Source organism: Malus sylvestris, chromosome 2 (assembly GCF_916048215.2).
Source record: "Malus sylvestris chromosome 2, drMalSylv7.2, whole genome shotgun sequence".
NCBI classification, from domain to species: Eukaryota; Viridiplantae; Streptophyta; class Magnoliopsida; order Rosales; family Rosaceae; genus Malus; species Malus sylvestris.
In genome coordinates, this window is record NC_062261.1 from 8008906 (window position 1) to 8283532 (window position 274627).

At 37.7% G+C, this 274627-nt stretch overlaps 9 protein-coding genes, 6 long non-coding RNA genes and 7 pseudogenes across 23 annotated transcripts; 16 read left to right on the plus strand and 6 right to left on the minus strand.

Annotated features, from left to right (window-relative positions):
* The first annotated feature begins 8972 nt into the window (after positions 1–8972).
* Positions 8973–12325, plus strand: LOC126608726 (monosaccharide-sensing protein 2-like; annotated as a pseudogene).
* An 11143-nt stretch (positions 12326–23468) lies between these two features.
* On the plus strand, positions 23469–28722 carry LOC126608718 (disease resistance protein RUN1-like; annotated as a pseudogene).
* A 4330-nt stretch (positions 28723–33052) lies between these two features.
* On the plus strand, positions 33053–71979 carry LOC126608708 (TMV resistance protein N-like). 2 transcript variants are annotated; one of them, XM_050276694.1, is made up of 7 exons: positions 33053–33386; positions 34292–35396; positions 35525–35839; positions 35989–36915; positions 42538–42778; positions 68907–69352; positions 71312–71979. In XM_050276694.1, the coding sequence occupies exons 2-7, from the start codon at positions 34386–34388 to the stop codon at positions 71441–71443; spliced, it is 3072 nt and encodes a 1023-aa protein (XP_050132651.1). In that variant the 5' UTR covers positions 33053–33386; positions 34292–34385; the 3' UTR covers positions 71444–71979. The 2 variants fall into 2 exon arrangements, with proteins under 2 accessions (XP_050132651.1, XP_050132660.1); XM_050276703.1 differs by lacking the exon at positions 42538–42778 and having other exon boundaries at positions 33055–33386; positions 68714–69352.
* Positions 55460–55566, minus strand: LOC126614128 (small nucleolar RNA R71; annotated as a pseudogene).
* LOC126608918 (uncharacterized) lies at positions 58725–60631 on the plus strand. 4 transcript variants are annotated; one of them, XM_050276933.1, is made up of 3 exons: positions 58725–58924; positions 59035–59179; positions 59266–60631. In XM_050276933.1, the coding sequence occupies exons 2-3, from the start codon at positions 59132–59134 to the stop codon at positions 59653–59655; spliced, it is 438 nt and encodes a 145-aa protein (XP_050132890.1). In that variant the 5' UTR covers positions 58725–58924; positions 59035–59131; the 3' UTR covers positions 59656–60631. The 4 variants fall into 4 exon arrangements, with proteins under 4 accessions (XP_050132890.1, XP_050132897.1, XP_050132903.1 ...); XM_050276940.1 differs by having other exon boundaries at positions 59040–59179; XM_050276946.1 differs by having other exon boundaries at positions 58725–58793; positions 59040–59179.
* Positions 60994–62361, plus strand: LOC126609026 (uncharacterized). Its single transcript, XR_007618078.1, has 2 exons — positions 60994–61694; positions 61852–62361. It is a non-coding gene; the product is annotated as an uncharacterized LOC126609026 (long non-coding RNA).
* Positions 65354–67092, plus strand: LOC126608840 (toll/interleukin-1 receptor-like protein). Its single transcript, XM_050276850.1, has 2 exons — positions 65354–65973; positions 66366–67092. Exons 1-2 carry the CDS (start codon positions 65480–65482, stop codon positions 66643–66645), a joined length of 774 nt encoding a protein of 257 aa, XP_050132807.1. The 5' UTR covers positions 65354–65479; the 3' UTR covers positions 66646–67092.
* On the plus strand, positions 66946–82821 carry LOC126608802 (disease resistance protein RPP4-like; annotated as a pseudogene).
* On the plus strand, positions 81551–166112 carry LOC126608685 (disease resistance protein RPV1-like). Of its 4 annotated transcripts, none has more exons than XM_050276676.1 (8): positions 81551–81669; positions 158854–159321; positions 160803–161907; positions 162034–162348; positions 162498–163424; positions 163545–164219; positions 164899–165237; positions 165502–166112. In XM_050276676.1, the coding sequence occupies exons 1-7, from the start codon at positions 81647–81649 to the stop codon at positions 164947–164949; spliced, it is 3564 nt and encodes a 1187-aa protein (XP_050132633.1). In that variant the 5' UTR covers positions 81551–81646; the 3' UTR covers positions 164950–165237; positions 165502–166112. The 4 variants fall into 4 exon arrangements, with proteins under 4 accessions (XP_050132633.1, XP_050132641.1, XP_050132623.1 ...); XM_050276666.1 differs by lacking the exon at positions 81551–81669 and having other exon boundaries at positions 158723–159321; positions 164899–165099; positions 165168–165237; XM_050276684.1 differs by lacking the exons at positions 81551–81669; positions 158854–159321 and adding an exon at positions 86705–87315.
* Positions 98784–107933, plus strand: LOC126608912 (uncharacterized; annotated as a pseudogene).
* LOC126608945 (uncharacterized) lies at positions 118636–119224 on the minus strand. Its single transcript, XM_050276963.1, has 2 exons — positions 119129–119224; positions 118636–119026 (listed from the first exon to the last, which is right to left on the minus strand). Exons 1-2 carry the CDS (start codon positions 119196–119198, stop codon positions 118788–118790), a joined length of 309 nt encoding a protein of 102 aa, XP_050132920.1. The 5' UTR covers positions 119199–119224; the 3' UTR covers positions 118636–118787.
* On the plus strand, positions 120992–121755 carry LOC126608863 (monosaccharide-sensing protein 3-like). Its single transcript, XM_050276883.1, has 2 exons — positions 120992–121039; positions 121183–121755. Exon 2 carries the CDS (start codon positions 121183–121185, stop codon positions 121753–121755), a length of 573 nt encoding a protein of 190 aa, XP_050132840.1. The 5' UTR covers positions 120992–121039.
* Positions 122626–130508, minus strand: LOC126609034 (uncharacterized). The gene is made up of 2 exons (XR_007618080.1): positions 130320–130508; positions 122626–123151 (listed from the first exon to the last, which is right to left on the minus strand). It is a non-coding gene; the product is annotated as an uncharacterized LOC126609034 (long non-coding RNA).
* LOC126608835 (uncharacterized) lies at positions 125685–129924 on the minus strand. Its single transcript, XM_050276841.1, has 2 exons — positions 127432–129924; positions 125685–126945 (listed from the first exon to the last, which is right to left on the minus strand). The coding sequence occupies exons 1-2, from the start codon at positions 128147–128149 to the stop codon at positions 126875–126877; spliced, it is 789 nt and encodes a 262-aa protein (XP_050132798.1). The 5' UTR covers positions 128150–129924; the 3' UTR covers positions 125685–126874.
* A 19460-nt stretch (positions 166113–185572) lies between the features above and the next one.
* Positions 185573–190930, plus strand: LOC126608989 (disease resistance protein RPV1-like). Its single transcript, XM_050277011.1, has 8 exons — positions 185573–185886; positions 186027–186400; positions 187743–187791; positions 188302–188316; positions 188438–188579; positions 189224–189264; positions 189432–190382; positions 190501–190930. The coding sequence occupies exons 1-8, from the start codon at positions 185773–185775 to the stop codon at positions 190783–190785; spliced, it is 1971 nt and encodes a 656-aa protein (XP_050132968.1). The 5' UTR covers positions 185573–185772; the 3' UTR covers positions 190786–190930.
* A 13056-nt stretch (positions 190931–203986) lies between these two features.
* LOC126608848 (monosaccharide-sensing protein 2-like) lies at positions 203987–207379 on the plus strand. Its single transcript, XM_050276862.1, has 2 exons — positions 203987–204480; positions 206085–207379. The coding sequence occupies exon 2, from the start codon at positions 206163–206165 to the stop codon at positions 206901–206903; it is 741 nt and encodes a 246-aa protein (XP_050132819.1). The 5' UTR covers positions 203987–204480; positions 206085–206162; the 3' UTR covers positions 206904–207379.
* Positions 207380–207825: 446 nt separating this feature from the next.
* On the plus strand, positions 207826–209196 carry LOC126608956 (uncharacterized; annotated as a pseudogene).
* A 1853-nt stretch (positions 209197–211049) lies between these two features.
* LOC126609040 (uncharacterized) lies at positions 211050–211974 on the plus strand. Of its 2 annotated transcripts, none has more exons than XR_007618083.1 (3): positions 211050–211144; positions 211237–211346; positions 211906–211974. It is a non-coding gene; the product is annotated as an uncharacterized LOC126609040 (long non-coding RNA). The 2 variants fall into 2 exon arrangements; XR_007618081.1 differs by lacking the exon at positions 211906–211974 and adding an exon at positions 211660–211696.
* Positions 211975–217730: 5756 nt separating this feature from the next.
* Positions 217731–218006, minus strand: LOC126609011 (uncharacterized). The gene is made up of 2 exons (XR_007618069.1): positions 217928–218006; positions 217731–217822 (listed from the first exon to the last, which is right to left on the minus strand). It is a non-coding gene; the product is annotated as an uncharacterized LOC126609011 (long non-coding RNA).
* Positions 218007–223184: 5178 nt separating this feature from the next.
* LOC126608997 (uncharacterized) lies at positions 223185–224946 on the plus strand. The gene is made up of 5 exons (XR_007618061.1): positions 223185–223721; positions 223805–223902; positions 223986–224083; positions 224259–224817; positions 224902–224946. It is a non-coding gene; the product is annotated as an uncharacterized LOC126608997 (long non-coding RNA).
* Positions 224947–237373: 12427 nt separating this feature from the next.
* Positions 237374–238316, minus strand: LOC126609047 (uncharacterized). The gene is made up of 2 exons (XR_007618088.1): positions 238176–238316; positions 237374–237905 (listed from the first exon to the last, which is right to left on the minus strand). It is a non-coding gene; the product is annotated as an uncharacterized LOC126609047 (long non-coding RNA).
* Positions 238317–260941: 22625 nt separating this feature from the next.
* Positions 260942–264208, plus strand: LOC126608971 (monosaccharide-sensing protein 2-like; annotated as a pseudogene).
* Positions 264209–274627: the final 10419 nt, after the last annotated feature.

Below are 274627 nucleotides of genomic sequence, written 5' to 3' on the forward strand. Positions count from 1 at the left end.
AATAGATGCTTAATTATGCTCTAGTTACTGTTTAGGTAAAAATAGTTGCAGATTAAAGTGATGATGCAGGATATTTAGTATTTACTGAATGGTGGTAAAGTTTTATATGTGGATAGCTTTGGTTATTTTCAGAAGTTGCTGTGGTCAATTTATTAATTTGGCTACACCAAATCTTTTGTAGTATGGATCGTTATAGTTTCGGCCGTCGTTCATTGGAGCTTTGATCGTCCATGGTCTTATGACTTTATGGAGACCTCTGTTCTTGGTGGAAAATGTTCAGAGTTACACACCACCATATGGTTTAATTGTGATAAGTGTGGACGACATGACACACGCTATAACCTGAGTGATGGGTAACACCAAGGCCGTGTGACAGTTACACCGAATTTTTTTTATTCTTAATCCTCCAGTTCCAACTATGATCTTATCATCACCAGCTGATTCAGCACCATCACATGCCTCTCCTAGCTTCTTTGCAACTCATCTTTCATGGGTTGAATTGAAAAATAAAAACCCTAGCTTCCAGGAAGGTACATTCAAGACCTCCCCCATTCCTGGGACCCTGACTTCCGTGAGACTGACCCTACCAGCAAGGAAAAAGACCGGTGACAGTTGTGGCGGTAGTGGCGGTGGTGGCCCAGAAGATTTCCGGTGGTTGGCGGTTCGGACAAAAAAAAATTAAAATTTACAAAATCTGGCTCTTGTCAATTTTACAGGAGAACCCCTGGATGAGGTGGTGAGGCATGCATGCTGGGGTGTTGAGAAATAGGGAACAATCGCTCTAAGGATGAGATTATCCTGTGCCCAAACTAAGCATATGCGAGGGGCTATTAAATTCGATTTGAGTTTTTTTGGCCAGCATTTGGCTCTTTGCCCATGTGAAAACGTTTGATCAATTGGGGATTGGAAAAAACATATCGTTGATGTGCTGATCTGTTGGGACTTGGAGCAAAAAAGACCACCCCTATCCAAGATATTTTCTTCAACTTTACACTTAAACGTTTTGGAAAAACAAGGGGAAAGAGCAAGATCGATTAAATTGCCACAAGATGTACTGTTTGATGTGATTATTGGTTTGTATAATTTACAAGGTGGTATGGATCATGCTAGAAACAATCGTTCACTCGATATGAAATTTGGAAAATCGTTTATCAGTTTGATTAGATATGGGAACACAATCAGACACATACTTGGTCACTAAATTTGAGAAATTTGAGATGATTCGACAATTTAGTACGACATTTTGATGATTTGGAGTGGGCTGAAGTACACTGTGAGTCCGTGATTGTCCTTACCAGTCCACTATAGTCAACCCTTGAGTCAATATCTCTCTATAATGGAATTAATAGTTGGCAATCACTCATGAGTAACATGCACTATAATAGCTCGTAGTCTTACAAGGGGCATTGGTTAGTCGAAAGACATAACAAAGTAAAACACCCCTTCATTAATTTCATTAGTGAAGTTGCTTACTTATCACATAAACAACTGTTCTTAGCATTCTTATCTTTTACATTCACTTATCATCATCATTATCATATGATTGTAAGAGGGGGAATTTAATGGGTAGGTTTTTCCACTAACTTGGAATTTGTATGGCTGAGGTTCCCAAAATTAATCTTATTGTTATGATTGAGGCACTTGAGGGACTCATCATGTTCTTGAATCATCCACAAAACAAAAAGCAGTGGATGTGGCTGGATAAGAATTCTCTTCGGATCTTGTTTGTGAGGATTTTGAAAATCATTTTATCCTATTTGTTCATTGTCTATTACGTAATCGTGAAGTACTATTTATATTTAATTTTAAATAAAATAATTCAAAATAATTTATAACCACAAGATGACAAATAAACGGACATGATAAAGTAATTCTTAATATTGAGAGGATTCGGACATGATCTTATTCCGACGTGGCCCCATCCAATACATTTGACTTAAAAATGTTATAGTATTATTTGGGTTGGCTTTTCTTCACCTGAGAAGATGTAAACTTTTCTTGCCTTCGTGGCTAACTCTGTTCATTTGTTCGGTAACTGTCAATGTTGTTGGAGCATGAAAATCAATCATGAAAATTAAATATGTAAAGGATAATCTTTTTATATAAATAATCAGCAAACTTCGTCACTGCCTACTTGTATTTACCTTCAAAGAACATAGCAATAGTGAGATTAGAGAATAAATAATAGAATTATGAATTTCTTGATCACCAAATGAGTTAGAGAATGTAAAATAAGAAGTTAATTACAATCAATTGTTTATAAAATACGAGGACGTATTGAAAATGGTGAATTGCGCGGTGGTTAAGGCATTTTTCTTCAATTCATTGTGCATTATATCATATTCTCTCATATTAAGGTAGATTAGTGTAGAATATCGCTTGTACTTTAAAAAAAATATTAAATTATGTTTGGATAAGGGATTTACAGTAAATTAATTATAAATTCACTAGACTAATTGATCATGCAAAAATAACTTACCTAATTTTTTGTTAAAAGAAATTATTTAATTAACAACGAGGGAGACTTGAACTCGAATGCAATAAGACGACAACAGTGCCTTGGCCGATAGACCAAACTCACAACAATAATAACCCAAAGAAGGAGTTTGAACAAGAACTCACATGTCTAACATCATTGTCCGGCGACCGGAATTGTGCCTCATGGTGTGCTATTAGTACACATAACATGATGACTAGCAGGTGAACAAAACGACAACGTCTAGAGATTATGGCTAGGATTGGGCCTGTAACACTGATGTATGGAAGTATGCTTAGAGACATGTTGGGCTAGATCTTGTAGTTTTGAGACCCATAGCGACCGGACTCCACATTTGGGTTTAATTCAATGCAAATATAACGGTTGGATGATCCGTATTAAGAAATTTTTGAGTGCGGCTCTTCGCATGGTATTAGTGATCATCTTCACATAATATTGACTGATTTTAATGAAAACCAAAATGATTTGCGATAGATAAATTTTTGGACCACTTATGTTAATTTTTATTGTCATAGACCAAGTGAAGAGTTATACCAGTCTTAGAAATCACTTTAGATATAAAACCTTATCACTAAAGTCTTAAGGGACAGCACTGCTATGATTTGGCAATGAATTGGTTTACTACCGTCACTATGTCCATAAATGGATTCGTCTTCATACATGCATCTTGCTTTCGGATGTAAATACACTTTAATATATGTTTTTACATATTTTTTTATTTAGCAAATTGTTATATCAAATGGAGTTTTAACGAAACACTTATGGTACTATTCACTTTTAGGGAAATGACATTTTTACTCTAAAAAGTCACTCAAAGTTTTCAAACCATTTTTCATTAGTTTTCCTTATATCAAATGAAGTTTTATCGTTAATCATTTTTTTTAGAAAAATTAAGAACCCCTATTAATAAATGTGAATATGTGCAAGTGGCCATTTACCATAGTGATGGAAATGTGTTGAGCCTTTGCATGACGGCATGAGTTTAAATCCTGTTAGTGACTAATCTAACATCTAATATAACAAAATCTATCGTTTGACAATAATAATAATAATAATAATAATAATAATAAATGTGAATATGTGCTACTAGTTAAACAAATAAGATGGTGGCATTACCAGTTAAATTTATCTTTATTTTTTATGAATGAATAAACTTCCACAAATTTGGGGGTAGTAATTTTGTTGTCATAGGAGGACAACAATTTTACACAAGCATAGTGTAGAATTTCAAATATGCTTAAGCTCAGACAAATAACTGAAATCATTAATGTTATATGTATGAAAAGTTCATTAAACAAACATGCCCAAAGATTGTGGTTTTTTTTTTTTTGGTTCCTCCAAAAACGGTTCTATAACACTCATTCTCCTTTCGAGCGCTCTTCTTTCGTATAATGGTTTTTCAGAAGTTTCAGTGTGTATCATTGAGATTTAGATAAAAATCAGTAAAGAATTTGAACGATTAGGTTAATTAACTTTTGTGCGCTTTTTATGTTCATACAATACGATATTGATATGCTTCAACATGAACCCTTGTAGTTTAGATTACGATGAATTAAGATTACAGTTCATAGCCTTAATTAGGCTTGGCATTTTGGACCCAACCCGTTAATATTTGTATTTGGGTGGATGCTTAACGGGTCGGGTCGCTAACGGGTGAACCCGTTAACAACTCGTTAAATAACGGGTCACTTTGGGTCAACCCGTTAGACCCGTTAGGACCCGTTAGCACCCGTTAGTTGATGATATTTTAGTAATTTTAGTAAAGTCTTAATAACAAAAAATAAATTTTATGCAAAAAAATAAATAATAATACTAACATTAAATAATGAGGTGGGAAAATACTAAAGTTGATTTTCACTAATTGACGTTTTTAAAGTTCTAATCGCCCAAATTGACCCATTTTAGCCAAGTTAAATTGTAAATTTGCTTAGCTACATGACGTCAATTTGGAGATTCAAATCTTTGTAGATGACCTGAGAGTTAAAACATGCTTAATATTTGTCAATGTCATCACTGAACGCTAGTGAACCTAATAGATGAATTTTTCAAATGTTTAGGTAGTTATTTGGAATGTTTTAAAATGTTAAGACAAATTTGAAATTGCGCCTAAAGGCTGGGTAGTTAGTTATCTGGACTTAATCCAAATTCACCCAAAATTTTATTTTAAGAGAATAAAATGAATTTGCACGAGTAATTGGTATAGCCGCACTCAGGATGACTCTTAGTCATCAATAAATTTGGACCTCTTTATGAGATTCATTTCCACGAGAGCGTGCATATCTCAAAGTCACCCATGCGACAATCCTTAACATTTCTTTTGCATCCCAAATCTGCTGATCACACAAACAAAAAATAAAAAGAATGTAAGAGTTTAGGATCCAAATTACTTATGCTCTTTCATTCAACCCAGATATCCAGAAAAATAATTCAGTCACCGATCATGTCGTTGAGTTTAAGGGTTTTGGGGAGGGTGTGTGAGAGAGAGAGAGAGAGAGAGAGAGGGAGAAGATGCTTTTGTTTCTTAATACCATCTCCAAAGGAAATCCTTAACATTTCTTTTGCATCCCAAATCTGCTGATCACACGAACAAAAAATAAAAAGAATGTAAGAGGTTAGGATCCAAATTACTTATGCTCTTTCATTCAGCCCAGATATCCAGAAAATTAATTCGGTCACCGATCATGTCGTTTTGAGTTTGAGGGTTTTGGGGGGTCACAGAGAGAGAGAGAGAGAGGGAGAAGATGCTTTCGTAGAGAGGGAGAATATGCTTTTGTTTCTTAATACCATCTCCAAAGGAAATGTTAAATTATAAGAGTTAGATTACAATTGATGGCTGATGTGACAATGTAAAGCCTCATATCAAATTTTACAATTCTCCAACCGAATTGTCAAATGTTATTTTATTATTTAAAAAGAGTTTTAAATGATTGTAATTATTAAAAAAAACATTGAAACAAAATTTTTATTAGTTGAAATGTTCGTGGAACAAGGAACCCACTATTAAAATGAATTAAAAATAAATTTGACATTGATGTCAAATTTGATATTAAATCACTAAGCTTTCAAATCCAATCAGTAAATAACACTTTGATTGGAGAGATTTTTAATATCAAATATGCACAGTGACATACCTTCTAGAATTTTGACATATTTTTTAAATGCTTTTACTCACAGGTCTTGACGCCGTTTTATAGTTGAAAGACCGCATTCATATTTACCAAAATGCACTTGGACCGCACACCAAATTTCAGAGATATTGCTCTAACTGAAATTGGCGTTCGTTACAAATTTCATTGTCAAAATTACCAAAATGTCCATCACACAATGACCAAATTAACCTCATTTATACGTTGGTATCGTGTAGGGTAGTTTTAGAGTTATATCAAAGTAAATTAACTGTCATTTACTTAATTCACAGAGGAAGGTAAATCCTGCATGCTGACTATCAATATGAACTACGAATATTCTTTTGGATTAAATACTTGCAATGATGGGGAAAAATGAAGTTGCTGGATCTAATATTTGTAGACAACTATTAAATATACTTTTATGTTAATAAAATTCTTCTTCCTTTTTATGTAATTTGAGTCTTAAAATAAAAGTATTTGAGTATAAAAACCTTAGGTGTCCAAACTCATATCAATGATAAATCATCGCGACTGGAACTGTTCTAGAGCACGTGTTTTGGATGATCAGTTGACTCCAACTTCTACTGACTAATAGTTCGTTAAATAGATTTGTATATGAAAACGGCCGACAAAATGGAATTAATGATGAGATTTAAAATGATAATAAAAGTTGATATATCGACAAATTCTGGTCATCATGTACAATCATATGACGATAGTTGCTTATGAAATTTAACTTTATCCACTATGAAATTTAGATTTTGAATTGTATTATGTATTCACAATAGACGTACGTAACTTATAAGTTTTAAAAATATTAGAGTTGCACCCTACACACCACAACATCATCGATTTGTATCGAATAGCAAGTATATATATTATAATTGAAAATCATAAAATCGTACTAAAAATGGTAAATAATGTACAAAATGATAAGTGATAATAATACAAAATAAAAGGTACGAGTGTGATAAAACATAAGGGGTACAATGGTAAAAGAGTCTAGATAAAGAGGTTGAGAAATTGGAGGGAAAAATATCAAACACAGAAAGTAACGGAGTTGACAAGTAGGCAATAACGCCTTCCAACAAAATGCCAGATTTTTATTCACGTGGAAATGCCGTTTTAGCAGTCAAGCTTCCAGATCAGCTCGTACCGTTGGATTCCATATCTGGTGCATCCTCCTCCGTCCATCTAATCCATCCAACGGCGCCAAATGCACCAACATATTAGTTTCGTGGTTTGACAGAATGTCCCTATATTTTGACTGTTAATTTTTACAGCCGTTAGATCACATAAAACAAATAATATAATGGCTCAAAATCATTAGATTATACAAAACTAACATTCTTCTCCTCATTGCAGCCTTCAGATGCCTCAAAGATCTCCTCTATCATTTTTAAAATGAAAAAACCACCTAATACGAATTCGAGAATAATATATAACCGGATTGCAACTATGCACGTACGAATTGAGTCTTGAATTATTTTATAGGTGAAGACGGCGGTTTTACTGACCACAATATTGAAAAACAATGTGCTCGAAACCGAGGATGAAATTATGTTTTAATACACCTTATCTAGTTAAGATTTGTTTTATATTTATTCAGCACATGATTGTTCTTTTTTCTTTTTGAGAAGATTCATTGTTTTTAATTTCAACGGAATCTACGTGTATTTCGATTCTTAGCTCCAGTAAAGATAGCGTTGTGAAGAATTATCTCACAACGAGGTTTGTAGAGTTTTTATTTTATATTTTAATTTTTTTTAATTTTAATATAACGATATATTTAAAATTAGAATAAACAAAGAGTTGCAGCCCTTCAATGTGCTCTCTACTTTTTGTGCGCTCGTTGACCACATGTTTGTAATTAATGAATTTTAATTTGTTCAACGACAATGCTATATGTTGTGGACATAAAAATGTAGTATTAATAAACAAACACACATGATATAATTTGAGTGAATTTATAAAATTATGTGATTGCGTGACTATTACACTAGTTAGTAAACAAAATAAGGCAATTGAAGAAAAATAAACAAAAACACTCTGCAAGAATTTTATTTCTTGAATCATTAGTGACAGCCCAATGGGTTATTATAACCACTAAAATCTCTGGCTGAGAGGTTTCTAGTGACGGATTATTAGCCACAAGATTGTCACTCATCCTATCTTCGAGGTGGAGCGATGATCACAGATCACCAATCACCATTAACAATTTGATGGGATAATTCTGCAGAATTTTTATCATGGTGGAGGAAGTACTTTTGAGCATGACTTACAACTTGTGTTGGGGTTATTGTCACAACGCAGAGCCTGGAAATGCTCTTCCAGTCTCTCTTCCCATATTCCTGTAAGCCCTTCAAGAACAACCTGACCAAATTATGGCCAAAATTTTCAAAAATAACATAAAAATTGAAGATTAATTAATAACCGTGAGTTATGCAATGTGTTCTCGTCCTATATCTCACAAATTAAAATATATATTAACAAACTGTAAATCTAAACCACACATTTATAAGGACTTACCTGTGTTCTTCCTCGGTGCTTTGTTCTAATCAAGGTTCTAAAAGTCGCTAGGCGCTAGTCGGGCTGGGGCCTAGCGCCTAGGCGGCTAGGCGGATTTAAGTAAATCTATCATATTTCAGGTAAATAAGTGTCTGCTTCTACTTGAAATATATATAATTTCATCATAAACTACAAAATAGAATGCATATATATCATGAAGTATTGGAACATAATGAAAACATGTGAAATAAGGATATAATGTTTGTTCATTCAAGTATGCAACAAGTCTCTTACAATTTATTGGAAAAAAACAAAATGCAAAATGAAAGTTATGTATTTTCTGTCTAAGTGAGTTGCAACCTAGGCGGGTCTAGGTGGGTGCCTAGGCGGGTGCCTAGGTGGTCTAGGCGGTGGGCTGGGGCCTAGGCATTAATCGGGCCGATGGGCTGGGGCCTAGCGCCTAGGCGGGGCTGGGGCCTAGCGCCTAGGCGGCGCTAGGCGGAGATTTTTAGAACAGTGGTTCTAATCGATGAAAGTCTCGTACTTGGGTACCGCTATACGACCCGACTCGATCATCAAAGTGTCCTCAACCAATGCTTCCAAGTGCTTCTTCACTTGCTCAATAGTAATCTCATACCTGAACAACCATGCAGTAGTAAATCTTTGTGCCAATTTTGACCCACCATACAAAATACTTTCTTTAGTTTTTTTTTTTTTTTTTTTTTTTTTTTTTTTTTTTTTTTTAATTCTCTTTCTTTAGTATTTTAATCTTTGAGTTTTGTTCTCATTGATTATTTGAAAGAAAAAAAAATTAGGCAGTTAACAGTTACCCGCAGGAAGAGGGTTACATGTTGTGTGTGGTTCGAAAGAGGCACTCAAGGAATTTCAGCAAAACTTTATGGAACCTGTTAAAACCCAAAAGCACTTACTGAGATTGTTTCTTCTCAGAAGATATGTACATTGCTTTGAGATCAGAAGATATGTACTTTAATTTCATGGTTTCTCTCTCTTCTTGAAAGGTAATTTCTTTCTTTCCAAGAAAGCAAATATATATTCAAATTTGGCATTAATTTCTAATTAAATTATATAAATTTAAGGTTGATGCTACAAAGTCCAAGAGTTTCTCTATTTCTCTGCTGAATTCCCTTCTGGGTTTGAAAGGTCCTCCTGTTGTTTGTGGCAGCAGAAAGAATGTGGGGAGCTGTTTTTGTAGCCATTGCTGCTGCGACAGGAAACTTGTTGCAAGGATGGGACAATGCAACCATTGCAGGTACTATTTCTATGATGGTTCTCTTATTCGAGCGACATTTCAATCTAATTTAAACTACATAAGAGAGATTCGAACTCGGGTAAATGCTAATCTAAGTAATAAGTCTTTGAGATCTCATTTGAGGAATGAATAATTATCTTCTTTTGCAAATGATTGCACATATCTTTATTTAATTTGAGTTATGATAGTTGTAGGGTTTTCCTCGTCAACCCGGAAAACGTATCAAAAGCAGGCATTGAGTTGTGTGATTTGGGGCTTAGTTAGTATGGAAGCTGTGACATTTACAAATCATATTTGCAGGGGCTGCTTTACATCAAAAGGGAATTTAAGTTGGAAACCCAACCGACAATTGAAGGGCTTATCGTAGGCATGTCTTTGATCGGTGCCACTGTCATCACAACATTCTCAGGGCCAGTTTCAGACTGGCTAGGAAGACGTCCAATGCTGATAGTTTCATCAGTTTTATATTTTCTCAATGGTTTGGTAATGCTATGGGCTCCAAATGTCTATGTTCTTCTTTTGGCAAGGCTACTAGATGGTTTTGGAATTGGACTAGCCGTTACTCTTGTCCCGTTTTACATTTCCGAAACTGCCCCACCCGAAATCAGAGGGCTACTGAACACTCTCCCACAGTTTACCGGTTCGGGAGGGATGTTTTTGTCATACTGCATGATGTTTGGAATGTCACTGAAGGATGCCCCCAGTTGGAGAATGATGCTTGGAGTTCTTTCTATTCCTTGGTTTATTTCGGATTGACTCTGTTTTACTTGCCGGAGTCTCCACGGTGGCTTGTTAGTAAAGGAAGAATGGCTGAGGCTAAGAAAGTTCAGCAGAGACTACCTGGACAGGAAGATGTTTCAGGTGCATAAAGTACTGCATTTGAATTTATGAATGCTTATGTTTTCGGTGCTGATATTGTGCTTATGTCTAAAAGTATAGCGGGTTTTCACCTTTTTCATTTTTTGAAAGCTTAGTTTTTTAGGATTGATTGATATGAAGGTGAGATGGCTTTGCCGTTCGAGGGACTTGGTGTTGGAGGGGAAGCATCATTGGAAGAGTACATAATTGGACCGGCTAATGAGGGCAGTGAAGGCCAGGAAATGACTTCGGATAAAGATCAAATAAGGCTGTATGGACAGGAGGATGGGAGGGCTTCAATGCTCGAGGGGAGGGCGTCAATGATTGCGAAATCTGTCACAGGACAAGCCAATCTTGGCTTGATGTCGCGACAAGGAAGCTTGTTGAATCCAAACGTGCATTACGTGGATCCTCTTGTGAATCTATTTGGCAGTGTTCATGAGAAGCTTCTTCCCGAAAACACAGGAAGTATGTGCAGCCTTCTTAATTTGCAGAACATGGGCAGCATTCTCAACATGGGCAGAGTGCTAAATGTGGCGCTGCGTGGACGCCAAGACAAGATGGAGAATTGGGATTTGGAGGGGAATGGAAATGCAGCTGATTTTGAGGACAATGTTCGAAGGCCATTGCTCTCAGGTCAAAAATCAGCAAGTATGGTAAATGACATGATGCCTAGTAAGTCCAATAGCTTATTTGGCATGAGGCACAATAGCAGCCTCATGCTGGGGACTAGTGGTGAAGCTGTGAGTAGTATGGACATTGGCGGTGGCTGGGCGTTGGCTTACAAATACTCTGAGAAGGTTGGAAAAGATGGAAAAAAGACAGAAGAGTACCAAAGAGTCTATTTGCACCAGGAGGGTGCACTTGAGTCTTGACGAGGCTCAATGCTTTCAGTTGTTGGCGGTCCTGAAATGGCTCAAGACAACGAATATTTTCAAGCTTCTGCTCTGGTTAGCCAACCTTCTCTAATTTTCAAGAGGAACCAACTGAGTCAACATCTTGGAGAAGGAAAGATTGAAACCCAGGAAACTGTTGTTGAAGGATCCGTTTGGAAGGATCTCTTAGAACCAGGAGTCAAGCGCGCATTGTTCGTTGGGGTGGCAATTCAAATTCTTCAGCAAGTACTAATTCACGTTCGAGTAAATGTGGTAGAAATAGTTTTATTGTAATGTGTACTACACGTTTCTAATTAATACATCTGAGAGTTTTGAATAATGACTGATTGTTTTTTATCTTTGCAGTTCTCTGGCATAAATGGGGTTCTTTATTACACTCCCCAAATTCTTGAGCAAGCAGGGGTGGCAATTCTCCTATCGGATTTAGGCCTTAGTTCCACCTCTTCATCTATTCTCATAAGTGCTCTCACAACCCTATTGATGATTCCGTCTATCGGCATTGCCACGAGACTAATGGATACTTCTGGCAGAAGGTATTTTTATATATAGTAGTTCCCTTGCTCCACAAGTAAACCATTAACTGTTCTCTTCATCTCTTACTCGTCTGTCTTTGCCACAGGTCGCTGTTGTTGACTACATTACCGGTGCTAACTGGCACCCTCCTAGTACTAATTTTCGGACAACTTGTCCATTTGGGTTCCGTTGTCAATGCAACAATTTCTACAATCAGCGTTGTGGTCTACTTCTGCACCTTTGTCATGGGGTTCGGACCAATCCCTAACATCCTTTGCTCGAAGATCTTCCCGACTCAGGTTCGTGGCCTCTGCATTGCAATATGTGCCCTGACATTTTGGATTGGAGACATCATTATGACTTACACACTGCCTATCATGCTCACCTCGATTGGCCTCGCCAGTGTTTTTGCTATTTATGCTGTTGTGTGCACCATTTCTTGGGTGTTTGTTTTCTTCAAAGTGCCAGAAACAAAGGGAATGCCGTTAGAAGTTATCTCTGAGTTTTTTCTGTGGGTGCAAAGCAGGCAGAAATTGATGAAAAGTTGACTTGATAGTCGAGGAATTGATGATGTTGTTTTGAGTTTTGTTCTTTGTTATATTCATATTGATTATCCTGTTGTTGTATATATAATCTTTGGATATGTGAGATTCTAGCTAGTCATCTCTTGAAACGAACTATCGGTTTCGGTGTATATTTGATTATATTTCTAATGTAACTCTAAACGTCTAATTAAGATGTCGTTTTACCAACTAGTTATTGGTTTCTCGTGCCAATGTTAAAAGAATTCCCAAGTTTAAGCATGTTGGGATTGAGATGAACTAGGTCCATTTCTTTGTTCTTTGGTAGGCCTTCGATCCGCCCCACAACCCAAAAAAAAAAAAAAAAAAAAATCATGACATTTTAATATGAACGATATTGAGAAAGGAGAATTGAAACAGAGGACCTCAGGCGCGAGATATTTTTTCAAGTACCAGATATTTAAGGAGAAACTAATATATTTTTCAGTGTACCTCCACTTATATTATGATAGATTGAGTACTTGCTTAAATAACAAGGGAGGGGAGTTGGTGGGATGGAACTAACTCCAAAGTGAATACACATGATTGCTTTATATCATCGCAGTAAAGCACCATCTCCAGCTTTGTTGAATGCCCATTTCTTCATATACATACATATATATATATATATATATATATATATATATATATATATATTTGCCATTTAACAAAGCTATCGAACGAGGGAGTAAGTATTCTAGCGGTGGTTGTTAGCACTCTTTTTCCGTGCCATTCTCTATTTGTTTTTACAAAAGAAGAATTAGAAAACTAATGAAAAGCATGCCACAAACTTTTTTCATATAGAAACACTTAATTAACTTTCTTTACTGATTATGACAAAACGCGGTGGCAGTATCATAATTATATTAAATTTGGATGTGGTAGTAGTTTTGTAAATTTTCAAATGACTCTTTATTACAGTGGTAGAAAACAATCATGCATATGCATTTTGGTGTGGTTCAATCCCACCGCTCTCCTCCCCCTAACAATTAACAATTTAACCCAATAACGCTAACGGTTGTCCAAAAAATAAGAACCTAACTTTTTTTTTGTGGAAAATCTACGTGGTACAAAAGAATTTTATTAATCAAAATGAAAAAATTACATCTAATTTGGAGGATATAAATCTCATCCCTTAAATTCAAAGAAAAAGAAATATAGGAAAAAAAGAGGGGAAAAGAACCTTACCTCTCTAAAACATAAAAATATTACAAGAAAAGAAGAAAATATAAATCTTATCCTTCTTGAAACAGAAAAATATTATAAGAAAGATGAGGAACATTGTACCTAACCCATCTAAAATAAAATATAAAAGGTAAGAAACTACAATAATTGTCAATTTAATTTTGTGCTTCATTTTTCCTATTTAGATCTCTAGCAAGCGACTCATACTTGACTTTGGTAATTACTAGTGCATTTCGGATAGAAACATAGATAAATATTCAAGTACACTTTTTGTTAATGTCGTGTATTATTGCTCTATATTTGTGTTTTTACATTCTTTTCCACAATTCTCTGAAATATAGCAAAGAAAAATGTGTGATTTGTTTTTAATTGTTAGCTATGAAGCTACATTAATCAACAACATTGTTCATGATGGAATTATTAAAGTTGCACCATAAAAAGGCATGCGACTCAATATTTTAGTGAATATGGTGTTATATTTTATTCATGCATCTTGAGTTCAAAACTTTTAATTTTCTAAATTATTATAATAGTTTCGAACTCTTGTTCCATTATCCAAATAATAGTAACAAAAAAAAGAAAAGAAGAAAAAACAAACTTCTGTTTATTATAAAGGGGTAATTTTGGAAGAATGGCTGGGTGAGAGTAGAAGCTCTCATTCCTAAATAAATAGTTTCAACACAGTTGGCCGGCATTGTAGAATGTTGATTGCTTATCAATTAACGCTGCCGATGTAGAGTAAAGGTAAAGTAAATAAAATAGTTGTTAACATTTGGTGGCATGCCATTGCGGTTAATTTGATTTCCAGAACATCTGTGGTCCTAAATAATCAAGTTTTTATGTAAAAGGAATGACTTGTCAAAGCCATTGCTTTGCATTAGGTCTGGCAAATGGGTCTTGTTATTCTAGTAGTTGTTGTTGTAGTCTCTGAGATAGAGAGAGGGAGGAATTCAGATTTTTGTGTGAAAGCGTGGCTGGAAAATAGTTTGTTGGGTTCTTGGCTTTGAGTTCTTCCAAATTCCATGAAACTTGAAAGCATTAAAATTTTTGGAATAAAGATAAAGACCTTTGAAGTTTGCACTGCACTACACACTCAAAACCTTTGGAGTCTCCCAAGGAGTATTAAATTGCTGGAGAAAAAAAAAAAAGGTATTTGATTCTTTTATAAAAAAAATATAAATAATAAATATTTATATTTTTTTATTAAAGAATGAAAAAGGGACGGGTTCAGAGTGGATATCCCTATAACCATAACCGAACCCGAAACTGAACAATTTACCGAATGGTTACCCATAACCATAAAAAATTCAAAATTTGATCTTCGAAACCGAACTGTTCGGGTCGGTTACTTTCGGGAATCGTGCTTGACGGATTAAATTGCCATCTCTAGTCCGAACGCTTTGCTTGATGTATTTGTTGTTATTTTTCTCATAGAAAAGAGAAAGAGAAAGAAAAATTTATTGTCTAAGAGAATCACTTTATCATGTAGCCGACAGAAAAAGAGGAATGATTGTAGCTGAGTTGAATAATGGCACACAGAAAAAAATTTCCACCCAAAAGAAGGCTAAGGTGTGGCTGGTCAAAAAGAAAAAAGTATCTATGTATGATTTTGAATCGTGATGATACTGTAATTCTATCACCCAAATTTCATTACTCTAAGCGTGTGTTTACCAATCGAGATTGGAAACGAGAGAAATATAATTGCACATTTCCCAATTCATTCCGACGTTTACTAGCAATTAGGGAATCAGAATTTCTATGGGGACCACCCAATATCAGGAATTCAATTCCAGAATTGCCCGGAATTGGATTACCTCTATAAAGGTAGCATTTGAGTTCCGGGTAGAACACTCCAGGAATCAAAATTTTGTACCCAAAATACCCATGAATACTCCTAAAACACCTCTACCTTCATAAAAACCAAAACTTTTCATTCAGGCAAACCAAAACACCATATTTCTATCTTCCCCAAATAGCCAAACGATCAAAGTTTCGTGCTGTTTCTAGAAAACCAAGCCTTTCTGCATTCACAACACCCAAGAAGAAGAAGAAGAAGAAGAAGACGATGATGAAGAAGAAGAGAAATCAATGAACCTGAAGCAACTCACCGGAAGGGGAAGAAAGCCCACGTAGCTACGGTGACGCGAGAAAATGCCGAGCCTACGTGTTCTCTCTCTCCTCTCTCTCTTATGTGTGTGCAGAGCAGAATATGGAACAACAATGATGTAGAGAACCCGTGGGTTCTAGAAAGTTGTTGGGAGACTTATTTCAGTGTAAAAAAATGCACCAATATTTTCCAACGGTGCTAGCCAACCAATATTTTCTAACGGGAATTGTTAATATTTTAATAAGGGATACTTTGGATCCTTAATCCTTAACATTCTTTGATTAAAACCTTAATAGTATTCAAAGTTTGATCAAGGTCCTTTGACTTTGTACACCTCATTATATTACTATTAATATTTATATTTTTATATTTTTGACATTAATTGTTTGATATTTTATAAGATTTATAATCCTATAAATTTAAAATCCCTCATTATAATACTATTAGAAACGGTTACAATAAAAAAATTCAATCATTTTGATTGAATAAATGGATAAAAAATATGTAAAAATAAGAAATAATAAATGGCAAAAGAATGTATCCATAGTGTTAAAAAAAATTGGTACATTTCACGTATAACAAAGTGGTACAGTAATAAAGAAGAATGGGTACATTATAAATAAATTAGGGTACAAATAAGAGATTAAAAAAATATGAGTACAAATGAATTTTTAAAAAATATAGGCGCTAAAAGAAATTAATACATGGGTACAAAATAAAACTAAAAAGAAAATACTACAAATTTAAAAAAAAATGTTGCAAATTAAAAGTGGGTACAAACTAAAAATATAAATATATGATACAAAGTTTAGGCATAAAACATAAATATACTATATGTAATTTTTCTTTCATTGATTAAATATACAATGTCACGTGACGGTGTACACATGGGTACAAATACAAATAAAACTTTACAAAATATGGGCACAAAAAGAAACTAATATATGGGTACAAATTAAAAATGAAAAGAAAATTGGTACAAATTAAAAAATATTTGCAAATTAAAAATAGGTACAAACTAAAAATAAAAATATATGCTAAAAAATTTAGTCATAAATATAAATATACTAATTGTAACATTTTTAACACTAAAGGTGACACACCCCGACCCGAAATGTTCACTAGGACCCCGAATCGAGCCGTGTTGGCCATAAATTTGAACTTAAGAGTGCCTAATTACCAAAGTGCACGGTGAGCGGGTCTGGACCCATTTCACGTATGATGCAAAGCATAAGTAAAGTACAGTAGTATGGGTAAGAATTATACCCTCAGAGATAACCACCAATGCTAAGATTCGCCACAAATCCTCGTCGATACGAACTTGGCAGCTAAAACCTGGAGGGGCACAAAAAAGAGAGTGTGAATGAGCAATAAAACCAATCGTCCCAAAACTATTACCTTTCTAAAAGTAAATACCCCTGTTTGTAAAACCCGTATCGTTTTCCATAAGACAATACTACATTTATATATAAATATACAACTCATATTAAAAAATGGGTAAAACCACGGGTATGCCATGTCCATCATTTCCACAATGCATTAACAAATAGGCCAAATGAACTTTCCAGAAAAATAGGATGCATATGTATATAGAAATCATGCTCGAAGCAGTGAAAGCCAGGTATATGCCATGTCAAGTATCTCAACAGTAAATGTATAAGCCAGGTGATATAATTCAATGCAAATGATATGTCAGCCGGAGTCACCTAACGTGACCTGTACGGCTGAATTTAGAGCTCAACCATAAAACTGGAGTCACCAAACGCGACCTGTATGACTGCACTCATGTCTCATCAGTCAATGCTAGCATATAAGTCGGAGTTACATCTAGTAACATGTACGACTTATCCATATCTCATCAATCAATGCTAACACATAAGTCGGAGTTACCTCTAGTGACCTATACGATTTATCCATATCTCATCAATCAAGAAGTCACCTCTAGTGACCTGTACGACTACACCCATGTCTAATCGGTCAATGCTAGCATATAAGTCGGAGTCACCTCCGGTGACTTGTACAACTTATCCATATCTCATCAATCAATGCAAACACATAAGTCGAAGTCACCTCTAGTGACTTGTACGACATGACTGGGTGTAAATAAGTACGCTCAAGCGCTACAATCACATGGAAACTGTACAAATAATCGCGATTCACCTACGAGTTGGAACCACCTAAAGTGGTCTGTACGACAGGCCTGTGCACCTAATTTGGATCCAAGGTGAGCGTGTGGTGCGAGAGGTGAATATCATATGAATGACTTGTACGACATGACTGGGTGTAAATAAGTACGCTCAAGCGCTACAATCACATGGAAACTGTGCAAATAATCGCGATTCACCTACGAGTTGGAACCACCTAAAGTGGTCTGCACGACAGGTATGTGCACCTAATTTGGATCCAAGGTGAGCGTATGATGCGAGAGGTGAATATCATATGAGAGACTGTGCCCTAACCACTACAAGAGCACTAACACCGGGATGCATGTTTATGAGCTCTAAATGCATCTAATACAACATGTACAACTCATAAGCAACCTGTACGACAATGCCGGAGTTACCTATTATTGCAATCTATACGACAGTGTTGGAGTTGCTTAAAACATAAATGTAGTCATACCATAACCTCATCAATTCAACTGATACTGTATCCTTACCCGAATTTACCTGTGTGTCCTGCGTTCACCTTTGCACTTCAAAGCGTTCACAGTAATTATGTGCAAGGAATATACATATGGAAATACCAGGATGTAAGTCTGAAATTCAACATATCATAATATTTCCAGACATATAGACATATAAACAAATGGTTTAGAATGCATAAACTGTAACGCCCCACTCTCGAACTATTTACTTTTGAGAGTAATCAACGGTGATAAGCCCAATTAGACACTAGTTAAGTTAACTATCATTATTTACTTTTCCTTACTTCAATTTCTTGATTCTTTACACATTAAATTATGACCCACATTTAGCTACTAAAACATAGGGTCAAATCTTACAATTTTCCACCAATGTCCCTCATATTACTCAATTCCCCAAAACTAGGCTATTGCCTCAATTATTTATTCTCATTTATTATATGGCTGCATCTAACGTCTCGTTAAACTGCCTACGTACCATAAACAGGGATCAAGCCATTCGTAGTTCGCACTAATTATTTGTAGGGTAATATGTATAAATCACTTTAGAAACGTTTGTGGAACTATCAATTATATACATATGATAAAATGAAAAGATCCACTCACTTGGAGCCCACGCTATGATTCACTAACACATACATCGAGGTGTCCTGAATGATTGGCTTTTATAACAATTATCGAATCACATCTCAGAACTCTTATCAATAGAATACATAATTCACATAAAGCACATCCTTAAGGACATTCTAAAATAATTTGAGATCCATTGACCAAAAGTCAACCATCGGTCAAAGATCAACGGCGGGACCCACAACCCTACATAACTCAATCCAAGAGATCCGCAACTTAGAGTTCTGATTCGTAACTTCCGAAGATACACATTGAGCTTCTATAATAACATACTAAAATTTCATTAAGATCCAACGGTCGGATCTCCGCCAATGGCCCAAAACCAAGTGGCGGTTAACATTTATTTTACGAATTTACAAATCCAATTCGGAAAGATCTGTACGTTGGATTTCCGATCTGTAAGTTCCTATGATGCTCAAATATTACGTACTATAACATATTAAAGTTTGGTGACGATCCAACGGTCGGATCGTCAATGCACATAAATACCTATTAACGTATCGTAGAGAATTTAGGCTCCAACGATCAACCTACGTAATCCAAATATCAAAACTGACTTCAAGACATTTAACATAGCCTTAAAATAGCATTGGCGGCCCCCTGGCCACGCGCTGCCACAACTCGGCGGAAAATTCAACTATTTTTAAAAATTCTCAAAAATTACAAAATTGAAGATCTCAAAGAGTAGAGTAAACTTTATACCTGTGGCCAAGTCCAATTTGGCCTAGAAAAACTCCAATTTTGCTAAAACCCGTCGGAAACCCTAGATTTGGGTGTGATTCAATTTGACCCCATACAAGCTCCGACACCTCCACCACTGGCTGGGCTTTGTTCCTGGGTTCTAGGGAAGTCTAATGGTGGTGGTAATTGAAAGAAAACGTTTCACAATTGGTGGATTTCTAGCAAAAGTCTCACGACACCCACCTCTGGTTTGTGAACAATTTACCACCAAATTCCTTCTAATTTTGAATGGAAATGGAAGAGGGAAGGCTAGGAAGTTGTTTCTAGGTGGTGGTTTGCTTTGATTTGCTGGAAAAAATGACCGAATTTGGCCGTGGTGCTTGTCGGGTCGAACAGGTCAAGGGAAAACCCGGTTTTCCCCCTTCATTTCTTCTTCCTCCTTTCCCTCCTTTCCCCCTTCTCTGGTTGGCCATCCTCTTCATCTCTCTTCCTCATTGGCTGTTCATTTCTCTCATTCCTCTTCCACGATTGGGCAGTAGCCCTTCTTTCTTTTTCTTTCTCCCGTTCCCCACTTCTTCTTCTACTTTTAAAACTAAAACATAAAAATATACAGATTACAAAAATAAATGTATAAAATAAAATGTATAGTAACTAAAACAAAAGTATTTATCGGGTTTACAGTTCCGTAAAACTTTAACCGTAACTCCAAATTCACTTCTGTTTGCGTTTACGCGTTCGTATCGTCGAATACTTCAGGAATACGCTAAAAGAATATTTAGTACGTCTCACTACGCGTTGGTCAATGAAAGTTAACACCTTCACCTCAAGGGCATTTTTTGTAATTTCACACTTTCAAAATTATAAAAACTATAATATTTAAGGACGGGCTGTTACAAAAGGAATATATTTTAAAAATAAAAATATTTTATTATTCAAATAATTAATGATGTTATTAATACCCAAGGACCTTGATAAAAAAATGAAAATGAATAGGATTTTAATCAATGAAATAACAAAAAAAATGATGTGAACCTAATTTCTCCTTTTAATAAAATGTGTGTGTGTGTGTGAAATTGTATTCAAAAGTTATGAATTTTTCTATTATTTAGATTAAGGGTACTTTAGTAATTATATTAATTTTCATTCCGATTCAGGTGAATTGGTAAACAACTTATATGAATTTCGTTTCATTTTTACTCCGATTCCAGAACATTTAAGTAAACAGCTTCAACAGAAATCTGATTCTAACTCTTCCTCAATTCAATTCCTCATCAATCTAATTCCTCTATTTTAATTATGATTATGTAAACGCGCCCTAATATTTTAACGTGTCAGGTCTTGTTTGGTGTGATATACATTTGCAATGGACTCGTGGCATGTAAGTTCTTTTGTTGTTGGTGTCGTGAGTTGAAAGAAAGCGTGTCGGCAACACTAAGGTAAATCTCCGTTAGATAAATGGAAGTTCCAAATTCCAAGGAAGATTGCTCTCAACTTTATCACATTCACATTGAAGGTGGTAGGAAGCCACTGCTTCCTACCATAGGAAGAAAAAACATGCAAAAGGCCTGATATATAACAAAAGCGAATTCTTGGTGCGAGTACCAGTCCAGCATCCATACTCAATTCTTTGAAAGGCTCTTCAATTTAGACAAGGATTGTCTGCCCTCCTTGTTCCGGTGCCCTCTCATGTGTTTGTGTGGTCACGATTAAGCCACGTCAACATTTTATATTACTATTCATTTTTGTCTTATTATCTCTATAAAAAATAATATAAAATGTTGACGTGGCTTAACCGTGACCACACAAAACAGGAGAGCACCGGAACAAGGAGGGCAGACAATCCTTGTCCCTTCAATTTACCTGGATTTCTCCAATGAAAATCAACTTGTCTCTTCTTCTTCCTTTTGCAATCCTCCTCCTTGGAAGTACTATGTCTTTTTGAGCTTCAGAGGAGAGGATACACGAACCAATTTTACAGATCACTTTTACAAGGTGTTGGACAATAAGGGAATCAACACGTTCATTGATCACCATCTTAGAAGAGGAGAAGAAATATCTCTGGCTCTTCTCAAAGCAATTGAGGAGTTAGAGAATTTCGATCATTATATATTTATATTCTCTAAAAACTATGCATCCTCAATAATATTGTACCGAAATTATGAGGAGTGAAACTTTGGAACAAATTAATTAGAAAACGCTTCGAGGACCCACTCAAAAAGCGACGAGTGCGAATTAACATAAGAAAGTAATTATTGGTCCCACAAAGAAAAACAGTGAAAAAAAATAGAATAAGAGGATGTTGAAAAATAAAAAATTATAACTCTAACAAGTAATTATTTACCACAGTAGTAAAAAAGAGTTGAATCTTTATATAACGGTATACATTTGAATTTTGTCAGTAACTAATGTAAGTTTAATCTAACAAATTAATTGTTTGACAAAAAAAATAAACTAAACTCTCTCTCTCCTTCACCCTTTCCTCTTCCGTTTTCGTTTACTACAGTGCATCTTTCTTTTTTCTGTTGGTTTTCCTCCACCACCACCAAATCCACCATGAACAACTTCAATCATCTACATGAAGATGTGCGTGAATAATTAAATATTGAAATTTGCGTGTGTGGATTAATCTCTTCACATGTGTGCAATATGATTTGGGCGATGATAATAAGTCTACCAAGTGTTCCAAAAAATGCCGTAGTGAATAAACTAAATTTTCTTATTGAGCGGTTCCCGTTCAATTTCTATATAGGAAACTTGGACCTTCAACGTTAGGACCTCCATGTTTATTCTACAAAGTATTGCTTGTTAGTGCTTTGGATTGCAAATTATAACTCCAGGCAATAAAGTTTCAAGACGGTTCGGCTGTACCGGAAAGATCGAACGACATTTGAAATTCCTCCAGATAACAAGGATGAAAGAGAGGTAAAACATGTGTTGCTTATTTATTCAGCTTAGCTGGCAATTAATTAATTAAATCCATCGAAAAAAAATACAAAACAAAGATGTGACATTTGAAAGTGGGCAAATGGGTCGGAATGATTATTTCATGTAGGATAATATAAATGATTATGATCATCATAATACACATGTAAATTCAATCAATTAGATAATACCTAAATGTATCAAACACATATATCAATAAATAAAGCAGTAAAAAGGAAAAGGTAAAGAATGATCTGGCCTGTGATATCAAGAGAGGCGTGTTGTCACTGTCCTAAAGTCGGAGACGCCTCCCTACATGTTGGTTAGAACGGCTATCTACAACTCCAACATACAACCGTTGAATCTCACAGAGTGTTTAATCCGTAAGCACGATTACGGTAAACCGGGTGCCAAGTAGTGATCAATTGCCCATTGATGATCAAGATGAGTAGAAAGATAATAAGAATTATATATGAGTACTACTACGGAGGGAAGGAAAACAATATGAACATATTATTGACCACTTTGTTCTGTTTGAGGAGTTCGCTATTTATAAAACTCTACATATCCCTTAATAAAAGATATAACTTCTCTAATGAATATGACTCTTCATATTTTTTATTTAAAATAATAATAAATAAAGTTTTAAATCTTTAATAAAATAAAGTAAATAACAAACATTTCATTCCTAAAGGCCACAGGTGATTACAACATCAACAAATAATTGAATACAGACAAACTATAGTGATCAATCGATCAAGGGAAAAAGAAACTCCATGATGGAAAAAGACACGTTCTTCCTTAAATTAACGACCCCCACTTGTCAGTGGAGAGAAATTTACCTACATCATCAGAGATACTTTTCTTGGTATGGCCACTTTATTTGTAATATTTTTAGATTTTTCAGCTGTCTGTTATTATTTTAAAATATTATAATGGTGAATTGTTACATTAAAGGTAATCAGTAGTAGCTTGCAACAAAACTTCCTCTTCTTCAAATTAAAGACCGCTAAGTAACAATTTTATATTTTTCATTCGTCAATTAATTGCCACAAAAGTTCATCTCCTTCAACTCGACCACATTTACATTGAAAGGTAGTAGGTGGGAAATGCTTGGTCGGTAGGAAGAAAAGCATGAGGACTAATATAACAAGAGAGAGTCCACATTCACATTGAAGGTGGTAGGAAACTGCTGCTTCCTTCACAGGAAGAAAAGCATGCATAAGGCCTGATATATATAACAAGAGAGAGTCCATTGTCCACACTCCATACCATACTGCATATTCCAATTCTTTGAGAGGCTCTTTTCTTTAGTTCATTTGTCTTTAATTCTCTTATGGGCATTCAACTTGCCTCTTCTTCTTCCTTGCCTCCTTCATGGACATATGATGTATTTTTGAGTTTTAGAGGTGAAGATACACGCTTTACTTTTACAGATCACTTATACGCGGCCTTGTACCGTAACGGAATCGACACATTCATTGATCGCCATCTTAAAAGAGGAGAAGAGATATCACCGGCTTTTCTAAAAGCAATTGAAGAGTCGAGAATTTCAATCATTGTAATCTCTGAAAAGTATGCATCGTCAAGATGGTGCTTGGATGAACTCGTATATATCCTTGAATGTAGAAGGTCAAGGCAGCAAATAGTTTGGCCAGTTTTCTACAAGGTGGATCCATCCCATGTACGAAATCAAACGAGTAGTTTCGGTGATGCATTTACAGGACTTGAGTGCAAATACAAGGACGAGGAGAAGATCCTCTTATGGAGGAGAGCTCTCAGAGAAGCAGCAAATTTGTCAGGTTATACTGTCAAAGAGGAAGAGTACGTACCTTTCTTCTCTTTTAATTATATGATTCTGTATTTTAGGTTTCACTTTCTACTACAATAATACCTAATATTAGGAGCGAGTTCGGTTTCAATCGTTTTCTTTTTCCTTCTCAAAACTGGAAATCAAACCGATATTACTGTTCAGTTCGGTTAGGTTCTCTCGATTCGAATTGAATTCGGATTGGTTTTTTCCGGTTAGACGGGTTCAGTTCGATTTTTTTTTTTAAATTTAAAAAATCTGAAAACTGAAGGAAAAACACAATCCAAATTCTGAAAATTGACGGAAAAACACAAATCCAAATACCCATACATACAGATTCGCTAAACCCAATTCACTGTAAAACACAAACCAAATTGGAAGGATTTGACGGTCTAAAGCAAAAACCTTTGTGGAAGAGCCGATCGGTGAGGGTCTGGAACAAGGTCTCGTCAATGGCGAAATCAGGAATTCACACGAGGAGGTGCGAAATCAGGTAGTGTCTACGAAACAGCGTCGTTTCAATTATCTATTTAAATGTTTTTTTTCCAAGACCAAAATGATGTCGTTTTGGCCTGAATGATTTAAAAAAAAAAAAAAAGCACAGTCACCCACACATCATCGGACCATAGGAAGCTCTGAACCACTGAACCAGTGGGTTTTCCGGCGAGGGGAGGGCGGACACAGAAATCCAGTCCTGTTTTCCGGCGAGGGCCGCCACTCCTCGCCCTCACGTGGCTTCGCTTGGGTCTCGTAGACATTCTTCTCACGGATGTGGCGGTGGAGTTGGACGAAGTTGGGGTCGCATCCGAGGTCTGTAGATGGCGGGGCTCCGGAAGACTATTGGCGCTGCCTCGCCGATGTCTGATGGGTGCGGTTGGCGGCGAGGAAGGAAGATGCACCCTAAACCGTCGATGTTTTGAGGCAATTTCTTCGTTTGCATATTAGTCCAATCCATAGGCTTTGTTTGCACTTTACTGAATTACATTAATTCAACCTTTTGGGTTTATTTATTTATTTTTATTTAACAAAATAAAAGAGGGTCGGTAGGGAAATTGGGGTTAAGTTTGGCTTTGGACCTAAGATTGTTATGGTTGACTTGAAATTGGGGCTTCAAATAATATTATATAAATAAAATTAATAAGTATTTAATTCGGTTCAGTTTTGTTTTGTTTTTAATTTGGTTAGATTTTTTTTTTTTTTTTTGGTATGGTTTAGTGCTTGGTTCGGTTTTTATTTTTTTATCTTTTTTTTTCGGCTTTTTGAACTCACTCCTAATACCTGTTTAGTTGCAAGCGGAGGGAGTGAATACCCATTTTTATCTTTTGAAGAACAGAAATATGAAAAATTGTTGAATAATTATACACGAAGAAGTTGACTCTTGTATGTTAAACATACATGATCATCATCTTCATATATAACTAGCAATTGGCACATACGCAAAGCATGTGCAACGACGTTCATATGTCACTTACACTATAGAACCAAATTTGAATCTCTTAACTTTTTTTTTTCTTGAGAAAAGCCACGAAGATGAATCTACACATGACTAAAATATGAGAGTTTCCCAACTCTCATCCACAAATTGTCTTCTACTGATTTTAAGAACAGTGAACGAGTAACAATTAATTAAAATAAAAATGTCATAAAATAACTAATTGCAATAGAAATTATTTCATAAATAGAGAAAGAGTAAAGTTTTGGGTTGAGGATTGAGTTGAGGGGGATGTGCGGAAGTTACCGTGAAGAGAAGAATTGCTTTGGAGGTGGAAGTGGGGAAGTTATAATTAGTTTTGGACTTTTATTTCTTTTTTTAATTGTTTAACAATTATCCACAATTGTTATTTTGATTGTTTGACATGAATATCCACAATTCCTAAACCTTGTTTATAAACTCAAGTTATGAAAGTAAGGGTAAAGTTGTTTATATTATCCACAATAATATAGATTCTCTTAATAATAGTATAGATTATAGGCTCTGTCGTTCACCAAAGCTAGCGAACGAGGAAGTGAGTGTTCTAGCTGTTGTTGCTAGCACTTCTCTTTCGTGTAATCCTCTCTTCTTTTTTACATTCTTTTTTCCTTTTCAAAGATATATAGCAAAAAAATTGATTGACTAAATGTGTCAAATTTTTTAATTAAACTGGTAGGTATGAAGCTACATTTATCGATAAGATTGTTACAGAGATCTTAGTCAAAGTACTACAACGTACACATTTGAATGTGGCCAAATACCTAGTTGGAATACAATCTTGCGTTCAAGAGATGAAAGAGCTTTTAGGTGATAAGTTTCGAATTTGGGGATCCAATATTCTTCAAAATCATACAGTTACGTTCAATTTGCAATATCTTCCAAGGCATCTTGTCACATATAATATGTCATACAGTGACATCAGACAATTGAAGGGATTTAAGGTACGTATACTTTTTTAAATTAATTTGGATGATTCCTAATTTAAATGTATATTTTATTTTAAAAAAGAAAAGAAAATTTCCAAAGTTTTTTCATCATTAATTATTCTATTTAATGTCTGTGACTTTTGTTTTTTTTGTTTTTTTGTTTTTTTTTGGTTTCACAGAATTTGGAAAATCTTAAATATATGAATTTACGCGGGTGCAAATTTCTGGAAAAAATTCCCGACTTATCCGGAAGTCCAAATATAGAGTATTTGGATCTTCATGGCTGCACAAATTTGGTTGAGATTGATGATTCTATTGGATTCCTCGATAAACTTGTTACATTAAATCTTATGGGGTGCTCTAGGCTTACGAGGTTTGCACCAAGACTTAGATTGAGATCCCTTAAAAGGCTTTATCTTCGTGGTTGCACAAGGCTGGAGAGTTTTCCAGAAATAGAGGATGAGATGGAATCTTTAAAGCATTTGGATATACAAAAAAGTGGCATAAGAGAATTGCCTTCATCAATTGCATATCTTACTGGGCTTGCCGAATTGTTAGCAATGGAATGTGAGAATCTTATAGGTACATCATTACATCATCTTTATGGGTTGCAACATCTCTCTGGGGTTTATTTCAATGAATGCCCAAAACTGGTGACATTTGGGAAGAACAAGATGAAGTTTGATGAAGTTTCATCCAGCAGTACCGAATCTCAACTGCTTTCAACTGACTTAGAGACTTCACAAGACAAGTGTAGCACATATGCTTTTCCCAACCTATATTATCTTTATCTTGAAGGATGCAATTTATCAGAAAGTGATTTTCTTGTGCTTCTTGATTGCTGGTCCACATTAACATGGCTTGATCTGTCGAGAAATAATTTTGTTAGTCTTCCGGATTGCATTAGCAAATTTGTCAACTTGGAAAGACTTAATTTGAGAGGTTGCAAGAGGCTTCGGAAAACTCCACAAGCCCTTCCACCAAAACTATACGAGTTATATCTGGATGATTGCACATCATTGGAGAAAATTTCAAAACTGCCCCCGGAGCTTCATGTTCTGCACCTGTCAAATTGCTTTAGACTATGTGGCCATGGGGTGGCAAAGTTGGAAAATAGTTTGTTGAATGAGGTTTGTCTCTCTTCTTAATTACTCTTGAAATTAAAATATATAATTTGTTGTTACTTGGGAGGGAGATCAAATCACAATTGTTTGTAATTAGTTATCTACATATTATTCACTATTGCAGGGATCTCTTCGGCGCTCTAAATTGGAAGTTATTTATCCAGGCAATGAAGTTCCAGAGTGGTTCAACTATAACTCTAACCATCCCACAACCATTCAACGTATACCGGCTGAATATGACTGGAAGAGAAAAGACTTTATTGGAGGCATTAGTTTTCCAGCTCCTATAAAATATGAAGGGAGGGGAGAAAACTTTGTTGGAACTAGTAGTTTTAAAATTCCTCTAAATTTACAAGTGGGGGATACGTTATTAGGATTGGTTCTATCTACTGTTTTTGAACCATCGAATTTTAATTATTATGTTATCATCAACGGAACAGAAGGCTCTAGATTATGTACTTACAGGAGACACTATGTATGGCCTTGTACGAACTTGGAGGCAGCTCATGTGGAGCTCAAGTTAGTAGATTTAGAAAAGAAGCAGGGAGGTATTTGTAATGTTGAATTTGTTTTCCGCAGGGGCGCACGCATTAAAAGTTGCGGGGTGCACCCACTATTGCGCAAAGAAGACGAATGGCTTCCTTGTCTTTGGGACCAACAAGTAGTCTTGGGAAGAGGCCTTGTCCACTTGGATCCTCAGATACCGTCCGCGAGGAATATGATCGGCAACGACAATGGCTTTCCTTATCTTCGAACCCGGCGGATTGATCTTAATGTTCCTTTTGATATTGAGGAGGAGGAACAAGAGCAACCATCCACTTCAGATGATTCACAATTTTTTCTTCATTAGGAGTTTGGGTACGTATATTTCAGTTTTAGTATAACTAAATAATTTTTTTTTTTTTGTATTGTAAATTTGTGAAACCTTTTTAGATTAATATAATAAAATTAATTAATTTAAATTAAATACATAAAAAAATTTGGATAAATTACATTTTACCTCCTCAACTTTGGGTTGCATAACAATCTCATATATCATCTTTTAAATATTGCTATATTATACATCAATTCACAAATTCGTTGCAATATCATACATCCGTCAACATTTTTGTTAATTTTTATGTTAAATACTGATGTGGCAAACACAGGTCCGCTCCCTTACCTAACTAGGTTATAAAATTAATTTAATATTGACAATTAAAGAATTTCTAGTTCTAAGTTAAATTAAAATTAACAAATAAATTGATGGATATTTTAACAGAGGTTTAAGATTTCAACAAATTTGTAAGTTTACTTAAGACATTGCAATGTTTAAAAGATAAGGTATAACTTTGTTATAAGACTCAAAGTTAAGGTGGTAACATGTAATTTACCCAAGAATTTAAACAGTTTTCAATCTGCTGAAACAAAGATTTCATATCTGTAGGTAGCTACTGGCTAATTATTAGAAAAACAGAAACCACATTTGTATCCTAAAGTACATTTGGCAGTGAGTAGAAACCATATTTGTATCCTAAAGTACAAATGTAGAAAACATGGCCATAATTTCCCAGGTCTCTGTCCCTATATATTAATTCCTTGCAGATTCTGGGATGGAATTTGGGTCAAATTGCAGATATGAAGTGGAAGAGGTAGAAGACGAGTAAGAAGCTCGTGTGAATTTCAATTAATAATACTTAAAATATTCGTCTAAGGAGCAATGAGGCCATTGCTCCATTTAAGTTGCCTTTCCACTCAAAAATGCCAACTCAGCATTCCATTACATAACCAACTCACACTCATTAAAGGACAAACCCTTTTATTTAATAAACTGAAATTACAACAAAAGGAATAAATTGCATTTCCTAACATCACTCCCTCCTTAAAATCGACCTTGTCCACAAGGTTTCAGAGCTGAAATGCTGGAAATCTGGCATGAAAATCATCATAATCCTCCCAAGTAGCTATGCTCTCTTCTTGTCCAACCCACTGTACTAGCAATTGAACACCTGCCTTGTCTTCCTTATTGTAAATTCTCCTGGCAATTATTGCCAAATGAGCATCTGATGGATGAGAATCCCGCATCTGAGCTTCATCTGTCAGTGTTGGCAGAGCTGTTATGGGTGAATCCACATTTCCCATGTGCCTCTTGAGGCAGCTGACATGAAAAATAGAATGGATTTTTGTTCCCTCAGGTAGTTTGAGTTTGTAAGCAACATGTCCTACTCTCTCCAATACCTCATAAGGACCGTAGTATCGAGGGTGTAGCTTGTGATAAGCATGTGAAGCCAATGTTTGCAACTGATATGGCAATAACTTGAGATAGACTAAGTCACCAACAGAAAACTCTCTCTCAGTCCTTTTCTTGTTTGCATGAACTGACATTCGATTCTGAGCCATTGCTAAGTTAGACCTGAGTATGGTAAACAACTTATCCCTCTCAATCAACTCTTGTTCCACCGAGTCCATTTTTGCAGTACCTAACTCATAAGAAGTAACATGAGGAGGAGGATACCCATATACCAATTCAAATGGAGTAAATTTTGAAGAAGTATGATAGGAAGTATTATAGTTCCACTCTGCCCATGGTAACCATTTGACCCAATTCTTAGGTTTGTTTCCCACAAAGCACCTCAGATATGTTTCAACACACCTATTGACCACCTCATTTTGTCCATCACTCTGAGGGTGGTACCCCGAGCTAATGCAAATTTGTAATCCCTGCAACTTAAAGAACTATTTCCAAAAAGAGCTTAGGAACAACGGATCTCTGTCACTCACAATTGTAGATGGCATTCCATGTAGCTTGAATATGTTATCAACAAACAACTGAGCAACAGTCACGGCAGTATAGGGATGAGCTAAAGCTAAGAAGTGAGCATACTTAGTAAGCCTATCTACTACCACCAAAATGACAGTTTTGCCTTTGCAAGATGGTAATCCCACAATGAAATCCATGCTTATATCAGTCCAATTTTTTTTAGGAATTGACAAAGGTTGAAGTAAACTAGGAGGAGATAGAGTTTCATACTTGTTTTGTTGGCAAGTATTACACTCTGAGATATATGTCTTTATGTCGCCTTTCATACCTGGCCAATAAAAACCCTTTTTTAGCCTATGATAGGTCTTCAATACACCTTGGTGCCCTGCTACAGGTGTTGAATGATGCTCAGTTAAAAGCTTAAGCTTCCAAGTGGAATTGGGGCTGATTACTATCCTGGACTTGTACTTGAGTAAGCCATTATCAAGATGATAATGGGCTAACTTAGAACCACTGACAGTTCCACTCCCCACGGATGTAACCTCTGCCCTTTTCTGCTTGATCCAAGCATCTTCTTCATTGTATCTTCTTAATTCATCCAACCACTCAAAATAGGGGTAAGAGATAGCTTGACAACTCATGGATGAATGATTTACCCCATTAGAACTCTGAGTGTCATGATCTGTGACTTGTCTTCTAGAGAGGGTATCAGCAACTACGTTATCAACACCCTTCTTAAAATGAATTTCATAATTGAATCCCATCAATTTGGACACCCACTTCTGTTGGAATGTTGTATGAGCCCTTTGGTTCAAAAAATATTTCAAGCTGCAGTTATCAGTCTTGATTATAAAATGCCTACCCTAAAGATAGGACTGCCATTTCCTAACAGCATGTACAATTGCAATAAGTTCTCTCTCATAGGTGGAGAGAGCTTGATTCTTAGGTCCTAAGGCTCGACTAGTAAAGGCAATTGGTCTCCCTTGTTGCTGTAGAATCGCACCAAGGCCATTATCAGAGGCATCACATTCTAACTCAAATGGCAGTGTAAAATCAGGCAAAGCAAGGACCGATGGAGAAGTCATAGTATCCTTGAGCTTCTGGAAAGCTACTTCAGCTGCTGGGGTCCACAAAAATCCATCATTCTTAGTCATATGGTAAAGTGGTTGGCAGATTTTGCCAAAACCAGGAACAAATTTCCTGTAATAACTTGTGAGACCAAGGAAACCTCTCAATTCTTTCACTGTAGTAGGCTTAGGCCAGTCCATGATAACCTGAATCTTGGAGGGATCAGCCTCTACACCTTTGCTTGATATGACATGGCCCAAATATTCCACTCTACTTTGACCAAAAGCACATTTCTGCTTTTTAACATAAAGTTGGTGCTGCTGCAACACTTCAAAAAGGTCATTTTAAGATGTAACAAATGGTCTTCCCAAGTCTTACTGTAGACCAATATGTCATCGAAGAACACAAGGATGAAATGCCGCAAGTGGGGTTTGAATATATCATTCATAAGGCTTTGGAATGTTGCAGGAGCATTAGTGAGTCCAAAAGGCATCACTAAGAACTCATAGTGACCTTCATGGGTTCTGAAAGCAGTTTTTTCAATGTCTTGAGGATGCATCAAAAGTTGATGATAACCGGACCTTAAATCAAGCTTAGAGAAAAACCGAGCACCATGTAGTTCATCTAAGAGATCATCAATCAGAGGAATAGGGTACTTATCCTTGATTGTTATGGCATTAAGCTCCCTGTAGTCCATACACATTCTCCAGGTGCCTTCTTTTTTCTTCACAAGGAGAACTGGACAAGAGAAATGATTGTGGCTTGGTCGGATAAAACCTGCCTTAAGTAGTTCTTGAACTGCTTTCTCAATCTCAGTCTTTTGCAAGGGACCATAATGGTAGGGTCGGATATTAGGGGGCTTAGAACCAGGAATGAGGGGAATTTGATGATTGTGAACCCTACTAAGCGGTAGCTCAGTAGGTAAGACAAAAATGGTGTCAAACTGCCCCAACATTTCTTATAGTTGCTTAAGTTGCAAGGGGTTTAAATCACAAGCTTCAACCATGTTATCTTCAATGGAGTAAATGAACAAGCCCAAATTAGAGTTGAAAATCTCTTTGTCAAGCTGTTGAAGAGTCACCTCTTGAATCAGTGGAGCATGTGTGTCACTATGAATGAGTTTATATTGAGAACCATTCTTGGCAAATTCCATAGTTAGTACCTGGAAATCCCAGAGAACTGGGCTAACTGAGGAAAGCCACTGGACCCATAATACTATGTCACACCCTCCTAATGGCAAGGAGTATAGATCCACACCACATTCATAACCCCCAATGGATAAAGCAGCATCAGTGCAGCAACCTGAACTACTAACCTTACCCCCATCCGCAATCATCACTTCAAATGGTTTAGTGGGTTGAGTGTGCCAAGCAAATTTCTTAAGGAGTCTAGAATCCACAAAGTTATGGGTGCTTCTAGAATCTAAGAGAACTGTGACTTGTTGACCATTCACTGAACCGATTACTTTCATTGTTTTCACAGTGGTCCTAGCAAATGTGCCATAAAACGCCAGCTTAAAAGAGGGGAATAAATATCTTCGGCTCTTTTCGAAGCAATTGAAGAGTCGAGAGTGTCGATCATTGTGTTCTCTGAAAACTATGCGTCGTCAAGATGGTGCTTGGATGAGCTTGTACATATCCTTGCATGTAGAAAGTCAAGGCAGCAAATAGTTTTGCCAGTTTTTTACAAAGTGGATCCGTCCCATGTACGAAATCAAACTAGTAGTTTTGGTGACGCGTTTACAAAACTCAAGTGCAAATTCGAAGACAACAAGGAAAAGATCCTCACATGGAGGAGTGCTCTTAGAGATGCAGCAAATTTGTCCGGACATACTTTCAAAGAGGGAGAGTACGTATATTTCTTCCCCTTATACTGCCCTTAATCTGAAAAGATGACTTCACCTGAAATTCAATTTTCTTTACATAAAACCCAACCTAGTTTTTGTGCTTGACTAATTAAGCTTAACAAGTTAGATTTTATATCTTTTGGTTTCCTAAAATACCCCTAATAACAATGTGATTCTCTTGCATATTTATATCCATTTATTGTGTTAAACCTATTGCAAGTTTAACTGGTCATTATTAATTGTGTTAAATTTGAATTGGCTGGATTAATTACCAGAGTATACCCATTTTTTTCTGTTCAAATTTTAAATTTATTAATATTTTTTTGTTTCCTAATTTTGTTTGAAAAATCAATTTACCTACGTTTTTGAAAAATTAATTTACATATTACTTATTTTGATTAATAATGTACCTATGGTGTTGTTTTATAATTTACCGATTACTAATGATGTTAGGTAAATTAGTTCTTATAGGGAAGCAATGATACATATCCATACAAAACATCTTTTTTTCATCCGAACAACAACATAACATTTAAATGTAAAAAAAAGGTCTTATGTCTTATGTCTTATTATTTTTAACAAAAGGAAAAAAAAACAGTCAGTCAATGTCCTAATTATGGAAAGATGTTAGGATTTTACAGAGTAATAAACGGCAATGTGAAATTGTGAATAATGGCATAGGGGTAAATAATTTTTATTAATGGGTCAATTATTATCTTACATGATTCTGTATTTAGTTGCAAGCGGCACATGCTTGACTGCAGCAGTGATTATCCATACCTCTGTTTTTTTCAATCTTTTTTATCTTTTCTTTCTCTTCTTCTTTTTACATTTTTTTCCTTTTTCAAAGAAATATAGCAGAAAAAGTTGATTGGCTAAATGTTTAAATTTTTATATAAACTGGTAGGTATGAGGCCACATTTATTAGTCAGATCGTGAACGAGATCTTAGTCCTTGTACTACAACGCACGCATTTGGATGTAGCCAAATACCCAGTTGGAATGGGGTCTTGTGTAGAAAAGGTGAAAGAGCTTTTAGGTGTCGGTGGAAATGATCCGTGTGTGGTTGGGATTTGGGGGGCATCTGGAATCGGCAAGACAACAGTTGCAAAAGCTGTTTATAATGCAATTGCTTATAAGTTTGAAGGTAGTTGTTTCCTGGCAAATGTTCGAGAAACGTCAATGCAATACGGAGGCCTACTCAAACTACAAAACATTCTTCTAAGTGAGATTAGTGGTTCAAAGTTGAAAGTCGTCAATCCTCATCGAGGAAATAGCCTTATAGAGAAACTTTTGAGGCGAAAGAAGATTCTCTTAATTCTTGATGATGTGGATGATTTGGAGCAGTTAAACAACTTGGTTCAAGTTAAATGGCTCAATGAGGGTAGCACAGTGATCATAACCACAAAAAATAGAGGATTGTTGAAATCTTATGACGTTGAGTTGATATACGAGGTCCAAAAGTTAGAAGACGACAAGGCTCTTGAGCTTTTAAGTTTGAATGCCTTCGGAAAAAGAGAACCTTCAGATGATTATTTGGGACTCGCACGACGTGCAATAGCCTATGCTCAAGGCCATCCGTTAGCACTTAATCTTATAGGTTCTTATCTACGTAATAAAAGTATAGATCGTTGGCAAGCTATGTTGAATAGTTATGATTCTTATGAAGGAGAACCTTATACAGGTATTCAAAGAATACTTCGAAAAAGTTATGATGTCTGGGATAATGTTGTGCAACGAGTTTTCCTAGATATTGCATGCTTCTTCAAGGGTGAACATAAAGACGACGTGTTACAAATATTAAAAAGTTTGAAGCATCCTATGCGTCCAGATTGTCTTGAAGAACTCGTTGAGAAAGCCATCATAACTATTGAATATGATAGGATTTTAATGCATGACTTACTAGAAAAAATGGGTAAGAGTATAGTTTGTGAAGAATCACCCGATGAACCAGGTGAGCGGAGCAGATTGTGGCATCATGGAGATGTGTATCATGTTCTAACTAAAAACAAAGTAAGTAGAATATATGCTCTTGCATTTGATTTAATTGGCATGATTTTGGAAAGAAAAAAAAATTTAAACCCTTTTGATTTGTTTGTTATACGATTTGTTTGTTAACACTATTTATTTTTCCATCTTAGGGAACAAAGAAAATTAAAGGCATTGTGGTGAAGTTGCCCAAGCTAGATGTGATACCCTTGAATGCAAAAAGCTTTTTCGAGATGGTAAATCTTGAAATTTTTATAAGCCGTAATGCACTCTTTTCTGGATGCGTTGAGTATCTACCCGATGATTTGAGGTGGATTGAATTCGGTAGAAATGGGCTTCAAGATTGGGGATCCAATATTCTTCAAAAGCATATACTTACATTCAATTTGCAATCCAATTGTCATCTTAGAAATCTTGTCACGTTTATTATGCCAAACAGTGACATCAAACAATTGAAGGTGTTTCAGGTATGTATACTTATTATAAATTAATTTGGACAATTACTAATTTTATTGTATATTTTATTTTTGGAAAAAGAAATTTGCCAAAGCTTTTCATCATTAATTATTCTATTTAAAGTTTGTGATTTTTTTTTCTTTTGATTTTGATTTCACAGAATTTGGCAATGCTTACATCTTTGAATTTAAGTGGTTCCAAATTCTTAGAAAAAATTCCCAACTTATCTGGAAGTCCAAACCTAAGTAAGTTGATTCTAGATGAGTGTAAACGTTTAGTTGAAGTTGATGATTCTGTTGGATTCCTTGATAAACTTGATAGATTAAGTCTTTATGGGTGCTCTAGGCTTGAGAGATTTGCGACGAGACTTAGATTGAGATCCCTTCATATGCTTACTCTTTATGGTTGTACAAGGCTCAAGAGTTTCCCAGAAATAGAGGCCGAGATGGAATCTCTAAAGTATTTGAACATATCAAAAAGTGGCATAAGAGAATTGCCTTCATCAATTGCATATCTTACTGGGCTTCGAATGTTGACAGCAACTGAATGTGAGAACCTTACAGGTACATCATTACATCACATTTATGGGTTGCAACATCTCGACTATATTGAAATGGATGGATGCCCAAAACTGGTGACATTTGGGAAGTTTTCAACTCGCTTAGATACTTCACATTACAACGGTATCCCATTAGCCCTTTTCAACGTAGGCGAGCTTTCTCTTGACGGATGTAATTTATCAGAAAATGATTTCCTTGTGCCTCTTCAATATGAACCATCCAGTCTTCATTGCTGGTCCACATTAACAAATCTTGATCTGTCGAGAAACAATTTTGTTAGTCTTCCGGAATGCATTAGCAAATTTGTCAACTTGAGATGGCTTATATTGAAAGGCTGCAAGAGGCTTCGGGAAATTCCACATGCACTTCCACCAAATCTATGGTCTTTATATTTGGATGATTGCACATCATTGGAGAAAATTCCAAAGTTGCCCTCGGGGCTTGGGCATCTGCAGTTGATTAATTGCTTTAGACTAAGTGGCGATGAGGTGGCAAAGTTGGAAAATAATTTGTTGAACTTGAATCAGGTTGGTCTCTGCTCTCTTAATTTCTCTTGAAATTAAAATATATAATTTGTTGATACTGTAAGAAGAAAAGCTTTAAGCTTAAACAATGGAGGTTTCACACTCACAGAGAGAGAGAGAGAGAGAGAGAGAGAGAGAGAGAGAGAGAGAGAGAGAGAGAGAGAGAGAGAGAGAGAGAGAGAGAGAGAGAGAGAGAATTCTTCTTCTGTTATATTGTTTATTTCACACTGAATCATTACAAACTATTGCTATATATACACTTCACTTTCCTTACAGACTAAGCTAGCTCATAACAAACTTAACAAACATATCAGCTTAATCTATTTACACCTGGTAGCACATCAGCCATTGGATTGATCCTGTGTTTTTATACCTTTACATCCCCCCTCAATCTCATGCTTAAGAGAACCAAGCATGAGATTGGAACAATGATCTTGAAACAAAGAGATAGACAAGCCTTTAGTAAGAATGTCAGCAAATTGCTCCTTGGAAGAGACATGTTGCACAGCTAGATCACCTCGGATAACACGCTCCCGGACAAAATGGTAGTCTATCTCAATATGCTTTACTCGGGAATGAAAGACTGGATTAGAGAACAATGCTATGGCTGAAATATTATCACAGAACAAGACAGGAGCATCATATAAAGGAACATGAAGGTCACATAGAAGCTTCCGTATCCAAGAGACCTCTGCAGCAGTAATGGCAAGTGCTCTGTATTCGGCCTCAGTAGAAGATCTCGACACCGTGTGTTGTTTCTTGGAAGCCCAAGAAATAGGAGTGTTACCAAGATAAACAACATAGCCAGATGTTGATCGTCGATCATTAGGATCCCCGGCCCAATCCGCATCACTATAAGCTTGAAAATGTAGTGGTCCAGAATTGAAATGAATGCCGAAGTCAAGAGTGCCACTGAGATACCGTAAAATCCGTTTCACTGCAACTACATGAATATCCAGAGGATTGTGCATAAATTGACAGCATTGATTGACTACAAATGCAATATCTGGCCTGGTAAAGGTCAAATATTGCAGTGCGCCAACAATACTGCGATATTGTTCGGGACTATGATACAATGTGCCTTCGGTCTTGGATAACCTGTGATAAGGGAGACAGGGTGTAGCACATGATTTGGCATCTTGCATATCCACCTTGGCTAGAAGATCCTGAATATACTTGGTTTGAGAAACAAACAAGCCTGTGCTCTTGTAAGTAATCTGCAAACCTAAGAAGTAATGTAAGTTACCAAAATCCTTCATATCGAATGCTTGTGTCAAGGCTGAAACGACCTCAGAAATAAGAGAAGAACTGCTGCCAGTTAGGATGATATCATCCACTTAGAGTAATAAAATCACAATACCAGTAGGGTGCTTCTTAACAAACAAAGAAGGACCGGAAAGAGAGGCATTAAAGCCTAAACCCGGTAAGAAACTCGTAAATTTCTCATTCCATGCCCTGGGGGCCTGTTTAAGGCCATATAAGGATTTTTGAAGTTTGCACACATAATTGGAAGGATGAGAAGAGCTCACAAACCCCGGAGGTTGACTCATATAAACTTCTTCAAGGAGATCACCATGTAAAAATGCATTTCGAACATCCAATTGTTTTAAACTCCAATTAAACTGAGCTGCAAGTGCTAGAATTAACCTGACAGTGGTTGGCTTGACTACGGGACTAAAAGTCTCAGTATAATCTATGCCTTCCTCTTGACTGTAGCCTTTAGCTACAAGGCGAGCTTTATACCTCGCTATAGACCCATTTGGATTCGTTTTAAGCCTGTACACCCACTTACAACCAACCAAGTTCTTGCCAACTGGGAGAGGTACAAGTGTCCAAGTCTGTTGGGCTTCCAAAGCATGAATCTCATCTTGCATGGCAACCTGCCATTCAGGGATTTTACTAGCTGTTTTATACGAAGAGGGTTCTGTAAGTGGCACGACTGATGAGGTGACAGAAGTTGAGAAAGCTTTTCTCTTAGAAATCCCACTCTTGGACCTTGTTTGCATTGGATGAAAACTGATAGAAGGTACTGGCAGTACGACACTGAGACTTTCTTGCTGAAAATCAGGATCAACAGGGATCGGGGACTGTGTAGCTGAGATAGGAGCCATCAAGGGTGAGGGTGACATATCTGGGTAAGTAGAAGGTGTAGGCAAAGGCATATGATTGGTGGGTGAAGGATTTGATAACTCTGGAGCTGTAGTGGGAGATGCCAAAGACTCTGAAGCACTAGAGATCATAGAAGAAGACTCTGGAGCTCGAGGGGCTAAATGTAATGATGTGTGTGATCCAACAACATTATGAAGTGTGACTGATGGTGGTATAACACGTGAGGAAGACAATGATGGTGACTGTGTAGTATGAGATTGAGAAATGAGAGTCAAATAGGGATAAGTGTGTTCATCAAAGATCACATGTCTCGACACATAAAATTTGTTGGTAAGGGGATTAAAACAAATATATCCTTTATATTGTCCAGCATATCCCAAAAATATGCACTGTGCAGTTTTGGACTGAAACTTAGAAGTATTGTACTGTCTCAACATGGGAAAACAACTACATCCAAAGACCTTTAAATGTGTCAACACTGGTGATTTCTGAAACAAACAAGCATAGGGAGATTGCCTAAACAAAGTTTGACATGGCATTCTATTTATTAAATAAACAGAAATGGCACAGGCATGGAACCAAAATTGTGAAGGCAAATGAGCTGTTTGAAGAAGAGTGAGAGCAGTTTCTATAATGTGCCTATGCTTTCTCTCGGCAAGGCCATTTTGCTCAGGTGTATAAGGACAAGATTTATGATGCACAATGCCTTTATCTAGTAAAAACTGTTTGAAATGGGTACCAATGTACTCACCACCACCATCACTTTGAAAAACCTTAATTGCAGTTGAAAATTGAGTTTGTATAAAAGAATGAAACTGCACAAAGGTATGAAACACCTCAGTTTTATTCATTAAAGGAAATATCCAGGTAAACCTGGTACATTCATCAATGAAAAGTACATAGTATTTAAAACCCTCAATGGACAAAGTAGGTGATGGACCCCACACATCACTGTGTATGATTTCTAAGGGTTTTATGCTTTTATTTGCAGGAAATGAAAAAGGAAGTTTAGTAAACTTTCCTTGCAAACAGGATACACAAACATGTTTAGAACAATCCACAGAAAATGGGACTTGAGATTGTTGCAACATTTGAGAAACAACAGTGTTTGAGGGATGACCTAATCTGTTGTGCCACAAGCTTGTGGTCACTTGTTGACCAAGGTAACAATGTTGCTGTTTGTGTAAGTGAGGTGTCGGTGATGCTTGTTTGAGAATGGATGATGGTATGTATAATGGAATGGGATATAGACCAGCTCTACACAGTCCCTGAAGAAGAACCTTCCCTGTGATCTTGTCCTGAAGCCAGAAACAAAACTCATCACAAATAAACCGACATTTGTTGTCTTTGCATAGTTGATAGATAGACAACAAATGTTGAGACAGTTTCGGAACATGCAATACAGTCTTTAATTGAAAGACAGATTTTGGAGTATGCAAAACCGAAGAACCAGTATGGGAGATTTGCAAACCTGCACCACTTGCAGTGGTAATTATGTCAGTGCCAGCGAATGGAGTAGCAAACGTGAGGTTGGACAGATCAGACGTCATGTGTGATGTAGCACCAGTGTCAGCTACCCAAAATTGTTCTTGAGGAGCAGATGGCTGATAGTTAGCTTGCATTGCAGTAATGGAGGATGGTGGAGGTCTTCCTTGAAATGAGAAATTGGCACGATGATAACACTGCATTGCAGAGTGACCAAACTTGCAACAGATCTGACATTGCACTGGTGATGAGGTAACAATAGTAGAAGAATGGCGCTGGAAGCAGTCAACCGCAATATGACCACGTTTGTTGCAAATCTGACACACAGGGATATCATTGTTGTGCTCGGGACAGGTAGAGACATGTGGTCTCGCAGGGCCTAGAATGCCAGGACTATTATTAGAACCAGAGAATCTGAAATTATTACCAAATGGATGCCTGCCTCTTGCTCGCCCTCTGAAATATTGACCTCTATAGCCACCAGAATTATTGGTATTGTTACCGGAATGATAGGTGCCACCAGAAGGATAAGGTCCTCCAGAATTGGAAGAACCTCCAGATGAACTACCAGTATGATACTGAGTAGTTAGAGAATTAGAAGACCCTTCATCAAGTACCAAGGCCTTTCCTTTGGACAAAGTATGTTGTGCTGTCATAGCAGTAGTAAATGATTCATGAACTGGAGCATGCTCAACAGTTGTTTCTTCAGCAAGTAACTGAGCTCGAAAGTCCTTGAGAGATATAACATTCTCTCGACCCCTTATAACTGTACGAAATGTGTTATACTCAGGAGGTAGCCCCTTCAAGGCAAGGATGACAATATCATCATCATCAAATGAAACTCCAGCAGCGGAGAGATGATCTCGGGCATCTTTAATCCTCTGTAAGTACTGAGAAACATTCTCTGAGCCTTTCTTGATATTCTGCAACTCAGTCTTGAGTTGAAAAATGCTGGCTTTGGTGATCGTAGAGAATCTGTCCTTCAAATTTGTCCAAATTTCATGAGAATTGGAGCAACCAATGACACACGACATTGCAGGAGTGGAGAGAGTGGCAATAAGGAGCTGCATAAGAGCTCTGTCATGCATTTTCCAGATTTGGTACTCATCAGATTTAACACCTTCAACATCTAAATCTTCAACAAAACGAGTTGGACATCGACGTGTTCCATCCACAAATCCAAAAATTCCATGACTTTCAAGAAGCAACCGCATTTGATAATGCCAAACCAAGTAATTTGTATCATCTAATTTCACCGTTACAGAGACCGAAACATTAGGAATCAGGTTTGTAATTGGAGACTGAACTATCTGTAATTGTGCAGCAGTCACCATACCGTCGAAATTCTTGGAGAAAAACTGAAGAAAACTGGAAGAGATTGAGAATCTAGGGTTTGTAATTACACACACTTCACTTTGCCAGAGTAATAGTCAGAAATTGTTGAGAAGAATTGGGAGATTCAGAGAGAAAGAGTCATTCACACATATCATCAAACAGTTTGCGTGCAAGAAACACAACTGAATTGCAGATCATACTTCGCCAGACCAATAAAGATTCACGAGAGAAGAATTCATACCATCAACACAGAGAATGAAGTGAGAAGAGAGAATCGAAGATAGCAGAAGCAACACCTGATCAGGATCGAGACGTGCCGACCCGGCGAGGATACCATGTAATAAGAAAAGCTTTAAGCTTAAACAATGGAGGTTTCACACTGAGAGAGAGAGAGAGAGAGAGAGAGAGAGAGAGAGAGAGAGAGAGAGAGAGAGAGAGAGAGAATTCTTCTTCTGTTATATTGTTTATTTCACACTGAATCATTACAAACTATTGCTATATATACACTTCACTTTCCTTACAGACTAAGCTAGCTCATAACAAACTTAACAAACATATCAGCTTAATCTATTTACACCTGGTAGCACATCAGCCATTGGATTGATCCTGTGTTTTTATACCTTTACAGATACTTGGGAGGGAGAACAGATCATGATTGTTTGTAATTAGTTATTTACATATTATTCACTATTGCAGGAATCTCTTCTGTGCTCTCGATTGCAAGTTAAGTATCCAGGCGATGAAATTCCAAAGCGGTTCAGCTATACCTCTAAAAATCTAACAGCCACTAGGATTGAAAGCATACGAAATGAAGATGATGAGGAAGAAGATGATTTTTATGTTGGAGGTAGTGAATTTAGTTTTGAAATTCCTCTGAATTTACAGGAGAGGGAGACGTTATTAGGATTGGCTCTATCTTGTGTTTTTCCACCACGGCCTTTATCAAAATTGACTGGAGCGGGGTATTATTACATTTTTCGTCTTCACATGAACGAAGCAAGTGATTATAAAGAATTTGAGTTCAAAGGCACGGATACAGCTCATGTGGGGCTCATGTTAGTGGGATTTAGAGAAGCAGGGAGAAAGCCCATGTGGGGCTCATTTTAGTGGAGATATTTGTAAAGTTAAATTTCAATTCCCCGCAAAGGCAGGCATTAAAAGCTGCGGGGTGCAGCCCCTATTGCGCAAAGGAGATGAACGGCTTCCCTCGTCTTTGGAACCAACGAGTAGCCTTGGATCCTCAGATATCGTCAATGATGAATATGATCGGCAACAACAATGGCCTTCCTTATCTTCGAACCCAGCGGATGATCATCCGACACGCACACAGATTGATCACAATGTTCCTTCTGATATTGAGGAGGAGCAAGAGCAACCGTCCACCATTTCTGATTTACTAGGAGTTTGGGTACGTACATTTCAGTTTTAGCCATTTTTTTATTATTCTTTATTGTGATATCTTTTTTAAATTAATATAATATTAATTAATTAATTTAAATTAAATAAAGGAAAAAATTTGAACAGTTTGCAATCTGCATAATCAAAGATTTCATATCTTTAGAAACAAAGATTTCATATCTGCAGTGCAGGTGGTTAGTTCTTAGAAAAACAGAAACCACATTTGTATCTTGATGTACCTTTCACTGATAAAATCAAATTCTAATTAATCAAAACAAACAATTATGGAAGGAAAATATACAAGGGGAAATGAGATTATAAGTACAAAATTCAAGATTAATTACCTAAAAACTTGGTTTTGTTCATATAAGTACAAAATTTCTACACGAAGATCAAAGAACTACATCATTTGGATGAACATGTAAACCACATGCTTCTCTCTCTGTTAATTAAGTTTACACGTAGAGATGGAAGTCTTGTAGGACTACTGTTTAATCAAGAGTCGGTGTTTGCAACTATTTTTTTATTAGCATTTACTTCTGCTTTTTTAATTAATGAATAGGTGGAAATTTGATTCGGTGTTGATTATAAGATTTAGTAGAATTTTAATATCAAGAGGAGATAACAATGTAGAAAACATAGCCGCTTGAATCAACTTGATTGATCTCAACCCTCATGATCTCACAGGTCTCGGCCTGCTTCGGTTGTTTAAATTTCTGGTGTAAGCCAAGAAAGTGAACTCATTAATGTTGCTGCTCTAGTTAGTCAGCCTGCTGTTTCTGCCAAGGAACCGACAAGTCTGCAGTCTCTTTATGTTCCACCATCGGAAGCTGGGAGTGAAGCGTGCATTAGTTGTTGGAATTGGATTTCAAATTCTTCAACAGGTTTGGTAGAAAAAGTTAAAAGGGAAATTTTATTTAAATCTATGTAACTTTTTTTCTACACTTCTCTGGTGTTAAAAGGGAAATTTTATTTAAATCTATGTAACTTTTTTTCTACTCCTCAGGTGTATGAGCAGGCCCGCGTCGCCATTCTTCTATCTAACATAGGGTTGAATCCACAACTGCATCTCTCTTCGTAAGTGCCATTACAACTTTCTTAATGGATGTAGTTGGCAGAAGATAATTTCGAACACCTTCGGTTTCCTAGAACCGATTACTAACTTTAAATCAAAATTATAACTAGGGTACACTATCCAAATGATAAAATACAGTTTAGTGTCCCTCTAGTTCCATTTTAGACTAAAAGTTTGTAAATGGTTCTATCTAATGCGTATTTGCGGAAAATAAGCTTTCCTCTTTGCCTTTCTTGGTATGCAGGTCGCTGCTGCTCTCCACATTATATTGTCCCTCACTCTTCCTGTAGTTGCCAACATTGTCAACTTGGGAACTGTTCTAAATGCAACAATCTCCACCGCCGTGCCTGCTGCTTTGTCATGGCATTTGGAGTAACCCCGAACATTCTCTGCGCTGAGATCATCCCTACGAGCATCCATGGCCTCTGCATTGCCATCTGAGCCCTCACATTCTGGATTGGAGACATCATCATCACTTACGCATTTCCTGTCATGCTCTTCTCCGTTGGATTTGCTGGCATCTTAGGAATCTATGTTGTCGGGTGCATCGTTGCTGGATATTTGTTTATTTGAAGGTGCCTGAAACTAAAGACATGCCTCTTGAAGTTAGCTGCTGCTGATGCATCTGTTGGATTCCAATGATAGCTGATTTGATTGTTCAGAGGATTTGAAAGTTTGGTTTGGCTTTAGACTGGGATTATGAGGACAGGATTTGAGTTGGAAAGAGTGCTGATGACTGGATTGCATTTTTAGAAAGTGATTTTGTAATCATCACTATCCCTCACTTAATTCTGCACCAGTATCTTTGGTACCAAGAAATCAATTCTCTTGGGTCATAAGCTCATAAGTGACATGTTTTGTTCGGCTATTTTCCCCACTTAATATTTATTTGCCTACTTTAACTATTTATTTATACTATCATTTGTACTGTGATCCATATATATTTACGAGCCGTATCTTTATTAGAAAAATTATTTCTAAATAGATGATAAATGTAGTACTACTATTTTTATAATATGTTTTAAAATTTTGAAAAATGAAAAAAAAAGAATAGAAATGAAACTGTTTTTAACTGCAGGCCTAAAGCAGAGCCCTGTTGCCGCCTAGCAATAGAAAAGTCTGCTGAGTGTCAGTCATCATCTTCGGTCTTCACCAAATTGAGTTAGAAGAATTAGGGTTTTAGAGCTGCAAAGATCCAAACTTTATCAGTCTCTCCGAAAGTAATTAGAGAAATGGAAACCCAATCAAAGGACGGAGACTCTCTGGAGAAGCGGCCCGGCATCTTCTTCCTCGGCTCCCCCGGCGTCGTCGAACGCTCTCATTTCCCGTATGCTCTCTCTCTATCTCTCTCCTTTGGGCGATGCTAAATTCATGACCTCTTGATTTCTAGGCTTACTGGATTTGAATTTTTGACGATGCTTCTGATCTTCATCGTCATCTCAGCTGGTAGTTGATGGGTATGTAAAATTATGAACTTAGGGATCAAAGAATTCAACTCTTAGGAATTTTGGGAACAAACAATTCGTATTGAATTCTTTTGAAATGTGTATTTTGATGATTTTTGTCGTAAAGAAATAGATGGAATATCTCTACAAATTACTACACAGCTGGTGTTTCGGTATGGATGGCTCATCTCCATGACTAATTTTTTGTAGAGTCCCTCCCAATGTATGAGCAGTTGGCTGCCTTGATCTTGGTTTTCGACACAACTGAGGTTTTGGTCTCTTGCCACTCATTCTAGGTCACTTTGTTTACTTGTTTAGCATGATTTTCAATGTGTCTTGTATCAATTTGCTCTCATTATGCTGCAGTTGTCGTCTCTGTCTGCGCTTCAGAAACGGGTATCTCAAACTGATCTTCAAAAGTTTGATGTAGTATTGGATTCGTCAGTAATTATCTTCTGCATCTTTATTTTTAAAACTGAATAATCCTAGTAATAGATAATAAAATATTAATATTTTTTATTTCATAAAATAATATAAAATAATTTTATTAGTAATTTCGGATCGTTTAGCGTTCCCGACTAATATAAAAGTGCTAACAAGGACCGACAATAGTAACGTGGTACCGGTATAAAAAGTTGTGTCAAAATCACTACCCAGAAATTGTCCGGAAGGAATCTTTTTACAGCTGTTCCCATCTGTCTAGTAAAAGTGTGAAGGGATGTTAAGGGAATTGCGTCCACCTGTGTCCGCGTGAAAATAAATTTTCCCACAATAAAGGAAGCTTGGTCACATCCTTCTATTCTCATGAATTTTTTTTTATAATGACAAAAATATAGATGGTATATTACATATTTTTATATAAGTAATTATTTTTTTTAAGTTATTATCATTTTAATAAATATATTTTATTATTTATATAATGATACGTGATATATTACTTTGTATACTGGTCATACTAAAAAAATCTCTCATATTCCCATTCACTCTTCTGTCTTTTTGGGTAAACTAAAAGAGAATTGACGGTAGAAATAAATGCAGAGGACGCTTTATTTTTTACGGTAAACAATAATGTTATGCCTTTTGGTGCATGTTGGATGTCTATTGATCTCTTTTTTCTATCATTTAACAATTTAACTCACTTAGTAGTACGTATTGATGATATTTATTTTTATCTGAAAATGAGAGATCTTAGATTCGAATCTCGTTGATGGTAAATTCGATACAAAATTAGGTTACCTATTGTGTGGTTTAGCCTAACTTCTTGTTTCCTTAGTGTAAAAAAATTAATGTACTAAAAAAAACAATTTAACTTACTATCATTAAAAACAGATAAAAAAAGGTAAAAGAAGTACAGAAAATTTTAAATGATTTTATGACGGTATTTCAAATTAATCGCATATTTTCATACATTTTAACTTTTGTATGCACATAATTACAGTCATAATAGCTTCATATGACATCGTTTCTGTGCCATGAGGTGAAAACAAGGAAGAAAATATCGGTAATATCGAAAATATCGGTAGTCCGAAAACACGGAAATATCGATGGAAATATCGGGATAATATCGATATCGATAAAAATTACATGGAAACCACGGAAATTGTAAGAAAAACTTGGAAATTTTTATTGAAACTTTGCAGGATGTTTATTTAGTTAATTATCTATTAGTTTATCACAAAAAATTGGAATGAAATGCATTGCATGATGGATTTAACTGATTTAAGTTGATTATATAGCGAGCTGTCAAACATTGTGAGTGTAGAAAATATGTAGTAATTAATGAAAGAAGTTTAAACACACCATAATCATTTATATATAATGAATTAGTACAATATTTTACACTTTATACATTGCATGGTAAGATACATGAGTGACTAAGTACCACATAGAGTTCTTATGAGGTTCAAAATTTTCACTATCTTCATCATCTCTATGTGTAGAGTAAGTGTATTGTGAAGAGTAGTCAGCAACCATGACAATGGCTTTCAAGAACCGAAACCCAAAAGTCAATAGGAAACCGAATACTTCGGTATTTTTCGGGATTTCGGGATTACCAAACAAATGGGATTTGGAAACCAATCCCATATCGAAAATTTCGGTATTTTTCGGGATGGTTTTGGTTTGGGACTTTTTCGGTTTGGTTTGGGATTTTTGGGAATTTTTTCCAACCATACATGTAAGTGACCAAATAAAAAATAGAAAAATTAAAAACCACATGCCATTGACTAAGTAATTAATTGACACAATTTAAAATATAATACCACAAAAAATTTGGAATATGTGCAAATTTGTTTCTTGCAAAAAGAATTCAAAACAAAACCATATATATAAATAGTTTAGCATGTTTTCACAAAAACGTAAGTGGTATAGTGGTCAAGGCGCTGAAGGAGTTAGATGGGAGGAGTTCGAATCCCTTTATGTGCATGTTTGAGACTTTTCAGAAATTTTCAAATATTTTTAGGTTCATCTCGCGATATTATTGATAATATCGCGAAAATATCGATATTTTCGGGATATTATTGATAATATCGCGAAAATATCGATATTTTCGGGATATTATAACGATAATTAAAGGTTGTCGGTAGGAATCTGCTTTGTGGTTGTGGGTAGGAAGAAAAGCACGAGGCCTGCCGGAAGAAATTTATATAAAAAAACGTGATGTATAATCTGTGTTTCCAATCTCAATAAAATTTTCTCCAATACTTGGGGTTCTTAGTTTATTTGGCTTTAGTATAAATTATTTTATCATTTGTCAAAGAAAAAATCACCTTAATTGACTCACCTTAATTTGATCTCCTGCATATTCCTTTGCTTTTCTCTTGTATTTTTTCTCTCATCACGGAAAAGAAAATTATCCACAAGGAATCGTTTTATCTAATTCCCATCCAATCAAAGTGTGAAGCGTTGAGATAGGGAATTGGGACCCAAACAGAGACTCAGAGCAGTAATTTGGGGCTGGTTAAGAATAATTATTTGGGTTTTGAATTTTTTTTTCCTTAAATTAAAGGAGAATTAATAGGTGGGAAAAAAAAGAGTGCAAAAGAAGAAAAGGGTTGTGAAGAAAATTACTCCACAATGAAATACTTTTGTACTATTTCAAGTCAATTGTGTGTTTTTATGCATTTAACTTTTATTCATTTTCTCAGGCTAACCAACTCTTTCTACAATTTGAAAAGAAATTTCTGATGTGTTATCTCGTGTTTGGTGTGATATGATACAACAATGGATTTTTTGGGAAGAGGATACCTCCGCATCATTTTTATGGAAATTTAAGAGATCCACGAATCCTAAGCATTCATCGTTTATCGCGTGATAAGAAATTATTTAAATATTTAAATTTAAAATTAAACCTAATCAGTACTTAATGAAAACTGATCACAAGTATAAGTACAAAATTTCTACACGAAGATCAAAGAACTACATCGTTTGGATGAACATGTAAACCACATGCTTTTCTCTCTGTTAATCAAGAGTCGGGGTTTGCAACTATTTTTTTATTAACATTTACTTCTACTTTTTTCAATTAATGAATAGGTGGAAAACTTGATTTGGAGTTGATTAATAAGATTTAGTTGAATTTTAATATCAAGAAGAGATTTTTTTTTTTTTTTTTTTTTTAGAAACAAGGAATTGTTACCAAGGCACAAAGGCCAACCAAGAACAAAGAAAGCCAGACAAGGCTAACATACAAGAAGAGACTCGGGATTACAATAAGACACTGCCACAAATGGCGAACACATCGTCCCCAAAAAACACTAGCCTAAGCGATTAAGTCAGAGGTCAAGGCAGGTCATCTTTGTTCAAAATTCTAACAAACGAATATGGGGGCCTCTCGACCCACACAGAGTTGCACATCTCCGGAGTAAAATTGTAGATAACAAGACCCTCATAATCTCACAGGTCTTAGCCTGTGTCGGTTGTTTAAATTTCTGGTGTAAGGCAAGAAAGTGAACTCATTAATGATGTTGCTCTAGTTAGTCAGCCTGCTGTTTCTGCCAAGGAACCGACAAGCCTGTGCTCTATTTGTGTTCCACCATTGGAAGCTGGGAGTGAAGCGTGCATTAGTTGTTGGAATTAGACTTCAAATTCTTCAACATGTTTGATAGAAAAAAGTTAAAAGGGAAATTTTATTTGAACCCATGTAACTTTTTTTCTACACTCCTCAGGTGTATAAGCAGGCCGGCGTCACCGTTCTTATCTAACATAGGGTTGAATCCGACATTTGCATCTCTCTTCGTAAGTGCCATTACAACTTCCTTAATGGATATAGCCGGCAGAAGATAATTTCGAACACCTTCGGTTTCCTAGAACCGATTACTAACTTTTAATCAATATTATAACTAGGGTAAACTATCTAAACGATAAAATAGAGTTTAGTGTCCCTCCATTTCCATTTTAGACTAAAAGTTTGTAACCGATTCTATCTATATGCATATTTGCAGAAAATAAGCTTTCCTTTTTGCCTTTCTTGGTATGCAGGTCGCTGCTGCTCTCTACATTACATTGTCCCTCACTCTTCTTGTAGTTGCCAACATTGTCAACTTGGGAATTGTTCTGAATGCTACAATCTCCACCGCTGTGCCAGCTGCTTCATCATGGCATTTGGAGTAACCCCGACATTCTCTGCGCAGATATCTTCCCTACGAGCATCCACGGCCTCTGCATTGCCATCTGTGCCCTCTGATCACTCAGTGTTCCTTATTCCTTGGGGTACCTCTGCAAACAACCAATCCAAAGCAAAAGTATTTCATATCATGAAGGTTGAAAGCAAGACTATCTCATATCATGCTTTCTCCCTGTCCTTCTCCTTGTCTTTGTTTTACGATAAGGAGAAAGAGAGTAATCAGCCAGCACTTGGTATCAATCTTCCGATCTGGAGCCAACTGCCTGGAACCCCTTCCTGATTGCTTACCTAGCCTTGCTCTCGAGTACTCATCTTCATCATCTTATGCTTCCGCTTCATCTACCACATCTGCCTGGGGAACAGATAAGGGAAGTGAAAATGATACCTCGAAGCATGTGGAGACAAGTTGCCAATTCATCCTCAGCTAGGGACAAGGAGAAAGAAAGCAAGAGGTGGGCACTGGGAAAGATTGAAGAAAGAAACAGACCAACACAGCTACCTTGTGCCAGCCTGCGGTGCAGAAGAAAGAAGCAGAGAAGAAACAAACTCACACTACTGCTCTCCTCGCCTACACAAATTGGTGTGTTCTTTCCTTTTCTTTATGTGTCTTTATTTCATTTTATATTTCTTTCCTTCCATTTTCATGTCTTATTGTTCAAAAATTCATTTCATTATCATTGGGGACAATGCTATAATTAAGTTTGGGGGTGGAAATATATTTCGTTAGTTTATTTCTTTCAATTAAAAAAAAATTATTAAAAATAAATAAATAAATAAAAAAATTAAATTTGCATTTTTATTGTTGTTTGTAGCTACTTCTCAATTCAATGATGAGATTTGATTTTAATTTCCTTCTTACTTTCAAGAAGTCTAAGTTCTTTTCGTTGTCTTTGTGTTAACTGTGATTTCCATAAATCAACTTGAAAAATAAATGTGCCTAGTCTTGTCAATGTGAAACTTGAGCATAATTTAGCATTTCATATGTGAATCATATGAGATTATGTAAACCTTGTGAGTTTTTGAGCCTATACATGATTGAACCATTATGCATCAATCTCATTCCTTCTTGTGCGTATGATCTCACTGTACATGTATCTCTAGAACTTGCTTTATACTACTCGATTCATTAATCAATTCATGTAATAACTTGGAAGTGATATAGGCCATCTTTGGATCGTTTGAGCCTTTCATGCCTACCTTATATGCTATGTTTATCCTTAGTAGCCCATTGAGCCTTAAACTAAGCCATTTCTTTGTTAGCCACATCTCTTTACCTTGCTCCAATATTGGAGTTGAGCCCATACACAAAAATCGATTCCTTATTGTTTTGAGAAAGTATTACATGGGTTGTGCTTTTGGGGGTTTCATTTATGTAGAAAGATGGATAGAGCATGTGTATTACAATGAAATGTGAATTTGATGGGTGATGTAGCTTTTGCAGATTTGTTTCTTTCATAAAAAAAAAAAAGAAGAAGAAAAAAAAATGAATGAAAAAAAAAACGAAATATATGAAAATTGGAGAGTGTTGATTTGTTGAAAATGTGTCGGTAGAGTATAAATTTCCTTTTAAAGTTAAATTTGGGGAGTAACAGGTGCTCGAGGTTTTATTATTTTGCTTTCAATTTGAGGTGGTGTGATATTGAGGTGTTGGAAAACTACCAAAGTGTACTTTCTCAAAATTTTTGATTTCCATATCCTTTCTTTCATTAGCCTATCACCTTTAGCCCCATTACAACCGTAATAAAGTCCTATTGATCAAAGGTATTACTTAAATATTGATAAGCGAGTTAGGTGGACAAGCAAGCATATGGCGGCATGTACAGTGAGATCACTTGAGTGAAACACATTAACCAAAACTTATGAGTGAATGAGCGTATGTCTTGTGAGAAACTCACATGTTTGCATATGATGATTTAAAGGAGCTTGGAATTGCATTGACATGTCTAGCTCACACATGGCTTTTCAACGTTTTGTTTGAAGGAAATTTGGTTAACTATTGGATGATGTTTTGAGCTCTTGCTTACTTCTTGGCAGTGTATTTTATGGTTAGCACTTATCTCTGAAATCGAAATTGAGAAGTTGGCTACTAAGTTGTTGAATCTAGTCTTAGTTGAGTGGTTTTGTTTTGTGTTTTGTTTTGCTAGAGGACTAGCAAAAATGCAAGTTTGGGGGTATTTGATCACTCATATATTTCATGCAATTATACCATCCATTTCTAAAGTCTTTGTGATGTTTTTGTGTTAAAATTATGGCATTTTACCTTATTTTATGTTAATGTGCCGTTAATGTTGTTTTAGGACAAAAACTGGCAGAAAGAAAAAGAATAAAAGAATAATAAGAGACGCAGAGGAGGGGGACTAAGAAAGGCAGTGTGCAGGAAGTGGAGTGTACTGTGCAGAGAAAAAAAAAACAGAAAATAAAGAGGTAGAACGGCAGACAGAGAAGAGTGGGAAGGAAGTGGAGTGCGCATGGGATGGAAGTGGAACAAAGAGCAGGGATGGCAGGAATAAGAAATAAAATAGAAATAGAGGGAACGTGGGGAGACTAACGGGACAACAGAAAAAATAAAATAAGAGAGGAGTGGAGAGACTGACAGACTAAAAAGAAAAAGGTGGAGCACGGAAAAGAAATAATAACGGAAGAAGAGGAGAAAAAGAGTGAGGTGGACTGACAGAAACAGAGAGAGAGAAGGGGAGCGTCAGAGGCAGGGAAGGAGGCGCGGAAAAATAAAGGACTTGGATTGTATGCCCTCCAATTTCGATGCCCTCCCCATGCCCTCCTGTTTTTGTGGTTACGGTTAAGCCACGTCAACATTTTATATTAATATTTCTTTTTATTTTATTATTTTTATAAAAAAATAATAAAAAATATTGACGTGGCTTAACCGTGACCACACAAAACAGGAGAGCACGGAGAGGGCATCGAAATGGGAGGGCAGGCAATCCAAGTCCAAAAATAAAAGCAGCAGGAGGGAAGAAAAGCGCGAAAGAAGAGGAGAAAGAGACTGACGGGAACAACACAAGCAGAAGGGAAGCGCAGAGCAGAGGAACCAAAAACGGGTGTTTTCTTTCTTGTTATTTTTTATGGATAATTTCTTATGTATGAACATAATTATGTGTAACTAATTTATTATGCTAGAGTGAGGTCATGAGCCGCAACATGAATACGTAGATTTATTTTTCAATTGCTTAAGTGTTGTTACATGCTTGCTTTGATATTTTCAATCATTGAATTAAACTATCTATGTATCTTGATGCTTGATCACCATTAGGATGCTTAGAAAAGTTATCGGATGCAATTTTGAACGAATGTCACGTTAAAATTGGTTGTGCTTCTTGTGATTGAGAATTGTACTCTCCTAAGGTAAATATCATGCTCTTAGGGATTATATGGTTTAACAAAAGGATTTTCACCAAGATTAATGAATCACTCATGTTTATATTTAATCCAAATGTCATGGATAAGTTGCATGTAGTGGTATGCGTTTTAGCTTGAATGTCACAAGTAAAACATACACAAGAAAAATCCAACCTTCAAAGCATGTGTGTTTTCAATTATTTAAGCAATTGGAATAGCTACGTAGGAATGTTGTTGGTAAAGGTTGAACTCTAGCATATTGTCAATCTATTTTTCTTAAATCATTTATTTTATCTTGAATTTCCTTATTTACTTGTTTTGTTTAAGTTGAATCATTATTCCCTAAAACCAATTCCCATTTTAGATATTTGTTTAAGTCACATCCAGTAATATTTAGTTTCATTAAATTAGTGTAATTCTTAGAGTTAAATAAGTTAAATACACAAAAAACTCGTAAATTGTTTATATCAGTCCCTGAGGAGATCGACCTTGCTTGAGCCATTCTATACTACAAACACTTGTTCTCTTGCAAGAATTTTCTACGATTTAACCCTTTGTTTTACAAGTGGTAAAATCGCTATCAAGAAATTGGCGCCGTTGCCGGGGACTGTGCCAACAGTTCCCGAGCTTTTGTGTTTATTTTTCTTATGCTTATGTTTATGTCTTATTTTTATTAATTATTAAATTAAAAAAAAAACAAATTTTTTTTTTTTAAAGAATCCTTTTTGATTAAGCTCATTGATGGTGAATTTAACTTTGGTACCGTAATATTGTTGTATATTTGCGTTAGAAATCTGTTTATGTATCCCTTTCACAAATTTCTGTTTTAAACAATATTATTAATTTTAAAAAATTATTATTTAAAATTAAAAAAAAAATAAAAAAAAATAAAAACAGCAATTAATTTAGTTGAGTTTTGATCTTTGATTAAGTGTAGTGGATGTGTGGTGTGAGATTTTTGTCTTCATTTAATTAACTAGTGCTTACCAATTTGCATAAATTGTGTTTTTAATTCATCTAGGTTTACTTACTTTCTTTTTCTTTTTGTTGTTTAGTTAGTTTCTGTTAAGTTTTATTTTATTTTACTTTTATTTTTATTGTGGCTTAATATTTCTGTTGTTTGTTCAGGTGTAGTATATGGTAATTGGAACAAGATCCAAGAATCAAGTGCTTATTCCTTACGATCCTGAACCATAGAGAAGTGTAAGGAAGTTAGCTAGAGAAAAATATTTAGCACAAGATTCCAACCTTGGTGATACTTTTCTTAAGGATTTGTTCCGTGATCCTGAGAGCAGCAAATCTATTTTCCAACCTTTGGCACCAGTTGCACACATGGGCCTAGCCTTACCCGCAGCAGGTCAACCTTTAAGGAATTCATTGGCGGCGAGAATCAATGCAGTGCCAAGGTGCATTATATATCCAGATGTGGAAGATGGGACATCCTTTGAAATCAAACCTCACATCCTCAACATATTGCCATCCTTTCATGGGTTGCCAAACAGTGATCCCAACATACATTTGGTTGATTTTATTGAGGCATGTGACAACACCATAATCAGAGGTTTCTCTTCTGAAGCTATCAAGTTACGTTTGTTCCCATTCTCTTTTAAGGACAAAGCCAAGGCGTGGCTGCATTCTCTGCCTGTCAATAGCATTACAACATGGACAGAATTGCAAGAAAAATTTCTCAATAAGTTTTTTCCTTCATCCAAGACTCTTGCACTCAAGAAAGAGATATTGACTTTCGCTCAAAAGCCGAACGGGTCTTTCCATGAAGCTTGGGAACGGTATAATGAGATGTACACAAAATGTCCTCATGCTGGGTTTGATTCTAACCTTCAAATGAACATATTTTATGATGGTCTCAATGCCACCACCAAGAGTCACGTGAATGCATCTGCTGGAGGGTCATTAATGTCAAAATCAGCAAGGGAAGCATTTGAGTTATTTGATATGATGACTTCTGAATCCCAACAATGGACAGAAGAACAAACACAAAAGAGGGGAGTTTTTGAGATTTCTCAGAGTTCTCCTAATGTTTCTGCTCAAATTGCTAAAATGGAAAAGAATTTTAATGCCAAATTTGCTGCCTTAATGCATGTCTCTTCCATGCCCAATGCCCAAGAACCGTGCATCATTTGTAGTGAGACAACTCATGACATCACTCAATGCCCCAACAAGGATAGCTACCCTGAGCTTGTGCAAGAGCATGCAAATATGGTGAATAATTTCATTAGACCCAGAAGTGACCCTTATTCCAATACATATAATCCTGGGTGGAAGAACCATCCCAATTTCAGTTGGGGTGGCAACCAACAGCCACGTCAATACCAACAGTCTTACCAATCAACTAGTGAGACTAAGAAAAATTCACAAGATCTATTGTGGGTAATTCCCATTCACTCGAATCTAGGGTTCTAGACTAATCTTATGGGAATGAGCGAAAGCAATGATTCCGGACCACTCAACGGAATCCAACCCAGGATACGATTCCAGACTATCATTTAACGGAATCGCGAAGTAGAAGGGATTCCGGACCATCACTCGACGGAATCCACATTAAATTATGATCGCCTATCAAAATGTACCAAGCACAACTAATCATCATCCCCTCTAAAATGCGTATGGTCCCCCATCGCGGATATATCAAGCGGAACCATAGACATAATATCTTCGTGCAGGCAGTGATCACCCATTGCGGATATACCAAGCATGATCACCCCTGAATACATATGATCCCCCATCGCGGATATACCAAGCAGGATCATCTATGTACCTTTGCTACGTGGGACAGTTAGATCAATACACATACTACTTACCCTTATCTCATCCGCAATGATTTACATCGTAATCACTTGCACTATCAACTTCTCATGACCACTATCTTATCATACAAGCATAAAAGTTCTACATAATACTTCTCATAAGATTCTAGGTTCACATCGTCATAAAAACAATCATACACATCATACTAACCATACATATCTAACCACATTTCATAAACGTTTCCAAGCTACAGTTGATTCACAATTTATAAACATAGATCGATGCTTAAAATAAAAATAACCATTTAATAGAAAGCACATTTAATAAACAAGTATAACTCAATATGGTGCCACTAATACATATATCGAGACACACTTCAACTAGGAACGACACGTCATTGAAATGAGCCAACTAAGTTCCATCAAGCCTCAACAACAAACTAGAGATAAACAACACTCTAAAGTAGAGCATGTTGACTAGAACGTCAATCGTCGATAAGGTAGGTCCATTAAGGTCAACAACCTAAGGTTATTCAATCCAGAAGATCCGCACATCGGATTTCCGATTTGTAAGTCCTCAAAGATCCAACAACTGATAATTAGGGTGTTCACAAAATTGAACGAAGGTCCAACAATCGGATTGTCATCAATCATACAAACAAGTGGCGGTCCAATTTGATCACCACACCAAACAATTGAATTTCGGGAAACCGAGTTAGACATAAGTTCATAGGGTCACTAGAAGGTATTTGGTACTTAGACAACACTCGTGGACGGTCCCACGCACCGCCACACGCGGGGTATTCAAGGTGGAGGGTTTAGGAACCCCAAATTTTCAACATCAATTACATAAGCTCAAATTTACGTGGTAGCTAGAGCTCAACAAGGGAAACACTTTTCACAATTAGGCCGACAACAAATTCTAACCGAAAACGACCCAAATTCACCGGAGAAAACCGGATTTCTAGGGTTCTAAACACCCAACTCTAAAATGAATACGAAAGCACGAACCAAGCATACCAACTTGAAGATTATGAAGAGTAGATGAAGTTTCATACCTCACTGGAAGGAAATGGTTGCCGGAATAGCCGGAAAAATGACAAAACCGCCAGAAAACCCACGGAACTTTGCTGCCTCGAACTGGAAAAATGGATAAGAAAATGGAAAATCTAACACTTCAGAGTTGTAGGACTCGTCAAGATCTTTCCATGGACACCAAGATCACCCAAAACGGAGATCGGATGAAGGAGATACAAGCAGATCAAGTTTGTGGGTTAAAGGGGTCGAAAACGCCCCAAAACGGGTCAAAAATCAGACCCCCCTTCTTTTTTCTGAAAACTCCCCCTTTCTAATTAGTCCCTCACTCTTTTATTAAGCTCACTTAACCTTTAACCCACATGTGGAAATTAAATAGTTTCCACAATCTATAGTTCACAACTTCAAATGTCCGTAACTATACCGTTATAACTCGAACTCACAAACGGTTTTCTCCTATGCGCTCGTGGCTTCGAGACCTATTCGAAAACGTTACTTGTGACCTCAAAAGGTCAACGAATTTTAAATAATTATTTTCCAAACTTCACTCTTAGTAACTAGTTTAATTAAAATCTAAATCCAAACAATTTAAAATAAATTCTCGAGAAATAATATTGAATCTCAATAGTACAAATACGTAGATTATAACAGTGAAATCCGGGAACGGGATTTCACACCCTTGGATTTCCAAATGATTTTTATCAATATATTTGGTGGTTACACTTATCTTTTCATATCTAAGTAGACGTATTTTGATACGAATATTGTTAGAAACGCTCTTACTAATTATGATGATCATATACCAAATAACTCAATATAGATCACGAAGGTTCTTACTAAAGTACAGTCTAATTTTTGTTAGTTGTGACACTAATCAAAATCAAATTACTTGTCTGACATAGTTTTTACAAATTCGTGTCTAATACTAATTTGACCTCCTTACTTTAATCATTTATTTATACCATCATTTGTACCCATCTCTCTAATAGAGATGAGATCCATATGCGTTTGCAAGCCGTACCAGTATTAGAAATATTATATACAAATAGATAATAAAAGTAGTATTACTATTTTTATAATATTTTTTAAAATTTTGAAAAATGAAAAAAAGAAAAGAAAAGAAGCTGTTTTTAACTGCAGGCCTAAAGCAGAGCCCAGTTGCCGCTTAGCACTAGCATAGAAACGTCTGGAGAAGCGGCCCGGCATCTTCTTCCTCGGCTCCCCCGGCGTCGTCAAACGCTCTCTCATTTCCCGTATGCTCTCTCTCTTTCTCTCTCCTTTGGTCGATACTAAATTCATGACCTCTTGGTTTCTAGGCTTACTGGGTTTGGATTTTTGACGATGCTTCTGATTCTTCATCGTCATCTCAGCTGGTAGTTGATGGGTATGTAAAATTTTGAACTTAGGGATCAAAGAATTCAACTCTTAGGAATTTTGGGAACAAACAATTCGTTTTGAATTCTTTTGAAATGTGTATTTTGATGATTTTTGTAGTAAAGAAATAGATGGAATATCTCTACAAATTACTACACAGCTGGTGTTTCGGTATGGATGTCTCATCTCCATGACGAATATTTTATAGTCCCTCTCAATGTATGAGCAGTTGGCTGCCTTGATCTTGGTTTTCGACACAACTGAGGTTTTGGTCTCTTGCCACTCACTCTTTGTCACTTTGTTTACTTGTTTAGCATGATTTTCAATGTGTCTTATATCAATTTGCTGCAGTTGTCGTCTCTGTCTGCGCTTCAGAAATGGGTATCTCGAACTGATGTTCAAAAGTTCGATATACTAGTGTGCGTAGGGAATAAGGTTGATCTTGTTCTGGGTCACCCGGTTCATACCGAATATAGAAGACGACTGCAGAAGCTTGTAGACCCATTTGCTGATGACAGTCCAGGGTTCATTGCGTATGGAATCTCCGAGGCTGAAGGTAGCAGTTTATTGGGGGATGACGAGCCATATTGGGAGGCTAGGCACACGTGTTTGGAATGGTGCAATGAGCATAACATTGAGTTCGTTGAAGCTTGTGCTTCAAATGCTGATTTTGACAATGTAAGGCAGCCCTTCTTTCTGACTTGTATTTTATGGCAACTTTCATACGGAAGTGAAAAATGAAAAGTACCCTGCTCAAATGTAGAAACTTAGTGCAATTAGGATGATTGAAGATGGTTCGTCATTCGGGATTTGATAAAATTTTACCTGTTGGGACAATTGAAGTTGTAGCGAACTTTATTTCAGGGTCTATTTGCAAGTTCATAGTCAATGTAAAGGATGACCACAATCAACAAATTTTTTAAGGACATGCCGTAGTAACATGAGTCTTTGTATGCTGGAGAAGTCTAGGGAGAAGTAGGACTTTCACATCGTGTATGCCTGAGTAAGACATGGCGGAGTATTACTTAAGTTCACGTGTCGGTTTCAATATTAGAAAAGAGTTGGTTAGCCTGAGAAAATGAATAAAAGTGATATCATTATAAATGAGCATGTCGACCCTTGAAGATCAAGCCCCGACGGCCCTTGGATCAACAACATCAACAAATCCACACATCCAACCGTTCTTCAAGATCAAGTCCAAAAGCCCTTGAAGATCCGTTCATCACCATTATTCAAAATCAAGCCTTAACGGCCCTTGAAGAAACACTCATCCTCAAGATCAAGCCCCAACGGCTCCTTGAAGAAAGCATCATCGTTCATCATCCGTTCATCCAAGATCAAGCCCCGATGGCCCTTGGATCAACAAACATCAACAAATCCACACATCCAACCGTTCTTCAAGATCAAGCCCAAAAGCCCTTGAAGATCCGTTCATCACCATTATTCAAGATCAAACCTTAACGGCTCTTGAAGAAACACTCATCCTCAAGATCAAGCCCCAACGGCTCCTTGAAGATCCGCTCAAATCCACCTTCAAAGATCAAGCCCACGGCCTCTTGAAGAAACTTCCAACAGTTCATCCAAGATCAAGCCTCGACGGCCCTTGGATCAACGAAACATCCACAAATCAATACCTTACGGAGATCGAATCAGAGGATCAAAATAGAGAGAGATTGTAACCCAAAATTATCAAATACAAATATTTGTTTGTGTGCGTTGTTATTGTCTCTTTCGTTTCAGGAAAATTTCGTGTTCACAGTGGCATCAAACAATTGAAGGGATTTAAGGTGCGTATACATATTTTAAAGTAATTTGGACGATTACTAATTTAAATGTATATTTTATTTTCGGAGAAAGAATTTTTTGCAAAGTTTTTCATTATTAATTATTATATTTAAAGTATTTGACTTTTTGTTTTTGTTTTTTATTTTTTATTTTGGTTTCACAGAATTTGGCAAAGCTTACATCTATGAATTTAAGCTCTTGCGAATTTTTGGAAAAAATCCCCCACTTATCCGGAAGCCCAAACATAAAGAACTTGGATCTACATGGTTGCACAAGTTTGGTTGAGGTTGATGATTCTATTGGATTTCTTGATAAACTTGTTGATTTAGATCTTGGCGGGTGCTCTAGGCTTAAATTAAATACATGAAAAAACCACAGCAAGTGGCTTGGTAAGAGCGCAGAGTGCGGCTCCCCAATAAACAAAAAATTGTGGGAGGTCCCATATTCGATGCTCTGAGCTGGTGAGTCTGTTTGACTGTAGCCACGGGTAAGATGAAATTCCTTATAGTCTCTTTGGGCCCGGAAGAGGTGAATAAATGTGACTTGCCACCAATTGTCCCATTTTTAAGAAAAAAATTAAATACATGAAAAAAGAATAGATGGAAATTTTTATTTGGTGTTGTTTAATAAGATTTAGTAGGATTTTAATATCAAAGGATATAACAATATAAAAAACATAGCTTGCTTGAATCAACTTGATTGATGTCTACCCTCATAATCTCACAAGTCTCTATTCCTATATATTACTTCCTTGCAAATTCTGGGATGGAGTTTGGGTCAAAATTCCAGCCTAATGTGTCTTGATACGTTTTTGGTTTTACAAAAATTATGTCTCCTGCCTTTTGCCTTTTATGGGTCCTTTATTGTTCACGACTAAGGTGGCGTGGGAAGTAGAAGCACTTAGGGTTTCATGTCATATGATCACGTTTAAATGTTATGTGATGTTATGCCACAGAGTATAAAGGATTATGCAGCAGCGGAGAAGAACATAGAAGGTTTGTGCTTGAATCGCTCGATAGGTTTGAGTCATCGAATTATATATGATTACAATAGCTTGGTTTTTCATAGTTTGATTCTTAAAGTGTTACTAATATTAACAATTTTCGTGGGTCTACATATCATTCAACCCTAAAGCATGTTTTTGTATGTCAGCCCATGGTCCTTGAGATGGCCCACTGTGGGGAAGTATAAAGCAGATGTTGAATCGTTTGAGTCATTGGCACTGCCTGAATTGCAGATGGGACGATTTTTTTCATCGCTTACTGATCAAGTCTTGCCACCCTCTGCACAATTTAGTTAAATTTTAGGCCTTCACTTTTGCGGAACTTTGTGGAACTTTTTTCTTGTGATGTGTAATCAAGTAAGCGAAGATACTGATCTATTCATCGATGATGAAGTTGGGAAGATGGAGTTGTTCAGTTCATCGTTCTTCTCTGCTGTTTTAAAGATTCTGGAATCCACAGTCCTGTTTTTGGCCTCAGTTCCATTTCTAAAATTCGGACTCGATATACCTGCAGTTACATTCTCCTCAAACATTTCATTATTTCCCACTCTAATCTTTTGATAGCTTGCCTTGTTTCACAACTATATATTTGATATAATTTTGGTTTATGCTCTGACAGTTTTAGAATCACATTGATATATATGATTTTCGCAACTGTATATTTGTTACTTATTGCTCATTGAATGGAGTTGGAGTCGGTGACTGAACCAAATGAGCTTAAATGTACTCAACGGCTTCGGATAGGCATTTTCAAAAATAAATACTAAATACTGTATTTCTTCTTTCTGAATTTCAGCAAGATGTTCTTATTGTTCAAACATCTAATAGAAGATGGAACTCCAGGAGAAGTTAGACGTGAATAAAGGTGCACAAACTGTTGTTTACATACAAGTTATTGTCGGTTTAGTGTCCCTCAAGAGACATCCATGCAAAAGATGCATTAATGTGTCTTACACTTGACCAAAATCCGTATCCCTTTTTTGTTTCGTCTACATGACAAACCACTTCATTTATTTCAGTACTTTGCCTGCAGATTAGAAAGTTTAACTAATCAAGTAATAAATAAGAACCTAACTTTTTGTTTTGTGGAAAATCTTAATAGTACGAGGGAAATTTATTGATCAAAATGACATCTAGTCTTGGGGATATAAACCTCATCCCTCAAATTCAAGGGAAAAAGAAATACAAGAAGAAAAAAAGGGATAAAATCCTTACCCTAAAACATAAAAAATTACAAGAAAAGAAAGGGATATAAACCTTATCCTTCTTGAAGTAGAAAAATATTACAAGAAAGGAGGAACTTAGGATCTAACCCATCTAAAATAAAATCTAAAAGGTAAGAACCTAAAATAATTGTCAATATAGTTTTATGTTTCATTTTTTTCTATTTGGATCTCTAGCAAGGGACACATACTTGACTTTAGTAATTGCTAGTGCATTTTTTATTGTTATCGTGTAATATTGCTGTATATTTGTGTTTTTACATTCTTTTCCACATTTCTTTGAAATATAGCAAAGGAAAAAATCACTAATTAAATGTGTGATTTATTTTTAATTGCTAGCTATGAAGCTACAATAATCAGCTATATTGTTGAGGATATGGGATAGCGGCGATTTTATAATATTATCATCCAATCTCAATCGTTTTAACTTTGCTATATGTCATGCCGTGTTTGCTGTGCCATACTATAATAGGGAAATGGATCCTCTCCGGATCTATTACGTGAAGATCCTAATAATCTTCACATATTAGTCGTTCATCATGTATTATACGATCAGAAATTATTTAATTTTTATAATTTAAAATTAAATATAAATAGTACCTAATAAAAACTGATCGTATAATATAAGATGAACTACTGATATATGAGAATTCCTAAATCCCCACATAAGGATGCGGAGGGGATCAATTTCCCAATAATAGTATATTCGTTGCATAAAAATTCAGTTTTAGACCGGATATAAATAAGAAAACGCGTGTGAAGAAAATCACTCCATAATCCGTATTTTTTAAAGCACTCCTCCCTCTTTTTTAAATGCACTGCACATTCGTTTGCTTTTCTCTTGTATTTTTTAAAGCACTCCTCCGCATTCCTTTGCTTTTCTCATGTATTTTTTTCACAATTTTGGATGAAAAAAGTCAAAATCATAAAGCTGCAAAACCCAGCTTTGAAAAACCAACTTTTTTTTACATCTGTTTCATATAAAAATTTATCAAACACTATAATACTGTTTTTTTTTTCAAAAACATTTTTACAAAAAAGTTTACTGAACACTCTGCTGCTTTATTTCACAGCTGTTTATTCTCACATCACAACAGAAGCAGTTTTTTTTCAAAGCACATCAATACCTAACCAACCCTAACAAAGACTGATAATGGTAATTATTAGTCCAAAAGACCACCAAATGTCGGTGGAACCAAGTTTGAATGCACTGCTCCCTCTTTTTTATTTTTGAATTAAAAAAAATAAAAAAGATGACTAACAGGTAGAAATAAAATTAAAAAAAGTACAAAAGAAGGAAACTAATCGTACAATATACAATAAAAAGCTGAAATGTAGAGATTCCTAGAATTCTTTACATAATAAATCTGGAGGGGATCCTTTTCAGTATCATTCTCTCTCTCAAACACTAATAATAATTTGCAGATCGTAGCTGAAATGGGTCCCCTTTTTGTTTATATGCAATTGTATTTCATTACTTTTCTTGTATTTTTTTCTCAGCACTGAAAAAAAAACGAAGACTGATAATGGTAATTATTAGTCCAAAAGACCACCAAATGTCGGTGGAACCAAGTTTGAATGCACTGCTCCCTCTTTTTTATTTTTGAATTAAAAAAATAAAAAAGATGACTAACAGGTAGAAATAAAATTAAAAAAAGTACAAAAGAAGGAAACTAATCGTACAATATACAATAAAAAGCTGAAATGTAGAGATTCCTAGAATTCTTTACATAATAGATCCGGAGGGGATCCTTTTCAGTATCATTCTCTCTCTCAAACACTAATAATAATTTGCAGATCGTAGCTGAAATGGGTCCCCTTTTTGTTTATATGCAATTGTATTTCATTACTTTTCTTGTATTTTTTTCTCAGCACTGAAAAAAAAACGAAAATTGTTTTCATACATCATTTCTCATTTTATCACACTCTCTTATTTTGTTGTATTTAACAATTGAAAAAAAAATTTGTGTTGAAATCACTAACAACAAAAATTGTCCGAATCGTTTTAGCTGTTCCCGACTAATAAAAGTGTGAAGGGATGTGACGAGGAATTGGCTCCCTAACAAAGATTGACAATAGTAACGTGGGGCTGGTAAGGAAGAAGATGCTTTTATCAGAAAAATTGAACCCCATCGTTGTCGGTAATGAGAAGCAATTTTTCCACATCTGAAGAGGAAGTTTCCTCACATCCTTTTTTTTCTAATTCACTAGTCAGTCTTTTTCGGTAAACCAAAAGAAAATTAACGGGTAAAAATGTCTTTTAGTTAAAATGGTATTTCCATTTTGACAAAAAAAAAATTGAAATTTGTATATCTATTCACTTTAGTTTTTAAATTTAAAATCGATTAAAACGGTCTTCAGTTGAGAACATAATGCATTATTAATAATTAGGTAGTAGGTAGGAAACTGACTAATAATGCACCTTCTACTTGATTGCTTTCACGCTGGCTGATATAATAACAGAGTCCTCGAGGGGACTATACCAGTCCATTGTCCTTACCAATTACCATTCTATATTCCAATTCTTTGAGAGACTCTTTTCTTTAGTTCTCTTATGGCCATTCAACTTGCCTCTTCTTCTTCCTTGAGTACTCTTCCACGGAGACGCGATGTGTTTTTGAGTTTTAGAGGTGAGGATACACGCTTTACCATCACAAAGCTTTTATACCACGCTTTGTCCGGTAAGGGAATCAACAACTACATGGATCAGCAGCTTCAAAGAGGAGAAGAAATAGCTCCGGCTCTTTTCGAAGCAATTGAAGAGTCAAGAATTTCTGTTGTCATACTCTTTAAAAACTATGCATCCTCAAGGTGGTGCTTGGACGAGCTCGTCAAGATCCTTCAATGTAGAGAATCAAAGAAACAAATAGTTTTGCCAGTTTTTTACAAGGTGGATCCGTCTAATGTACGAAATCAAACGGGTAGTTTCGGTGGCGCGTTTACGGACCATGAGAGCAATTTCAAAGATAACATGGAGAAGGTGCTCATGTGGAGGAGAGCTCTAACAGAAGTAGCAGATTTGTCAGGACATCATTTCCGAAAGGGAGAGTACGTATATGTCTTCTTCTTACCCTGCATTTTATATAGCTAATTTCGTACAGTAAATCATCAATTTATTTTTAGACAACTTAATTTTAACTCTTAAAAAAAGATGAGTTTTATACTATAATCTTGTGTAAGATTAAAATCTAATTTTACTTAAATTTTATTTTATTTTCATTTCATTCATCATAATATATTTTGATGTCTACATTAGTTAAACTAATTTTTTCTTAATAATATATTCCGATACAATTTGTATAATCTTTCATTTAAGTATATTAATTTATTTGATATATTTCGGATATCCATCTATACAAATACATATACATATATTAATTCAATATAATACATTTCCATAAGTTGCTACATTAAATGTGTGATTTCTTTTAAACTGGCAGGTCCATGGTTACATTAATCAGCAGCATTGTTGAGAATATCTTAGTAAAAGTACTTGATGACACATATTTGAATGTGGCCAAATACCCAGTTGGAATAGATTCTTGCGTTCAAGAGGTGAAAGTGCTTTTAGGTGTCGGAGGAAATGATTGTTGTGTGGTTGGGATTTGGGGGACACCTGGAATAGGCAAGACAACGAAGCTCTTGAGCTTTTTAGTTGGAATGCCTTCGGAAAAGAAAAACCTCCAGATGATTATTTGGGACTCGTACGACGTGCAATAGCCTATGCTCAAGGCCTCCCGTTAGCTCTTAATCTTATAGGTTCTCATCTGCGTAGTAAAAATATAGATCGTTGGCAAGATATTTTGGATGGTTACGATGAAAAACCTTATAGAGGGATTCAAAGAGTACTTCGGAAAAGTTATGATACCTTGGATTATGTCCCTCAACAAGTTTTCCTAGACATTGCATGCTTCTTCAAGGGTGAAGATAAAGACAAAGTGTTGCAGATATTAAAAGGATCAAACCTCAAAGTACGTCAACATTGTATTGATGTTCTCGTTGAGAATGCCATTATAACTATTGAAGATAATAGGATTTTGATGCATGACTTGCTAGAACAGATGGGTAAGCATATAGTTTGGGAAGAATCGCCCAATGAACCAAGTGAGCGGAGCAAATTGTGGCATCATGAAGATGCGTATCGTGTTCTAACTAAAAACAAAGTAAGTAGAATATATGTTCTTGCATTTGATTTAATTGGCATGTTCTTGCATTTGATTTAATTTGCATGATTTCTTTATTATACGATTTGTTTGTTAACACTGTTTATTTTTCCATCTTAGGGAACAAAGAAAATTAAAGGCATTGTGGTGAAGTTGCCCAAGCCATATGTGATACCCTTGAATGCAAAAAGCTTTTTCAAGATGGTAAATCTTGAAATTGTTATAGTCCATAATGCACACTTTTCTGGATGCGTGGAGTATCTACCCGACGATTTGAGGTGGATTGAATTCGGTGGTGGGCTTAAAGACTGGGGATCCAATATTCTTCAAAAGCATATACTTACATTCAATTTGCAATCCAATTGTCATCTAAGGCATCTTGTCACATTTATTATGCCAAACAGTGACATCAGACAATTGAAGGTATTTCAGGTATGTATGCGTATTATAAATTAATTTGGACAATCACTAATTTTATTGTATATTTTATTTAAAAAAAATGAAATTTACCAAAGCTTTTCATCATTAATTATTCTATTTAAAGTTTGTGATTTTTTTTTTTTAATTTTGATTTCACAGAATTTGGCAATGCTTACATTTTTGAATTTAAGTGGTTCCGAATTCTTAGAAAAAATTCCCAACTTATCCGGAAGTCCAAACCTAAGGAAGTTGATTCTAAGTCAGTGTAAAAGTTTAGTTGAAGTTGATGATTCTGTTGGATTCCTTGATAAACTTGATACATTAAGTCTTTATGGGTGCTCCAGGCTTGAGAGATTTGCAATGAGACTTAGATTGAGATCCCTTTGAAGCCTTAATCTTGGTGGTTGCACAAGGCTCAAGAGTTTCCCAGAAATAGAGGCCGAGATGGAATCTCTAGGGGATTTGGTTATAGAAAAAAGTGGCATAAGAGAATTGCCTTCATCAATTGCATATCTTACTGGGCTTAAATATTTGTTAGCAAAGAATTGTGAGAACCTTACAGTTACATCATTTCATCACATTTATGGGTTGCAACATCTCAACTATATTGGAATGGATGAATGCCCAAAACTGGTGACATTTGGGAAGTTTTCAACTCGCTTAGATACTTCACATTACAACGGTATCCCATTAGCCCTTTTCAACGTACTCCATCTTTCTCTTAATGATGCAATTGATCAGAAAGTGATTTCCTTGTGCCTCTTCAATATAAACCATCCAGTCTTCATTGCTAGTCCACATTAGCAGATCTTGATCTGTCGAGAAACAATTTTGTTAGTCTTCCGGATTGCATTAGCAAATTTGTCAACTTGAAGGGGCTTAGATTGCAAGGCTGCAAGAGGCTTCGGGAAATTCCACATGCCCTTCCACCAAATCTAATTGGTTTATATCCGGATGATTGCACATCATTGGAGAAAATTCCAAAGTTGCCCTCAGGGCTTAGGCGTCTGCAGTTGACTAATTGCTTTAGACTAAGTGGTGATGAGGTGGCAAAGTTGGAAAATAATTTGTTGAACTTGAATTAGGTTTGTCTCTCCCCTCTTAATTTCTCTTAAAATTAAAATATATAATTTGTTGATACTCGAGAGGGAGAACAGATCACGATTGTTTGTAATTAGTTGTTTACGTATTATTCATTATTGCAGGAATCTCTTATGTGCTCTCAATTGCAAGTTACATATCTAGGCGATGAAATTCCAAAACGGTTCAGCTATACCTCTAAACATCTAACAGCCACTAGGATTGAAAGTGTACGAAACCATGAATATGTTGGAGGTAGTGAATTTAGTTTTGAAACTCGTCTAAATTTACAGGAGAGGGCGACATTATTAGGGCGACCTTTACGAAAATTGATTGGATCGGAGTATTATTACATTTTTCGTATTCACATCAACGAAGCAAGTGATTATAAAGAATTTGTGTGGGATGGGAAATGCATGGAGAAATCTCATGTGGGGCTCATGTTAGTGGATTTAGAGAAGCAGGGAGATATTTGTAAAGTTAAATTTCAACTCCCCGAATGGGCAGGCATTAAAATCTGCGGGGTGAACCCCCTATTGCGCAAAGAAGATGAACGGCTTCCCTTGTCTTTGGAACCAACGAGTAGTCTTGGATCCTCAGATATCGTCGATGATGAATATGATCGGCAACAACAATGGCCTTCCTTATCTTCGAACCCAGCGGATGATCATCCCAAACGCACGCAGATTGATCACAATGTTCCTTCTGATATTGAGGAGGAGCAAGAGCAACCGTCCACAATTTCTGATTTACCAGGAGTTTTGGTACGTACATTTCAGTTTTAGCGAATTTTTTTATTATTGTTTAGTGTGATATTTTTTTTAATTAATATAATAAAAATTAATTAATTTAAATTAAATACAGGAAAATTTTTGAACAGTTTTCAATCTGCATAATCAAAGATTTCATATCTTTAGAAACAAAGATTTCATATCTGCAGGTGGTTAGGCCATCTCCAATCGGGTCTAGAGAGTCAGAGGGTCGAAAATAACCCGAAAATCATCTCTAATCGAGGACTAGGCCAGAGGGTTCATGGACCCCACAAAATCTGAACAGGCCAGAGGACCAACCGGCTGGCCATCTTCAGCCAACCAACCCGCTCGCTAGCCCTTTTTTTTTTTTTTTTTTTTATGTTCTTTCAGCCCACTTTAGGTTTAGGGTTTATGAATTTTTTTGGTCCTAGTTCTTTTTTTTTTAACATCCCTTTTTTTTTGGATTTGGGAGCAGCCTCTCCATAAATGGAGGTAAGGCTAGTCGACATTCACCTCTCCCAGACCCTGCGTAAAGTGGGAGCCTTGTGCACTGGGTACGACCTTTTTTTTTTGGATGATTTTTTTTTTTAATTTCTAATTTTTTTCCTACGCCATTTCTCACATATTTTTCACCATTCCATACTATCTTATCTTATTTTATTTTAATTCTTCACATTCCATACTATAGCCCTTAGGCCCTTGGTTGGAGATGGTTTTTTGTGACAGGACTAAAACGAGCTCTCTGGTCCTTTGGCTCTCGGTTGGAGATGAAGACAAATATGATCATGTACTGTTTATTAAAATATTAATATCTTGGAGGGCCAGATGGCTAAAACGAGCTTTCTAGTCAACCTTCGGTTGGAGATGGCCTTAGTTATTAGAAAAACATAAACCACATTTGTATCTTGAAGTACCTTTCACTAATAAAATCAATTTCTAATTAATCAAAACAAACAATTATGGAAGGAAAATATACAAGGAGAAATGAGATTATAAGTACGAAATTCAAGATTAATTACCTAAAAACTTGGTTTTGTTCATATAAGTACAAAATTTCTACACGAAGATCAAAGAACTACATCGTTTGGATGAACATGTAAACCACATGCTTCTCTCTCTGTTAATCAAGTTTACACGCAGAGATGGAAGACTTGTAGGACTACTGTTTAATCAAGATTCAGGGTTTGCAACTATTTTTTATTAGCATTTACTTCTGCTTTTTCAATGAATGAATAGGTGGAAATTTTGATTTGGTGTTGATTAATAAGATTTAGTAGAATTTTAATATCAAGAGGAGATAACAATGTAAAAAACATAGCCGCTTGAATCAACTTGATTGATCTCGACCCTCATATTCTCACAGGTCTTGGTCTGCGTCGGTTGTTTAAATTTCTGGTGTAAGCTAAGAAAGTGAACTCATTATGCTGCTGCTCTAGTTACTAGTTAGTCAGCCTACTGTTTCTGCCAAGGAACCGACAAGCCTGCGCTCTCTTTGTGTTCCACCATCGAAAGCTAGGAGTGAAGCGTGCTGCGTGCATTAGTTGTTGGAATTGGACTTCAATTTTTCAATAGGTTTGGTAGAAAAAGTTAAAAAGGGAAATTTAATTTAAACCCATGTAACTTTTTTCTGCACTCCTCAGGTGTATGAGCAGGCCAGCGTTGCCGTTCTTCTAACATAGGGTTGAATCCGACATATGCTTCTCTCTTCGTAAGTGCCATTACAACTTTCTGAGTGGATATAGCTGGCAGAAGATAATTTCGAACACATTCGGTTTCCTAGAACCAATTACTAACTTTTAATCAAAATTATAATTAGGGTACACTATACAAACGATAAATTACAGTTTAGTGTCTCTTATGGTCTATTTAGTGTCCCTCCAGTTCCATTTTAGACTAAAAGTTTGTAAATGGTTCTATCTAATGCGTATTTGCGGAAAATAAGCTTTCCTTTTTGCCTTTCTTGGTATGCAGGTCGCTGCTGCTCTCCACATTATATTGCCCCTCACTCTTCTTGTAGTTGCCAACATTGTCAACTTGGGAACTATTCTGAATGCAACAATCTCCACCGCCGTGCCTGCAGCTTCGTCATGGCATTTGGAGTAACCCCGAACATTCTCTGTGCTGAGATCATCCCTACGAGCATCCACGGCCTCTGCATTGCCATCTGAGCCCTCACATTCTGGATTGGAGACATCATCATCACTTACGCATTTCCTGTCATGCTCTTCTCCGTTGGATTTGCTGGCATCTTGGGAATCTATGTTGTCGGGTGCATCGTTCCTGGATATTTGTTTACTTGAAGGTGCCTGAAACTAAAGACATGCCTCTTGAAGTTAGCTGCTACTGATGCATCTGTTGGATTCCAATGATAACTGATTTGATTATTCAGAGGATTTGAAAGTTTGGTTTGGCTTTAGACTGGGATTATGAGGACAAGATTTGAGTTGGAAAAAGTGCTGATGACTGGATTGCATTTTTAGAAAGAGATTTGTAATCATCACTATCCCTCACTTAATTCTGCACAAGTATCTTTGGTACCAAAAAATCAATTCTCTTGGGTTTAAACTCATAAGTGACATGTTTTGTTTGACTATTTGCCTCACTTAATATTAATTTGACCTGCCTACTTTAACTATTTATTTATACTATTATTTGTACTATTTTTCTAATAGATGTGAGATCCATATATATTTTCAAGCCGTACCTATATTAGAAAAATTATATGTAAATAGATGATAAATGTAGCATTACTATTTTTATAATATGTTTTAAAATTTTGAAAAATGAAAGAAAAAGAATAGAAAAGAAACTGTTTTTAACCGCAGAGAGTCAGTCATCATCTTCGGTCTTCACCAAATTGAGTTAGAAGAATTAGGGTTTTAGAGCTGCAAAGATCCAAACTTTATCAGTCTCTTAGAAAGTAATTAGAGAAATGGAAACCCAATCAAATGACGGAGACTCTCTGGAGAAGCGGCCCGGCATCTTCTATTCTCATGAAGTGTGAAAATAAATTAAAAGAGATGTTAGGCGGAATTGCGTCCACCCGTTGTCCGCGTGAAAATAAATTTTCCCACAATCTGAATAGGAAGCTTGATCACATCCTTCTATTCTCATGAATTTTTTTTTTATTATGACAGGAATCTAGTTGATATATTACGTATTTTTATATAAGTAATTATTTTTTTAAGTTATTATTATTTTAATAAACATATATTACTATTTGTATAATGATACGTGGTGTACTACTTTGTATGCCGGTTATATTAAAAAATCTCTTCTATTCCCATTCACTCTTCTATCTTTTTGGGTAAACTAAAAGAGAATTGACGGTAGAAATGAATGCAAATGACGCTTTATTTTTAACGGTAAACAATAATGTTATGCTGTTTGGTGCATGTTGGATGTCTATTGATCTCTTTTTTCTATCGTTTAACAATTTAACTCATATAGTACTACGTATTGATGATATTTATTTTTATCTGAACGTGAGAGATCTTTGATTTGAATATCGTTGATGGCAAATTCAATACAAAAGTAGATCAAGAAAGCTACTTTTGAGCAGTTTTCCGGCCAAACCACGGCGATTTAGCCATAAAAAAAGGTACCATTCTCTTCTCGTCAAGAAGTATGATTTTTCGTTTTTGAATCACTTGATTTCGTTGAGTATTGAAGAAGTTAAGAACGTTTAAAGTTTACCCAGTTTTCGACGAGTATTCAAGTTTTCACTCGGACCAGTTAACTTTGAGGTTATTTTCCGGCCATCTCCGACAATCATTGGGCTTTGAAATAGGTATAATCTTATTCTACACTTTTCGATCTTCATTTTGATATATTATGGGTCTAATTTGGTTAAGAAACGATTGAGTTACGAAGCTTTGAAAATTGCTCAAACTTCCTCCGAGACACTTAACAGAGTTTTTAACGGAATGACCAAAATGATGGATGATGGAAAATCTCAGGGACCACTTTTATCGTTTTGGAATCTCAGGGGCCATTTTGGCGATTTACCATTTGTATAATGATACATGGTGTATTACTTTGTTTACCGGTCATACTAAAAAATCTCTTCTATTTCCATTCACTCTTCCGTCTTTTTGGGTAAAATAAAAGAGAATTGACGGTAGAAATGAATGCAGATGACGTTTTATTTTTTACGATAAACAATAATGTTATGCCTTTTGGTGCATGTTGGATGTCTATTGATCTCTTTTTTCTATCGTTTAACAATTTAACTCACTTAGTACTACATATTGATGATATTTATTTTTATCCGAAAATGAGAGATCTTAGATTCGAATCTCATTGATGGCAAATTCGATACAAAATTAGGTTACTTATTGTGTGGCTTAGCCTAACTCCCTCTTCCCTTAGTGTAAAAAAAATTAATGTACTAAAAAAAACAATTTAACTTACTAACATTAAAAATAGATAAAAAAAGGTAAAAGGAGTACAAGCGAAGAAAATTTTAAATGATTTTATGACAGTATTTCAAATCAATTGCATATTTTCATACATTTTAACTTTCATATGCACATAATTAATTGATATACAGTCATAATAGCTTCATATGACATCGTTTCTGTGCCATGAGCATGAGGTGAAAAAAGGAGTGCGTGCTTCAAAAACAAAAAAATAAAAAATAAAAAAAATCACTGTTTGATGAATGGAAGTTGCAACCAAAGTTCCTTTCCTTCAACTCAAAAGGTGGTCAGTAGGAATCTGCTTTGTGGTTGTGGGTAGGAAGAAAAGCACGAGGCCTATCGAAAGAAATTTATATAAAAACACGTGATGTATAATTTGTGTTTCGGATCTCAATAAAAAGTTTCTTCAATACTTGGGGTCCTCAGTTTATTTGGCTTTAGTATAAATTATTTTATCATTTGTCAAAGAAAAAATCACCTTAATTGACTCACCTTAATTTGATCTCCTTCCATTGCTTTTCTCTTGTATTTTTTCTCTCATCACGGAAAAGAAAATTATCCACAAGGAATCGTTTTATCTAATTCCCATCCAATCGAAGTGTGAAGGGTTGAGATAGGGAATTGGGACCCAAACAGAGACTCGGAGCAGTAATGTGGGGCTGGTTAAGAATAATTATTTGGGTTTTGAAATTTTTTTTCCTTAAATTAAAGGAGAATTAATAGGTGGGAAAAGGGTTGTGAAGAAAATTACTCCACAATGAAATACTTTTGTGTTATTTCAAGTCAATTGTGTGTTTTTATGCATTTTGTTGTGGCCTATATTTAATAGATAGGTGCGGCAAAGAGAAGAAGAGAGAATGGAGAATATGTTTGAGGAATTGTGTGTTAATTCCCCAGTCCTTGTGCCTTTATTTATAGTAATTAGGAGGAGAGAAACTTGCTCTCCAAGTAATACAAAGTATATTAGGAAAGATCTTCTAGATCCCAAAGGATTCCTATTTTATCTCTACTTAGGATTTACACAATCACATATTGATAAGAACATATGTCACAACACTCCCCCTTGAGTGTGCAAATACTCAAGTAGATGGCGCATCAGATCTTCAGGCAAATGTAGAAGTAGTGGATGAAATCGTCTCGTTTAGTCGGCACAAGTAGCGAATGCGAGTATCAAAAGATGGAAGAATGCAGGAGTGGTAAAACTCACAAAACCTTACTATGGCAAAACCCAAGGTGGGAGAAAAGCCCATAGGCTAAGGAGAAAAGTGAGAAGCTGCATTAAGTCAAAACTATACGTCTTCTGGACGCAAGTAGAAGAGCTCACAAGGGTATGATCAGCCAAGGATGGGTGCCTCGTTAAAACCTAGTTAGGTAGCAAAAACCCAGTGGGAAAAATGCTCCTAATCGTAGGGAAAAAGAGTACATTAAGATCAAGTGAGTATACTTCTAGATACTCCCCCTGAGTTTGACAAAACTTCCAAATGAAACTACAAGCATTGCAAATGAGAAAGTTACGCATACCAATTCATTGGACAAGCTTCTGGAAGGTAGACTTTGGTAGTGACTTTGTGTAGATGTTGGTAAGGTTGTCTGGGATTGGACTGCTTGACTTCAATCTTCTGATGCTCATGCTGATGTAGACACAATATGCTTGGTGTTGACTTTGTTGGATGTATCATGATCTGGTCGATACATACAGCGTTGTATTCATGGATCGTTGTTGGGACTCAACGATGGATGAAAATCGCAAGGATTTTGAATATGCTCAACAAGAATTCTCGACTACATCTTTCACGTGATGAGATATAGTGAGTCTTGGAACGATTCAAAGTTTCGCAACAAAAAGGTCTATCTAGTTAACCTCCAAGATATTGCGGTGTTCCTTAATGGTAAAGACATAACCATGCGGGAACGTACCTTGTGCGGTCAGACAAATGGTCTGATTCAGCGAATCCCACAAGGTAGGCATCATTCCGAAGATCAAGGGGGTGTGATCTATTCTGAGATGAAAAGGGAATAAGCCCAAATCCGTAGTAACAGAAAAACGTCTTTAACACCAAATTTGGTGGTGGCGTGTTAGGCGCAATGCTGCTTTATGCCAAAAGATTATCAGCACATAAGATGTCTGATCTAGTGCATTTGAGCTAAGTACAACAAACGCCAATGGTACTTAGATATGGCTGCCTCACGTTCCAATATGGAACCTTATGCTCCATACCCTCCGTAAAGGTCTCATTTGCATCTAGCATACAGATGATCAGGATATACTCAGACGTAACACCTTCTGGGTCTAGTTTGAGTGGTGGACCAGAATACCATCAAAACTAGCTCGAAACTTCAGGTCGAGGTAATGTCAAGTTCTCCCAAGATCATTCATCTTATAGTCCGATATGCGAGTTAATTTTCTCAACTTTAGCAATTTCGGATTTTATACACGCAGGGGCATATATCCCTAACTGATCAAATATTCACTTAGACGGGTATACCACATCTGCCCGGATAGTTCTGCATCCGTAAAGTGAAGGCCGCTTGAGAATCAAGAGGATGTTCTTGTGGTCTAGAACTATTTGAATCAGTACATGTAAGTCCTTTGGAAACTCCATGTAGTTTCATATCACGGTCCCAGAGATACTACAACCACGTTTGTAATGCTGCGATCAATCACATGACGTATGAGAGAAACCTTGCGCCACAAGGCGTCATATTGCACTATTTCATTCATCTCATTCGTCATAGATTGATTCTTTTAGTTGACCAATCAGTTCTACGTTGATATTAATCAACGGAACGCGGTTCGTTATCGTCGCTTTTCATTTATGTCGGTACCATATAAATGAAACATCATTTATGATAATCTCATTCCAATTCCATATCTCATCCAAACTAGTATACTGGACCAAGAACTTCAGGTCTCGGGAGTAATCCGGATTTAATCTCATGAGATGAAAAGGTCTGAGACAGCGATCGAGGGGCGGATTCATTCGTGCCACGTTCCTCCTCTTTTGGGGAGGTGAATCCTCGAACCGAGTGATCTACCATGCTTCTGGCATAAGATAGATTGATTGGCTAGCCGCCAATGTACGAGGGTCGGCCATAATTGTGGCTTTCCTACTTTCAGGACAAAGGTCCGAAGTACATTTGGTACACATCTTTGCAGGCACATTTGCAGCTGGTATATGTGATCTCGTCACTTTTTCTAGATCAAAGGAAATGTCTGGTTAAACTCTGACGATCTAGATTGGGATCGATATGAGACATAGTGGGGACGTCCACGATAATTCGCGTCGTTCTTTAGGAACGGTGACGTTCTTATCTCCCCCTAACGACGGGAAGACTGTCTCATAAAAGTGACAATCCGCAAAACGAGCGGTAAAGAGATCGCCTGTCAAAGGTTATTTAGTAACGAATATTAGAAGGAGAATCATAACCGACATAGATTTCCATCCTTCCCTGAGGACCCCTTTGTTTTTGTGTACGTAAGGGCGGCGCAAAATGGCACATAGACCGCACAACCAAAGACGCGCAGATGCGATATGTCGGGTTCGTATCTGGTAACCAACTGACACGCGCTTTATAAGGTTGGGTCGTGACGGGCCTCAGGCAGACCAACATGGTTGCTTGCAATATTGCATGGCCCCAAGCAGAGGTCGGGAACTGTGGTACGTATGACCAGTCGACCACGCAATCATTTGAAGGCGTTTAATGAATACTTCTGCTGGGTCGTTCTGGGTATGAACATGGGACTGGATGTTCAACTTTCAAAAAACCCAACCGACATGCAATATCCATCGAGATTTAAATTGTTCGATGTAAATGTCGATGTAAATTCTCCAACTTATCCAATCAAATAAATTTGATCAGATAATCAGGGTGGTGAGCCCTGAGCTTGTTAATCTGAGCTACCAGTGTGGAGAATGCAACTTGTGGACAACAACCACACGTGTGACAAACGTGTAGAAGCATCAACCAATACTATAGAATATTTAAATGGTCCATAGGGTGGTTGAATCTATCCACAAATGTCCCATTTGAATCCTTTGTAAAAAGATGGAGGGTGCTAAGGTATAATACGTGTCCAGGTATGATTTCTTTACTTCTGGTAAAAGGATGCCCAAAACGGCGCATCACGAATCATCCTAGATATCCCAAACGTACATCCATAGCGAAAATTCCTTAGGAATCGCGGGCTTCTGGCCGGCCACATAGTGGACTTGAATGGATGTAATCCATTCGTTAAGCATTCCATCTTCTCTAGAATATGCATTTAACTATATTCGTAAGAAGTGCAAAATGGTAATATGCCAAGGAATTTTACTCCATTTTTCTACATTGGTTTCAATATGGTAATAATACTCTCGAATATCCTTAAAGCTCAAAAATGCGTTCTTCCGGAACGAAGTGAGTATAAGGCTTCCCTTTATGGTAAAGTTAATACCATTGGACAATATAGGGCAGTGCCATGCCCCACAATCAGGTTGGATAAGCCTGAAAGGTTGTCGGGGGATGATTAGGTATGAAGTTAGCATAGAACCAGACAGCTAACTTCCCCACAAAACATACCTAAGCATGAGTTAATTGTAGTCACATGTGGTAATCTTCGTTAATTAACTCTTTTATTCGAGAATAATGGTGACATCCAAACACTAATCTTAAATCCGAGAACAAAATAAATTATTCACAAAATAAACCAAAAAAAAACAATGGGGTTCGGCCAATAAGTCGTCCATGTCAAATTTCACTCTTCCAAATGTATTAGGTGGAGCAAAATGAGTCTCACAAATGGACTACGAGAATTGTACCTATTCATGGACGTAACAGTTTCAATCATGTTTTGCTTCAGGCAAAAATTCATCTTTGCAAGATTTGAAACAGTCCATAACGGATTTGAAGAGTCATGGAGTCCTCAGCAGGGAGGTACTTCCATTGGATATGCTTCAGGCATAATTCTTCGAATAAGGATCATGGCGGATGCTTATTCACGTCTTGTATCCACATAAAGTAGTTTACTATTCGAAACTTCCAAATCAGTGAAATCGAACTTGTTACGGTTCGACAATACGCTGAATGGAGGAAACAAGAATGTGATTGGTGTTTTAGGAAATAAAATTTCCATAAACAACAAATTTAGAACATTCAGGTTCTAAGACATGGTTTGGTTTAAACGGATTTAAGCATGGAGAACTTCGGGTCTCAACATGAGTGTTGCGCATTAAGAAACTTCAGGTTCATATGGCACTTTTCCGAAACTTCGGGTTCGGAAGTATGAATTTTAAGTTCATAATATCTGCAGGCAAACACAAATATATATGCAAGCAAATATGCAACAAGTATGTGCAAAAATATAACTTTTAGGTGGATAATTATAATTGAATTAATTTATTTGGACTTTGGGCCAAATTAAAATGTGGGTGAAAAAATATAAAACCCATTGGGCCTAAAATAATTAGGCGAATAAAATTCGGGGTCCAAACAAAAAAAAACTAAGTCACGAGTGACTTGAAAAAAAATTGATCCATACTACCTAGGCCCAAAAATTGGGCTAGGGGTCTCGGGTGTAGGCTGCAGGCCTACGGGGAGGGGGCTGGGCTGCTGCAGGCAGTCCAAGAAAATGTTTTTTTTTCGCGGGCCGCTTCAGGCGAGCCCAAATAAATTTGTTTTTTTTTTCCTTTTTTTTTCGTTTTTTTTCTTTTCTGTTGGCCGAGAAGAAAATGGGCCAAAACAGGGGTATGTATGGGTCACTGCAGGTGAGCCCAAGACACCAAACGAAATGGGCCGAGAGACAGAGCCCAAATGGGGCTCGAGGAAGGTCCAAAACATCCCAGCCGTAGCTGGGTGTGCTCATCGGGGAAGGACACCGGAATTAGTGGACGGCGCCGTGTCAACCGGCGTTTCCAAGGTCGGGACAAGTTCGTAAGTCTACGAAAACCACAAATATGAACGGAGATTTGAAAAAAAATCTCGATATTTGTTGTGAAAAACCCTATAATTTCGAATCGAAATCTTGGAAAACCTAATGAAATTTAAATTGAAATTTCATACAAATTAGATGAAATTCTGCAGGAATTTCAGTGAGATTGGATCAAAGATCATGATTCCATGTCGGATTGATGCGGAAAATCACACGGCAAAGCCGTGGTGTCGCTTCAGGCGATGTGTATTTTTTGGGTTTGGGACGCCATGGGCGTCAGGTTTCCAACGGGGTCACGGGTTCAGGAGCACTCATGGGGACTCGGTGTGTGACTCACAGTGTGAGGGTGGTCTGCAGGCCATCTTATGATGGTGGTGGACGCCGTGGTTGGCGTCGGGTTGTCCTGGGTTTCAACCTGGGTCTCGGCTCGAGGACTCGATGCAGGCTCCAGGCCTGGCGAGGGAGTGGCTGGGCCATCGCAGGTTGCGGGCCTGGTGGCTTGTGAAAGCATGGGTTCGAAGAACCCTAATTCCCCGATTCCAAATTTTTCAAATTCAATTATAGGCATATATAATTCCATGAATCACATATTTACTTTGATGCATATGCAAATAATAGTTTCAATGCATGTACATATGTAAGATTCAATTCATGAAAAATATCAAATTCACATAATTGCAGCAATTTTGGTTATGAGGCATACACTATTTATGTAGAATCTAAAATACGTTAAACGTAAAGTTGAGTCATGCATCATGGTGAATGTTCATGCTATCAGGGCTTCAAAAATATCGAGTTAAAAGCCGTTGTTTTGGAAGAACCTGATTGCGTGATGATATGAATGAACTGGTTTGATGCAGAAAAATTATTTCTTCAATTTCGGCTTTCATCTTCAAGCTTGTATCACGTTCAACATAAGAAGAAAAATAAATTGAATCAATAACAATATATGAATTCAATAAAATCAAGATTTAATCAATTAAAATAATTGAAACGTAATACTCCCTTAATTGTAGACGAATAAATTCTCTTTAAATTCTTCTAAGCACAGCGTGAAGAGCGTGCTGATAACGTGTTGTGGCCTATATTTAATAGATAGGTGCGGCAAAGAGAAGAAGAGAGAATGGAGAATAGGTTTGAGGAATTGTGTGTTAATTCCCCAGTCCTTGTGCCTTTATTTATAGTAATTAGGAGGAGAGAAACTTGCTCTCCAAGTAATACAAAGTATATTAGGAAAGATCTTCTAGATCCCAAAGGATTCCTATTTTATCTCTACTTAGGATTTACACAATCACATATTGATAAGAACATATGTCACAACACATTTAACTTTTATTCATTTTCTCAGGCTAACCAACTCTTTCTACTATTTGAAAAGAAATTTCTACGTGGGATATGGAATAGTGGCAAATTGTAACTCAATCACCGGAAGTCAATCATTTTAACTTTCTGATGTGTTATTATATGATACAACAATGGATTTTTTGGGAAGAGGATACCCTCCGCATCATTTTTATGGAAATTTCAAAAATCCACGAATCCTGAGCGTTCATCATTTATCGCGTGATAAGAAATTATTTAAATATTTGAATTTAAAATTAAACATAACCATTACTTAATGAAAACTGATCCCACAATGATCGATAAACGCACTGAATTTGAGAATCTCTGGCATTTCCACAAATCCGCGACTTATTGTATAGAAGTTTTTTTTGTGGTCTGCTGTGAGGTGAAAGAAAGCGTGTCGGTAACAAGGGAAAATCTCGGTTTGATGAATGGAAGTTCCAAGGAAGGTTGCTTTCCTTTAACCTTATCACGTTCACATTGAAGGTGGTAGGAAACTGCGGCTTCCCACATAGGCAGAAAATCATGCGAAAAAGCCTGATATACAACAAGAGCCTATTCTTGGTGCGAGTACCAGTCCAGAATCCATACTCAATTCTTTGAAGGGCTCTTCAATTTACCTGGATTTCTCCAATGAACAATCAACTTGTCTCTTCTTCTTCCTTCAGCAGTCCTCCTTCGTGGGAGTATGATGTCTTTTTGAGCTTTAGAGGAGAGGATACACGAACTAATTTTACAGATCACTTTTATTGTTCTTTATTGTGATATATTTTTTTTTAAATTAATATAATAAAAATTAATTAATTTAAATTAAATAAAGGAAAAATTTTGAACAGTTTTCAATCTGCATAATCAAAGCTTTCATATCTTTAGAAACAAAGATTTCATATCTGCAGGTGGTTAGTTATTAGAAAAACAGAAACCACATTTGTATCTTGAAGTACCTTTCACTAATCAAATCAAATTCTAATTAATCAAAACAAACAATTATGGAAGGACAATATACAACGCAAATGAGATTATAAGTACAAAATTCAAGATTAATTACCTAAAAACTTGGTTTTGTTCATATAAGTACAAAATTTTTACACGAAGATCAAAGAACTACATCGTTTGGATGAACATGTAAACCACATGCTTTTCTCTCTGTTAATCAAGAGTCGGGGTTTGCAACTATTTTTTTATTAACATTTACTTCTACTTTTTCCAATTAATGAATAGGTGGAAAACTTGATTTGGAGTTGATTAATAAGATTTAGTTGAATTTTAATATCAAGAGGAGATTTTTTTTATTTTTTTTTATTTTTTTGAAACAAGGAATCGTTACCAAGGCACAAAGGCCAGCCAAGAACAAAGAAAGCCAGACAAGGCTAACAGACAAGAAGAGACTCGGGATTACAATAAGACGCTGCCACAAATGGCGAACACGTCGTCCCCAAAAAACACCAGCCTAAGCGATTAAGTCGGAGGTCAAGGCAGGTCATCTTTGTTAAAAATTCTAACAAACGAGTATGGGGGCCTCTTGACCCACACAGAGTTGCACATCTCCGGAGTAAAATTGTAGATAACAAGACCCTCATAATCTCACAGGTCTAGGCCTGTGTCGGTTGTTTCAATTTCTGGTGTAAGGCAAGAAAGTGAACTCATTAATGCTGTTGCTCTAGTTAGTCAGCCTGCTGTTTCTGCCAAGGAACCGACAAGCCTGTGCTATCTTTGTGTTCCACCATTGGAAGCTGGGAGTGAAGCGTGCATTAGTTGTTGGAATTGGACTTCAAATTCTTCAACATGTTTGATAGAAAAAGCTAAAAGGGAAATTTTATTTGAACCCATGTTACTTTTTTTCTACACTCCTCAGGTGTATAAGCAGGTCAGCGTCACCGTTCTTATCTAACATAGGGTTGAATCCGACATTTGCATCTCTCTTCGTAAGTGCCATTACAACTTTCTTAATGGATATAGCTGGCAGAAGATAATTTCGAACACCTTCGGTTTCCTAGAACCGATTACTAACTTTTAATCAAAATTATAACTAGGGTAATCTATCCAAACGATAAAATACAGTTTAGTGTCCTTCCATTTCCATTTTAGACTAAAAGTTTGTAACCGGTTCTATCTATATGCATATTTGCAGAAAATAAGCTTTCCTTTTTGCCTTTCTTGGTATGCAGGTCGCTGCTGCTCTCCACATTACATTGTCCCTCACTCTTCTTGTAGTTGCCAACATTGTCAACTTGGGAACTGTTCTGAATGCAACAATCTCCACCGCCGTGCCAGCTGCTTCATCATGGCATTTGGAGTAACCCCGACATTCTCTGCGCAGATATCTTCTCTACGAGCATCCACGCCTCTGCATTGCCATCTGTGCCCTCACATTCTGGATTGGAGACATCATCATCACTTACGCATTTCCTGTCATGCTCTCCTCCGTTGGATTTGCTGGCATCTTCCGAATTTATGTTGTCGGGTGCATCGTTCCTGGATATTTGTTTACTTGAAGGTACCTGAAACTAAAGGCATGCCTCTTGAAGTTAGCTGCTACTGATGCATCTGTTGGATTCCAACGATAACTGATTTGATTGTTTAGAGGGTTTGAAAGTTTGGTTTGGCTTTAGACTGGGATTATGAGGACAGGTTTGAAAGTTTTGTTCCGGTGCCTTCTTATGTCCTCCTGTTTGTGCGGTCACGGTTAAGCCACGTCAACATTTTATATTACTATTCATTTTTATCTTATTATCTTTATAAAAAATAATATAAAATGTTGACGTGGCTTAACTGTGACCACACAAAACAGGAGGGCACCGGAACAAGGAGGGCAGACAATCCTTGTCCCTTCAATTTACCTGGATTTCTCCAATGAAAAATCAACTTGTCTCTTCTTCTTCCTTCTGCAATCCTCCTTCTTAGAAGTACGATGTCTTTTTGAGCTTCAAAGGAGAGGATACATGAACCAATTTTTCAAATCACTTTTACAAGGTGTTGGACAACAAGGGAATCAACACGTTCATTGATCACCATCTTAGAAGAGGAGAAGAAATATCTCTGGCTCTTCTCAAAGCAATTGAAGAGTTAGAGAATTTCGATCATTATATATTTATATTCTCTAAAAACTATGCATCCTCGATAATATTGTACCGAAATTATGAGCAGTGAAACTCTGGAACAAATTAATTAGAAAACGCTTCGAGGACCCGCTCAAAAAGCGACGAGTGCGAATTAACATAAGAAAGTAATTATTGGTCCGACAAAGAAAAACAGTGAAAAAAAATAGAATAAGAGGATGTTGAAAAATAAAAAATTATAACTCTAACAAGTAATCATTTACCACAGTAGTAAAAAAGAGTTGAATCTTTATATAACGGTATACGTTTGAATTTTATCAGTAACTAATCTAAATTTAATCTAACAAATTAATTGTTTGATAAAAAAAGGGCTTTTAGATCCAAGTCCAAAAAATAGAGAGTTTTTAGGAGTGAGTCTAATTAATAAATTATATATTTTTATTTCTTTTATACTCATTTTATATTTTATAAAAATATTAAAAATTAATTAAAATATTTTAATATTATGAATTTTTCGACTCAAAAATATCTAATTAATATCTTATAACAAAAAAATTAATATACTAACATAAATCTATCTGCAAAACATTATACCCTAACTCAAGTAGCAAATATATGAATGTATATTATACCTATAAGTGAGATATGAAACCTAACTAAAAGGTAGAAAAAACATAATATACCTACAAGCAAGATACATTAATTTGTGACAGGTTGACTATGAAAAAGAATTTGTCATATAGGTAGATAAATACAATTAACCTGTGATATAGGTTGATTATAAAAATTAAATTAAAATCTATAAATGGGTTAAAGCACGAGGAAGAACAAGAAATAACAAAAAAAGAAATAAAAAGAAATAATCAAAGAGATAATTAGGAAGAAATTTGATTTTTACAATAATTTTTTTCATTTAAGAGATAATTATTGATAATTAAATAATTAAATTTAAAGAATTAGACCTATTCTAATAAATTGGACTATTCCTACTACTGGCTCAAAAAATTGGAGTTATATCAAGTTTATAAACTAAACTCTCTCTCTCTCCTTCACCCTTTCCTCTTCCGTTTTCGTTTACTACAGTGCATCTTTCTTTTTTCTGTTGGTTTTCCTCCTCCACCACCACCAAATCCACCACGAACAACTTCAATCATCTACATGAAGATGTGCGTGAATAATTAAATATTGAAATTTGCGTGCGTGGATTAATCTCTTCACATGTGTGCAATATGATTTGGGCGATGATAATAAGTCCACCAAATGTTCCAAAAAATACCGTAGTGAATAAACTAAATTTTCTTATTGAGCGGTTCCCGTTCAATTTCTATATAGGAAACTTGGACCTTCAACGCTAGGACCTCCATGTTTATTCTACAAAGTATTGCTTGTTAGTGCTTTGGATTGCAAATTATAACTCCAGGCAATAAAGTTTCAAGGCGGTTCGGCTGTACCCGGAAAGATCGAACGACATTTGAAATTCCTCTAGATAACGAAGGATGAAAGAGAGGTAAAACATGTGTTGCTTATTTATTCAGCTTAGCTGGCAATTAATTAATTAAATCCATCGAAAAAAAATCCAAAACATGTAAATTCAATCAATTAGATAATACCTAAATGCATCAAACACATATATCAATAAATAAAGCAGTAAAAAGGAAAATGTAAAGAATGATCTGGCCTGTGATATCAAGAGAGGCGTGTTGTCATTGTCATAAAGTCGTAGACGCCTCCCTACATGTTGGTTATAACGGCTATCTACAACTCCAACATACAACCGTTGAATCTCACAGAGTGTTTAATCCGTAAGCACGATTACAGTAAATCGGGTGCCAAGTAGTGATCAAATGCAAATTGATGATCAAAATGAGTAGAAAGATAATAAGAATTATATATGAGTACTACTAAGGAGGGAAGGAAAACAATCTGAACATATTATTGACCACTTTGTTCTGTTTGAGGAGTTCGCTATTTATAAAACTCTACATATTCCTTAATAAAAGATATAACTTCTCTAATGAATATGACTCTTCATATTTTTTATTTAAATTAATAATAAATAAAGTTTTAAATCTTTAATAAAATAAAGTAAATAACCAACATTTCATTCCTAAAGGCCACAGGTAATTACAACATCAACAAATAATTGAATACAGACAAACTATAGTGATCAATCGATCAAGGGAAAAAGAAACTCGATGATGGAAAAAGACACGTTCTTCCTTAAATTAAAGACCCCCACTTGTTAGTGGAGAGAAATTTACCTACATCATCAGAGATACTTTTCTTGGTATGGCCACTTTATTTGTAATATTTTTAGATTTTTCAGCTGTCTGTGATTATTTTAAAATATTATAATGGTGAATTGTTACATTAAAGGTAATCGGTAGTAGTTTGCAACAAAACTTCCTCTCCTTCAAATTAAAGACCGCTAAGTAACAATTTTATATTTTTCATTCTTCAATTAATTGCCACAAAAGTTCATCTCCTTCAACTCGACCACATTCACATTGAAAGGTAGTAGGTGGGAAATGCTTGGTCGGTAGGAAGAAAAGCATGATGACTAATATAACAAGAGAGAGTCCACATTCACATTGAAGGTGGTAGGAAACTGCTGCTTCCTTCACAGGAAGAAAAGCATGCATAAGGCCTGATATATATAACAAGAGAGAGTCCATTGTCCACACTCCATACCATACTTCATATTCCAATTCTTTGAGAGGCTCTTTTCTTTAGTTCATTTGTCTTTAATTCTCTTATGGCCATTCAACTTGCCTCTTCTTCTTCCTTGCCTCCTTCATGGACATATGATGTATTTTTGAGTTTTAGAGGTGAAGATACACGCTTTACTTTTACAGATCACTTATACGCGGCCTTGTACCGTAACGGAATTGACACATTCATTGATCGCCATCTTAAAAGAGGAGAAGAGATATCACCGGCTTTTCTAAAAGCAATTGAAGAGTCGAGAATTTCAATCATTGTAATCTCCGAAAAGTATGCATCGTCAAGATGGTGCTTGGATGAACTCGTATATATCCTTGAATGTAGAAGGTCAAGGCAGCAAATAGTTTGGCCAGTTTTCTACAAGGTGGATCCATCCCATGTACGAAATCAAACGAGTAGTTTCGGTGATGCATTTACAGGACTTGAGTGCAAATACAAGGACGAGGAGAAGATCCTCTTATGGAGGAGAGCTCTCAGAGAAGCAGCAAATTTGTCAGGTTATACTGTCAAAGAGGAAGAGTACGTACCTTTCTTCTCTTTTAATTATATGATTCTGTATTTTAGGTTTCACTTTCTACTACAATAATACCAAATATTAGGAGCGAGTTCGGTTTCAATCGTTTTTTTTTCTCTTCTCAAAACTGGAAATCAAACCGAAATTACTGTTCAGTTCGGTTAGGTTCTCTCGATTCGAATTGAATTCGGATTTGGTTTTTTCCGGTTAGACTTGGGTTCAGTTCGATTTTTTTTTTTAAATTTAAAAAATCTGAAAACTGAAGGAAAAACACAATCCAAATTCTGAAAATTGACGGAAAAACACAAATCCAAATACCCATACATACAGATTCGCCAAACCCAATTCACTGTAAAACACAAACCAAATTGGAAGGATTTGACGGTCTAAAGCAAAAACCTTTGTGGAAGAGCCGATCGGTGAGGGTCTGGAACAAGGTCTCGTCAATGGTGAAGCCAGGTATTGACGGGAGGAGGGGCGAAATCAGATAGTGTCTACGAAACGGCGTCGTTTCAATTATTTATTAAATTTTTTTTTTCAGGACCAAAATGATGTCTTTTTGGCCTGAATGATTTAAAAAAAAAAGAAAAAAGCACAGTCACCCACACATCATCGGACCATAGGAAGCTCTGAACCACTGAACCAGTGGGTTTTCCGGCGAGGGGAGGGGCGGACACAGAAATCCAGTCCTGTTTTCCGGCGAGGGCCGCATCCTCGCTCTCACGTGGCTTCGCCATTGGGTCTAGTAGACATTCTTCTCACGGATGTGGCGGTGGAGTTGGACGAAGTTGGGGTCGCATCCGAGGTCTGTAGATGGCGGGGCTCCGGACGACTATTGGCGCTGCCTCGCCGATGTCTGATGGGTGCGGTTGGCGGCGAGGAAGGAAGATGCACCCTAAACCGTCGATGTTTTGAGGAAATTTCTTCGTTTGCATATTCCAATCCATAGGCTTTGTTTGCACTGTACTGAATTACATTAATTCAAAGGAAAACTAATGAAAAGGGCTTGAAAACTTTGAGTTTTAATGATAAGGACAAAATAAAGGGTAAAGTGAATAGTACCATGATTGACTTTTTAGTGTAAAAATATGGTTTTTCGTTAAAGTGAACAGTACCGGGTGCTTTTCGTTAAAGTTCCCTTAATTCAACCTTTTGGGTTTATTTATTTATTTTTATTTAACAAAATAAAAGAGGGTTGGTAGGGAAATTGGGCTTAAGTTTGGCTTTGGATCTAAGATTGTTATGGTTGACTTGAAATTGGGGGTTCAAATAATATTATATAAATAAAATTAATAAGTATTTAATTCGGTTCAGTTTTGTTTTGTTTTTAATTTGGTTAGATTATTTTTTTTTTCGGTATGGTTTAGTGCTTGGTTCCGTTTTTATTTTTTTATCTTTTTTTTTCCGGCTTTTTGAACTCACTCCTAATACCTGTTTAGTTGCAAGCGGAGGGAGTGAATACCCATTTTTATCTTTTGATGAACAGAAATATGAAAAATTGTTGAATAATTATACACGAAGAAGTTGACTCTTCTGTATGTTAAACATACATGATCATCATCTTCATATATAACTAGCAATTGGCACATACGCAAAGCATGTGCAACGACGTTCATATGTCACTTACACTATAGAACCAAATTTGAATCTCTTAAATTTTTTTTTTCTTGAGAAAAGCCACGAAGATGAATCTACACATGACTAAAATATGAGAGTTTCCCAACTCTCATCCACAAATTGTCTTCTACTGATTTTAAGAACAGTGAATGAGTAACAATTAATTAAATAAAAATGTCATAAAATAACTAATTGCAATAGAAATTATTTTATAAATAGAGAAAGAGTAAAGTTTTGGGTTGAGGATTGAGTTGAGGGGGATGTGCGGAAGTTACCGTGAAGAGAAGAATTGCTTTGGAGGTGGAAGTGGGGAAGTTATAATTAGTTTTGGACTTTTATTTCTTTTTTTAATTGTTTAACAATTATCCACAATTGTTATTTTGATTGTTTGACATGAATATCCACAATTCCTAAACCTTGTTTATAAACTCAAGTTATGAAAGTAAGGGTAAAGTTGTCTTCTCCTGTGTTTTTGGTTGAAAAAGACTCTTCTCTTAATAATAATATAGATTCTCTTAATAATAGTATAGATTATAGGCTCTGTCGTTCACCAAAGCTAGCGAACGAGGAAGTGAGTGTTCTAGTTGTTGTTGCTAGCACTTCTCATTCGTGTAATCCTCTCTTCTTTTTTACATTCTTTTTCCTTTTCAAAGATATATAGCAAAAAATTTGATTGATTAAATGTGTCAAATTTTTTAATTAAACTGATAGGTATGAAGCTACATTTATCGATAAGATTGTTACAGAGATCTTAGTCAAAGTACTACAGCGTACACATTTGAATGTGGCCAAATACCTAGTTGGAATACAATCTTGCGTTCAAGAGATGAAAGAGCTTTTAGGTGATAAGTTTCGAATTTGGGGATCCAATATTCTTCAAAATCATACAGTTACGTTCAATTTGCAATATCTTCCAAGGCATCTTGTCACATATAATATGTCATACAGTGACATCAGACAATTGAAGGGATTTAAGGTACGTATACTTTTTTAAATTAATTTGGATGATTCCTAATTTAAATGTATATTTTATTTTCAAAAAAAAGAAAATTTCCAAAGTTTTTTCATCATTAATTATTCTATTTAATGTCTGTGACTTTTGTTTTGTTTTGTTTTTTTTTTTTTTGGTTTCACAGAATTTGGAAAATCTTAAATATATGAATTTACGCGGGTGCAAATTTCTGGAAAAAATTCCCGACTTATCCGGAAGTCCAAATATAGAGTATTTGGATCTTCATGGCTGCACAAATTTGGTTGAGATTGATGATTCTATTGGATTCCTCGATAAACTTGTTACATTAAATCTTATGGGGTGCTCTAGGCTTACGAGGTTTGCACCAAGACTTAGATTGAGATCCCTTAAAAGGCTTTATCTTCATGGTTGCACAAGGCTGGAGAGTTTTCCAGAAATAGAGGATGAGATGGAATCTTTAAAGCATTTGGATATACAAAAAAGTGGCATAAGAGAATTGCCTTCATCAATTGCATATCTTACTGGGCTTGCCGAATTGTTAGCAATGGAATGTGAGAATCTTATAGGTACATCATTACATCATCTTTATGGGTTGCAACATCTCTCTGGGGTTTATTTCAATGAATGCCCAAAACTGGTGACATTTGGGAAGAACAAGATGAAGTTTGATGAAGTTTCATCCAGCAGTACCGAATCTCAACTGCTTTCAACTGACTTAGAGACTTCACAGGACAAGTGCAGCACATATGCTTTTCCCAACCTATATTATCTTTATCTTGAAGGATGCAATTTATCAGAAAGTGATTTTCTTGTGCCTCTTGATTGCTGGTCCACATTAACATGGCTTGATCTGTCGAGAAATAATTTTGTTAGTCTTCCGGATTGCATTAGCAAATTTGTCAACTTGGAAAGACTTAATTTGAGAGGTTGCAAGAGGCTTCGGAAAACTCCACAAGCCCTTCCACCAAAACTATACGAGTTATATCTGGATGATTGCACATCATTGGAGAAAATTTCAAAACTGCCCCCGGAGCTTCATGTTCTGCACCTGTCAAATTGCTTTAGACTATGTGGCCATGGGGTGGCAAAGTTGGAAAATAGTTTGTTGAATGAGGTTTGTCTCTCTTCTTAATTACACTTGAAATTAAAATATATAATTTGTTGTTACTTGGGAGAGAGATCAAATCACAATTGTTTGTAATTAGTTATCTACATATTATTCACTATTGCAGGGATCTCTTCGGCGCTCTAAATTGGAAGTTATTTATCCAGGCAATGAAGTTCCAAAGTGGTTCAACTATAACTCTAACCATCCCACAACCATTCAACGTATACCGGCTGAATATGACTGGAGGAGAAAAGACTTTATTGGAGGCATTAGTTTTCCAGCTCCTATAAAATATGAAGGGAGGGGAGAAAACTTTGTTGGAACTAGTAGTTTTAAAATTCCTCTAAATTTACAAGTGGGGGATACGTTATTAGGATTGGTTCTATCTACTGTTTTTGAACCATCGAAGTTTAATTATTATGTTATCATCAACGGAACAGAAGGCTCTAGACTATGTACTTACAGGAGACACTATGTATGGCCTTGTACGAACTTGGAGGCAGCTCATGTGGAGCTCAAGTTAGTGGATTTAGAAAAGAAGCAGGGAGGTATTTGTTATGTTGAATTTGTTTTCCGCAGGGGCGCACGCATTAAAAGTTGCGGGGTGCACCCACTATTGCGCAAAGAAGACGAATGGCTTCCCTTGTCTTTGGGACCAACAAGTAGTCTTGGGAAGAGGCCTTGTCCACTTGGATCCTCAGATACCGTCCACGAGGAATATGATCGGCAACGACAATGGCTTTCCTTATCTTCGAACCCGGCGGATTGATCTTAATGTTCCTTTTGATATTGAGGAGGAGGAACAAGAGCAACCATCCACTTCAGATGATTCACAATTTTTTCTTCATTAGGAGTTTGGGTACGTATATTTCAGTTTTAGTATAACTAAATAATTTTTTTATTATTTTTTTGTATTGTAAATTTGTGACACCATTTTAGATTAATATAATAAAATTAATTAATTTAAATTAAATACAACAACAACAACAACAAAGTCTTTTCCCACTAAGTGGGGTCGGCTATATAAATCCTAGAACGCCATTTCGCTCGGTTTTATGTCATGTCATCCGTTAGATCCAAGTACTCTAAGTCTTTTCTTAGGGTCTCTTCCAAAGTTTTCCTAGGTCTTTCTCTACCCCTTCGGCCCTGAACCTCTGTCCCGTGGTCACATCTTCAAACCGGAGCGTCAGTAGGCCTTCTTTGCACATGTCCAAACCACCGTAACCGATTTTCTCTCCTCTTTCCTTCAATTTCGGCTACTCTTACTTTACCTCGGATATCCTCATTCCTAATCTTATCCTTTCTCGTGTGCCCACACATCCAACGAAGCATCCTCATCTCCACTACACCTATGTGTTGATGCTTCACCGCCCAACATTCTATGCCATATAGCATTGCCGGCCTTATTGCCGTCCTATAAAAAATTTTCCTTGAGCTTCAGTGGCCTACGACGGTCACACAACACACTGGATGCACTCTTCAACTTCATCCATCCAGCTTGTATTCTATGGGTGAGATCTCCATCAAATTCTCCGTTCTTTTGCAAGATAGATCCTAGGTAGCGAAAACGATCGCTCTTTGGTATTTCTTGATCTCCGATCCTCCCCCCTAACTCATTTTGGCCTCCGTTTGCACTGAACTTGCACTCCATATATTCTGTCTTTGATCGGCTTAGGCGAGGACCTTTAGATTCCAACATTTCTCTCCAAAGGTTAAGCCTCGCGTTTACCCCTCCCTGCATTTCATCTATCAACACTATATCGTTTGCGAAAAGCATACACCAAAGAATATCATCTTAAATATTAAGTTTGTGATCTTCGCTAGATTGCTTCGGTCATTAGTGTGGATAAATATGTAAATGGATAGAGACAGGAAGCAAACACAAGATGTACGTGGTTCACCCAGATTGGCTACGTCCACGGAGTAAAGGAGTTCTCATTAATTGTGAAGGGTTTATACAGTATATAGGTTCAAGCTCTCCTTTAGTGAGTACAAGTGAATGATTTAGTACAAATGACATTAGGAAATATTGTGGAAGAATGATCTCGTAATCACGAAACTTTTAAGTATCGAAGTGTGGTATCGTCTTCACTTGCCTTATCTGTCTCATAGGTAGATGTGGCATCTTCTTTGGAAGTACTCTTCCTCCCTCCAGGGGTGGTATCTTTAACTGGTAGAGATGCACAAGGTAATGTATTAATTTCACTTGATGCTTACTTGTAGTTTCAGGCTTGGTCAAGCGCAATACAAACCATGTAGTAGGAGTCCCCCAAGTCGCCGAGCTAGGGGATCTGCTGAAAGAGGTGACAGACAAGGTAAGCAATCAGAGCTCCAAGCAATCAGTCCCAGATCAGAAGTTTGATTTCGAGTTCCGGCTGATTGTTATCCTTCTCCTTATCTTGCAGGTAGCATGAAGGATAAAGAGAAGAAAATGAGAAAAGGTGATATGAGATACTTTTGCTTTTGAAGAAGTAACTTTCCACATGCTTATTCTTGAACTGGGCTGGAGGGTTTTCTTGTTTCCGCCAGAGTATAAGGCCGACTGAAGAATTTGAGGGTCAAAACAAGTCCACCAAATCTAGAGTACGTTCGACCCTGTTGATATGTGATACTTTTGCTGTTGACAAAGTAGTGGATGTATCGGCATGTGTTATGTTGCGCTTGTCTCCACATGCTTCCTTGTATCCTTCTCACTTGCCCTATTTGTTCCTCAGGCAGATGTGGTATCTTCTCGGGAAGCATAAGATGTTGAAGATGAGTACTCGAGAGCAATGGGGTTCAAGGCAGTCAGTTCCGGACTGGAAGCTTGATTCCAAGTGCTGACTGATTGCTCTCTTTCTCCTTGTCTTGCAGGTAAGAACAAGGCCAAATGAAAAGACAGGGAAAAAGCATGATATGGGATACTCTTGCTTTTAACCCTAATGATATGAGATATTCTTGCTCTAGTGTAGCTTGTTTGCAGAGGTATTCTTGGAGGGAAAGAAAGCTGAGTATTTCGAGAGGCTTCGTTGGGAGTGCCCTCTCAGATATGAGGAAGGGTTGAGCATTTTTGCAGGTCTGCCTGTCCGTTGAGGATGGAGGTCGACATATATAGGAGTCTCCCTAACAAGGAGTAATACTATTCTTTTACCCTGCTTGGTCATAGCACGGTAGTGGGAGTTACCAGCTTCACGTGTTTTAACTCTGTCAGAGCACTTTGAAAAAGTGGTCTGTGGTATCTGGAAAGCTGATGTTACGTGTGAAGATTACAGACAAGCTTTATCTAAGGAGATCTGGCTCTCAAAGTTGAGGAAGCGGTGTGAGGATTAAAGACAAGCTTTATCTAAGGGGCTCTCGAAGTTGAGAAAGCGGTGTCTCTTCGGTTTTCGAACAAGCAATCCTGTCGGGGATCTATCTCTCGAGATTCGGAGAACGGTGCCTCTTCGATTTTTGAGAAAGCAATCCTGCTAGGAGTCTGGCTCTCGAGATTCGGAGGACGGTGCCTCTTCGATCTTGAAGCAAACAATCTTGTTGGGAGTGTTTTCTCGAATGTGAGTAAAGGTTAGGCCTGTTTGCTAGTCTACCTTGCCACGGAGCACAGAGGTTGACCCACAGGGACTTTCCAATTATCCAGCAATGGTCATGTTCCTTTACCCTTGTGGGTAATAATATGGTAGCTAGACCTTCAAAATTTATGTGTCTAAACTTTGTTAGTGCTGTTTCTTTGCTATTCTTTTACCTTTCTTGGTCATAGCGATGTAATGGGAGCTGCAAGCTTCACGTGTCTAAACTTTGTCAGAGATTTTTGGCAAAGTTATCTATGGTACTCGTGAGCTGATGTGGTGTGTGGAAAGTGAATGATTGAACAGTAACATTCACGTGCTTTCCACTTTACTAGAAATCTTCGACAGAATGCCCGTAATTTCTGCAAAGTTGAGTGTGCATGTGACAGGTGCTGACAAGGCTGAAAAAGCAGGTGCCTCTTCGATTTCTGAGATCGGCCCTCGTGGTCTCTGAGCAGCACAGCTTTTGAGAAAACAAGCGCATCTTCGATTTCTGCGATCGACCTTCATGGTCTTTGAGCAGCCCAGCTTTTGAGAAAGCAAACGCCTCTTCGATTCCTGAGATCGACCATCGTGGTCTCTGAGCAACCTAGCTTTTGAGAAAGCAAACGCCTTTTCGATTTCTGAGCAGGCGCCTCTTCGATTTCTGAAGCTCCATCGAGTGCGGATTTTTATAGAGGCTGGTATTAAGTTCCAAAGCACACTTGAATCTCCACCAGTAGAAGCTCCCTTCTTGCATTTCTAAGATCTTGATTTGTCCGACCTCTTTTCTCTTCAACACCTTTGAAAATGTTTGGCCCCTCCGATCGTCATTTTGACTTGAACCTTGTTGAAGAGGCAGCCATGCCTTCTCCAGACAACATATGGCGCCCATCCTTCTTATCCCCTACTGGTCCTCTTACCGTTGGGGATTCCGTGATGAAGAATGATATGACCGCTGCGGTGGTGGCCATGAACCTTCTCACTCCCAAAGATAACAGACTACTTTCCAAACGATCTGATGAGTTGGCTGTTAAGGATTCTCTGGCTCTCAGTGTTCAGTGTGCAGGTTCTGTGTCTAATATGGCCCAATGCCTATTTGCTCGAACCCGCCAAGTTGAATCATTGGCGGCTGAAGTGATGAGTCTCAAACAGGAGATTAGAGGGCTCAAGCATGAGAATAAACAGTTGCACCGGCTCGCTCATGACTATGCTACAAACATGAAGAGGAAGCTTGACCAGATGAAGGAATCTGATAGTCAGATTTTACATGATCATCAGAGGTTTGTGGGTTTGTTCCAAAGGCATTTATTGCCTTCGTTTTCTAGGGCTGTACCGTGTAATGAAGCTCCAAATGATCAACCTCCGATGCCTCCTCCTTCTAGGGTGCTGTCAAGTACTGAGGCTCCGAATGATCCCCCTCCGGTGCCTTCTCTTTCTGGGGCTCTACCGACTGCTGAGACTTCTCCTAAGCAACCTTTGTGAAGGCTCCCTCTTGTTTGTTTATTTTGACTCGTGTATATGTACATATTTGTAACTTCTTAGAGATATCAATAAATAAGCTTTGTTTCATTTCAACGTATTGTGTTAAATACACCAAAGCCTTCTTCACTAAGTTCTTTGAATTTTTCTTTTGTTGAAGCTTGTATGTTGAAGCTTTGTGAGTGGAGCATGTAGGTTGAGGTAGTGTTCCCTTAATTTCCCGAGTGGGGAAAACTTCTCGATTAGAGACTTGAAAAATCCAAGTCACTGAGTCGGGTCGGCTATATGAATCAATTTAAATTAAATACATAAAAAAATTTGAATAAATTACATTTTACCTCCTCAACTTTGGGTCGCATAACAATCTTATATATCATCTTTTAAATATTGCTATATTATACATCAATTCACAAATTCGTTGCAATATCATACATCCGTCAACATTTTTGTTAATTTTTATGTTAAATACTGATGTGGCAAACACAGGTCCGCACCCTTACCTAACTAGGTTATAAAATTAATTTAATATTGACAATTAAAGAATTTTTAGTTCTAAGTTAAATTAAAATTAACAAATAAATTGATGGATATTTTAACAAGGTTTAAGATTTCAACAAATTTGTAAGTTTACTTAAGACATTGCAATGTTTAAAAGATAAAGTATAACTTTGTTATAAGACTCAAAGTTAAGGTGGTAACATGTAATTTACCCAAGAATTTAAACAGTTTTCAATCTGCAGAAACAAAGATTTCATATCTGTAGGTAGCTGCTGGCTAATTATTAGAAAAACAGAAACCACATCTGTATCCTAAAGTACATTTGACTGTGAGTAGAAACCATAATTGTATCCTAAAGTACAAATGTAGAAAACATGGCCATAATTTCACAGGTCTCTGTCCCTATATATTAATTCCTTGCAGATTCTGGGATGGAATTTGGATCAAAATTGCAGCCTACTGTGTCTTGATACATTTTTGGTTTTGGATAAATACTCTGTTTCCTGCCTTTTGCCATTTATGGGTCCTTTGTTTTCTCTGTTGCTGCTGGGACAGAGTCCATTAGATTTGCCCGTTTATTTTCTTTGCTCCCACAAGCAGGATGCAGGAGGCTAAAAAGGGGCTTTGAAATTTATAGGGCCCGTTTATTCCATGCCATTGACATTTGGCTTCTATGATCCACAGGTGAGTTGGCTTCGCTAGTTGAGGGTCTTCGCACAGGCTAGGAAACGTCATTGGAAGAGTTCATCATTAGTCCCCCCAATGTGCTTACTGAAAATCGGCGAAATCAAATACGGCTATATGGTCCTGAAAAGGGCTTATCATACATCGCCAAACCTGCAACTGGACAGAGTTTTATATCTCACCACAGGAGCGCGTTGAACCAAAGCATACCTCTCGTTGATCCTCCGGTCACTCTTTTTGGCAGTGTCCACGAGAAGATGTCCGAAAGAGGAAGCAAAGGCAGCATGCTTTATCCAAATCTTGGAAGCATTTTGAATCCAGGGGAGTATCATAATAAAAACGCATCCGGGGCTTATTGTGATGAAAGCTTGAGAAGTCCACTAATCTCGTGCCAAACAACAAGCATGGGAATGCCTAGGTCTGGCGGCAGTGCTTTAGGTGTGAGATGCAATACAATCTTGATGAAAGGAAATGTAGAAGCTAGCGAGGCTATCAGTAGTAGTATGGACACTGGTGGAGGTTGGCAGCTGGCATATATATATTCTGACCGAGCAGGCGAAGACGGGAAGAAGGAAGGAGGAGTTCAAAGAGTGTATTTGCATCAGGATAGTGCATTTTGGACAAGAAAGGAAGCTCATTCATGCTGGTCTGGTTAGTCAGCCTGATGTTTCGGAAACTTTCTTGTTTGTCAACCTTCTATGTTGTCGGGTGCATCGATTCTTGGATATTTGTTTACTTGAAGGTGCCTGAAACTAAGGGCATGCCTCTTGAAGTCATCTCTGAGTTTTTGCTGCAGGTGTAAACCCAGCTGCTGCTGATGCATCTGCGGATTCCAATGAAAAGTGATTTGATTGTTTAGAGGGTTTGAAATTTGGTTTTATTTTAGACTGGGATTGTGAGGACAGGACTTGAGTTGGAGAAGTGCTTATGACTAGATTGCTTTTTTTGAAAGTGATTTTCTAATCATCACTGTCCCTCCCTTAATGCTGCACAAGTATATTTGATACCATGCTTCCTAATCATAGACTCATAAGGTAACATGTTTTGTTCTACTATTTGCACTTATAAATTTGAGAAATCCCTAAGCTAATCCCAAATACTGATTGAAGTTTAAAACAGTCTACTTAACCACCCTTGTAGTTCCAAATGATTTTTGTCAATGTATTTGGTGGCTACACTTATATTTTCCTATCTATTTAATTTTAAGCAGATATATATTGTTGCACACGCTCTTTCTTATTATTGTGATCATATACCAAATAACTCAATATAGATCACCAAAATTCTTACTGAAGTATGGTTTAATTTTTTGTTAGATAAGAAACTGATCAAAATCAAATTGCACATGCGTGACATTTTATTTAAAAAATCTTGTGTCTAACATTAATTTGATTTATATACTGTCCTATAAGATCTTATTTAGCTCGTGACTAATAATAGTATATGACTCGCTAATTTTTTTACAAAAGAGAAATTCGCTAATTTTACAACGACCAATGTACATGTACTTGAGTTTGAAGTTCGAATTTTCATTCCCGTAATGTAGATTATTATTTTTTAAGTTAAAAAAGGAACTGTTTTTAACTGCAGCCAAAGCCGAGCCCAGTTGCCGTGTAGCACTAGATTGAGTTAGAGGAATTAGGGTTTTAGATTTGCAAAGATCCAAACTTTATCATTCTCTCCGAAAGTAATCAGAGAAATGGAAAGTCAATCAAAGGACGGAGACTCGCTGGAGAAGCGGCCCGGCATCTTCTTCCTCGGCTCCCCCGGCGTCGGCAACCGCTCTCTCATTACGCGTAAGCTCTCTCTCCTTTGACCGATACTAAGCATGATCTGTTGATTTGTTGGATTACTGGGTTTGGATTTTGGCGATGCTTCTGATTCTTCATCGTCATCTCAGCCGGTAGTTAATGGGTATGTAAATTTTGAATTTTGGGATCAAAGAATTCAATTTTAGGAATTTTGGGTACAAAGAATACAACTTTTAGGAATTTTGGGAACAAAAAATTCGTTTTTAATTATTTTGAAATCTGAATTTTGATGATTTTTGTGTTAAAAAAAAGAAGATGGAATATCTCTACAAAGTACTACACAGCTGACGTTTCGGTATGGATGGCTCATCTCCATGACGAATTTTCGATTGAGTCCCTCCCAATATTTGACCAGTTGGCTGCCTTGATCTGGTTTTCGACACAACTGAGGTTTCGGTCTCTTGCCACTCACTCTTTGTCACTTTGTTTACTTATTTAGCGTGATTTTCGAAGTGTCTTGTATCAATTTGCTCGCATTATGCTGCAGTTGTCGTCTCTGTCTGCGCTTCAGAAATGGGTATCTCGAACTGATCTTCAAAAGTTCGATATACTAGTGTGCATAGGGAATAAGGTTGATCTTGTTCCGGGTCACCCGGTTCATACCGAATGTAGAAGACGACTGCAGAAGCTTGGAGACCCGTTTGCTGATGACGGTCCAGGGTTCACTGTGTATGGAATCACCGAGGCTGAAGGAAGCAGTTTATTGGGGGATGACGAGTCATCATAGGAGGCCAGAGGCACATGTTTGGAATGGTGCACTGAGCATAACATTGAGTTCGTCGAAGCTTATGCTGATTTTAACAAATGTAAGGCAGCCCTTCTTTCTGACTCGTATTTTATGGCAAGTTTTATACGAAAGTGAAAGTTTGAAGCCGGATGAGATGTCAAGTTGTTACTAGGCAGCAGTTTAGGAGTGGTTAGGGGAATGTGGTTTAGCCAATTACATAAAAATGTGGTCGTCACAACTAAAAATTTCTTGGGAATGTGGGAGAATAATAGGGTTTGGCCAATTAGGCGTTTGACTGATATATGTACCAAGAGTGGCTTGAGCGGCGGATCAACTTAATCAATTGGCATAACCACATAAGCAGCACACAGGATAAACTCAATTGAACGAGTTGGTGCTCAGTAGGCCTGGCAATTCCTGACACGACCCGATAACCCGATACGAAATTAACAGGTGTTCGGGTCGACACGATAACGAAACGGGTCGTTATCGGGTAACCCGATAAGCACCTGTTAGGATAACGGGTTTGTTCGGGTATACACGTGGGTAACACGATACACGATAAGCAGAATATTAATTTAATAATTTATAACCCTAAAAAAATACTATAATAATTATATATATATTAATTTAACAATTTTATACCCCTAAAAACTATAATAATTATAATAATTATATATACTATAATAATTATATATACTATAATAATTATACCCAAAATATTAACTATAATAATTATATATATATATATATATTAAATTTTATACCCCTAAAAACTATAATAATTATACATACAAAATAAATAGATTTAAATCTACTTAATAAATAAATATATATATACACACACACCATTGAACTTCATGAGATACGAATTGTACGAAACTAATTTCAACGATCCAACTGTCAAACATGTTTGTATATATTTCGAGATCGCATACGCCAAAAATTGCAAAAAACAAACATTCAGAGAGCAAGTGACGGGACAAAACTTTTTGACGGTTATAAACGAAAAATCATGATTTAACGGTCATTTTAACTCCGATTTTGATGATTTTTTACAACCACGCTCCTTGACCCTATATGAATACAATGATTGAATTCGATCTTCAATTTAAAATATTTACACTAGTGGATACCACAAAATCTTATGTTATACTTAATAAAAGTATGAATAAACTCTTAAGTATTAGTGAATCTATTGTTTTGATGGGATACTCATTCTACAAAACTAGTTTCAATGATCCAACCGTCAAACATGTTTGCATATACTTCGAGATCGCATACGCCAAAAATTGCAAAAAACAAACATTCAGAGATCAAGTAATGGGACAAAAGTTTTCGACGGTTATAAACGAAAAATCTCGATTTAACGGTTATTTTAACTCCGACTTTGATGATTTTTTACAACTACACTCCTTGACCCTATATGAATACAAGTAATGAATTCGATCTTCAATTTAAAATACTTACACTAGTGGATACCACAAAATCTTATGTTATACTTAATAAAAGTATGAATAAACTATTAAGTATTAGTGAATCTATTGTTTTGATGGGATACTCATTCTACGAAACTAGTTTCAAAGATCCAACCGTCAAACATGTTTGTATATACTTCGAGATCGCATACGTCAAAAATTACAAAAAACAAACATTCAGAGATCAATTAACGGGACAAAACTTTTCGACGGTTATAAAAAGAAAAATCACGATTTAACGGTCATTTTAACTCTGATTTTGAGGATTTTTTGCAGCTACACTCCTTGACCTTATATGAATACAATGATTGAATTCGATCTTCAATTTAAAATATTTACACTAGTGGATACCACAAAATCTTATATTATACTTAATAAAAGTATGAATAAACTATTAAGTATAAGTGAATCTATTGTTTTGATGGGATACTCATTCTACGAAACTAGTTTCAATGATCCAACCGTCAAACATGTTTATATATACTTCGAGATCGTATACGCCAAAAATTGCAAAAAACAAACATTCAGAGATCAAGTAACGGGACAAAACATTTCGACGGTTATAAACGAAAAAGCATGATTTAACGGTCATTTTAACTCCGATTTTGATGATTTTTTACAACTACACTCCTTGACCCTATATGAATACAATGATTGAATTCGATCTTCAATTTAAAATATTTACACTAGTGGATACCACACAATCTTATGTTATACTTAATAAAAGTATGAATAAACTATTAAGTATTAGTGAATCTATTGTTTTGATGGGATACTCATTCTACGAAACTAGTTTCAAAGATCCAACCGTCAAACATGTTTGTATATACTTCGAGATCGCATACGTCAAAAATTACAAAAAACAAACATTCAGAGATCAATTAAAGGGACAAAACTTTTCGACGGTTATAAAAAGAAAAATCACGATTTAACAGTCATTTTAACTCTGATTTTGATGATTTTTTGCAGCTACACTCCTTGATCTTATATGAATACAATGATTGAATTCGATCTTCAATTTAAAATATTTACACTAGTGGAAACCACAAAATCTTATATTATACTTAATAAAAGTATGAATAAACTATTACGTATTAGTGAATCTATTGTTTTGATGAGATACTCATTCTACGAAACTAGTTTTAAAGATCGAACCGTCAAACATGTTTGTATATACTTCAAGATCGCATACGTCAAAAATTACAAAAAACAAACATTCAGAGATCAAGTAACGGGACAAAACTTTTCGACGGTTATAAACGAAAAATCACAATTTAACGGTCATTGTAACTCCGATTTTGATGTTTTTTTACAACCACACTCCTTGACCCTATATGAATACAATGATTGAATTCGATCTTCAATTTAAAATATTTACACTAGTGGATACCACAAAATCTTATATTATACTTAATAAAAGTATGAATAAACTATTAAGTATTAGTGAATCTATTGTTTTGATGAGATACTCATTCTACGAAACTAGTTTCAATGATCCAACCGTCAAACATATTTATATATACTTCGAGATTGCATACGCCAAAAATTGAAAAAAAACAAATATTCAGAGATCAAGTAACGGGACAAAACGTTTCGACGGTTATAAACGAAAAATCACGATTTAACGGTCATTTTAACTCCGATTTTGATGATTTTTTACAACTACACTCCTTGACCCTAGATGAATACAATGATTGAATTCGATCTTCAATTTAAAATATTTACACTAGTGGAAACCACAAAATCTTATGTTATACTTAATAAAAGTATGAATAAACTCTTAAGTATTAGTGAATCTATTGTTTGATGGGATACTTATTCTACGAAACTAGTTTCAATGATTCAACCGTCAAACATGTTTGTATATATTTCGAGATCGCATACGCCAAAAATTGCAAAAAACAAACATTCAGAGAGCACGTAACGGGACAAAACTTTTCGACGGTTATAAACGAAAAATCACGATTTAACGGTTAATTTAACTCCGATTTTGATGATTTTTTACAACTACACTCCTTGACCTTATATGAATACAATGATTGAATTCGATCTTCAATTTAAAATATTTACACTAGTGGATACCACAAAATCTTATGTTTATACTTAATAAAAGTATGGTATAGTACTATTGTTTTATTTTTTTTTCATAATTATTTTGGTAAACTTCTCATAATTTGAATGATTTTTAATGTTTGGTTTTTCTATGCTTAGTTTATGCAGAAGATAGTTATGACGTGGAAAACCTTACTGAAAACATCATCAACATAACTCTTGAAGGCAATAGATCAAGCCAAAGTTCCAATGCAATTTCATGATGATCGATGTAAATCGAGGATTTTGTAAATTGAGGTTTAAACTTTTGAGAAAGATTTCACAACCTTGAAAACAAAAACTGTTTCATTTTGCAAATCCTTACACATTTAAAATTTGTAATAGATTAGTAGTGTATGTATTATTTTTTTATTAGGCTCTTATTTTCGAGTGTAGATGTAGTACTTAAACGACAAATGTGTTTTAATGTTTTGAAGTAATATTTATGTGGCAATGTGTGGTATGTGCAAATTTAAGAAAAAAAATATATTTTTCTTAACGGGTCATAACGGGTCATAACGGGTCGGGTCACTTTACCCGTTGGGTAAAGTGACACGACCTGTTAAGGACCCGTTAAGATAACGGGTGTGACACGACACGACCCGTTAAGATAACAGGTGTTACACGAAAACGACACGAACACGACTGACACGACCCGTTTGCCAGGCCTAGTGCTCAGGCTCTTTTGTTCATGAAGAAATTTTTCATTATTGTGCCTGGAACAAAGGTGGAATACCATGTGTTATTATATAAGTGGAGAGGAAAGTTTTATTTGTCAAGTTTTTTTTATTTATTTTTTAACACAAATATCTCACACTTGTTTAGTGACACGTGGTGTATCACCATGTGTTCTAGGTATACTGAAAAATCTCTCCACTCTATCTCTGTCACATTATAGTTTAACTTTAATTTTTATGCTAACATTACAAAACATTATTTTAAAAGTATGAAGTGACAAAGATTCTATGGAGACTAGGAATGTAAGTTGCTTTTTAAGATTTTTTATTTGACCAATGTGATCTTTTGGTTAGGTAAGTAATCGAAAGTGAACGTTCTTAGTTATCTGAAAACATTTTTCTGATAGTTTTAGAAGCAGCCCAATTGACCGGTTCGATATTTAGGTTAGGAGGTAAATGATTATGTAAAAGCGTCATATTCAAAATCTAAAGCACTTATAAACTATCATGAAGTAAACGTTCTTGATAATCTAAAGCACTTACAAATTATTAAGAAAAGGATATTCTTAGTTATCTGAAAACATTTTTTCTCAATAATTTTTAGATGCCATTTCGTAGTGTTCTTTGAAGGCACTCCAACTTGCAAAGAGTGCTCAACAAAGTTCAACAAAAGAAGAAACAAAATCAATTAAAAATCTCAACTCACAAGTGAGAGCAATGGTTATGCTTCAAGGTCCAACCATCTGACCTATTTAAGTTAGGCTTCAATTTTATTTCATTTCCCACTCCAAAATTTCCAAGCATCTATACGGCAATACCCCATTGACCCTTCGCCCGCTTTATGCAATCTAGAAAAATCATTTACAAACGAGAAATTCTAAAGGAATTCTTTCAAAACGGAACTCTTCATGAACTCTCCATCACAAAAAAGAATTCAATTTTTTTGTCTCCTTCACATGCAAGAATTCAATTTATACCTAGCTGATGTACATCATTGGATAAAATTCCAAAACTACGAGTGCTTTGGATTCTGAACCTGACTAATTACTGTAGACTAGGTGGTGATGAGATGGCAAAGTTGGAAATAACTCGTTGAATAAGGTTCATCTCTTCTTCTTAATTTCTGATGAAATGAAAATTAATTTTGTTGATAACTGTAAGTATTGAACTATATATATATAAGTGATTTGATTGTTTAGAGGGTTTGAAATTTGGTTTGATTTTAGACTGGGATTATGAGGACAGGACTTGAGTTGGAAGAAGTGCTTATGACTAGATTGCTTTTTTTGAAAGTGATTTTCTAATCATCACTGTCCCTCCCTTAATGCTGCACAAGTATATTTGATACCATGTTTTCTAATCATAAACTCATAAGGTAACATGTTTTGTTCTACTATTTGCGCTTATAAATTTGAGAAATCCCTAAGCTAATCCCAAATACTGATTGAAGTTTAACAGTCTACTTAACCACCCTTGTAGTTCCAAATGATTTTGTCAATGTATTTGGTGGCTACACTTATATTTTCCCATCTATTTAATTTTAAGCAGATATATATTGTTGCACACGCTTTTTCTTATTATTGTGATCATATACCAAATAACTCAACATAGATCACCAAAATTCTTACTGAAGTATGGTTTAATTTTTTGTTAGATATGAAACTGATCAAAATCAAATTGCACAGGCGTGACATTTTATTTAAAAAAACTTGTGTCTAACATTAATTTGATTTACATACTGTCCTATAAGATCTTATTTAGCTCGTGACAAATAATAGTATATGACTCGCTAATTTTTTTACAAAAGAGAAATTCACTAATTTTACAACGACCAATATATATGTACTTGAATTTGAATTTTCATTCTGCAATGTAGATTATTTTTTTAAGTTAAAAAAAGGAACTGTTTTTAACTGCAGCCTAAGCCTGAGCCCAGTTGGCGTGTAGCACTAGCAATAGGAAAGTCTGCTGAGAAAAGTCAGTCATCGTCTGCACTAAATTGAGTTAGAGGAATTAGGGTTTTAGATTTGCAAAGATCCAAACTTTATCATTCTCTCCGAAAGTAATCAGAGAAATGGAAAGTCAATCAAAGGACGGAGACTCGCTGGAGAAGCGGCCCGGCATCTTCTTCCTCGGCTCCCCCGGCGTCGGCAACCGCTCTCTCATTACGCGTAAGCTCTCTCTCCTTTGAACGATACTAAGCATGATCTGTTGATTTGTTGGATCACTGGGTTTGGATTTTGGCGATGCTTCTGATTCTTCATCGTCATCTCAGCTGGTAGTTAATGGGTATGTAAATTTTGAATTTTGGGATCAAAGAATTCAATTTTAGGAATTTTGGGTACAAAGAATCAAGGTTATGAAATACGCTAAACGCTAGTCGGGCGGCGGGCTGGAGCCTAGCAGCGAGGCGGTTAAGCGCGTCTAGGCGGGCTAGACGGATTTAAGTAAATCTATTATATTTTGTGTAAATAAGTGTCTGTTTATACTTAAAATATATATAATTTCATCATAAACTACAAAATAGAATGACATATGTATTATAAAGTATTGGAACATAATGAAAACATGGAGAACAAGCATATAGTGTATACCTATTTAAGTATTTAACAAGTCTCTTACAATTTATTGAAAAAAATTAAATGTAAATTGAAAGTTATCTATTTTCTATTAAAGTGAGTCTCAACCTAGGCATCTATTTTCTATTAAAGTGAGTCTCAACCTAGGCAGATGCTTAAGTGAGTCTGGGCGGGTTAGGCGGTCTAGGCGGGCACCTCAACTGGTATAGGTGTCTTTTATTAATTTTCAAACGTCTAGATATTAATCAAGGCAGTGACCAGCCGCCTAGCTCCTAGGCGGAGGCGGCGTTAGGATGAGGATTTTTAGAACAGTGCAAAGAATACAACTTTTAGGAATTTTGGGAACAAAGAATTCATTTTTAATTCTTTTGAAATCTGAATTTTGATGATTTTTGTGTTAAAAAAATAGGTGGAATATATCTACAATGTACTACACAGCTGACGTTTCGTTATGGATGGCTCATCTCCATGACGAATTTTCGATTGAGTCCCTCCCAATATTTGAACAGTTGGCTGCCTTGTTCTTGGTTTTCGACACAACTGAGGTTCCAGTCTCTTGCCACTCACTCTTTGTCACTTTGTTTACTTATTTAGCATGATTTTCGATGTGTCTTGTATCAATTTGCTCGCGTTATGCTGCAGTTGTCGTCTCTGTCTGTGCTTCAGAAATGGGGGTGTCGAACTGATCTTCAAAAGTTCGATATACTAGTGTGCATAGGGAATAAGGTTGATCTTGTTCCGGGTCACCCGGTTCATACCCGGTATAGAAGACGACCGCAGAAGCTTGGAGACCCGTTTGCTGATGATGGTCAAGGGTTCACTGTGTGTGGAATCACCGAGGCTGAAGGAAGCAGTTTATTGGGGGATGACGAGTCATCATAGGAGGCCAGAGACACATGTTTGGAATGGTGCACTGAGCTTAACATTGAGTTTGTCGAAACTTATGCTGATTTTAACAAATGTAAGGCAGTCCTTTCTGACTCGTATTTTATGGCAAGTTTTATATGAAAGTGAAAGTTTGAAGCCGGATGAGATGTCAAGTTGTTACTAGGCAGCAGTTTAGGAGTGGTTAGGGGAATGTGGTTTAGCCAATTATATAAAAACGCGGTCGTCACAACTAAAAATTTCTCGGAAATGGGGGAGAATAATAGGGTTTGGCCAATTAGGCGTTTGACTGATATATGTACCAAGAGTGGCTTGAGCGGAGGATCAACTTAATCAATTGGCATAACCACATAAGCAGCACACAGGATAAACTCAATTGAACGAGTTGGTGCTCAGGCTCTTTTGTTCATGAAGAAATTTTTCATTATTGTGCCTGGAACAGAGGTGGGATACCACGTGTTATTACATAAGTGGAGGGAAGTTTTATTTGTCAAGTTTTTTTTTAATTTTTTTAACACAAATATCTCACTTGTTTAGTGATACGTGGTGTATCACCATATGTTCTAGGTATACTGAAAAATATCCCCACTCTATCTATGTCACCTCATAGTTTAACTTTAATTTTTGTGCTAACATTACAAAACATTATTTTAAAAGTATGAAGTGGCAGAGATTCTATGGAGACTAGGAATATAAGTTGCTTTTTAAGATATTTTATTTGACCAATGTGATATTTTGGTTAGGTAAGTAATCGAAAGTGAACGTTCTTAGTTATCTGAAAACATTTTTCTGATAGTTTTAGAAGCAGCCCAAGTGACCGGTTCGATATTTAGGTTAGGAGGTAAATGATTATGTACAAGCGTCATATTCAAAATCTAAAGCACTTATAAACTATCATGAAGTAAACGTTCTTGATAATCTAAAGCACTTACAAATTATTAAGAAAAGGATATTCTTAGTTATCTGAAAACATTTTTTCTCAATAATTTTTAGATGCAATTTCGCAGTGTTGAGATGTTAGCTTCGAAGGCACTCCAACTTGCAAAGAGTGCTCAACAAAGTTCAACAAAAGTAGAAACAAAATCAATTAAAAATCCCAACTCACAAGTGAGAGCAATGGTTATGCTTCAAGGTCCAACCATCTGACCTCTTTAAGGCCATCTCCAACCGATAGCTGGCCAAATGACTCGTTTTAGCCTTCTGGTCATCCAAGATTCTTCAAAATATTAATATTTTAATGAATAGTACAGGGTCATATTTGCCTCCGTTTCCAACTGAGGGCAAGAGGGCCAGAGGGTTTGTTTTAGCCCTGTCACAAAAAACCGTCTCCAACCGATGACCAAAGGGCCATAGGGCCAAACATAATTTATTATTTAAAAACTACAACTTAAATTCAACCCATTTAAAAACCGTCTCCATTTAAGTTTCATGTTGTATAATTTTTATGTTGGTTAATGTTATTTAATGTTGTTTCATATTGTTTAATGATGTTTCATGTTACTTAATTTAATTTAATGTTGTATAATGGCTTAGGAAGTTATAGGAAAAAAATGGAATTTTAAAAAATATGAAACAAATTTTGTGAAATAAAAGTTATAGGAAAAAATAGAAGCCATATGAAAAATTTTGTAAATAAAAAATAATAATAAAACTGTAAAAAAAAAAAATCAAATGCAACGGCTAGTAGCCATTGCATTTGAATTTTTTCTTAAGAAATCCTTTCGGTTATAATCGACAGGAATACATGCTATTATTTAGTATAAATGTATTACTGTCGGTTATAACCGATAGGAATAACAAAACATAAAAAAAAAATAGCCAACCCCTCATTAGTTTCATTAGTATTATTTGTCTATAATGAAATTAATAGTTGGCAGTCACTCACGAGTAACATGCACTAGAATAGCTCGTAGTAGTAAAAGGGGCATTGGTTAGTCGAAAGACATAACCAAGTAAAACACCCCTTCATTAGTTTCATTAGTGAAGTTGCTTGCTTATCACATAAACGACTGTCCTTAGCATTCTTATCTTTTACATTCACTTATCATCATCATTAGCATATGATTGTAAGAGGGGGCATTTAATGGGTAGGTTTTTCCACTAACTTGGAATTTGTATGGCTGCATAGGTTCCCAAAATTAATCGTATTGCTATGATTGAGGCACTTGAGGGACTCATCATGTTCTTGAATCATCCACAAAACAAAAGCAGTGCATGTGGCTGGATAAGAATTCTTTTTGGATCTTGTTTGTGAGGATTCTGAATATCATTTCATCGTATATTATGTAATTAATTTTTATGAAGTACTATTTGTGTTTAATTTTAAATAAAAGAATTCAAAATAATTTATAACCACAAGATAACAAATAAACGGACATGATGAAGTGATTCTCGAGATTGAGAGGATTCGGATGAGATCTTATTCCGATGTGGCTCCATCCAATACATTTGACTAAAAATGTTATAGTATTATTTGGGTGGCTTTTCTTCACCTGAGAAGATGTAAACTTTTCTTGCATTCGTGGCTAACTCTGTTCATTTGTTCGGTAACTGTCATTGTTGTTGGAGCACGAAAATCTACCATGAAAATTAAATATGTAAAGGATAATCTTTTTATATAAATAATCAGCAAACTTTGTCACTGCCTACGTGTATTTACCTTCATAGAACAGAGCACCAGTGAGATTAGAGAATAAATAATAGAATTATGAATTTCTTGATCATCAAATAAGTTAGAGAATGTAAAATAAGAAGTTAATTACAATCAATTGATTATTAAATACAAGGACATATTGAAAATGATGAATTGCGTGGTGGTTAAGGTTTTTTTTTTTTTTTTTTTTTCAATTCATTGTGTATTATATCATATTCTCTCATTTTAATGTAAATTAGTGTAGAATATCGCTTGTACTCTAAAAAAATATTAAAATATGTTTCGATAAGGGATTTAGAGTAAATTAATTATAAATTCGCTACACTAAATTAATTATAAATTCACTACACTAATTGATTACACTAAATTAATTATAAATTCACTGCACTAATTGATTATACAGAAATAACTTATCTAACAGACCAAAATACCTTATTTTTTGTTAAAAAAATTATTTAATTAACAACGAAAGAGACTTGAACTCGAATGCAATAAGACAACAGCAGTGCCTTGGCCGATAGACCAAATTCACAACAATAATAACCCAAAGAAAGAGTTTGAACAAGAACTCACATGTCACATGTCTAACATCATTGTCCGGCGACCGGAACTGTACCTCATGGTGTGCCACTAGTACACATAACATGATAACTAGCAGGTGAACAAAACGACAACGTCTGGAAATTATGGCTAGAATTGGGCCTGTAACACTGATGTATGGAAGTATGCTTAGAGACATGTTGGGCTAGATCTTGTAGTTTTGAGACCCATAACGACCGGACTCTACATTTGGGTTGGCTTCAATACGAATATAACGGTTGGATGATCCGTATTAAGAAATTTTTTAGTGCGGCGGTCTTATCTTCACATGGTATTAGTGATCATTTTCACATAATATTAATGACTTACGGTAGATAAATTCTTGGACCACTTCTGTTGATTTTCATTGTCATAGACCAAGTCAGAGATACCAATCTTAGAAATCACTTTAGATATAAAACCTTATCACTAAATTCTTAAGGGACAGCACTGCTATGAGTTGGCAATGAATTGGTTTACTACTGTCACTATCCATAAATTCATTCGTCTTCATACATGCATCTTGCTTTCGGATGTAAATACACTTTAATATATGGGTTTACATATTTTTAATTTAGAAAATTGTTATATCAAATCGTTAATCATTTTCTTTCAGAAAAATTAAGAAACCCAATTAATAAATGTGAATATGTGCAAGTGGTCTTTTACCACAGTGGTGGAAAGGTGTTGAGCCTTTGCATGACGGCGTGGGTTTGAATCCTTTCGGTGACTAATCTAACATCTAATCTAACAAAATCTATCGTTTGACAAAAAACTAAAATATAATAAATGTGAATATGTGCTACTAGTTAAACAAATAAGATGGTGACATTACCAGTTAAATTTATCTTTATTTTTTATGAATGAATAAACTGCCACAAATTTGGGGTAGTAATACTGTTTTACACAAGCATTGTGTAGAATTTCAAATATGCTTAAAGCTCAGACAAATGACTGAAATCATTAATGTTATATGTATGAAAAGTTCATTAAACAACCATGCCCAAAGATTGTGGTTTTTTTTTTTTTGGTTCCTCCAACAACGGTTCTATAACACTCATTCTCCTTTTGAGCGCTCTTCTTTTATATAACGGTTTTTTAGAAGTTTCAGTGCACTTCATTGAGATTTAGATAAAAATCAGTAAAGAATTTGAAAGATTAGGTTAATTAACTTTTGTGCGCTTTTTATGTTCATACAATACGATATTGATACGCTTCAACATGAACCCTTGTAGTTTAGATTACGATGAATTAAGATTACAGTTCATACCCTTAAAGCTAGCTAGCTTTGTAGAAAAGATGACGAGAAAATAAAAATGGATTATGACCAAAAGAAGCTCCATATATAAAATTATTCGCCATATATAGGATAGGATTCAATACATTGCTGCCAGGAAAAGAAAAAAAAACATAAAAAAAATCCCAACCCACAGCAGCTTGGTCCTCGCGCGTCACCCTGTAGCCAATGTCAAATTCAGGTTGAGAATTTGAAGAAATAATTAATTTGTTCAATATTCTCCCACAATGAATTTGCGTTAAGTACCAAAAAACCAAACTTTTTGAGGGTGATTTCAATTTAGTCTTAACTTTTTAAAACATTCCAAATAAATATCTAACATTTTGAAATTAGATATATGGTAGGTCATCGGGGACTTTGCCAACATTAATTAAATGATGACGTTATTAACATTAAATAATGAGGTGGACAAATACTATAGTTGATTTTCACTAATCAACATCTTTAGATTTCTAATCCCCCAAATTGACCCATTTTAGTCATGTTAAACTGTAAATTTGCATACTACATGACGTCAATTTGGAGATTCAAATCTCTATAGATGACCTGAGAGTTAAAACACGCTTAATATTTGTCAATGTCATCACTGAACGCTAGTGAACCTAATTGATGAATTTTTCAAATGTTCAGGTAGTTATTTGAAACGTTTTAAAATGTTAAGACAAATTTAAAATTGCGCCTAAAGATTGGGTAGTTATCTGAACTTAATCCAAATTCGCTCAAAATTTTATTTTAAAAGAATAAAATGAATTTGCATTGATATAGCCGCACTCAGGATGACTCTCAATCATCAATAAATTTGGACCTCTTTATGAGATTCATTTCCACGAACGACTGAAAGTCATCCGAGAGCGTGCATATCTCAAAGTCACCCATGCGACAATCCTTAACATTTCTTTTGCATCCCAAATCTGCTGATCACATGAACAAAAAATAAAAAGAATGTAAGAGTTTAGGATCCAAATTACTTATGCTCTTTCATTCAGCCCAGATATCCAGAAAAATAAATCAGAGAGAGAGAGAGAGAAGTCACCCATGCGACAATCCTTAACATTTCTTTTGCATCCCAAATCTGCTGATCACATGAACAAAAAATAAAAAGAATGTAAGAGTTTAGGATCCAAATTACTTATGCTCTTTCATTCAGCCCAGATATCCAGAAAAATAAATCAGAGAGAGAGAGAGAGAGAGAGAGAGAGAGAGAGAGGATGTTTTGTTTCTTAATACCATTTCCAAAGAAAATGTTAAATTATAAAAATCAAATTACAATTGATGGTTAATGTGACAATGTAAAGCCTCATATCAAATTTTGTACTTCTCTAACTGAATTGTCAGATGTTATTTTATTATTTAAATAGAGCTTTAAATGATTGTAATTATTAAAAAAATGTTGAAACAAAATTTTTATTGGTTGAAATGTTAGTGAAATAAGGGATCCACTATTAAAATGAATTAAAAATAAATTTGACATCAAATCACTAAGCTTTCAAATCCAGTCAGCAAATAACACTTCGGTTGGAGTGACTTTTAATGTTAAATATGCACATTGACATTCCACCTAGGATTTTGACATTTCTTTTAGATGCTTTTACTCACAGGTCTTGACGTCGTTTTATAGTTGAAAGACCGCATTCATATTTACCAAAATGCACTTGGACCGCACACCAAATTTCAGAGATATTGCTCAGACCGAAATTGGCGTTCGTTACAAATTTCATTGTCAAAATTACCAAAATGTCCATCACACAATGACCAAATTAACCTCATTTATACGTTGGTATCGTGTAGGGTAGTTTGAGTTATATAAAAGTAAATTAACTGTCATTTACTTAATTCACAGAGGAAGGTAAATCCTGCATGCTGACTATCAATATGAACTACGAATACTATTTTGATTAAATACTTGCAATGATGGGGGAAAATGAAGTTGCTGGATCTAATATTTGTAGACAACTATTAAATATACTTTTATGTTAACAAAATTCTTCTTCCTTTTTTATGTAATTTGAGTCTTAAAATAAAAGTATTTGAGTATAAAAACCCTAGGCGTCCAAACTCATATCAATGATAAATCATCGCAACCGGAACTGTTCTAGAGCACGTGTTTTGGATGATCAGTTGACTCCAACTTCTACTAACTAATAGTTCGTTAAATAGATTTGTATATGAAAACGGCAGACAAATGGAATTAATGAGATTTAAAATGATAATAAAAGTCGATATATCGACAAATTCTGGTCATCATGTACAGTTATATGACGATAGTTGCTTATGAAATTTAACTTTATCCACTATGAAATTTAGATTTTGAATTGTATTATGTATTCACAATAGACGTACGTAACCTATAAGTTTTAAAAATATTAGAGTTGCGCCCTACACACAGTGGCGGATTCACGTAGGGACCTGGAAGGTCCCAGGACCCATCGACGATCCTAAATTGCTGCTAGAAATTTTCCAGGGACCCCTCGTACTGGAGCATGAGGTCTGTGCAGGTTGTAGGTCGCAAGTTGCAGTGGCTGTCTTCTTCTCAGAGAAGATGATCGCGCACGGAAAAGAAAGAAAATAGGGACCCTTCCTGCCTCTCTCCTCCTTGCTTCTGCCATGGTCTCATCCATCGATGCCACCCACTTCTCCTCCAACCTTTCTCTGTCGTCTGGCGGGGGCAGTACATAAGCCCAAATTTCCCCAAATTATTTCAACCACCTTAGTAATTTTTCATATGGATGAAATTTCCTTCATAAGGTTAGTAAGATGGATATGATTTGTGGGTTGGTGAAATTTGGGGGTGGAGCTGCCATGGCTTCGGGAGAATGGGGAGGGAGACGGTTGGTGGAGGCATGGCAGCTGTGTTCATAGTGAGAGAGAAGGTGGATGTTTGGAAACTAGTAAAAGAGAAAAATGGTGTGTTTGGTTAGAAAGATAGTGGGAGTTTGGGGAGAGTTTTATTTGACCAGTGTTTTAGATAATTAATAACTTAGGTACTCCCTAGTAACTTATGAAACTTCATAATGGACACTTGAATTATGATTTTATAATTTGTAATATTGTTTTGCATATGATTTTTTAATGAAATGTATTATATTTAAATTTTCAATGTTATTTTTGTCTATAAATTTTTTGACCTTAATTATTGGGACCTCTCGAATTTAAAATCTTGAATCCGCCACTGCCTACACACCACGGCATCATCGATTTGTATCGAATAACAAATATAAATATTATAATTGAAAATCATAAAATCGTACTAAAAATGGTAAATTATGTACACAATGATAAGTGGTAATAATGCAAAATACAAGGTATGAGTGTGATAAAACAGAAGGGGTACAATGGTAAAAGAGTCCAGATAAAGAGGTTGAGAAATTGGAGGGAAAAATATCAAACACGGAAAGTAACGGAGTTGACAAGTAGGCAATAACGCCTTCCAACAAAATGCCAGATTTTTATTCACGTGGAAATGCCATTTTAGCAGTCAACCTTCCAGATCAGCTCGTACCGTTGGATTCCATATCTGGTGCATCCTCCTCCGTCCATCTAATCCATCCAACGGCGCCAAATGCACCAATATATTAGTTTCGTGGTTTGGCAGAATGTCCCTATATTTTGACTGTTAATTTTTACAGCCGTTAGATCACATAAAAAAAAAATCTAATGGCTCAAAATCATTAGATTAACATTAAATAAAAATGAAAAATTGGGTAAAGAGAATGTTGTGAATATATACCTCTGGTAAATCATTGATTCGATGTTTTATGCTGAACATGTTTAGCTATACAAAACTAACATTCTTCTCCTCATTGCAGCCTTCAGATGCCTCAAATATCTCCTCTATCATTTTTAAAGTGAAAAAACCACCTAATATGAATTCGAGAATAATATATAACTGGATTGCAACTATGCACGTACGAATTGAGTCTTGAATTATTTTATAGGTGAAGACCGCGATTTTACTAACCACAATATTGAAAAACAATGTGCTTGAAACCGAGGATGAAAGTATGTTTTAATACGCCTTATCTAGTTAAGATTTGTTTTATATTTATTTGGCACATGATTATTCTTTTTTCTTTTTGAGAGGATTCATTGTTTTTAATTTCAACAGAATCTACATGTATTTAGATTCTTAGCTCCATTAAAGATAGCATTTGTGAAGAATAATCTCACAACGAGGTTTGTAGAGTTTTAAAATTTTTAAAAATTTTAATATAACGATATATTTAAAATTAGAATAAACGAAGAGTTGCAGCCCTTCAATGTGCTCTCTACTTTTTGTGCGCTCGTTGGCCACATGTTAGTAATTAATGAATTATAATTTGTTCAACGACAACGCTATATGTTGTGGACATAAAAATGTAGTATTAATAAACAAACACACATGATATAACTTGAGTGAATTTATAAAATTACGTGATTGCGTGACTATTACATTAGTTAGTAAACAAAATAAGGCAATTGAAGAAAAATAAACAAAAACACTTTGCAAGAATTTTATTTCTTGAATCATTAGTGACAGCCCAATGGGTTATTATAACCACTAAAATCTCTCGCTGAGAGGTTTCTAGTGACGGATTGTTAGCCACAACATTGTCACTCATCCTATCTTCGAGGTGGAGCGATGATCACAGATCACCAATCACCATTAACAATTTGATGGGATAATTCTGCAGAGTTTTTATCATGGTGGAGTAAGTACTTTTGAGCATGACTTACAAATTGTGTTGGGGTTATTGTCACAACGCAGAACCTGGAAATGCTCTTCCAGTCTCCCTTCCCATATTCCTGTAAGCCTTCAAGAACAACCTGACCAAATCATGGCCAAAATTTTCAAAAATAACATAAAAATTGAAGATTAAGTAATAACCGTGAGTTATGCAATGTGTTCTCGTCCTATATCTCACAAATTAAAATATAGATTAATAAACTGTAAATCAAAACCACACATTTATAAGGACTTACTTGTGTTCTTCCTCGGTGCTTTGTTCTAACTGTTGGAAAATATTATTATTTAGATTTATTTTAATGTTTGGTATTTTGGGCTTAGCCTATTAGTATTAGGGTTTCGTTTCCTTGCCTATTAGGGTTATGTTAGTTTTATATATATATGGTACTTTGTAACTCTATAGAATAACAAGTTATTCACAATGTAGTCTCTTAGGTTTTTTGTAGCCGTTCCGGCATTCTCGTTTGTTTAATAATATTTCTATTATTCTTGTTAGTCTTGTTCGTTGCGCACTCTGATATTCAACTTGGTATCAGAGCGGGTTCGATCCTTAGGGTTCAATCCGTTCTCGTTGGTATCAATTTGTTTGCCTTTGTCGTCGTTCGTTTTAGATTTGTTAGTTGATATTGATTGTTTGCAATGAAAAGAAAATTGAAAGGTAAAAAAAAAAGGTTTGCTTGTAGAGGAGAAGATCCCCTAGCAAATAAAAAAGGGGAAGAAGGAGAAAAGAAGAGAGAAAAAAAAAACCACGGAAAGGAAAAAGAAGGAAGAAGGTGCGATGTTGCACCTCTTCGCCCATAAGAAGAGAGAAAAAAGAAGGAAAAAGAAAAAAAAAATTGTTTGGAGTTTTTGAGGCCCCCACACGGGCAAAGAAAAAATATGTTATTTTTGTTTGTTTGGAAGCTCGCAATTGACATTGGCATCGGTATTGATATTGGTATTGGTATTGGTATTGATATTGGCATCGACATCGGCATCAACATCGGTATTGGTATTGGTATTGGCATCGGCATTGGCATCGGTATCGGCATCGGCATCGGCATCGACATTGGTACTGGAATTTGGAGTCTTGCATCTACATCTACTTTGGCAAACCCATGTCGTGTACCGCCATGAGTTTGACGGGGGGTGTTGGAAAATATTATTATTTAGATTTATTTTAATGTTTGGTATTTTGGGCTTAGCCCGTTAGTATTAGGGTTTCATTTCCTTACCTCTTAAGGTTATGTTAGTTTTCTATATATATGGTACTTTGTAATTCTATACAATAACAAGTTATTCACAATGTAGTTTCTTAGGTTTTTTGTAGCCGTTCCGGCATTCTCGTTTGTTTAATAATATTTCTATTATTCTTGTTAATCTTGTTCGTTGCGTACTCTGATATTCAACTCTAACTTTTCTTTCGATGAAAATCTTGTACTTGGGTACCGCTATAAGACCCGACTCGATCATCAAAGTGTCCTCAACCAATGCTTCCAAGTGCTTCTTCACTTGCTCAACAGTAATCTCATACCTGAACATAGGGGTGGTTCGGGTCGGGATCCCGAACCGAAACCCCGAACCCGATTCCCAAACCAAAACATTTCGGGATGGGATTTTATATCCCGAAACCGAACCAAAACTATTGGAATCCCGAAATTCGGGATTCCCGAAAGTGTTTCGGGATTTTCGGGAAACTTCGGGATTGGGCTTTTATAACTTTTTACAATTTGAAGCCCAAAATGTTGGGCTTTTAAAGAGTAAGCCCACCATTTAAAGGGTAAGCCCACCCTTTTTTCATAAAAAAAAAAAAAAAAGGGTTACAATTGGCAATTGCAACCAGCCACTGCCCGCACAAGCACATGCAACCCACTTGTTTCAATTTCATCACAATATCACAGATTCACAATACCACACCTGTTTCAATTTTCATATCAAGAAAGCAACAACTAACAAGTTAAGCTTAAGTTTATAAACGTCTAACAAACTAGTTAATTAAAAGTGCATGCAACCAAAATGAAATAAGTTAAATTTTACAAACCAAACTTCCGAATGAATTTAGATTAAATTACAAACCAAAAGCAAAACATAGTTTATAAACGTAGTTCATTTCCTTTAGCCCCTTCGGCCTCTTCCCCTTGTTGATGAATGACCCGTTGACGTTGGTGTTGATGGTGGTGGTGGACCCCTTCCTCTTGTTGATAATTGAACCCTCCTTTGTGTTGGATTAGATGCTCTTGAAATGGGTGGTCGTGGTCGTGGAGGTAATGATGGGCGGCGTTGAACTTGAGGTGGTGGAGGAGGTGGCATTTCACCTTGTGTGGGATTCTCCTCACCTCCCATATTAGGCAACTCTAAAACGATAAAAACAATAAAACACAAAATATATTTAGAAAGTGAATGCATAAATTTTAAAACTAAGAAAATGAAAACATGAAATCAAATACTTCACTTACCCTTCTCCAACTCTTCAAGTTCCTTGTAGAACATAAGATCGTCAATTGTAGGCTCCTTGTAGAAAGACATTTCATTCCCCCTTAGCCAATCACCTGTACACACTAAAGCCTCAACGGTTGGATTTGATTTTAACAAATCCAACGGTTCAAGTAATTTCTAATTAAAAATTAAAAATAAATAAATAAATAAATAAATAAATAAATATATATATATATAATATTCGGTTCGGTTCGGGATTCCCGAAAGGTTTCAAAGATGTGGCCAAATCCCAAACCGAAACTTTCGGGTCGGGATCGGTTTCGGGTACCGAATGTTTCGGGAAATTTGATTCGGGAATTTTTCGGGCTAATTTCGGGACGGGATCGGGACAGTTCGGGATTTTCGGGAAAAAATTCCACCCCTACCTGAACAACCATGCAGTAGTAAATCTTTGTGCCAATTTTGACCCACCATACAAAATACTTTCTTTAGTTTTTTTTTTTTTTTTTTGAAATTCTCTTTCTTTAGTATTTTAATCTTTGAGTTTTGTTCTCATTGATTATTTCACTTTTTACATCACCGGTATTAGAGGAGAAAATTTGAAAGAAAAAAAAAATTAGGCAGTTAACAGTTACCCGCTATCTAACCGCATGAAGAGGGCTACATGTTGTGTGTGGTTCAAAAGAGGCACACTAGGAATTTCAGCAAAACTTTTTGGAACCTGTTAAAACCAAAAGCACTTACTGAGATTGTTTCTTGTCAGAAGATATGTACATTGCTTTGAGATCAGAAGATATGTACTTTAATTTCATGGTTTCTCTCTCTTCTTGAAAGGTAATTTCTTTCTTTCCAAGAAAGCAAATATATATTCAAATTTGGCATTAATTTCTAATTAAATTATATAAATTTAAGGTTGACGCTACAAAGTCCAAGAGTTTCTCTATTTCTCTGCTGAATTCCCTTCTGGGTTTGAAAGGTCCTCCTGTTGTTTGTGGCAGCAGAAAGAATGTGGGGAACTGTTTTTGTAGCCATTGCTGCTGCGACAGGAAACTTGTAGCAAGGATGGGACAATGCAACCATTGCAGGTACTATTTCTATGATGGTTCTCTTATTCGAGCGACATAAAGAGAGATTCGAACTCGGGTATATGCTAATCTAAATAATAAGACTTTGAGATCTCATTTGAGCCATGAATAATTATCTTCTTTTGCAAATGATTGCACATATCTTTATTTAATTTGAGTTATGATAGTTGTAGGGTTTTCCTCGTCAACCCGGAAAACGTATCAAAAGCAAGTATTGTGTTGTGTGATTTAGGGCTTAGTTGGTATGGAAGCTGTGACATTTACAAATCAAATTTGCAGGGGCTGTGCTTTACATCAAAAGGGAATTTAAGTTGGAAACCCAACTGACGATCGAAGGGCTTATCGTGGCCTTGTCTTTGATCGGTGCCACTATCATCACAACATTCTCAGGGCCAGTTTTAGACTGGCTAGGAAGACGTCCAATGCTGATAATTTCATCAGTTTTATATTTTCTCAGTGGTTTAGTAATGCTATGGGCTCCAAATGTCTATGTTCTTCTTTTGGCAAGGCTACTAGATGGGTTTGGAATTGGACTAGCTGTTACTCTTGTCCCGGTCTACATTTCTGAAATTGCCCCACCCGAAATTAGAGGGCTACTGAATACTCTCCCACAGTTTACCGGTTCGGGAGGGATGTTTTTGTCATACTGCATGATGTTTGGAATGTCACTGAAGGATACCCCCAGTTGGAGAATGATGCTTGGAGTTCTTTCTATTCCTTCCTTGGTTTATTTCGGATTGACTCTGTTTTACCTGCCGGAGTCTCCACGGTGGCTTGTTAGTAAAGGAAGAATGGCTGAGGCTAAGAAAGTTCTGCAGAGACTACGCGAACGGGAAGATATTTCAGGTGCATTAAGTACTGCATTTGAATTTATGAATGCTTATGTTTTCGGTGCTGATATTGTGCTTATGTCTAAAAGTATAGCAGGTTTTCCCCTTTCCCATTTTTTGAAAGCTTAGTTTTTTAGGATTGATTGATATGCATGTGAGATGGCTTTGCTGTTTGAGGGACTTGGTGTTGGAGGGGAAGCATCATTGGAAGAGTACATAATTGAACCGGCTAATGAGGGTGGTGAAGGCCAGGCAATGACTTCGGATAAAGATCAAATAAGGCTGTATGGACCGGAGGATGGGAGGGCTTCGATGCTCAAGGGGAGGGCGTCAATGATTGCGAAATCTGTCACAGGACAAGCCAATCTTGGCTTGATGTCGCGACAAGGAAGCTTGTTGAATCCAAATGTGCCTTACGTGGATCCTCTTGTAAATCTATTTGGCAGTGTTCATGAGAAGCTTCTTCCCGAAAACACAGGAAGTATGCGCAGCCTTCTTAATTTGCCGAACATGGGCAGTATTCTCAACATGGGCAGCGTGCTAAATGTGGCACCACCTGGATGCCAAGACAAGACGGAGAATTGGGATTTGGAAGGGAATGGAAATGCAGCTGATTTTGAGGTCAATGTTCGAAGGCCATTGCTCTCAGGTCAAAAATCAGCAAGTATTGTAAATGATATGATGCCTAGTAAGTCCAATAGCTTATTTGGCATGAGGCACAATAGCAGCTGATGTGAGAATTACTTGACACACAAATTAAACCCTCTTTTTGACAATTGTAGTATAGATGTAAGTAGGGTATCGTTCTAGGCCGGGGATTAGGAGGGATTGCTAATCTATTCTAAATTAATTTAAAAATATTAAACAAGACTCATGACACAAAACTAGGCTAAAAACTCTAATAACTCGAAACACACTTAGGATGACTCAAAATAATGAAAACAATCAAATTGGACACTAGGAACTGAAATGGACGGAAATTGAATTAAAAGACTAACAACAATGAAAACTAACTAAATAATATAATTTAATAATGGGGGGGTTTGATTTTGACGAGAAGTAAATTAAACTTAAATAAATTACAGAATTGACAAAAGCATGAAATTAAGGTGAAAGGATAGATGACGGACTAGCTAGAGGGTTTTTTATCCACACATGAACATATGCATATAATTTGATTCCCAGTTATGACTTCAACAAACGATGAATGACAATGTTCCAAGTTAATTTGGTCCGCTTAAATTAACTCTTAGATTTCCCTAGATTCATTGGATTGAATGGAATACGCATTACAACCAAATTATTCCTCATCAAAGTCCCTAACTATGGAATACGCATGATAGAGACATTCAACAAAGATCATTAAGTTCAACGGAAATCATAAACATTGACTAGGCATTCATAACTATGGAATACGCATGTTAATCCCGCCTAGGGTTTACTTAAACACAATCGTGACTAGCGATCTTTACTACTCATGAATATAAGTTCATAACGATTAGGTGAAATTCCCTTATGTCCTAGCATCAAGTTTAGGCATGCAAATTAAGTGTCGACCCTCAACCCACATACATAAACAAGTTCTTAATCAAAACAGAAAAGTAAACCACATCTAAAGTTCATGAATTCATAACTGGAGTAAATCAAATCATAACCAACATATGTCCATGGCTTCAAATTTGCCTCTAACTAAAAAGAAATTAGTTCTACATGTTTAACATAATTGAACAGCAAGTTAAATTAAACATGAACATAGAATTAAAAGAAGAAAGAATTCCCAAACACTCTAATAGTTGCAGATTGCATAGGCACGGCACTACTCCTCCTCTCCTTCAATGGTAGTGGCACAAGGTGGTTATGGTGGTTGAATGGTTGGTTAAATGGAGGAATGGATGAGGAAGGTTTAGATATGTAGGGAGAGGCAAGGGAAGGCTTGGAGAATGGTTAATTTCTGGATGATTTGAATGAGGTTGCTGCCATGGTATTTATAGGAAGATGATGGACTTGTTTAACACAAAATTCTGGTGGAATTGAGTAGGTGAGCACTACAAATAGTGGGAATTGTTGGTGGGTTAGGTATTGAGTCATCCATTCACATGTCATGGTGATTTAAGCATTGCATCATCCACTCACATGTCATGGTGATTTAAGCATTGCATCATCTACTCAAATTTCTGGTGAAAGTGAATCAATGCCCACGGCATTGAAGAATTTCTTGGTTTTGAGTGAAGTTTTGGTCAATCATTCTAGAAATTTATCCCTTCTTGCAACTTGTATTTGTTTCACCAGATTTTTAGCATGTTCATAGCCTCTTTTGTCTTCAAATTCGTCCATCCTCATGCCTCCATGCTTGCACTATCCAATCTTGGCCCAAAAATGCTCTAGAATGTTCCAAATTGCTTCTTTTTGCATACTTTGACACTAAAACCTGAAATTGCACGAAAATAACTTTAAACACTATAATTATCATAGTTTAGCTAATTAAAAGCAAGAAAACAAGCTAACTAAGTCGTATAAATATGCTCCTATCAATTTCCCCCACACTTAGCTTTTGCTAGTCCTCGAGCAAAACAAAGAAAACTAGAACAAGAAGTAACAAGAAAAACATTAGCTTCCCCCTATGTGACCCTCATAGAATTTCATTTAAAAAAACAAATCATCAAGAACCATAGCTAGCATCAAGGAACTAATCCAAGTTCATCTTCCTTATTCAAATATTAGCAGTAATCTTTAAATCATCCTTGAAGTGTAGTGTGTGAGATAGCCATGCTAATGCAATTTCAAGTTTTTATTTTTAAAATCATCATATGCAAACTAGCGACCTTCTCACGGGATATGCACTCAATCACACATGTGTTTAGTTTTAATGTGTTTCGCTCAAAGAATCAAATGTGAAATTTCTACCATAAGCTTGCATAAAGATCTCATCTCCACAATCATAATTGCAAAACTTAAATCAAGATGACTTTTATTGGATGTAATGAGGTTTAGGGAGAGGGTTATTGAAATGAAAGAATAGGTAAACACAAGTTCCAAGCTACATTGCAAGCAATTCTTTTGTTTAGATTTATAAGAACTCAATCTTTCCAGCGATTCTTCTAGCACCTCCAACCACACCCTTAACTGAAACTTGAAAAACTTTTTATTTTCTTTGTATCTTTCTTTTTCTTTTTTTTTTCTCTTTTTTTTTTTTAATACAAACATGAAATACCCCCACACTTATTCTTTTGCCAAACACCTTCAAAGTACTTCACAAACGTTTCTCATAAGACAATCTCACATTTCTCACTAGCTTGCTTGGAAAGGGTAAGGAAAAATGTTACAGGTATAAGGGTAGACATATCTGGTGATAAGAAATAAAAGGCTCAACATACACGGCTCAAATTGGCAATCTAATGATATCATTTTTATTTGGGAAACATGGTTATTTGGGCCATAGTGGTAAACCTAATGCCTCTATCATTTCCAAGTTCATGCAATCAATGACAAACATTTCGAAAGATCGTTACGCAAGTTCTAGAGATGTATCTCACATAAGTTCATCACACATGAAAGAATAGAAGTGTATGAAAAATGCACACACTTTCAATCGGCTCAAAAACTCACATAGGATGTATATGGTCACTAAATTCACATATGAAGCTTTAAGTCATACTTTAGTTTCACATTAACAAGGCTATGTGCATTTGGTTTTTCAAAGATGGTCAAATATGTCCAAAACTAACAAGAGAATTAAGAATTTCACAAAACACATGTTAACTAAGTTCTTGATGATCATGGTTCAAATTTGATCCAATTATATCATTGGGTCGGGAAACTAACAAAAACCTAATTCAAAACAATAAGGGAAACAAGACAATATTTTTGGATTTTTAAATTTTCCGATTTTTTTTTTAATTTTTTTTTTTTTTTTAAGAAAACAAAAAGCAACAACATAGAAACAAATGAAATTCTAGAGATGTCTAAATACCCCCACACTTAAACTGGACATTGTCCCCAATGTCAGAAAACACTATAATGCAAATAAAAATAAAATAAATAAATAATAAGAAACAAAATAAAGCAATTGGACTGAAAACTTCCCTAGTTTGCAGTAAAACCAAGCGATGACCCCCCAAGCTAAAATTCTGCAATCAACTTCAAGGGTGGAAAGAACCAAAAGTTCCTGCAAAGAAAAGAAATAATCAGTTAAGTAACGCAAGAAAATGTAAAAAATTGCAAACGAAAAATTGAAAATCACGATAAAAGACAATGAATAGAACTAATAAGTGATCATTGGTCGTGCTTGTTGACTTTCCACAGCTTTGATCTCGAACTGATTTGGAATTCTGAGCGAGGAATATTAGCGTGCCTTGGTTTCATCTCAGACTTCTTCTGCTGGGATTATTTGATTGTGCAGTCTGCATTCTTCTCTGCTTGTTTCCTCTGCATGGCGGGCAGGCACGAGGTAGAGGTTTTGGTCTGTTTCTTTCTTCAATCTTTCCAAGTGCCTGCCTCTTGCTTTCTTTCTCCTTGTCCCTAGCTGAGGATGAATTGGCAATTTGTCTCCACATGCTTCGAGGTATCATTTTCACTTACGAAGAGGAAGTACCAAATGATGAAGATGAGTACTCGAGAGCAAGGCTTGGTAAGCAATCAGGAACAAGGAGAATGAAGGAGAAAACATGATATGAGATACTCTTGCTTTCAACCTTTATGATATGAAATACTTTTGCTTTGAATGGGTTGTTCGCAGGAGTATCCCAAGGAATGAGGAACACAGAGTAACTTAGGAGGATTCTTTGGGAATGCATTCTCGGAGATGAAGAAGTGCTGAGAGGGTGTGCCTTTGCTGTGGAAGGCGAAGGTAGATACTTATAGGACTTTTCTTCACAACCGGAACTATTCTCTCACTCATTGTCGGCAGCCGGTGGATGGATGAATAGTACAAATTACGCGCTTTCTGACAAAGCTGCCCGTAATTTTCGCAAAGCTACCAGTTGCATGTGACGAGTGACGACACGTCTGGACAAATTGATCTTTCGAAATCCGGGGTTCAGCTCGTGGTTTCTGAGCAAGCCCAACTTTTAAGAAATGAAACGCCTCTTTTGAGAAAAGAATCCGGCTTTTGAGAAAGGAGCCCCGACTCTTCGATTTGCGAGAGGACGCCTCTTCAATTTCTGAGGAGCGCCTCTTTGATTTCTTCTTTTTATAGAGGCGTTAATTTTGTTCCACAACACACTTGAGCTCCCTCCTGTAAACACTCCCTTCTTGCATTTCCGAAATCTTAATCTGTCCGATCTCTTCTTTCTCAACACTTTCAGAAAATGGCTGGCCCTTCCGATCGTCGTTTTGACTTGAACATTGGTGAAGAGGCAGCTCCGCCTTCACCAGACAACATATGGCGCCCATCTTTCATATCCCCTACTGGTCCCCTTACCGTTGGGACTTCGGTGATGAAGAATGATATGACAGCTGCGGTGGTGGCCCGGAACCTTGTCACTCCTAAAGATAACAGACTGCTTTCAAGGCGGTCTGATGAATTGGCTGTCAAGAAGTCTCTGGCTCTCAGTGTGCAGTGTGCAGGTTCCGTGTCCAACATGGCCCAACGCCTATTTGCCCGAACCCGTCAAGTTGAATCGTTGGCGGCTGAAGAGATGAGTCTCAAGCAAGAGATTAGAGGGCTCAAGCATGAGAATAAAGAGTTGCACAAGCTCGCACACAGCTATGCCACCAGCATGAAGAGGAAAATTGACCAGATGCAGGACACTGATGGTCAAATTTTACTTGATCATCGGAGGTTTGTGGGTTTGTTCCAACAGCATCTGCCTTCGTCTTCTGGAGCTTCACCGCGTAATGAAGCTCCAACTGATCAACCTCTGTTGCCTCCTCCTTCTGTGGCCCCGCCGACTGCTGAAGCTCCGCCGACTACTGAAGCACCACCTGACCAATGAATGCTATTAGTTTACACATCATTGTAAAATATTTTTACTTTTATGTTTTTTTTAAGTGTTTTTTTTTAAATGTAAATTAATGTAAAAAGACTTTGGTTAACCTTCCCCTACACTTAAACTAAATAACACAAACTCACAGAAATCAACCAAATAACACAACTAACTAAACAAAACAAAATGAAAGCAGTAAAGATAAGGGTGTAAGAATTCAAATCTGATTTGGTTAGCGATTCCAAAGTCTCCCTTCGTTGAATGCTTGGGTTGCCTCCCAAGAAGCGCTTGATTTAACGTCTTTAGCGGGACGAATCTTTCCTTTAAATTCCCCTCGGCTCCAAAGCATGGAATTTATCTTTTAATGGGAGGTGATACTTGAAATGATTCGGCAATGGTTTAAATTCAAGAGTGGGTGCCTGAATCATCAAAATCAGAAACATGTTAGTATAAATTTAAATTAAAATTGGAGAAGATGGCTTACTTTCTTTTTCCGACACAAACTCAATGACAAACACCACATCTTTGAACATTTCTGGGACTTTGAACTTGGCCAGGTTTACTATGATGGTTGTGGCTTGTCCCGTGTCATCAAACTCAACTGCTTTGGGCTTGATTGTCTCATGCACAACCTCTTGGATGTATTCTTGATATGTTTCAACCACTTCATTCTCTTGAATCCCTTTTCTTGGTGTGCAAGGTTCTTTGAACGTTTCAATACCATCAGGAACTTGTTTTGGTGCACCAAGAATTGGGATATCACTTTGCACCTTTGGAAGAGCTTCCACAATGTCTTTTTCACTCTCTTTGATATTTGGAATCAAAAACCTGCAAGGATAAAGGACATTCGGTGGAATAATGTTAGAATGAAGTGAATTTAGAACTTCCTCACCTGAGTTGGATGACATAGGGATTTGAGGAGCTTGCAGCAAGAATTCTTCTAAACTGCCCAGGTCGTCCTCCTCCTCTTCTGCTTGCAGCAGCAATTCATCCATGTTCGGGCTGTGTTTGGATGGTTCTGGGATAACTTCATCCTTCATGTCACCTTCCAAAGTGATGACTTCATCGATTTCACTTTCTGCCTTTGAATTTGCAATATTTGAGTTGGAAAGTTCACTTTGATCTCGAATCTGTGCCATGAATTCCACAATCTGCCCAACTTGCATATCCAATTTGTCCACTCTTTTGATTCGATCTTGCATCTCCTGGTTTTGATTTTCTACTCCATGATTCAAAGAGGTGAGTAACTTATTAAGTGTATCATTATCCAAGGACGTACCTGAATTGAATTGGGTTAATTGTTGTGGTGGTTGTGACGGTTCATATGGCCACTGATAGAACTCTTCCGATGGCGGCAATTGTTCTTCTTTTTGTGAACCCTGCGCCAAAGAAATTAGTCATTCAAGAATTTCATTATAATTCACGGGCATACTTTGATTTGATTGGAATTGTTGTGGGGGATGCTGTGGTGGCTGCATAGGTCTTGAATAGAACTCGTCTTGCTGCCAATATCCACCTTGTTGAAATTGTTGAGGTTCATCCCACATATAATATGAATTACCTCTCCAATCTGAATTGCAAGCGTTGGAAAACATGTTGCCCCTTGATTGGTTATAGCCTTGATATCCCCAAACATCTTCATTGGCAGAAAATTGAGGACTTTGATATCCTTGCCCATAGGGCACATCAAGTGTAGGGACACTTGGCATTGTGGTCCGTTCGGCATTATGAGTCAATTGAGCAGTGAGTTGTGCCAATTGAGCTTGAATGGTCGCAAGTACCATGTCTCGCTCCATTTGTACCTAAAATCAAAGAAAGAAAAATAAATCAAATATCAAAAGTAAAATACACAAACACCAATATAAACATAAACAAAAACAAAAAATAAAGGGATTAGCAAAGTTGCTAATCCCCGGCAACGGCGCCAAAATTTGATGTGAGAATTACTTGACACACAAATTAAACCCTCTTTTTGACAATTGTAGTATAGATGTAAGTAGGGTATCGTTCTAGGCCGGGGATTAGGAGGGATTGCTAATCTATTCTAAATTAATTTAAAAATATTAAACAAGACTCAAGGACACAAAACTAGGCTAAAAACTCTAATAACTCGAAACACACTTAGGATGACTCAAAATAATGAAAACAATCAAATTGGACACTAGGAACTGAAATGGACGGAAATTGAATTAAAAGACTAACAACAATGAAAACTAACTAAATAATATAATTTAATAATGGGGGGGGGTTTGGTTTTGACGAGAAGTAAATTAAACTTAAATAAATTACAGAATTGACAAAAGCATGAAATTAAGGTGAAAGGATAGATGACGGACTAGCTAGAGGGTTTTTTATCCACACATGAACATATGCATATAATTTGATTCCCAGTTATGACTTCAACAAACGATGAATGACAATGTTCCAAGTTAATTAGGTCTGCTTAAATTAACTCTTAGATTTCCCTAGATTCATTGGATTGAATGGAATACGCATTACAACCAAATTATTCCTCATCAAAGTCCCTAACTATGGAATACGCATGATAGAGACATTCAACAAAGATCATTAAGTTCAACGGAAATCATAAACATTGACTAGGCATTCATAACTATGTAATACGCATGTTAATCCCGCCTAGGGTTTACTTAAACACAATCGTGACTAGCGATCTTTACTACTCATGAATATAAGTTCATAACGATTAGGTGAAATTCCCTTATATCCTAGCATCAAGTTTAGGCATGCAAATTAAGTGTCGACCCTCAACCCACATACATAAACAAGTTCTTAATCAAAACAGAAAAGTAAACCACATCTAAAGTTCATGAATTCATAACTGGAGTAAATCAAATCATAACCAACATATGTCCATGACTTCAAATTTGCCTCTAACTAAAAAGAAATTAGTTCCACATGTTTAACATAATTGAACAGCAAGTTAAATTAAACATGAACATAGAATTAAAAGAAGAAAGAATTCTCAAACACTCTAATAGTTGCAGATTGCATAGGCACGGCACTACTCCTCTTCTCCTTCAATGGTGGCGGGACAAGGTGGTTATGGTGGTTGAATGGTTGGTTAAATGGAGGAATGGATGGGGAAGGTTTAGATATGTAGAGAGAGGCAAGGGAAGGCTTGGAGAATGGTTAATTTCTGGATGATTTGAATGAGGTTGCTGCCATGGTATTTATAGGAAGAGGATGGACTTGTTTAACACAAAATTCTGGTGGAATTGAGTAGGTGAGCACTACAAATAGTGGGAATTGTTGGTGGGTTAGGTATTGAGTCATCCATTCACATGTCATGGTGATTTAAGCATTGCATCATCCACTCACATGTCATGGTGATTTAAGCATTGCATCATCTACTCAAATTTCTGGTGAAAGTGAATCAATGCCCACGGCATTGAAGAATTTCTTGGTTTTGAGTGAAGTTTTGGTCAATCCTTCTAGAAATTTATCCCTTCTTGCAACTTGTATTTGTTTCACCAGATTTTTAGCATGTTCATAGCCTCTTTTGTCTTCAAATTCGTCCATCCTCATGCCTCCATGCTTGCACTATCCAATCTTGGCCCAAAAATGCTCTAGAATGTTCTAAATTGCTTCTTTTTGCATACTTTGACACTAAAACCTGAAATTGCACGAAAATAACTTTAAACACTATAATTATCATAGTTTAGCTAATTAAAAGCAAGAAAACAAGCTAACTAAGTCGTATAAATATGCTCCTATCAGCAGCCTCATGCTAGGGACTAGTGGTGAAGCTGTGAGTAGTATGGACATTGGCGGTGGCTGGGCATTGGCTTACAAATATTCTGAGAAGGTTGGAAAAGATGGAAAAAAGACAAAAGAGTACCAAAGAGTTTATTTGCACCAGGAGGGTGCACTTGAGTCCCGACGAGGCTCAATGCTTTCAGTTGCTGGCGGTCCTGAAATGGCTCAAGACAGCGAATATTTTCAAGCTTATGCTTTGGTTAGCCAACCTTCTCTAATTTCCAAGAGGAACCAACTGAGCCAGCACCTCAGAGAAGGAAAGATTGAAACCCAGGAAACTGTTGTTAGATCCGTTTGTAAGGATTTCTTAGAACCAGGAGTCAAGCGCACATTGTTCGTTGGGGTGGCAATTCAAATTCTTCAGCAGGTACTAATTCACGTTCGAGTAAATGTGGTAGAAATAGTTTTATTGTAATGTGTACTACACTTTTCTAATTAATACGTCTGAGAGTTTTGAATAATGACTGATTGTTTTTTATCTTTGCAGTTCTCCGGCATAAATTCTTGAGCAAGCAGGGGTGGCAATTCTCCTATCGGATTTAGGCCTTAGTTCCACATCTTCATCTATTCTCATAAGTGCTCTCACAACCCTATTGATGCTTCCGTCCTCGGCATTGCCATGAGACTAATGGATACTTCTGGCAGAAGGTATATATATAGTAGTTCCCTTGCTCCATAAGTAAACCATTAACCGTTCTCTTCATCTCTTACTCGTCCGTCTTTGCCACAGGTCGCTATTGCTGACTACACTACCGGTACTAACTGGCACCCTCCTAGTACTAATTTTCGGACAACTTGTCCATTTGGGTTCCGTTGTCAATGCAACGATTTCTACCATAAGCGTTGTGGTCTACTTCTGCACCTTTGTCATGGGGTTTGGACCAATCCCTAACATCCTTTGCTCGGAGATCTTCCCGACTCGGGTTCGTGGCCTCTGCATTGCAATATGTGCCCTAACATTTTGGATTGGAGACATCATTGTGACTTACACACTGCCTATCATGCTCACCTCGATTGGCCTCGCTGGTGTTTTTGCTATCTATGTTGTTGTGTGCACCATTTCTTGGGTGTTTGTTTTCTTAAAAGTGCCAGAAACAAAGGGAATGCCCTTAGAAGTTATCTTTGAGTTCTTTTATGTGGGTGCAAAGCAGGCAGGAATTTATGAAAAGTTGACTTGATAGTCAAGGTATTGATGATGTTGTTTTGAGTTTTGTTCTTTGTTATGTACACATTGATTATCCTGTTGTTGTATATATAATCTTTGGATATGTGAGATTCTAGCTAGTCATCTCTTGAAACGAACTATCGATTTCGGTGTATATTTGATTATATTTCTAATATAACTCTAAACGCCTAATCAAGATGTCATGTTACCAACTAGTTACTGGTTTCTCTTCCCAATGTTAAAAAAGTCCCAAGTTTGAGCATGTTGGGATTGAGATGAACTAGGTCCATTTTGTTTGTTCTTTGGTAGGCCTTCGATCCGCCCCACAACCCCCAAAAAAAAAAATCATGACATTTTAATATGAACGATATTGAGAAAGGAGAATTGAAACAGAGGACCTCAAGTGCGAGAGATTTTTTCAAGTACTAGGTATTCAAGAGAAAAATAATATATTTTTTCATGTGCCTCCACTTATATTATGATAGATGGAGTACTTGCTTAAATACCAAGGGAGTGGAGTTGGTGGGATGTAACCAAGGGCGGAGCTACCTAAGGCCCAGAAGGGGGCATCCGCCCCCACTCAAATTTTTGGGCGATAAAAAAATTGTCATGACAATTAAAACAACAATTAAATTTTTTATTTTGGTTCCGAATATTCCACGTTAAATCAAACTCAATTGAAATGGGGGTTTCATAAATAGATTGGATTCAACCGATGAAGTATCATAACTTGATATAAAAATTTTACTCTGCAAAGTATTTTATATGAATTTACTTCATCCATTCGTTTGTGGTTTTACAATTTAAAATTTAACTTTTTAATTTAGAGATTTTTCATTGTACTTGACCCTCAACAATTTAACACCCATTATTTTACTTGGTTGTTTTAGGACGCCCCCAGTCAAAATCATTTCTAGCTCTGTCCTTGGATGTAACTAACTCCAAAGTGAATATACATGGTTGCTTTATGCCTTCGTAGTAAAGCACTATCTCCAGCTTTGTTTTTTTGTTTTGTTTTGTTTTTTTTGTTTTTCAACAGAATTTACGAATGAATATAGGATCCAAAATATGGACCACCAAAGGAAAACATAGAGAAGCCCAAAAACAGACATTTGAGCCCAAACAAAACACCGAAACAACCTCACAGCTTCCAACTGACTCCGCCGTCGGCACGCCGCATCCCACCCAACAAAAACCAACGTCCCCTACAAACCTCTGAAATCCAGCCATACACAACCCCATACATGGATGAAAAGAAGACTCCAAATTTCATTAGAGAGCACAACATCATTCGCCACCACACAAAGAAAGAAACCAATGGGAAGAAACCACTAGCATCGATGCCATCAAAGACATCTTAAAGGAAGAAGGTGGATTAAACATCCGAGCCGAAGCTCTACACACCTTCGAAGAGATCTGTGAGAAATCGCGTTGTAATTGCAAGAAATTGTAATGACAAAAAGCGGATGACGAACCAAATTGTTGGATCAATGAAGGATGAAGTCGATTGGAAACGATATGGGGTGGATTAGTGGAAATCGTGGAGGTGGAAAGAATGGGGGAATGAAAATAGCGACTGGGGACGATGAAATCAGATGCATAAGGGGTTGGGGGAAAGAACGATTAAACCAAAAGGCAAGGGAAAACATAAGTTGTGGGAGAACCAAAGAAAAAGGAAAAAGAAAAAGGAGGAGAAGATGACTGCTACCAACCCTAGCGATAGCTAAGGCTAGCGACTAGAAGGAGGATGAGGTGAAGGAGGCCACTCACACAGAGGTGAGAAAAGCACTCACAGAGAGAGGCTCTCTCACAAGACGGAGAGAAAAGATAGAAGTTTTGAGATGCTTGTTTGGTATCCTACTTGAGTTAATTGTCACATCCCGGCCCGGACTCGACTTTACCGTAGCACGATATTGTCCGCTTTGGGCCCCGACCACGCCCTCACGATTTTGTTTCTGGGAACTCACACAAGAACTTCCCAGTGAATCACCCATCCTGGGATTGCTCTTGAGCGAACTCGCTTAACTTCGGAGTTCTTATGAAACTCGAAGTCAGTGAGCTCCCAAAATGCATAATGCTAAATGGAGGTGGGAATGTACATATAAAGCTTAGAGGATCCACTCGCCTGGGTGATGTGGGATGTTACAATCCACCCCCTTAGGGGCCCGACGTCCTCTTCGGCACACTTTCGGCCAGGGATTGGCTCTGATACCAAATTGTCACATCCCGGCCCGGGCTCGACTCCACCATAGCACGATATTGTTCGCTTTGGGCCCCGACCATGCCCTCATGGTTTTGTTTCTGGGAACTCACACGAGAACTTCCCAGTAGGTCACTCATCCTGGGATTGCTCTCGCTCGAACTCGCTTATAACTTCGGAGTTCCTATGGAACCTGAAACCAGTGAGCTCTCAAAAGGCCTCGTGCTAAATGGAGATGTGAATGTACATATAAGGCTTAGAGGATCCACTCCCCTGGGTAGTGTGGAATGTTAAACATTTTTTGAATTTTAGGCTTTGAATTCTTGTTTAATAGGATTTTTTTTTTAAATTGGATTCAAAACAAACTTTAAAACATAGGCTATTTCTTAAAAACACTAAAAATGAGTTTTTAGAGATTTCTTGTTCTCTCCTCAACATCTTCTTTTGCTTCTTCCTAACCCTCTCTTTCTTCTCTTCCCACGTCACACCTTGTCTTCTCTCTCTTTAGCCCTTGTCTTGTCTCCGTCTCTCATCACACTCTCTTTCTTCTCACTCCTCACCTTCTCACCGTAATATTTTGCTCTCCCCTTATCCTCCTCGTCCTTTCCTAGTCTTTCTCTCTCCTTGCCAACTATTTCCTCTCTCTTTTCTCTTTTCCAATTCTTTCTCTCCTCCAACTTTTGTTCAAGGAAGTTCGAATTCAAACTCAAAAAAAATTATTTTTAAAATTCAACCAAACAGTTTTTGAAATTTTGAGACTTAAAATAAAATTGTTTTTAAGTGATGTTATTTGAAAAATATTTTTAGAAACAACCAAAGTTTTTAGGTATGATACCAAACATGCTCTTAATTACTAGCTCTTATCCATCTCCAGCTTTGTTGAATGGCCATTTCTTCGTATATATAGACTTGCCATTTAACAAAGCTATTGAATGAGGGAGTAAGTATTCTAGCGGTGGTTGTTAGCACTCATTTTTTCGTGCCATTCTCTATTTGTTTTTACAAAAGAAGAATTAGAAAACTAATGAAAGGCATGTCACAAACTTTTTTCATCCAAAAACACTTAATTAACTTTCTTTAATGATTATGACAAAACGCAATGGCAGTATCATAATTATATTAAATTTGGGTGCGGTAGTAGTTTTGTAAATTTTCAAATGACTCTTTATCACAGTAGCAGAAAACAATCATGTATATGCATCCTGGTGTGGTTCGATCCCCACCGCTCCCTTCCCCCAAACAACTAACAATTTAACCCAATAACGCTAACGTTTGTCCAAAAAAATAAGAACCTAACTTTATTTTTTGTGGAAAAATTTACGTGGTACAAGAGAATCTTATTAATCAAAATGAAAAAAATTACATCTAGTTTGGAGGATATAAACCCACCCCTTAAATTCAAGGAAAAGGAAATACAGATAAAAAGAGGGGACATGAACCTTACATCTCTAAAACATAAAAATATTACAAGAAAAGAAGAAGATATAAACTTTATTCTTCTTGAAACAGAAAATATTATAAGAAAGATGAGGAACATAAAACCTAACCCATCTAAAATAAAATATAAAAGGTAAGAAACCACAATAATTGTCAATTTAGTTTTGTGTTTCATTTTTACTATGGGAAATTTTATTTAAACCTATCTAACATCTTTCTACACATAATTTAAATTTTAAATATTAATTGTCTATTTTACCCTATTACATAATTACTATTAAGTACAAAATGAAATTAATAATAAAAATCAAATTTATCAATAGACCCACATACTATAACTAAACCCTAGCATCACTCTTTGTTTAACATACGTTCGTTCCGACTAAAACTCTAATAGCTCTGATAGAGAAAAACAAGATTTTCTTTTGTTGGATGGTGACTAAAACCCTAATAGCTCTGATAGATAAAAACAAGCTTTTCTATTGATGGATGGTGATTTTGAAGTTTTTAATCCTCCAACTAAGGTATGACTCGATTTATGGATAGTTTGTTTGTTTGCTTCTTCTTTGGATTAAATTTCATACTTTTTATATTATATTGGATTTATTTCTCTATGTCGTTTGTATGCGCCCCAAAACACCAGTGCAAGGACTTTTGATTAGTATTGCAAAGACATAAAACTTGATTCTTGGTGCAAATAAAGATTGCTCAACCTTAACCACGAACTAGCGGGTGGCATGTCTTGCACCTTTTTTATTCGAAATAGCACCAATTTGTTTTTTTGTTTATTAACATAGAAGCAAAACACCCAGCCCTATGTCACTTCAAAGTTTCTTAAAAAGTTCATGAAAATGCTCGATTTAAAAAGGATTGAACTGGAGCTTGCATAACATTCTCTTGGCAAATTCAAGTCTATGGAATGATCTCTTGGATCCCAAGTCCATGGATAGGTTGTGGTAGCAGAAAGCAACCATGGAAATGCTAGTCCTATACGGTAGATGCAATTACAGGGAGGCAAATGACGTCTCTTTGAAAAAAAATGTTTGCATGTGATGTTTTGCGCATGCACACACTCATTAGACATACATCCATTTTACGTTAGGTAGTCATACAAATTTAATTCTTGGATTGCTGGTTTTTGTTTCTTCATTCGTATGTGGTTTACTGAGCTAGTGTGTGCATTTTGCAGATCTAACCATTGCAAGAAATTATTCTCCATACGTGAGTTTGACCCCATTAAAACTAAACCTGTTATAATGGGTTGTATGCATTGTTGTTTGATGCTCTAACCCTTTACCGATTGTCATTTGATTGTCTTGACCTTTTTCCAATTGCATTTCAGGTGAAGAGTTTGACAGAATCACCAGGAATTGCAAATTCAGCCGTGTCAAATCTTCTGTTGCCCATGCCTACAACTTTTTTATAAACAGAATGAGTGTAAAGAAAATTTTACATATTGAATTGGGTTTGAGAGGGTAGTTTAGGTAATAAATTTGGGTTTAAAGCGATATTAATTTTTTAATAAAAAACAATATGGGTGAAGAGAGTAAGTTAAATGTAAAAAGAAGTTAAATGAGTTCAAATAAAATGTCTCTTTTACTATTTAGATCTCTAGCAAGCGACTCATACTTGACTTTGGTAATTACTAGTGCATTTTGGATAGAATCATAGATAAATATTCAAGTACACTTTTTGTTAATATCGTGTAATATTGCTCTTTATTTGTGTTTTTACATTCTTTTCCACAATTCTCTGAAATATAGCAAGGAAAAAAAATCACTAATTAAATATGTGATTTGTTTTTAATTGTTAGCTATGAAGGTACATTAATCAGCAACATTGTTTATGATGAAATTATTAAAGTTGCACCATAAAAAAAAAGGCACGCGACTCAATATTTTAGTGAATAGGATATTGAGTTTTATTTATGCTGAGTTTAAAATTTCCAATTTTTTAAATTATTATAATAGTTTTGAATTCTTATTCCATTCTCTTAATAATAGTATTAAAAAAAAAAAAAAAAAAAAGGAAGCAAACTCCTGTTTGTTATAAAGGGGTAATTTTGGAAGAATGGCTGGGTGAGAGTAGAAGCTCTCATTCCTAAATAAATAGTTTCAACACAGTTGGCCGGCATTGTAGAGTGTTGATTGCTTATCAATTAACGCTGCTGATGTAAAAGGTCGGCATTGTAGAGTGTTGATTGCTTATCAATTAACGCTGCTGATGTAAAAGGTAAAGTAAATAAAATAGTTGTTAATATTTGGTGGCATATGCCATTGCGGTTAATTTGATTTCCAGAACATCTGTGGTCCTAATTAATCAAGTTTTAATGTAAAAGGAATGACGCGTCAAAGCGATTGTTTTGCATTAGGCCTGACAAATAGGTCATATTTATCCTGACGTATCGTGTTGTGTTAAATTTGTTTATTTTAATAGGTGACTTGCTAACGATCCAATAATGATCTGAAGTTCCTTTTCTCGTCGATGTCGTGAGGTGAAATAAAGCGTGTCAGCACCACAAGGAAAATCACCAATTGATGAATGGAAGTTCCAAGGAAAATCACCCATTGAACTAGAGCAACTTAGCAGGGTATGGTTTCATGAAGATGAGTAAGCGCACGTAAAGTAAATAAAATAGTTTTTTTTTTTCATTTGATGGCATGCCAGTGATGCCATTGCGGTCGGATGAGGATCATTTCTGAGTTCTATCTTTACATTTTATCCCTTCATCTCTATCGGACAGTCAGTTTTCGTTAGATACTGTTTGTATTTAATCTTAAATGAAAAAATTCATAATGATTCATAGCCTCACGATGTATGATGAATGGATAGAAGGTGAAGATCTAAATCAATTGCGGTTAATCTGATTTCCTGCAGATTTGTGGTGCTAATTAATAATTTTTATGTACAAGGAATTGCATTTCGTCCGAACGCTTTGCTTGATGTATTTATCGTAATTTTTCTCACAGAAAAGAGAAAGAGAAAGAAAAAGTTATTGTGTAAGAGAGTCACTTTATCACGTAGTCGACAGAAAAAGAGGAGTGATTGTAGCTGAGCCATTCCCAACTAATACCAATGTGAAGGGACAATGAATTGGCCCATCAAGATTACGAGATCCATGAATAATGGCACATTGAAAAAAATTTCCATCTAAAAAAAGGCTAAGGTGGGGCTGGTCCAAAAGAAAAAAAGTATCTATGTCCGATGTTGTGACAATACTATAATTCTATCACCCAAATTTCACCACTCTAATATTTTAACATGTCAAGTGGTGTTTAGTGTGACATACATTTGCCATGGACTCGTGGCATGGAAGTTCTTTTGTTGTTGGCGTCGTGAGGTGAAAGAAAGCGTGTCAGCAACACTAAGGTAAATCTCCGTTTGATAAATGGAAGTTCCAAGGAAGGTCGCTCTCCTTTAACTTTGTCACATTCAAATTGAAGGTGGTAGGAAGCTGCTGCTTCCTTCATAGGAAGAAGCACTATTCATTGGACTTGTTGGATTTATATATAAGATACTGAATGATTGTATATCATTGGATAAAATTCCAAAACTACCCCGGATGCTTTGGGTTCTGGACTTGATTAATTTAGATTAAACGGTGATGAGGTGGCAAAGTTGGAAATAACTCGTTGAATAATGTTCTTCTCTTCTGAATTTTTGATGAAATGAAAATTAGTTTTGTTGATAACTGTAATTAGTTAACTATATATATATATACACAAACACAATACTGTAAGAATTTCTTCAGCGCTCTGAATTGAAAATTGTTCTTCCAAACAATGAAATTCCGAAGTGATTCAGATATACCCCAAAACATCCAACAACGTTTTAGCAAATTCCCATCCAAGGGAAGTGTGAAGGGATGCGATAGGGAATTGGGACCCTGACATAGATTGATGATAGTAATGTGGGGCTGGTTAAGCACAAAATGCATTATTATTGTCGCTGGAACGACATTTCCAAGCACTCCTCCCTCTTTTTGATTTTTTAATTAAAAAAGTAGAAGGTAGAAAAAAGTACAAAAGAAGAAAACGCGTGTGAAAAAAAAGTTATGTCAAAATCACTACCAAAATATTGTCCGAAAGGAATCTGTCTAGTAAAGTGTGAAGGGATGTGAGGCGGAATTGGCGTCCACATGTTGTCCGCGTGAAAGTAAATTTTCCTTCAATCTGAATAGGAGTCTTATCACATCCTTCTTTTCTCATTCACTCCTCCGTCTTTTTAGATAAATTAAAAGAGAATTGACGGTAGAGATGAATGCAGAAGGCGTTTTATTATTGGTGGAAAACAACAATGTTATTCGTTTTGGTGCAAGTTGAATCTCTGTTGCTTTTTTTTTTTTTTTTTTCCAACGTTTAATAATTTATGCAGCGTTTGTTGTGCCGGATTATCTCGGACTGAATTAGCTTCAAAGACTAAGCTGGACTGGCTTAGACTAGACTAAGCTGGACTAACTTAGGGAAGCGTTTGGTGCAGTGTTGGACTAAGAAGCTGGATAATAACAAATTCTAATATTATATTATTTAATATATAAATTATTGTATTTTATTATGATCCAGGTGACCAGAGATGACGATGAGTCTATCGGAAGTGGTCGTGAGCATGACAAGGACAAGAGAGGATAGTCTTAGCTAGTCCCATGGTTATTAGGGGGTCTCGCTAAGACCTCTTAGTGAAGGGTTTTGTCCATGCTAGTCCCTTTAATCTCATTAATGTTAATTTCAGCATGAAACAAACACAATATTGAACTAACAGCTAGTCCATTCCATTCTCACTTAGTAAGGGCAAACAAATTCTCCCTTACCTCATTAATACTAAGAACGGATAAAAAAACGTAAAAAAAGTACAAATGAAGAAAATCTTAAGTGCTTTATTACAATATTTTAAGTTATTTGTATATTTTCATGCATTTTAACTTTTATATGTATATAATTAGTTTGACATACGATCATAATAGCTTCATATGACATCGTTTTTGTGCCATGAGTTGAAAAAGGGAGCGCGTGCTTCATTGACAAACAAAAAAAATCATTGTTTGATGAATGGAAGTTGCAATTGCAACCAAAGTCCCTCTCCTTCAACTCGAAAGGTGGTCCGTAGGAAACTGCTTTGTGGTTGTGGGTAGGAAGAAAAGAACGAGGTCTGCCGAAAGAAAGTTCCTATAGGGACTTCACAATCAATTAGGGGTGGACGCGGTGCGGTTTAGTGCAATTTCGAGTGAAATTACAATCGAAACTGAAACATTTTGCGGTGTGGTGCGGTACGGTTTTGAAGCCAAAACCGAAATGAAACCAAACTGTTTGGTTTGGTGCGGTGCGGTTTCAAACGGTTTTGGTTTGATTTTTGAAAAAAAAAATGTACAATTTAAAATATACACCTATTTATGCATAAGACGGTCTTATTTTCCTCGTATATTAATTAATAAATATGCAGTAAAATTGCAGCAAAACTGCAGCAAAAAAAGAGTCAAAACTGCAAAAAAAAAAAAAAAAACAGCAAAACTGCATAAAAAACAACATCAAAACTGCACCAAAAAAATGCAGCAAAACTGCATAAAAAATAGCACTAAAACAGCACAAAATTGCACCAAAAAATAATGCAGCAAAACTGCATTAAAACAGCACCAAACCTATAAGTTATAACTTATAACCTAGTTGAAAGTTGAAAATATAAGTTATATAACATTTATTTATTATATGGTGCGGTTTCGGTTTCGGTGCGGTTTTGAAAACCCAAAACCGAAACCAAACCGTTTTGTGTGCCGCGGTTCGGTTTTGAAACCGAAACAGTTTCAAAACCGCAAAACCAAACCGTTTGGTGCGGTTTGATTCGATTCGTGTTTCGGTTTCGGTTTTCGGTTCCAAGTGCCCACCCCTACAATCAATACTAAGAGAATTTTTTTTAGTATGAACAGAACATGTAAAAATTTAGGGCATGTTTAGTACTCTACTTAAATTCAACTTTTTAAACTAAAAAACATTTTGAAGTTTTAGGCCTTAAAAACTTGTTAGGTAGGACTATTTTCAAAAACTAAACTTAAGACTAACTAAAACATATAATCTATTCTCTAAAAATATACAAAGTGAGTTTTTAGAGTTTTTAAACTTAAACTCATCCTTTTCTTTTCTCTCCCTCCTCTCCTCTCACTCCAAATTTATCTCTCTCTCTTTTCTTTTTTCTCTCTCCTCTTTTTTTTATTTTCTCACTCATCTTCTTCTTCATCTCGTCTGATCATTTCTCTTCTTTCTATTTCATTCAATCATCTCTTATTTTCTTTCTTCATCTCTATCCTCTTTCTCCCTCTTCTACGACCCCCTTTTTGTATATCTCTTTGTCTAGTTTAAGTCGTAAGTGTAGACATCGAAATTTCGGTAAATAAATGTTGACCGATAAATCAAAGTGTCAACGCTCATGTATTACATAAATTTTACACGTAGCGTGTGACTCGACGAAAATTGAAATGAGTTGGAAAAGTCATCAAATAGGACACGTGTCAACACCTGGCAGAAACAACTTATTTCATCTGGAATACTATATTCAAAACTAGGCCTTGGAAACTTCTATAAATAGAAGGCTAATTCATTCATTTGGGGACGAAAATCATTAGGCAAAAAACTCTTGAAGCTCTGAAGCTCTGAAACTCCGAAGCTCTCAAGCATCCAGGTTCCCGAAGAATCAAGAAAGCGTTCTTCGTTCATCGTTCTTCCAAGATCAAGCCTGACGGCCCTTGGATCAACAATCATCCACATTCAAGCCCAAGCCTCAACGGCCCCTTGAAGAAAGCGTTCATCGTTCATCAACTGTTCATCCTCAAGGATCAAGCCCCAACGGCCCCTTTGGATCGACAACATCAACAAATCCGCTCATTCGCTGTTCATCAAGCCCAAGCCCCGACGGCCCTTGAAGAAAGCGTTCATCGTTCATCACTGTTCTTCGAGATCAAGCCCAAAAGCCCTCGAAGATCCGTTCAAGCCCAAAGGCTCTCGAAGATCCGTTCGTCACTGTTCTTCAAGTTCAAGCCCAAAAGCCCTCGGAAATCTGTTCATCACTGTTCTTCAAGATCAAGCCCAAAAGCCCTTGAAGATCCGTCAATCACCATTCTTCAAGATCAAGCTCAAAAGCCCTCGAAGATCCGTTCATCCTCGTTCATCCAAGATCAAGCCTCGACGGCCCTTGGATCAATCGCACATCCCACAAATCAACACCTTACGGAGATCGAATCAGAGGATCAAAATAGAGAGAGATTGTAACCCAAAATCATCAAATACAAATATTTGTTTGTGCACGTCGTTTCTTGTCTCTTTCGTTTCAGGAATTTTCCGTGTTCACAAATTGGCACGCCCAGTGGGACAATCTCTACCTCTCATCTCTTTCTCCGTTCAAGAAATTCGAGCACACTTCCAAAATTAATGGCTTCAAGGAAGGCTCAAACTGTTCCCGCAACTAGCGCAAAGAACAAGAGCGCCCTCGTCGCAAGAGGTGTCACTTTAGGCATCACGACTCGAAGCATGGCAAGAGCTACTTCTGCCGCCTCTTTCACCTCTGCATCAACTCTGTCAAGGGAACAAAAGCACCCAAGGCACGAGCCTTTGATCACCTTAGCCTCACTAAGGGCACCAAGGGGGGAAAGCCCAAGGAAATACTCCGAATCCATGCTCTCTGATGCCGATTCAAGCGACAGTTCAGCCATGCAAGTCATGACCATTGGAGCAACTTCAATCGATGAGCAGCTGGCTCAAATGAATGAAGCAATCGCAAGGCTAACCCGAACTGTGGAAGAAAAAGACTTGCAAATCGCTGCACTCGTCAGCCGACTGGAGCCACAGGACGACGAGAACCTTAACCCAGAAGATGAGCCTCAGGTGGAGAAAAACGATGCGAAGCCGGAGCCAGACCAAGCAGCGGCACTCATGGGATCTCTTTCTATCCAGCAGCTGCAAGAGATGATCACCAACACCATCAAGGCACAGTACGAAGGGAGCTCAAATACCTCCGGGTTGTACTCAAAGCCGTATTCAAAGAAGATCGACACCTTAAGGATGCCGAGGGGTTATCAACCACCAAAGTTCATGCAATTTGATGGAAAGGGAAACCCGAAACAGCACGTTGCCCACTTCGTTGAAACTTGCAACAACGCGGGGACGGAGGGAGACTACCTCGCCAAGCAGTTTGTGCGCTCGCTGAAAGGAAATGCCTTTGAGTGGTACACGGACCTAGAGCCCGAGTCCATCAATAGCTGGGAGCAATTAGAGCGGGAATTCCTCAACCGCTTCTATAGCACCCGCCGCACTGTGAGCATGCTAGAGCTGACGAGCACGAAGCAATGGAAGGAAGAACCAGTCATGGACTACATCAACCGATGGCGTAATCTAAGCCTCGACTGTAAGGACAGACTCTCCGAGATTTCTTCAATCGAGATGTGCATCCAAGGCATGCAATGGGGTTTGCAATACATCCTTCAAGGCATTAAACCGCGGACCTTCGAGGAATTGGCTACTCGCGCCCATGACATGGAGTTGAGCATCGCCCATCATGGGAAGAAAGAACCGATCACCGACTACAAGAACGACAAAGTTCTTGGGACAAAGGTGGAAAATGCCACATGGAAACCCACCAAGGAAGCGATGACGGTCAACACAGCTCCCGTCAAAATCTCCACACGAGGCAAGGCGATTCAAACCGAAGCTTTTCGTGATCAAGAGATGCGTAGACGCACTTTGAAGGAGCTTGAGGAGAAGATTTATCCATTCCCCGACTCTGATGTAGTTGCCATGCTGGATGACCTGTTGGACAAGAAGGTGATCAGTTTGCCTGAGTGCAGACGGCCGGAAGAGATGAATCGTACCGACAACCCAAGGTACTGTAAATTCCACCGCTTCATCAGTCATCCAACGGAAAAGTGCTTCGTACTGAAAGATCTCATCCTGAAGCTAGCACAGCAAGGGGAAATCGAGCTTGACCTCGAAGACACGGTGGCGGCACACACTACTACTATCGTGTTTGAATCACTCGATCATGTGCATCTCCGAAGCATGCATGATCATTCCCGTCAATGTTCAAGTCACATGGCACCTCCTACACAACCATCACCGGGGGTAAGCAACCAAGATGCATCTACTGGTGATAAGAAATGGCGGACATCGGTGACCTACAAAAAAACGAGGAAGCCAAGACCACAAGCCACAAGGCCAAAAGAGGAGCCTAAACCCGCCCCTCGAACTTCAGTCTTCGAAAGATTGAATTATTCAAAACCTAGAATTGCAGCACTTGATCGCATCAATGGTCGAGACCAAACTTCTGTCTTCAAAAGGCTTGAGATGCCAACACCGCAAAGATCAGTCTTTGAAAGGTTATCAAAGCCCAAGAAACAAAGCGGCACAGCTAGATCTCCTCCGCAACGGTCGGCTTTGGACAGACTTGAAGAAACTAAGAAGCCTTCTAGAGACAGGAAGACAACGCCAAAGGGAGAGAAGCTCGACAGTCTAGCAGGAAAAAACGATGTTCAAAGCTTGATTCCTTCAAGGATGAAGCGCCAAGCAACTTTGGAAGTCGACACAAAAGGACCACTGAAGGTAAGGAGGCGCACCATCATCTACACCGGCCAATCTTCACGGCAACAAACCCAAGAGGACCGCACTGAAGAGAAGGCCCGAGAAGACAAAGAAGACGAAATCCTGGAAGAAGACGTCACTTCCGGCTCTGTCAACTCAAAATTTTCACCTCAATCGCTGGGGGCATGCTCCAAAAACATGCCAGTTAAGCCGAGTGAAGTTGAAAGATGGACTTATGTCACTCCGAAGAAACTGCACAAGAAGCATATGTCTTCTCCACAAGTTCACCAATGGGAAAGGGGGCAAAACAGCTCCTGTTCACCTCCAGAACAATGTGAAAGTGTTGGAGATAATGAAACTTTGACACGAAGATCATCCATCCCTATCACGATGCGTGACATCTTTCCAGAAGACTTCTTCAACTACTCAGTCAAGGCTCCTTGCTATGAAGATTGTGAGGAACGACTCTCTCAGATTGCTTGACGAACAAATGCTCTTTGTTCGCACGAGCCTAAACTGCACGAACCAAGGCTCATCGCCTGCACGAGCCTAAAACTGCATGGCACAACGCTCCTGGTCTGCACGAGCATAAAAGGCGACAAACCGAACGCTCCTTGCCTGCACAAGCTGAAACTGCAACACGGCACCAAATGCTCCTTGTCTGCACGAGTTGAAACTGCAAACGGCACCAAAAGAAAATACCCAAAAAAAAAAAAAAAAAAAAGTATTTGAACTACATTACGACTTGATCTCTTCTTTGGAGGGGTACGTAGGCAGCTCGAATGTTCAATTTTTTGAGTTCAGTCACATCAAAATATAAATAAATGTTTTATTAAAGAAAGTCAATTTTATTATAAAAAAAATGATGAATACATATGTTTATGTAAAAATAAAAAATAAAAAAAATAAAAAAAATAAAAAAAAAAATTTCCTTATACATATATATATATATATATATATATATATGTCTTCTATCTAGCAGCAATAAGCCCATCAAAAAGGGGTCATCCAAACTCAATAGGAAGCTATCCAGGCCCAAGTGACAGCCTCCAAGCTCAGGCTTCCCTCCCAACAACACCAGGCCCACCGGTGCTCTTCCTCAAACAGGCCCCGAAGACTTTGAAGCCAAGCCCAGTCTCTCCGCCATCTCCACTCGGATCTCTTCTCATCTCTCGCACCCTCTCGGATCTCCCTCTTTTGCCGATCGAACCCACACCCACATAACGAGGTACCAGAGCCACCCCGATGACGGCGCAACAGCACTACCACCCTCGGGAATCTCTCCTCCCTCTCCCTCCGTCTCCGTGGAACTTCGGGGCACCCAGAGGGCACCCAAATCCAGGTACGGCGAGCTCACGGACCTCAAGCTAGAATCCAGGCCCGTCTCTCAGCTACATCTTCAATCCACTTACGGTTCGCCATCAAGAGGAAGTCCAACGGGTAGATTTTTTTTTCAATTCAAGCTTCGGACCTTCGACATAGCAAGGGCAGACGGTCGAGCTTCTACTCCGCTCCGGGTCAGATTCCAGCTCTCGGTTTCGCCCGAAGGCCGGGTTCTGGATTCGGGTTCGGGTTCGACGTCCAGGTCCAGGTTGTATACGAGGGAAGGGCTTACTCGTGCGACAGTGTTTGGCAGCACGATCGAGTGGAGATCATCGCCAACGATCAGGGTAACAGGACGACGCCGTCTGTTGGGGCTTTTACCGACACCGAAAGTTTGATCGGCGATACGGCCAAGAATCAGGTTGCGATGAACCCACGACCACGGCTTGCTCCACCGCAGCGACTATCGAGCACGCGAGCTCTATGCTCCGCTCCACCAACTCTTCGACGCCGTCGTCCACTCTGACTCTGTTGAGTCGTCACTGAGCCTCAACCTTTCCCCCGTGTAGGACTGCTTTATCTGTCCTCTCTTTCTCGCTTAGCAACCTCTGACGACGACAAGCACCGCCGTTCTCCTCCTGTAAAGTGACGGCTGGTGACAGCGGTAGAGGAGCAGTCGCGCGGAGCTCCGTCGCGTCGTTCAGAGTATTGCCATGGCCATTGCAGTCGCCGTCGCCGTCGTCTTCGTCTTCTCACTCTCCTTTGTCTTCACTTCCCGAACCGACTCCTCCGATCTCGGCGACTCGGGTTTCGATTCCGGTTCATTTGGTGGATTTGGATCGACGAGAAGGACCGTGCTGGCTCTGAAATCGGATCCATTGAAGCTCCTCCAGGCCCAGGAAGCCCAATTGGCGTTTTCTCCTTCACCAGCCTTTGGAATGGCAGCTTGCGGATCAGGAGCTCCGTGCTCTTCTGGTACTTCCTGATCTCTCTCAGCGCCACCGTTCCCGGCCTGAAGCGGTGAGGCTTCTTCACTCCTCCGGTCGCCGGAGCAGACTTCCGGGCTGCCTTGGGGCCTTGCCTCCGGTCGATTTCCAGGCGGTTTGCTTGGTACGTGCCTTCAAGACAAGCTGCAGGGACTTCAAGAGATCACAGCGTTGCAGCCACCACCGTTCCGCCGCCTGCTCGCATCGACGAGTGCAGCTTCGTCGCCGAGGAGACCAGAAAGGTCTTCAAAAGCTTCGATTGCAACGGCGATGGCAAGATCTCCGTCACAGCTGCCCTGTCCTCCTCCGTCCAATCCCTCATCGACAACACCGCCGTCGCCATCAAAATCATCGACAAGTCCCAAGCCGACGCCGCAATGGAGCCCCACATCCTTCGAGAAATCTCTGCCATGCGCCGCCTCCTGCTTCACTCTCCTTCTGCCCTCCGCTGCTCCAGCTTCTGTGCATGCTTCATCCGTCATCCTCCTTGCTCCGCTCCCTGCAAATTCCCCCAGCCCATCATCGAAATTTATACAAAAAAAAATATAATAGAAAATGGGATAGTGGAGCAAATTGGTGCTGGCACCATGTGAAAAGAAAGGGGAGGTGCATGTGGCACCAAAAGCAGACGAATAAAAAAAAAAAATAATAATAATAATAATAATGATAATAAAAAAAAATAATTTAGAACAAAAAAAAAAAAAAAATATATATATATATATATATATATATATATGTATGTATGTGTATATATGTGTGTATAATATATATATATATACAAAAAAAAAAAAAAAAAAAAAAAAAAAAAAAATGTGCAAACGAACGGGAGAGAGTCTTTATTGCTCAGGTGGTGTCTCAGTACTCGGCGGAGCTCCAGGAAGAGGAGGCGCCGGAGGTTGACTGTTTGAAGCCTCAGCAGTCGGCAGAGCCCCAGAAGACGAAGGCAAATGCTGCTGGAACAAACCCACAAACCGTTGATGATCAAGTAAAATCTGACCATCAGATTCCTGCATCTGGTCAATCTTCCTCTTCATGTTTGTCGCATAGTTGTGTGCGAGCTTATGCAACTGTTTATTCTCCTGCTTGAGCCCTCTAATCTCCTGCTTGAGACTCGTCACTTCAGCCGCCAATGATTCAACTTGACGGGTTCGAGCAAATAGGCGTTGGGCCATATTAGACACAGAACCCGCACACTGCACACTGAGAGCCAGAGAATCCTTAACAGCCAACTCATCAGACCGTTTGGAAAGTAGTCTGTTATCTCTGGGAGTGACAAGGTTTCGGGCCACCACCGTAGCGGTCATATCATTCTTCACCACTGAATCCCCAACGGTAAGAGGACCAGTAGGGGATATGAAGGATGGGCGCCATATGTTGTCTGGAGAAGAAGGGATTGCCTCTTCACCAAGGTTCAAGTCAAAACGACGATCGGAGGGGCCAGACATTTTCAAAAGTGTTGAAAGAAAGAAGAAGATCGGACAAATCAAGATCTTAGAAGTGCAAGAAGGGAGTTTCTACAAGCAAAAAATTCAAGTGTGCTTTGAAACAAACTGCATGCCTCTATAAAAAATCAGCACTCGACGGGATTTCAGAGATCGAAGAGGCGAGCTCAAAATTCGAAGAGGCCATTCAAAAATCGAAGAGGCAAGCTCGGAAATCGGAGAAGCATCTTGCTTTTCCAGACGCGTCGGCACCCATCACACGCAAACTCAGCTTTGCGGAAATCACGGGTAATTTGTCGAAGCGCCGATCCCAGATATCGAAGAGGCGCCAGTCTTTTTCAGCCGCGTCATCACCTGTCATATGCACACTCAACTTTGCGCAAATCACGGGCAATTTGTCGAAGATTTTCGGTGAAGGAGAAAGCACGTGAAAGTTTACTGTTCAATCACGCGTTAGTTGCCGACACGAGTGAAAGAATAGTACCTCTACAGGTATCAAAGAACTTCCTATAATTGTCTACCTTCGCCTTCCATAGCAAGGCAGACATACAGAGCATTTCTTCATCTCCAAAAAAATGTTTTCCCAACGAAGCCTCTCGAGTCATTCAATGTTCCTTATTCCTTGGGGTACCTCCGCAAGCCAATGACTCCAAAGCAAAAGTATCTCATATCACCAGGGTAGAAAGCAAGAGTATCTCATATCATGCGTTCTCTCTGTCCTTTCCTTTGTCCTTGTTCTTACCTACAAAGACAAGGATAAAGAAAACAATATGCCGGAACTTCCACTCAAACTCGGGTAAGGAACCGACTGCTTGGAACCCTTCCCTGATTGCCTACCTAGCACTGCTCTCGAGTACTCGCCTTCCACTGCTGCTGTACTTCCAAAGAAGCTGCCACATCTGCCTGGAGAACAGATAAGGCAAGTGAAAATGATACCTTGCAGCATGTGGAGACAAGGTGCAAAAGGAACAAGCAGAGAAGAATGCAGTCTGCACAGTCAACTCAGCAGAAGGAGTCCGAGCTAAAGAACTCGAGAAGCTGCCATATCTGCCTGAAGAAACAAGCAGAGAAGAATGCAGCATGCACAGTCAACTCGGCAGAAAGAGTCTGAGATGAAGAACTCGTTTTGACCCTCAAATTCTTGGGTCGACTTACTAGGCGTTGTGGGCTGCACGTGCCGATTCACCACCCTTGAATCAAATCCTTAAAGATCAAGTCACCAACTGGAAGAATAGCCCATCAATCTTGAAGATCATACCGTTGACCAAACTGCTCAGGTGTGAATTAGAAAGATTGAACAAAGAAACAGGTTGTCACCTTTACCTCGTGCCTGCTTGCCATGTGTTCGAGTCAACCTTCAAGAATCAAGCCTCAACGGCCCTTGAAGAAGTTTCCAGCTAAATTCAAAATCAAGCCTTGACGGCCCTTGAGGAAATCACAAGTCCGATTCAAGATCAAGTGTCTACCACCCTTGAATCAAAACCTAGTTCAAGAATAAGCTGTGGAAAATCAACAATTGGAGGAATCCAGAAAATCCTCCAACCCAGTTCAAGATCAAAGCTGTGGAAAGTCAACAAGCGCAACAAAATACGTGCCGATTCACCCACTACCAAAGCCAAAGATCATCTACCACATGAAGCTCCTTGTGGTCCAATTTCAACCTTCAAGATCAAGTCTCGACGATCCTTGAATAAATTTCAAACAAAAGTTCAAGAACAAGCCTCAACGACCCTTGAAGAAATCTCAAGCCCAATTCAAGATCAAGCCTCAACGGCCCTTGAAGAAATCTCCAGCCCAATTCAAGATCAAGCCTCGACGGCCCTTGGATCGACATCTACAGTAAGGGACTTCAAAACGCATCTCCTACACGTGACAAGCACATGTATACAACGCGCCTTGAAGTGGGGGCATTTGTAGACATCGAAATTTCGGTAAATAAATGTTGACCGATAAATCAAAGTGTCAACGCTCATGTATTACATAAATTTTACACGTAGCGTGTGACTCGACGAAAATTGAAATGAGTTGGAAAAGTCATCAAATAGGACACGTGTCAACACCTGGCAGAAACAACTTATTTCATCTGGAATACTATATTCAAAACTAGGCCTTGGAAACTTCTATAAATAGAAGGCTAATTCATTCATTTGGGGACGAAAATCATTAGGCAAAAAACTCTTGAAGCTCTGAAGCTCTGAAACTCCGAAGCTCTCAAGCATCCAGGTTCCCGAAGAATCAAGAAAGCGTTCTTCGTTCATCGTTCTTCCAAGATCAAGCCTGACGGCCCTTGGATCAACAATCATCCACATTCAAGCCCAAGCCTCAACGGCCCCTTGAAGAAAGCGTTCATCGTTCATCAACTGTTCATCCTCAAGGATCAAGCCCCAACGGCCCCTTTGGATCGACAACATCAACAAATCCGCTCATTCGCTGTTCATCAAGCCCAAGCCCCGACGGCCCTTGAAGAAAGCGTTCATCGTTCATCACTGTTCTTCGAGATCAAGCCCAAAAGCCCTCGAAGATCCGTTCAAGCCCAAAGGCTCTCGAAGATCCGTTCGTCACTGTTCTTCGAGTTCAAGCCCAAAAGCCCTCGGAAATCTGTTCATCACTGTTCTTCAAGATCAAGCCCAAAAGCCCTTGAAGATCCGTCAATCACCATTCTTCAAGATCAAGCTCAAAAGCCCTCGAAGATCCGTTCATCCTCGTTCATCCAAGATCAAGCCTCGACGGCCCTTGGATCAATCGCACATCCCACAAATCAACACCTTACGGAGATCGAATCAGAGGATCAAAATAGAGAGAGATTGTAACCCAAAATCATCAAATACAAATATTTGTTTGTGCACGTCGTTTCTTGTCTCTTTCGTTTCAGGAATTTTCCGTGTTCACAGTAAGATTTAAAAATTTTAAATTGTAAACCAATTAAGTTTCTGAGTCTTAAAGAAAATTATTTTCAAGAACTGTTCTTAAGAAATGTTTTGAAAAATGATAAAAAATTTCAAATAGAATACCAAACATGCCTTCAATAACTTCAAAAATAAATTTTTCATCACTTATATAAAAATACGTGATGTATCACCCGTGTTTCAGTCTCAATAAAAAATGTCTCCAATACTCGCGGTCCTCAGTTTATTTGGCTTTAGTATAAATTATTTTATCATTTGTGAAAAAATCACCTTAATTGACGGATTTGGATCCGCTTGGGACCTTAGTGTCCGGAGCCTCCAAGTCAACAAATCTGGACCGCACAAATTGAATTTAACGGTCTTCATTAATTCATTTTTCTGACCCACCACCCATAACCAACGGTCCTAATTTGACTTGCACACCAATCAGCGGGTCAGATTTGTGAACTTGCAGGCTCGGGACACTAAGGTTCGGAGCGGATCCAAATCCTTAATTGACTCACCTTTAGGGATGAAAATTTAACCCGTCAAATCCGATCCCCGCAAGTAACAGATCCGAATGGTTCAGTTTTGGGTATAAATTTTCAAGTATTTTTCGGGTATGGGTAACGGTCGGGTAAAATTTTCGGTTTCGGGTTCGGTTATGGTTATTGGGGTATCCACCCCAAACCCATACCAGAAACTGAACCATTTCATCTATAAATAAAAAAAATATAAATATTTATTATATGAAAATGGGTTGTTAATAATCATGCATTATTAAATATGAAATTAATTATTTACTTTTATATCATTAATAATAAGAATTATATGCTTATAATTTTTAAGAGTGTAAATATTTTCTTAGTAATATAAATTTTTAATATTACTTATTAGATGCATTGTATCAATTGTATTAATAATATCAATTTATTTAAGATTATTTTTTTAATATTCTTCATTTAGTTAATAATATAAGAGCGATTCCTGTGACAGCCCGTCCCGAAAAATATTGATTTTTATAATTTTATTAAGTGATTTTACGAAATTACCCTTCGAGGCACGTGTGTTGGCTGAGATTTTACGGTGTCGTGTCACCTAAGCATTTTCTTTCTTGGCCTATCATCGTAATACTCGTCACAACGGACGCGTGGGAGCAAGCGGTTTGTGATCTGGAGTTATATCGAAGAAGATATTGATGTTTGAAGTTGAACATTTTAGGAATTATTATTTTAGTAAAATCTGGAATTTCTTTTATGAAAGTGGATGGCCCATATTTAATAAAGAAATAAATGGATGGCTAGGATAAGAAGAAAGGAGATCACGTGTGTGTGTGCGCGCGTGACTGGTGGAAGAAAAAGAGGAAGAATAAGGGATTGGGCAAGCTGTCCAACTAGAGAGAGAGAGGAGCTCCGAGAGAGAAATGAGGGAGTGAGGCCGAATGGGGAGAAGAGAGAGGAAGAGACTGTCCAACCAGAAGAGGGGAAGGAGGAAAGGAGGAAATGAGGGAGAGAGTGACGTGGGGGATCGGCCGGACCCATTTCGACCCGCGCGCGACCCGTCGGGTTTTCTACACATTTTCGTCAAAATTCTACCCTTATGCCTGCGAATTGCTTCAAGAAACCTCATGGGAAACACTCTAGGACCTATCCTCTATCCTTCCCATCCCAAATTTGGTGATAATTGGCCTCCAAATTAGCAAAATCGTACCGGTGGGTGCGATGAACCCTAGCCTTCGATTCTCTCAATTCTGAAATGATTTCTTTCAATTGCCACCACCCATGGTATCCTCTTGAGGCCTAGAACAAAGCCTAAGCAATGGTTGGGATGGCGGGGTTGATTTGAGGACGGATTGAGCACACCCAAAACCTAGGGTTTCCGGCGGGTTTTGTTGAAATTGGAGGCCTTGCCGACCGAATTAGTCTTGGCCACAGGTATGAAAGTTGTTCTACTAATTGAAATCTTCATTTCTGTAAATTTTGGTAATTTTTGGAAATAGTTGGATTTTCCGGCAAGCCGGGGCGGCGCGTGCCCAGTGGGCCGCCAATGTTATTTTAAGCTATATTGGATGTCCTGAGTTCAGTTTTGATAGTGGCTTAACGTTGGGTGATCATTTGGACTTAATTTCGATATGATTCATGGTTAGGCCAAAAAGGTGAATCTACGATCCAACCGTCGGATCGTCACCAAACTTTGATACGTAGTAGTACGTAATATTTGAAGAATGTAGAAACTTACGGATCAGGAATTCGATGGACAGATCTTCCCGAATTGGATTTGTAAGTTCATAAAATAAAAGGTTAGCCGCCACATGGTTTTGGAAATTGGCGGAGATCCGTCGGATCGTAACGAAATTTTAGTATGTTGTTCTAGAAGCTTAATGTGTATCTTGAGAAGTGACAGATTGAAAATCTGAGTTGTGGATCTTTCAGATTGACTTATGTGGGGTTATGACCCTACCGTCGAACTTAGTCGACGGTTGACCTTTGATCAACGAGTCTCACATTATTTCTAGAATGCCTTTGAGGATATGTGTTAATGTGAATTTCATATTCTATGGATAAGAGTTCTGAGATGTGGTTTGATAATTGTTTTAGGCGTCGAGCGTTCGGGACGCCTTGGTTCTGATGTTAAGGAGTCGTAGCGCGGACCCCAGGTGAGTGGGCATTTGTTTTCTATATATACCTATATACTATTGATTTTCCCAGAAATCGAATTTAAATGAAAGTATGTTTTCAATTGCCATGCATTCATTTTATATGAAATGTTTGAATTAATATATGATGCATATATGTGAAATGGTGCTGTGGACGCACATGTGAGTATCAGGTGAGTATTTATTATTAATGTGAATTTATGTTGAGAGTTCATAACCTGCACCCCCGGTGTTAGTGCTTATGTTATTCACCCCGCATCACACGCTCACCTTGGATCCAAGTAGATGCTAGTCGTACAGACCACTAGAGGTGGTTCCGACATGCCAGTCGTACATACCATTAGAAGTGGTTCCGACTGGTAGGTGACCTTAGACTATGTGCACAGATGATTGTTAAGAGAAGCACTAGAGTGTATTATTACACCATCCTAGTCGTACAGACTACTTTAGGTAGTTCCGACTTATGTGCAGTGTAGTGCCGTACATGTCATAGTTGGTGACTCCGGTAGGGCCGTACAGGTGACAGTTGGTGACTCCGGCTAGATGGGATATAGAACTATAGAATCATCCGTACAGGACCACTGTAGGGTCTCCGGTTGATTTATTATTCCACCTGATTTATATTGATGCATTCATATTATATTTTAGCATATGGCATGGCATGGCATGACATATTCTTTCTGAAAAGTGTTGAAGGATTGTGATTTGAGATTTTGATGATATATATGTATATATACTATTTTCTGAGAAAGTATACAGGTTTTTAAGAGAGGGGTTATAAATGTTGAATAAATGAGATGTTTTGTATTTTCGCCCACTCACGTTTTCTGTTTTGCGCCCCTCCAGGTTCTAGTAGCAAAGTTATTTATCGACGAGGATTCGTGGCATGACCCTGTTAAGGTGGCTACTTTTGTGGGTATGGTTTCTACCTAAATTGCTGTACTTGACTATGCTCTGACATCACGTGTGATTTTGGTTCATACCCACGCACAATGCACTCTGATATTTAAGCACCTTTAGGTTTAAATTTATTCGCATCTTTCCTTATCATCACTTCATGGCTTCGTCACCTTTCGGGTGGCGACCAGCACAGCTCGATTCGGAGTCCTAGTGGACATGCTGGGTCGGGGTGTGTCAGTTCCACCGGAGGTGGAATAGCCCAGCACCCAGTCAAAAAACCAGGCTGGCACCCTGTCAATTCACTCCAGCCCGTGAAATCGTCTAGCACCCAGCCCAAGCCAGTCCACAGGCCGGCCTAAAATCGACAGACCTTGGGACCGGCCTATCTGACGTCAGCATGGTGTCGGAGGGCATATGATGTCAGAGAGGGAGTTGTTGTGGAGGCTGAGGAGCGGAGCTGATCGAGGCAGGAGAGGATGTCGAGAAGGAAGGAACCACGGAGAGAGAACGACGGGAGGACGAAGCGACGACGTTGGAGATGTGGAGATGCAGGAGGACGAATCGACGACGTTGAAGGACAGGAGGTGTGGAGATGCTGTAGAGGAGCTAGTTGTTGAGATGTGAAGATGCAGGAGATGCAGGAAGTGCAGGGGTGGATGGCGTGCAGAAATGGAAGGGAAGAGAGGTGTGGAAGATGAGAAAATAATAATATATATATTTTTTATAAAGTCAGAAATTAAAAATAAAAATATTATTATTTATTATTTTATAATAAAAATAAGAATATTTTAATAAAATGGATTAGGCTATTTTTTGTTAGGAGTGAAGATGCTTTGGCCTATTACTGTTCACTAAAGTCTATTACTGTTCACTTGAGTGGATAAATGCGCTGGGTGCTGACACAAAGTCCTTAGGGGTGGACTTGCTTTAAATAAATATATAAATATCATAATGGGGAAAACCGTTCCTCGATCAAAAATCCATCACCCGACGGGTTTAGTTATAGGGATAGCCCGTTCGGGGATTCTACGGATTCGAGTTTAGGGATGGTGCATCTGAACCCAATCCATCATGTTGACATCCCTAGTCACCTTTCTTCAAGTATGCGACATTATTTATATGGTTCAAAACGACGCAATTAGACTGGATATAAATAATGCAGGGTGTGGTTAATTAATTTGATCTCCTGCATATTCCTTTGCTTTTCCCTTATATTTTTTTTCTCATCACGGAAAAGAAAATTATCCACAAGGTATCGTTTTAGCTAATTCCCATACAATGGAATTGTTAAGGGATGAGATAGGGAATTGGGACCCTGACAAAGACTGATAGCAGTAATGTGGGGCTGGTTAAGAAGAATTATTTGGGTTTTGAATTTTTTATTTTAAAAATCAAAGAAGAATTAATAGGTCCGAACCAAAAAGGTGTGCAAAAAAAAAGAAAAGGGATGTGAAGAAAATTACTCTACAATGAAATACTTTTGTATTACTTCAAGACAATTGTGTGTTTTTATGCATTTTAACTTTTTTATGTGTATGATTGATTTGACATATTATCATTTTATTTTCTTATTGCATTATGTAAGTGTCATGAGATGAAAAAGAGGGAGATGAATTCTCTAGTCTTCCACTTTCCATGCACTTCCATCCTCTGTTGTTTGTGTGATCATGGTTAAGTTATATCAATATTTTATATTATTATTATTTTTTGTCTTACTATCTCTATTAAAAAATTAATATAAAATGTTAACGTGACTTAACCGTGACCACACAAACAGCAGAGGAAGGAAGTGTATGGGAAGTGGGAGAGGAGAGAATCCATCTCCGAAAAAGAGAGCGTGTTAGTAACATAACGAAGGAGATCAACTTTTATGGACAAAGATTCTCTTCTCCTTTTTTCTCATACATTTTCATCATTAATTTGTTTGTGTGATTAACACAAACAGGAGGATGATAGAAGTGTATGGAAAAAATAAGGAGAGAATCCTTGTGCAACTTGCAACTACAATCCTTCAACTTGACCACATTCACATTGATATGTACTTCTCTTCATTTTTCTCAAGAAAAAAGAAAAAGAGAAAGAAAAATAATTTGTCCAAAAGCTCATTTTGCCAAAAGGAAAAGAAGAATGATTGTAGCTGGCTGTTTCCAACTATTAATAGTGTGAAGGGATGATGAATTGGCCCATCAAGATCACGATATCTATGAATATGGCATGTAGAAAAAAATTTAATGTTAGGAACGATAAATTTGAAAACAAAATTTATAAATTAAATGATGTGTCACTAATAGAAATAAGCATGTTTATAAACCATTAAGTAATAAATAAATTATTAACTTCTATGTTCTTTAGTTTTTAAATTTTTGTCTACAAATTTAATCTTTATAACCTTATTTTTGAAAAAATTCCAAAAGAAAATATCTATAGGGGATATGGAATAGTGTCAATATTGTAACTCAATCACCTAATTTCAATCATTTTAACTTTCTGACGTGTCATCTCGTGTTTGGTGTGATATACAATAGCAATGGACTTTTTGGAAAACGGATCACCTCCGGATGCATTATGTGGGGATCTTAGGGATTCCGACATCTCAGCTGTTCATTATGTATCGTGCGGTCATGAATATTTAACTTTATTATTTAAAATTAAACACAAATTGTATCTGACGAAAACTGATCGCACGATGCACGATGAACGACTAAGATGTGAGAATCCATAGAATCCCCACATAATGGATCCGGAGGGGATCCGTTTCCGACTTTTTGTTGTCGATGCTGTTAGGTGAATGAAAGCGTGTCGGCAACATTAGGGAAAATCTCGGTTTGATGAAAGGAAGTTCCAAGGAAGGTTGCTCTCCTTTTTAACTTTATCACATTCACATTGAATGGTAGCATGGTCTAAAATATCCATAATATCCCGATATTTTTATTGAAATTTCCGTGTTTTTGGACTATCAATATTTTTTTAGACTACCGATATTTCCGATATCATCGATATTTTAGACCTTGCTAAGTCACTCATGTATCTTATCATGCAATGTATAAAGTGTAAAATATTGTACTAATTCATTATATATAAATGATTATGGTGTATTTAAATTTTTTTCATTAATTACTACATATTTTCTACACTCACAATGTTTGCCAGCTCGCTATATAATCAACTTCAATCAGTTATATCTATCATGCAATGCATTTCCTTCCAATTTTTTGTGATAAACTAATAGATAATTAACTAAATAAACATCATGCAAAGTTTCAATAAAAATTTCCAAGTTTTTCTTACAATTTTCGTGGTTTTTATTCAATCTTTATAGATATCGATAATATCCCGATATTTCCATCGAAATTTCCGTGTTTTTGGACTACCGATATTTTCGATATCATCGATATTTTATACCTTGGTGGTAAGAAACTGCTGCTTCCCATATTGGCAGAAAATCATGCAACTGGCCTGATATATAATAAGAGCGAATTCTTGGTGCGAGTACCAGTCCAACATCCAGACTCGATTCTTTGAAAGGCTCTTCAATTTACCTGGATTTCTCCAATGAACAATCTACTTGTCTCTTCTTCTTTTTCCTTCAGCAGTCCTCCTTCGTGGAAGTACGATGTCTTTTTGAGCTTTAGAGGAGAGGATACACGAACCAATTTTACAGATCATTTATACAAGGCGTTGGACAACAAGGGAATCACCACGTTCATTGATCACCAACTTGAAAGAGGAGAAGAAATATCTCAGGCTCTTCTTGAAGCGATTGATGAGTCGAGAATTTCGATCATTGTATTCTCTAAAAACTATGCATCTTCAAGATGGTGCTTGGAAGAGCTCGCACGTATCCTTGAATGTAAAAAGTCAAGGAAGCAAATTGTTTTGCCGGTTTTTTACAAAGTGGATCCGTCCGATGTACGAAAGCAAACGAGTAGTTTTGGTGATGCGTTTACAGAAAAGTTCAAATTCGAAGACAACAAGGAAAAGATCCTCACATGGACGAGTGCTCTTACAGATGCAGCAAATTTGTCAGGATATACTTTCAAGGAGGGAGAGTACGTATATTTCTTCCCCTTATACTGCCTTTAATCTGAAAAGATGACTTTACCTGAAATTCAATTTTCTTTACATAAAACCCAACCTAGTTTTTGTACTTGACTAATTAAGCTTAACAAGTTAGATTTTATATCTTTTGGTTTCCTAAAATACCCCTAATGACAATTTGATTCTCTTGCATATTTATATCCATTTATTGTGTTAAACCTATTGCAAGTTTAACTGGTCATTACTAAATGTAGGGGTTGTTCGGTATGGGATCCCATACCGAAACCCTTGTCCCGATTCCCAAACCAAAAATTTCGGGAATCCCAATTTCAATACCGATCCCAAACCACATTTTCGGGAATCCCAAAATAGTTTCGGGATTTCGGGACAAATCGGGAATCCCAAAATGATTTTGGGCTTTTAGGCTTTTGGACTTTTGGACTAAAATATTATGTTTTTGGGCTAAAATTGAACATTTTAACACTTTTGGGCTGCAATTTGCTAAGAAGCCCGTTGCAATATGTGCCAATTACAAGACTATGTCAATTTAAATGTAGATGCTACAATTGCAAGACTGTCAATCTGGATTCAAATGTAGATGCTACAATTGCAAGACTCTGTCGATTTAAATCATTCATACAAAAATATGTGCAACTATTGAAGTCTTCATTTTATATGGACTATGTCGATCTAAATATATATTTAAAAATTAAATAATATATATATATATTTTTTCGGTTCGGTTTGGGAATACCGAAATCCCAAAAACTTGAGACCGATTCCCATACCAAAATTTCGGGATCGGTTCGGTATTGGGTACCGAAATTTTATGGAATTTCGGTTTGGGATTTTTTCGGTTTGGTTTCGGGAATTTTTGGGATTTTTTTCCAGCCCTAACTAATTGTGTTAAATTTCGAATTGGCTGGATTAATTACCCGGGTGTACCCATTTTTTTTTGTTCAAATTTTAAATTTATTAATATTTTTTACATATTACTTATTTTGATTAATAACGTACCTATGGTGTTGTTTTATAATTTACCGATTACTAATGATGTTAGGTAAATTAGTACTTTTAGGAAAGAAATGATACATTTCCATACAAAACATCTTTATTCATCCGAACAACAACATAACATTTAAATGCAAAAAAAAAAAAAGTCTCTTTCTTATTATTATTATTTTTTAACAAAAGGAAAAAAAAAGTCAATGTCTTAAATATGGAAAGATGTTAGGATTTTACAGAGTAATAAACGGCAACGTGAAATTGTGAATAGTAGCATAGGGGTAAATCATTTTTATTAATGGGTCAATTATTATCTTGTGATTCTGTATTTAGTTGTGAGCGGCTCATGCTTGACTTGCAGCAGTGATTATCCATACCTCTGTTTTTTTTCATCTTTTTCTTCTTACATTTTTTTTTCCTTTTTCAAAGAAATATAGCAGAAAAAGTTGATTGGCTAAATGTGTCAATTTTTTATATAAACTGGTAGGTATGAAGCTACATTTATCAGTAAGATCGTGAAGGAGATCGTAGTCCGCGTACAACAACGCACGCATTTGCATGTAGCCAAATACCCAGTTGGAATGGAGTATTGTGTAGAAAAGGTGAAAGAGCTTTTAGGTGACAGTGGCAATGATCCGTGTGTGGTTGGGATTTGGGGGGCATCTGGAATCGGCAAGACAACAGTTGCAAAAGCTGTTTATAATGCAATTGCTTATAAGTTTGAACGTAGTTGTTTCCTGGCAAATGTTCGAGAAAAGTCAATGCAATGCGAAGGCCTACTCCAACTACAAAACATTCTTCTAAATGAGATTGGTGGTCCAGAGTGGAAAGCTGACAATCATCATCGAGGAAACAGCCTTATAGAGAAACTTTTGAGGCGAAAGAAGATTCTCTTAATTCTTGATGATGTGGATGATTTGGAGCAGTTAGACAACTTGGTTCAAGTTAAATGGCTCAATGAGGGTAGCAGAGTGATCATAACCACAAAAAATAGAGGATTGCTGAAATCTTATGACGTTGAGTTGATATACGAGGTCCAAAAGTTAGAAGACAACAAGGCTTTTGAGCTTTTAAGTTGGAATGCCTTCGGAAAAAAAGAACCTTCAGATGATTATTTGGGACTCACACTACGTGCAATAGCCTATGCTCAAGGCCATCCGTTAGTACTTAATCTTATAGGTTCTTATCTGCGTAATAAAAGTATAGATCGTTGGCAAGCTATGTTGAATAGTTATGATTCTTATGTAGGAGAACCTTATACAGGTATTCAAAAAATACTTCGAAAAAGTTATGATGCCTGGGATAAAGACGTGCGACGAGTTTTCCTAGACATTGCATGCTTCTTCAAGGGTGAACATAAAGACTATGTGTTACAAATATTAAAAAGTTTGAGGTACCCTGTGCGTCCAGATTGTCTTGAAGAACTCGTTGAGAAAGCCATCATAACTATTGAAGATAATCAGATTTTAATGCATGACTTACTAGAAAAAATGGGTAAGCGTATAGTTTATGAAGAATCACCCAATGAACCAGGCGAGCAGAGTAGATTGTGGCATCATGAAGATGTGTACCGTGTTCTAACTGAAAACATAGTAAGTAGAATATATGTTCTTGCATTTGATTTAATTGGCATGATTTTGAAAAGAAAAAAAAATTAAGACCCTTTTGAATTGTTTGTTATACTATTTGTTTGTTAACACTATTTCTTTTCCATTTAGGGAACAAGGAAAATTAAAGGCATTGTGGTGAAGTTGCCCAAGCCGTATGTGATACCCTTGAATGCAAAAAGCTTTTTCGAGATGGTAAATCTTGAAATTTTTATAAGTCGTAATGCACACTTTTCTGGATGCATTGAGTATCTACCCAACAATTTGAGATGGATTGATTTCGGTAGAGATAAGAATCAAGGCTGGGGATCCAGTATTCTTCAAAAGCATATACTTGCATTCAATTTGCAATCCAATTGTCATCTAAAGCATGTTGTCACGTTTATTATGCCAAACAGTGACATCTCACAATTGAAGGTATTTCAGGTATGTATACGTATTATAAATTAATTTGGACTATTACTAATTTAATTGTATATTTTATTTTGGAAAAAGAAATTTGTCAAAGCTTTTCATCATTAATTATTCTATTTAAAGTTTGTGATTTTTTTTTTCTTTTGATTTTGATTTCACAGAATTTGGCAATGCTTACATCTTTGAATTTAAGTGGTTCTGAATTCTTAGAAAAAATTCCCAACTTATCCGGAAGTCCAAACCTAAGGGAGTTGATTCTAGATAAGTGTAAACGTTTAGTTGAAGTTGATGATTCTGTTGGATTCCTTGATAAACTTGATACATTAAGTCTTTATGGGTGCTCTAGGCTTGAGAGATTTGCGACGAGACTTAGATTGAGATCCCTTCAAAACTTTATTCTTGGTGGTTGCACAAGGCTCAAGAGTTTCCCAGAAATAGAGGCCGAGATGGAATCTCTACGGTATTTGTACATAGCAGAAAGTGGCATAAGAGAATTGCCTTCATCAATTGCATATCTTACTGGGCTTGAGCAATTGCAAGCAAATAATTGTGAGAACCTTACAGTTACATCATTTCATCACATTTATGGGTTGCAACATCTCTACCGTATTGAAATGAATATATGCCCAAAACTGGTGACATTTGGGAAGTTTTCAACTCGCTTAGATACTTCACATTACAACGGTATCCCATTAGCCCTTTTCAACGTATTCTGGCTTGATCTTATTGGATGCAATTTATCAGAAAGTGATTTCCCTGTGCCTCTTCAATATGAACCATCCAGTCTTCATTGCTGGTCCAAATTAACATATCTTGATCTGTCGAGAAACAATTTTGTTAGTCTTCCGGATTGCATTAGCAAATTTGTCAACTTGATTCGGCTTAGATTGAAAGGCTGCAAGAGGCTTCGGGAAATTCCACATGCCCTTCCACCAAATCTAAGTGATTTATATCTGGATGATTGCACATCATTGGAGAAAATTCCAAAGTTGCCCTCGAGGCTTGGGTGTCTGCAGTTGACTAATTGCCTTAGACTAAGTGGCGATGAGGTGGCAAAGTTGAAAAATAATTTGTTGAGCTTGAATCAGGTTCCTCTCTCCTCTCTTAATTTCTCTTGAAATTAAAATATATAATTTGTTGATACTTGGGAGGAAGAACAGATCACGATTGTTTGTAATTAGTTATTTACATATTATTCACTATTGCAGAAATCTCTTTGGCGCTCTCAATTACAAGTTACGTATCCAGGCGATGAAATTCCAAAGCGGTTCAGCTATACCTCTAAACATCTAACAGCCACTAGGATTGAAAGTGTACGAAAAGAAGAATATGTTGGAGGTAGTGAATTTAGTTTTGAAATTCCTCTAAATTTACAGGAGAGGGAGACGTTATTAGGATTGGCTCTATCTTGTGTTTTTCCACCAACACTGCCTTCATCAGAATTGAGATGTTATTCCTGTTTTCGTGTTCGCATCAACGAAGAAAGTGACGAAGAAAGTTACGAAGAAAGTGATTATAAAGAATTTGAGTGGTTGTATGGGAAAGACATGGAGACAGCTCATGTGGGGCTCATGTTAGTGGATTTAAAAGAGAATCAGGGAGATATTTGTAAAGTTAAATTTCAACTCCCCGTATGGGCAGGCATTAAAAGCTGCGGGGTGCACCCCTTATTCGGCAAAGAAGATGAACGGCTTCCCTTGTCTTTGGGACCAACGAGTAGTCTTGGGTCCTCAGATATCGTCGATGATGAATATGATCGGCAACAACAATGGCCTTCCTTATCTTCGAACCCAGCGGATGATCATCCCAAACGCACGCAGATTGATCACAATGTTCCTTCTGATATTGAGGAAGAGCAAGAGCAACCGTCCACAATTTCTTGGGTACGTACATTTCAGTTTTAGCGATTTTTTTATTATTCTTTATTGTGATATCTTTTTTAAATTAATATAATAAAAATTAATTAATTTAAATTAAATAAAGGAAATTTTTTGAACAGTTTTCAATCTACATAATCAAAGGTTTCATATCTTTAGAAACAAAGATTTCATATCTGTAGGTGGTTAGTTATTAGAAAAACAGAAACCACGTTTGTATCTTGAAGTACCTTTCACTAATAAAATCAAATTCTAATTAATCAAAACAAACAATTATGGAAGGAAAATATACAAGGGGAAATGAGGTTATAAGTACAAAATTCAAGATTAATTACCTAAAAACTTGGTTTTGTTCATATAAGTACAAAATTTCTACATGAAGATCAAAGAACTACATTGTTTGGATGAACATGTAAACCTCATGCTTCTCTCTCTGTTAATCAAGTTTACACTTACATGCGGAGATGGAAGACTTGTAGGACTACTGTTTAATCAAGAGTCAGGGTTTGCAACTATTTTTTTATTAGCATTTACTTCTGCTTTTTAAATTAATGAATAGGTGGAAATTTGATTTGGTGTTGATTAATAAGATTTCGTAGAATTTTAATATCAAGAGGAGATAACAATGTAGAAAACATAGCTGCTTGAATCAAATTGATTGATCTCGACCCTCATGATCTCACAGGTCTCGGCATGCTTCGGTGGTTTAAATTTCTGGTGTAAGCCAAGAAAGTGAACTCATTAATGCTGCTGCTCTAGTTAGTCAGCCTGTTTCTGCCAAGGAACCGACAAGCCTGCGCTCTCTTTGTGTTCCACAAGCGGAAGCTGGGAGTGAAGCGTGCTGCGTGCATTAGTTGTTGGAATTGGACTTCAAATTCTTCAACAGGTTTGGTAGAAAAAGTTAAAAAGGAAATTTTATTTAAACCCATGTAACATTTTTTCTACACTCCTCAGGTGTATGAGCAGGCCGGCGTTGCCGTTCTTCTATCTAACATAGGGTCGAACCCGACATCTGCATCTCTTCGTAAGTGCCCTTACAACTTTCTTAATGGATATAGCTGGCAGAAGATAATTTCGAACACCTTCGGTTTCCTAGAACCGATTACTAACTTTTAATCAAAATTATAACTAGGGTACACTGTACAAACGATAAAATACAGTTTAGTGTCCCTTATGGTCTATTTAGTGTCCCTCCAGTTCCAATTTAGACTAAAAATTTGTAACCGATTCTATCTACACGCATATTTGCTGAAAATAAGCTTTCCTTTTTGCCTTTCTTGGTATGCAGGTCACTGCTGCTCTCCACATTATATTGTCCCTCACTCTTCTTGTAGTTACCAACATTGTCAACTTGGGAACTGTTCTGAATGCAACAATCTCCACCGCCGTGCCTGCTGCTTCTTCATGGCATTTGGAGTAACCCCGAACATTCTCTGCGCAGATATCATTCCTACGAGCATCCACGGCCTCTGCGTTGCCATCAGTGCCCTCACATTCTGGATTGGAGACATCATCATCACTTAATTACGCATTTCCTGTCATGCTCTCCTCCATTGGATTTGCTGGCATGTTCGGAATCTATGTTGTCGTGTGCATCGTTCCTAGATATTTGTTTACTTGAAGGTGCCTGAAACTCAAGGCATGCCTCTTGAAGTTAGCTGCTGCTGATGCATATGTTGGATTCCAATGATAACTGATTTGATTGTTTAAAGGGTTTGAAAGTTTGGTTTGGCTTTAGACTGGGATTATGAGGACAGGATTTCAGTTGGAAAAAGTGCCGATGACTGGATTGCATTTTTAGAAAGTGATTTTGTAATCATCACTATCCCTCACTTAATGCTGCACAAGTATATTTGGTACCAAAAAATCAATTCTCTTGGGTCATATGCCCATAAGTGACATGTTTTGTTTGACTATTTGCACCACTTCTTATGAACTTGAAATACCCCTTTAAGCATATTCCAAAATACTGATTGAAGTTTTAAAAAGTATACCACCCTTGGATTCCCAAATGATTTTTATCAATATATTTTGGTTGTTACACTTATCTTTTCTTATCTAAGTAGACATATTTTGATACGAATATTATTAGAGACGCTCTTACTAATTATGATGATCATATACCAAATAACTCAATATAGATCACGAAGGTTCTTACTGAAGTGCAGTCTAATTTTTGCTAGTTGTGAAACTAATCAAAATCAAATTACTTGTCCGACATATTTTTTACAAATTCATGTCTAATACTAATTTGACCTGCCTACTTTAACCATTTATTTATATCATCATTTGTACCATCTCTCTAATAGAAATGAGATTCACATGTGTTTGCGAGTCGTACATCTATTAGAAAAATTATATACAATTAGAAGATAAATATAGCATTGTTATTTTTATAATATTTTTTAAAATTTTGAAGAATGAAAAAAGAAAAGAAAAGAAACTTTTTTTAAAAATTATATACAAAGAAACTGTTTTGAAGAATAAAATTTTGAGATTGGGGACATGCTCGACAGTTTGAGATTGCTGCCGGATTTTCAGAGAAGAGATGGCTGCAAAGCTGGCCATGAACCGAGTTTGCAAGAAACTTGTGCTTTTAATGAAACAATGGAAATGTTGGGATTGCATTTGAAATCGAAGGGGAATCGATTCTGTATGAGCGCGATTAGTGATGATGTTTCAAAACTTTGATATGAAAACCAACGTACAAATTACAAATTTCCTCCAATGATGGATGCAAATCAATCTTAGTAATTAGAAATTACCCCAAAAAAGAGATTTTTTACTTGAAAAAATGTACTCCTGTGGGACTTTTACCCTGCTGAAAATAACCAATCACAACTCGCATCAGTGGTGGGAGTGCTGGTGGTATTATTAAGTGGGATAAAAAAAGATGGTACGATACTGTGAACATAAGAGAGTTGCCAAATTTGACTGCCGCGTTTGGTGGTTCACGACAACAGGAAAGGTTGTTTGCACCGAGAAAATCTGCCCTAATCACATCTATGTAATCATGGGAGAGATAACAAATATCTGTATGCAACAAATAACGTTCGAGAATTTTCACTTGTGAATGCGATTTATGCTGGAGAAAATCTACTCTATCCCTGATTGTATACAACTAAGAGTGATAAACATAGTTGTATATAACTAATACATTTGAGAATCTTCTCTAGTTTATGAGTTTTATGACCTAAAAAATTTATCTTATCACCGGTCATATACAATCAAAAGCCAAATAACATATAGTTGCATGCAACGGACTACATCTAATTCTTCCATCAATGTGATCTTTATGTTGGAAGAAAGCGGTTACATATAATTATGAAAGAGATGAAAAATAGTTGTGTGCAACTGATCCCATTCGAGAATAAAGTTTGAAACCGTATGAGATGTCAAGTTGTTACTAAGCAGTAGTTTAGAAGTGGTTAGGGGAAAGTGGGAGATAATAGGGTTCGGCCAATTAGGCTTTTGACTGATATACGTACCGAGAGTGACTTGAGCGGCGGATCAACTTAATCTATTGACATAACCACATAAGCAGCACAGAGGATAAACTCATTTGAACAAGTTCGTGCTCAGTGCTCTTTTGTTCATGGATACCAGGAATATAAGTTGCTTTGTGAATAAGTATGGCAAGATATAGCCTCTACGGAATATTTAGCCTCCTTAACAATTCTATAGCTTTCTATATTTTCAGTTGATAAAGTATTATTTATAGTTTTATATTTGGTTACTTGACACACAAATTAAACCCTATTGATGACAATTGTAGTAAAGATGTAAGTAGGGATCGTTCTAGACCGGGGATTAACTAGAGATGCTAATCTACTAAAAACTGACTTAAAAACACAAAACCAAACTTTAAGACATAAAACTAGACTCTAATACTCTTAACTAGACTTATATGACTCAAAACAAGCTAAACAAACTCAAAACAGCAAAACTAAGCTAAATTGACTCAAAACTGACCCTAGTGAGTTCTTTGGACGAATTTAAGACTACTAAGACTCAAAACATTAAATTGGACAGATTTAAACAAGTTTCTAACTTCCGTAATCTGATTTTCAACTCACAGAGCATTTTTTTTCTTCATACTTTGAGATTAAATTATCATTTTTCTCTTTTTATTTTCAGTAAGTTACTTGAAAGGGCAGCAGAAAGTAGAGAAATTGATGTGCATTTTTTTTTTTTTTTTTTTGGAAAACAATTGATGTGCTTTTGTGTAGGATGAATATCGGCACTTTCTAAAGTTCATCATGTTGAGAGGATGAGATAAATCCAGGTCTTGTCAGCTGCTTTTTTTCTTTTAATTTAAAATTACTGAATGGGGGAATTGCAACGGCCGCCTTTTCCTTTTTATGATTTCATTAACTGTAGATTTCTATAACTAGAGAAGATTACCAAGTAGGATAGTGGCAATAGAGCTCATAGGTTTTATAGCTCAAAAAGAACTTAACTTTTTTGCCTCCTTTACATGCAAGAAATCTTTTTTTTATTGACAAATCACAATTTGACATGAGTATTCATTTTAATTTTGACGTTTTATAAGTTGTTGTGTATGTGTTAGTCTGTGATTTATAATAAAGGAAAACTGTAAGGAGTCGATCAATGTTAGAAGGACAAAATTTGTGTCATTCTATGGGTGCGCATCTTTATCCACCCAGTTGTGGTTACTGTATTTTTATTGTGTAAATTGTTGTAATAAAACTTATAGATGCTCTGGTTAGAAGATATGATTTTTAGACAAATCAGGACAAAAAGGATAGAGGAAATTGGAAAGAGACTATAAGAAAAGACATGGAGTGCATTGAGCTAAGAAAAGACTTGCCGCAAAACCGAGCGTAGTAGCGTTCTAAGATTCATAAAGCCGACTTCACTTAATGGGATAAAACTTTGTTGTTGTTGTTATAAACTATTGTCATAAAATCCATTTATTTCCTCATCTCTAGCAAAAACTCAATCAAATTAGAGATTATTTAGTCATTTATAGTAAATTTTACCCGCACGTTGTTGCGGGAGCGAAAATATAACTATAGATTATGTTTTTAACATGTAAATATGCAATGAGTGTTATAAATACTAAACAGAAAATGGATATATCAAAATCAATTTGAACATATGATAGAAGTCCCTATGACAGTATCGAAGCAACTATAATCACAAAGAAGTTGAGAGATTACTTTCTGATTATCAAAACCACTACTGGATTTAAGCAAACACAAAATCTCACAATATTATTACCACAACCTTATGCATAATAGGAACAACACTATAATCATCTGCCTACCAGAAATTAACTCTTCTACAGCAGCAAAGTTTAACATTATAATAAATTGAAAATATCAACTTTATGGTAAAGATATAAAGCACTTACAGGCTTGCTCGGAGCAAAAGCGTTGAAAAGCTTGTCAACGTCCTCTAAGGTAGTTGTTTCATCAAACGAAACAGTGATCTGAAAGGAGTTTAACATTCAGTAACCTCATGAGGTAAAAGCACTCCATCCTCCGTCCTCAGAGAACATTTAGTGAAATAACTGAGCCCGAGTCAGTAAGCCAAGTCAAGTAACATGTCTCAGAGAGATTGAACTCGGCATCCAAATCGTTGCTGGGTTCCCCTTGAAAGCTGAGCCAGTGAACGCATCCACCCGCACATGCACTTCAGCACTCAATTCACACACAGGAGAGACGGAGAGAGAGTGCCACAGAGTATTTTGCAGATTTCTTCACCATGGAAAATGAGATGGACCAATGCTTTAACTAAAACACAAAATAACCATCAAACATTATAATTCCAAAATCATTACTCAAAGTGGGCTAAAAAGGGCTATTACCACCACTAAAATTACCCTCTTGTGAATTTGAATCAGAAGTTTTTGATAAATAATAATGTGAACCTTCATAGTTGCCTCCAGGCCAAAAAGCCTCTGGATCTATTCCCATGATTGATGTTTGGTTTACCTACTTAATAGATTAATGTAGACAAATGGGAAGAGGTCGTACTTGGTGCGATGGCAAGTGCCTTCGCCCATGAGCGGTAGGTCTCGGGTTCGAGACTTGGGAGCAGCCTCTCCATAAATGGGGGTAAGGCTAGCCGACATTCACCTCTCCCAGACCCTGCGTAAAGCGGGAGCCTTGTGCACTGGGTACGACCTTTATTCCTCCTTAACAAACCAATTTGAATGGTTTAAAACTCAAAAAATGCAAAATTTAAGAGAAAAGTTTCAGTCAGACCTTATTTCAAACACATTGCTCTGTTCTTCTTGAGGCTGCGGAACAACACCTCCACCAACATTGATTTACAGAATCTGTTTCAATCACTTACTCATCAACCCAATAGAACAGTGTTCAAAAGTTACTATTTACAGAATCTATTGTCCAGTGAGGCTCATCATGGGGAAAACACCATCTGAAAACTTTGTCCACAAACCCCTAAAACCTGTATCAAGCAGATGAAATAGACTTCAGTTTCGTTCGGGCAGAATTCAAAACTTAAAACCGGGTCTTAGGAAAAGCTTATTAACTTCTCAACCAACAACCTTAAGCTCCAAAGCAGTTCATTACCCTAATCTCAAAATTCCTCCACCCTTCTTTGTGAGCATAAAGACATCCTATTTTTTTTACCACATAAACAACAAATCACATGTGTAATATATATTTTTCTTTTCAAATTTGAATTTGGCGTATCACTACCAAAATCAGAAATTTAATCTAAGAATTGTACAAAACATACTAAAAAACTACTAAGTTCATATAAAGGAAAAAATTTCTCCAACACCCAGAAAGTTAAAAGGCAAAAATCTACAAAATTATGAAAAATATTACTAAAACCCAATTATATTTAATGACAAATTTGAAGTAGATCCAAAATTTTACACTAGTATAAGATCCATTTTGTTATACAACGATATTTTATTTGACACAATGAGGTAAGGTACACATCCATAAACGTTATACAGCTTAAATACTAATATATAATCTCTGATTCATTTTAATTGTGCAGTATCTCTGTTGTTTTCTTTTTGATGTTTCAACTGGCACATTGTTTATAACAACATACTTTTATAAGCAGTTGTTCAACTGCCACATTGTTATCCAATCCCGACGAAAACAATGTTAAACCCTACAATTCTCTTTTTTCTTCGCTCTATTGTTTACCAGCCATGTCAATCTACAAACTTGACGTAAATGGATAAATCCTTCCTATAAAAACAGAGTAAGCAATTCAAGCATCCGTGGAAGGAGTCTCAGAAGTTTTTGGGGTTGAATTGGTCAGGAAGACTTTTCATACACATTTCTTTTTAAAACTCCACTATTTTGCTATCACTACAACAACAACAACAACAAAGCCTTTTCCCACTAAGTGGGGTCGGCTATATGAATCCTAGAATGCCATTGCGCTCGGTTTTGTGTCATGTCCTCCGTTAGATCCAAGTACTCTAAGTCTTTTCTTAGAGTCGCTTCCAAAGTTTTCCTAGGTCTTCCTCTACCCCTTCGGCCCTGAACCTCTGTCCAGTAATGACATCTTCGAACCGGAGCGTCAGTAGGCCTTCTTTGCACATGTCCAAATCACCGGAACCGATTTTCTCTCATCTTTCCTTCAATTTCGGCTACTCCTACTTTACCTCGGATATCCTCATTCCCAATCTTATCCTTTCTCGTGTGCCCACACAACCCACGAAGCATCCTCATCTCCGCCACACCCATTTTTTGTACGTGTTGATGCTTCACCGCCCAACATTCTGTGCCATACAACATCGCTGGCCTTATTGCCGTCCTATAAAATTTTCCCTTGAGCTTCAGTGACCTATGACGGTCACACAACACGCCGGATGCACTCTTACACTTCATCCATCCAGCTTGTATTATATGGTTGAGATCTCCATCTAATTCTCCGTTCTCTTGCACGATAGATCTTAGGTAGCGAAAACGGTCGCTTTTTGTGATCTTCGCTAGATTGCTCCGGTCATTAGTATGGATAAGTATATAAATGGATAGAGATAGGAAAGCGAACACAAGATGTACGTGGTTCACCCAGATTGGCTACGTCCACGGAATAGAGGAGTTCTCATTAATTGTGAAGGGTTTACACAAGTACATAGGTTCAAGCTCTCCTTTAGTGAGTACAAGTGAATGATTTAGTACAAATGACATTAGGAAATATTGTGGGAGAATGATCTCGTGATCACGAAACTTCTAAGTATCGGAGTGTGGTATCGTCTTGACGTGCCTTATCTGTCTCATAGGTAGATGGGGCATCTTCTCTGGAAGTACTCTTCCTCCATCCAGGGGTGGTATCTTTAACTGGTGGAGATGCACAAGGTAATGTATCAATTTCACTTGAAGCTTACTTGTAGTTTCAGGCTTGGTCAAGCGCGATACAAACCATGTAGTAGGAGTTCCCCAAGTCGCCGAGCTAGGGGATCTGCTGAAAGAGGTGACAGACAAGGTAAGCAATCATAGCTCCGGCTGATTGTTCACAGTCTCCCTATCTTGCAGGCAGCATGAAGGATAAAGAGAAGAAAATGAGAAGAGATGATATGAGATACTTTTGCTTTTGAAGAAGTAACTTTCCACAGGCTTATTCTTGAACTGAGCTGGAGGGTTTTCTGGTTTCCTCCAGAGTATAAGGCCGACTGAAGAATTTGAGGGTCAAAACAAGTCCATCAAATCTAGAGTACGTTCGACCCTGCTGATATGGGATACTTTTGCTTTGACAGAGTAATGGATGTATCGGCACGTGTGCTGTTACGCTTGTCTCCACATGCTTCCTTGTATCCTTCTCCCTTGCCCTATCTGTTCCTCAGGCAGATGCGGTATCTTCCCTGGAAGCATAAGATGTTGAAGATGAGTACTCGAGAGCAATGTCAGGTAAGTAATCAGGTAAGGGGTTCCAGGCAGTCAGTTCCTGGCTGGAAGCTTGATTCCAAGTACTGACTGATTGCTCTCTTTCTCCTTGTCTTGCAGGTAAGAACAAGGTCAAAGGAAAAGACAGGGAAAAAGCATGATATGGGATACTCTTGCTTTTAACCCTGATGATATGAGATATTCTTGCTCTAGTATAGCTTGTTTGCAGAGGTATTATCGGGGGGAAAGAAAGCTGAATATTTCGAAAGGCTTCGTTGGGAGTGCCCTCTCAGATATGAGGAAGGGTTGAGCATTTTTGCAGGTCTGCCTGTCCGTTGGGGATGGAGGTCGACATATATAGGAGTCTCCTTAACAACAAGTAGTAATGCTATTCTTTTACCCTACTTGGTCATAGCACGGTAGTGGGAGCTGTCAGCTTCACATGTTTTAACGCTGTCAGAGCACTTTGAAAAAGTGGTTTGTGGTATCTGGAAAGCTGATGTTGCGTGTGAAGATTACAGACAGCTTTATCCAAGGAGATCCGGCTCTTGAAGTTGGGAAAGTGTTGCCTCTTCGGTTTTCGAACAAGCAATCCTATCGAGGATCTGACTCTCGAGATTCGGAGAACGATGCCTCTTCGATTTTTGAGAAAGCAATCATGCTGGGGGTCTGGCTCTCGAGATTCGGAGAGCGGTGTCTCTTCGATTTTTGAGAAAGTAATCATGTTGGGAGTCTGGCTCTCGAGATTCGGAGGGCGGTGCCTCTTCGATTTTGAAGCAAGCAATCTTGTTGGGAGTGTTTTCTCGAATGTGAGTAAAGGTTGGGCATGTTTGCTAGTCTACCTTGCCACGAAGCACAGAGATTGACACACAAGGACTTTCCAATTATCCAGCAATGGTACTGTTCCTTTACCCTCTTCGATTTTTGAGAAAGTAGTCATGTTGGGAGTCTGGCTCTCGAGATTCGGAGGACGGTGCCTCTTCGATTTTGGAGCAAGCAATCTTGTTGGGAGTGTTTTCTCGAATGTGATTAAAGGTTGGGCATGTTTGCTAGTCTACCTTGCCACGAAGCACAGAGGTTGACACACAGGGACTTTCCAATTATCCAGCAGTGGTACTGTTCCTTTACCCTTGTGGGTAATAATATGGTAGCTAGACCTTCAAAATTTATGTGTCTAAACTTTGTTAGTGTTGTTTCTTTGCTATTCTTTTACCCTTCTTGGTCAGAGCGATGTAGTGGGAGCTGCAAGCTTCACGTGTTCAACTTTGGCAAAGTTATCTGTGGTACCCATGAGCTACTGTTGCGTGTGGGAAGTGGGTGATTGAACAGTAAGACTCATGTGCTTTCTACTTCACCAGAAGTCTTCGACCGAATGCCCATAATTTCCGTAAAGCTGAGTGTGCGTGTGACAGGTGCTGACAAGGCTGGAAAAGTAGGTGCCTCTTCGATTTCTGAGATCGACCCTCGTGGTCTCTGAGCAGCCCAGCTTTTGAGAAAGCAAGCGCCTCTTCGATTTCTGAGATCGGCCTTCGTGGTCTTTGCGCAGCCCAGCTTTTGAGAAAGCAAACGCCTCTTCGATTTCTGAGATCGACCCTCGTGGTATCTGAGCAGCCTTGCTTTTGAGAAAGCAAACGCCTCTTCGATTTCTGAGCAGGCGCCTCTTCGATTTCTGAAGCTCCGTCGAGTGCAGATTTTTATAGGGGCTGGCATTAAGTTCCAAAGCACACTTGAATCTCCACCAGTAGAAGCTCCATTCTTGCACTTCTAAGATCTTGATTTGTCCAACCTCTTCTATCTTCAACACCTTTGAAAATGTCTGGCCCCTCCGACCATCGTTTTGACTTGAACCTTGTTGAAGAGGCAGCCCCGCCTTCTCCTGACAACATATGGCGTCCATCCTTCGTCTCCCCTACTGGTCCTCTTACCGTTGGGGATTCCGTGATGAAGAATGATATGACCGCTGCGGTGGTGGCCAGGAACCTTCTCACTCCCAAAGATAACAGACTACTTTCCAAACGGTCTGATGAGTTAGCTGTTAAGGATTCTCTGGCTCTCAGTGTTCAGTGTGCAGGTTCTGTGTCTAATATGGCCCAACGCCTATTTGCTCGAACCCGCCAAGTTGAATCATTGGCGGCTGAAGTGATGAGTCTCAAACAGGAGATTAGAGGGCTCAAGCATGAGAATAAATAGTTGCACCGACTCGCACATGACTATGCTACAAACATGAAGAGGAAGCTTGACCAGATGAAGGAATCTGATGGTCAGGTTTTACTTGATCATCAGAGATTTGTGGGTTTATTCCAAAGGCATTTATTGCCTTCGTTTTCTGGGGCTGTACCGCGTAATGAAGCTCCAAATGATCAACCTCTGATGCCTCCTCCTTCTAGGGTTCTGTCCAGTACTGAGGCTCCGAATGATCCCCCTCCGGTGCCTTCTCTTTCTGGGGCTCTACCGACTGCTGAGACTTCTCCTAAGCAACCTTTGTGAAGGCTCCCTCTTGTTTGTTTATTTTGACTTATGTATATGTACATATTTGTAGCTTATCGGGGATATCAATAAATAAGCTTTCCTTCATTTCAACGTATTGTGTTAAATACACCAAAGCCTTCTTCGCTAAGTTCTTTGAATTTTCTTTTGTTGAAGCTTTGTGAGTGGAGCATGTAGGTTGAGGTAGTGTTCCCTTAATTTCCTGAGTGGGGAAAACTTCTCGGTTGGAGACTTGGAAAATCCAAGTCACTGAGTGGGATCGGCTATATGAATCTTAGAACGCCATTGTGCTCGGTCCTGTGTCATGTCCTTCGTTAGATTCAAGTACTCTAAGTCTTTTCTTAGAGTCTCTTCCAAAGTTTTCCTAGGTCTTCCTATACCCCTTCGGCCCTGAACCTCTGTCCCATAGTCGCATCTTCTAATCGGAGCGTCAGTAGGCCTTCTTTGCACATGTCCAAACCACCGTAACCAATTTTCTCTCATCTTTCCTTCAATTTCGGCTACTCCTACTTTACCCCGGATATCCTCATTCCTAATCTTATCCTTTCTCGTGTGCCCACACATCCAACGAAGCATTCTCATCTCCGCTACACCCATTTTGTGTACGTGTTGATGCTTCACCGCCCAACATTCTGTGTCATACAGCATCGCCGGCCTTATTGCCGTCCTATAAAATTTTCCCTTGAGCTTCAGTGGCATACGGCGGTCAGACAACACGCCGGATGCACTCTTCCACTTCATCCATCCAGCTTGTATTCTATGGTTGAGATCTCCATCTAATTCTCCGTTCTTTTGCAAGATAGATCCTAGGTAACGAAAACGGTCGCTCTTTGGTATTTCTTGATCTCCGATCCTCACCCCTAACTCGTTTTGACCTCCATTTGCACTGAACTTGCACTCCATATATTCTGTCTTTGATCGGCTTAGGCGAAGACCTTTAGATTCCAACTATTCTCTCCAAAGGTTAAGCTTTGCATTTACCCCTTCCTGAGTTTCATCTATCAACACTATATCGTCTGCGAAAAGCATACACCAAGGAATATCATCTTGAATATGTCCTGTTAACTCATCCATTACCAACGCAAAAAGGTAAGGACTTAAGGATGAGCCTTGATGTAATCCTACAGTTATGGGAAAACTTTCAGTTTGTCCTTCATGAGTTCTTGCAGCAGTCTTTGCTCCTTCATACATATCCTTTATAGCTTGGATATATGCTACTCGTACTCCTTTCTTCTCTAAAATCCTCCAAAGAATGTCTCTTGGGACCCTATCATACGCTTTCTCCAAATCTATAAAGACCATGTGTAAATCCTTTTTCCCATCTCTATATCTTTCCATCAATCTTCGTAAGAGATAGATTGCCTCCATGGTTGAGCGCCCTGGCATGAACCCGAATTGGTTGTCCGAAACCCGTGTCTCTTGCCTCAATCTATGCTCAATGACTCTCTCCTAAAGCTTCATTGTATGACTCATTAGCTTAATACCCCTATAGTTCATGCAATTTTGTACGTCGCCCTTATTCTTGTAGATAGGCACCAAAGTGCTCGTTCGCCACTCATTTGGCATCTTCTTCGTTTTCAAAATCCTATTGAAAAGGTCAGTGAGCCATGTTATACCTGTCTCTCCCAAAACTTTCCACACTTCGATTGGTATATCGTCTGGGCCTATTGCTTTTCTATGCTTCATCTTCTTCAAAGCTACAACCACTTCTTCCTTCCGGATTCGACGATAAAAAGAGTAGTTTCTACACTCTTCTGAGTTACTCAACTCCCCTAAAGAAGCACTCCTTTCATGTCCTTCATTGAAAAGATTATGAAAATAACCTCTCCATCTGTCTTTAACCGCGTTTTCTGTAGCAAGAACCTTTCCATCCTCATCCTTGATGCACCTCACTTGGTTTAGGTCTCTTGTCTTCTTTTCCCTTGCTCTAGCTAGTTTATAGATATCCAACTCTCCTTCTTTGGTATCTAGTCGTTTATACATATCGTCGTAAGCCGCTAACTTAGCTTCTCTCACAGTTTTCTTCGCCTCTTGCTTCGCTTTTCTATACCTTTCACCATTTTCATCAGTCCTATCCTTGTATAAGGCTTTACAACATTCCTTCTTAGCCTTCACCTTTGTTTGTACCTCCTCATTCCACCACCAAGATTCCTTTTGGTGTGGGGCAAAGCCCTTGGACTCTCCTAATACCTCTTTTGCTACTTTTCGGATACAACTAGCCATGGAATCCCACATTTTGCTAGCTTCCCCACCTTCATCCCACACACACTGGGTGATTACTTTCTCTTTGAAAATGGCTTGTTTTTCTTCTTTTAGATTCCACCATCTAGTCCTTGGACATTTCCAAGTCTTGTTCTTTTGTCTCACTCTTTTGATATGTACATCCATCACCAACAAGCGATGTTGATTAACCACGCTCTCTCCTGGTATAACTTTGCAATCCTTACAGGTTATACGATCCCCTTTCCTCATTAGAAGAAAATCTATTTGTGTTTTTGACGACCCACTCTTGTAGGTGATCACATGTTCTTCTCTCTTCTTAAATAAGGTGTTGGCTAAGAAGAGATCATATGCCATTGCAAAATCCAAGATAGCTTCCCCATCCTCGTTTCTCTCCCCAAAACCATGGCCACCATGAAAACCTCCATAGTTGCCTGTCTCCCTGCCCACGTGTCCATTTAAATCTCCTCCTATAAATAACTTCTCCGTCTGAGCAATTCCTTGCACCAAGTCTCCAAGGTCTTCCCAAAATTTCTCCTTCGAACTCGTATCCAACCCTACTTGAGGTGCGTACGCACTAATCACATTGATAAGTTCTTGTCCTATTACAATCTTGATTGCCATGATTCTATCTCCTACCCTCTTGACATCTACAACATCTTGTGTCAAGGTCTTGTCCACGATGATGCCAACACCGTTTCTCGTTCTATTTGTGCCCGAATACCAAAGTTTAAACCCTGAGTTTTCTAGATCCTTTGCCTTACTACCAACCCACTTAGTTTCTTGTAGGCACATAATATTTATCCTTCTCCTCACCATAACTTCCACTACTTCCATAGATTTTCCCGTTAAGGTTCCTATATTCCACGTTCCTAAACGCATTTTGCTCTCTTGAACTCTACCCTTCTGTCCTAGCTTCTTCACCCTCCCCCGTCTAATAGGATCAAAGTACTTCTTTTGTATGTCCCGTGTAAAGTTGATAGGAGCATATGCTCCCAAACAACTTTGAGTGGAGTCGTTCGAAAAGAAGTTTCTATGGCCCCCTTGCTCATTTAACACTGCATCCGGGTGCCGATGGAGATACAGCGACCCTTGCTCACTTATCACTGTGCTCGGGCCACACAGCGCGCCACTTACGGGTGACGCCCTAGCTTTAGCGCAATTTTGTTCTGAATTCATTTTCATAAGGATTCGACGTGATCATGGAGTGCCGGCTGTCGACTACCTGACGCCCTCCCCCTCCTCCTTTATCCGGGCTTGGGACCGGCAATGTAAGTACATAGGCGGAGTTACTATTTTGCTATCACTATCCTAACAAATTCATCATAACCAAAAAATTTAGTCTTATTTACTTAAGACAAAAGAAAATCAAATTAATTTAGTTCGCTTCAGTCAAATCTGTTTCTTTTCCTTCTCTTTTCTCATCCCCTTATATCGACCCCATCGTCGTCACACTTTCACTAAGACGTTCACACACAACATTTCCCTTCTCTCCATAATATCGCATCACAGCTCTCTCTCCTCCTCTCTCCCTCTCTAACTCACATAGACTACGTTTTCTAACTCTCTCTGACTCTTTCTCTCTCCCCAAAAATTATTTATACGATCATCCACATGTGTTTCTCACAAAAGTTTAGCCGTTTAACCAAAACACAAAAAATAAAAACTTTCCTCATCCAGAACAAAAAACCGAAACATGCAGAACAAAACCCAAAAATCAAAGCTGACCATCATTTAACCCAGCACCGTGATTGATCAGAAGCTGGTGGGTGTCCTCACATCGAACAAAGAGAAACTCCACACAGATAAACAGCACACAAAGCACGGGAAAAAAATAAAAAATACAAAAATAAAAAAGAGAAAAACGCAAGACAGAGAGAGAGAGAGAAATACCGAAAGGAAGAGAAGAGAACAATTGGAGAAGAAGACCACACTGCCATCGATGGTACGATACAGGCGGACACAATTCAAACAGGAACAAAACAGTAAAGTTATGGGTATATTCAAGATTTCTTTATAAACAAATAGAAATTAAACAACCAGTTTCAAATCGAGGACAAAATTCTTACCACGCAAAGGAGATATGCAGATCGGACTCGTAGAAGACGGACGGGAGGCAATAGCGCTAAGCGTGTTCGAGGAAGAAGGGGAAGCGTGCGAATTTAGGGATTTGGAACTCTGTGGAACTGAGGAGACGCACGCGCGGAAGAAAAATGAGAGAGGGGTAAAACGGCCAATTCACCATACAACCCCACTAAAACCAAAAAACCATGAAAAGAATGAGGCAAAACCGGGTGAGCACTGTTAATGAACAGTAGCTATCCACTGGGTTTTAGTATATATAAATATGCATCAACAAATTGACGTTTATTCTGAGAATGTTATTTGTTACTAAAATCATGATTTTATTAAGATTTAGGGTTTAGATTACCAAATGAAAAAATGAAAAATCACCAATTTGATTAATTTTTTGTAGAAAGAACGATTTCGTCGTAGGCTGAATACAAGTATTGTCATGTTAAAGAGGAAATGCAACTAAAAGTTTTCACTAAAAAATCAAAAGGGATTTGAACTTTGAAGAGTATATTTTCTCCATTGAGTGACCATGCTTGTGCTGGGAGAAATTCTAGCAATCACTCAAACCTGTCGTGATTCTATTGGCTCTGCTTTTACAAAATTCAGCATTTTTTTTAAGCTTTGAGATGGTTTAGCTTCAATGGCACTCAAACTTGCAAAGAGTGCTCCACAAAGTTCAACAAAAGTAGAAACAAAATCAATTAAAAATCCCAACTCACAAGTGAGAGCAATGGTTGTGCTTCAAAGTCCAACACAATTTTCATATTCGACGAGGTGGCAAGATTTGAAAATTAGGCTCAAAATCGAAAACACTTACATCACGCATGTGATGAATGCAATACTGTCCAAACTTATGCTCTAACGTCACGTGTGAAATGGGTTCAATCCCGCTCACTAGCGCACTCTTGTCTTTAGGCACTTTTAGGTTTAAATTTATTCACATTTAAATTTATTCACATTTTTCACATCACTACACTCATGGAAGAAAATGCCGATAATATCGGCGATATATCGCCGATATTATCGGTTTTTCGCCGGACCGATATTAAAATAGGTATCCAAAGGGTTTTCGTCAAAATATCGTGATATTTCCGAAATTATCGCGATATTTTGGAACTGGGCTACTTGGAGAAGAACGCCGGAAATGGGTGTGCCGATTCCCGAGCCGATTTCATCCCAAAAACCTTGCAAAAACACGATTAAGATCAAGATCTAAGCTACAGAGCGATTGAAAACACAACCACAATTCATATGCATGAATCAATCGAAGAGGTAAGAAGGTGAGGGACCGGGAGTTGACTTGACCACCGACGGCGATGACGAATGCGCTACCTTCGCCATAGTCCCCTAGAGCAGTACAAGCTCTCTGTCTGTTCTTTCTGCGGTAGTGAACGAAGGGCAGTGCAGCAGATCGAACTAATTTAAGCTTCACACTAACACGGAGAGAGAGATCCGAGACTTACCTAACCGGAAAATCAAAGAAGACTCGTCGGAGAGTTATGGGCTCCGCCATTCTCGCAGAGGCGGGAGAGGGAAGACTGATGATGTGTGATGATGGTGGTGTCCTCGATCTGCTCGAGTTGAGCAGATGGTGCTGCTGCGTGTGTGTGTGTGGTCACGGCAAGAGAGGGAGAGAGGTAAGAGGGTTTCGAACTTTCGAGAGAGAGAGATAGTGCAGAGAAGAGAGTGAGAGAAGGAAATAGGGTCTCGGGGTAGGGGAGAGACCCACGTAGTGGGTTGGGTTTTTGTATTTTAAAAAGTTGTGGTCATATTTTAATTATGAAAACTCACGTAGTGGGTTCTTTGTATTTTAAAAAGTTGTCCAAGTTTGAGATCCACCCACACTACGTGGGTGTTTTATAATTTTAAAAGTTTGAGATATATTTTATATATATATAAAGGTTATATAAATTTAAATTATGAATTATTTAGTTGAAAGGCAGGAGAAAACAAAAGAAAAAAAGGAAAAGGAAAAGAAAATAAGAAAGAAAAAAAAAACACCAGGGGGATTCAAACCCCTCCCTTTGTCAACCACACACCTAGACCTTATCCAACTCGCTATAGATGTGTTTGTAATTACATATTCAGCCTGTAATATTTATATGGTTGTTAAGATGTCTGCAAGGCTTGCAAGCTAATATTTATTATCTATGATACATTTCTATATTTAAAAAAAACACCAAGGGGATTCGAACCCCTCCCATTTTACTCCTTCAACACCTTGACCACCATATCACTTATGTTTCTGTGAAAATATGCTAAAATACACTTACTCTACACATAGAGATGACGAAGATAATGAAAATTTTGAACCTCATAGGAACTCTATGTGGTACTAAGTCACTCATGTATCTTACCATGCAATGTATAAAGTGTAAAATATTGTACTAATTCATTATATATAAATGATTATGGTGTGTTTAAATTTCTTTCATTAATTACTACATATTTTATACACTCACAATGTTTGCCAGCTCGCTATATAATCAACTTAAATCAGTTAAATCCATCATGCAATGCATTTCCTTCCAATTTTTTGTGATAAACTAATAGATAATTGACTAAATAAACATCCTGCAAAGTTTCATTAAAAATTTCCAAGTTTTTCTTACAATTTCCGTGGTTTCCATATAATTTTTATCGATATCGATATTATCCCGATATTTCCATCGATATTTCCGTGTTTTCGGACTACCGATATTTCCGATATTACCGATATTTTCTTCCTTGACTACACTTTATGGCTTCGTATGCACTGAAATGTGTGTACCGAAATGTATGCACCGAAATATATGTACCGAAATGTATTATATTGAATTAATGTACCTAAGTCTTTGTATCAAAATGTATGTACCGAAATATGTGTACCTAAATGTATGCACCAAATGTATTATAATGAATTTAATGTATCTAAATGAAGAAGACAAAGTACATCTAAATATATTGTACAACAAAAATTAGTTTATCTAAATGTTTACAACAAAATATATTACGATAAATGAAATGAAAATTATAATTATAATGAAATAAAATTAATACATTAAAATTAGGAAGAAAAAGATAAATAATTAAAAAATCAAATGTAATTAATAAATGAGGTTATTAATGTATCAAATGACTAAAATTATATTTTGATCTTGCTCATGATTTTAGTCTAAACGTCATTTTTGTCAAGAATTAAAATGAAGTTTTCTATAAAAAAAAAAAAGGAAAACTAATGAAAAATGGCTTAAAAACTTTTGAATTTTAACGATAATGACAAAATAAAGGATAAAGTGAATAGTAACATAATTGACTTTTTAGTGTAAAAATGTGGTTTTTCGTTAAAGTGAACAGTACCGCGGATTTTTTGTTAAAACTCCCTTAAAAATATTATAACTCTAACAAGTAATCATTTACCATAGTAGTAAAAAAGAGTTGAATCTTTATATCACGGTATAAGTTTGAACTAGGGGTGGGCACTTAGAACCGAAACCGAAACACGAACCAAATCGAACCGCACCGAACGGTTTGGTTTTGCGGTTTTGAAACGGTTTCGGTTTTGAAACCAAACCGCAACATAGAAAACGGTTTGGTTTCGGTTTTGGCTTTTGAAAACCGCACCGAAACCGAACCGCACCGCAAATATTAATAAACATTTAATTAAATGTCCATATTATATTTCATGTTTTAATTGGTTGTTTGTTAAAATCCATACACTTAGTATAGTACTCCACCACACTAGAATATCATCATTCATCACTTTCTTTCTTTAATTAACTTGAAGGACCTTTGTTATTTTATACCATCACACACATATATGTACAAGGGTGGACTAACTTGTTATTAAGAGTCGAACAATGATCTAATAAAGTCCACTCATTTGAAGTATGATATCACATATTCTAGTATCAAAGTTTCGCTCATGTTTAATGAATTCAAATTTATTCAACTTGTTTTATGATAAATATTGTAAGGGACACCCTTTTGTTGCACAAACATGTTTTAACATCACAACTACATGCAACATGCTAATTGTTTACATAACAAATCTCTTTTTCCTATTGCTATTAGGAAATGCTTATTAATATGTTAAATTGAAAATTGTACATTTTTTCTTAAAAACCAAACCGAAACCGTTTGAAACCGCACCGAATCGAACCAAACGGTTTGGTTTCATTTCGATTTTGGCTTCAAAACCGCACCGAACCAAACCGCAAAAAATTTCGGTTTTGGTTTCGGTTTCACTCAAAACCGCACCGAACCAAACCGTGCCCACCTCTAGTTTGAACTTTGTCGGTAACTAATCTAACAAATTAATCGTTTGACAAAAAAAATAAACTAAACTCTCTCTCTACTTCACCCTTTCCTCTTCCGTTTTCGTTTACTACAGTGCATATTTCTTTTTTGGGAGTTTTAACAAAAAGCTCGCAATACTGTTCATTTTAACGAAAAACCACATTTTTACACTAAAAAGTTAAACCTGGTACTATTCATTTTACCATTTATTTTGTCCTTATAGTTAAAACTCAAAGTTTTCAAACTCTTTTCATTAATTTTGTATTCTTTTTTCTGTTGGTTTTCCTCCTCCACCCCCACCAAATCCACCATGAATAACTTCAATAATCTACATGAAGATGTGCGTGAATAATTAAATATTGAACTTTGAGTGTGTGGATTAATCTGTTCACATTTGTGCAATATAATTTGGCCGATGATAACAAATCCACCAAGTGTTCCAAGAAATGCCGTAGTGAATAAACTAAATTTTCTTTTTAAGTGGCTCCCGCTCTATTTCTATATAGGAAACTTGGACCTTCAACGTTAGGACCTCCAATTTTTATTCTACAAAGTATTGCTTGTGAGTGCTCTGGATTGCAAATTATGATTCCAGGCATTGAAGTTTCAAGACGGGTCGGCTGTACCCGGAAAGATCGAACGACATTTGAACTTCCTCTAGATAACGAAGGATGAGAGAGGTAAATCATGTGTTGCTCATTTATTCAACTTAGCTGGCAATTAATTAATTAAATCCATCGAAAAAAATACAAAACAAAGATGTGGCCTTCGAAAGCGGGCAAATGGGTCAGAATAATTATTTCATTCGTGGTGAAGAAAGGATTTGGATCCTCTGAGCAGGAGATCAGGATCGTCGTGATCAAATAACATGGATCGTTGGATTTTGATCCAACGGTTACAAACAGGAAATCCATATAAAAGTTATAATAATTGTAGCCGTTGGATTAAAATCCAACGGTCCATATTATTTGATCCCGAGAATCCTGATCTCCTGCTCAGAAGAGGATCCAAATCCGTGAAGAAAGGCCACAGGTGATTACAATATCAACAAATAATTGAATACAGACAAACTATATTTATCAATCGATAAAAGGAAAAAGAAACTCCATAATTGTAAAAGACACATTCTTCCTTAAATTAAAGACCCCCCACTAGTTAGCGGTGAGAAATTTACCTACATCATCGGAGATAATTTCCTTGGTATGGCCACTTTATTAGTAATATTTTTATATTTTTCAGCTGTCTGTGATTATTTTAAAATATTATAATGGTGGATTGTTACATCAAAGGTAGTTGGTAGTAGTATGCAACAAAACTTCCTCTCCTTTAAAATAAAGACTGCCAAGTAACAATTTTATATTTTTCGTCAATGAATTGCCACGAAAGTTCATCTCTTTCAACTTATCCACATTCACATTGAAAGGTAGTAGGTAGGAAGGTAAAACGAAAAGCATGAGGACTAATATAACGAGAGAGTCCACATTCACATTGAAGGTGGTAGGAAACTGCTGCTTCCTTCACAGGAAGAAAAGCATGCATAAGGCCTGATATATATAACAAGAGAGAGTCCATTGTCCACACTCCATACCATACTGCATATTCCAATTCTTTGAGAGGCTCTTTTCTTTAGTTTACTTGTCTTTAATTCTCTTATGGCCATTCAACTTGCCTCTTCTTCTGCCTTGCCTCCTTCATGGACATATGATGTATTTTTGAGTTTTAGAGGTGAGGATACACGCTTTACTTTTACAGATCATTTATACGAGGCCTTGAACCGTAATGGAATCGACACCTTCATTGATCGCCATCTTAAAAGAGGAGAAGAAATATCACCGGCTTTTCTAAAAGCAATTGAAGAGTCGAGAATTTCAATCAATGTAATTTCTAAAAACTATGCATCGTCAAGGCCTTGAACCGTAATGGAATCGACACCTTCATTGATCGCCATCTTAAAAGAGGAGAAGAAATATCACCGGCTTTTCTAAAAGCAATTGAAGAGTCAAGAATTTCAATCAATGTAATCTCTAAAAACTATGCATCGTCAAGATGGTGCTTGGATGAGCTCGTACATATACTTGAATGTAGAAGGTCAAGGCAGCAAATAGTTTGGCCAGTTTTCTACAAGGTGGATCCGTCCCATGTAAGAAATCAAACGAGCAGTTTCGGAGACGCATTTACAGGACTTGAGTGCAAATACAAGGACGAGGAGAAGATCCTCTTATGGAGGAGAGCTCTTAGAGAAGCAGCAAATTTATCAGGTTATACTGTCAAAGAGGAAGAGTACGTACATTTCTTCTCTTTTAATTATATGATTCTGTATTTTAGGTTTCACTTTCTACTACAATAATACCTAATATTGGGAGCGAGTTCGGTTTCAATCGGTTCTCTTTTTGCCAAAACTGGAAATCAAACCGAAATTACTGTTCAGCTGGGTTAGGTTTCTCTCGATTCGAATTGAATTCGGATCGGATTTTTCCGGTTCGATTTGGGTTCGATTTTTATTTTAATTTATAAAATCTGAAAATTGAAGGAAAAACACAAACCAAATCCTGAAAATTGAAGGAAAAACACAAATCCAAATACCCACACATACATATTCGCCAAACCCAATTCACTGTAAAACACAAACCAAATTGGAAGGATTTGATGGTCCAAAGCAAAAACCTTTGTGGAAGAGCCAATCGGTGAGGGTCTCGTACATCTGGTGGATCTCGTAGACATTCTTCTCGCGGATGTGGCGGTAGAGGTGGACGAAGTTGGGGTCGCATCCGAGGTCTGAAGATGGTGGGGCTCCGGACGACTATTGTCGCTGCCTCGCCGATGTCTGATGGCTGCGGTTGGCGGCGAGGAAAGGAAGATGCACCCTAAACCGTCGATGTTTGGAGGCAATTTGTTCGTTTGCGTATTAGTTCAATCCATAGGCTTTGTGGGCACTTTTATTGAATTACATTAATTCAACCTTTAGGAAAAGCCATGAAGATGTATCTACACATGTGAACAAACACAAATTACAAATTAGGAGTGAAAAAAGATATAATTGATGACTAACATACTACCGATTCTTACCCTTGAATTAATCACTAAAATATGAGAGTTTCCCTAACAGTAAATGAATAACAAATAATTAAAATAAAAACGTCATAAAATAACAAATTGCAATATAAATTATTCTATAAACAGAGAAAGAGTGAAGTTTTGGGTTGAGGGTTTAGGTTGAGGGTTGCGGTTGAGGGGGAAGTGTGGAAGTTACCGTGAAGAGAAGAATTGCTTTGGAGGTGGAACTAGGGAAGTTATCATTAGTTCTGGACTTTTACTTCTTTTTTTTTAATTGTTTAATGATTATCCACAATTATTATTTTGATTGTTTGACATAAATATCACAATTCCTAAACCTTGTTTATAAACTCAAATTATGAAAGTACGGGTAAAGTTGTATGTTCCTGCGTTTTTGGTTGACAAAGACTTCTCTTAATAATAGTATAGATTATAGGCTTTGTTGCTAGCACTTCTCTTTTGTGTAATCCTCTCTTCTTCTTTTTTTATACATATTTTTCCTTTTCAAAGATAAATAGCAAAAAAGTTGATTGACTAAATGTGTCAAAATTTTCAATTAAACTGGTAGGTATGAAGCTACATTTATCGATAAGATTGTTACGGAGATCTTAGTCAAAGTACTACAACGCACATATTTGAATGTGGCCAAATACCCAATTGGAATACAATCTTGCGTTCAAGAGGTGAAAGAGCTTTTAGGTGTCGGAGGAAATGATCCTTGTGTGGTTGGGATTTGGGGGACATCTGGAATAGGCAAGACAGCAATTGCAAAAGCTGTTTATAATGCAATTGCTCATAAGTTTAAAGGCAGTTGTTTCCTGGCAAATGTTAGCGAAATATCGACATCATGTGAAGGTGTAATCAAACTACAAAAGACACTTCTTTCTAAAGTTCTATGTGGTACAGAGTTGAAAATTGACGATGCTCATCAAGGAATCAGTCTTATAAAGAAACTGTTGAGGCGAAAGAAGATTCTCTTAATTCTTGATGATGTGGATGAACTGGAGCAGTTAAACAACTTGGTTGAAGTCGATTGGTTCGACGAGGGTAGTCGAGTGATCATAACCACAAAAGATAGAGGTTTGCTGGAATCTTATGATGTTGGGTTGATATACAAGGTCCAAAAGTTAAAGGACGGAAAAGCCCTTGAGCTTTTTAGTTTGAATGCCTTCGGAAGAAATGAACCTCCGGACAGTTATTTGGAACTCGCACAACGTGCAATAGCGTATGCTAAAGGTCTTCCGTTAGCTCTTAATCTTATAGGTTCGTAATAAAAGTATAGATCGTTGGCAAGCTATATTAAATAGTTACGATTCTTATGATGGAGAACCTTATAGAGGTATTCAAAAAATACTTCGAAAAAGTTATGATACCTCGGATTATGCCCTGCAACAAGTTTTTCTAGACATTGCATGCTTCTTCAAGGGTGACGATAAAAATTATGTGCTACAAATATTAAGAAGTTCAAAGCTCCATGTGCCTTCGTATTGTATTGAAGTACTTGTTGAGAAAGCCATCATAACTGTTGAATATAATAGAATTTTGATGCATGACTTACTAGAAAAAATGGGTAAGCGTATAATTAGCGAAGAATCGCCTATTGAACCAGGCAAGCGGAGCAGATTGTGGCATCATGAGATGTGTACCATGTTCTAACGGAAAATATAGTAAGTAGAATATATGTTCTTGCCTTTGGTTTAATTGGCATGATTTTGAAAAGAAAAAAAAAAGATTTTAAATATACGACTTGTTTGTTAACATTATTTCTTTTTACATCGTAGGGAACAAAGAAAATTAAAGGCATTGTGGTAAAGTGGCCCAAACCTGATGTGATACCTTTGAATTCCAAAAGCTTCTTTGAGATGGTAAATCTTGAAATTTTTATAAGCCGTAATGCAAGTTTTTCTGGATGCGTTGATTATCTACCCGACGATTTGAGGTGGATTGATTTGGGTGGAGATAAGTTTCAAATTTGGGAAACCAATATTCTTCAAAAGCAAACGGTTATGTTCAATTTGCAATATCTTCCAACGCATCTTGTCACATTTAATATGTCATACAGTGACATCAGACAATTGAAGGGACTTAAGGTATGTATATATTTTTAAATTAATTTGGATGATTCCTAATTTAAATGTACATTTTATTTTTGGAAAAAGAAAATTTTCCAAGTTTTTCATCATTAATTATTCTATTTAAAGTCTGTGACTTTTTGTTTTGTTTTATTATTATTATTTTTTAAATTTTGGTTTCACAGAATTTGGCAAATCTTACATATATGAATTTACGCGGGTGCAAATTTCTGGAAAAAATTCCCGACTTATCCGGAAGTCCAAACATGGAGTATTTGGATCTTCATGGCTGCACAAATTTGGTTGAGGTTCATGCTTCTATTGGATTCCTTGATAAACTTGTTACATTAAATCTTATGGGATGCTCAAGGCTTACGATGTTTGCACCAAGACTTAGATTGAGATCCCTTAAAAGGCTTTATCTTCATGGTTGCACAAGGTTCGAGAGTTTTCCAGAAATAGAGGATGAGATGGAATCTCTAATTCATTTGGATATACAAAAAAGTGGCATAAGAGAATTGCCTTCATCAATTGCATATCTTACTGGGCTTGCCCAATTGTTAGCAATGGAATGTGAGAACCTTATAGGTATATCATTACATCATCTTTATGGGTTGCAACATCTCTTTGGGGTTTATTTCAATGAATGCCCAAAACTGGTGACATTTGGGAAGAAGAAGACGAAGTTTGTTGAAGTTTCATCCAGCAGTACCGAATCTCAACTGCTTTCAAATGACTTAGAGACTTCACATGACAACTGTAGCACATTTGCTCTTCCCAACCTATGTTATCTTTATCTTGAAGGATGCAATTTATCAGAAAGTGATTTCCTTGTGCCTCTTGATTGCTGGTCCACATTAACATGGCTTGATCTGTCGAGAAATAATTTTGTTAGTCTTCCGGATTGCATTAACAAATTTGTCAACTTGGAAAGACTTAATTTGAGTGGTTGCAAGAGGCTTCGGGAAACTCCACAAGCCCTTCCACCAAAACTATTCGAGTTATATCTGGATGATTGCACATCATTGGAGAAAATTTCAAAACTGCCCCCGGAGCTTCATGTTCTGCACCTAATAAATTGCTTTAGACTATGTGGCCATGGGGTGTCAAAGTTGGAAAATAGTTTGTTGAATGAGGTTTGTCTCTCTTCTTAATTACTCTTGGAATTAAAATATATAATTTGTTATAACTTGGGAGAGAGATCAGATCACAACTGTTTGTAATTAGTTATCTACATATTATTCACTATTGCAGGGATCTCTTCGGCGATCTAAATTGGAAGTTATTTATCCAGGCAATGAAGTTCCAAAGTGGTTCAACTATAACTCTAACCATCCCACAACCATTCAACGTATACCGGCTGAATATGACTGGAGGAGAAAAGACTTTATTGGAGGCATTAGTTTTCCAGCTCCTTTAAAATATGAAGGGAGGGGAGAAAACTTTGTTGGAACTAGTAGTTTTAAAATTCCTCTAAATTTACAAGTGGGGGATACATTATTAGGATTGGTTCTATCTACTGTTTTTGTGTTAGTGTAACTTGATTCCACTGGGTTTATTTTCAGAATGCTGAACATAAGCAAAAGCAAAGATAGAAGTTGAACCGAAAAGTTTTTCTTTCTTGTTCTCTCTGCTGCAAAAGTATTGCAGAGGAATATTTGTACTGCACAGAAAAATGCGCACTAACACTGCTTTACATTTAACTTATGGCCTTAGCTTTAGGACCACACAAAACACTACTTTTAATCTTAGTCACTCATCAACCTAATTACATGGATCAAACATCACATGGCACTCATGGCCTTACATCATTTAACCTTACACTATGCAGATATGCTCAAGCGAATACACACATTAAAACTCATCTTATTTATAATACTCAATCAGCTAGAGACTTATAATTCAACACTCCCTTTTAAGTCTTGAGCTGATTTCACTCCTAGTATGCTCCTGAGATAATTAAACCGATCTTTAAGCAGAGGTTTTGTGAAGATATCAGCAAGTTGCTCATTAGTTGGACAGTACACCAGATCAATGATGCCATCCTTTAGTGCATCCTTGATGAAATGGTATCTTCTGTTAATGTGTTTGGTCTTTTGATGAAACATAGAGTTCTTGGTGATTGCAATTGCTGAGGTGTTGTCACAGTGCACTGGAGTGGCTTCGGTTTGAAATTCACCAAAGTCTTCAAGAACAAATCTCAACCAAATGGCTTGAGTAGTTGCTTCTGAAGCACTGATGTACTCTGCTTCTGCATTGGAAAGAGCAACGCAATTTTGCTTCACAGATGCCCAAGAGAATACTCCACTGCCAATGGAGAAAGCATAACCAGAAGTACTTTTACTGTCCTCAATTGATCCACTCCAGTCACTGTCACAGAACCCAATTAACATTGAGTTCTTACCCTTCACATATTCCAGACCATAATCAAGTGTACCCTTAATGTATCTTAGCACTTTTTTAGCAGTTCCAACATGCTTACTGGTAGGGCAGTGCATAAATCTGGCTAACAGACTGGATGCATACATAATATCAGGCCTGGTTGCAGTGAGATATAAGAGACTTCCCACCAAACTTCTGTATAATTCTTCACTTGCAGCACCACTTCCATCATCCGTGGTTAACTTCTCAGTTGCAACCAATGGAGTAAGCACAGGTTTGCACTCTTTTAGACCAAATTTGTCTAACAAAGAGCTTGCATATTTCTTTTGGTGGATGAAAATGCTTGAAGTGGTTTGAATTATTCCCATTCCCAGAAAATGATGGAGAAGGCCCAAATCAGTCATCTCATACTTTCGTTTCATGTCTTCTTTGAATTCTTCAAGCATTTGTTTGTTGCTCCCAGTATAGATTATGTCATCCACATAGATCGACACAATCAAAATGCCTTCCTCTTCTGTCTTGATGTACAGTGTTGGTTCACTTAAACTTCTTGTGAAACCACATTGTGAGAAATATGTATCTATCTCTCCATACCAGGCCCGTGGTGCCTGTTTTAGACCATACAAGGCTTTGTGAAGTTTATATACCCTATCTTCCTCCCCTTTAGCTACAAAACCATCAGGTTGCTCCACATAAACCTCATCCTCTAGAACACCATTTAAGAAGGCCGATTTGACATCAAGTTGATAGAGTTTCCAACTCTTTTGTGCAGCCAATGCTATAAGGGTTCTGATTGTATCTAATCGAGCAACAGGAGCAAAGGTCTCATTGTAGTCTATTCCTGGTTTCTGTGCATATCCCTTTGCAACAAGCCTTGCCTTGTTCTTTTGCACAGTTCCATCCAGGTTGAGTTTGGTTTTAAACACCCATTTTACTCCAATTATAGGCTTGTTACTTGGCCTGTCCACTGATCGGATCATATTTATATATATTTTTACTTCAAATTCACTCGTCTTTTCTTAGTTAGTTCCTTATATTTTTGAGCTATTTACGTTATTTTTTTGTTTATAGGATTTGTTATGCAAAGAAAATAAAAATGGCACAAGTGAAATTTTATGTAATAAATTCGTCAAAACTAACATCTCATTCATCCTTTCGACTAAGCAAATAAAAAATAATAATAATAAATATATAAGCAGCATGATGTGGCAAGGCCACAAATCAAATGAACCGGATATTTAATATGGAAAAGGGTTAGTGAAATGGGATTAGTAGTGGAATGGTGGGAACTTGCTTTTTGTTAAAAGCAACGGACAAGAGTTGTTGTGGGGGTTGAAAGGAGAAAAGAAAGCAGCATTTTTTTTTTTTTTTGTCAAAGGATAGAATAAATTAGAGACGAATCAAAAGGTTTACATCCTTAGCAAGGGCATTAAACAAAAACTCTGGGCCAATACAATCCCAGATAATGTCACGACCTTCCTTGAACACGTGCTTAGCCACCAAGTGAGCAGCATGATTGCTCTCCCTAGGCACAAACGCGAACGTCACTGACGTCAACATTTGCGCTAGGATCTCAATATCGCCAAGAACACAATCCAAATTACAGTCGACCGTCACTTCCTTTCTGATCATTTGAATAATCAGCTTAGCATCAGATTCAATAACAACATGATTGAATCTATGGGTAATACAAGCCTTCAACGCATTACGGATCGCGATTGCTTCGGCTGCCGCTGCGCTAAGGCAACGCACAGTACCCATTCCACCCGCAGCTTGGAGCACCCCAGCAAAATCACGCCCCACCCAACCCACACCAGCACGGAGGGATACCTTGCACCAGGCCGCGTCCGTGTTGATCTTGATGGTCCCGTACCTAGGTCTCTGCCAGTGAAGGCTAGGACGGGCAGTAGCAGAGAGGGGGGTGACATCCATGTTCCACGCATCATCTCCCAAACTGGTTGAAGCCTCCCTAAATTCAAAAATGTTCTTCCACCATAAATCCATAACATCAAGGGGCTGTCGATACAGCCCTTTAAAGACAGCATCATTCCTGTTTTTCCATAGTCTCCATAATCCAAAAGCAAATTCTTGACATATCTCCTCTGCATTTTCCTTACCTTTCATGCCCTCATGGAACTTTCTCCAACTATCAAGAAAGTCAAAGCCTTCCAGTTCGTGGGAATTCAGGTGAAGAGGAGAGCAGAACCAGAAAATATGACTGAACCTGCATCGGAAAAATATGTGATTCTCAGTTTCGTCCACCGCATTACACACTCCGCAGACATTATCAACCCTCATGTGACGTCTCTGGATATTTCTCCGCACAGCCAAAGCATTGTTGCAACAACGCCAAATAAAGAGCTTGATTTTATTAGGGACCTGCAGGCGCCAAATCCTGGACCAAATCTTGTTTAGCTGCATTGGCTCACTAGGGGCACCTAGCCCCTTCTTTCCCAAAGCTCCATTTTCCATCAATTCCATAGCGATCCCATATCCGGATTTCACGGAATAAACCCCATTCACAGAGTGGTGCCACATCAATCTGTCTTCACAGCCAAAATGACTTAGCGGAATGCTAAGAATAGTATCTGCATCCTCACGGTGAAAACCTGCCAAAATGCTGTTAGCCTTCCAAGAATTTGAAACCGGGTCGATTAGATCGCAAACCATAGTGGCATCCAGGTTTCCAGAAGGACAGACTCGGAAGGTAGAGGGTTTAGGGAACCAAGGGTCATCTCGGATGTTTATACATTTTCCATTCCCCACCCTCCATCTAATCCCCTTCAGCAGGACCTTCCGGGCCTCATAAATACCTTTCCATCCCCAGGAAGTGAGCTTCCCTCTCCCAGCTTCTTTAAAGGAACACCCAGGATGGTATTTGTCTTTCAGTACAGTAGCTAACAGGGACGTCGGATTGCAAGTCAATCTCCATCCAATTTTAGCTAGCATTGCCAAATTGAAGCACTGAATGTCCTTAAAACCCAGGCCTCCATACATCTTCCGTTTCGAAATCCTTTCCCAGGACACCCAATGAATACCATTGCGTTGTTCGTTACCTTTCCACCAATACTTCCGAATGGCTTTCTCAATGTCCCTGCAAACTCCAATAGGGAGCTTAAAACAACTCATGGCATAATTCGGTAATGCCATGGCCACACTTTTGATTAAAACTTCCTTACCAGCTTGGGATAAGTATTGTTCAGTCCATCCAGCCAACCGGGCTTCCACCTTATCACGAACCTCCGCAAAGACAGCTTTTTTTGAGTGACCAAAATCTGCCTGCAGCCCTAAATACTTCCCAAAACCCTGCTTACATTGGATCCCCAACGTTCCCTCAATTTCCCTCTTTGTGCGGTTAGGGGTTTTAGGGCTAAAGAACACCGAACTCTTGGTTAAGTTAACTTCTTGACCAGATCCGCAAGCATAAACCTTCAGAGCTTCAGCAACCGCACGCGCATCATCCACTGTGGCGTTGCCGAAAACAACCGAATCATCAGCAAAGAAAAGATGGGTAAGCGGGGTTCCCGTGGTCGTGAACTTGAAGCCGTGGAGAGCACCTAGTTCAAGCCCTTTCCTGAGAATCACCGAGAGGCCTTCAGTGCACAAGAGAAATAAAAAGGGGGAGAGGGGATCACCCTGTCTCAAACCTCGCTGCGGCACGATGAACCCGGTCGGGGTTCCATTAACCACAATGCTGAAAGATACAGTGGAGATACAAGCCTTAATCCACTTGCAAAATAGGGGCGCGAAACCCAACTTGGACATAATGGAGGTAAGGAAGTTCCACTCGACCCGATCATAGGCTTTAGCCATATCAAGTTTAATAGCCATACCAGCCTGGTCCTCCCTCTTTTGATGAAGCAGTGAGTGTAGGACTTCGTGAACCACAAGAATATTATCCTGAATTTGTTTACCAGCAATGAAGGCAGATTGATTATCCCCAATCACTTTAGACATCACCACTTTTAGCCTGTTGGTGAGAACCTTAGCAAGAATCTTATAAATTACATTACACAGGGCAATAGGCCTATATTGCGCCATGTTCTTTGGGCATCTGACTTTTGGGATGAGAACCAAATTAGTATGGTTTAGCTTTCGCAACAGGGTACCGGAATGCCAAAAGGCTTTAATGATCTTAACCACATCCTCTCCCACAGTATTCCAATGGTCTTGATAGAAGCAACCAGAGAACCCATCCGGTCCCGGTGCCCGAGAAGGAGGAATTTGAGAGACCGCCAATACGATTTCAGCGGTAGTCACCGGGCCAATCAGTGCATTGTTATCCTCCGGTGTGATCCTGGCTTCAACATTTCTCACAATATCGTCAATTTGATTCGGACTAGAAGATTGAAACAAGTCAGTAAAAAGAAGAAATCAAAGAGGCGCTCCTTAGAGAGGCGTCCTCTCGCAAATCGAAGAGTCGGGGCTCCTTTCTCAAAAGCCGGATTCTTTTCTCAAAAGAGGCGTTGCATTTCTCAAAAGCTGGGTTTGCTCAGAAACCACGAGCCGAACCCCGGATTTCGCAAGATCAATTTGTCCAGACGTGTTGTCACTCGTCACATGCAACTGGCAGCTTTGCGGAAATTACGGGCAACTTTGTCAGAAAGCGCGTAATTTGTACTATTCATCCATCAACCGGCTGCCGACAATGAGTGAGGGAATAGTTCCGGTTGTGCAGAAAAATCCTATAAGTCTCTACCTTCGCCTTCCACAGCAAAGGCACACCCTCTCAGCACTTCTTCATCTCCGAGAATGCATTCCCAAAGAATCCTCCTAAGTTACTCAGTGTTCCTCATTCCTTGGGATACTCCTGCGAACAACCCATTCAAAGCAAAAGTATTTCATATCATAAAGGTTAAAAGCAAGAGTATCTCATATCATGCTTTCTCCTTCCTTCTCCTTGTTCCTGATTGCTTACCAAGCCTTGCTCTCGAGTACTCATCTTCATCATTTGGTACTTCCTCTTCGTAAGTGAAAATGATACCTCGAAGCATGTGGAGACAACGTGCTGATTCATCCTCAGCTAGGGACAAGGAGAAAGAAAGCAAGAGGCAGGCACTTGGAAAGATTGAAGAAAGAAACAGACCAAAACCTCTACCTCATGCCTGCCCGCCGTGCAGAGGAAACAAGCAGAGAAGAATGCAGACTGCACAATCAAATAATCCCAGCAGAAGAAGTCTGAGATGAAACCAAGGCACGCTAATATTCCTCGCTCAGAATTCCAAATCAGTTCGAGATCAAAACTGTGGAAAGTCAACAAGCACGACCAATGATCACTTATTAGTTCTATTCATTGTCTTTTATCGTGATTTTCAATTTTTCGTTTGCAATTTTTTTATATTTTCTTGTGTTACTTAACTGAATTATTTCTTTTCTTTGCAGGAACTTTTGGTTATTTCCACCCTTGAAGTTGATTGCAGAATTTTAGCTTGGGGGTCATCGCTTGATTTTACTGCAAATTAGGGAAGTTTTCAGTCCAATTGTTTTATTTTGTTTCTTATTATTTATTTATTTTATTTGCATTATAGTGTTTTCTGACATTGGGGACAATGTCCAGTTTAAGTTTGGGGGTAAAGAGTATAAAAAATGACCAAATTAAAATTTTTTTTTTGTACCTTCGACTACGAACGGGTTTCATTTGTTTCCGTGTTGTTGCTTTTTGTTTTCTTAATTAGTTTTGTTTACCTTCAAAAAAACAAAAAAAAAAAAAAAAAAAAATTTAGAATATTTAAAAATCCAAAAATATTGTCTTGTTTCCCTTATTGTTTTGAATTAGATTTTTATTAGTTTCCCAACCCAATGATATAATTGGATCAAATTTGAACCATGATCATCAAGAACTTAGTTAACATGTGTTTTGTGAAATTCCTAATTCTTTTGTTAGTTTTGTACATGTTTGATCATTTTTGAAAAACCAAATGCACATAGCCTTGTTAATGTGAAACTAAAGTATGACTTAAAGCTTCATATGTGAATTTAGTGACCATATACATCCTATGTGAGTTTTTGAGCCGATTGAAAGTGTGTGCATTTTTCATACACTCCTATTCTTTCATGTGTGATGAACTTATGTGAGATACATCTCTAGAACTTGCGTAACGATCTTTCGAAATGTTTGTCATTGATTGCATGAACTTGGAAATGATAGAGGCATTAGGTTTACCACTATGGCCCAAATAACCATGTTTCCCAAATAAAAATAATATCATTAGATTGCCAATTTGAGCCGTGTATGTTGAGCCTTTTATTTCTTATCACCAGATATGTCTACCCTTATACCTGAAACATTTTTCCTTACCCTTTCCAAGCAAGCTAGTGAGCAATGTGAGAATGTCTTATGAGAAATGTTTGTGAAGTACTTTGAAGGTGTTTGGCAAAAGAATAAGGGTGAGGGTATTTCATGTTTGATATAAAAAAAATAAAATAAAAAAAAAAAAAAAAAGAGAAAAGAAAAAGAAAGATTGTATACAAAGAAAATAAAAAGTTTTTCAATTTTCAGTTAAGGGTGTGGTTGGAGGTGCTAGAAGAATCACTGAAAAGATTGAGTTCTTATAAATCTAAACAAAAGAATTGCTTGCAATGTAGCTTGGAACTTGTGTTTTCCTATTCTTTCGTTTCAATAACCCTATCCCTAAACCTCATTACATCCAATAAAAGTCATCTTGATTTAAGTTTTGCAATTATGATTGTGGAGATGAGATCTTTATGCAAGCTTATGGTAGAAATTTCACATTTGATTCTTTGAGCAAAACACATTAAAACTAAACACATGTGTGATTGAGTGCATATCCAGTGAGAAGGTCGCTAGTTTGCATATGATGATTTTAAAAATAAAAACTTGAAATTGCATTAGCATGGCTATCTCACACACTACACTTCAAGGATGATTCAAAGATTACTGCTAATATTTGAATAAGGAAGATGAACTTGGATTAGTTTGTTTGGTGCTAGCTATGGTTCTTGATGATTTGTTTTCTCGAATGAAATTCTATGAGGGTCACATAGGGAGAAACTAATGTTTTTCATGTTAGTACTTTTTCATGTTTTCTTTGTTTTGCTCGAGGACTAGCAAAAGCTAAGTATGGGGGTATTTGATCGGATCATATTTATATATATTTTTACTTCAAATTCACTCGTCTTTTCTTAGTTAGTTCCTTATATTTTTGAGCTATTTACGTTATTTTTTTGTTTATAGGATTTGTTATGCAAAGAAAATAAAAATGGCACAAGTGAAATTTTATGTAATAAATTCGTCAAAACTAACATCTCATTCATCCTTTCGACTAAGCAAATAAAAAATAATAATAATAAATATATAAGCAGCATGATGTGGCAAGGCCACAAATCAAATGAACCGGATATTTAATATGGAAAAGGGTTAGTGAAATGGGATTAGTAGTGGAATGGTGGGAACTTGCTTTTTGTTAAAAGCAACGGACAAGAGTTGTTGTGGGGGTTGAAAGGAGAAAAGAAAGCAGCATTTAAAGAGTATAAAAAATGATCATTCTGCATGTGCTTATTGGAGACTTCTGTTATTCTAACATATATTGAAATTTCTTGTAGGGTCAATAAAAAATAATTCAAATGTCTGGGACGTTTATGATACATGGCATTAAGGAAAGAGATATAGAAACGGGCAGACAAAAGGGAGTGGAAGGCAGGTGAGAAGGCTGGCAGCGGGAGGATAGAAATAAAATAAGAAGGGCTGCCTTTGGCAGCGAAAAAGAGAGGCAGACGGACAGCAGCTGGAAAAGAAGAATCTGCCCTTGGGCAGCGCACAAAATAAGAAGAAGTGAGGAGCTGCCTTTGCAGCTAGAAAAAGCCTCGGAGGAATAAAAGAAAGGGGATGCTGCTCGGGAGGAGAGGAAACCGAGAGATAGGGAAGAGAGCAGCACTTGCTGCTGTGCAGCGTGGAGGAAAAAGGGGACAGAAACTGCACCTTTGCAGCGCAGTTAGAAGAATAAAACAGAAACTGCACCTTTGCAGCCTTGGCAGCGTGACTGGCAGAACACGGAGAGAAGCTGCCTTTGGCAGCATGCAAGTTAGAAGGGAGAGCCAAGAGAGAGAGCAAGAAATAAAAGGAAGACAGACAGAAGCAGCAAGCACCCTCCTCTCTCGGTTAAATCCTTCTAACTTATGTTTTACTTTTGGTTTAATTTTGATAATAATGTGTAACTAAATTTATTTTGGCTAGAGGTTAATTCAAAGCCATGATTATATTTGTAATATGAATTGATTACATCCAGTTGTGATTCATAAGTTGTGAATTCAATTTATTTATCCGTTCGTATAAAAACTGATTTGTGTATGTTGGTTGAGAGTGCACGCTTAATTTTCATGCATGAATTTGACGCTAGAACATAAGGGAGTTTCACCTAATCGTTATGAACTTATATTCATAAGTAGTGAAGGTTGCTAGTCACAATCACGTTAAGTAAATTCTTGGCATAAGTTTCATGCAAATCATAGTAACGAGTGTCTCGTCAATGCTTATGTTTTTCATAGAACTTAATGATTCTTGCTTGTATCTCTATTATGCAACTCATGTAGGGAACTTGTAGGGAATGTTTTGGGTTGTCGTATGCAATCATCCAACCCAATAACTTGTGGAAAAACTGAGGGTTAATTAGTGCAATTCACGGTTAATTTGGGGCGTTGAGTATTCATAGCTTATCGAAAAGCAACTGGAAATCATTTTGTATGCAAGTATAACATGTGTGGAGAAGAACCCTCTAGCTAGTCCGTCACCTATCCTTTCACCTTAATTTCATGTTTTTGTCAATTCTATAATTTATTTAAGTTTAATTTACTTTTCATCAAAACCAAAACCCCCATTATTAAATTATATTATTTAGTTAGTTTTCATTGTTGTTAGTCTTTTAATTCAATTTCCGTCCATTTCAGTTCCTAATATCCAATTTGATTGTTTTCATTATTTTGAGTCATTCTAAGTGTGTTTCGAGTTATTAGAGTTTTTAGCCTAGTTTTGTGTCCTTGAGTCTTGTTTAAATTAATTTAGAATAGATTAGCAATCCCTCCTAATCCCCGGCCTAGAACGATACCCTACTTACATCTATACTACAATTGTCAAAAAGAGGGTTTAATTTGTGTGTCAAGTAATTCTCGCATCATCCACTAACTCCCAGGTTGCATTCTTTTCAATCATGGAGAGCTCATCCTTCATAGCATTCATCCAAGATTCATCCTTAGCTGCATCTTCATATTTCTTTGGTTCTATAATACAAAGATTACACTGAGCAAGAACATCATCCAGCTTTCTCCATTTTAATGGAGTATGATAAAAAAACTAAGTGTCATTCACACCTGCACTTGACTGAGAGTTGATCTGTGTATCATCAATACCACTTGCAGCTTCTTGCAATATTCCAGATGATAAATCACTTGAAACTTGAGGGTCATTTTCTGCATTTTCACTTCTTTGTGTATCAACAGAGTCAAACTCATAAGTAGGCAGTGACATATATCTTTCTGTGCTTCTTTCCCAATCTCAAGCTGAGTTTTCATCGAACACAACATCTCTTGACAGAATCAGTGTCTTAGAGATTGGATCAAATACTCTATAGCCTTTCTCACATTTTGCATATCCAACAAAGACTCCTTTTATACTCTTGGGTTCTAGCTTATGTCTTAGCTCGGATGGAGTATGGACATAACAAACTGAGCCAAAAACCTTCAAATGAGCAATACCTGGTTTCCTTTTGCTGTAAGCTTGGTGTTATACTATCCAGTGATTTGGTAGGGCATCTGTTTAACAAATAGACAGCAGTATGCACAGCTTCTGCCCACATATAGTAAGGCATTCCTTTGTCATGAAGCATAGACTTGGCCATTTCAATCACAGTTCTGTTTTTTCTTTCAACCACTCCATTTTGTTGTGGAGTGTAAGAGAGAGACAGTTGCCTTTGGATTCCCTCTGTGTCACAGTATTGCTTGAATTCATTTGATAAGAACTCCCCTCCTTTATCACTCCTTACACATTTTACCTTCATTCCATTTTGCAACTCAGTCATGGCCTTGAATTTCTGAAAACAAGTAAAAGCTTCAGATTTGAATCTAAGAAAATACACCCATATCATCTTGGTTGCATCATCTACAAGCAACATAAAGTACTTGTTTCCTCCAGTAGACTCGATTCTCATCGGTCCACACAGATCTACATGAACCAATTCAAGTGGAGCATCAGCTCTTTGTGCTTGACCACTAGGAAACCTTTCTCTGTGTTGCTTACCATATTGACAGCCTTCACACACTTTGTCATACTCATCTAGATATGGTAATCCATGTACCATGTCATTATCCTTCAATTTCTTAATTCCACCAAAGTGTAGGTGGCCTAATCTTATGTGCCAAGTTAGAGAACAATGAGCAAAACTGGTCTTCAACACAAGTTGTTTCTCAGGCCGTAGAGATAGAGGATAGCACCTGTTTTCTTTCATTTTTACACGGATAATTTGACATTTCAGAGAAGGACCATCAAAAACAGTACACATATGTCCACCAAACACAAGATAGTATCCGTGCTCATCCATTTGTCCTACACTCAATAGATTCTCCTTCAAACCAGGTAAGTACATGACTTCTCGAATGTATTTTCTTCCTCTGTTAGTCTCAATTTCCAGTGATCCCATTCCTGCCACATTAACTAACCCTCCTGTTGGCATTTGAACTTTCCCTGCAACATTTGTATTCACATCAACAAGAAGATCAACATTTCCTGTCATATGATTACTGCAGCCACTATCTATGTACCAATCTCCATTAACCTTAGTCTCAGCAACTGCACAGTTTGCATAAAATAAGTTTCCTGTCACTTCCATTTGACTTGCACAGTTTGCCTTTTGAACAACCTTTCCAACAGTACACTCTCTGGCCCAATGACCAAATCTATCACAGTTATGGCACTTGGATTTCCCCTTATATCTACATTCACCATAATGAAACTTTGAACACACCTTACATTGAGGTTTTACACTCTCTTGACCCATAATCTGTGAGGAAATACTATTCTGTGCAACATTTGTGTATGATTTTTGCTGAAACTTTGGTTTTGAATCCCATTTCTTACCCCTTTGATTCCAATTTTTCTGTGGTTTAAAAGTATTAGACTGAGCATAACTTCGATTCTGCCCTTTTGAACTAACAGTAAGAGAAGAAAATGCTCTCTCAGTTGCATCAGAGGAATGCAAATCAAACATCTGCTCTTGACTCTTCAATATAGCTAGTACCTCTTGCAGTTCAACAGATTCTAAACATTTGGTGTTTTCTATCACTAAGCATATAGGATCATATATCTTAGTGAGACTGATTAACACCTTCTGAACTAATCTCTCATTTGACAGAGTTTCACCAAACGTCTTCATTTGATTAATCAGATCATTTAAATGAGTAAGATACCCAGTCAAAGATTCATCATCACGCATTCTAGTGTATTCAAATTCTCGTTTAAGATTCTGGAGTTTCACAGATCTTACCTGATCCCCACCGTGATATTCGCCATATAACAGATCCCATGCCATTTTTGATGAGTCTGCATTTGCGATTCGAGGGAAAATCTGATCAGAGACTGCGTTTTGAATGATTCCAAGTGCTTTTGCATCTTTCATGAAGGTTGCAACCATTTTCTCATCATCGTCAGCATCAACATCTGTATCTTCATCAGTCTTAGCTTTCTTCTTCTTCGAATCAGAAACCGAAATCCCTTTTTCCACCAGATTCCACAGTCCATATGACTTGAAAATGGTAACCATTTTGATTCTCCAGAACTCGTAGTTCTCACCGGAGAAGATCGGGGTCCTCACTTCAGCACTCCCAAATCCAGCCATCGTGAGCTTGTGTGAATCCAGAAACACGTGGTTCTTAGCTCACAAACAAACTCCGGCAAACTTCACCGAGTCCAGAAACGGTGATGTTTGAGCTCACAGAAACACGCCCAGATCTAATCGAAACCTGGCTCTGAGGCTATGTTAGTGTAACTTGATTCCACTGGGTTTATTTTCAGAATGCTGAACATAAGCAAAAGCAAAGATAGAAGTTGAACCGAAAAGTTTTTCTTTCTTGTTCTCTCTGCTGCAAAAGTATTGCAGAGGAATATTTGTACTGCACAGAAAAATGCGCACTAACACTGCTTTACATTTAACTGATGGCCTTAGCTTTAGGACCACACAAAACACTACTTTTAATCTTAGTCACTCATCAACCTAATTACATGGATCAAACACCACATGGCACTCACTCATGGCCTTACATCATTTAACCTTACACTTGGCAGATATGCTCAAGTGAATACACACATTAAAACTCATCTTATTTCTAATACTCAATCAGCTAGAGACTTATAATTCAACATTTTGAACCATCGAATTTTAATTATTATGTTATCATCAACGGAACAGAAGGCTCTAGACTATGTACTTACAGGAGACACTATGTATGGCCTTGTACGAACTTGGAGGCAGCTCATGTGGAGCTCAAGTTAGTGGATTTAGAAAAGAAGCAGGGAGGTATTTGTAATGTTGAATTTGTTTTCCGCAAGGGCGCACGCATTAAAAGTTGCGGGGTGCACCCACTATTGCGCAAAGAAGACGAATGGCTTCCCTTGTCTTTGGGACCAACAAGTAGTCCTGGGAAGAGGCCTTGTCCACTTGGATCCTCAGATACCGTCCACGAGGAATATGATCGGCAACGACAATGGCTTTCCTTATCTTCGAACCCGGCGGATGATCATCCGAAACGCAGGTAGATTGATCTTAATGTTCCTTTTGATATTGAGGAGGAACAAGAGCAACCATCCACTTCAGATGATTCACAATTTTTTCTTCATTAGGAGTTTGGGTACGTATATTTCAGTTTTAGTATAACTAAATAATTTTTTTTATTTTTTTGTATTGTAAATTTGTGACACCTTTTTAGATTAATATAATAAAATTAATTAATTTAAATTAAATACATAAAAAAAAATTGGATAAATTACATTTTACCTTCTCAACTTTGGGTTGCATAACAATCTCATATATCATCTTTTAAATATTGCTATATTATACATCAATTCATAAATTCGTTGCAATATCATACATCCGTCAACATTTTTGTTAATTTTTATGTTAAATACTGATGTGGCAAACACAGGTCCGCTCCCTTACCTAACTAGGTTATAAAATTAATTTAATATTGACAATTAAAGAATTTTTAGTTCTAAGTTAAATTAAAATTAACAAATAAATTGATGGATATTTTAACGAGGTTTAAGATTTCAACAAATTTGTAAGTTTACTTAAGACATTGCAATGTTTAAAAGATAAGGTATAACTTTGTTATAAGACTCAAAGTTAAGGTGGTAACATGTAATTTACCCAAGAATTTAAACAGTTTTCAATCTACAGAAACAAAGATTTCATATCTGTAGGTAGCTACTGGCTAATTATTAGAAAAACAGAAACCACATTTGTATCCTAAAGTACATTTGACTGTGAGTAGAAACTATATTTGTATCCTAAAGTACAAATGTAGAAAACATGGCCATAATTTCACAGGTCTCTGTCCCTATATATTTATTCCTTGCAGATTCTGGGATGGAATTTGGGTCAAAATTGCAGCCTACTGTGTCTTGATACATTTTTGGTTTTGGATAAATACTCTGTTTCCTGCCTTTTGCCATTTATGGGTCCTTTATTTTCTCTGTTGCTGCTGGGACAGAGTCCATTAGATTTGCCCCTTTTTTTTCTTTGCTTCCACAAGCGGGTTGCAGGAGGCTAAAAAAGGGGCTTTGAAATTTATAGGGCCCGTTTATTCCATGCTATTGACATTTGGCTTCTATGATCCACAGGCAGTGGCGGATCCACAGTGGGGTCATTGGGGTCGCGCGACCCCTTGGAAGCAACCTTAGAGACCCCTTGGACTGGTGGTGCGACCCCATTCGCTGCACACCAACTGTTCGACGAAAGGTCGTCGGTCTGGGCAGGTTGGATGAAGAAGACGAAGGCGCTGTGGCGCCAGTTTGTTTTTAAAAAAAACCTGGGCAAAACGACGTCGTTTTGGCCTAGGAAATTTTTTTAAATGACCTGGCCAAAACGACGTCGTTTTGGGCCAGGTTTAAACAAAAAAAAAATGCCCAGCGTGTCCTGGGCAGGTCTGAACAAAAACAAAAATACCAAGCGTGTCCTTTCAGCCTTATTTTGCACAGAGCCTTATTTTTGTGCCTTTTCTAGTGAACCGAAAGGCTCTGCTTTTTATTTTATTTTTTCATTGTTCTTTGCAGATGTAGAGCTGGAATGTAGGATTTTGAACAAGGATTTTGGAGTAGCTAGTCGCGCTATCCTACCAAGACCCGATGAAATGACGATATGCATGCCGTTTCTGTTAAAAAAAATTTTCGCGCTGCGCGCGCTATCCTTAATGACCCCCCAAACATTATTTCCTGGATCCGCCACTGTCCACAGGTGAGTTGGCTTCGCTAGTTGAGGGTCTTCGCACAGGCTAGGAAACGTCATTGGAAGAGTTCATCATTAGTCCCCCCAATGTGCTTACTGAAAATCGGGGAAATCAAATACGGCTTATCATACATCGCCAAACCTGCAACTGGACAGAGTTTTATATCTCACCACAGGAGCGCGTTGAACCAAAGCATACCTCTCGTTGATCCTCTGGTCACTCTCTTTGGCAGTGTCCACGAGAAGATGTCCGAAAGAGGAAGCAAAGGCAGCATGCTTTATCCAAATCTTGGAAGCATTTTGAATGCAGGGGAGTATCATAATAAAAACGCACATTGGGACATAGAGAGCCAGACAGATGGTGAGGATCACGAATCTGAAGCATCCGGGGCTTATTGTGATGAAAGCTTGAGAAGTCCACTAATCTCGTGCCAAACAACAAGCATGGGAACGCCTAGGTCTGGCGGCAGTGCTTTAGGTGTGAGATGCAATACAATCTTGATGAAAGGAAATGTACAAGCTAGCGAGGCTATCAGTAGTAGTATGGACACTGGTGGAGGTTGGCAGCTGGCATATATATATTCTGACCGAGCAGGCGAAGACGGGAAGAAGGAAGGAGGAGTTCAAAGAGTGTATTTGCATCAGGATAGTGCACTTTGGTGTCAGCCTGCGTCGGTTGTTTCAATTTCTGGTGTAAGACAAGAAAGGAAGCTCATTCATGCTGGTCTGGTTAGTCAGCCTGATGTTTCAGAAACTTTCTTGTTTGTCAACCTTCTATGTTGTCGGGTGCATCGATTCTTGGATATTTGTTTACTTGAAGGTGCCTGAAACTAAGGGCATGCCTCTTGAAGTCATCTCTGAGTTCTTTGCGGCAGGTGTAAACCCAGCTGCTGCTGATGCATCTGCGGATTCCAATGAAAAGTGATTTGATTGTTTAGAGGGTTTGAAATTTGGTTTTATTTTAGACTGGGATTGTGAGGACAGGACTTGAGTTGGAGAAGTGCTTATGACTAGATTGCTTTTTTTGAAAGTGTATTTCTAATCATCACTGTCCCTCCCTTAATGCTGCACAAGTATATTTGATACCATGCTTCCTAATCATAGACTCATAAGGTAACATGTTTTGTTCTACTATTTGCACTTATAAATTTGAGAAATCCCTAAGCTAATCCCAAATACTGATTGAAGTTTAAAACAGTCTACTTAACCACCCTTGTAGTTCCAAATGATTTTTGTCAATGTATTTGGTGGCTACACTTATATTTTCCTATCTATTTAATTTTAAGCAGATATATATTGTTGCACACGCTCTTTCTTATTATTGTGATCATATACCAAATAACTCAATATAGATCACCAAAATTCTTACTGAAGTATGGTTTAATTTTTTGTTAGATATGAAACTGATCAAAATCAAATTGCACATGCGTGACATTTTATTTAAAAAATCTTGTGTCTAACATTAATTTGATTTACATACTGTCCTATAAGATCTTATTTAGTATATGACTCGCTAATTTTTTTTACAAAAGAGAAATTCACTAATTTTACAACGACCAATATATATGTATTTGAGTTTGAATTTTCATTCCCGTAATGTAGATTATTTTTTTAAGTTAAAAAAGAAACTGTTTTTAACTGCAGCCTAAGCCGAGCCCAGTTGCCGTGTAGCACTAGCAATAGGAAAGTCTGCTGAGAAAAGTCAGTCATCGTCTGCACTAATTTGAGTTAGAGGAATTAGGGTTTTAGATTTGCAAAGATCCAAACTTTATCATTCTCTCCGAAAGTAATCAGAGAAATGGAAAGTCAATCGAAGGACGGAGACTCGCTGGAGAAGCGGCCCGGCATCTTCTTCCTCGGCTCCCCCGGCGTCGGCAACCGCTCTCTCATTACGCGTAAGCTCTCTCTCCTTTGAACGATACTAAGCATGATCTGTTGACTTGGTGGATCACTGGGTTTGGATTTTGGCGATGCTTCTGATTCTTCATCGTCATCTCAGCCGGTAGTTAATGGGTTTGGATTTTAGGAATTTTGGGTACAAAGAATACAACTTTTAGGAATTTTGGGAACAAAGAATTCGTTTTGAATTCTTTTGAAATGTGAATTTTGATGATTTTTGTGTTAAAAAAAATAGGTGGAATATCCCTACAAAGTACTACACAGCTGACGTTTCGGTATGGATGGCTCATCTCTATGACGAATTTTCGATTGAGTCCCTCCCAATATTTGACCAGTTGGCTGCCTTGATTTTGGTTTTCGACACAACTGAGGTTTTCGACACAACTGAGGTTCCGGTCTCTTGCCACTCACTCTTTGTCACTTTGTTTACTTATTTAGCATGATTTTCGATGTGTCTTGTATCAATTTGCTCGCGTTATGCTGCAGTTGTCGTCTCTGTCTGCGCTTCAGAAATGGGTATCTGGAACTGATCTTCAAAAGTTCGATATACTAGTGTGCATAGGGAATAAGGTTGATCTTGTTCCGGGTCACCCGGTTCATACCGAATGTAGAAGACGACTGCAGAAGCTTGGAGACCCGTTTGCTGATGATGGTCCAGGGTTTACTGTGTATGGAATCACCGAGGCTGAAGGAAGCAGTTTATTGGGGGATGACGAGTCATCATAGGAGGCCAGAGACACATGTTTGGAATGGTGCACTGAGCATAACATTGAGTTCGTCGAAGCTTATGCTGATTTTACCAAATGTAAGGCAGCCCTTCTTTCTGACTCGTATTTTATGGCAAGTTTTATACGAAAGTGAAAGTTTGAAGCCGGATGAGATGTCAAGTTGTTACTAGGCAGCAGTTTAGGAGTGGTTAGGGGAATGTGGTTTAGCCAATTACATAAAAACGTGGTCGTCACAACTAAAAATTTCTTGGGAATGTGGGAGAATAATAGGGTTTGGCCAATTAGGCGTTTGACTGATATATGTACCAAGAGTGGCTTGAGCGGCGGATCAACTTAATCAATTGGCATAACCACATAAGCAGCACATAGGATAAACTCAATTGAACGAGTTGGTGCTCAGGCTCTTTTGTTCATGAAGAAATTTTTCATTATTGTGCCTGGAACAAAGGTGGGATACCACATGTTATTATATAAGTGGAGAGGAAAGTTTTATTTGTCAAGTTTTTTTTATTTTTTTTTAACACAAATATCTCACCACTTATTTAGTGACACGTGGTGTATCACCATGTGTTCTAGGTATACTGAAAAATCTCTCCACTCTATCTCTGTCACATCATAGTTTAACTTTAATTTTTATGCTAACATTACAAAACATTATTTTAAAAGTATGAAGTGACAAAGATTCTATGGAGACTAGGAATGTAAGTTGCTTTTTAAGATTTTTTATTTCACCAATGTGATATTTTGGTTAGGTAAGTAATCGAAAGTGAACGTTCTTAGTTATCTGAAAACATTTTTCTGATAGTTTTAGAAGCAGCCCAATTGACCGGTTCGATATTTAGGTTAGGAGGTAAATGATTATGTAAAAGCGTCATATTCAAAATCTAAAGCACTTATAAACTATCATGAAGTAAACGTTCTTGATAATCTAAAGCACTTACAAATTATTAAGAAAAGGATATTCTTAGTTGTCTGAAAACATTTTTTCTCAATAATTTTTAGATGCAATTTCGTAGTGTTCTTTGAAGGCACTCCAACTTGCAAAGAGTGCTCAACAAAGTTCAACAAAAGAAGAAACAAAATCAATTAAAAATCTCAACTCACAAGTGAGAGCAATGGTTATGCTTCAAGGTCCAACCATCTGACCTATTTAAGTTAGGCTTCAATTTTATTTCATTTCCCACTCCAAAATTTCCAAGCATCTATACGGCAATACCCCATTGACCCTTCGCCCGCTTTATGCAATCTAGAAAAATCATTTACGAACGAGAAATTCTAAAGGAATTCTTTCAAAACGGAACTCTTCATGAACTCTCCGTCATAAAAAAGAATTCAATTTTTTTGTCTCCTTCACATGTAAGAATTCAATTTATACCTAGCTGATGTACATCATTGGATAAAATTCCAAAACTACGAGTGCTTTGGATTCTGAACCTGACTAATTACTGTAGACTAGGTGGTGATGAGATGGCAAAGTTGGAAATAACTCGTTGAATAAGGTTCATCTCTTCTTCTTAATTTCTGATGAAATGAAAATTAATTTTGTTGATAACTGTAAGTATTGAACTATATATATATATATATATATATATATATATATATATATATATATATATATATATATACACATTACTGCAAGAACTTCTTCTGCGTTCTGAATTGAAAATTGTTCTTCCAAAGCAATGAAATTCCGAAGTGGTTCTAATATACCTCCTAACATCCAACAACGTTTTAGCTAATTCCCATCCGAGGCAAGTGTGAAGGGATGCGATACGGAATTGGGACCCTGACATAGACTGATAATTGTAACCTGGGGAATTGGGACAATCTCCAATCCTTGATGTGACGACCCGTCCCTAATTTTCTTATGTAATTTCTCCCCGAGTATGTGTATTGACGATTATGCCTTATTGGCAAGTGACGTGGACTTATTCTTATTGCTTTCCATTTTATTTCTCGCTATCGTATTTAAATTGTACACACTAGTACGGGTATGCGTAAAATTTTAAAGTGTAAAAATATCTACTTCGGATAGATTTCGATTTCCTTTTACTGTAGGAAATCTGAAAAGCTATCCCTTGGATTCATTTTAAACTCATCCCGTGCACTCTCTGCATCACTCCACTTTCAGCTATCGTATCCCATCTTTTCCTTATATTCTGTCCCCCTCTATCAGAAAAAGCAAAGCAAATTTCAAAACCTCACTCTCTCTCTCTTCTCCCTCTCCCACGCCACATTCTTCTTATTCTTCCTCTCTGCAACAACCAGAAAACACACAAAAACTCACAAACGTGAAAAACAAATTACACCATTGTGATCATCTTAGTCCCACGATCACAACCATGTCCTTGAAATCTAGTGTTGACGAGTTTTAACTCACAAACTCGGAAGGTCCGACTCGGCGAGTTCGATACTACGGTTTTCAAGCCATGCATGGCTAAGGTAAGCCTTAAGAAACCCTTAGAACCTTCATTTCACTTCTATGGGTTGTTATTGATCTTTTGTTTGTGTTTTGAATGTGTGGTTTTACCCAGAAACTCGAGAAGAAGGAGAACCCAAAGTTTTTCGTTCAAGAACCGTGGCCATTTAGTCATTTTCAAACCATTTTTCTGGTCAACCTCGACCACAACTGGACTTCTTCTAGGTACAAACTTGTTCTCTACATTGCTAACTTCAAAATGGCTTTTGAATCATTGAGTTTGGTTAAGTAATAAGTTAGAAATGAACTCTGGAAGTTAGGAAGAAAATTTTAGTTTTCTGGAAAATTTCAGCCGTGGTCGTTTGGCCACTTTCAGACCAAATTTTTGAACAACACGGACTATATTCGAACTTTCTGTAAATTGAGATCGGTAGATCACATTCCTAGCTTTAATTTGGCTTTTGTATAAGTGAATTTGGTTGAGAATCGAGCTTGTTATGGGCTCTGGAAGTTGGCCCAAAAATCTTCAAAACTGCAGATTTTCGCGAAGAAGGCGAGTACAGTGTACTCGCGGGTGCGCATGGGCGTGCGTGGACCGAACCTTTAGGCGGCGCGTGAGTGCGCGTCCGGACTCCGGCCGGTGCATGGTTGGTACGTGCGCGTTCGTGTCGTCGAGTAGATCGATTTCATATATTTACACCTTAGGTTTGAGCAAACTATTGGCGTTTTATTTAGGTTTCCGTTATGTGCTTTAATTAATGTTATTTAGTTATTTCACATATAGGGGAAACTTATTCCGAGGATTTTCGAGGCCAAGCTAGGCTCGGGGGCTACGACCCAGCGACGTACTTATGAGTGGGCAGTTGTTTTATACCTATATATATTTATAGTTTCCATAAATGCATATTTATGTTACTTTTACGCCTATTTTGCCTAGTATCATTATTGTGATATAAATTGTGATAAATGCTGCTATATGGTTGTGATATTACTGTCATGGCATTCATACGTGCTTGTGTACATGCTCATCTTGCTGCACCCGGTGTTAGTACTCGCCCCAGGGCCAGGGCCAGTCCTTCACGTGTATGTTCACATCCGCACCGTTTGCTCACCTTGGATCCAAGTTTAGGTGCCAGTCTTGTCAGGTAGATTGCATTAGGCGATCCGACTTGTATATGATGTGCTTTTGCACCAGTTTCACGTGATCGTAATACTAGAGCATATTGATTACACCCAGTCCTGTTCGTGTCAAAAACCATATATTCGAACTTGTGTGTCAGCTTAGATGGATGAGCACTTAGTTATATTGATTATCACGTGATTATTATTGTGGCATATAATACATCATTTACTTGGCATATTTCTGGTTATATGGCTGATATACTGGATTTCATACTTACGTAGTATGTTTTGAGGAAACTATACTTGTTTTACGGCTAGGGTTAGTATATTCAAAGATAAAGGTTTTCATATAAGCATTGTTTTGCTGACCCACTCAACTTTGTTTTTCGCCCCTCCAGGACCTAGATAGTTGTACTCATTGTGGCACTCGAGGAATCACGGCAGTTCTGATATTTCCTTCTGTTTAGACGTATGAACTTATCACTACTATGTAATAAGTGTACTTTGGTTGCCTTGACTACTCTTTCGTAGTCTCACTGTCTATTACGCTATGAATAATTGTAGTGGGTTCAACCCACGAATTGCACATTCTTTCACTGTTTAGTTCTAATTAGTTTTAATTTTATTCACTTTTTGCACCACTTACTCTTATGGTTACGTCACCTCACGGTGACGGCCAGTATGCTTTAACCTTTCCAGGTCGGGGTGTGTCAGCTTGGTATCAGAGCATAGGTTTAAACAGTCCTGCACTTCCTAATGTGTTTTAACGCTTGTTTTCTTATGTCAGAACCATGCCATCTCGTAGAGAGCCACGTTCTCCAGCGGAGAATAACTTTCCAGACCTTGGGCAATTTGGTGAGGTTATCGCCGCTGTTATTCAGTCTTCACTCCGTCCTACCCCGAAGAATACTTTGGATATTGTATCACGCCTGAAGATTAACGATTTCTATGGTAATGAGGGACCGGAAAAGTCAGAGATATGGTTCGATCATATGGATAAGACTTTTCGAGTTATGCACAGGCAGGGTAATCTTTCCCTAGAGAGATGGGTAGAGACCGCGACTTGGTTCTTTCGATTGGGAGCAGAATCTTGGTGGGATCTTCAGAAGAAATCCTTATCTGATGCGGATGTTGCAAATTGGGATGTTTTCAAACAGTTATTTAAGGCCAGATTTATTCCTCCCGAGTATGTGGATAGTAAAAAGAATGAGTTCATAGACCTGAGGCAGGGCGATATGTCAGCCACTGAGTATCATCGAAGGTTTACTGACTTATCCCGTTATTGCCTCGAGACTGCTGCTAATCCCCGGGAGATGCTTCGTTTGTTTAAGAGGGGAACTTGCAAGAAATGGCGCAATATAGCAACTGCTAGTCATTGTGCTACTTACCAGAAGTTCTTCGAGGTCTTGCTTCGGATTGAAGATTCGGATAATGCTCCTGATGATGAGAATGAGGGTGTTGGCGGGAATGTCCAGAGGTACAATAACAGGGGGCGATCATCTCTTGGCCCGAGAAGGGCTCAGAATTTTAAAAATAGTGGAAATAGCTCTGGATCCTCGAGCGGGGGTTCTAACTCTGGTACACCTTAGAGAGGAGGCATGTCCACTGGTAGTTCTCGTTTTCAGAATCAAGGAAACTCCAGCAGTTCAGGTGTTCAGTTTTGTCGTAGGTGTAACACCCGTCACTATGGCGAGTGTAAGAGGGGAAGTAGAGGATGTTTCACTTGCGGACAAACAGGGCATATGGCTTATAATTGTCCTCAGAATCAGAATAATCAGCCTGTTCTACCACCGGCAGTCCCTCTACAGCAGCTTCTAGCACCTGGTAACCGTCAGCAGTTAGGCCACGGTGGAGCCTTTCACTACCAGGGGGCGTAGTTCCGAATCAGAGAGGACCATACCAGTATACACCTGAGGTTCCCTACTACCAGGGAGGCTATCAGCAGACTTAAGGAGGCTATCAGCAGACTCATGGAGGTTATCCACAGTTCCAGGGAGATTATACGCCGTATCAAGATGGCGGAGCACAAATGTATACTGGAGGGCAGTATCAGAACCTAGACGTAGCGTCTAGCAGTGGAGATTCAGGCAGACATGCAATTCCACCCCAGCAGGGCCGAGGTAATCAGGGCCGAGGTAATCAGGTTCAAGCAAACAGAGGTCGTGGAGGCAGACAGCAAGTTCAGGGAAGAGTTAACAACATCACCCTTCAGGATGCTCAGGCTAATCCGGACTTGATCATGGGTACGTTGAATGTTCTTGGCTATTTTGCTAAAGTTTTAATTGATTCTGGTGCTACACATTCAGTTATTTCCCATAAGTTTGCTCAAACGACTCAACCACATCCTACTTCACTCGACTATGAGTTGGAGTTCTCGATGCCTAGGGGTGAAATCTGTTATGTTAGTTGGGAGTATCAAGGATGTCTCATCCTTGTCGAAGATGTAGTCATGCCGGCTAATCTTGTTCCTTTGGATATCGTTGATTTTGACGTTATCTTAGGCATGGATTGGTTACACTGCAATCATGCCAGGTTGGACTGTTATGAGAAAGTTGTTACTTTTCACCGACCGGGCATGCCTAATGTCACGTTTATCGGTGAGCATGGTGGTTTAAAGCATGGAGTTATCATTGCCATGAGGGCGAGATGACTATTGAGTAAAGGTTGTCAAGGTTACTTAGCTCATGTTGTGCTAGCAAAGGAGACTGTTGCATCTGTGGAAGACGTCGGAGTAGTTAGACACTTTCCCGATGTTTTTCCCGAGGAATTACCTGGCTTACCCCCAGATCGTGAAGTGGAGTTCACCATCGATCTACTTCCAGGTACTAATCCTATTTCTCTTACACCTTACCGTATGGCTCTTGCAGAGTTGAGAGAACTTAAAACCCAGTTGCAAGAGTTGGTTGATAAGGGTTTCATTCAGCCAAGCACTTCCCCGTGGGGAGCTCCAGTTCTATTTGTACGGAAGAAAGATGGAACCATGAGGTTATGCATCGATTACAGGCAGTTGAATCGGGTGACGATTAAAAACTGTTATCCGTTACCTCGTATTGATGACCTATTTGATCAGCTCAAAGGTGCTTGTGTATTCTCGAAGATTGATCTGAGGTCTGGTTACTACCAATTGAAGATTAGAAGCGACGACGTTCCGAATATAGCTTTCAGAACTCGATACGGTCATTATAAGTTCCTAGTGATGCCATTTGGTTTGACTAATGCACCAGCAGCTTTCATGAACCTGATGAATCGAGTATTCCATCCATATCTCGACAGGTTCGTCATTGTTTTCATAGATGACATTTTGGTGTATTCTAAGAATGAAACTGATCATGCCAGGCATCTGCGTTTAGTTCTAAAGACGCTAAGGGCAAATCGGTTGTATGCTAAGTTCAGTAAATGTCAGTTTTGGCTGGATCAAGTGTCATTTTTAGGGCACGTGGTATCAGCTCAGGGTGTGCTTGTGGATCCTCAGAAAATAGCAGCTGTGGAAAATTGGGAATAGCCTCGGACAGTTACGGAAGTTCGAAGCTTTCTTGGTCTTGCTGGTTATTAGCGACGCTTTGTGAAAAACTTTTCAACCATAGCACTACCTCTGACAAAATTGACCAGAAAAGACGTTCATTTTGTGTGGAGGAGTGAATGTGAACAGAGTTTCCAGCAGTTGAAGTATCTTCTCACTCATACACCTGTCTTAGCACTGCCCGATGATGGTGGGAACTTCGAGATCTACAGTGATGCGTCTCTGAATGGTCTTGGTTGTGTGTTAATGCAGCATGATAAAATGATTGCTTATGCATCGCGACAATTAAAGCCCCATGAGAAGAACTATCCTACTCACGACCTCGAATTGGCAGCGATCATCTTTGCTTTGAAAATTTGGAGGCACTATCTTTATGGGGAAAAGTGTAAGATCTTCACTGATCATAAGAGCCTTAAGTACATCTTCAATCAGCCGAACCTCAATCTCCGGTAGCGGAGGTGGGTAGAGTTACTCAGTGATTATGACTACACCATTGAGTATCACCCAGGTCGTGCCAATTCAGTAGCTGATGTTCTTAGTAGGAAGTCTCATGGCCAACTTAATGCTCTTTATGCTAGCCACATTCCTCTTTTGATTGACTTAAGATCCACTGGAGTAGCATTGAAAGAGGGTCGTCGGGGGGCCTAATTGCCAGTTTTCATGTTAGACCGGTTCTGTTGGATCGTGTTCTCAAAGCCCAGAGGAACGATACAGAATCTCAGGAATTGATACAGGCAGTGTCAGACGGGAGAAAGAAGGACCTCTAGATTAGAGATTCTGACGGCATGCTTATGTAAGGTGATCGGATGTTTGTACCGAATGTTGAGGAATTAAAGAAAGACATATTGGATGAAGTGCATATCTTTGCTTATGCGATGCATCCAGGGAGCACCAAGATGTATCATACAATCCGACATTTCTATTATTGGCCAGGTATGAAAAAAGAGATTGCAGAGTATGTTAGTCGTTGTGCAATTTGCCAGCAAGTTAAGGCAGAAAGGAAAAAGCCGTTTGGATTGCTGCAACCACTTCCGATACCTCAGTGGAAATAGGAAGATATTACAATGGATTTCGTGTACAAGTTACCTCGTACTCGAAATGGTTACGATGGTATCTGGGTAGTAGTTGATCGACTTACCAAGTCAGTGCACTTCATACCCGTTCGTGAGAATTACTCGTTGAATCAGTTGGTTGAATGGTTCGTCTCTGAAGTGGTTAGGTACCACGGAGTCCCAGTTAGTATCATTTCTGACCGGGATCCCAGATTCACTTCGAAGTTCTGGGTAGCTTTTCAAGAAGCTTTGGGATCGAGATTACTCTACAACACCGCCTATCATCCCCAAACAGATGGGCAGTCAAAGAGAACTATCCAGACCTTGGAAGATATGTTGTTTGAGATTGTGAAATGAGTACCTGACTTTCTTGAGGCTGTCACAGCCCGTTCCAAAATATTACATTCGTGGCTGTGAATGGACGAAATTGCCCTTAAGAAATACTAAGTATGTGAAGCTCAAGTTGATAATTATCTAGGTTCCTAAGTTTTGAAAATAAAATGGAATTTAATAAGGATGGAACTTAGATTTTTAGGTTAAAATTTTGTGGTTTGGAGTTGGGGATTGGAAAAGGACCACGTGGGATCCCCACACCCCTCAATCCTCTCCCTATTTTCTGCATGCTGTCTCTCTCTCTCTTCCCTCACGACTCTCTCACTCTCTCTGTCACTCTTCTTCTCCGTTCGAACCAAACCAACCACAAAACAACCTTAAACTTCCACCAACGACGGAGTTAAGACCACCATCGAACTGCTGGAACCTCCACGATCACGTAGACACCATTTTCAGGTAAGGAATCCTTCGTTTTCGCGTTGAAAACTCGAGGTCCGAGTTTGTTGGTTGATTTTTAGGACAATCCAAGCTCATAGTGAGCTTAGTGAGGTCCCAAGGAAGCTCGGAGTGCTTCGTTGGAAGTTTTTGGACGTAAGAACACGGAGATCGACAAGTTCAAAGTTTGGCCGGAGCTTTCGAGGCTTTTTCCGGCGAATCCCCGGCGAGTTAGGAGTCTAGGTAGGTATCAATCTCTTCGTCTAGTCAAGTACTACAACTTTCCTTTTTGTTTCACTCAATTTCGTTGAGTATTGAAGAAGTTATACTCATTTGAATCTTACCCAGTTTCCGGCGACCTCCGAGGCTTTCGAGGAAGTTTCCGGCCAAACCACGGCGAACTAGGTGTTTTGCAAGGTACCATTATCTTTGTCTCTTCAAGGGCTACAACTTTCGTTTTTGAATCACTTGATTTCGTTGAGAAATGACAAAGTTATGGCAATTTGAAAAACTGCCCAGAAAACGGCCGCCGGAAAAACCAGTCCGGCGACCCAAGGAAGAAGAAGGTGCTCGTGGGGGCGCGTGGACCCGTGCCTTCCTTGGCGCGTGGGGGCGCGTGCTACAGTAAAACATTATTTTAAAAATATGTCGACGTCCGTGACGTCGAGTAGATCACTGTGGTATATTCATATACCCAAATTGAGCACCGTATGAGAAAGTTATTAAGGATTGTTGGTTAGGTGTTCAAATAACGTTTTATAGTTTTTGCATTTAGGTGAAAATATGAATTGACGATCCGACCGTTGGATCGTCACCAAACTTTGATATGTTGTAATACGTAATATTTGAGGATTATTGGAACTTACGGATTGGGAATCCGATTTGCGGATCTTCCGAAATTGGAGTTGTAAGTCCATAATATAGAATGTTAACCGTCACCTAGTTTTGTTAATTGACGGAGATCCGACCGTTGGATGGTAATGAAATTTTAGGAGGTTATCCTAGAGATATATTGTGGACCTCTGGATGTTATGGATTTAAAATCTGAGTGGTGGATCTTCCGGATCGAACTACGTAGTGACGTATTTTATATAAGTTATATATTCTATCGATATGAATTCTAAGGTTGGAATTGATTATTGTTTTAGGCGCCGATCGTCATGACGCCTTGGCGTATTGTGCTAGGGAGTTGTAGGGTGAACTCCAGGTGAGTGGGCAGTTTTGTTTTCCGTATACATATATACTTGCCGTTTTCCCAGAAATTGAAAATGCATGAAATTATGCTTTAAATGAAAATGTATAAAAGTATATGAGATATATTAGTGGAAATGCCATGCATAGAAGTATGCGAAAAGTATATAGAATTATATGAAAAACGTGAATCGAATTGCCATGCATGAAATGATATGAATTGATATATGATGCATATGTATGAATTGGTGCGGCGGACGCACAGGTGAGTATCAGGTGAGTATTTAAATATTGTTATGATGATGTTGATATATATTGAGCTCAAATCCTGCACCATAGTTTAGTGCTTATAGTATTCACCGCATCGCACGCTCGCCTTGGATCCAAGTAGATGCTGGTCGCACAGTCCACGCAGAGTGGGTGCGACGGGCCAGTCGAAGAGTGTTAGTGAGATTTCGACTGGTGGGTGACCTTAGATTATGTGCACGGATGATTGATGAGAAAGCACTAGAGCGTAACTTATGTGCAGAAGGCCGTACAGGTCACAGAGGTGACTCCGGCAGAGTGAGAGTGATAGATTTTGAGCTCTAGGTTCAACCGTACAGGGCTATTAGAGGGCCTCCGGTTGATTACTTTCTTGCACCTGATATGATTATTGTTGATGCATCCATACTTAACTGTTGAATCAGACATGGCATGGCATGATTGATAAAGAAAAAAATGTTGAGTTAATGAATTGAAGTATTGAGAATATATATGTGTTGATGCACAAAATCAGCGAAGACTTTGGTACAACAGAAAGTGTCAGGTTTTGTGACCTTCGCTTGGTTGCTTGGTTGCTTCAGTCACTAGTGAGGATAAGTACGTAAATGAATAGAGACAGAGAAGCAAACACAGGATGTACGTGGTTCACCCAGATTGGCTACGTCCACGGAGTAGAGGAGTTCTTATTAGTAGTGAAGGGCTTACACAAGTACAAAGGATCAAGCTCTCAATTTAGTGAGTTCTTGTGAATGATTTAACACAAAATGGCATTAGGCAATATTGTGGGGGAATGACCCCTATTTATAGAAAAACTTGTAGCTTTGTCACATTAACATGTGTCATGTTATGATTGGTTCTTGATGTTGACACATGCTGCGCTCTGATTGGCTTCTAATCTTGACACGTGTCGAGTAGTGATTGGCCTCCTGGTCGGAGGGGAACTCTTCTGGGTCCTTGACAGTATAGCGTTGGCCGGTGCTCGGTAGTTTCGGGATTGGTCAAGTATGGTACAAACAGTGCTCCCCTAAGTTCCCGAGTGAGGGAAACTCCTCGGTTGGGGACTTGCAAGATCCAATCCCTTGAGTAATCACGAAACTTCTAAGTACCGAAGTGTGGTCTGATCTTCATCTGCCCTTCTCTGGAAGTACTTTTCCTCCATCCGGGAATGGTGTATTTAGCTGATGTTGACGCACAAGGTAATGTATCAATTTCACTTGAAGCTTAGTTGTAGTTTCGGGCTTAGTCAAGTGTGATACAAACCCTATAGTAGGAGTCCCCCAAGTCGCCGAGTTAGGAGATCTGCCGAAAGAGGTGACAGACAAGGTAAGCAGTCAAACTTCCAAGTAAGCAACCCAGGATCAGAGGTTTGACTTCGGCTTCCGGTTGATTGTTCTCATTCTCCTTGTCTCTCATTCAACTGCCAGGATAAGGAGAAGCAAATGGATAAGAGATGATATGAGATACTTTTGCTTTTGAAGAAGTAACTTTCCACAGGCTTATTCTTGAACTGTGCTGGAGGGTTTTCTGGTGCCCTTCAGAGTATAAGGCCGACTCAAAAATTTGAGGGTCAAAACAAGTCCATCAAATCTAGAGTACGTTCGACCTTGATGATATGGGATACTTTTGCTGTTGACGGAATAATGAATGTGGTATGGAAAGGTGTCGTGCTGTAGTGATCTGTTTCAGCTCACCGTTGAACCTTCTGCTTCAATCTTTTGCATGGCAGAAGTGGTGTGCAACCTTTGCATTTAAATGGTCCTTCAGAACATTCCTTCATAGTGACTCATCCACGCTTGGCAGCTTCAGTGTAAAGAGCCAATATCTGATCAACTGTCATGAGGTATTTGCCGGTGGAATTCGTGACCTTGACAGCAGTTGAGGATGAGTACTCGAGAGCAATGCTAAGTAAGCAACCAGGCAAAGGCTCCAGGCAGTCAGTTCCAAATTGGAGGTTTGATTTCAGGTTCCGACTGACTGCTCTCTTTCTCCTTGTCCTGCAGGTGTGGACAAGGACAAAGACAAAGATAGGGAGAAAGCATGATATGGGATACTCTTGCTTTCGACCCTGATGATATGAGATACTCTTGTTCTTGGTGTGGCTTATTTGCTGAGGTATGATCGGGGGGAAATAAAGCTGAGTATTTCGAGAGGTTATGTTGAGGGTGCCTTTTCGAATACGAGAAAGGGTTGAGCATTTTTGCAGGTTTGCCTGTCCGTTGAGGAGGGAGGTCAATGTATATAGGGATTTCCCAATAACAAGTAGTAATGCTATTCCTTTACCCTTCTTGGTCACAGCAATGTAGTGGGAGCTGCCAGCTTCACGTGTTTTAATTTTGTTAGAGCACTTTGAAAAAGTGGTATGTGGTATCTGGAAAGCTGATGTTACATGTGAAGATCACAGACAAGCTTTATCTAAGGAAATCTGGCTCTCGAAGTTCTGAGAGTTGTGCCTCTTCGGTTTTCGAACAAGCAATCCCGTCGAGGATCTGACTCTCGAGATTCGGAAAGCGGTGCTACTCCGGTTTTTGAGAAAGTAATTATGTTGGGAGTCTTTTCTCGAATGTGAGTAAAGGTTGGACGTTCTTGCCAACCTGTCTTGCCGCAAAACACAGAGGTCGACACACATAGGGACTTTCCAGTTGTCAAGCAGTGGTGCTGTTCCTTTACCCTTATGGGTAATAGTAGGGTAGCTGGAACTTCAAAATTCTCGTGCCTAAACTTTGTCAGAGATCTTTGACAAAGTTATATGTGGTACTCGAGGAGTTGATGGTGCATATGGAGAGCGGTGATTGAACAGTAAGATTCACGTGCTTTCTACTTCACCAGAAATCTTCGACAGATTGCCCGTAATTTCCGCAAAGCTGAGTGTGCATGTGACAGGTGCTGACGAGGCTGAAAAAGCAGGTGCTTCTTCGATTTCTGAGATCGGCCCTCGTGGTCTCTGAGCAGCCCAGCTTTTGAGAAAGCAAACGCCTCTTCGATTTCTGAAGCTCCGCCGAGTGCAGATTTTTATAGAGGCTGGCATTAAGTTCCACAGCACACTTGAATCTCTACCAGTAGAAGCTCATTTCTTGCACTTCTAAGATCTTGATTTGTCTGACCTCTTCCCTCTTCAACACATTTGAAAATGTCTGGACCCTCCGACCGTCGTTTTGACTTGAACCTTGGAGAAGAGACAGCCACGCCTTCTCCAGACAACATATGGCGCCCATCCTTCATATCCCCTACTGGTCCTCTTACCGTTGGGGATTCTGTGATGAAGAATGATATGACCGCTGCAGTGGTGGCCAGGAACCTTCTCACTCCCAAAGATAACAGACTACTTTCCAAACGGTCTGATGAGTTGGCTGTTAAGGACTCTCTGGCTCTTAGTGTTCAGTGTGCAGGTTCTGTGTCTAATATGGCCCAACGCCTATTTGCTAGAACCCGCCAAGTTGAATCATTGGCTGCTGAAGTGATGAGTCTCAAACAGGAGATTAGAGGGCTCAAGCATGAGAATAAGCAGTTGCACCGGCTCGCCCATGACTATGCTACAAACATGAAGAGGAAGCTTGACCAGATGAAGGAATCTGATGGTAAGGTTTTACTTGATCATCAGCGGTTTGTGGGTTTGTTCCAAAGGCATTTATTGCCTTCGTCCTCTAGGGTTGTACCTGGTAATGAAGCTTCAAATGATGAACCTCCAATGCCTCCTCCTTCTGGGGTTTTGTCAAGTACTGAGGCTCCGGATAACCACCCTCCGGTGCTTTCTCTTTCTGGGGCTCTACCGACTGCTGAGACTTCCCCTAAGCAACCTTTGTGAATGCTCCATTTTGTTTGTTTATTTTGACTCATGTATATGTACATATTTGTGGCTTATCGAAAATATTAATAAATAAGCTTTGCTTCATTTCAACATATTGTGTTAAATACACCAAAGCCTTCTTCATAAAGTTCTTTGAATTTTTGCTTTTGTTGAAACCTGTATTGTTGAAGCTTTGTGAGTGAAGCATGTAGTTTGAGGTAGTGTTCCCTTAATTTCCTGAGTGAGGAAAACTTCTTGGTTGGAGACTTGAAAAATCCAAGTCACTGAGTGGTTGTGAGACTGCCGAGTATCAAGGTGCAGTAGCATATGGTGGGAGTCCCCCAAGTCTTCAGGCAAAGAGAGTTGCCGAATGAGGTGTCTCGCGTGTTACTAATTTGTCAAAGTAACGAATTCTTGTTTCGATGTCACACATTCGTATATGCTTTATCTAAAAATATTTCCAACTTTTGTGTGTTTGATGCTGCATGCTATTGACTAGACAAGATCAAGTGCAATTAGTAGCTTTTCTCTCTTTTTCATCTTTTCTTTGGTGGAATTGCTTTTCGTTTCCACTAATCAGCCTGAGTGGATGCAAGATAACACCTTTCTCTATAGCTCAGATTGCAAAGTCGTCTTCATGAAAGTTTTTCCTTATCTTGTGAACTACAACATATCCAAATTTGAGATCCATCGGAGTAGTACAACTTCAGAAATTCAAGTATGATGAGTAACTGTTCATCAATGTTCTGTTAATCCGTCAGACTTGTTGTGAGCTTCGAAACTCCATTTTCTCTTGTTCAGATCAACATACTTTCTTCATCGAAGTTGTTCCCTAACTTGTGAACTACAACATATCCAAATTTGAGGTCCCTCGGAGCAGTATAACTCCAGAAATCCAGGTATGATGAGTGACTGTTTATCATTTGTCTGTCAACCCGTCAGATTTGTTGTGAGCTTTGAAACTCTATTTTCTCTTGCTCAGATCAGCATGCTTTCTTCATTGAAGTTGTTCCTCAGCTTGTGAACTACAACATATCCAAATTTGAGATCCCTCGGAGCAGTATGACTCCAGAAATCCAGGTATGATGAATGACTGGTTATTATTTTTCTGTCAACCCGTCAGATTTGTTGTGAGCTTCGAAACTCCATTTTCTCTTGTTCAGATCGGTATGCTTTCTTCATTGAAGTTGTTCCTCAGCTCGTGAACTACAACATATCCAAATTTGAGATCCCTCGGAGCAGTATAACTCCAGAAATCCAGGTATGATGAATGACTGGTTATTATTTTTCTGTCAACCCGTCAGATTTGTTGTGAGCTTCGAAACTCCATTTTCTCTTGTTCAGATCGGTATGCTTTCTTCATTGAAGTTGTTCCTCATCGACTCTTTCATAACATATCAAAAATTCAGGATGAACTAACGGTTAAATATTTCCAGATCTTCGAAACATCACAACAGCTTCGAAATCTGCAAGAAGCCGACTATCATGTTTGGAGCTTCAACACTTTAATTTCCGTCGCTCAAACAGAAATGGTTCCTTCTTGAAAGTTGTTCATATGCTCAAGAACTATAGGGTGTCCAAAATTCAGCTCCATTGGAGAAGAGCAGAGGTTGCAGAAATTTGATAGATGAAAGGAGGCGGAAGAGGGAGAGAGAGAAAAAGTCTCTTGGGTTGGATTTCTATTTTGGGGCAGATTCCAATTTTTGTAGCACCTTCATTATTGATGAATTGCTTGTACTTTTGTCCATTATGAAACTTGGGACTTTGGCTTGTTGTTGGATCTATTATAATATGTTTGGGAACATATATAAGTGAATAAATAAGAAGGAAAATTTTGGGCCCTTGTGGGTGTAAAACAAAAAATGTTTATGTTTACCCAAGTGTTTTTGTACAAGTTCAAGGGCATCTTGGGTTTTGTGAACAAAATTTGTTTATTTGGAGCAAGGTTTTGTGTTGAAGCTTTGTAGGTGAAGCTTTGGTGTTGAAGCTTTGTAGGTGAAGCTTTGTAGATGAAGCTTTCTAGGTGAAGCTTTGATGGTGAAGCTTTGTAGATGAAGCTTTGTAGATGAGGCTTTCTAGGTGAAGCTTTGATGGTGAAGCTTTGTAGATGAAGCTTTGTAGATGAAGCTTTTGAGGTGAAGCTTTGATGGTGAAGCTTTGTAGGTGAAGCTTTTTTAAGTGAAGCTTTTCGGGTGAAGTTTTTTTTTTTTGGGTGAAGCTTTGTGGGTGAAGCTTTTTAGGTGAAGCTTTGTGGGTGAAGCTTTGGAGGTGAAGCTTTTCGGGTGAAGCTTGTTGGGTGAAGCTTTTTAGGTGAAGCTTTGTGGGTGAAGCTTTTTAGGTGAAGCTTTGTGGGTGAAGCTTTGGAGGTGAAGCTTTTCGGGTGAAGCTTTTTGGGTGAAGCTTTTTAGGTGAAGCTTTGTGGGTGAAGCTTTGGAGGTGAAGCTTTTCGGGTGAAGCTTTTTGGATGAAGCTGTTTTTTTTTTTTTTTTTTTTTTTTTTTTGGCGCTTGACACGGTCTTCATTTGCTTGTTTTGTAGTGACTGTGGAAGACGGATTGCTTTCTGATTGAGAAGGGTTCTGGCATCGCTTGCTATGAATGTAAAAGAGTGAGGGCTGAGTTGGCTAAATTACCTCTTTATTGAATTCATTGCCAAATGGCCTTCATTACATAGGATGCCGAACGGCTATAGCTCAACACTTGTACATCGTGAGTCTATTTGTAGTAGTACTTCAAGTGATCAGCGTTCCATGGATGGCCAAGGGTCTTGCCATCAGAGCTTCTAAGTGTGTAAGAGCCAGGGCGACTGATGCCAATGACTCATACGGTCCATCCCAGTTTGGACTAAGTGTGCCTTCACTCGGGACTCTGTCGCAGAGTAATCTTTTCTTTAAGACCCAGTCTCCTATTTTGAAAGAACGAGGCTTGACCCTAGAGTCATAATAGTTGGAGATGCGCCGCTTGTAGGCGACATTCCTCAAGTGAGCTTGGTTTCTGTGTTCCTCGACTAAATCCAAGTTGAGGGTGAGTTGTTTGTCATTTTCACTTTGAATGTAGTTCTGGACTCGGAATGTTGCTTGCTCGAGCTCAACAGGGACAACCGCCTCTGTGCCAAAGGCAAGTGAGAATGGAGTTTCTCCTGTTGAAGTCCGATATGAAGTGCGATATGACCAAAGAACTTGGGGTACAAATTCTGGCCAACAGCCTTTAGCTTTGTCCAAGCTAGTTTTCAAAGTGCGCTTGATTATTTTGTTGATGGCCTCAACTTGTCCATTAGACTGGGGATGAGCTGGAGAGGCAAAGCATAAGTTGATGTTGAACTTAGAGCAGAACAACCTGAACTTCTTGTTGTCAAACTGTCGCCCATTGTCAGTGACTATCGCATTGGGAATGCCGAATCTACAAAGGATGTTCTTCCACACGAAGTCTTCTATCTTTGCCTCAGTAATGGTTGCCAAGGGTTCTACTTCGGCCCACTTTGTGAAGTAGTCCACTGCAACGACTGCGTAACAGACTTTGCCCTTCCCTGCCGGCATTGGGCCGATCAAATCAAGTCCCCACTGGGCGAAGGGCCAAGGGCTGATCATAGGAGTAAGAGGCTCTGGAGGGGAATGAGGAATAGTTGCATATCGTTGACATTTGTCACATGAGCGGGATACTTTGATGGCATCCTGGTGGAGTGTTGGCCAGTAATATCCTTGGCGAAAAGTCTTGTGTGCTAGGGACCGAGATCCAGCATGATCTCCACAGACTCCCTCATGTATTTCCCGAAGGACGATTTCCGCCTCGGCAGGCGTAAGACACCTTAAGTATGGCAGGCTAAAACCTCGCTATTGTGGCGATACCCTTGACGCGGGTTTGACCCACTGCATTGACTGCCTGGGGGCGAGCGCTATTGTGGCGATACCCTTGGTTATCGGGATAGTGTCCCTTACTCTTTTTACTGAAAGTAGAGTGGTGAGGATGGAAATCCTTCCTCTTGCCTTGAAATTGATATGTCTGTTGATTCGGTGAAGCATTATGCAAGGCATGGGGAGGTGCCACTGCTGTTTGGAAAGTCGAGGTCTTCTCATTTAGGTGAGTCTGGCTTCCACCTCCCACTTGTTGATAAAGGATGGTTGTAGGGGGTTTCTCCTGATATGTCTTTGCCTCGGCGGAGGCATGGTTATAAGCCTGCGCCATCACCTCAGAGTAAGTCTTCCAAGTATTGGCATTGATCATGTATTTAAAGAAACAATCACGTAGGCCTGCCATGAAGGCTTTGAGGGCAGTCTTGTCGTCTGCCTCGGCACACCGGGAGTATTCATGGCTGAAGCGGCCAACATACATACGTAATGACTCGTCTGGCTTCTGGCGGATAGTGTACAAGTCATCTGCAGAGTGCAAGCGATCGGTTTGGAAAATGTGTTGGGAAACAAATAGTTTCCTCAATTCCTCAAATGAGTCTACCGTCTCAGGTGTAAGACGACAATACCAATTTAGAGCTCCACTAGAGAGGGTGGAGGGGAAGAGAAGACATCGCTCTTCGTCGGTGTGCATCCGGTATGCCATGGTGGATTCAAAGAGGTTAAGGTGCTCAATCGGGTCCTCTTTTCCAGTATAAAGTTGCAAGCCAAGCTTTTGCTTTGTCTTTGCTTGAAGGGGGGTGTTGAGGATCCTCCTTGTAAGAGGGCCAGGCCTGGGTTGGTTCCAGTCAGGTATTTCAGCCTGACGTTCAGCCTTCAACTTGTTTACTTCCTCAAGAAGTTGTAGGACAAGGGGGTCCTGAGCGGAGTTATGTGTCACTGGAGCTTTCTTTCTTAAATCTCCATCTCCTCTTGGAATTAGGAAGGTTTGATCAAGGGCATGTGATTTTTCCCTGGACTCGCTGTACTGGCTTCCAGGGTATGTCTGTCGGAACACCTCTGAGTCCCCTGTACCCTCATGTCTCTCTGGGACTTGTTGCCCCTTCCCCAAATTGGTGGCCAGCTTGGGCCGTGGCAGGGGACCGAGTCTCTCAGAAATCCTTGGGTCATTAATCTTTGAGCTTATATGGATGGAATTCTCTCGACGTTGCTTCAGGAAATCCCGACAATCGCGAAAGACGGCTTTCGATCCTTCTGCCCCTTCAGCAAAGAGGTGTCTCCCTCCACTTCTCATGGTTCGGGTCGAAGCAACTGGGTTAAGAGAAGCCTCATGTTGATTATCAAGTCGAGGGGTAATCTGTTCCCTATCAGGGATATCTATGTCGAATGCATGTGACCCTCCATGTTGGAGGGCACCCAGTTGATGGTTGACTTCCACGGGGGCAACAAGCTCGCGTGTCTGAGCTTGCCTAGCTTCGTGGAGTGTCTCGAAGAGCTTCTCATATTGCTCCTGGAGGACCTCATTCCTCATTGCTATCTTGTTGTTCTGAGCTTCCAACTCATCGACTTTAGCTTGAAGAAGAACTCGTTTTCCTTCCTTCTTTCGTTGTTTCGCACTATGTGCAAGGGGGGTGTCATTCTGTGTGCTGTGGCTTCCTTCGCTTCCCATGCTGGAGAGGGATGCCTGATCAAAAGAAAGTGTACGAATGATAGAAACCAGCTTGACACAGCTGAAGAAAGTAGGAATAAGTGTCGTTTCCCACAGACGGCGCCAAATGTTGATGCACAAAATCAGCGAAGACTTTGGTACAACAGAAAGTGTCAGGTTTTGTGACCTTCGCTTGGTTGCTTGGTTGCTTCAGTCACTAGTGAGGATAAGTACGTAAATGAATAGAGACAGAGAAGCAAACACAGGATGTACGTGGTTCACCCAGATTGGCTACGTCCACGGAGTAGAGGAGTTCTTATTAGTAGTGAAGGGCTTACACAAGTACAAAGGATCAAGCTCTCAATTTAGTGAGTTCTTGTGAATGATTTAACACAAAATGGCATTAGGCAATATTGTGGGGGAATGACCCCTATTTATAGAAAAACTTGTAGCTTTGTCACATTGACATGTGTCATGTTATGATTGGTTCTTGATGTTGACACGTGCTGCGCTCTGATTGGCTTCTAATCTTGACACGTGTCGAGTAGTGATTGGCCTCCTGGTCGGAGGGGAACTCTTCTGGGTCCTTGACAGTATAGCGTTGGCCGGTGCTCGGTAGTTTCGGGATTGGTCAAGTATGGTACAAACAATATGTATATTTATATTTTACATTTCTGGGAAAGTATACAGGTTTTACGGAGAGGGGTTACAACGTTTTGAGAAATGTTTGGATTTGGAAAAGAATTGTTTTACTGACCCACTCAATTTTGGTTTTGCGCCCCTCCAGGTTCAGGAATCACAAAAGTGTGGTGACTACGAGGAATTCGACGGTGTTCTGACAGATTGGACAAAATTAGGACTCACCTTCGGGTGTATCAACTTATAAATTGTATCTTAAAGCTTCCTTACTGTGCAAATGGTTACGTCACTCTCACGTGACGGCCAGCATGCCCTCTTTCGGGACGGGGTGTGTCACGTACAAATTAAGTACAACAGTCTCCATTAATTCATTTTTCTAGCCCATGACACACGACTAATGCCCTTGATTTAACTTGCACACCAATCAGCGGTCCAGATTAAATGATCCATAGACTCCGAACACTAAGACTCAAAATAAATTTAATTCTTAAAAAATTAACCGCACGATGAAAAATGAATGCATAGAACTCGCACAAAGAGGATCGCGAGATGATCCTCTTCCTATCATGTTGATATCCTGGAGCAAAAGGTGATAGTCAACAAACGAAGTTGATAGGATAGGGGTACTGTGATTGATACAAGTGCAAAGACGACGAGGGATAAAGTGATACTTTTGTGCTAGTTCCGAGGACATTTTGGTAATTAAGCCTTTATATTTACTACTTGATTTGATTTATAATTAGTACTATTTTTTGGTGTCGTATCGTTCTCTCTCTCAAACACTAATTATAATTTGCAGATCGTAGTTGAAATGGGGTCCCTTTTTTCTTTATATGCAATTGTATTTCATTACTTCTCTTGTCTTTTTCCTCAGCACTGAAAAAAAAAAGGAAAATTGTTTTCATACATCATTTCTTATTTTATCACACTCTCTTGTTTTGTTGTATTTAGATTGAACAATTGAAAAAAAAAAATAATGGTTAAAATTAACATGAATGAGCAAAGGACACACTCTCTCTTATTTTATCACACTCTCTTGTCCGAAAGGAATCGTTTTAGCTTTTCCCGACTAATATAAAAGTCCTAACAAAGACCGACAATAGTAATGTGGGGCTGGGATAAAAAGTTGTGTCAAAATCACACCTTTCTTATTTCTTTTTAACAGGAATACCATCTGTTAGCATGCTAGATGAGAAAAGAGACTACGAATCAATGTCAACTAATATGGTGGGTTTCTAAATCGTTCCATTGACTATCCCATACCAAATTGTATATCTGCTTTTTATTTGTTATTGTTACAATTTTTTCTTTTCATCCATCTGTATTTCTGTTATCTTTGAGTCAAAATGAGGTGTACAATTCAGCCGGCATATAGGAGAAACGAAAAACCTGTACTTTGTATATCACCTCCAATCCTTTCTACCACTTGTAATAGAATTTGTTTCCATTCAAAGGGAATCTACCACTTGTAATAGAATTTGTTTCCATTCAAAGGGAATCTAGAATCTTATGCTCACTTCATTGTTGCTAATATAGTAAAAATTATTCGGAATCTGACTTTCGTTGTGATCTGGGTACTGTAAGTCTTAACCTTATCAATAGGATGGAGCATCTTGACCTAATCTTCTGACTCAGAGCTTATGAATATTCCCCTGCTCCCAAAATCCAGATAGATGCCTAATTCTTACTTAATACTTAATAGCTTGTTGACTCTGCTTCCAATTGCTTTCCCACAGATTCTATCTGAATAGAAGACCCCTAATTATGCGTTCCAAATAGTGAATAGATGCTTAATTATGCTTTAGTTACTGTTTAGATAAAAATAGTTGCGGATTAAAGTGATGATGCAGGGTATTTAGTATTTACTGAATGGTGGTAAAGTTTTATATGTGGATAGCTTTGGCTATTTACAGAAGTTGCTGTGGTAAAATTATTAATTTGGCTACACCAAATCTTTTGTCGTATGGATCGTTATAGTTTCGGCCGTCGTTCATTGGAGCTTTGATCGTCCATGGTCTTGTGACTTTATGGACACCTCTGTTCTTGGTGGAAATTGTTCAAAGTTACACACACCATATGGTTTAATTATGATAAGTGTGGACGACGTGACACGCGCTATAACCTGAGTGATGGGTAACACCAGGGCCGTGTGACAGTTACATTGAATTTTTTTTATTCTTAATCCTCCAGTTCCAACTATGATCTTATCATCACTAGCTGATTCAGCACCATCACATGCCTCTCCTAGCTTCTTTGCAACTCATCTTTCATGGGTTGAATTGAAAAATAAAAACCCTAGCTTCCAGGAAGGTGTTGTGCTAGGATAGCACCAAACCCGTTGGAACCAACTCAAGCTAACCCACAGGAAATTTATCAAATGAAAATGCAAGAACAAAATATAAAAGAACACCAAGATTTTAACGAGGTTCCTCAACAGTCAGTGTAACTGGAGTACGTCCTCGGAGCAGTAGGAGCTCACCCAATAATCCACTATCAACCAAATGGGAGTTTACAAAGTGTTGACAATCTCACAACCCAAAAGCCCAATACACCCAATAGCTCTCACACACCAAAGAAACAAATAGAGAAAGAAATATAATGAATAATTTCTTCTCTATACATATAGCTCAAAGCTATTACAACAACAACTACTTTGGTTGATGATTACTAATCAAATGAAGCAGCAGCTTCTTCTTCTGTTTTGGGCTCTCTGCAACTCTCCCTTCTCTCTGCAGAAAATAAGCTCTCTATATCTAGCTTCAAAGGCAACAACACCAAGTCTTGAACCAAAACCCACGAGTGTTAAAGGTAAAAGAAAAAGAAAAAACTTTTCACCCAAAACAAGGAAGAGACACAATGATGTTGTCCATCTTTTCTCTTTTCAACAAACATCATCATGTTGTTTTTTTTTTCTTTCTTTGTTTAATAGCCGAAAGGTTTTTTGGACACTTGTGGCCATTAATTCAACAATCTCCACCTTGGCCAAGTTCCGAAAAACGCCATGATAAGCCAACCAACACAATTAGCACACAACATCACTCCCGAACACTAGCAAGAGAACAACTCATGCCGAGCCAAATGCTCCAAAACTCATACTGCTCAACGCCTTCTTTATATAGGCATAATGTGAGCCAAGTTCAAACAGTGAACAAACTTGGCTACACCAACAACCTTAGTCAACATATCAGCGGGGTTGTCTTTAGTTGGAATCTTCTGGAGAATGATTTCCCCTTCACCAACAATTTCACGAACAAAGTGATAACGCACATCTATGTGCTTGGTCCTCGCATGATGAACCTGATACTTAGCCAAATAAATGGCACTCTGACTATCACAATGTACCTCCACCTGCTTCTGATCAACCCCCAAATCTCTAATCAGCCCATGTATCCAAATGGCCTCCTTTATAGCTTCAGCAACTGCCATATATTCAGCCTATGTAGTAGACAAAGCAACAGACGACTGCAAAATGGATCTCCAACAAACTGGCCCTTTAGCCATAGTAAACACATAGCCTGTAGTAGACTTCCTTCCATCTAGATCACCTGCATAATCTGAATCAACATAACCAACTGCAAAATGACCAATACCAGAGTCATCTCTCTCAAAACATAAACCAACATCTCGAGTACCATGGAGATATCTCAATATCCACTTAGCTGTTTGCCAATGCCCTTTACCTGGATTATGCATATATCGACTCACCATGCCAACTGCATGAGCAATATCCGGTCTAGAGCATACCATTGCATACATCAAACTACCAACCAAATTTGCATATGGTATATTTTTCATTTGCAGCTTCTCTTTATCATTTTTAGGACATTGTAGAGAACTCAATTTAAAATGAGGAGCCAAAGGGGTACTAACCGGTTTGGTTGAATCATGAACTCCAAACTTCCGAATCAATTTCTCAAGGTATTGTCTTTGATTCAAACTGACCAAACCCTTCTCTCTATCTCTAGTGATCTCCATGCCAAGGATCTTCTTTGTTTCACCAAGATCCTTCATCTCAAACTCATTCTTCATTTGTTTCTTCAATTTCTCAATCTCCTCAACATTTTTTGAGGCAATCAACATATCATCAACATATATCAATAAATAAATGAAAGACCCATCTTGCAACTTCTTGAAGTACACACAATGATCATATTGACTTCTAGAATAATTTTGGCCTCTCATAAATTTATCAAACCTCAAATACCATTGCCTTGGAGATTGCTTCAAGTCATAAAGCGATTTCTTCAATTTGCAAAACAAATTTTCCTTCCCTTTCACTATATACCCATCCGGTTGACACATATAAATCTCTTCATTCAAATCACCATGTAGGAAAGCCGTTTTCACATCAAGTTGCACAAGCTCAAGATCATATTGTGCAACAAGAGCTAACATAATACGAATTGAGGAGTGCTTCACAACCGGAGAAAATATTTCATTGTAGTCAATGCCCTCCTTTTGTGCATACCCTTTAGCAACTAATCTTGCTTTAAATCTCACATTGCTTTTCTCATCAGCATCTTCCTTCTTGGCATACACCCATTTGCAACCGATAGCTTTCTTACCCTTAGGCAATTTAGCTAACTCCCAAGTCTTGTTCTTCAAGAGAGAATTCATCTCATCACCCATGGCATTGCACCACCTATTCTTCTCCTCACTCTCAATAGCTTCCTCAAAATTTGATGGAATCTCTTCAGTGATAATAGGAAGAGCAAAAGCAACATAATCACTATACCGAGTTGGCTTGGTAATTTGTCTCTTTCCTCTGTTCTTGGCAATAGAATCTTGAGGTGAAACTTGCTCTTCAACTTGAATAGAATCTTCAAGTTCAACTTCTTCAACATCCTCATGGTCTCCAACTTCTTCACTTGTAGTGGCTTCGACATCAGCGGAAATAGGATTTGAAGTACCAGAGACAACTTTCTCAAGCTCCACCTGTTGGACATCTTTCACATTTTTCTCAGAGACTTTGTACATATTTTCTTCATCAAATGTCACATCTCTATTGATTACAAGTTTTTTCATCTCTGGGCACCACAACCTGTAACCTTTGACACCACTACTAAAACCAAGAAAGATAGCCTTTTTGGCTCTAGGATCAAGTTTATTTTCAGTCACATGAAAATAAGCAGGTGAACCAAAAATATGGATATAGTCATAATCAGAATAAGGTTTTCCAGTCCATACCTCCATTGGTGTCTTACTCTGAACAGCAGCTGAGGGTAACCGATTGATGATGTGACATGCATAATTAACTGCCTCTGCCCAAAATGACTTGCTTAAACCCGACTGAGACAACATACATCTAACCTTCTCAAGCAAGGTTCGATTCAATCTTTCTGCAACTCCATTTTGTTGTGGAGTTCCCCGAACACTGAAATGTCTCACAATTCCTTCTTCTTTGCAAACTTTAAAGAAAGGATCGGATGTGTATTCACCACCATTATCCGATCTCAAAATCTTAATCTTTCTCCCAGTCTGGTTCTCAACCATTTTCTTCCAACCCAAGAAAATGCTTAACACCTCACTCTTGTGCTTCATAGTGTAGACCCAAGACCTTCTTGAATAATCATCGACAAAGGTCACGAACCAATGTCTACCACTCAAAGAGGGAGTCTTTGTAGGACCCCAAACATCTGAATGCACATAATCAAGAATGCCCTTCATCTGATGTACTGCAGTACCAAACTTCACTCTAGTTTGCTTTCCCAAGACACAATGCTCACATAAATCAAGCTTACGAGTCGTGGCACCTTTTAGAAGACCTTGTTTCACAAGCCCTTGTAGAGCTTTCTCACCGGCATGGCCTAATCTCATATGCCACAGTCTAGTAGTATCAGAATCGGATGTGCCCATATTTTCTGAGACTACAGATGCTTCACCTGTCACAGTGCTTCCCTGTAATAAATACAAATGGCCACATCTAGGAGCTTTCATCACAACAAGTGCACCATAAGTAACTTTCAATGTCTGTCCATCTGAATGAAACCTGAAACCCTTAGATTCCAAAGTACCCAAAGAAATAAGATTTTTCTTCAAATTCGGTACATACCGAACACCTGTCAACTCTTTAACCATGCCATCATGCAACTTCAAACGAACTGTACCAATCCCTTTTGTTGTGCAAGGATTGTCATCTCCCATGAACACAACACCACCATCAAACTCTTTCAAACTTGAAAACTAATCCTTGTGAGGAGTCATATGATGAGTACAACCCGTATCCAACACCCACTTAGTAGCACAATCAAATGATGAAGAAGTGGTTAAAGCAAAATCAGAAAAATCTGTTTCAACCTCAACAACATTGGCTTCAGAACTTTCTTTTCCTTTGGTCTTCAACTTAGGACAATCTTTCTTCCAATGGCTCTTATTACGACAAAAGGCACATTCATCCATTTCCAAAGGTTTTCTACCTTTAGAGTTTCCTCTAGGTCGAGACTGTGATTTTTTCCTACTAGAAGATGATCTCCTCTCCGATGATCTACCTATAACAAATAAAGCTTCAGAGGTACTATCATAATTTTTATCTCTATGCCTCATTTCATAATTCATCAAGGCATTTGACACATCTTCAAATTTCACAGTTTCTTTACCATGCATAATAGTGGTAACAAAATGCTCATAAGAGTCCGGCAAAGAATTCAACAATATTAAGGCCTTATCTTCATCCTTAATATCCTCATCTAAATTTAACAAGTCGGCAATCAACTTATTAAAAGCATCAAGGTGTCTAATCATTTTTGTACATTCTTTGTATTGGAAGCGGTAGAGCTTTTTCTTCAAGTGTAGCCGGTTCTCTGCACTCTTCGTCATATACTTGTCTTCCAATTTTTGCCACAACACACTTGCTACCGTCTCCCGCATCACAAAATACTTCTGAGTTTTTGCAAGGCACAACCGAATTGAAGAGCAAGCCCACAAATTTAATTTCTCCCATTCCGACTTTGACATAGCTTCCGGCTTTTCTCCCAAAGCGGCAAGTAGATCTTGTTGAGCCAACACATCTTTGACCTCACATTGCCACATCCCGAAGTTGTTTGTGCCATCAAACTTTTCAACTTCGAACTTTGCATTTTGCACCGTAGTTCTTGCAAACCCGGAGGTGCTTCCAAAAGGATTCTCATCTTGCCCGTCTGACATCTTTGACAACTAGACAGTACCCAAGAGCAACTAGTGCTCTGATACCAATTGTTGTGCTAAGATAGCACCAAACCCGTTGGAACCAACTCAAGCTAACCCACAGGAAATTTATCAAATGAAAATGCAAGAACAAAATATAAAAGAACACCAAGATTTTAACGAGGTTCCTCAACAGTCAGTGTAACTGGAGTACGTCCTCGGAGCAGTAGGAGCTCACCCAATAATCCACTATCAACCAAATGGGAGTTTACAAAGTGTTGACAATCTCACAACCCAAAAGCCCAATAGCTCTCACACACCAAAGAAACAAATAGAGAAAGAAATATAATGAATAATTTCTTCTCTATACATATAGCTCAAAGCTATTACAACAACAACTACTTTGGTTGATGATTACTAATCAAATGAAGCAGCAACTTCTTCTTCTGTTTTGGGCTCTCTGCAACTCTCCCTTCTATCTGCAGAAAATAAGCTCTCTATATCTAGCTTCAAAGGCAACAACACCAAGTCTTGAACCAAAACCCACGGGTGTTAAAGGTAAAAGAAAAAGAAAAAACTTTTCACCCAAAACAAGAAAGAGACACAATGATGTTGTCCATCTTTTCTCTTTTCAACAAACATCATCATGTTGTTTTTTTTTTTCTTTCTTTGTTTAATAGCCTAAAGGTTTTTTGGACACTTGTGGCCATTAATTCGAAGGTACATTCAAGACCTCCCCCATTCCTGGGACCCTGACTTCCGTGAGACTGACCCTACCAGCAAGGAAAAAGACCGGTGACAGTTGTGGCGGTAGTGGCGGTGGTGGCCCAGAAGATTTCCGGTGGTTGGCGGTTCAGACAAAAAAAAAAAATTTACAAAATCTGGCTTTTGTCAATTTTACCCCTGGATGAGGTGGTGAGGCATGCATGCTGGGGTGTTGAGAAATAGGGAACAATCGCTCTAAGGATGAGATTATCCTGTGCCCAAACTAAGCATATGCTAGGGCTATTAAATTCGATTTGAGTTTTTTGGCCAGCATTTGGCTCTTTGCCCATGTGAAAACGTTTGATCAATTGGGGATTGGAAAAAACATATCATCGATGTGCTGATCTGTTGGGACTTGGAGCTAAAAAGACCACCCCTATCCAAGATATTTTCTTCAACTTTACACTTAAACGTTTTGGAAAAACAAGGGGAAAGAGCAAGATCGATTAAATTGCCACAAGATGTATTATTGTTTGATGTGATTATTGGTTTGTATAATTTACAAGGTGGTATGGATCATGCTAAAAACCCATATGCACTAAACACATTCTTAATCATCTACTTGTATAATCCATAATTTTGCGATTTGTTGTTTGAGATTGTGAAATGAGTACCTGACTTTCTTGAGGAGGACGGCCTTGAGCTTGCGAGCGAGGTCTTGAGATCGGAGTTTCTGTTCGAGATTCTTGCGGGCCAAGATGCGCTTCTCAGAGCTCTTGAGGTGGTGGGTTTGCTGCCGCTTTATCATCCGCTCGATCCCACTCGACGTCATCTTCCTCTGCATAACCGTCAGCGCCCACTCCAGGTTCCCGTTCATAACCTTCACCCGAATCCCTCTCGATTGCTCATGTCGATGACCCAGTGTTGGCGTCGCTGACTCGATCCCCTGACTCGCCCGTTTCAACACATTCCATTGGTGGATTGCGAAGTAGCGAAGGAGAAGAAGACGACGGAGATGACCCAGCCGACGAGGTCATCGTCGAAGATGAAGCGACGACGAGTTCGTCGTCGGAGATGAAGCCGCGCCCGAAGCTTGTGCCTTCGAAATCGAGGTTGATGAGGTGATCTGAGCAGGAAGAAGAAGTTCTTAGCCAGTCCCATGGTTTTGGGTGGGACAAGCTAAGACCGGCTAGTTGGTTCGCTAGTGAAGGCGAGTCTGGATTAATCCCATTAAAACTAATCCGGCCAGAAAACAAACAACAGACTACAATCACATTTAATCTAGTCTAATATAGTGAAACCTAATCAAGCCAAACAAACACTTCCTAAGTTTATTTGGCTTTAGTATAAATTATTTTCTCATTTGTCAAAGAAAAAATCACCTTAAATGACTCACCTTTCTTCAGGTGTGCGACATTATTTATATGGTTCAAAACGACACAAACCGGATATAAATAATGTGGGGGTGTGGTCAAGAACAAAATGCATTATTAGACTTTGGTAACTCAAAAATCACCTATTGTTGGTGAAACCAGAATTTTCCTAACATTTACTCACTGACGTTATCGTTTGTTAGAAAAATAAATAAAAAAATCAGCACCTATTGTTCGATGCACTGCATATTCCTCTGCTTTTCTCTTGTATTTTTTTTGTTACAATACGTAATATTTTTGTTACAATTTTTAAAGTCAATTGTCATGTTGCCGTGCATTTTAACTTTTGAGTATATAATACTTGATGTATTGTCAATTAATCATCGGTATATTGTCAATTAGTATCTGAAACCTATGGATCCTTTAATTTGGGCCGTACAAATTAAATGCAACAGTCTTCATTAATTCATTTTTCTAGCCCATGACACACGACCAATGCCCTTGATTTAACTTGCATACCAATCAGCGGTCCAGATTAAATGATCCATAGACTCCGAACACTAAGATCCAAAATAAATTCAATTCTTAAAAAAGTAACCGCACGATGAAAAATGAATGCATCGAACTCGCACAAAGAGGATCGCGAGATGATCCTCTTCCTATCATGTTGATATCCTGGAGCAAAAGGTAATAGTCAACAAACGAAGTTGATAGGATAGGGGTACTGTGATTGATACAAGTGCAAAGACGACGAGGGATAAAGTGATACTTTCGTGCTAGTTCCGAGGACATTTTGGTAATTAAGCCTTTATATTTACTACTTGATTTGATTTATAATTAGTACTATTTTTTGGTGTCGTATCATTCTCTCTCTCAAACACTAATTATAATTTGCAGATCGTAGTTGAAATGGGGTCCCTTTTTTCTTTATATGCAATTGTATTTCATTACTTCTCGTCTTTTTCCTCAGCGCTGAAAAAAAAAAAGGAAAATTGTTTTCATACATCATTTCTTATTTTATCAGACTCTCTTGTTTTGTTGTATTTAGATTGAACAATTGAAAAAAAAAAATAATGGTTAAAATTAACATGAATGAGCAAAAGTTAAAAAAATAATGGTTAGGACACACTCTCTCTTATTTTATCACACTCTCTTGTCCGAAATGAATCGTTTTAGCTTTTCCCGACTAATATAAAAGTCCTAACAAAGACCGACAATAGTAATGTGGGGCTGGGATAAAAAGTTGTGTCAAAATCACACCTTTCTTATTTCTTTTTAACAGGAATACCATCTGTTAGCATGCTAGATGAGAAAAGAGACTACGAATCAATGTCAACTAATATGGTGGGTTTCTAAATCGTTCCATTGACTATCCCATACCAAATTGTATATCTGCTTTTTATTTGTTATTGTTACAATTTTTTCTTTTCATCCATCTGTATTTCTGTTGTTTGAGTCAAAATGAGGTGTACAATTCAGCCGGCATATAGGAGAAACGAAAAACTTGTACTTTGTATATCACCTCCAATCCATTGTTCATGATATCTCCGTTCGTGTGTCCTTTGTACCACTTGTAATAGAATTTGTTTCCATTCAAAGGGAATCTAGAACCTTATGCTCACTTCATCGTTGCTAATATAGTATAAATTTTCGGAATCTGACTTTTGATGTGATCTGGGTATATTCCCCTGCTCCCAAAATCCAGATAGATGCCTAATTCTTACTTAATACTTAATAGGTTGTTGATTCTGCTTCCAATTGCTTTCCCACAGATTCTATCTGAATAGAAGACCCTTAATTATGCGTTCCAAATTGTGAATAGATGCTTAATTATGCTCTAGTTACTGTTTAGGTAAAAATAGTTGCAGATTTAAGTGATGATGCAGGGTATTTAGTATTTACTGAACTGTGGTAAAGTTTTATATGTGGATAGCTTTGGTTATTTTCAGAAGTTGCTGCGTAAAATTATTAATTTGGCTACACCAAATCTTTTGTCGTATGGATCGTTATAGTTTCGGCCATCGTTTATTGGAGCTTTGATCGTCCATGGTCTTATGACTTTATGGAGACCTCTGTTCTTGGTGGAAAATGTTCAGAGTTACACACAACCATATGGTTTAATTATGATAAGTGTGGACGACGTGACACGCGCTATAACCTGAGTGATGGGTAACACCAGGGCCGTGTGACAGTTACACCGAAATTTTTTTATTCTTAATTCTCCAGTTCCAACTATGATCTTATCATCACCAGCTGATTCAGCACCATCACATGCCTCTCCTAGCTTCTTTGCAACTCATCCTTCATGGGTTGAATTGAAAAATAAAAACCCTAGCTTCCAAGAAGGTACATTCAAGACCTCCCCCATTCCTGGGACCCTGACTTCCGTGAGACCGACCCTACCAGCAAGGAAAAAGACCGGTGACGGTGGTGGCCCAGAAGATTTACGGTGGTGGGCAGTTCGGACCAAAAAAAAAATAAATTTTACAAAATCGGGCTTTTGTCAAATTTACAGGAGGACCCCTGGATGAGATGGTGAGGCATGCATGCTGGGGTGTTGAGAAACAGGGAACAATCGCTCTAGATGAGATTATCCTGTGCCCAAACTTAAGCATATGCGAGGGGCTATTAAATTCGATTTGAGTTTTTTTGGCCAGCATTTGGCTCTTTGCCCATGTGAAAACGTTTGATCAATATGGGATTCGAAAAAACATATTATCGATGTGCAGATCTGTTGGGACTTGGAGCAAAAAAGATCACCCCTATCCAAGATATTTTCTTCAATTTTACACTAAACGTTTTGGAAAAACAAGGGGAAAGAGCAAGATCGATTAAATTGCCACAAGATGTATTGTTTGATGTGATTATTGGTTTGTATAATTTACAAGGTGGTATGGATCATGCTAGAAACAATCGTTCACTCGATATGAAATTTGGAAAATCGTTTATCAGTTTGATTAGATATGGGAACACAATTAGACACATACTTGGTCACTAAATTTGAGAAATTTGAGATGATTTGACAATTTAGTACGGCATTTTGATAATTTGGAGTGGGCTGGAGTACACTGTGAGTCCGCGATTGTCCTTACCGGTCCACTATAGTCAACCATTGAGTCAATATTTGTCTATAATGAAATTAATAGTTGGCAGTCACTCACGAGTAACATGTACTAGAATAGCTCGTAGTAGTAAAAGGGGCATTGGTTAGTTGAAAGACATAACCAAGTAAAACACCCCTTCATTAGTTTCATTAGTGAAGTTGCTTGCTTATCACATAAACGACTGTCCTGCATTCTTATCTTTTACATTCACTTATCATCATCATTAGCATATGATTGTAAGAGGGGGCATTTAATGGGTAGGTTTTTCCACTAACTTGGAATTTGTATGGCTGCATAGGTTCCCAAAATTAATCTTATTGCCATGATTGAGGCACTTGAGCGACTCATCATGTTCTTGAATCATCCACAAAACAAAAGCAGTGCATGTGGCTGGATAAGAATTCTTTTTGGATATTATTTGTGAGGATTCTGAAGATCATTTCATCTTATATTATGTAATTAATTTTCATGAAGTACTATTTGTGTTTAATTTTAAATAAAAGAATTTAAAATAATTTATAACCGCAAGATGACAAATAAACGGACATGATGAAGTGATTCCCGAGATTGAGAGGATTCGGATAAGATCTTATTCCAATGTGGCTCCATCCAATACATTTGACTAAAAATGTTATAGTATTATTTGGGTGGCTTTTCTTCACCTGAGAAGATGTAAACTTTTCTTGCATTCGTGGCTAACTCTGTTCATTTGTTCGGTAACTGTCATTGTTGTTGGAGCACGAAAATCTATCATGAAAATTAAATATGTAAAGGATAATCTTTTTATATAAATAATCAGCAAACTTTGTCACTGCCTACGTGTATTTACCTTTATAGAACAGAGCACTACCGAGATTAGAGAATAAATAATAGAATTATGAATTTCTTGATCATCAAATAAGTTAGAGAATGTAAAATAAGAAGTTAATTACAATTAATTGATTATTAAATACAAGGACATATTGAAAATGATGAATTGCGCGGTGGTTAAGGTCTTTTTTTTTTTCAATTCATTGTGTATTATATCATATTCTCTCATTTTAATGTAGATTAGTGTAGAATATCGCTTGTACTCTAAAAAAATATTAAACTATGTTTCGATAAGGGATTTAGAGTAAATTAATTATAAATTCACTACACTAATTGATTACACTAAATTAATTATAAATTCACTACACTAATTGATTATACAGAAATAACTTATCTAACAGACCAAAATACCTTATTTTTTGTTAAAAAAATTATTTAATTAACAACGAAGAAGACTTGAACTCGAGTGCAATAAGACAACAACAGTGCCTTGGCCGATAGACCAAATTCACAACAATAATAACCCAAAGAAAGAGTTTGAACAAGAACTCACATGTCACATGTCTAACATCATTGTCCGGCGACCGGAATTGTACCTCATGGTGTGCCATTAGTACACATAACATAACATGTTAACTAGCAGGTGAACAAAACGACAACGTCTGGAAATTATGGCTAGGATTGGGCCTGTAACACTGATGTATGGAAGTATGCTTAGAGACATGTTGGTCTAGATCTTGTAGTTTTGAGACCCATAACGACCGGACTCTACATTTGGGTTGGCTTCACTACGAATATAACTGTTGGATGATCCGTATTAAGAAATTTTTTAGTGCGGCGGTCTTATCTTCACATGGTATTAGTGATCATTTTCACATAATATTAATGACGTACGGTAGATAAATTCTTGAATCACTTCTGTTGATTTTCATTGTCATAGACCGAGTGAGAGATACCAATCTTAGAAATCACTTTAGATATAAAACCTTATCACTAAATTCTTAAGGGACAGCACTGCTATGATTTGGCAATGAATTGGTTTACTACTGTCACTATCCATAAATTCATTCGTCTTCATACATGCATCTTGCTTTCGGATGTAAATACACTTTAATATATGGGTTTACATATTTTTAATTTAGAAAATTGTTATATCAAAACGTCAATCATTTTCTTTCAGAAAAATTAAGAAACCCAATTAATAAATGTGAATATGTGCAAGTGGCCTTTTACCACAGTGGTGAAAAGGTGTTGAGCCTTTGCATGACGGCGCGAGTTTGAACTCTTTCGGTGACTAATCTAACATCTAATCTAACAAAATCTATCGTTTGGTAAAAAAATAAAATATAAGGGTTTTTATCAGAAACAGTCTCTGAAATTGACCCACTTCATCAAGAGGGTCCCTGAAATTGAAAATCAATCAATGTAATTCCTGAAATTGGGTGTCGCAAATTAATGTGGTCATTCTGTTACAATTCCGTCAAAAATTCTGTTATGTAATGATGTGACTTATAATTGGATCCCACAAATCTAATTAAATATAGTTATGTGGATTAAAAATAATAATATTTTTATTTGTATATAATTAAAAAACTTAAAAAAAAAAAAGAAAAAAAGAAAGAAAAAGAAGGTGAACTACAAGCCCAGCGACATCCCTGAGCTCTTCTCAACGTTGCCGTACTTTCATAACCCCAACCAGCCTTTCAACCACACTGGGTTTGAATTGCTGCGATTTGGTCTTGAATTGAGTTTTCTTTTTACTGGGTTTGGTCTAATTGCTTGAAAACTCCCCCATTTCAGTTTTCCTTTTTTCTGATTTGGGGATGATTTGAGTTTTTTCCATTCCATTTCTAATTCCACAACTTTACAGTTTCGATCGAGAGAGAACGAATGAGAGTGTTGTCGAACAAGATCCTGAAGGATCTTCTGAAGTCTGGAACATGGTGGAGGTGGCGAAAGACGTGAGCCACCGGGAATGGGGAGAGGATCTGTTGGTGCGGAAGCGCAGAGAGAAGACGATGAACTGTTCATCTTTTTTTTTAAAGTTTTTAATTATATAAAAATAAAAATATTATTATTTTTAATCCACATAACTATATTTAATTAGACTTGTGGACCCAATTATGAGCCACGTCATCACATAACAGAATTTTTTTACGGAATTGTAACGAAAGGACCACATTGATTTGCGACACCCAATTTCAGGGACTACATTGATTGATTTTCAATTTCAATGACCATCTTGATGACGTGGGTTAATTTCAGGGACCATTTGTAATAAAAACCCTAAAATATAATAAATGTGATTATGTGCTACTAGTTAAACAAATAAGATGGTGACATTACCAGTTAAATTTATCTTTATTTTTTATGAATGAATAAACTGCCACAAATTTGGGGTAGTAATACTGTTGTCATAGGAGGACAACAATATTTTTACACAAGCATAGTGTAGAATTTCAAATATGCTTAAGCTCAGACAAATGACTGAAATCATTAATGTTATATGTATGAAAAGTTCACTAAACAAACATGCCCAAAGAATATGGTTTTTTTTTTTTTTTGGTTCCTCCAACAACGGTTCTATAACACTCATTCTCCTTTTGCGCACTCTACTTTTATATAACGGTTTTTTAGAAGTATCAGTGCGCGTCATTGAGATTTAGATAAAAATCACTAAAGAATTTGAACGATTAAGCGCTTTTTATGTTCATACAATACAATATTGATACGCTTCAACATGAACCCTTTGTAGTTTAGATTACGATGAATTAAAATTACAGTTCATACCCTTAATGCTAGCTAGCTATGTAGAAAAGATGACGAGAAAATAAAAATGGATTATGACCAAAAGAAGCTCCATACATAAATTCCTCACCATATAGAGGATAGGATTCAATACATTGCTACCAGGAAAAGAAAAAAAAAACATAAAAAAAATCCCAACACACAGCAGCTTGGTCCTCGCGCGTCACCCTGTAGCCAATGTCAAATTCAGGTTGAGAGCGGCCGGCTTGTTGAGGTCAGGGAGAACAACCGGCAATGCGACCGTTAATTTGACGGGATACGGTTCGTCAGCAAAGGCTTTAAGGCTTACAGCTTTCTCAGTCGACTCTGGTAGATTGGTTTTTCTGACTTTCTCCGCAGGAAATAGTGGCGAAGTATACGAGTTTGAGGTGTTTTCCTTCTTCTGGTCCATGAGTGATTGCTTTAATTTGTTCTTGTTATGTTGAGGGGAGACCACAAAAAAAATAACCTGAAATACACACACACACACACACATATATATTCATGACCCCCATCAAAACAACTCATATATATATATATATTGACTTATAGTGAGAGATAGCAAAAGTTATATAAATATTGTTAATACGATAGAGATCCTAGAGTTCTAATTCTTTTTCACATAATTATAAACCCTGATGACCAACAAGATTAATATAAAGGAGAAAATTTGAAGAAATAATTAATTTGTTCAATATTCTCCCAAAAAGAATTTGGGTTAAGTAGAAAAAAAAAAAAACCAAACTTTTTGAGGGCGATTTTAATTTAGTCTCAACCTTTTAATACATTCCAAATAATTATCTAACATTTTGAAAATTAGATATCTGGTAGGTTACCGGGTATTTTGCCAACATTAAATGATGACGTTACTAACATTAAATAATGAGGTGGGAAAATACTAAAGTTGATTTTCACTAATCAACGTTTTTAAAGTTCTAATCCTCCAAATTGACCCATTTTAGCCAAGTTAAATTGTAAATTTGCTTAGCTACATGACGTCAATTTGGAGATTCAAATCTCTGTAGATGACTTGAGAGATAAAACACGCTTAATATTTGTCAATGTCATCACTGAACGCTAGTGAACCTAATAGATGAATTTTTCAAATGTTTAGATAGTTATTTAAAATGTTTTAAAATGTTAAGACAAATTCGAAATTGTACCTAAAGGCTGGTTAGTTATCTGAACTTAATCCAAATTCACCCAAAATGTTATTTTAAGAGAATAAAATGAATTTGCACGAGTGATTGGGATAGCCGCACTCAGGATGATGACTCTCAATCATCAACAAATTTGGACCTTTTTATGAGATTCATTTCCATGAATGACTGAAAGTCATCCGAGAGCGTGCATATCTCAAAGTCACCCATGCGACAATCCTTAACATTTCTTTTGCATCCCAAATCTGCTGATCACACGAATAAAAAATAAAAAGAATATGTAAGAGTTTAGGATCCAAATTACTTATGCTCTTCTTTTAGCCCAGATATCCAGAAAAATAATTCAGTCACCGATCATGTCGTTTTGAGTTTGAGGGTTTTGGGGAGGGTCAAGAGAGAGAGAGAGAGAGAAAGAGTGAGTGAAAATGCTTTCGGAGGGAGGGAGAAGATGCTTTTGTTTCTTAATATCATCTCCAAAGAAAATGTTAAATTATAAGAGTCAAATTACAATTGATGGCTGATGTGACAATGTAAAGCCTCATATCAAATTTTGTACTTCTCCAACCCAATTGTCAAATGTTATTTTATTATTTAAATAGAGCTTTAAATGATTGTAATTATTAAAAAAAATGTTGAAATAAAATTTTTATTGGTTAAAATGCTAGTGAAATAAGGGACCCACTATTAAAATGAATTAAAAATAAATTTGACATTGATGTCAAATTTAATATCAAATCACTAAGCCTTCAAATTCAGTCAGCAAATAACACTTCGATTGAAGAGACTTTTAATCTCAATATGCACAGTAACATTCCACTTAGATTTTGACATGTCTTTTAGAGATGCTTTTTACTCACAGGTTTTGACGTCGTTTTATAGTTGAAAGACCGCATTCATATTTACCAAAATGCACTTGGACCGCACACCAAATTTCAGAGATATTGCTCTGACTGAAATTGGCGTTCGTTACAAATTTCATTGTCAAAACTACCAAAATGTCTATCACACAATGCCCAAATTAACGTCATTTATACGTTGGTATCGTGTAGGGTAGTTTTAGAGTTATATAAAAGTAAATTAACTGTCATTTACTTAATTCACAGAGGAAGGTAAATGCTGCATGCTGACTATCAATATGAACTACGAACATTATTTTGATTAAATACTTGCAATGATGGGGAAAAATGAAGTTGCTGGATCTAATATTTGTAGACAACTATTAAATATACTTTTATGTTAACAAAATGCTTCTTCCTTTTTTATGTAATTTGAGTCTTAAAATAAAAGTATTTGAGTATAAAAACCCTAGGCGTCCAAACTCATATCAATGATAAATCATCGCGACCGGAACTGTTCTAGAGCACGTGTTTTGGATGATCAGTTGACTCCAACTTCTACTAACTAATAGTTCGTTAAATAGATTTGTATATGAAAACGGCCGACAAAATGGAATTAATGATGAGATTTAAAATGATAATAAAAGTCGATATATCGACAAATTCTGGTCATCATGTACAGATATATGACGATAGTTACTTATGAAATTTAACTTTATCCACTATGAAATTTAGATTTTGAATTGTATTATGTATTCACAATAGACGTACGTAACTTATAAGTTTTAAAAATATTAGAGTTGCGCCCTACACACCACGGCATCATCGATTTGTATCGAATAACAAATATATATATTATAATTGAAAATCATAAAATCGTACTAAAAATGGTAAATAGGGTGCGTTTGTTGCACCGGACTGTCTCGGACTGGACTAGCTTCAGGGACTAAGCTGGACTGGCTTAGACTAGACTAAGCTGGACTAGCTTAGTAAAGCGTTTGATGCAGTGTCGGACTACAACAACAACAACAACAAAGCCTTTTCCCACTAAGTGGGGTCGGCTATATGAATCCTAGAACACCATTGCGCTCGGTTTTGTGTCATGTCCTCCGTTAGATCCAAGTACTCTAAGTCTTTTCTTAGAGTCTCTTCCAAAGTTTTCCTAGGTCTTCCTCTACCCCTTCGGCCCTGAACCTCTGTCCCGTAGTCACATCTTCGAACCGGAGTGTCAGTCGGCCTTCTTTGCACATGTCCAAATCACCGGAGCCGATTTTCTCTCATCTTTCCTACAATTTCGGCTACTCCTACTTTACCTCGGATATCCTCATTCCCAATCTTATCCTTTCTCGTGTGCCCACACATCCCACGAAGCATCCTCATCTCCGCTACACCCATTTTGTGTACGTGTTGATGCTTCACCGCCCAACATTCTGTGCCATACAACATCGCTGGCCTTATTGCCGTCCTATAAAATTTTCCCTTGAGCTTCAGTGGCCTACGACGGTCACACAACACGCCGGATGCATTCTTACACTTCATCCATCCAGCTCGTATTCTATGGTTGAGATCTCCATCTAATTCTCCGTTCTCTTGCAAGATAGATCTTAGGTAGCGAAAACGGTCGCTTTTTGTGATCTTCGCTAGATTGCTCCGGTCATTAGTGTGGATAAGTATATAAATGGATAGAGATAGGAAAGCAAACACAAGATGTACGTGGTTCACCCAGATTGGCTACGTCCACGGAATAGAAGAGTTCTCATTAATTGTGAAGGGTTTACACAAGTACATAGGTTCAAGCTCTCCTTTAGTGAGTACAAGTGAATGATTTAGTACAAATGACATTAGGAAATATTGTGGGAGAATGATCTCGTAATCACGAAACTTCTAAGTATCGGAGTGTGGTGTCGTCTTGACTTGCCTTATCTGTCTCATAGGTAGATGTGTCATCTTCTCTGGAAGTACTCTTCCTCCATCCAGGGGTGGTATCTTTAACTGGTGGAGATGCACAAGGTAATGTATCAATTTCACTTGAAGCTTACTTGTAGTTTCAGGCTTGGTCAAGCGCGATACAAACCATGTAGTAGGAGTCCCCCAAGTCGCCGAGCTAGGGGGTCTGCTGAAAGAGGTGACAGACAAGGTAAGCAATCAGAGCTCCGACTGATTGTTCACCTTCTCCCCATCTTGCAGCAGCATGAAGGATAAAGAGAAGAAAAATGAGAAGAGATGATATGAGATACTTTTGCTTTTGAAGAAGTAACTTTCCACAGGCTTATTCTTGAACTGAGCTGGAGGGTTTTCTGGTTTCCTCCAGAGTATAAGGCCGACTGAAGAATTTGAGGGTCAAAACAAGTCCATCAAATCTAGAGTACGTTCCACCCTGCTGATATGGGATACTTTTGCTTTTGACAGAGTAATGGATGTATCGGCACGTGTGCTGTTACGCTTGTCTCCACATGCTTCCTTGTATCCTTCGCACTTGCCCTATCTGTTCCTCAAGCAGATGCGGAATCTTCCCTGGAAACATAAGATGTTGAAGATGAGTACTCGAGAGCAATGCCAGGTAAGTAATCAGGTAAGGGGTTCCAGGCAGTCAGTTCCTGGCTGGAAGCTTGATTCCAAGTGCTGACTGATTGCTCTCTTTCTCCTTGTCTTGCAGGTAAAAACAAGGCCAAAGGAAAAGACAGGGAAAAAGCATGATATGGGATACTCTTGCTTTTAACCCTGATGATATGAGATATTCTTGCTCTAGTATAGCTTGTTTGCAGAGGTATTATCGGGGGGAAAGAAAGCTGAATATTTCGAAAGGCTTCGTTGGGAGTGCCCTCTCAGATATGATGAAGGGTTGAGCATTTTTGCAGGTCTGCATGTCCGTTGGGGATGGAGGTCGACATATATAGGAGTCTCCCTAACAACAAGTAGTAATGCTATTCCTTTACCCTGCTTGGTCATAGCACGGTAGTGGGAGCTGCCAGTTTCACATGTTTTAACTCTGTCAGAGCACTTTGAAAAAGTGGTCTGTGGTATCTGGCTCTCGAGATTCGGAGAACGATGCCTCTTCGATTTTTGAGAAAGCAATCATGTTGGGGGTCTGACTCTCGAGATTCGGATAGCAGTGTCTCTTCGATTTTTGAGGAAGTAATCATGTTGGGAGTCTGGCTCTCGAGATTCATAGGGCGGTGCCTCTTCGATTTTGAAGCAAGCAATCTTGTTGGGAGTGTTGTCTCGAATGTGAGTAAAGGTTGGGCATGTTTGCTAGTCTACCTTGCCACGAAGCACAAAGGTTGACACACAGGGACTTTTCAATTATCCAGCAATTGTACTGTTCCTTTACCCTCTCTTCGATTTTGAGAAAGTAGTCATGTTGGGAGTCTGGCTCTCGAGATTCGGAGGACGGTGCCTCTTCGATTTTGGAGCAAGCAATCTTGTTGGGAGTGTTTTCTCGAATGTGAGTAAAGGTTGGGCATGTTTGCTAGTCTACCTTGCCACGAAGCACAGAGGTTGACACACAGGGACTTTCCAATTATCCAGCAGTGGTACTGTTCCTTTACCCTTGTGGGTAATAATATGGTAGCTAGACCTTCAAAAATTATGTGTCTAAACTTTGTTAGTACTGTTTCTTTGCTATTCTTTTACCTTTCTTGGTCAGAGCGATGTAGGTGCCTCTTCGATTTCTGAGATTGGCCCTCGTGGTCTCTGAGCAGCCCAGCTTTTGAGAAAGCGAGCGCCTCTTCGATTGATTCGGAGAACGATGCCTCATCGATTTTTGAGAAAGCAATCATGCTGGGGGTCTGGCTCTCGAAGATTCGGGGAGCAGTGTCTCTTCGATTTTTGAGAAAGTAATCATGTTGGGAGTCTGGCTCTCGAGATTCGGAGGGCGGTGCCTCTTCGATTTTGGAGCAAGCAATCTTGTTGGGAGTGTTTTCTCGAATGTGAGTAAAGGTTGGGCATGTTTGCTAGTCTACCTTGCCACGAAGCACAGAGGTTGACACACAGGGACTTTCCAATTATCCAGCAGTGGTACTGTTCCTTTACCCTTGTGGGTAATAATATGGTAGCTAGACCTTCAAAATTTATGGGTTTAAACTTTGTTAGTGCTGTTTATTTGCTATTCTTTTACCCTTCTTGGTCAGAGCGATGTAGTGGGAGCTGCAAGCTTCACGTGCTCAACTTTGGCAGAGAACTTTGGCAAAGTTTTCTGTGGTACCCATGAGCTATTGTTGCGTGTGGCAAGTGGGTGATTGAACAGTAAGATTGATGTGTTTTCTACTTCCCCAGAAGTCTTCGATAGAATGCCCATAATTTCCGCAAAGCTGAGTGTGCGTGTGACAGGTGCTGACAAGGCTGGAAAAGTAGGTGCCTCTTCGATTTCTGAGATCGGCCCTCGTGGTCTTTGGGGAGCCCAGCTTTTGAGAAAGCGAGCGCCTCTTCGATTTCTGAGATCGGTCTTTGTGGTCTTTGAGCAGCCCAACTTTTGAGAAAGCAAACGCCTCTTCGATTTCTGAGATCAACCCTCGTGATCTCTAAGCAGCCCAGCTTTTGAGAAAGCAAACGCCTCTTCGATTTCTGAGCAGACGCCTCTTCGATTTCTGAAGCTCCGTCGAGTGCAGATTTTTATAGGGGCTGGCATTAAGTTCCAAAGCACACTTGAATCTCCACCAGTAGAAGCTTCATTCTTGCACTTCTAAGATCTTGATTTGTCCGACCTCTTCTCTCTTCAACACCTTTGAAAATGTCTGGCCCCTCCGACCGTCGTTTTGACTTGAACCTTGTTGAAGAGGCAGCCCCGCCTTCTCCAGACAACATATGGCGCCCATCCTTCGTCTCCCCTACTGGTCCTCTTACCGTTGGGGATTCCGTGATGAAGAATGATATGACCGCTGCGGTGGTGGCCAGGAACCTTCTCACTCCCAAAGATAACAGACTACTTTCCAAACGGTCTGATGAGTTAGCTGTTAAGGATTCGCTGGCTCTCAGTGTTCAGTGTGCAGGTTCTGTGTCTAATATGGCCCAACGCCTATTTGCTCGAACCCGCCAAGTTGAATCATTGGCGGCTGAAGTGATGAGTCTCAAACAGGAGATTAGAGGGCTCAAGCATGAGAATAAACAGTTGCACCGGCTCGCACATGACTATGCTACAAACATGAAGAGGAAGCTTGACCAGATGAAGGAAACTGATGGTCAGGTTTTACTTGATCATCAGAGATTTGTGGGTTTGTTCCAAAGGCATTTATTGCCTTCGTCTTCTGGGGCTGTACCGCGTAATGAAGCTCCAAATGATCAACCTCTGATGCCTCCTCCTTCTAGGGTTCTGTCCAGTACTGAGGCTCCAAATGATCCCCCTCCGGTGCCTTCTCTTTCTGGGGCTCTACCGACTGCTGAGACTTCTCCTAAGCAACCTTTGTGAAGGCTCCCTCTTGTGTGTTTATTTTGACTCATGTATATGTACATATTTGTAGCTTATCGGGGATATCAATAAATAAGCTTTCCTTCATTTCAACGTATTGTGTTAAATACACCAAAGCCTTATTCGCTAAGTTCTTTGAATTTTCTTTTGTTGAAGCTTGTATGTTGAAGCTTTCTGAGTGGAGCATGTAGGTTGGGGTAGTGTTCCCTTAATTTTCCGAGTGAGGAAAACTTCTCGGTTGGAGACTTGGAAAATCCAAGTCACTGGGTGGGATCGGCTATATGAATCTTAGAACGCCATTGTGCTCGATCCTGTGTCATGTCCTTCGTTAGATCCAAGTACTCTAAGTCTTTTCTTAGAGTCTCTTCCAAAGTTTTCCTAGGTCTTCCTCTACCCCTTCGGCCCTGAACCTCTGTCCCATAGTCGCATCTTCTAATCGGAGCGTCAGTAGGCCTTCTTTGCACATGTCCAAACCACCGTAACCGATTTTCTCTCATCTTTCCTTCAATTTCGGCTACTCCTACTTTACCCCGGATATCCTCATTCCTAATCGTATCCTTTCTCGTGTGCCCACACATCCAACGAAGCATCCTCATCTCCGCTACACCCATTTTGTGTACGTGCTGATGTTTCACCGCCCAACATTCTGTGCCATACAGCATCGCCGGCCTTATTGCCGTCCTATAAAATTTTCCCTTGAGCTTCAGTGGCATACGGCGGTCACATAACACGCCGGATGCACTCTTCCACTTCATCCATCCAGCTTGTATTCTATGGTTGAGATCTCCATCTAATTCTCCGTTCTTTTGCAAGATAGATCCTAGGTAACGAAAACGGTCGCTCTTTGGTATTTCTTGATCTCCGATCCTCACCCCTAACTCGTTTTGGCCTCCATTTGCACTGAACTTGCACTCCATATATTCTGTCTTTGATCGGCTTAGGCGAAGACCTTTAGATTCCAACACTTCTCTCCAAAGGTTAAGCTTTGCATTTACCCCTTCCTGAGTTTCATCTATCAACACTATATCGTCTGCGAAAAGCATACACCAAGGAATATCATCTTGAATATGTCCTGTTAACTCATCCATTACCAACGCAAAAAGGTAAGGACTTAAGGATGAGCCTTGATGTAATCCTACAGTTATGGGAAAGCTTTCGGTTTGTCCTTCATGAGTTCTTACGGCAGTCTTTGCTCCTTCATACATATCCTTTATAGCTTGGATATATGCTACTCGTACTCCTTTCTTCTCTAAAATCCTCCAAAGAATGTCTCTTGGGACCCTATCATACGCTTTTTCCAAATCTATAAAGACCATGTGTAAATCCTTTTTCCCATCTCTATATCTTTCCATCAATCTTCGTAAGAGATAGATTGCCTCCATGGTTGAGCGCCCTGGCATGAACCCGAATTGGTTGTCCGAAACCCGTGTCTCTTGACTCAATCTATGCTCAATGACTCTCTCCCAGAGCTTCATTGTATGACTCATTAGCTTAATACCCATATAGTTCATGCAATTTTGTACGTCGCCCTTATTCTTGTAGATAGGCACCAAAGTGCTCGTTCGCCACTCATTTGGCATCTTCTTCGTTTTCAAAATCCTATTGAAAAGGTCAGTGAGCCATGTTATACCTGTCTCTCCCAAAAGTTTCCACACTTCGATTGGTATATCGTCTGGGCCTATTGCTTTTTTATGCTTCATCTTCTTCAAAGCTACAACCACTTCTTCCTTCCGGATTCGACGATAAAAAAAGTAGTTTCTACACTCTTCTGAGTTACTCAACTCCCCTAAAGAAGCACTCATTTCATGTCCTTCATTGAAAAGATTATGAAAATAACCTCTCCATCTGTCTTTAACCGCGTTCTCTGTAGCAAGAACCTTTCCATCCTCATCTTTGATGCACCTCACTTGGTTTAGGTCCCTTGTCTTCTTTTCCCTTGCTCTAGATAGTTTATAGATATCCAACTCTCCTTCTTTGGTATCTAGTCGTTTATACATATCGTCGTAAGCCGCTAACTTAGCTTCTCTGACAGCTTTCTTCGCCTCTTGCTTCGCTTTTCTATACCTTTCACCATTTTCATCGGTCATCTCCTTGTATAAGGCTTTACAACATTCCTTCTTAGCCTTCACCTTTGTTTGTACCTCCTCATTCCACCACCAAGATTCCTTTTGGTGTGGGGCAAAGCCCTTGGACTCTCCTAATACCTCTTTTGCTACTTTTCGGATACAACTAGCCATGGAATCCCACATTTGGCTAGCTTCCCCCTCTCTATCCCACACACATTGGGTGATTACCTTCTCTTTGAAAATGGCTTGTTTTTCTTCTTTTAGATTCCACCATCTAGTCCTTGGGCACTTCCAAGTCTTGTTCTTTTGTCTTACTCTTTTGATATGTACATCCATCACCAACAAGCGATGTTGATTAGCCACGCTCTCTCCTGGTATAACTTTGCAATCCTTACAAGTTATACGATCCCCTTTCCTCATTAGAAGAAAATCTATTTGTGTTTTTGACGACCCACTCTTGTAGGTGATCACATGTTCTTCTCTCTTCTTAAAGAAGGTGTTGGCTAAGAAGAGATCATATGCCATTGCAAAATCCAAGATAGCTTCCCCATCCTCGTTTCTCTCCCCAAAACCATGGCCACCATGAAAACCTCCATAGTTGCCTGTCTCCCTGCCCACGTGTCCATTTAAATCTCCTCCTATAAATAACTTCTCCGTCTGAGCAATTCCTTGCACCAAGTCTCCAAGATCTTCCCAAAATTTCTCCTTCGAACTCGTATCCAACCCTACTTGAGGTGCGTCTTATTGCCGTCCTATAAAATTTTCCCTTGAGCTTCAGTGACCTATGACGGTCACACAACACGCCGGATGCACTCTTACACTTCATCCATCCAACTTGTATTCTATGGTTGAGATCTCCATCTAATTCTCCGTTCTCTTGCACGATAGATCTTAGGTAGCGAAAACGGTCGCTTTTTGTGATCTTCGCTAGATTGCTCCGGTCATTAGTATGGATAAGTATATAAATGGATAGAGATAGGAAAGCGAACACAAGATGTACGTGGTTCACCCAGATTGGCTACGTCCACGGAATAGAGGAGTTCTCATTAATTGTGAAGGGTTTACACAAGCACATAGGTTCAAGCTCTCATTTAGTGAGTACAAGTGAATGATTTAGTACAAATGACATTAGGAAATATTGTGGGAGAATGATCTCATAATCACGAAACTTCTAAGTATCGGAGTGTGGTATCGTCTTGACGTGCCTTATCTGTCTCATAGGTAGATGGGGCATCTTCTCTGGAAGTACTCTTCCTCCATCCAGGGGTGGTATCTTTAACTGGTGGAGATGCACAAGGTAATGTATCAATTTCACTTGAAGCTTACTTGTAGTTTCAGGCTTGATCAAGCGCGATACAAACCATGTAGTAGGAGTCCCCCAAGTCGCCGAGCTAGGGGATCTGCTGAAAGAGGTGACAGACAAGGTAAGGAATCATAGCTCCGGCTGATTGTTCACAGTCTCCCTATCTTGCAGGCAGCATGAAGGATAAAGAGAAGAAAATGAGAAGAGATGATATGGGATACTTTTGCTTTTGAAGAAGTAACTTTCCACAGGCTTATTCTTGAACTGAGCTGGAGGGTTTTCTGGTTTCCTCCAGAGTATAAGGCCGACTGAAGAATTTGAGGGTCAAAACAAGTCCATCAAATCTAGAGTACGTTCGACCCTGCTGATATGGGATACTTTTGCTTTGACAGAGTAATGGATGTATCGGCATGTGTGCTGTTACGCTTGTCTCCACATGCTTCCTTGTATCCTTCTCCCTTGCCCTATCTGTTCCTCAGGCAGATGCGGTATCTTCCCTGGAAGCATAAGATGTTGAAGATGAGTACTCGAGAGCAATGTCAGGTAAGTAATCAGGTAAGGGGTTCCAGGCAGTCAGTTCCTGGCTAGAAGCTTGATTCCAAGTACTGACTGATTGCTCTCTTTCTCCTTGTCTTGCAGGTAAGAACAAGGTCAAAGGAAAAGACAGGGAAAAAGCATGATATGGGATACTCTTGCTTTTAACCCTGATGATATGAGATATTCTTGCTCTAGTATAGCTTGTTTGCAAAGGTATTATCGGGGGGAAAGAAAGCTGAATATTTCGAAAGGCTTCGTTGGGAGTGCCCTCTCAGATATGAGGAAGGGTTGAGCATTTTTGCAGGTCTGCCTGTCCGTTGGGGATGAAGGTCGACATATATAGGAGTCTCCTTAACAAGAAGTAGTAATGCTATTCCTTTACCCTACTTGGTCATAGCACGGTAGTGGGAGCTGTCAGCTTCACATGTTTTAACGCTATCAGAGCACTTTGAAAAAGTGGTTTGTGGTATCTGGAAAGCTGATGTTGCGTGTGAAGATTACAGACAGCTTTATCCAAGGAGATCCGGCTCTTGAAGTTGGGAAAGTGTTGCCTCTTCGGTTTTCGAACAAGCAATCCTATCGGGGATCTGGCTCTCGAGATTCGGAGAACGATGCCTCTTCGATTTTTGAGAAAGCAATCATGTTGGGGGTCTGGCTCTCGAGATTCGGAGAGCGGTGTCTCTTCGATTTTTGAGAAAGTAATCATGTTGGGAGTCTGGCTCTCGAGATTCAGAGGGCGGTGCCTCTTCGATTTTGGAGCAAGCAATCTTGTTGGGAGTGTTTTCTCGAATGTGAGTAAAGGTTGGGCATGTTTGCTAGTCTACATTGCCACGAAGCAGAGGGGTTGACACACAGGGACTTTCCAATTATCCAGCAATGGTACTGTTCCTTTACCCTCTTCGATTTTTGAGAAAGTAGTCATGTTGGAAGTCTAGCTCTCGAGATTCGGAGGACGGTACCTCTTCGATTTTGGAGCAAGCAATCTTGTTGGGAGTGTTTTCTCGAATGTGATTAAAGGTTAGGCATGTTTGCCAGTCTACCTTGCCACGAAGCACAGAGGTTGACACACAGGGACTTTCCAATTATCCAGCAGTGGTACTGTTCCTTTACCCTTGTGGGTAATAATATGGTAGCTAGACCTTCAAAATTTATGTGTCTAAACTTTGTTAGTGTTGTTTCTTTGCTATTCTTTTACCCTTCTTGGTCAGAGCGATGTAGTGGGAGCTGCAAGCTTCACGTGTTCAACTTTGGCAGAGAACTGTGGCAAAGTTATCTGTGGTACCCATGAGCTACTGTTGCGTGTGGGAAGTGGGTGATTGAACAGTAAGACTCATGTGCTTTCTACTTCACCAGAAGTCTTCGACCGAATGCCCATAATTTCCGCAAAGCTGAGTGTGCGTGTGACAGGTGCTGACAAGGCTGGAAAAGTAGGTGCCTCTTCGATTTCTGAGATCGGCCCTCGTGGTCTCTGAGCAGCCCAGCTTTTGAGAAAGCAAGCGCCTCTTCGATTTCTGAGATCAGCCTTCGTGGTCTTTGCGCAGCCCAGCTTTTGAGAAAGCAAACACCTCTTCGATTTCTGAGATCGACCCTCGTGGTATCTGAGCAGCCTTGCTTTTGAGAAAGCAAACGCCTCTTCGATTTCTGAGCAGGCACCTCTTCGATTTCTGAAGCTCCGTCGAGTGCAGATTTACAAGAAAAATAATATTTATTTATTTATTTATTTCCTTTTTCTTTTTCCTATTCCTTTTCATTTTTTACCCAACACTCTTCCTTTTTCCAGACTCTCTCGAGAACCAGAGCTCTCCCTCTTCTTTTATCCTTTTTGGAGTTTTTCCACTCTCTCTCTCTCTTTATCCCTTTCCATTTTCCAGAAAACCATCTTGATTGAATGAAAGCTCTCACTGTTTTTCTCCTTTTTTTATTCTTGAAAAGTTGTTATGCGCAAATCTGTGTTTGGTGATTGAAAGATGTGCAGAGCTTCTAACGAATTTGGTTTTGCAATTCGAGTCTGGGATTTGCGATGGAATCTGGGTTTCGTGATTCGCATGTGGGTTGCAATTTCAGCAAATATGGGCTCTGTCTACTGGATTTCGGGTATGGGTTTTGTGATTCGAATCGGAGTGAATCAAACGACGGCTAGAGCAAGGAGAGAATGCGACGGGTTCTGGGTTCTGACAGATTCGAAACAAGCAGACGATGCGATTCTGGGTTGGCGAGTGTTGACGAAGTTGGCAACGCGAGCAGACGAAGCGAGCAGAGAGAGGAGATGGAGGATGACGAGGAGAGGAACGTGAGAAGACGAAGACGCAGTGAAGGTCTTAGTAGTCCCATGGTTATTGGGGGGTCTCGCTAAGACCTCTGAGTTAAGGGTTTTGTCCATGCGAGTCCCCTTTAGTCTCATTAATGTTAATCCCAGCATGGAACAAACACAGTATTGGACTAATAGCTAGTCCAGTCCAGTCCAGTCCCACTTAGTGAAGGCAAACAAACACCCCCATAATGTACAAAATGATAAGTGATAATAAAACAAAAAACAAAATACAAGGTACGAGTGTGATAAAACATAAGGGGTACAATGGTAAAAGAGTCCAGATAAAGAGGTTTAGAAATTGGAGGGGAAAATATCAAACACGGAAAGTAACGGAGTTGACAAGTAGGCAATAACGCCTTCCAACAAAATGCCAGATTTTTATTCACGTGAAAATGCCATTTTAGCAGTCAACCTTCCATATCAGCTCGTACCGTTGGATTCCATATCTGGTGCATCCTCCTCCGTCCATCTAATCCATCCAACGGCGCCAAATGCACCAACATATTAGTTTCGTGGTTTGACAGAATGTCCCTATATTTTGACTGTTAATTTTTACAGCCGTTAGATCACATAAAAAAAAATCTAATGGCTCAAAATCATTAGATTAACATTAAATAAAAATGAAAAATTGGGTAGAGAGAATGTTGTGAATATATACCTCTGGTAAATCATTGATTCGATGTTTTATGCTGAACATGTTTAGCTATACAAAACTAACATTCTTCTCCTCATTGCAGCCTTCAGATGCCTCAGAGATCTCCTCTATCATTTTTAAAATGAAAAAACCACCTAATACGAATTCGAGAATAATATATAACCGGATTGCAACTATTCACGTACGAATTGAGTTTTGAATTATTTTATAGTTGAAGACGGCGGTTTTACTGACCACAATATTGAAAAACAATGTGCTCGAAACCGAGGATGAAATTATGTTTTAATACGCCTTATCTAGTTAAGATTTGTTTTATATTTATTCGGCACATGATTATTCTTTTTTCTTTTTGAGAAGATTCATTGTTTTTAATTTCAACAGAATCTACATATATTTAGATTCTTAGATTCAGTAAAGATAGCATTGTGAAGAATTATCTCACAACGAGGTTTGTAGAGTTTTTTTAATTTGTTTTAATTTTTTAAAATTTTAATATAACGATATATTTAAAATTAGAATAAACGAAGAGTTGCAGCCCTTCAATGTGCTCTCTACTTTTTGTGCGCTCGTTGGCCACATGTTAGTAATTAATGAATTTTAATTTGTTCAACGACAACACTATATATTGTGGACATACATGTTAGTAATTAATGAGTTTTAATTTGTTCAACGACAATGCTATATGTTGTGGACATAAAAATATGGTATTAATAAACAAACACACATGATATAACTTGAGTAAATTTATAAAATTACGTGATTGCGTGACTATTACACTAGTGAGTAAACAAAATAAGGCAATTGAAGAAAAATAAACAAAAAACACTCTGCAAGAATTTTATTTCTTGAATCATTAGTGACAGACCAATGGGTTATTATAACCACTAAAATCTCTCGCTGAGAGGTTTCTAGTGACGGATTGTTAGCCACAACATTGTCACTCATCCTATCTTCGAGGTGGAGCGATGATCACAGATCACCAATCACCATTAACAATTTGATGGGATAATTCTGCAGAATTTTTATCATGGTGGAGGAAGTACTTTTGAGCATGACTTACAACTTGTGTTGGGGTTATTGTCACAACGCAGAACCTGAAAATGCTCTTCCAGTCTCCCTTCCCATATTCCTGTAAGCCCTTCAAGAACAACCTGACCAAATCATGGCCAAAATTTTCAAAAATAACATAAAAATTGAAGATTAATTAATAACCGCAAGTTATGCAATGTGTTCTCGTCCTATATCTCACAAATTAAAATATATATTAACAGACTGTAAATCTAAACCACACATTTATAAGGACTTACTTGTGTTCTTCCTCGGTGCTTTGTTCTAACTTTTCTTTCGATGAAAGTCCCGTACTAGGGTACCGCTATACGACCCGACTCGATCATCAAAGTGTCCTCAACCAATGCTTCCAAGTGCTTCTTCACTTGCTCAATAGTAATCTCATACCTGAACAACCATGCAGTAGTAAATCTTTGTGCCAATTTTGACCCACCATACAAAATACTTTCTTTAGTTTTTTTTTTTTTTTTTTAAATTCTCTTTCTTTAGTATTTTAATCTTTGAGTATTGTTCTCATTGATTATTTCACTTTTTACATCACCGGTATTAGAGGAGAAAATTTGAAAGGAAAAAAAAATTAGGCAGTTAACAGTTACCCGCTGTCTAACCGCAGGAAGGGGGCTACATGTTGTGTGTGGTTCGAAAGAGGCACACAAGGAATTTCAGCAAAACTTTATGGAACTTGTTAAAACCCAAAAGCACTTACTGAAGTTTTTTCTTCTCAGAAGATATGTACATTGCTTTGAGATCAGAAGATATGTACATTGCTTTGAGATCAGAAGATATGTACTTTAATTTCATGGTTTCTCTCTCTTCTTGAAAGGTAATTTCTTTCTTTCCAAGAAAGCAAATGTATATTCAAATTTGGCATTAATTTCTAATTACATTATATAAATTTAAGGTTGATGCTACAAAGTCCAAGAGTTTCTCTATTTCTCTGCTGAATTCCTTTCTGGGTTTGAAAGGTCCTCCTGTTGTTTGTGGCAGCAGAAAGAATGTGGGGAGCTGTTTTTGTAGCCATTGCTGCTGCGACAGGAAACTTGTTGCAAGGATGGGACAATGCAACCATTGCAGGTACTATTTCTATGATGGTTCTCTTATTCGAGCGACATTTTAATCTAATTTAAACTACATAAGAGAGATTCGAACTCGGGTATATGCTAATCTAAATAATAAGTCTTTGAGATCTCATTTGAGCCATGAATAATTATCTTCTTTTGCAAATGATTGCACATATCTTTATTTAATTTGAGTTATGATAGTTGTAGGGTTTTCCTCGTCAACCCGGAAAACGTATCAAAAGCAGGCATTGTGTTGTGTGATTTAGGGCTTAGTTAGTATGGAAGCTGTCACATTTACAAATCAAATTTGCAGGGGCTGTGCTTTACATCAAAAGGGAATTTAAGTTGGAAACCCAACCGACGATCGAAGGGCTTATCGTAGCCATGTCTTTGATCGGTGCCACTGTCATCACAACATTCTCAGGGCCAGTTTCAGACTGGCTAGGAAGACGTCCAATGCTGATAATTTCATCAGTTTTATATTTTCTCAGTGGTTTGTTAATGCTATGGGCTCCAAATGTCTATGTTCTTCTTTTGGCAAGGCTACTAGATGGGTTTGGAATTGGACTAGCCGTTACTCTTGTCCCGGTCTACATTTCCGAAACTGCCCCACCCAAAAATCAGAGGGCTACTGAATACTCTCCCACAGTTTACCGGTTCGGGAGGGATGAGTTTGTCATACTGCATGGTGTTTGGAATGTCACTGAAGGATGCTCCCAGTTGGAGAATGATGCTTGGAGTTCTTTCTATTCCTTCCTTGGTTTATTTCGGGTTGACTCTGTTTTACTTGCCGGAGTCTCCACGGTGGCTTGTTAGTAAAGGAAGAATGGCTGAGGCTAAGAAAGTTCTGCAGAGACTACGCGGCCGGAAAGATGTTTCAGGTGCATAAAGTACTGCATTTGAATTTATGAATGCTTATGTTTTCGGTGCTGATATTGTGCTTATGTCTAAAAGTATAGCGGGTTTTCCCCTTTCCCATTTTTTGAAAGCTTAGTTTTTTAGGATTGATTGATATGTATTATGTAGGTGAGATGGCTTTGCTGTTTGAGGGATTTGGTGTTGGAGGGGAAGCATCATTGGAAGAGTACATAATTGGACCGGCTAATGAGGGCGGTGAAGGCCAGGAAATGACTTCGGATAAAGATCAAATGAGGCTGTATGGACCGGAGGATGGGAGGGCTTCGATGCTCGAGGGGAGGGCGTCAATGATTGCGAAATCTGTCACAGGACAAGCCAATCTTGGCTTGATGTCGCGACAAGGAAGCTTGTTGAATCCAAACGTGCCTCACGTGGATCCTCTTGTGAATCTATTTGGCAGTGTTCATGAGAAGCTTCTTCCCGAAAACACAGGAAGTATGTGCATCCTTCTTAATTTGACAAACATGGGCAGCATTCTCAACATGAGCAGCGTGCTAAATGTGGCACCACCTGGACGCCAAGACAGGACGGAGAATTGGGATTTGGAGGGGAATGGAAATGCAGCTGATTTTGAGGACAATGTTCGAAGGCCATTGCTCTCAGGTAAAAAATCAGCAAGTGTGGTAAATGATATGATGCCTATTAAGTCCAATAGCTTCTTTGGCATGAGGCACAATAGCAGCCTCATGCTGGGGACTAGTGGTGAAGCTGTGAGTAGTATGGACATTGGCGGTGGCTGGGCGTTGGCTTACAAATACTCTGAGAAGGTTAGAAAAGATGGAAAAAAAGACAGAAGAGTACCAAAGAGTCTATTTGCACCAGGAGGGTGCACTTGAGTCTCGACGGGGCTCAATGCTTTCAGTTGCTGGCGGTCCTGAAATGGCTCAAGACGGCAAATATTTTCAGGCTTTTGCTCTGGTTAGAGGAACCAACTGAGCCAGCATCTCGGAGAAGGAATGATTGAAACCCAGGAAACTGTTGTTGAAGGATCCGTTTGGAAGGATCTCTTTGAACCAGGAGTCAAGCGAGCATTGTTCGTTGGGGTGGCAATTCAAATTCTTCAGCAGGTACTAATTCAGGTTCGAGTAAATGTGCTAGAAATAGTTTTATTCTTCAGCAGGTACTACACGTTTCTAATTAATACGTCTGAGAGTTTTGAATAATGACTGTTTTTTACTTTGCAGTTCTCCGGCATAAATGGGGTTCTTTATTACACTCCCCAAATTCTTGAGCAAGCAGGGGTGGCAATTCTCCTATCAGATTTAGGCCTTAGTTCCACCTCTTCATCTATTCTCATAAGTGCTCTCACAACCCTATTGATGCTTCCGTCTATTGGCATTGCCATGAGACTAATGGATACTTTTGGCAGAAGGTGGGAACTACTATATATATATAGTAGTTCCCTTGCTCCACAAGTAAACCATTAACTGTTCTCTTCATCTCTTACTCGTCTGTCTTTGCCACAGGTCGCTGCTGCTGACTACATTACCGGTACTAACTGGCACCCTCCTAGTACTAATTTTCGGACAACTTGTCCATTTGGGTTACGTTGTCAATGCAACAATTTCTACCATAAGCGTTGTGGTCTACTTCTGTACCTTTGTCATGGGGTTTGGACCAATCCCTAACATCCTTTGCTCGGAGATCTTCCCCACTCGGGTTCTGGCCTCTGCATTGCAATATGTGCCCTGACATTTTGGATTGAAGACATCATTGTGACTTACACATTGCCTATCATGCTCACCTCGATTGGCCTCGCTGGTGTTTTTGCTATCTATGCTGTTGTGTGCACCATTTCTTGGGTGTTTGTTTTCTTAAAATGCCAGAAACAAAGGGAATGCCCTTAGAAGTTATCTCTGAGTTCTTTTCTGTGGGTGCAAAGCAGGCAGGAATTGATGAAAAGTTGACTTGATAGTCGAGGAATTGATGATGTTGTTTTGAGTTTTGTTCTTTGTTATATTCACATTGATTATCCTGTTGTTGTATATATAATCTTTGGATATGTGAGATTCTAGCTAGTCATCTCTTGAAACGAACTATCGATTTCGGAGTATATTTGATTATATTTCTAATATAACTCTAAAAGCCTAATCAAGATGTCGTTTTACCAACTAGTTACTTGTTTCTCTTCCTAATGTTAAAAGAAGTCTCAAGTTGAGCATGTTGGGATTGAGATGAACTAGGTCCATTTCTTTGTTCTTTGGTAGGCCTTCGATCCGCCCCACAACCAAAAAATAAATAAAAAATCAAGAAATTTTAATATGAACGATACTGAGAAAGGAAAATTGAAACAAAGGACCTAAGTGCGAGAGATTTTTTCAAGCACTAGGTATTCAAGAGAAAATTAATATTTTTCCGTGTGCCTCTACTTATATTATGATAGGTGGAGTACTTGCTTAAATACCAGGGGAGGGGAGTTGGTGGGATGTGACTAACTCCAAAGTGAATATACATGGTTGTTTTATGTCATCGTAGTAAAGCGTCATCTTTATTTTTTTGTTTTTTGTTTTTTGTTTTCAACAGAATTTACGAATGAATATTGGATCCAAAATATGGACCACCAAAAGAAAACATAGAGAAGCCCAAAAACAGACTTTTGAGCCCAAACAAAACACCGAGACAACCTCACAGCTTCCAACCGACACCGCCGTCGGCATGCCGCATCCCACCCAACAGAAACCAATGTCCCCTACAAACCTCTGTAATCCAGCCTTACACAGCCCCATACATGGATGAAAAGAAGACTCCAAATTTCATTAGAGAGCACAACATCATTCTCCACCACACAACGAAAGAAACCACTAGCATCGGTGCCATCAAAGACACCTTAAAGGAAGGAGGTGGATTAAACACCCGAGCCGGAGCTCTACACACCTTCAGAGAGATCCGTGAGAAATCGCGTTGTGATTGCGAGAAATTGTAATGAGAAAAAACGGATGACGAACCGAATTGTTGGATCAATGAAGGATGGAGTCGATTGGAAACGATATGGGGTGGATTAGTGGAAATCGTGGAGGTGGAAAGAAGGGGGAATGAAAATAGGGACTATGGACAATGAAATCAGATGCAGAAGGGGTTGGAGGAAAGAATGATTAAACCAAAGGGCTGGCGGCTAGAAAGAGGATGAGGTGAAAGAGGTCACTCACACAGAGGTGAGAAAAGCACTCAGAGAGAGAGGCTCTCTCACAATACGGAGAGAAAAGATAGAAGTTTTGAGAAACTAGGCTTGTTTGATATCCTAACTTCAACTTTATTAACTCAAAAATACTTTTTTGAGTTTTAGGCTTTAAATTCTTGTTTGGTATGACTCTTTTTAAAAATTGGGGTAAAAGACTGTTTACTACCCTCATGTTTCGTGGTTTTCAACATTTAGTACTTCATGTTTTTTTCGTCTCAGAGTCATACCTAAAGTGTAAATTTTGGGACAGTCTCATACATCCGTTAGTCAAACTGTTAAGTTTTTCGTTAACTGTTAAGTTTTTCGTTAACTATGACGTGGCGCACTGAGTGGGCGCCACGTGTCATCCACGTTTTTTTCTTTTTTCTTTTTTCTTTCTTTTCTTTTCTTCTTCTTCCTTCTTCTTTTTTGCTTCTTCCTTTTCCTTTCTTCCTTCCTTCCTCCTTCCTTTCCCTTTCTTCCCCTTCTTCCTTCTTCTTCCTTCTTCTTCCTCCGAAATCTGGGGAATGTTTTTTTTTTTTTTTTTTTTCTTTCTTCTTCTTCCTCCTTCTTCCTTCCCCTTCTTCCTTCTTCTTCCTTCTCCTTCTTCTTCTTCTTCTTCTTCTTCTTCCTCCGAAATCTGGGGAAGTTTGTTTTTTTTTTCTTTCTTTCTTCTTCTTCCTCCTTCTTCTTCTTCTTCCTCAAAAAAAAAAAAAAACACTTTTATCTTTTCTTCCTCTTCTTCTTCTTCTTCTTTCTCTTTCCTCCTTCCTTCTTCTTCTTCTTCTTCTTCTTCTTCTTCCTCCGAATTTGCCCAGATTCAATTTTTTTTTTTCTTCCTCCTTCTTCTCCTTCTTCCTTCCCCTTCTTCTCATTCTTCCTTCCCCTTCTTCGTTCTTCTTCTTCTTCCTCCGAATTTGGGGGAAGATGAAAGTGTTTTTTTTTTTTTTTTTTTTGAGGAAGAAGATGAAGAAGAAGAAGAAAAAAAAAAAAAAAAAACATTCCCCAAATTTCGGAGGAAGAAGAAGGAAGAAGAAGGAAGAAGAAGGAAGAAGGGGAAGAAAGGGAAAGGAAGGAGGAAGGAAGGAAGAAGCAAAAAAAAAAAAGAAAAAAAAAAAGCAGAAAGTTGCAGTCGGAGGAAGAAGAAGAAGAAGGAAGAAGAAAAGAAAAAAAAAGAAAAAAGAAAAAAAAACGTGGATGACACGTGGCGCACTGAGTGAGCGCCACGTCACAGTTAACGAAAAACTTAACAGTTTGACTAACGGATGTATGAGACTGTCCCAAAATTTACACTTTAGATATGACTCTGAGACGAAAAAAACTTGATGTACTAAATGTTGAAAACCACGAAACATTAGGGTAGTAAACAGTCTTTTACCCTAAAAATTGTATTCAAAACTAACTTAAAAACATAGATTATTTCTTAAAAACATTAAAAGTGAGTTTTTAGAATTTTCTTGCTCTCTCCTCATCATCTTCTTTTGCTCCTTCCTAACCCTCTCTTTCTTCTCTTCCCCTGACACATCTTGTCTTCTCTCTCTTTAGCCTTTGTCTTGTCTCTGTCTCTCCTCACACTCTTTTTCTTCTCACCGTAATTTTTTGCTCTCTTCCTATCCTTGCAAACTATTTCCTCTCTCCTTGCCAACTACTTCCTCTCTCTTTTCTCTTTTCCAATTCTTTCTCTCCTCCAGTTTTTGTTCAAGGAAGTTCGAATTCAAACTAAAAAAAAATTATTTTTAAAAATTCAACCAAACAGAGTTTTGAAAATTTTGAGACCTAAAAGAAAACTGTTTTTAAGTGATGTTATTTGAAAATTATTTTTAGAAACAACCAAAGTTTTTGGGTAGGATACCAAACAGGACCTTAATTGCTAGCTCTTATCCATCTCCAGCTTTGTTGAATGGCCATTTCTTCATATATATATATATATATATATATATATATAGACTTGCCATTTAACAAAGCCATCGAATGTGGGAGTAAGTATTATAGCGGTGGTTGGTAGCACTCATTTTTTCGTGCCATTCTCTATTTGTTTTTACAAAAGAAGAATTAGAAAACTAATGAAAAGCATGTCACAAACTGTTTTCATCCAAAAACACTTAATTAACTTTCTTTAATGATTATGACAAAACGCGGTGGCAGTATCATAATTATATTAAATTTGGGTGTAGTAGTAGTTTTGTAATTTTTCAAATGACTCTTTATCACAGTGGCAGAAAACAATCATGCATATGCATCATGGTGTGGTTCGATCCCCACCGCTCCCTTCCCCTTAACAACTAACAATTTAACCCAATAACGCTAACATTTGTCCAAAAAATAAGAACCTAACTTTATTTTTTGTGGAAAACGACGTGGTACAAGAGAATTTTATTAATCAAAATGAAAAAATTACATCTAGTTTTGAGGATATAAACCTCACCCCTTAAATTCAAGGAAAAAGAAATACGGATAAAAAGAGGGGATACAAACCTTACCTCTCTAAAACATAAAAATATTACAAGAAAAGAAGAAGATATAAACTTTATCCTTCTTGAAACAGAAAATATTATAAGAAAGATGAGGAACATAAGACCTAACCCATCTAAAATAAAATATAAAAGGTAAGAAACTACAATAATTGTCAATTTAGTTTTGTGTTTCATTTTTACTATTTGGATCTCTAGCAAGCGACTCATACTTGACTTTGGTAATTACTAATTTACTAGTGCATTTTGGATAGAAACATAAATAAATATTCAAGTACACTTTTTGTTAATATCGTGTAATATTGCTTTTTATTTGTGTTTTTACATTCTTTTCCACAATTCTCTGAAATATAGCAAAGAAAAAAGATCACTAATTAAATGTGTGATTTGTTTTTAATTGTTAGCTATGAAGCTACATTAATTAGCAACATTGTTCATGATGGAATTATTAAAGTTGCACCATAAAAAAGGCACGCAACTCAATATTTTAGTGAATAGGAAGTTGAGTTTCATTTATGCATCTTGGATTCAAAATTTTCAATTTCTTAAATTATTGTAATAGTTTCGAACTTTTATTTCATTATCCTAATAATAGTAGAAAAAAAAAAAACAAGCAAACTTCTGTTTATTATAAAGGGGTAATTTTGGAAGAATGGCTGGGTGAGAGTAGAGCTCTCATTCCTAAATAAATAGTTTCAACACAGTTGGCCGGCATTGTAGAGTGTTGATTGCTTATCAATTAACGCTGCTGATGTAAAAGGTAAAGTAAATAAAATAGTTGTTAATATTTGGTGGCATATGCCATTGCGGTTAATTTGATTTCCAGAACATTTGTGGTCCTAATTAATCAAGTTTTAATGTAAAAGGAATGACCCGTCAAAGCCATTGTTTTGCATTAGGCCTGACAAATGAATCATATTTATTGTGACGTATTGTATCGTGTCAAATTTGTTTATTTTAACAAATGTTTAATAAATGATCTGGTAACGATTCAATATCGATCCAAAGTTCCTTTTCTTGTTGGTGTCGTGAGGTGAAAGAAAGCGTGTCAGCACCACAAGGAAAATCACCAATTGATGAATGGAAGTTCCAAGGAAAATCACCCATTGAACTAGAGAAACTTAGCAGGGTATGGTTTCATGAAGATGAGTAAACGCACGTAAAGTAAATAAAATAGTTTTTTTTTTTTTACATTTGATGGCATGCCAGTGGTGCCATTGCGGTCGGATGAGGATCATTTCTGGGTTCTATCTTTACATTTTATCCTTTCGTCTACATCGTACGGTCAGTTTTTGTTAGATACTGTTTGTATTTAATCCTAAATAAAAAAATTTATAATAATTCATAGCCTCACGATGTATGATGAATTGATAGAAGGTGATGATCTAAATCCATTGCGGTTAATCTGATTTCCTGCAGATTAATAATTAATAATTTTTATGTACAAGGAATTGCATTTCGTCCGAACGCTTTTCTAAGAGAGTCACTTTATCATGTAGTCGAAAGAAAAAGAGAAATGATTGTAGCTGAGTCGTTCCCAACTAATAACAGTGTGAAGGGACAATGCATTGACCCATCAAGAGTACAAGATCCATGGATAATGGCACACTGAAAAAAATTTCCACCCAAAAAAAGGCTAAGGTGGGGCTGGTCTAAAAGAAAAAAATATCTATGTCCGAAGTTGAATGGTGACAATACCAATTAAATCACCCAAATTTTACTATTCTAATATTTTAACGTGTTAAGTTCTGTTTAGTGTGACATACATTTGCCATGGACTCGTGGCATGGAAGTTCTTTTGTTGTCGGTGTCGTGAGGTGAAAGAAAGCGTGTCAGCAACACTAAAGGTAAATCTCCGTTTGATAAATGGAAGTTCCAAGGAAGGTTGTTCTCATTTAACTTTATCACATTCACATTGAAGGTGGTAGGAAACTGCTGCTTCCTACATAGGAAGAAGCACTATTCATTGTATATCATTGGATAAAATTCCAAAACTACTCCTGGGAGCTTTGGGTTCTGGACTTGACTAATTTAGACTAAGCGGTGATGAGGTGGCAAAGTTGGAAATAACTCGTTGAATAAGGTTCCTCTCTTCTTCTTAATTTTTGATGAAATGAAAATTGATTTTGTTGATAACTGTAATTAGTTAACTATAAGAGCGTGTTTACGTATCCATAATCAGAATAAGAATGTGGAATTGAATTTTGATTACGGAATACTCCGATGTTTACTAAACATAGAGGAATAAAAAAAACAGTGGGGCCCACACAAATTTTGGAATTCAATTCCTTGTATTGGTGGAATTAGATTTCCTAGATATAGGTGGTAATCCAATTCCTTATTTTTTGGGCAATCAGAATGATAATTTTGTTCCCTTTATGCCCTCACTTACTTTTTTTATTTTCAAGACTATCCTTTATAAACCCATTAAAGTATATAAAATATTTGATTTGGGACAAAGACATTTTAGTAATTATACTGGTTTATATTTCGATTCTGCTAAATTAGTAAACAACTTTATGAAATTCTATTTCGATTCCAAAACATTTAAGTAAACAGCATCAACAGGAATCCAATTTTAACTTCTCCTCATTCCAACTTATCATCAATTTAATTCCTACTATTTTCATTACCGTTACGTAAACGCGCCATAAATATACACTACTGTGAGAATTTCTTCAACGCTCTAAATTGAAAATTGTTCTTCCAAGCAATGAAATTCCGAAATGATTCAGATATACCTCCAAACATCCAACAATGTGTTAGCAAATTCCCATCCAAGGGAAGTGTGAAGGGATGCGATAGGGAATTGGGACCCTGACATAGACTGATGATAGTAATGTGGGGCTGGGTAAGAACAAAATGCATTATTATTGTCGGTGGAACGAAATTGCCAAGCACTCCTCCCTTTTTTTTATTTTTGAATAAAAAAAGTCGAAGGAAAAAAAAAGTACAACAGAAGAAAACGCATGTGAAGAAATTAATAGTTAGCAAACAAAGTTGACGGTTCTTCCTTATGCAAAAAAAAAAAAAAAAAAAAAAAACAAAAGGTCGACCGATTAGGGTAATATGGTACAAGTGCAAAGACGACAGGAGTAGTGAAACTTTCGTGCCAGTTCATAGGACATTTTGATAATTAAATTAAATATGTGTATTTATTGCTCTTGATTTGATTTGTAATTAATACTTTTTATTTTGGCGTCGTAACATTGTTGTTTTTCTCATTCACTCTTCCGTCTTTTTAGGTAAATTAAAAGAGAATTGACGGTAGAAATAAATGCCCAAGGCATTTTATTATTGGTGAAAAACAACAATGTTATTCGTTTTGTTGCAAGTTGTTGGTCTTTTTTTTCTAACGTTTAATAATTTAACTCATTAGTACTAAAAACGGATAAAAAAAAGGATCAAAAGAGTACAAATGAAGAAAATCTTAAGTGTTTTATTACTATATTTTAAGTTAATTGCGTATATTTCATTTTTACTATTTAGATCTCTAGCAAGCAACTCATACTTGACTTTAGTAATTACCAGTGCGTTTTGGATAGAAACATAGATAAATATTCAAGTACATTTTTTGTTAATATCGTGTAATATTGCTCTCAATTTGTGTTTTTACATTCTTTTCCACAATTCTCTGAAATATAGCAAAGAAAAAAAAATCACTAATTAAATGTGTGATTTGTTTTTAATTGTTAGCTATGAAGGTACATTAATCAGCAACATTGTTCTTCATGGAATTGTTAAAGTTGCACTATGAAAAAGGCACGCGGTTCAATATTCTAATGAATAGAATGTTGGATTTCATTCATACATCTCGAGTTCAAAACTTCTCATTTTTTAAATTATTGTAATAGTTTCGAACTATTCTCTCATTCTCCTAATAATAGTAAAAATTAAAATTAAAATAAAAAAAATAAAAAAGAAAAAAGAAAAAAGAAAAAACAAACTTCTGTTTATTATAAAGGGGTAATTCTGTTTATTAAAAATGTGTGATTTGTTTTTAATTGTTAGCTATGAAGCAACATTAATCAGCAACATTGTTTCTGATGGAATTATTAAAGTTGCACCATAAAAAAGGCATGCGACTCAATATTTTAGTGCATAGGATGTTGAGTTTTATTCATGCATCTCAAATTCAAAACTTCCAATTTCCTAAATTATTGTAATAACTTCGAATTCTTATTTCATTCTCCTAAAAAAAAAAAAAAAGCAAGCAAACTTTTGTTTATTATAAAGGGGTAATTTTGGAAGAATGTTGATTGCTTATCAGTTAACGCTGCTGATGTAGATTAAAGGTAAAACAAATAAAATAGTTGTTAATATTTGATGGCATATGCCATTGCGGTTAATTTGATTTCCAGAACATCTGTGTCTTAATCATAGTATGAAATATCGATAATATCACGAAATATCGATGATATTTTGGTTTTTTCGAATCACGGATATTCATACTTCAGCAATATTTTGTCAAAATATCGGTGTAATATCGCTAAAATATCGATGTAAAGAAAGGAAAAAAAAAGGAAAAAAAAAGAAAAAAATGAAATATCGATAATATCGACGAAATATCGATGATATTTTGGTTTTTTCGAATCACGGATATTCACACTTCAGCAATATTTTGTCAAAATATCGGTGTAATATCGCTAAAATATCGATGTAAAGAAAGGAAAAAAGGGAGGAAAAAAAAAACATTTTTGAATCACAGATATTCACACTTCAGCAATATTTTGTCAAAATATCGGTGTAATATCGCTAAAATATCGATGTAAAGAAAGGAAAAAAAGAGGAAAAAGAAGAAAAAAATGGAGGAAAAAAAAACACAAAGGGGATTTGAACCCCTCGCATTTTACTTCTCCATCACCTTAACCACGATATATCACTTATGTTTTAGTGATAATGTGCTAAAATATTTATATTTATATGAGTGGTATGTTAACAATTACATGCAAAACTATTTTGGGGATTTATCATTTGATGAATACTCTTCACAATAAACTTACTTTACACATAGAGATGATGAAGATGATGAAGATAATGAAAAATTTGAACTTCATAGGAACTTTATGTGGTACTAAATCACTCATGTATCTTACCATGTAATGTATAAAGTGTAAAATATTCGAGTAAATCATTATATATAAATGATTATGGTGTGTTTGATTTTTTTTTTCATTAATTACTACATATTTTCTACACTCACAGTGTTTGCCAGCTCGCTGTATAATCAACTTAAATTAGTTAAATCCATTATGTAATGCATTTCCTTCTAATTTTTTTTGATAAACTAATAGATAATTGACTAAACAAACATTCTCCAAAGTTTTAATAAAAATTTCCAAGTTTTTCTTACAATTTCCATGGTTTTTATTCAATTTTTATTGATATCGATAATATCCCGATATTTCCATCGAAATTTCTATGTTTTTGGACTACCGATATTTCCGATTTCATCAATATTTTATACCATGATCCTAATTAATCAAGTTTTAATGTAAAAGGAAAGACCCGTCAAAGTGATTGTTTTGCATTAGGCCTGGTAAATAGGTCATATTTATTGTGACATGTCATATCGTGTCAAATTCTTTTATTTTAATGAATGTTTAATAGATGATTAGGTAACGATCCAATAACGATCCGAAGTTCCTTTTCTTGTCGGTGTCGTGGGGTGAAAGAAAGCGTGTCAGCACCACAAGGAAAATCACCGATTGATGAATGGATGTTCCAAGGAAAATCACCCATTGAACTAGAGAAACTTAGCAGGTATGGTTTCATGAAGATGAGTAGACGTACATAAAGTAAATAAAATAGTTTTTTTTTTACATTTGATGGCACGCCAGTGATGCCATTGCGGTCGGATGAGGATCATTTATGGGTTATATTCTTACATTTTATCATTTCATTTACATCGTATGGTCAAATTTTGTTAGATACTATTTGTGTTTAATCTTAAATAAAAAGTTCATAATAATTTATAAAGATGAGGATCTAAATCCATTGCGGTTAATCTGATTTCCTGCAGACTTGTGGTACTAATTAATAATTTTTATGTAAAAGGAATTGCATTTTGTCCGAACGCTTTGCTTGATGTATTTGTCGTTATTTTTCTCACATAAAAGAGAAAGAGAAAGAAAAAGTTATTGTCTAAGAGAGTCACTTTATCATGTAGCTGACAGAAAAAGATGAATGATTGTAGCTGAGCCGTTCCCAACTAATAACAGCAGGGTCGACCTTGAAGATGGGCAAGTGATGCTACCGTACAGGATTCCCAAAACAGAAGGGCCCTCGGTTTTTCAATTTTGCATGCATATGCGTATATATAACTGTATGTGTAGAATATTACAAACATGAGTATGAGCGTAATTGTTATTATTGTTTCTTCACATTGCCCGAGGGGATGAGTTTGAAACTCGTCTCCATCATTTTTTTAGTTTATTTTTTATTAAATGCATATACTTTCACAAAATAATATAAAAATTTCACACAATAACAAAAAAATTCGAACCCTGACCCTCTAAATAGGTAAGAAAAAACAATACGCTACATTTCCACTTGTTGATTTGTTAAATTTGTTTGTGCTATTAGAATTTATAGAAGCTCAATTGAAAACTCAAATTATTTTTTTGAACAAAAAAATGAAAAAAAATTAAATTCTTAGTACTTTTTAGGGCATCTAATTGCTTTTTGCACATGATCCCTGAAATTTCAGAACTGGCTCTGAATAACAGTATGAAGGGACAATGAATTGGCCCATCAAGATTACAAGATCCTTGAATAATGGGACTTGGATTGTCTGCCCAACCATTTCGGTGCCCTTCTGTTTTGTG

Excerpts from the sequence above, each read along its gene's own strand:
- LOC126608685 (XM_050276658.1), top strand. The coding sequence starts at position 158,825 with ATGAACAATCTACTTGTCTCTTCTTCTTTTTCCTTCAGCAGTCCTCCT. Across the intron at positions 159,322-160,802 it reads TATACTTTCAAGGAGGGAGA|GTATGAAGCTACATTTATCA; the intron begins GTACGTATATTT and ends ATAAACTGGTAG. Across the intron at positions 162,349-162,497 it reads CACAATTGAAGGTATTTCAG|AATTTGGCAATGCTTACATC; the intron begins GTATGTATACGT and ends TTGATTTCACAG.
- LOC126608708 (XM_050276694.1), top strand. The coding sequence starts at position 34,386 with ATGGGGTCTTGTGTAGAAAAGGTGAAAGAGCTTTTAGGTGTCGGTGGA. Across the intron at positions 35,397-35,524 it reads ATGTTCTAACTAAAAACAAA|GGAACAAAGAAAATTAAAGG; the intron begins GTAAGTAGAATA and ends TTTCCATCTTAG. Across the intron at positions 42,779-68,906 it reads TTGTGTTTTTCCACCACGGC|CTTTACGAAAATTGATTGGA; the intron begins CTTTATCAAAAT and ends TATTAGGGCGAC.
- LOC126608918 (XM_050276933.1), top strand. The coding sequence starts at position 59,132 with ATGTATGAGCAGTTGGCTGCCTTGATCTTGGTTTTCGACACAACTGAG. Across the intron at positions 59,180-59,265 it reads TGGTTTTCGACACAACTGAG|TTGTCGTCTCTGTCTGCGCT; the intron begins GTTTTGGTCTCT and ends AATTTGCTGCAG.
- LOC126608989 (XM_050277011.1), top strand. The coding sequence starts at position 185,773 with ATGGCCATTCAACTTGCCTCTTCTTCTGCCTTGCCTCCTTCATGGACA. Across the intron at positions 185,887-186,026 it reads TTACAGATCATTTATACGAG|GCCTTGAACCGTAATGGAAT; the intron begins GCCTTGAACCGT and ends TGCATCGTCAAG. Across the intron at positions 186,401-187,742 it reads TATACTGTCAAAGAGGAAGA|GTATGAAGCTACATTTATCG; the intron begins GTACGTACATTT and ends TTAAACTGGTAG.
- LOC126608840 (XM_050276850.1), top strand. The coding sequence starts at position 65,480 with ATGGCCATTCAACTTGCCTCTTCTTCTTCCTTGAGTACTCTTCCACGG. Across the intron at positions 65,974-66,365 it reads CATCATTTCCGAAAGGGAGA|GTCCATGGTTACATTAATCA; the intron begins GTACGTATATGT and ends TTAAACTGGCAG.
- LOC126608945 (XM_050276963.1), bottom strand. The coding sequence starts at position 119,198 with ATGTCTTTCTACAAGGAGCCTACAATTGACGATCTTATGTTCTACAAG. Across the intron at positions 119,027-119,128 it reads ACTTGAAGAGTTGGAGAAGG|AGTTGCCTAATATGGGAGGT; the intron begins GTAAGTGAAGTA and ends TTATCGTTTTAG.
- LOC126608835 (XM_050276841.1), bottom strand. The coding sequence starts at position 128,149 with ATGCAAGATCGAATCAAAAGAGTGGACAAATTGGATATGCAAGTTGGG. Across the intron at positions 126,946-127,431 it reads GTTTGTGTCGGAAAAAGAAA|GTGGTGCTTCAGTAGTCGGC; the intron begins GTAAGCCATCTT and ends TTCATTGGTCAG.
- LOC126608848 (XM_050276862.1), top strand. The coding sequence starts at position 206,163 with ATGTGCTTACTGAAAATCGGGGAAATCAAATACGGCTTATCATACATC.
- LOC126608863 (XM_050276883.1), top strand. The coding sequence starts at position 121,183 with ATGGCTTTGCTGTTTGAGGGACTTGGTGTTGGAGGGGAAGCATCATTG.